This window comes from Oncorhynchus keta, chromosome 7, assembly GCF_023373465.1.
Source record: "Oncorhynchus keta strain PuntledgeMale-10-30-2019 chromosome 7, Oket_V2, whole genome shotgun sequence".
Classification (NCBI taxonomy): Eukaryota; Metazoa; Chordata; class Actinopteri; order Salmoniformes; family Salmonidae; genus Oncorhynchus; species Oncorhynchus keta.
The window spans coordinates 26,674,816-26,936,238 of record NC_068427.1 but is presented as its reverse complement, the minus strand read 5'-3'; the positions used below and the strand labels follow the sequence as shown (position 1 = coordinate 26,936,238).

At 43.1% G+C, this 261,423-nt stretch overlaps 6 protein-coding genes across 14 annotated transcripts in view; 1 reads left to right on the top strand and 5 right to left on the bottom strand.

Moving 5' to 3' along the window:
• Window positions 1-17,840: 17,840 nt before the first annotated feature.
• Window positions 17,841-30,972, bottom strand: wdr3 (WD repeat domain 3). 2 transcript variants are annotated; one of them, XM_035773796.2, is made up of 24 exons: window positions 30,831-30,972; window positions 29,644-29,845; window positions 29,166-29,375; window positions 28,911-29,029; window positions 27,715-27,793; window positions 27,468-27,563; window positions 27,236-27,328; window positions 26,490-26,591; window positions 26,249-26,346; window positions 25,913-26,014; window positions 25,598-25,828; window positions 25,310-25,403; window positions 25,106-25,207; window positions 24,839-24,921; window positions 24,423-24,618; window positions 24,154-24,254; window positions 20,230-20,341; window positions 19,857-19,991; window positions 19,690-19,740; window positions 19,534-19,602; window positions 19,272-19,415; window positions 18,980-19,152; window positions 18,260-18,353; window positions 17,841-18,171 (listed from the first exon to the last, which is right to left on the bottom strand). In XM_035773796.2, exons 2-24 carry the CDS (start codon window positions 29,815-29,817, stop codon window positions 18,016-18,018), a joined length of 2,814 nt encoding a protein of 937 aa, XP_035629689.1. In that variant the 5' UTR covers window positions 29,818-29,845; window positions 30,831-30,972; the 3' UTR covers window positions 17,841-18,015. The 2 variants fall into 2 exon arrangements, with proteins under 2 accessions (XP_035629689.1, XP_035629688.1); XM_035773795.2 differs by lacking the exon at window positions 30,831-30,972 and adding an exon at window positions 30,644-30,806.
• Window positions 30,973-31,215: 243 nt separating this feature from the next.
• On the top strand, window positions 31,216-104,739 carry LOC118386238 (ganglioside-induced differentiation-associated protein 2). 6 transcript variants are annotated; one of them, XM_035773800.2, is made up of 14 exons: window positions 31,216-32,233; window positions 33,566-33,769; window positions 36,219-36,358; window positions 36,788-36,941; window positions 37,700-37,788; window positions 38,226-38,302; window positions 38,812-38,971; window positions 41,233-41,383; window positions 41,513-41,589; window positions 41,960-42,036; window positions 42,157-42,296; window positions 45,938-45,992; window positions 46,813-46,956; window positions 47,167-47,489. In XM_035773800.2, the coding sequence occupies exons 2-14, from the start codon at window positions 33,603-33,605 to the stop codon at window positions 47,221-47,223; spliced, it is 1,488 nt and encodes a 495-aa protein (XP_035629693.1). In that variant the 5' UTR covers window positions 31,216-32,233; window positions 33,566-33,602; the 3' UTR covers window positions 47,224-47,489. The 6 variants fall into 6 exon arrangements, with proteins under 6 accessions (XP_035629693.1, XP_035629696.1, XP_052378321.1 ...); XM_035773803.2 differs by lacking the exon at window positions 47,167-47,489 and adding an exon at window positions 104,397-104,739 and having other exon boundaries at window positions 31,217-32,233; XM_052522361.1 differs by lacking the exon at window positions 47,167-47,489 and adding an exon at window positions 71,476-76,138 and having other exon boundaries at window positions 31,217-32,233.
• Window positions 82,825-89,625, bottom strand: LOC118386239 (terminal nucleotidyltransferase 5C). Its single transcript, XM_035773805.2, has 2 exons — window positions 89,459-89,625; window positions 82,825-88,648 (listed from the first exon to the last, which is right to left on the bottom strand). Exon 2 carries the CDS (start codon window positions 88,624-88,626, stop codon window positions 87,445-87,447), a length of 1,182 nt encoding a protein of 393 aa, XP_035629698.1. The 5' UTR covers window positions 88,627-88,648; window positions 89,459-89,625; the 3' UTR covers window positions 82,825-87,444.
• A 660-nt stretch (window positions 104,740-105,399) lies between the features above and the next one.
• LOC118386237 (mannosyl-oligosaccharide 1,2-alpha-mannosidase IB) lies at window positions 105,400-242,374 on the bottom strand. 2 transcript variants are annotated; one of them, XM_035773799.2, is made up of 15 exons: window positions 241,803-242,374; window positions 241,431-241,487; window positions 240,348-240,817; window positions 208,217-208,478; window positions 181,445-181,541; window positions 158,188-158,306; window positions 144,157-144,237; window positions 133,678-133,772; window positions 133,407-133,530; window positions 133,228-133,321; window positions 130,780-130,895; window positions 130,050-130,269; window positions 129,449-129,621; window positions 108,353-108,468; window positions 105,400-107,978 (listed from the first exon to the last, which is right to left on the bottom strand). In XM_035773799.2, the coding sequence occupies exons 3-15, from the start codon at window positions 240,659-240,661 to the stop codon at window positions 107,846-107,848; spliced, it is 1,944 nt and encodes a 647-aa protein (XP_035629692.1). In that variant the 5' UTR covers window positions 240,662-240,817; window positions 241,431-241,487; window positions 241,803-242,374; the 3' UTR covers window positions 105,400-107,845. The 2 variants fall into 2 exon arrangements, with proteins under 2 accessions (XP_035629692.1, XP_035629690.1); XM_035773797.2 differs by having other exon boundaries at window positions 241,431-242,374.
• A 12,594-nt stretch (window positions 242,375-254,968) lies between these two features.
• On the bottom strand, window positions 254,969-256,516 carry LOC118385833 (tripartite motif-containing protein 45). Its single transcript, XM_052521792.1, is given in 4 exon segments — window positions 254,969-255,396; window positions 255,398-255,839; window positions 256,098-256,329; window positions 256,387-256,516. Coding segments are annotated over 4 exon segments (1,221 nt in total). The 3' UTR covers window positions 254,969-254,979.
• Window positions 256,144-261,423, bottom strand: part of vtcn1 (V-set domain containing T cell activation inhibitor 1) — a 6,380-nt gene continuing 1,100 nt past the window's right edge. The window contains exons 3-5 of one of the 2 annotated variants that reach the window (XM_035773794.2): window positions 257,997-258,374; window positions 257,645-257,899; window positions 256,144-257,224 (exon numbers count right to left, since the gene is read on the bottom strand). In XM_035773794.2, the coding sequence (XP_035629687.1) occupies window positions 257,097-257,224; window positions 257,645-257,899; window positions 257,997-258,374 (761 nt within the window). In that variant the 3' untranslated portion in view covers window positions 256,144-257,096. Of the gene's footprint in view, window positions 257,225-257,394; window positions 257,900-257,996; window positions 258,375-261,423 lie in introns of both variants that reach the window. The other variant, XR_004826169.2, reaches the window with a different exon arrangement.

The following is a 261,423-nucleotide window of genomic DNA, read 5'->3' as shown; positions in this document are numbered from 1 at the left end:
CTACAGTACACTACAGCAGCCTGTTACACACAGCCAGTCTCTCACTGTGTAGGTACCCACTAGGCCTGAATCTCAAGGCCAGAGTCTGGAGCACCAGGCCAGACTACACTACAGCCTGCTATACTGAACTTGGTGGGCCTTAACCTCCAGGCCAGTCCAGACTACACTACTAGAGGTTACCTGAGGAGAGCCCCACCATGCCCAGGAAAAGGAAGAGGAACAAGAAGAGGAGAGGGACTCCAGATTTCAACAGGGAGCCAGAGGTGTTGATGACACAGGTGTTCTCCACACACATATTGCAGAACACCGATCCCCTTACCAACCACGTCATCTCACATTATCTGTCACATCTGCTCCTGCCATGCCCTCTAGTGCTCATCCTGTGTCTCCTTGACCTCCCGCTACTCCCCCAGTGCTATCTCCCTCTCTCTGTGTGTGTGTTTTTTAAATGTATTTATTTCACCTTTATTAAACCAGGTAGGCTAGTTGAGAACAAGTTCTCATTTGCAACTGCGACCTGGCCAAGATAAAGCATAGCAATTCAACACATTGTCACGCCTGGGTCTTAGTATTTTGTGTTTTCTTTATTATTTGTTCGGGCCAGGGTGTGACATGGGGTTATTTTGTTCTATTTCGTATTGGGGTTTTGTAGTTATTGGGATTGCGGCTGAGTAGGGGTGTTGTATAGGCTTGGCTGCCTGAGGCGGTTCTCAATCAGAGTCAGGTGATTCTAGTTGTCTCTGATTGGGAACCGTATTTAGGTAGCCGGGGTTTCACTGTGTATTTCGTGGGTGATTGTTCCTGTCTCTGTGTCGTTTCACCAGATAGGCTGTAATTAGGTTTCACGTTCCGTTTGTTGTTTTTGTATTTTGTTTAGTTATTTCATGTGTCACTTTTTCCATTAAAGTCATGAGTAACCACCACGCTGCATTTCGGTCCGACTCTCTTTCTACAAACGAAGAACGACGTTACACACATACAACAACACAGAGTTACACATGGAATAAACAAAACATAGTCAATAATACAGTAGAACAAAAGAAAACAAAAAGTATATATACAGTGAGTGCAAATGAGGTAAGATAAGAGAGGTAAGGCAATACATAGGCTATGGTGGCAAAGTAATCACAATATAGCAATTAAACACTGGAATGGTAGATGTGCAGAAGATGAATTTGCAAGTAGAGATACTGGGGTGCAAAGGAGCAAGATAAATAAATAAATACAGTATGGGGATGAGGTCCCTGGAAGGGGTGCGTCACCTGAGTGGGTTGATTCACTGATGTGGTCATCCTGTCTGGGTTGGCGCCCCCCCTTGGGTTGTGCCATGGCGGAGATCTTTGTGGGCTATACTCAGCCTTGTCTCAGGATGGTAAGTTGGTGGTTGAAGATGTCCCTCTAGTGGTGTGGGGGTTGTGCTTTGGCAAAGTGGGTGGGGTTATATCCTTCCTGTTTGGCCCTGTCCGGGGGTGTCCTCGGATGGGGCCACAGTGTCTCCTGACCCCTCCTGTCTCAGCCTCCAGTATTTATGCTGCAGTAGTTTATGTGTAGGGGGGCTAGGGTCAGTTTGTTATATCTGGAGTACTTCTCCTGTCCTATTCGGTGTCCTGTGTGAATCTAAGTGTGCGTTCTCTAATTCTCTCCTTCTTTCTCTCTCTCGGAGGACCTGAGCCCTAGGACCATGCCCCAGGACTACCTGACATGATGACTCCTTGCTGTCCCCAGTCCACCTGGCCATGCTGCTGCTCCAGTTTCAACTGACCTGAGCCCTAGGACCATGCCCTAGGACTACCTGACATGATGACTCCTTGCTGTCCCCAGTCCACCTGGCCGTGCTGCTGCTCCAGTTTCAACTGTTCTGCCTTATCATTATTCAACCATGCTGGTCATTTATGAACATTTTAACATCTTGGCCATGTTCTGTTATAATCTCCAGCCAGAAGAGGACTGGCCACCCCACATATGCTCTCTCTAATTCTCTCTTTCTTTCTCTCTCTCAGAGGACCTGAGCCCTAGGACCATGCCCCAGAACTACCTGACATGATGACTCCTTGCTGTCACCAGTCCAACTGACCGTGCTGCTACTCCAGTTTCAACTGTTCTGCCTTATTATTATACGACCATGCTGGTCATTTATGAACATTTGAACATCTTGGCCATGTTCTGTTATAATCTCCACCCGGCACAGCCAGAAGAGGACTGGCCACCCCACATAGCCTGGTTCCTCTCTAGGTTTCTTCCTAGGTTTTGGCCTTTCTAGGGAGTTTTTCCTAGCCACCGTGCTTCTACACCTGCTTACTGTTTGGGGTTTTAGGCTGGGTTTCTGTACAGCACTTTGAGATATCAGCTGATGTACGAAGGGCTATATAAATACATTTTGTTTTATTTGGATTTGAGGTAGGTAGATAGATGGGCGGTTTACAGATGTACAGGTGCAGTGATCTGTGAGCTGCTCTGACAGCTGGTGCTTAAAGCTAGTGAGGAGATATGACTCTCCAGTTTCAGAGATTTTTGCAGTTCGTTCTAGTCATTGGCAGCAGAGAACTGGAAGGGAGGACGACCAGTGAGATATACCTGCTGGAACGCATGCTACGTGTGGGTGCTGCTATGGTGACCAGTGAGCTGAGATAAGGCGTGGCTTTACCTAGCATATACTTGTAGGTAACCTGTAGCCAGTGGGTTTGGCGACGAGTATGAAGCGAGGGCCAACCAACGAGAGTGTACAGGTCGCAATGGTGGGTAGTGTATGGGGCAATGGTGGGTAGTGTGTGTGTGATTGTGTGGGCAGAGACAGGTGTGCTGGAGTCAGAGCAGATCCCCACCAGCTGCAACCTGTTCCATAATCAAGACCTCTACATATACTCAGTCCTGTCTCTTCCACACTGCCAGGTCATAATCTCTGCTCAGTCAGTCCATGTTTCTAGCCATTTGTTCCTGTTGTCCTGTTGTGCCTGTTTTCCCTTGCCTGACACTGTTTTCCTCTCCGTTACAGTTCTACCTGCTCTGACTCTGGTCCCTGTCTCCAGTCCGACTTCTCGTCAGTCCTGCTACTCTGTCCTGGATTCCCCACTCTATCCTCCCTTGGATGCCCTCCGGACCTGCTTACCCTGTCTCAACCCCTGTCGCTCCAGCCTCAGCCTCCGCACCTGGTTTCCTGCAACCCGCCCAAGCTTCCCCTGACCTCCACTCCATCTTCCCCCCGTGTTTCAATAAATACCTTGGTTACCTCATCCCAGTCTCCTCGTCTGAGTCTGCTCTTGGGTTCACCTGTTCTGCTCCGCGTGACAGTATCCCTGTTTATACCTGATGCTAGCATGTGTCCTTTGTCCTGATCTTGTCCACATTCTGATTGTGCCCACATATTTAGACAGCTGTAGACAAATAAAACATGCATTGTAATCTGACTGTGATCAGATATTATAAGTGTAATCAGACAAGAACAGGACAATATCAGGATGAAGGATGCATGTTAGAACAAGGTATAAACAGGGCTATAGACACATTAGTAATGAGGACATCAGGTCACAGCACATTGTTTCACTAGATGAATCGGTATACGTGCGTCATGTCGGAGGGGTTAACTTTGATCTGCTGGAGGCATGTCCAATTAAAATGGCGAGAGCTCTGACTGTCAACAGCCAGGTGTCGTGAGTTAAGTGGAATTTAGCACATGACCGTGATGAAATTATACGCTCGTCTTACAAGGTATGAGACACCAGTCATTCAGCTAGATTCTGGACAAACTGTTTTGTCAGAGGAATACCCTCCCATGAGTCTGTGCATCCAGTATAAGAATTAAAAAAGTTAATGGACCAGACAGCCTTACCATATTCAACAATAACAATCCCTATTTTCTTGCCTTTATTTACCGGGGCCTGGGGGTCTCTATTTACTTTGAATGTGTATTTATAAGGGTGTGTGTATGTGTGTGAGGGACCTGTTCTGCACAGGGGTTAAACTGTCCCAGCTGGTCCTACATGTCTGTCATCAGAGCTATTACAATCCCCCTGCAGGGGGGAGGGGGAGAGACATGGGCCAGTGACCTTGAAACCAGTGCTGAACATTACCCCCCCCCTAACCCTAACCTAACCCCCACACACACATATATATATACCAATATACCTCTCTCAGACTTAGTTTCTATGTGTCTATATAAATGTGTTCATTTGCTACATGCAGGCTGATTGGCTATGAAGTTTGGCTGATTGTCAGACAGCCAGGAACATATTTTTCACACAGCCTGGCCATTTCAGCCAAAGTAGCATTAGCACCCTGCCCTACAGAACATTAAGAAACTCAGTGTGTTGCCGTGGAAATCTTTAACGGAGGACAAAGTGCTAATGCTACAATGGGACTCTAATGAGCGAGCGTCAGTGTTAATTTCTCTGTTCGACAAAGGGCCTCTGTGATCCGTCAGTGTGTCAGCGGTTAGCAGCTAAGGCCTGTGTGCTGTAGCAGGTGTGTCCTCCACACTTCCTCCGTGCTGAGACACACGGCATGTGTCAGCTCAAAGACAGCATGGGGGTCCGTGGCTGTGGAGGGGGACGGGGTGTCAGCGGGCGGGAGGGGTCCTGCTGGGGGTTATTTGGATCATGCACAGAGTGGTCAGCCTGAACGACAGCTCATTTACATCTCCCTGCGTAACTCTGTAGCCGTGACATCAGAAGCTCCTTATTTTCCCACCAGGCCCCTCTCTGGGCTGAGGCCTGATGATGATTGTTACCTGTCAAGGGTTTGGCTGAGAAACCCAGTGGAAAGAAGAAGAGAGAAGAGAGAGGGATAGTGAGACAATAAAAGAGAAGATGCAACAGTGCGAAGGCTCAGAGAAGAGTGAGGAGAACAGGATAAGAAAAGAGTGAAGAAGGCTGGCTGACTGGGTGACTGGGTGACTGGGAGGCTGGGTGAAAGTGAGTGTTTGAGGGGCTTTGTGTGCTCAAGAGAGTGTTGGGGAGTGTTGAGTTTCTCAGAGTGTTGCTGTGAGGCTAATGACTCAGCAGCCATCGTCTCATCAGAATTGATAAAGATAGAAGAGATTTAAATGTGTTACATGTCAATACTAATTTGTTACATGTTACTAGTCATTTGTTACACGTCATTCACAATCTGTTACATGTTATTTCAATTATGAATTCCAAGTAAGCCCTGCCCATGCCCTGCCCAACCTTTCCAACGCGGAGAACAGTAAGAACTGATCCAGCAGGGTACTCAAGATCTCTGGAGGAAACTTTGCCAGGGTCAAGTTCTGCTTCCTCTCTTTCTCAAATTAGAGCCTCCAGTTGGTTTGGAACACCCCTAAAATATCTCTCTCAATCCACTTCCTCAATCCACTTCCTGTAAAGGGCAGGAACCATTTGTTACTTAGGATGTATTTATTCTCACCAACAGCGCTGTTAGAGATCCACTGTCATAGGTACTATAAGGCTATTTTGGGGAATCAGGGTGTCACATTGTGATGTCATCATTCCTTCTTGCCAAAGGAAGGGTGATTTCACATTGTGATGTCATCATTCCTTCTTGCCAAAGGAAGGGTGATTTCACATTGTGATGTCATCATTCCTTCTTGCCAAAGGAAAAGGTGATTTCACATTGTGATGTCATCATTCCTTCTTGCCAAAGGAAGGGTGATTTCACATTGTGATCTGGGCCTAGATGAGTTGGCATGCTGGTTTTGGGGCTCTGGATGGTTTAGCTTAGCGGTGGCTGCTAGGTTTTAAAAGTGGCTCAGTTGGGGATCCGGAGAGGAACACACCTCACCCAGTCTGGTGGCTTCTGGGTAGTAAAAAACTGCACAGGAATGATCCCATTTGTGACTTTTCATTGAGCCCGGTGCAGGGATCCAGCACGGCCCCAGTTAGCCAGCCTCTGATCAGGGTCCTGCCATGAGCCCAGCGATGACTACCACATCATTAAAGTGACCACCAACTGAAACAGAAACACAGCCGCAGTGACCCCTCTGACGCCTACGCATGCCACTTCACCCTTCTTTAAAGACCAACGGTCAAATCAAATGAAAGTTTACAGAAATACATATATTCCAGCATTGTGGTTCTGGGTGTGAAAACATTGTGCTGTTGTAACACACAAGTTGCGGTAAGAAAATTGATTAAAATGTATGTTAAATGATTTGGCTCATTTTCACACTGCTATCGGATAGCCGAGTGTGATCTGTACCATATTACGGCTGGCATGGATTGGAGATTAGTCCGCAGCTGTCCCAGTGAACCTTATCGTGCCGAGATCTCCCGGTTTCCCGGAGAACAGGATAACCTTTTCGTCCCTTGAGGGCGAGCGGCTGGGACCACCTGACACCGGATCGCCTTCCTGGAATTTGGGGAACGGCGGTGTCCGTTCATAGAGCCCACCCCACGAGGGACGTGGCATCCCTGAATTGTGTTTATTTGTTGGCACCCTGTCGTGAAAACCTTCCCATCAACTGCATATTAATCTTGTCAGCGAATTTCCAAGGCTTTTTTTCTCCCCTCTCTTCAAAACCACTCCGCCACACCACGACCTCTTGATTAATTTATGACCCTCTCCTCACTTCTCCAGTCCTCCCTGTCCTCCTCCCTCTCTCACTTTCCCCTCTTCTCTCCTCCATGTTCCTCTCTCCTGCCCTACTTATTTCTCAGTGTTCCTTTGCCCTCGTTACACACGAACACACACACACCTTACATACACACACATAAACACGTAGTAGCCCTGTCCTTTGCTGACACATCGGCCTGGCAGGCTGGTCAGGGCACACCAACATCAATTTATGGGCTCAGCACTGGGCACCTAGAGGACTGCCCTTTCCCCCTCGGAGGAATGAAGGGATGAAGAGAAGCAGAGAGAGGCGGAAGAGTCATGGCAGAAGGTAGTCTCCTTGAACCTTTTTATCTCAGTGTACCTCTCTTGGCTTGCCGACACAGCAGTAGCGACAGGCTCTTGTAAAGTGGTGTGTATAAACAAGACAAGGCCTTCGATGCGCATTCCTATGCTTTTCCCTCACTTTTCTCTGAATTATCAGGTGCTTAATATGTGTGTTTTATAGGCTTGGGCCAAACATGTGTGCTGGGATTCGGGTTGCTGGGGTCTGGGAGTTTAGAGGCCCTGAGGGACCTATCCACACCATGAGACCACAGCACAGGCAGCACTGTGGGTCCCCCAGCACCACACACACACAAGCACGCACACACATTTGGCACACATAGCAACTGCAAAATACTACACACACTACACTGGGAGATTGGACTCACGTTGAGGATCTGAGCAACCAAGAATAATACTGCAGACAGTAGTCAACAACACATCATGACATCACTGAGCTTATTTACTTGGGTGGGGAGATCAGCATTTCTGTCTGGAATTTGGAAGGCTGTTGAGTTCCAAGCCACGTTGACAGGTTGACAACTAATGGAAAATGTCTCTGAAACAAAATGTCTGACACTGAGGCTTGTGACTGTGGGTGACAAAAACAAGTCCAAAAAGACACACGGGCAAGTAATTAGTCAAAGCTGAATTTACTGACTATTCAGCTCCTCACGTCAACTGAAATGCAGAAACTCACACCTGGTGACAAGATCAGGAGTCAGAGGGTTGTCTGCCACTCAAAACCCAAAGGTCACCCGTGGTCACCCCGTCACCACTCTCCCCCTGTCCTCCCACCCTCACCTCGTCACCACTCTCCCCCTGTCCTCCCACCCTCACCTCGTCACCACTCTCCCCCTGTCCTCCCACCCTCACCTCGTCACCACTCTCCCCCTGTCCTCCCACCCTCACCTCGTCACCACTCTCCCCCTGTCCTCCCACCCTCACCTCGTCACCACTCTCCCCCTGTCCTCCCACCCTCACCTCGTCACCACTCTCCCCCTGTCCTCCCACCCTCACCTCGTCACCACTCTCCCCCTGTCCTCCCACCCTCACCTCGTCACCACTCTTCCCTCCTCCCACCCTCACCTGTCCTCCCTCCCCTCACCTCGTCACCACTCTCCCCCTGTCCTCCCACCCTCACCTCGTCACCACTCTCCCCCTGTCCTCCCACCCTCACCTCGTCACCACTCTTCCCCTGTCCTCCCACCCTCACCTCGTCACCACTCTCCCCCTGTCCTCCCACCCTCACCTCGTCTGCACTCTCCCCCGTCCTACCACCCTCACCTCGTTTCCCCCTCCATATATCCTACCACCCTTACCCCATCTCCATTCTCCCCCTGTCCTCCCACTCTGGCAACTATGGCTCCAGCCTGCCAGCCTTCCAGATTTACCGCCATGCTGAAACATGGCGAAAGGGATCTGGCACTTTCAGAGTACACCATGCGAGAGACGGCTGCAAAGGCAGACGAGTGTCAGGGCGGAGAGTTCAGAGGGCAAAAATAACAGAGACAATGATCGCGGTTATAAATTCTGGCGCAGACGCATCAAGCTGTCCACGCGCTCCTTAGGTAGGGTGTCAGGCCATTGGAAGTGAAAACATTAACCCCATCCTGACTAAAAAGGTCATAACTCACAGCCCAGCTCTGACATGAGTTACTGTCGCTCATTACGGCTGGACAACCTGTCTTCTACTCCCTCTCTCTTTCTATCTCTCTCTATGTCTCTCTCCCTACTATCATTGATGTGATGGTGGGTGGATGTATCCATTGCTAGAGTCTCTGGAGTGTTAAAAGATACTCTTACCCCCTAAAAAATGTGAATGCCCCAAGTGTGCAGCGAGAGGAACCGAAAGCAATGGTGGTGTCACCCACACTTCATTTTTACAATTCGAACACAACGCTCTCATATGATATGGGCTGTTATTCGCCTCGGGTGTAATTTATATTCTACTCAGGCAGTGTGTGAGGCAGCTTCAGAATGAGGCCCCCCCACTGCTTAGTGGCACTCTGCCCAGGCCAGAACTCTCTGCCCTCACTTCACCAACACTCTGAAAACCTCATCAGAGAGAGGGAGAGAGAGAGAGCAGTCCTTAACACCCCACCCCAGACCAACTCTATTCAAGACCTCATTTCCAACCTTTGATTTAACCTTTGCTAAATAGAAGGGAAACTCATTTATTTGTAAAGAAATATATACAAAAAGGATAGAAGGGACAAACATAGGATTCAAAGGGGTGGTTATGTGTTAATAATTCTTCTTAACTACTTGGCTAAACCCAGATGAAATACGAAGAGCTTAAATCAACATAGACTTTGAATGGACTATAACAGTAGTAGTGCATGATAAATGAAGGATTTATATCATTTTACAGATTTTTTTGTCACAGTAATTTGGGTATGAAATAAAAAGTGCTGCCAAAGTGGTGTAATCGAAGCGTGGGAGTCACTGTGTGCTTTAGATAGATTTATGGCCCTGCCGCAAGTTAGCCAGATAAAATGTTACTTGAGAGCAGCTGAAAATGTAAGTAAAATGAACAGAGGAATAGAGAGGAGAAGAAGGGAAAAGCCTAAAGAAAGCTTAGAGACCAGGATAACACATATCTAATGATCTCACACATGGCACTTATCTTCCGAACAGCTGAAAACACCATTTTTTGCTCCACCATCGATAAAACATCCAAAGGGAGAGTACTTTCAAAGAGATTTAATCTGTTTTCCTTCCTTCCCTCCCCTCCATCCATCCCTCCATCCCTCTACAGCTAGCACCAACCTCTGGAGATCAGGCCTGACTCTGTTTAGCCGGCTGGTGATAAAAAGGTTATCTGCAATGTATGAAGGTGCTAAGCAGAGATCTGTCAGTGTGAGCACGCCTGGGGGCTAGTCAGGGATGGAGTGCGAGGTTAGAGAGGAGGGGAGGGAGAGAGGGAGGGAGGGAGTGAACCGCTTAATGGTTTTATTGAATTAATCACGAGTGAGAGATCAGCCATGGCCAGAGGCAACCACAAGGCCCTAGCTGTATAGCTGGAGCTACACGGCGGGGCGGACGGCAGGGCGGTGATCCCAGCCCATTGGAATGCCTGCTCAGAGCCATGAAAGAATAGACGACTTCAATTGGGTTATTGGTCTGTGGAGAGACTAGTGCGGCAGAGAAAGGAGAGGTCCTTTAACTTAATTAAACACTAATATGAAGCAGTCAGTGACTCTCCCTCTTTGTTCTGGGGGGGACTTTGGAAAGAGGGGGGCTGAAATCTCGACCTTTGTGAATCGTGGTGTCCAGCATGAGGTGAGGTGGGGGGGATTAGACGAGGATTAGACTGCGTGTTTTGGTGGTGTGTGTGTGCTTGTGTGTGTGCGTGTGCGTGTGTCCAAGCTGGTGTTGGCTGCCCGGTCCGGTCAGAGGTCTGATCACTGACACCAGGATTACCCTGAGCTCAGAGCCCAAACCTTCCTGCTGACAGATGACTGGGTCCAACACACACACAGGGGACACACACTTTGCACCCTCATCTGACCTCTGGATACGAGTGTGTCTGTGTGCTTGTGTGCATTATGTGTGTGTTTGTTTGGATCAGTGATCGTAGTGAGCGGGCAATAATCCAACAGGCTGGCAGCCAGTCTAACCTTACAGGAGGATAAATATTAGCTACTCAACTCTGAAATATGGAAAGAGTGAATATACTAGCTTTATTGTCCCTGCAATCTTCCTACATTTACCTTTGCTGACAGTAGAGCTGCTAGAGAGTCAGAATCTACCCAATGTATAACATAGCAAAGATAAAACAAGGTAAAACAACTAGATTCCAATGGTCTGGAATAGCTCATGAAAATATCTGTTAACTTTGCCCCATATTAAACTAATGCATCGGCATTCCCAGATAATTACTATATTGTATTTATCAGTTTCACGGTGGTAATAAAAGACTAAAGAGCATGTTTGTTTCTGGTTGACTGACAGTTCGACCCTGTTTCTGGGTGGTCTGGGGGGTGGGGGATCTTTGACAGGCCATCCTTACCCTCCTTTCAGACATTTATTTTATTTTCCTCTCTCTTTAAAAAAAAAAGCTTTAAAGGGAATAGCCGTGCCCACGTCAGGCTTCAATTTCTCATCCCTAAAGGCTATCCTGACATGTTAGACACAGATTCCACATGTTCCCCTTTAAATGAGCCACTCTTTCCCTTTAAAGATTCAACCCCTTCTCCCTCTTGGGCTATTTTGACACACTTTGACACGGTTCACTCTGCACTCATTACTCACATGCATTTTTGGAATAGCTTCTGATTCCGTCTGATTATTCCATGTTTCCTCGACTTTGTAGCTGGTTTTGACACCTTGATTCAATGGTAGGTCAAACCGAGACATGCCCACTGGAATAGAGCATCCATGCCATCTCTCTCGCTACACTACAGGATGTTTGGGTAGTTAGCCTCCCTCAATGTGTGTTAATTATTTGTGTGTCGAGGGGTAGATCACCAATTATCTCTCCAGTCCTCCTATGCTGCTGAAGTGAACTGATATCTTCTCCTAGTCCATACAATATGTTCAACACACCTGCAGTTAGGCCTTACAGTATATATATATTTTCTTATTTAACATTTATTTAACTAGGCAAGTCAGTTAAGAACAAATTCTTATTTACAATGACGGCCTACCCCGGCCAAACCCTAACCCGGATGACGCTGGGCCAAATGTGCGCTGCCCTATGGGACTCCCAATCACGGCCGGTTGTGATACAGCCTGGAATCAAACCAGGGTCTGTAGTGACGCCTCTAGCACTGAGATGTAGTGCCTTAGACCGCTGCGCCACTCGGGACCAATTGGTCAAATTAAGGTAAGGGAAGAACTACGTTCATGTACTATAGAGAAACATTCCAGTATTCAGGCCGACTCAATCATGCAACTCAAAATGAAACTTTTGACCTAAGTAAGGACAGCAGGGTGCACAAAGCCCTACAGTGTGTTTGTGAGTGTGAGTCTGTGCAATATTTATGATGTGGGTACAGGTTTTTGGGATTCTTTGATGTAAACTCTATATAAACCTGTATGTCATCGTTGCTATGTGTTTGTGGTTTGGTCCTATACGTACTGGTTCCTGTGTTCCCGGATCGCTGCGTTTATAGATCTATGCAGCCAGGCTTTTCTGACACAGGAAATTGGCTGTCTGTCTGGGGGATTGTGGGCCCTCTGTCCAGCCTCCTATGAGATTCACTCCCAATGTGACGGTAGGAACTTCATCACAATGACAGACGCACTGCACTCTACACTCCCCAGGAAAACATCACACAAATTAGTTTCAGCCTTTTTAGAGCTTAGATTGATTATTTGTTTGGACATTGTAATTTTTAGCAGTTGTTTGCATTACTTTGTACATAGTTCTATGTAGGAAATACATAGTTTGTTGAGACCATTTACATTAAAATTAGTATAATTTCTGTGAAATACAGTGCTTTGAGAATGTATTCAGACCCCTAGACTTTTTCCACATTTTGTTACGTTACAGTCATATTCTAAAATGGATAACATTTTTGAAAATACTCAGCAATCTACACACTATACCAGATAATGACAAAGTGAACGCAGGTTTTTAGACATTTTTGCAATAGAAATAGCTGATTTACATAAGTATTCAGAACCTTTGCTATGTGACTCTAAATTGACCTCAGATGCATCCGATTTCCATTGATCATCCTTGAGATGTTTCTACAACTTGATTGTAGTCCACCTGTTGACTGGCAAATGACAGTCTTTGCCAAAAGGCACTTAAAGACTCTCAGACCATGAGAAACAAGATTTGCTGGTCACATCTGGAGGAAACTTGGCACCATCCCTACGGTGAAGCATGGTGGTGGCAGCATCATGCGGTGAGGATGTTTTTCAGCGGCAGGGACTGGAAGACTAGTCCGGATCGAGGCAAAGACGAACAGAGAAAAGTACAGAGATCCTTGATGAATACCTGCTCCAGAGCCCTCAGGACCTCAGATTGGGACGAAAGTTCACCTTCCAACAGGACAACAACCCTAAGCACACAGCCAAGACAACGCAGGAGTGACTTCGGGAGAAGTCTCAATGTCCTTGAGTGGCCTGGCCAGAGCCCAGACCTGATTGAACATCTCTGGAAAGACCTGAAAATAGATGTGCAGCAACGCTCCCAATCCAACCTGACAGAGCCTGAGAGGATCTTAAGAGAAGAATAAAAGAAACTCCCCAAATACAGGTGTGCCAGGCTTGTCGTCATAACCAATAAGATTTGAGGCTGCCAAAGGTTCTTCAACAAAGTACTGAGTAAAGGGTCTGAATACTTATCACATTTACATATTTCAGTATTTTTATTTAATAAATTAGCAAACATTTCTAAAATTCTTTTAGAATTTTTTTCTTTGTCGTTATGGGGTATTGTGTGTAGATTGAAAAATTGAAAAAAACATTTAATCAATTTTAGAATAAGGCTGTAATCTACCAAAATGTGGAAAAAGTCAAGGTGTTTGAATACCTTCCGAAGGCATTGTATGCCCCCTCCTAATGCTTTAATGATGCTCATTGCAATAAATGCTTTGTGTATTTAGGCTACTTCATGGTTTGTAGCATAATACGGTCTACTATATCCATTTATCCATTTGACAAGGATATTGTGCTCAGTAGCTACTTTGTGAAAGTGTATGTATTCCATTAGTTTCCACAGTGTTTTTCCTTTCACAAACTAAGTCCCCACTGCTTGTGTGTAATCCAGATTTATGTCAAAGTATATTTAGATAATAACTGATTAAACCTTTGACAAACATCTCATTCCATGTCATTTCATCCATCAGCCCTGCTGCTTTAAAACCTACTCCATAAAACCTCAGGCAGAGTGCCGTTGTTCAAGTGTTTTTGGAACAAATCGGAGCAGAGCTAGTCTAATGGGTTTGTATTTATTTTCTGTGTTTAATTGGACAAATTAATTGCATTCCAGCAGTGGAGTATAGTGGCATTATTGTTCTAGAGAATAAACACGGAGAGGTCCAGCATGGACTATAAAACTGTAGGATAAACAGGGCTCTCAAAGGAAAGTATTGAATGTCTGTTTATGGGTAGTAATATGAAGTGCAGGGCTCTAAAATGACTAATTACATCAGCTTTGTGGATTTCTGGGGAGAGCTCTTGAAATGTGAAAGTGTGTGTGCGTTTGTATGTCTGTTTTCAGATAATGGGATGGATGTGTGTGTTTCTGTATTTATTTGTGTGTGCGTGTCCATGTCCGTGTCCGTGTGGGGGGCTTCATAAGGGCCCAGGGAGGGTTGACCTCGGTGCGGGGCAGGGGGAGAAATGGTTTCCTCTCCCCTGATCTCTCCAGACTATTAAACCGTGTTCCTCTCTTCCGCCCAGATGAGTGGAGGCGTGCTGCTGACCCACTCGACATGTGTGACTGCCTGACGCTGTGGAGGGAGCGCCACCACTTTCACCTCCTCGGGCTGCAGTATAACAGCCATGACTCTCTATGGAACACTGCTGGAATGGATCATGAGGAAATGGGAATCCTATTATACAATATTTCCATCTACTTTTTCAAATGTTGAAAGTGGAGATATAATATATAATTATATAATAATATATATAATAATTAGATGGAAATCATGGTTCATCCACATGACCGCTGTAGCTTTATGAATGTGGTGAGAGATAGAACAGAAAGAATGCAAGACACACTAACCATATGGGGTTATTCAGAAAAATAACGCCACAGAAAATTCAATTAGAAACTAAAAAAAAGAAGAGGTAAATAGAGAGAGTAAAAGGGCAGAGGCAGATAAAGGGAGCGTTCATATGGTAACTACCCCAGAGAGAGGTGGTCAGAGCTGGGCATGACTGAGCGTTCTGCCACCTCATCACTTAGACCCTGACTGGATGACCACCAAACCCTCGCCTTCTCCTGCCGCGCTCCCATAGCAACCAGGTTATGACTCAGGGTCTCCTCGGACCGATCCGCCACCCCATATCTTAGTCAGGTAGCTGCAGGCTTATTCAGCTAGAGTGCTGGATGCAGATTTAACCTAACACATGGCTCACTATTGGAATGACTTGTGAAATGATTCACTCACTAAATGACTAATTGTTAACTCACTGTTTCAATCTGTTCGAAAAGCTGAACACGTCCTCCAGTTCAGCAGGTGTTGCTCATAGCTCATCTGAACAACTTCTCAGACTTGTTTGCGGTTGCTAAGCAAAAGCATCCAAACAGAGGCCAAAGAAATGCCACACTGACACTGTAATACTAGAAGACATATAAATCTGTGAAAGATAGGGGTCATGTTCTGTTTGAACTTGAACACTATAGATAATGGATTATTTGGGGTCTGTCACCTCCATGCTGTAGTATGCAACTAATATGATGACGATGCTGTATTGATGTGGAGTTTAGATCAGTGGTCAGTCAGTGTTGGACCCTGTCCTAACCTTAACCATTATGAGCTGAACAGCAGAACAGGTGCTAGGGCTGTAATCTACACTTGGATAGGGGCCTTTAGATTCACATGGACGCCATATGTGGCTACCGCCAAGTGTTTTGGGAAAGGTAAGCCTTCCACCCAGTGGTCAAGTTCAGTAGTGTAGCCTACTGTCTCAGCTAGGTCACCTGTGATACAAGTCAGTATTAGACTTTGGGAGATGTCGTAGAAACTAGCCACTAGGACCAACAGTGAGTGTCTGCCTCACCATACGGTGTGCAAAAGGTTTCATGTTCGAATCCAATGAAAGAATGTTGTTTTTGAGATTTTTGTATTAAGCCTATCCCAAACCTCAACTCTTCGGCGTTAATGCCTATATTTTACCATAACCTTAAACATGTGGATTTAATGCCTCTGGTGCATTAGAGGCCTGTTAGAAACCAGTGATAGAAAGTTGTTTTTGAGATTTTTGTTTTAAGCCTATCCCAAACCTTAACCCTTCGGAGTTAATGCCTAACCTTAAGATTTTAGCATTAATGCCTAAACTTAACCTTAAACTATTTGAAATTTGACATTTGGAACACCTTTGAAATTTGAGAAACATAAATGAATGTTTAATTCTGACGTCAGACTGCGGGAGCTTGTGACTGTCTAAGCCAATAGACCACTGAAGAAAAAGACGACGTTTTCTCTCTCACTCCAATCCAACAGTGTGCCACGGCTGACTATTTTGGAAAACATTGTACTTGGCACACCTGATACAGCATGTCATCATATTATCTGTACAGCCTCTTAACACTTTTGTACATATAGGAGGGGTCCTCTGCATGAACGCAGCAATTACGATACATATCTGCTTTCGACCTGACCTGTGCTTATAGCTTACTTTTTGAGTTATTCCATTCTCTTATAAACACTGATCTTGAAACTGGATTTGTCAATCCATAGTAATTTATCCAGGAACACCTTTTAAATAAGACTACTAGAGGTAAGCACTTATTCTAAATTTCTCTCTGACAGTTTACTCATCTGAAGAGCCAAGTCTGTCATTTTCAAGAACAGTCACAGCTATGGAACCCACTGCCATTTCTCCCAGGTACACTGGCCTGTTGTCTGTGAAAAGCTATGAAGCTGAAATGAATAATAAACTCAGGGTCCGTGAGTATCTGTAGCCACAGTGCAGATGACTGAGATGGAGGGAGGAAACATCAGAAACATTTCACTCACTGTGTGCTATAGCTGTTATGGGTGTTCGGTTAACAGCCAGAATATGACATGTTGACGAAAACACCAGGGAAATATTGCTATGAAATCCCTCACTTTTAGATATTGTTTGAGGCAGATAAAGAGATTACACACAATAAACTGGAAAGGTGCACTGGAGGCTGTACTGAATAAGGCACGGTTAAATTGAATTCAGAGGTTTTACTGAAAAGTAACTTGGGGTAATATTGGGGTCAAACTTTGTTTGCTAAATAAAAAATGTTTATCTCAAAGTTTTCATTCTGTTTTGATCATAAATGATGCATTCGAATGCCATTTAGATTCGTTTTTGTAATCTATTGCTGTTGGGTTGTAACAGTGTGTGTGTGTGTGTGTGTGTGTCTCTGAGTCAGTTTTTTTCTGAAGAATTTTTAATTTTGGTAGGTGTGACATTTATGGCTTAAAGAGCCAAATCCAGCCTTGTAAAGAGCTGCCGTCCCTTTTTACAGCCTTATAAATACAGAGCAAATTTGTTTTTTTGTCTGACGCGAGATTAAAAAGTGAACAGAGAGAGGTGTTTTAAGGTGTCCATTTCATTCATTCCCGGCACCCTGCGGTCAGGATATAAACAGGATAAAAACGTGTTTGAGGTAGGTGTGAAACACTGCTGTTACAGGATTAACATTCAGGGTTGGGTGGGAAAACGTAAGCAGTCCATCTTTCAGCTAAATTTGCTACTGAAAACTGAGATGGCAGATGTGGGTACTATACTCTAGTCTTGCTAGTCTTCTTGAAATATGTAGTCTACGTACACGAGGTATAGACCCCCTAAATTCAGCCTGGGTTACAAGAGCAGTGAAGTAAAGCTGAATCTGCCTTTCTCCCACTGATGGCAGTATAAAATAACTGGAGAGAAGAGGGAGGAGGGGTTCCCAGTAGCTGACTGAATCTAGTTCTGTCCTGTGTGCTCTTTGGGAGCAGTAGTCTTGGTGGTCTGAGACTCTGGTGGCCTGTGACTGATCTGACACCCACCCCCCTGAAGCCCACTTGGGTCCGGTTTGGCCCTGATCCAGCCATGAATCACTCCCCTAGGCTGTGTTACAGGAAGACCCAGAGAAACAGGCCTAAATCATACCTGTCCAAAACCCATGTGACAGGAAGCTAAGACCAACCAGAGAGGGAAAAGTCCAACTCGAAATGTAACTATTAAAGAAGGAGTTTTATATGAATGTTTTATACGAGCCTGTGGTTGCAGAGGGATCTGCTGTGTATACATACAGTACGTCCTTTGGACTTGAGTTAGGGAGCAGTGGATTTATTCATTCACAGGCCTTCTGTAAAACCTGAGGGAGTGAGGCTCAACATGAGTAACTCAGACACAGTTTATTTGGGAAATGAAGCATGTCATTGAATAACACAGTGTTATGTCCTATCAGGATCCTATAACAGTTCAGATATAAAACTAACAGTGTAAATCTCTCTGCTTAAGGCCACCCCTGCAGTAGCCTACTGGTCATATATATATATAAAATCCTGTGGTGATTCAGGCAATAGTGAGAATAGCTCTCTCTCTCTTCTTCCTCTTCCTCCTCTTCTCTTTAAGGAGACCGGTGGCGTCCGCGAAAAACATGATCTCCTCTTTGCTCTCGACCTCCCTCTGGAGGAACTGGAGACCAGCACTGTTGAAACCCAGAACATCCTGGAGCAGAAGAAGAGGTATCGTTTTATATGACTTGAGGATCATTAGCCTTTAGAGTACATTTTCTATATTTTCTGATTAGACTCACCCTGATCTCTCTGACTTTAGAAATGGTGTTGATTCTCAGCTCGTCTATGACGGTCAGCAGCATCTGGTTACTGGAGATCTGGCCAAAGTGGATTCTGGAGAGACAAGGACAAGCACAGTGAAGACTGACCCCGACAGTACTTTAGGCTCATCTACTCACACTTCAGGTACCTTAGAGACACCAGACACACACTTGTGTGAGGTTGTTTGCATATGTGAGAAACACACAAACTGAGTAACAAACACTATTGATTGGCGCAAGGTTGTTTGTTAGCATAACCGTAGTCTCAAGGAGTCATCCTTCCAAATCTCGTTGTGTTGACTCAAATTTTGTACGTCTGGAGAACTAAGAATTGGATTTTGTGATTGAAAGGAAGCGCTGGCTGTTAACGCTCACATTTTGTTGGCTCGGAGTAGAAATTATGTTTCCCCTCAGGAGAGGCATTTCCTTGTTTTCCGTATTTTCCTACCGAGTGTCAGACAAAGATTTATTAGCCTATGCAGTGTCATTTGTTTTATCTTATGGTAGCTAGCTTGTTGCAAGCCAGACAATTATTCAGAAACAGCACATCTTTTTGGAGCTCCACCCATTCAAAATAGTTGATTGGCTTGATAAGTGGCAATGCGTCACTTGCTTAAATCTAAACTCCACCTCTTCCTGAGGAGAACTTCTCCAGGTTTTCACACTACTTGAGAAGCATGGCGTCAGAGGCTAGCATACCTGAGCAGGAAGAAGAGACAACGGCACACGAGCTCCACCTCCAGGCCGTCCTGGACATAGCAGTTGAAGAGAGACAGCAGGTCTGGAATGTAGGGGAACGGCAGGACCAGCAAAGACACCTCCAGCTCACTGGACCGTACCTTCTTTATTACGTCCAAGACGTAGCGAGACGGCTGCAAGAGAGGGAGGAGGATGTGGTTACGAAGTTAACATGATAGTTCTGTTCCTCACTAATCTAGTACCCTTGGCTATGTATGTATTATGATTATTTCAGAAGGAATTAAAAACTTACAGAAACGTTTCCAAAGGCCACAAGGATAGGATTGGCCTTAGGTGGAGGCAACTGTTTTCCGGCTGACTGGCAGGCTATCTGATGCTCCTCCATTTTCCTGCTCTCTGATCTGTACAGCTCCAGAGCCTCCATGACACGCTCAGCCTGAAGAGACACACACACCAGCCATTACAAACTACACACACACACATACCTATCCGAACGTGCACACACACACAACCTCTCCATCTCTGCAGTCTAGTTACTTGACATGGAGACTCACAGCTTTGACTGTCTCTATGGTTTTCTTCGCCGCTGGTGCTGCCTCTGCACCTTTGATCTCTCCTGGAACCTGTGAGACACACAAGACAGAGACTGAACGACACTGAGAAAACAAACATTTTCATTTCCACTGGTTTGAAATAAAGTCAGCACTTACCACAGGCTCATCCCCTTTGGCCATGCCCTCCTCAAACTCAGCCTCTCTCTCCTAAAGAAAAACATTTGAGAGGGTGAAAAAGTTCAAGATAAAACCTGATAGGTGTCCACTATCTCCCATCCCTTTTACCCACAGAGAGAGCATATTTCTGGAGCACCACTACCCACCATCTCCCTCTCTTCCTCCAGGATGATGGGTTCTCTGGTCCTCTCCCAGAGCCTCAGGGACTTGTCGTGAGACGAGGACACAATGTGGTCCCCGTTAGGACTGATGGCCAGACACCAAACCTCCCGATGGTGACCCTGAGGATAGCACGTCACACACATGGGTCAGCGGTTAAAGGTCAACACTAGGGGTGGGGTCAAATCCATTTTCAATTTAGTCAATTAAGGAAGGGAAATGTAATTCCTCCAATGGGAAAGAAAGAGCATTTAGGTAATTGGTTATGTCACTTATCAATTTTCCCCAAAATGTTATCATGAACTCTAGGCCTCATCTCCATATGGGAAATGTAGCCAAAAGCATGGGAGTGAATGTCACCTCTAAGGTCTGGATGTGCTCAAACTTGTCTGCGTCCCACTGTTTGATCTTCTTGTCCTTCCCCGCTGTGAAGAACAGATGGGTTTTGGGGACAAACTGAAGGAACATGACGCTGAGAAAAGAGAGAAAATAGCAGAGAAATGAGAAAAAAAAACAGCAACATGAAAGAGCAGATGGGGTGATGTCATCGGTCAGAGGCAGCTAACAAGGACAGTGTTTCTGAAACTGGAGTTGAAATTAAATATTTTACTGGAAATGGGGAGAATGAAGCCAACATCTATTAAATTATATCATTCAAGACCGTTGGTCAAGCTTCCACACTGAGCCATTTACACTGACCATATGGCTGACAGCTTAGGACGAGGTGTTCTTGCAGTATATTCTATATTCATATTAATATATAAACCCAACAAAAAAAGAAAACGTCCCCTTTTCAGAACCCTTTCTTTCAAAGATAATTTGTAAAAATCCAAATAACTTCACAGATCTTCATTGTAAAGGGTTTAAACACTATTTCCTGTTCAATGAACCATAAACAATTAATGAACATACACCCGTGGAACGGTCGTTAGACACTAACAGCTTACAGACGGTAGGCAATTAAGGTCACAGTTATGAAAACTTAGGACACGAAAGAGGCCTTTCTACAGACTCTGAAAAACACCAAAAGAAATATGCCCAGGGTCCCTGCTCATCTGCGTGAATGTGCCTTAGGCATGCTGCAAGGAGGCATGAGGACTGCAGATGTGGCCAGGGAAATAAATTGCAACGTCCGTACTGTGAGACGCCTAAGACAGAGCTACAGGGAGACTGGACGGACAGCCGATCGTCCTCACAGTGGCAGACCACGTGTAACACCGGCACAGGATCAGTACTGTGAGCATACTCTGAGCATCACACCTGCGGGACAGGTACAGAATGGCAACAACTGCCCGAGTTACACCAGGAACGCACAATCCCTCCATCAGTGCTCAGACTGTCCCCAATAGGCTGAGAGAGGATGGACTGAGGGTTTGTAGGCATGTTGTAGGGCAGGTCCTCACTAGACATCACCGGCAACAACGTCGCCGAAGGGCACAAACCCACCGTCGCTGGACCAGACAGGACTGGCAAAAAGTGCTCTTCACTTGACGCAAGACAGGAATGTCAGTGTTCTGCCATGGCTAGCGAAGAGCCCGGATCTCAATCCCATTGAGCACGTCTGGGACCTTTTGGATCAGAGGGCGAGGGCTAGGGCCATTCCCCCACTGAAATATCCGGGAAATTGAAGGTGCCTTGGTGATAGAGTGGGGTAACATCTCACAGCAAGAACTGGCAAATCTAATGACCATCGTTATGTTTGTAGGAAAAAGGGGGAGGCTTGCAAGCAGAAGAAAACCATTCCAACTGTGAAGCATGGGGGTGGCCGCATCATGTTGTGGGGTGCTTTGCGGTTTCGACATAACCTGGAAACTTCAGCCAAGTAAGAAGCCACTGCTCAAAAACCGCCATAAAAAAAAGCCAGACTATGGTTTGCAACTGCACACAAAGATCATACTTTTGCACTGAAACAAAAACAGAACTGTTCAAATTTCTTGAAAACCATTCAACTGTGAAGCATATCATGTTGTGGGGGTGCTTTGCTGAGGGACTGAGACACTTCACAAAATAGATGGCATCATGAGGATGGAAAATTACGTGGATATATTGAAGCAACATCTCAAGACATCAGTCAGGAAGTTAAAGCTTGGTCGCAAATGGGTCTTCCAAATGGACAATGACCCCAAGCATACTTTCAAAGTTGTGACAAAATGGCTTAAGGACAACAAAGTCAAGGTATTGGAGTGGCCATCACAAAGCCCTGACCTCAATCCTATAGAACATTTCTGGGGAGAACTGAAAAAGCGTGCGTGAGCAAGGAGGCCTACAAACCTGATTCAGTTACACCAGCTCTGTCAGGAGGAATGGGCCAAAAATCACCCAACTTATTGTGGGAACCTTGTGGAAGGCTACCCGAAACGTTTGACCCAAATTCAACAATTTAAAGGCAATGCTACCAAATAACCAAACTAATTGAGTGTATGTAAACTACTGACCCACTGGGGATGTGATAAATGAAATAAAAGCCGAAATAAATAATTCCCTACTATTATTCTGACATTTCACATTCTTAAAATAAAGTGGTGATCCTAACTGACCTAAGACAGTGAATTTTTACTACGATTAAATGTCAGGAATTGTGAAAAACTGAGTTTAAAAGTATTCGGTTAAGGTGTATGTAAACTTCCGACTTCAACTGTGTGTGTGTGTGTGTGTGTATATATACACATACACACACACACACACACACACACACACAAGAAAAAGTATGTGAACCCTTTGGAATTACCTGGATTTCTGCATAAATTGGTCATAAAATTTCACCTGATCTTCATCTAAATCACAACAATAGACAAACACAGTCTGCTTAAACTAATAACACACAAACAATACGTTTTCATGTTTTTATTGAACACACCGTGTAAACATTCTTAGTGCAGGGTGGGAAAAATATGTGAACCCTTGGATTTGATAACTGGTGTGCCCTCCTTTGGCAGCAATAACCTCAACTAAACATTTTCTGTAGTTGCGTATCAGATCTGCACAATGGTCAGGAGGACCATTCTTCTTTACAAAACTGTTTCAGTTCAGCAATATTCTTGGGATGTCTGGTGTGAACCGCTCGAGGTCATGCCACAGCATTCAATCGGGTTGAGGTCAGAACTTTGACTGGGCAACTCCAGAAGGTGTATTTTCTTCTGTTGAAGCCATTCTGTTGTTGATTTACTTCTGTGTTTTGGGTCATTGTCCTGTTGCATCATCCAACTTCTGATGAGCTTCAATTGGAGGACAGATCGCCTAACATTCTCCTGCAAAATGTCTTGATAAACTTGGGAATTCACTTTTCCGTCAATGATACCAAGCTGTTCAGGCCCTGAGGCAGCAAAGCAGCCCCAAAACATGATGCTCCCTCCACCATATTTTACAGTTAGGATGAGGTTTTGATGTTGGTGTGCCGAGCCTTTTTTTCTCCACACAGTGTTGTGTGTTCCTTCCAAACAACTCAACTGTAGATTCATCCGTCCACAGAATATTTTGCCAGTAGCGCTGTGGAACATCCAGGTGCTCTTTTGCGAACTTCAGACGTGCAGCAATGTTTTTTTGGACAGCAGTGGCTTCTTCCATGGTGTCCTCCCATGAACACCCTTCATGTTTAGTGTTTTACGTATCGTAGACTGGTCAACAGAGATGTTAGCATGTTCCAGAGATTTCTGTAAGTCTTTAGCTGACACTCCAGGATTCTTCTTAACCTCATTGAGCATTCTGCGCTGTGCTCTTGCAGTAATCTTTGCAGGACGGCCACTCCTAGGGAGAGTAGCAACTGTGCTGAACTTTCTCAATGCATCTTACCGTGGACTGATGAACATCAAGGGTTTTAGAGATACTTTTGTAACCATTTCCAGCTTTATGCAAGTCAACTATTCTTAATCTTAGGTCTTCTGAGATCTCTTTTGTTCAAGACATGGTTCACATCAGGCAATGCTTCACGTGAATAGCAAACTCAGATTTTATATTGCAGGGAAGCTCTAACCAACATCTCAAATCTCATCTCATTGATTTGACTCCAGGTTAGTTGACTCCTGACTCTAATTAGCTTTTGAAGTCATTAGCCTTGGGGTTCACATACTTTTCCCAACCTACACTGTGAATGTTTAAATGATGTATTCAATATAGACCAGAAAAATACAATAAATGGTGTGGTGTTTGTCTATTGTTGTTACTTAAGAGGAAGAGCAGATCAAATGTTTAACAAATTTATGTAGAAATCCAGGTAATTCCAAAGGGTTCACATACTTTTTCTTGCAACTGTGTGTATATATAATATTTGTTGTATTTTTTCTGTACCTGTCATCGTGGGCAAACATAGATCTGTGACAGTCCCCAAAGTCCAGACCCCAGATCTTGACGTTTCTGTCTGCAGAGCCAGTTGCTATCAAGGCACTGTCCTGAGAGATGGACAAGTAACATTCAGAGTCAAGACAGATTGAAAACATACACGCAGCAACTTTAACCAACACACACTCAAGTATGCACATTCCATTTTCATCTACTGTCACTCATTACATTCGTTTTTCGTTTAGTTTGGGGTTGCTAGGATGAGTACCGGTACTCACATGAGAGATGTCCAGGCAGAGCACAGGCAGCTTGTGTCCATACAGAGATAAGAAGAACTTCAGTGTGTCTGTGTAGAAGACCTTGACGGTGCAATCCAGCAGGGAGACAGCCAACAGTCTCTGATCAGGAGAATATTTCACACACAACACATCCTCATCCAGCTGCAGTGTACGCACGTGTTTCACCGTCAGCCTCCTGCAACACACACACACACACACACACACACACACACACAATTACAGCCGAGTAAACAGAAACTCCAGTCAAGTGCTCACTTGATAAAAGCGCACTTGAATAACAGCGTGCAGCCTGACTGGGCATACAACTAGTTGCCTCTAGTATGAAACTGCATTCTAAGTGTTATTGACACTATGTGAAACACTATGTGAAACAGAAGGAATAAAGCTTGGCTTACTTCTGTGCAGCGTCTTCGTCCTTAATCAGCTCAAACTCCCAGAACTTCACTGTCTTGTCAGCCCCACCAGTCACTATCCCCCTCTGAGGAAATCACATAATTACAGTTAAATAAACATTCAGAGCAAATGGGAATGTTGTTTATTTTATTTTTTTAAATACTATTTCATGGGCTTTTGTCTACAGATAAGGGGCCTATGGAGTTGTACACTACATGTATTGTGGATGATGTCGAACATGGACAGAAAGAGGCGGATACAGACAGTACCTGATCCGGAGACAGACAGAGGGACCACAGAGCTCCGTTATGGGCGTCGACAGTCTCCAGGAGGGTACCTGATGCCAGGTCAAAGATCTGAATCTTACCACTCTGATAGAGAGAAGGTTAGCCTGGGTTACACACAATAGATTAATACTGGATAATACACTTATACAGTAGTTTGGTGTACGTTAGTGTGTGCATGCGTGTTACCTTGGTCCCTAGGATGATCTGCCTGTCTCCAGGGACAAACAGGGAGCAGAGGGCGTAGTCACACGCCATGGTGCGAATCACCTGTAGGGTAGACCTGTGACGGGGTAGAGACTTCCCGTTAGACACCCAATCAGAATGTAGAAAACTGCTCATAATACAGTATGTGTCTAGGAGTCATAACATGTGTCACCTTTAAAAGATTCTGGAAAGCCAGCTTAGTGAACTAGATTTAACTTGTACAGTGAAACCACACGGTCACATCAGTCCTGTGTGACCTGACTTTCCCACCTGTTCCAGACTTTGACGGTGTCCCCAGAGGCGGAGAGGACAGCGATGTTGTCTGAGCTGAAGGCCAGCGTGCGGGCATCGGTGCGGTGGCCTCCCAGGGTGAGCCGGGAGGTCTTAGTGCCTGTGGGATTCTTGTCAGACGTCTTGAGGCTGTAGGTCTCCACGGTGTTGTTCTGGAGCAGCATGGCTACCTTCAACTCCCCACCTGCACACATCAGGCAGTCCACCCATCTGGGATATACATGAGACTAAATGTTGGTTGGTTGATTGATTGAGTGTGTGAGAGAGTGCACGTGTGTGTGTGTTGCTGTGTACCTGATATTGGCGGAGGCCTTGATGTTGGTTAGTCTCACAATCTCATTTGCCAGTTTCCTCTCCACCACAGGCTCTGGGGCATCCTCTGCATGCTGCGCATCCCTACACCAGAGGGCAGCAGCACCTCATCTTTACATTTCACCAATTTCATCAACATAACTGTATTTATAAACATTGGAAGTATTTAGTTTGATTGGAATTAGATTCCACACATTTTATTATTTCAAATAATCTCTGAAGGCTTTGCAGTATCTGCCTGGCCCAACTTGGGCTATCTGCAGGCTGGTCCCTGCCGTGGCTGAGGTGACAGTGTGATCTCTACTGTGTGCAACATACCTGGCCTTCTTCTTGGCTCTCTTCAGCTTCTTGGCCATCACCCGCTCCACCTCGTCCTCCGGCAGCACACTGAACACCTCCAGCACTGTGTCTGAGCCCTGAGAGAGAAGGATGTGGAAAAGGAGGAAAGATCAGAGGGAAGAATACACATTACATTAGTGATCTGAGAAATGTATGACAACAAATCAATATTACTGGAGGGTAAGTAAGACTGTACCAACATTAAAAGGTCAAAACTTACATGGCACGCCAGGACCTTGGCCTTGGCATCGGTAGTCATGGAGACTACCCTGTCCCTGGCCTCTCTCAGCAAAGAGCCAGCTTTCTTACAACTCAGGATCCTCTGTGTGAGAGAGAGAGAGAGAGAGAGAAAGAGGGCAAGAGGGAAAAGTATGAAACACATACAGATTTCAGATAAGCATGTATTAGACAGCAACGATAACTAACAAACTTCCGTACTTGACTGACAGTGTTCCGTACACGTGACCAAATAATTTATATACTTACAATGACTGCATTCAGTTGACTACAATTGACTAGGTATCCATTCCCCTTTGCTTGTCCCTTACACTTTCTTGTTTAGTTTTTTTTATCTGCGAGAGAAGTGCACGTGTTGCATAATGCGTCGTACAATACGTTGTGATACGTCACAATGTATCGTACAGCGTCAGAGGGGGCAGATTTTTTCAACTTTTCTCAAAAACTATTGGTCTATTAACATGTCAGTCAATGCTTGAATAGAAACTTAGTTTACACCCCGGATTTTGATGCCAATAATCACTCAGTCCCATTAGTTTTCATCGCAGCCTCGTTTGAATACAGCGGTACACAAAATCTGTACGGAACAGTGTTAGCTACCGTTACATATGCCATTCAGTACTAGCTACTATACTTCTTCAGAGTTATTTTCTAGATGAACTGATTCACTTGTGCTGCAGGTAACCAATCATGGTGTTTTGCCCTGTAGTGGATCATGGTCTGTCCTACCTCCTCAGGGGTCTCGTCCATAACTTCCTCCTCCTCATCATCATCAAGTAGGCTTTTTCCTTTCTTCTCCTTTGGTTCACCAGCCTCTCTGCCCTGAACGACGGACAAACCGAGAGAGAGTGAAGGACTCAACTAGCCTTTTATTCAGATAATATATTTTAGACCTTTTCATTATTGTCCAAAATATGTAGTTATGTGTGTAGAAGGCTCATTGTAGCTCCTCTGTGCTTACCTCCTGTAGGTAGTTGACGTCCCAGGCCCGGAGCTCACTGTCGGCTGAGCCTGTTATCAATCTACTCTCTTGGTTCAGCAATGCCATGCCCCAGACCTGACAAACACACAACCAAGGGGATCCAATCAGATAAGTGTCTCTCAGTAATGACTAACTAATCAGACAAGTGATCCAATTACCTCTTAGTACACCATACAATGTCAACAACACTTGACAATCAAATGTTAAGATAGGCAGGAGCACTCACCTCACTGCGATGTCCCAGCATGGTCTTAAAGCAGTGCTGAGTGTCCAGGTCCCACCACTTTACAAAGCTGTCCTTGGAGCTGGAGAAAACAACAGAAAGATAATTCAGACATCAGGGGGGATGTAACTTTCCCTAGCTGGTATCCAACCTGCGCTCCTCGTCTTTCAACACCAGAACACTAAAGGCGTCCGAATGTTCCCAAAACAGTTCAAGCATATATTCTGACATTTTGTGAAGTTGTTAGTTTTGGTCTTCGGCAAGGGTTTTTTCAGCTGTTCGTGCAAACAACATTTTTTCTCGATGCAAGACAAAGTTGGTAGCCGAAGGCTACGCCCTTTCGTTGGTAATTGGTCAACAGTAGGGATTCTTAAATAAAGTGTTCTCTTGCACATGTTTTTACTTGAGAAATACTGCACCAAACATCTTAGTTAGATGTAAAATTAAGTGACTAAGATCTCCTCTGCAAAAACATAAATTAATGACAGATATTTTTTGTTGAGGAAGTGTATACTGGCTACGGTATCAAAAAAATAAATAAATTGAGCGGCGGTCTTTTAAAGGTCATGAACAGTCAAAATCTTTTTTTTTCATTAAATTTGAAGATATTTGAAGGAGAGCTAACCAAAGTATGAAACATGACTTGCTTCTACATTGATAAAGTTTGATCATAAAGTTACTGGTCCCCTCCCCCATGTCAAAAACTTGGAATCATTATTAAGGGGACAAGGTCACATCACCTTAACTCTCATTTTAATACACCAATGGTAACATGATATTCAATCAGCATGGAACAAAAGGGGTGGTAACTGAAGAAGTTGTCATGTCAACACATCCATCAGCGCTGCTATGAACCGCATTACACGAGACATGCCAAATGGGAGATATCATTGATACAATTTCAATGTTGTTTGAGTTGCTTTATGTATCACCAAATTAACTTGAGATGATTTTACTGCAACACTGCATCCAAGTTCATCGATATAGGCGTTTCAAAGAGCTGTCAGTCAAGGCGAGCTCATGAATATAAGCTCCCTGCCCAATCAGCCTGTCTTTTCAAACTTCTTGGTAGTTAGCCATGGGAGAAAAAGTACTTTTCAGAATGACTGTTAAACACCTTTAAGGGAGTATGCCGACACCTTAACAGTACCAAGGGCCAATACAGAAAGTCAGAGCCCTACATATGAGTGATGTACTACCTGGTGACCAGAAGGTTCTTGTCTTTGAGGAAAAGGGCCTGTGTGACAGCGTCTTTGTGTCCTTTCAGTCGGTACAGACCACACTCGTTGATCACATCCCACACAATCACATCCGTGTCCTGAAAGGAAGAGATAATAATAGGCATATTACTAACCATATTTTAAATGCAAACGCCTTAGCTTGACCATGACGTCAGGACAGTGGACATCCCTGGGGACCTTGCCATCTCTATGGCAGCATAGTTCTGTTCTTACCCTGGATCCGGTCACCAGCCGAGAACCGAGAGTGTCGTAGCGGATCACAGTGACTGCGGACTTGTGCCCGTTGAAGGACACGTTGCTCTCGCCGTTCAATAGGCTGAAGATGCGCACAGCTCCGTCCTCGTAACCCACGGCAACATAGATGCCATCGGGGGAGGGGCAGAGGTAAGTCACCTCGTGCTTGTTCCCCTTGAGAATAAGAACCTGGGACAGAGGAGAGGACAGTTTCAAAGGAAGACATCTGACTTAATATGTCATCTCTCACTATGAGGAAATACTGGTGATATATACAGTTACAACTTGGTATCACTGGCCAAGTCATCTTATTTGAGTTATCGACAGCCATGGGTTACGACATTTCAGACCCAATTATAAGAGCACTGTCAGCAATGATGACCCTGATATCAGCTATGACAGCAGCAGTAGCCTACTGAGTCAACCCTACATGAATAGATCATCCCAAGTCTCTCACCTTCTCTGCTTTACGCACGTCCCATATGAAGACATGCTCGCAGGCAGCCACAGCCACAAAGCGTCCTCTCTCCCCTCCTCGCATGGTGACAAAGGCGATGTTGGCCTTCTGGCTCCCAATTACTCCGAACACGGCGCTGGCAGCATAGCGCAGGTACTGCTTGGTCAACCCCATGGTCGCAAGATCAGGGCAATATCACAGGCTAGAGAGGATGAGACAGTGATGATGAATATCATATGATGATGGATTGGAGAACAGACAAGGAAAGACAACTGGAGCATCAGCTAGCCCTTCTGACTTCAATGCATTACAGAAGGGCAAGTGCATCAGCATTATGTAGGCTAAACGGTGAAAAAAGTGTACAATGTGCATTATAGCAAGCCTGGGTGCCAATCTGTTTCTGCCCCTTGCTAAAAACTCCTTATGGAATTGTCCTGCTTGGCTTGACAAGGAGTAACGTTAGGCAAGAGCACATACAGATCTGGGACCAGGCTACATTATAGCTACAAAACAATGTATACAACAGTTACTAGTAGTACTGTAATAGCTAGCTAGCGAAGTCAATTCTGACAACTACATTTGTTAGAAGACTTGGTGAGATCCAGTGACCATGTGAGACCATAGCCAAGGACAGCAAAGGTGTAACGTTACCGTTAGGCAAGAGCACACACAGATCTGGGACCAGGCTACTTATAGCTACATCATACAAAACAATGTATATAACAGTTACTTGTACTGCTGTAATAACTAGCTAAGTCAATTCTGAGAACTGCATTTGTTCGAAGACTTAGTGAGATCCAGTGAACATAGCCAAGTTTCGCTGCAGTAGCTGGCTAGCTATGTCGCTAACTTTAACGTTAGGCCCACGTGGTGTTCCACAGCATAGCTAATAAACCAACTAAATTACACAGTAAAACAAGCAAAACATGTTTTGAGACTGATTGATAACCGTTTCGTTTACACATTTATGATGTATACTTTTCCCAATTGTTTATCTTACTTGAATAATGTTACTAATTCCCAGATTGAGGCATCCAGTCAGTGATGTTTTCTGACTTATTGGCACACGAGGAAGACCATACTAATCAAACACAGTTGGTCGAACACAAACACGTAAGCACACATTGATGTCTCTCAAATTTCAGAAAGGCAGATACGACAATGCGTATATTAAAAAGATGTGTTACCTGAGTATTGCACTTATGGTTGTTTTGCAATATATGAAACTAACGATCAATCACATGGACTTTTATATGTATCCATTACTTTAGTCTGTATAATGGGTATTGTGTTGTTGTTTTACAGAAAATATTTCCTCAGCCATATATTTGACCATATCTAAATGCCTAAATTTACCGACAATATATAAAACTCTCGAGGATTTACATACAATTCCAACCGCTCCTCTGAGTGGCGTTGTCCTATGCGTATTACACAAATGTTGTGATTTATCGTGAGACCCTAGCCATTATTCCGTAATATTTTGTGTGTGTGTGTCTTCTACGGAGGGATAGGTGTGTTATTTGTCATGAACAAAGATTTTATTTCATATTGACAAGATAGTCCATAGAGTGACCACTCTAACAATGGAAATACATGTCCTCAAAGATGGAAGACAGGCGGGAGGAGGCGAGATCAGGTGGGACCATTCTAAGCAAGACAGTACAGTATGAAGCAATATTTGGTTTGGGGTCCTCTCACCTCGAGGTAAAACATTTCAGTGCCCCCCTCGTGACAGTGGTGAGAAAAGTTTTAAAGTAAATTTCCTACATTTCTACACATTCTGCCATGGGGCGGAGAAAAGAAAATTGCAGTTACAGATCATTTCCTACAACATCTGTAGCCATGAAATGCTTTGAAAGGTTGGTCATGGCTCACATCAACACCATCATCCCAGACACTCTGGGCCCACTCCAACTCGCGTCCTGCCCCAACAGACCCACAGATGACACAATCTCTATTGCACTCCACACTGCCCTTTCCCACCTGGACAAGAGGAACACCTATGTGAGAATGCTGTTCATTGACTACAGCTCAGTGTTCAACACCATGGTGTGAAACATGATCAAACGCTTTTAAAAAAACAACAACGTTATTTAACTAGGCAAGTCAGTTAAGAACAAATTATTAGTTACAATGACGGCCCTATGGGATCACAGCTGGTTGTGATAAACCTGGAAATCAACCTGTCTGGGTCTGTAGTGACACCTCTTAGACTGCTGCGCCACTCAGGAGCCCACACTGCATTGGTGTTGGGATAAACGCTCTGACTGTAGTTAATATATACATTTTTCACACGATTCATCCGACGTGCATCAATCACTACTTCGCAGTATTGTTTGAGTAGACAGATGTTGGGCAGAGTGAACCCTCTTGCTTCGCGTCTTCCTCTCTGTCGCGAATCAGCTGATCAGGAACTCACCAAACTGTAGTAAACGTGACAGTACGATGGGAATTGGCTATATCTAATCGAGTTTTGCCATGTTTGGGATGTTAAGAACATCACGAACACCCCCTGTATTCTTCGCTTTTTGTAATTCAGTCATGCTCTGTGTCGACAACTAATAGATTCGTGGACAAAAGAAAACGGGTAGGTGTAACATTTTCTCCTGTAGCTTCCTGATATATAGATACATCTTTAAATTCCTTTCCATTTTCGGCATGCTACTATTTTCTGCCGTGCTAGCAGATACATTTGCGAATCAAAGTAAAAAAGAAGGCAAAATGCTACACTGTGAATGTGATGGTCAGCTGAGCTCGAGCTCCATGGTTGGTGATTATGACATATTTCGTTTTTTCATAATTAGATGTTTTCCCATATTTATCCATTAAAATGGAAATACCTTTATGAGTAGTCGCACAAGCGAAAACACTGGGAAATGTGAGAGGAATACTATTGTTCGTCAAGTGTATTTGACCCATGCTGCAGTCAACAAAAATATAGACCAACTAGCTATATGTTTATCTTCATTCTGCATTTCAATACGTCCTTATGGTGCTTTTGAATTCCCTGTCTGTTTAGGTTCACTTCAAGGTAATGCCCTCCCCTCTCGTGCCATAAGCTCCAAAACAGAACTGTTCCTAGAACGCGGCCAGTCTAATGTTAGACAGAGGCCCTCAGTCATAGGTGTTGACATGGTATGTAGTTAGCTGATTGTCTCGAAAACACAATCTTAAATAGCTGCAGGTTCTGGAAAAAAACGGAGCCAGACCTTGCTTGCCTGTTTCACCCAATTTTCTTTAACTGCCACCTAACCTCACACAAGTGGATTCATTATGTGAGGCTTCATTTTCAGGCTGAATACCAGAGGTTAGAAGTACTGAAAACGGGATGGTTTGTTACTGTCTTGACTCTAGACACTGGAAGCTATTTTAAAACTGTCAGTCAAAGCCTTTCTTTGATTGTGCAAAAATGCTTTTGCTTTACAAAATGTTTTTTTTATATTGCCAAGCCTACTTAATTATGAACACTGAAACACCCATGTAATCACCAATTGTGACTGTCTGTTTTTCCTTGTCATAGATGCTTATTTTGAGGGTTTTTTAAACTTTTAAATTGAACCTTTTTATTTAAATAGGCAAGTCAGTTAAGAACAAACTCTTATTTACAACGACGGCCTACACTGGCCAAACCCAGGCCAATTGTGTGCCGCCCTATATGACTCGAAGTCACGGCCGGTTGTGATACAGCCTGGATTCGAACCAAGGTGTCTATAGTGACGCATCTAGCACTGTGATGCAGTGCCTTAGACTGCTGTGCCACTCAGGAGAGTGGTTGGGTTAAATGCGGAAGACACATTTCCGTTGAATGCATTCACTTGTACAACTGACTAGGTATCCCCCTTTCCCTTCCTTCCTATTTGGTTCCTGGATGTGGACACTGAAAATACACTTTAAAGTCTTTCTCTGGCTTTGTTTGCAGTGTTGAGCATTGAGGTGCCGGCCAGCGCAGTGCAGGAATGGATCCTCTGGGAGCACGCTCTCAGTTTGTGGAGGTCCAGACCCTGTCCACCTGGGAGTGGCAGCTGGACCCTGAGGGAGAGGAGAAGGAGTACAACTTCAGCCAGCAGGCCTTCCTATCCCCCTTCCCCTACAGAGAGGACATCAACAGGAAAATAGTGCTCTAGTGAGTCGCACACATACACACTGGACCTCTGTCTCTAGTACCACTTTTATCTATTGGTTTCTCTCTTTTGCTCTCTTGCTTTCTCTTTTTTTATTTTTTTATCTCGGGGTTTCTCTCCTTTTCTCTCACAATCGTTGTTGTCAAACTCGTATCAAATGCGTTTGTTGATGGCTATAAGGTCTCAAGGTGTAGCCCTGGCTCTTTGCACCACTGTGGATCACCCCCCTCAATAAACACACTCTCTTTCTCTCTCCCACCCCCATCATTCTAGCCTCTACCTTATAAATCCTCTTTGTTGTGGAGGCTGAGCACATGATGTGTTCAGAGGTTCCACTGGTAGGAGTCTCTCAGTAAGACATTTGTACCCAGGCTGCCCCAATCCCTCCTCACATTCCTGCTGCAGTTAAAGGAACAGATCTCTGGGCTGAACTTGGGCCTATTTACACAGATCTTAGGAAAAGCACTTTTCTGCTCCTGTTTTGACTTAATTTCCAGGAGTTGACACAGTGTCTTGATTGACTTGCACTCCCTTTGAGCAAGGATCACCACAAGTGTCACTTGCTTAAAACGTTAAAGGTCAACTGCCCTTGAAAACCAATTTATTTTGAAAATGGCCTATGTGGCATCGATATAAGTCAGAAACATGTATTATAGTATCTCAATTGACTACAAAGTGTAAATAGAATAATTTTGGTCATAAAGTCACTTGTCCAAAAGAGTTTGGTAAGTGACTGCATCATTACTTACTTGAGGGATTGGATTACAATTATGTAAAAAAATGAATGCCCCCTTTTTCCTATTAACACTTGGTGGCACTGTTTTCTAGTATGAAGAATACAATTGAACATAGCTAAATAGTAAGGATATTTTCCCTAAATGATTTGAAGGAGTGCTTAACAAAGAAACAGGTACTCCTATATGCTTAATTTAGAGCTATGTATGTAACTTTAGGACTATATGTTTAATTTTGAATACATTCTAGGTCTGCATGATGTGACTCTAATGATGATTTGAAAAAAGTTGCATGAAAGGTATAAGCTCTGCTTTGTTTTCTTTGTGCAGGCTGTACACACTTGCACAATATTTAACAAGCACTTGATAATGCCTCAATATTCCTGGCATCCCCTTTGTGTGGTAGTAATGCCGCCTAAAAAAAACATGCCTTTTGTGGCCGTTGTGCCCTTAGGCTGAATATAATCATTAAAATTCCCTTCTCCCAGCTGCATGCTCCGATGCACCTCACTCACATGGCTCTCCGTCACATGATCGGATCTTTCTCACAGGCTACAAGTGAAGACCAACATATCGGGGACGCAACTGCGCACGTCCTTAACCAATTCCGAGGCGCATATTAAAGATATTGGAAGAACTGTCCAATTTCACTTTGTCAGCCAACAAGATGAGTAGGCCTAACGAACAGCAAAAGCACTAGAATATGTCGGTCTACTATCCCCCATAGTTCAAAAGTTGTCCTATTCTATCTAGAAAGAAATATTCGAAACATGTTGTGGGATGAGATGAAGCCCAAATTAATACAACCACTAGCATCAAAAAATAAATAATGCAATGAGGCTGACACAACCAATCAGAACGTTTAGCTTAAAATTTTGATACACTATTAGGCTATTTCTTCACATAAGCGCAGCAATGCTCACACGGCAGTAGGTTATTAGCGTGAATGTTCCGTTAGCGGGAAAACACCATTCTCAAAAGTAAATGTGATTATGCATGTAATACTTTTATTATAAAGGTGAATTTTTATGGTGAAAAATGATCTTCCCCAAACTTAAAACTCAAGCGCTGCTAATGTATGGCATTTAGGCTCTGCACCCGTTGTAAAACATATTAATGTGCTTAATTTTAAGAACTTATTTGGCCACTTTAACAAACCTTAACAAAACATATATGCCTATGGTCTAGGCTACATGAGGTGTGCGACTATGATTTGAATTCTACAATGTAGAAAATAGTAAAATAATGAAAAACCCTTGAATGAGTGTGTGTGTGTCCAAACTTTTGACGGGTACTGTATGTTTTTCCAGCAGTTTCGATAATGTCAAAAGCTGCACTTAAGTCTAACAAAACGGCTCCCACAATCTTCTTCTTAATTTCTATGCATTTTGCAATGGCTAATGCTGTGTTCTTTTGCCCAAACATATTATTATTTTGGGGATTATTATTGTTGTAGGCATGACGTGCCAACAACAATCTTGCCAATGAAAAAGTAATACAAGTAGTCGGCAATATCAGAGGGAATATGGATCAAAGTTAGCTTTTTTGCCCAAAATTGTATTGAAGGTAATCCAAAGCTTTCATTGTTTATATTACTTTGTTTCATAGTACAGTTTCTTCTTATTTTTGATGTCAAAGGGAGATATGAGATGGAGCTTGACTATGGCCAATACAGTTAAGACATCTGACCCTCCTTCATTCTGCTGTCATCTCTCAGTAATGGCAATGTTGCCCTGCTGAACTGCACAGCGATCGTAAACACGAGTAATGAGACTCTGACGGACAAGAACCCTATCTCTGAGAGTATCCACACCTACGCTGGGCCTGAACTTCGAGACGAGATGCTCAAACTGAAAGGTAGGGGGCACCACTAACTCATCAGGTTAATGACAACATGACTGGTTTGCGCTCAGTGGGCACGAAACATGAGAAGTACCGCATTCGTTTCAAAACACTATCTCAACTTGATCAATCAGAATGCTTATTTTTGTTGTCCAATTAACTTCTGTTGGTTTGTCTCTACTGATCATGACCTTGTGTTAAGCTGGGAAAGTGAATGTCATGTGTTAACATAATGTGAGCACTGTGGAGACAACACATTACAGACAGGTTTTTATACAAATGCATATTTTAGAAAAGGAAAAAGTGTTGGTTTGTGTCCATTGGGTATTGTTGCTATGTAAATCCCCTTCTAGGCTGTGTTGAAGGTGAAGAATGTTCTCTTGGTGTGTTCTTTGTGTGATCTTGATATACTTGTATTACCGGTATGTATGTGTTTATCCACAGGATGTCGGACAGGCGAGGCAAAGATGACCAAAGGCTTTAACCTGGCGGCGCGCTTTATCATCCATACGGTGGGCCCAAAGTACAAAACCAAGTACAGGACGGCTGCTGAGAACTCTCTGTACAACTGCTATAGGAACGTCATGCAGCTCGCCAAGTAAGACATTAAAGATGCACTGTGCAGAAATCGTTCTGCCATCTCCTGCTTGCAGAAATTCAAATAGTTTGCCTAATTTCAGTTTGTTACAAAACAAGCAAGTATAATGTAGATAATCATTGTACCATCTAAACCACTGTGCAAGTTGATTAGGCAAGTTGATTAGGCATGTTGATTAGGCATGTTGATTAGGCATGTTGATTAGGCATGTTGATTAGGCATGTTGATTAGGCATGTTGATTAGGCATGTTGATTAGATCACAGCTGGTTTACATATAAGAGAAGTGTTCTCTCCCCACAATACCACACAGGTGTGTGTGTAACGGGAGGTGCTCCCTTACAGCCTCATGCCTCTATACACAGTGCCTGAGTAGTCACTGAATGGTTTGATGAGCATGAAAACGATGTAAACCATATGCCATGGCCATCTCGGTCACCATATTTCTCAAATCACTTTTTTGTCACATGCACTGAATACAGCAGGTAAAATGCTTACTTAACCAACAATGCATAAAAAAATAAAAAAAATAAAAAAAATGATATTACGTTATTTATTATTTTAAATGCAGAAGTTACACACAATAACATAACACATCTATCTATATACAGGGGGTACCAGTACTGAGTCATTATGCAGGGGTACAGGTGAGGTAATATGTACATAAACCACTTTACTCTGTGGTGTGTACTGCACTGTCAATTGAATGGGGTTTGTGTTGTGGCTACTGTTAGTATGTTTGAGCTGTTTGTGTCTGCAGAGAGCAGGCTATGGCATCTGTGGCCGTCTGTGTGGTCAGCACAACTAAGAGAGGATACCCACTGGAGGACGCCACACACATTGCCCTCAGTAAGACACGCACAGCACACACTCACACGCACAGCACACACACACAGAACACACTCACACGCACGGCATACATTCACTAAGTTAATGATCTCTTATACATTAGCGGATAGTACACTGTCACAATTTCATGTAGTTAACTTGTGGCTGTCAACTATTAACACTGGCATGATGTTCAGTAACTCATCCCTGACCTATATGAAACGTATGAAGATGTGTGCAATAATAATTTATTGCATTTATATAGCACCTTTACAAATGCAGTAGGTGCTCAAAGCGCTTTACATTGTAAGGGGGAAACTCACCTATCCCACCACCAATGTTTAGCACCCACTTGGGTGATACAAAGCAACCATTTCTGCCAGAATGCTAGAATGCTCACTACACATCAGCTAGCATATCTGTTGTCTGTTACGGTGTGTATAACTGTGTGTTTGCAGGAACGGTCCGCAGGTTTCTGGAGAACTATGGAGAGAGCATAGAGACGGTGGTGTTCGCTGTGACAGACACAGAAGAGGTGTGTTCTTTTTTTCTTGCTTTACATACTTAGGTTTTACATGCTTAGGTTTTACATGCTTAGGTTTTACATGCTTAGGTTTTACATGCTTAGGTTTTACATGCTTAGGTTTTACATGCTTAGGTTTTACATGATTAGGTTTTACATGCATATAATTGCACTGGCTTGTTCATTTTTTTTCTGGTGTGAAATTCAACTTAAGGGGAATGTTTGGAGCATGAAATATTTAAGCTGTGTTTCGAAGGCAAAGGTTTCTTGTGATTACTCACTAATTTGTTTTTCATAGAGAACATTAAATATATCAAATATAACATGAATGTTTCAGTTTGATGTAATTATTTATGTCGAAGATGGTAAACACACAAAAAGACGGTGTATTTCACAGATAAGAGGGAAAGTGCACATAGTGATTAGAAACTGAGGATGTGTGTGAAGGTTTTTGTGTTAGAAAGCATGTGTGAGTGTGTGGCATCTTAATATCTGTGTGGTTAACATTTTGTGTGTCACAGCCCACATACAGGAAACTGCTGCCTCTCTACTACCCTCGTTCTGAGGAAGAGGAGCGTGCCAGCCTGCCCCTAATCCCGACTGACGTTGGGAACTCTGAAGGTGAGCCTGTAGTCCCAGAGAGACAGATCCGCATCGCCGAGAAACCAGGCTGTCTGGAAGGTAAGACTACATTTCCCACAACCCCCTAGATGTGACTCATCTCTGAGCTGTTGTGCATAGTGGTTTCAATAGGGTTACCATAGCAACAACATCAGGGCCTGAAACAAACTTTTTGATCCACCAGCCACTGGCAGGTAGATTAAAAAAAAAGAAAATCTACCAGCCAAAATATTTTTTCCGACATAATTATACCATAAACCAAAAAACGGATGAGCATGCTTTGTAATGTTTCTAAAGCAATATATGTATTACTAGCAAGAAGTGATCCGGTATATTGCAACATTTTTACCCCAAAGATGTGACCCAAATCTTTTAGCCAAAATAGATGAGCCAAATGTTCAGCTGCTGTTTTAAGGGCAGGAGGTGACGGCACTTGGAGCGGCTGGAGTTGTCAGTGACAGTGTGACTGACATATGAGAATCTGACTGCTTCAGCGAAGACATGCTACTGTACTCAAACATTAAAAAACAATCTAGCTTGTGAACAAAACATTGTAAATGGCTAAGAAACACAAAGAAAAAACACTCACTTTAGTAGACTTGACAAATTAATCTTCACTTCAATCACAGTGCGCACAGCTCCCCAGCCAGGCAGTGTTTATGCACAATGCGCGAGGTAGGATATATATATATATATATATATAATAGGATTCATAGGTCTTTGTGTGATTAGGTACCAGCTATGAAACAGAAAGACAAACACTTCAAAAACAGCTACTGTAGAATTTATTTCTATAAAAAAAATGTAAGGCTCTAAATGTGCTCATGCTTGACTTCTAACTCTATTTTTATTTTCAAATACAAGTGAAATGCTCTCACTGTGGAGCCCTGACCACCTGCCAACGTGTCTGGTGAAATAAACATCTACCCGCCAATTGCAAAATCTAGCCGCATTTGGCGGGTGTTCAGTTTAGGCCCTGAACAACATCCAGTCCATGTAGGTGATGCATTGTGTAAATACATGGTGATAATAGACCTGCCGCCACCGGCAGTTCTTCATCTCTAAGCAGCAGCTGTATTTCCTGGAGTCTGAACAACACAGTCCTGGCCAGTACTACCTGGTTTAAAACCAGGTCATTTGTATCCATGGAAACGCACTCAGTGGAAATGGGAGAAGAATGCAGGATGATCTTTCATAGTCGAGTTAGTGGAACATCTCAGTCATACCCTCGGCCAGTGGTGGAACACACACTACACACAGACAGAGTGATGGCTCTTACATCGGTGTGGAAGGCATTAGGAGCCTAATTGTTAAATTAAACATGTCTCTCTGTTGGTTCATCTTTTCCACTGAGCGCTGCCCTGACAGGTGCTCTGATGGCAGAGAGGAGGATGTACAGGTAACTGGAAAAATAATGAAAACACTTGAGTAAATGAGGGATACAAAGTATATTGAAAGCAGGTGCTTCCACACAGGTGTGGTTCTGGAGCAATTAACATCCCATCATATTTAGGGTATGAAAATGCTAGGCAAGACATTATTTTGGCTACCATGGCTATGCCCCCATACACAGGGCATGAGTAGTCACTGAATGGTTTGATGAGCATGAAAACGATGTAAACCATATGCCATGGCCATCTCAGGCACCAGATGTCAACCAAATTGAACACTTATGGGAGATTCTGGAGTGGTGCCTGAGACAGCGTTTTCCACCACCAACAAAACACCAAATGATGGAATATCTCATGGAAAAATGGTGTCCCATCCCTCTAATATAGTTCCAGATGCTTGTAGAATCTATGCCAGGGTGCGTTGAAGCCGTTCTGGCTCGTGGTAGCCCAATGCCCTGTTAAGACACTTTATGTTGGTGTTTCCTTCATTTTGGCAGTTACCGGTATGTCTTCAATAAAGGAATGCAGAATCCCTCTTGTGTTCAGATATTTTCTTGAATGTTGAAAAGGTTTCTCATCCCGTAAGGTTGTTTTAGTTGTCTAGATGTGTTGATGTATATGAATATACTGGACTGGTATATTATCTTTAGTTACTCACATTAGCCATGTGTATGCTTTTATGCCTTAATATTGCCTCTCCTTGGATGACTGTTGTCCATATGGGGCTCAGCCCTAGATGAAGAACTCCAGACCTAGAGGTGTGAGTCAGGCCCAATGACAACAAACACTGGAATAAACACACACACACACAGACTTTTCAGTGCAATGGTTTCAAAATATGATATTTGTTGATATAACAGTTAGGGAGAGTGTATTTTCTTTTAGAGTTGAGCCATTTTCATAGATTGTATCTGTGTGTGCGCTGTGTAGTTGACTCTGAGGCGGAGACTCTAGACTCAGACCTGGGCCAGGTGGGGACTCATGCGTTTTCCCGGATGGAGGGAGACGTGGACAAACAGCGCAAACTAATCCTGCAGGGCCAGCTGTCTGATGCAACCATGCAGAAACAGCACCAGAGAAAGTGTGTTACACAACTTGTACACTACATCCCTACCATGCATCCTATACCCTAGTTTTACCAACATTTACAGTACACCCTAAGCCAGTACAGTGTTTCTGTAATGTGTTAAAACCTCTCCTATCTTTGCAGTTATAACCGCTGGTTATGTCGAGCCAGAGCAGAGGACTTGTCTGACATAGCAGCATTGAAAGCCTTATATCAAACTGGTGAGTTCAGTGTGTGTCTGTATGTGAAATCCTTTTCCCAGCTCATTGAACATAGCATCCGGGGGTGAAATAATCAGTTTTATCATTTTTCTTTCTCAGGATAAAAAATGACCAGTAATGAAACAGCCTCTGTTGTCATGGCAGGACATCTTTCTTTCACTCCTTCTCTTGCTTTCTCTTTCCTCAAACTCGTTAATTTAGTTAGTTGGATTGCTTTTTATACTTTTTCAGCCATAGATATAATATAGTGAGGCTCATGACACCCTCCTTTTTCACTGAATGTAATTGTTCCATGTCTCCTCTAGGAGGCAGTGTAGTAATACTGGCAGGCTGCTGGGCTTATCTTTTAGTGGTGTGTGTGTTTCCACAGGTGTTGACATGTGTGGCAGGACAGTGATGGTTCTTGTGGGCAGAAATATTCCTGTCACCCTCATCGACATGGAAAAGGTACCAGGCTTCATTTGGAGGCAACATCATGAACATCACCGTTTTAGTTGCACAATAGAAAATAAATCAATATTGTTGCTCTGTGAACAAACCTTGACTGTGAGTATTACTTCACTACAGGCCCTGCTGTACTTCATCCATGTCATGGACCACATCACAGTGAAGGAGTATGTGATGGTTTACTTTCACACTCTGACCGGAGAACACAACCATCTGGACTCTGAATTCCTTAAGAAGCTTCATGAGATTGTAGACACGAAGTAAGAGGCACACCACATATTTTACTGATTTTAGTGAAGAGCGAGAGAGAACTGAAGTCTAGAGACGATTACAGACTGTTGGTAACCAGATACGACAAGTGAATCAAATCTGAATGCATAAGATGAAACCGTTCTCCCTGTGAATGGGGATTTACCGTGAAATTGTTCTGGGGTCTTTAAACCCCCCTTTGTTTTTTACACTGCTGCTACTCGCTGTTTATTATCTATACATAGTCACTTTACCCCTACCTACATTTACAAATGACCACTTTCTGAGAACTGAAACGGGATAGCTTTTGGGTACACATACGTTTTGGAAACCTGGAGTCTGTTATGGAACGGCTTCCCAACGCTCTGAGAAGGTTCCCAGAAAATTATATATTGGCGGTGACACAGCCCAAATCAAAGACACTAACATTACGAAAATATTTGCTTTTCTGGCCAACTCTACAAACTTCACTGATCAAACAGCTCGTTGCTGACAACAATCGGCCATGAATGAATTTCATGTGCAATTGAAGAAAATGGCATCAGGTTCTACGTGACTGCTAATCTCCCCTCTTCTGTTTCAAAATGTTCACAGCACCATACATTTTAACTTTGCAGTGCCAATGTCAACACTATACACCATAACCATGCATACCCTCTGCTTTAGTACATCTAAGACGAGGTCGACTACTAAATACTTTTTTCCCTGTCTATTTAATGAAGCTGCCAGTTGAGGACTTGAGAAACAGACGCCTCACAAGTCCTCAACTGGCAGCTTTATTAAATAGTACCCGCAAAACACCAGATTCCCTGCTGTTGATTGTGGCCTGTGGAATGTTGTCCCACTCTTCTTCAATGGCTGTACGTAGTTGCTGGATATTGGCGGGAACTGGAACACGCTGTTCTACTTGTCGATCCAGAGCATCTCAAACAGGCTCAATGGTTGATATGTTTGGTGAGCCTGCAGGCCATGGAAGAACTGGGACATTTTTAGCTTCCAGGTCCTTGCGGCATGGGGCTGTGCATTATAATGCTGAAACATGAGGTGATGGCGGCGGATGAGTTGCATGACAATGGGCCTCAGGATCTTGTCTCGGTATCTCTGTGCATTGAAATTGCCATCAATAAAATGCAATTATGTTCGTTGTCCGTAGCTTATGACCCAAAGCCACCATAGGGCACTCTATTCACAACGTTGACATCAGCAAACCACTCGCCCACATGACGTCTTATACGTGTTGTGAGGCCGGTTGGATGTACTAATAAATTCTCTAAAACGACGTTGGAGGCAGCTTATGGTAGAGATCAGAGCTGTTGCCAGAGAATTGGTGGACATTCCTGCAGTCAGCATGCCAATTGCACACTCTCTAAACTTGACATCTGTGGCATTGTGCAAATTGTAGTGGCCTTTTATTGTCCCCAACCCAAGGTGCACCTGTGTAATGGTGCTTATATTTTTGTTCACTGAGTTTCCACCAGTAAACAGTATGCTGATGGGGTAGTAGGTCCATCATCCAAATAAACCAGCTTACAACCAGAAGAACATGTTTGATAACTCTTGGCACTGCTGACTTATTTTCCCAGTAGTTGTGATGAGCAAGTTATGTCCCACATAAGAGAAACTGTGTAGTCCTCCATGTCTGCACTGCACTGCTGCTTTAGACCAGGGATGGGAAACTTTGAGGGTGGAGGGCTGTGCGTACCCACATCCATACCCACACATACAGTCAGAGCCAGCCCTAGCCTTTTTTGGGGCCCTACGTGAAATTTTGTTGAAGGGGGCCCACCTTGAGAGCAAAACATTTTAGCTGCCTCACTCTTGACAGTGGGGAGAAATGTTTGCCATTTTTAATATATCTGAGTGAGAAGTAAATCAATGGGGTTCCCCCAGGCGGTAATTCGACTGATTACTACAAGTTTAAATTGTTGGCTAGACTAATTTACCAATCTAAAAAATGTTAGCTGACATGGGATAATTGAGTGACTGTCAGTGACTGACATAAGAGGAAAAACTGCTTATGCACAACCAAATTTCAGAATTACTATTCTAACTCTCAACAGTAAGTTGAGACCCCGACTGAGTTCCTCTTGGAAATTGATCGAGCCAGCTGCCGATCTCTGTTCTAGACCAATAAATGGACCTGCTACATTAGGAATCATCTTACCTATAGCTCTTTAGCGTTGGCTCTTGGAGCAGAGGTCCATTTTGGCAATCCTATTCTTCCCCTAGGCCAAGAAGAGAGGAACTCATGATCGTGTCTGGCTGGGGAGAGTGGCTGGTCCACCAAAGAGACAGATGTTGTTCCTTGAGGACTGGCCCAAACAATGCTCTACTCCACCTCCCTGTGGTGTCTTTTAGGTCTCTCAGAACACCGATGAAACAATGGTTAAATGGTCATTTGTTTGGGGTGTTATTTTTCCAAGTGTCCTGTAAAAGTGTCGGCATGCTTCAGTTCGGCTGAACCGAACGAGTGTGCTCGCATACTCCCTTAAAAGACCTTAACTTGAAAAACGAGAAACTGCTACGTTTTAGCCGAGGAGGTCTTAATCACGCAATTTTACATCTAAGATTTTTGGTGCAGTATTCCTCTAACTCGTTTGCATGCAAATAAAAATCATCTTTCATTGAATGACAAGATTTTATTTAAGAATCTGTACTGTTGACCTGGCACTGACAACGTGGCACTGACAACGTGGCACTGACAACGTGGCACTGACAACGTGGCACTGACAACGTGGCACTGACAACGTGGCACTGACTTCGGCTTGCCTCAAGAAAAAATGACGTGTGCCCAAACAGCCTTACTGAAGTCCAAAATGTCACAAAATGTTGTCATAATATATGCACAAACTCTTCCAAATTGTTTCGGCTGGGAAGCAGGCAGACTCCTGTACTGGCCATGGGTGGTTACTGTCTACACAATGTGCCTCCGAGTGATGGGTTGGTTCCACATTTGGGGACTAGAACCATGTAATTGCATGTTAGTTACATAGGCAGGTGTAGACTATTGATGTTGCATGTCCATGTCAGAGAGGCATGGGAAAGGGTAGAGGTGTGTGTGTGTGCGCGCGCATGCTGTTGGATGGCCTTGGGTGATTTACATTTTTTCTAGTTTGTGTTCTTTTAACAGTACCTTGGCCTGAGGACACCTCAACAATTGGAGCACTTTTATGGACATTTTGGTCATTTTGTAAAAAATCTCTCTTTGGTTTGTTCAAAGGACCCAATTGTCTGCAAAAAGAAGAATAACCAGCAAACTGTTCTGGAAATACTTGCGTAAACCTAAGCCGCTTGAAGAACTTGATGGCAGTTAAAATGGGTGATCCATCACTGGAAATGAAACTGGAATTGCTATTTAGTTGAATGTTAAAGCTACAATGTAACTTTTTTGGCGACCCAACTATACGTCACATTTCTATGTGAATTTGGATCTGTCATTCTCATTGCTAGCAAGTCTAAGAAGCAGTAGATCTGTTCTATGTGCGCTATTTCTATGCTTCTTGTGCTTAAGTCTTCTTTCCATGCATATTTTTGATATTGCGTTTTTTTTTCTCAAGGGCAATAATAAATCATTATAATAATTATAACTATTTAACATGCTAGCCAATAGTGACATGTCAATAAATGGCTTTTGCTTTGTTTTGTATTCCAGGTTTAAGAATAACTTGAGGGCTTTCTACTTTGTACACCCCTCTTTTCGCTCTAAGGTAAATTCAACAGTACCCCTGTTTTACTGCTTCTCAAACACTTTTTAGGTGTATTTCTACTACTAGGCATTATTAGGATATGTACAGGATATACCAGGGTTGGGGTCAATTCCAGTGAGTTCAGGTACACTGAAATAAAAATTATTTTCAATGAGGAAAATTTGGACTTGGAATTTGGTTTACTTTCTGAATTGACTGTTTTATGCCCTCTGTTAAGTTTACAGTCTTTTCTGACCAAGATCAGCAGGGCTCTTTTCACACGCACACACAGCACCCCACTACTGTTCTGTAGTTTCACCAAGACTTCTTTTGGCTGTGAGCCTCCCTGACACATTACCCTGTTCAAGCTTCAACCTCTGGTCTCATTTGCTTTGTTACTGAGTTGAATCAGCCCTTTAGATGGGAGAAAGCTTACAGTTTAGAAATCTACTAATTGGTCCATTTAAAGGATCCAGGAACTCTGAGGTAACTTGACTCTGAGGTGTGTATGAGAGACGCGCCAGGCATTGTGCTGGGGTCATTAGAATGCATGCTGAAAATGGTTTGGAATGGGAAGCAAAGCACACACTTGCGTAGTAAAGAGGAGAGGGAAGTCTATTGGCCTTATTCAATCAAACCTAATAAGTGGATTTTAGGGAGAAGTACATTCGTCTCAATAGATTACCACTTAAATACAGTGGAAGGCTTCAGCCAAAACACATCTGTGTTATAAACAACTATTACAATTTAACCTTCAGGGCAAGTCCAATTGTAAATACCCCCCCATTTTCACCAGTTTCTTTCAATGTTTCTTATCTAATGTTAATTTCTCTTGTGTCAGGTGTCCACCTGGTTCTTCACTACATTCAGTGTGTCAGGGATGAAGCAGAAGGTCCATCATGTAGAGACCCTCCAGCAGCTGTTCACCTGTATCCTGCCTGAACAGATAGACATCCCTCCCTTTGTCCTGGAGTACGATGCACGGGTGAGGCCCTACACACAACATTCTCTCTGTCTAGCTTACCAACCTTGCTGACCTACATCTACAGGGCTACACACACACACACTCATGTATTGAGTTGTGGGTATATTCCCACATTGTATCAGATTCTAAGTGTTGCACTTTGTGTGTGTTACGATTTTAAAATGTAACATGTACCTTATCTTCAGGCTATTTTTGTTGGTTTGTTCAAAGGACCGAATTGTCTGCAAAAAGAAAAATAACCAGCAAACTGTTCAGCAAATACTTTAGAGTAAACACAAGACATTTGCTAAAATGGATGATCCATCACTGGAAATTAAACCGGAATTGTTATGTAATAGAATGTTAAAGCTGTAATATGTCACTTTTTGCGTAACCCAACCAATTTCACATAGAAATGTGACTTGTAGATCCATCGTTCTCATTGAAAGCAAGTCTAAGATGCAGTAGATCTGTTCTATGTGTGCTATTTCTATGCTTCCCGTGTTTAAGTTGAATTTTTTTTTCTTCTACTTTCGGTTTTGTACACCAGGTGAAAATACAATATTATCGGTTTTGGAAAATACAGTACCAGTCAAAAGTTTGGACACCTACTCATTCAATGACTTAATTATTTTTACTCTTTTCTACATTGTAGAATAATAGTGAAGACAGCAAAACTATGAAATAACACATGGAATCATGTAGTAACCATAAGTGTTAAAGAAATCAAAATATATTTGAGATTCTTCAAATAGCCATCTGTTGACAGCTTTGCACACTCTTGGCATTCTGTCAACCAGCTTCACCTGGAATGCTTTTTCAATAGTCTTGAAGGAGTCTTGCTGAGCACTTGCAACAGTCTTGCTGAGCACTTGTTGGCTGCTTTTCCCTCACTCTGCAGTCCAAACCATCTCAACTGGGTTGAGGTCTGGTGATTGTGGAGGCCAGGGCATCTGATGCAGCACTCCATCACTCTCCTTCTCGGTCAAATAGCCCTAACACTGGAGGTGTGTTGGAGGTGTGTTGGGTCATTGTTCTGTTGATAAACAAATGATGGTCCCACTAAGTGCAAACCAGATGGGATGGCGTATCACTGCAGAATGCTGTGGTAGCCATGCTGGTTAAGTGTGCCTTATTCTCAGTAAATCACAGACAGTGTCACCAGCAAAGCACCCCCACACCATCACACATCCACGCTTCACGGTGGGAATCACACATGTGGAGATCATCCTTTCACCTACTCTGCGTCTCACAAAGACACGGCGGTTGGATCCAAAAATCTCACATTTGAACTCATCAGACCAAAAAACTGATTCTCCTTTCTGGTTCTCCTTTCCTGTGGCGGTCCTCATGAGAGCCAGTTTCATCATAGCGCTTGAAGGTTTTTGCGACTGCACTTGAAGAAACTTTCAAAGTTCTTAATTTTCTGGATTGACTGACCTTCATATCTTAAAGTAATGATGGACTCTCATTTGTCTTTGCTTATTTGAGCTGTTCTTGCCATAATATGGACATAGTCTTTTACCAAAGAGTGTGCAAAGCTGACCACAAAGCGAAGGGTGGCTACTTTGAAGAATCTCAAATATATTTTTGATTCGTTTAACACTTAGTTGATTACTACTTGATTCCATATGTTCTTTCATAATTTTGATGTCTTCACTATTATTCTACAATGTAGAAAATAGTAAAAATAATGAAACTGTTGAATGAGTAGGTGTGTCCAAACTTTTGACTGGTACTGTATATTTCACGGCGGTTTGGATGATTCTCTAAACTATACTTGCTTCTTTGTCACAAACTGAAATGAGGCAATCTATTAATTTTAGCAACCAGGAAATGGTGAAGCGATTTTCTGCATAGTGCATATTTATTTTAGTTATTTGTTCTGGGTTATTTCAAAGTTACTGGTCAGTCGCTAAAATACCTCCACTGATGTAAACACTTGATATGCCTGTTTAGTATACTTACACAGGTCTGTGTGTTCTACTTAAAACTCAATTTGTCAGCCGGAGTTATCACCCTAAATCAGATGGAAAGGAAAAGCAGAACTGAAAAGGAATGAGCGTTACACAATAGCTCTTTCAATATATCTTTTTTTTGATCTTGTATTGAGATGAAGCAGAGAGAGGGGAAACGATGCAATGATACCTTACTGGCTCTGGGTGACTTGTTAGTTTGTGGAGTTGGTTCTTTTGTAAGCTTATGCGCTGATAGTGGTGCCTGGAGAAGTGGGTATACTCTAATTATGCTAAAACATTTCCAAAACGCCCGCCCCGTGAAGGAAAGGTGCCCTATGGGAAGAATTCTATGAGAAACGGTGACTTTTACACTCTGAATGACCTAAAATCATAAATTCCATATTGGTCTTTCACAGTCAGGCCAACCCAAGCTGTACTGGGCAAGTAGGCTAATATTAGTCCTCCTATTGAAACCGATAAATGAGACTGTCAACTGAGTCTGAAATTTACAGGTTTCAGATTTTGCTCTGTCACTTTTTTTGTTTGTTGCATAAATACAACACAATTGTATGTTCTAATGCCATAACAATGCTTAAACCACGTCAGGAGACCACATTTGAGGTCTGGGAAAAATCTAATGTTGATTTGAGTGTAGTTGCCTTTTAACTCGATGTGTGCAGGCACGTAGCACTGTTTGGTTAGCAGTATTTCTGTTGTACATGAGATGGAGTTTGCAAAAGAAATGACCACTGGATTGATGCTAATTATATTCTGGCAGATAACTAGCTCCAAAGTAGACTATGCCTAACATTTTAATAGAGGTTTTGGGAAAGCCTTTCCATCTACCAGAAGACATTTAGGCCTATTATTAGCATCCCTGTACTTTTCCTGTTGCTTCATTGTTTGACACCTGGACATTTTACTTCATATTATGAGGCATTACCTTGCTTCAAAGTAGCATTTTTTTTTTTTTTAGACTTAACCAATGGAACACATGAGTTTCTTTAAACTTTCATTGTCTCGCAGCCGACGGCATTATCCTAGTCATATTAGCGGCCCATGAAAGTTGTTGCATCTTTAAATCTCCCTTCTTTCAAAGTTTCTAACCGATATTTCCATCTCTGGCCATGAAACCGCTCGCATGTGCGGTGCTTATTTTAGAATGGTGTTTTCCTGCAATTTAATTTTGGAACATTCATGCGTAAGCCTACTGCTATGTGTACATTGCTGTGCTTAAAATGTGAAGAAATGGTAGTTTAGCAACATTTTAAGCTAAACATTATAATCTGTTCCATCAGCCTTATTAATTGATATGGCATATACATTCGGAAAGTATTCAAACCCCTTGACTCGCATTTTGTTACATAACAGCCTTATTTTAAAATGGATTAAAATGTTGTTTTCCCTCACTAATCTACACACAACACCCAATAATGACGAAGCAAAAATTGGTTTCTATAAATTGTAGAAAATGTGTGTATTATTTTACTAAAATATTACATTTACATAAGTATTCAGACCCTTTACTCAGTACTTTGGCAGCGAGTTCAGCCTTGAGTTTCTTGTGTATGACGCTACAAGCTTGGGACACCTGTATTTGGAGTTTCATTTATTCTCTACCAGGTTGGATGGGGAGCATCTCCGCACATATATTTTCAGGTCTGTCCAGAGATGTTCAAGTCTAGGCTCTGGCTGGGCCACTCAAGGACATTCAGAAACTTGTCCCAAAGCCACTCGTGCCTTGTTTTGACTGTGTGCTTAGGAAGGAGAACCTTCGACCCAGTCTGATGTCCTGAGCTCTCTGGAGCAGGACATCAGTGTACTTTTCTCCTGTCATCTTTCCCTCGATCCTGACTAGTCTCCCAGTCCCGCAGCTGAAAAATATCCCCACAGCATGATGCTGCCACCCATGCTTCACCGTAGGGAGGGTGCAAGGTTTCCTCCAGACGTGACGCTTGGCATTCAGGCCAAAGCGTTCAATATTTGTTTCTAGAGACTAGAGAATCATTTTCTCATGGTCTGAGTCCTTTAGGTGACTTTTGGCAAACTTGAAGTGGGAGGTCATGTGCTTTTTACTGAGGAGGTGCTTCCATCTGGTTGGTAGAGTGCTGCAGAGATGGTTGTCCTTCTGGATGATTCCCCCATCTCCACAGAGGAACTCTGGAGCTCTCAGAGTGACCATCTGGTTCTTGGTCACCTTCCTGACCAAGGCCCTTCTTCCCCGATTGCTCAGTTTTGCCGGGCAGCCAGCTCTAGGAAGAGTCTTGGTGGTTCCAAACTTCCTCCATTTTAAGAATGATGGAGGCAGGACTCACGTGGGACCGCCAAAAAAGAAGGCAGCACATTAGAGCGCTCCTAATACCCAAATGTAAATACTGAAATTTAACGGCACACACTTTCATTTTTGTCTTAATATATTGACTTGTAGTACAGTTTAATATAAAGATAATTCACATTTTGAAACGTCTCGCTAAGGTGGCGTTATTGGAATGCCAATACACACTAAACTTCAAGCCTATTCACAGAAGGCCACATTGGCTAGCAAACAAACAGCAAGTCCTCCTGAATCCCCCTCACCAAGACATGGATAAAAACTTCAGAGCTAAAGGAAAAAGTTGATGCGATACAAAAGAGGATGGATGAGGCAGAGGGATGGATTTTGACAGTGGAGGATGCCATCTCCCGTCTGGAGAATGGTAGTGAGAATCACAAGAAAAAGCTGGATATATTGTGGAATTGTGTCGAAGAACTTGAACAGAAGTAGGAGAAATATGGTGATGTTGGTTAATCTGAAAGAGGTTGGCGGTGGACTAATCTTGTGTGTGTGTGCAGAAAATCACAGAAGGATTTGGATTTGATGACTTGAACGAACCCATCGCAATTTAACCATGCCTGACGAGAATAGGCCCCCGAGAACGGTTCTCATCCACTTCTTACGATTTACAACCTGGGACAAGGTACTTAAAGCAGCAAAAGAAAAGGGTGGTTCAGTGTGTAGGCCGCCAGCTGTCTTATTTACCCGGACTTGTCCAAGGAACTGGCAATAAAGAGGAAGACGTTTGCAATGGTAAAGAAACATCCCTGAGAAGAACATCAGGCACACACTGGCATTTCCAGCGACCCTGCTCTTTTCTTGGAAGGGAAAGATAATTATTTTCAAGGACAACATGGAGGCAGATTTTTGCTAGAGTAAGGTGTTTAGCCTAGATAAAGAAGATGAGACGAAGTAAACTAAAAGTTGAATTGTATGCTGTTTACTATACAAATGAAGGTAGCTTATGTGTTTGCGGAACACAGGGGAGTGTTGCTAATTTAGCCTAGGCTTTCAAGTGCCTCACAGACCATAAGGAATTTTGAGTTGAGACTGCAGGTTATCTGTCATCAAGAAGCAACGTTACGTTCCTAGTTGCTATGTTTTATTTTGGGATTGGTTTTCTACGTTTATTTAACTGTTTTATTGTACAGCTGGAGCATATATCGTGAAATGTTATATACGTGTGTTAAATGGGACACTTCACACTCAGGCTGTAACTAATCAACACAAATATGGCTAATGGTTATGTAAACATAATCTATTGGAATATAAATGGTTGTGGTAACCAAGGAAAAATATTGACATTTTTAAAATCAAAACAGGCAAATATTGTGTTTACCCAGGAATCACATTTAACAGACAGAGGCACTGAAATTTAGTGGAGGCTGGGTTGCAGAAGTTTATCATAGCACATTTAATTCCAAACAAAATGGGGGATTATTCTGATAAACAAAATACTTAATTTTGAAGGAACACTGACGAGTTTGGCAGGCTTATCTGCACTGAGGCTCTTATAAATGGGATTAATGTAGTGTTATGCAGCATATATGCTCCCTACAATGAGGACACTGATATATATCTATATCATGAGGTAAACGTTATACTGGGAAATATGGAGGGGCAGATCGTCCTTGCTGGAGACTTCAACCTAGTGATGATTGATAGAAGTACATTTACAAGTAACTCCACGCCAAAGGATAGACTTGCAATACATATCCTAGCAGAGTATATGGGCCTTACAGACATATGGAGATTCGTCCATCCTAATGATAGAGAATACACCTATTTTCTCCCACTTTCAGAAAACACACACTAGATTTCTTCTTGATATCTAATTTCATGGTTAATAACGTGATTCATTTAAAGATTGGGCCCATTGCCGTCACAGATCATGCTATAGTAGAGTTACATATTGATATAGACCATGCTATTACAAGATGAGATATTTAGCCAATCGCTAACAGATGATCTTACATCCTTTTTTGAGATCAACATAGGCTCAACCGGAAAAGAGTTTCCCGGTATGGGAAACCTATAAAGCATATATTCCATGGAAAATAATGGCACATGTGTCCAAAAAGAAGAGTGAAAGGGTTGAAGCAGTAAAAATATTAGACACCCAGTTTGTGGTTTGGAAGGGATTTGACAAGACATTTTACAGATGGCACATTTCAAACTGCCTGCAATTTGACATTTCAGTTACATGAAATGGATAACAAAAAGGCAGAATATGTACTGTTTTTATACATTTTTTAAAACAGTTTTATGAGGGAGGTGAGACGATAGGCAGGCTATTAGCAAGACAACTAAAAATGCTGAACACTTCTAACATAATTCCAGCAATTAAGAAGGGCAATAAGATAGTGACTTCAATCAAAGAGAAAGTGTGTTTCAATGTTTTTATGAAGATTTATATTAGAGATGCATGATTATATAGGTGAACATATTGGAATCGGACAATATTAACTAAAAATGCCAACATCGGTATCGGCCGATGTCTATTTTAACGGCGATGTCAAAGCTGACGTGCATACCTAATATAACGTAGGTACATGATGTAATGATGTGCAATACAGCGTTCCTAACCTAGCCCACAATGTCTGCTGTGTGGGTCGAGCAGTCAACAAGTCCAGCAGTCATTTGAAAGAGTAAGAAAATTCAAAGGCCGAAATTCATTAAAGCGAAGATAATGTAATTCATTGCCCTTGATAATCAACCGTTCTGTTGTGGGTGATGTTGGCTTTCGCCAACTGGTCAAGCGCGAGTACACACTACCAAGTCCACTATTTTTCAGATGTTGCCCTACCGGATGGTGCCACTGCTATTAGCGTCACGCCATTTAGGTCTTTGCGTGTCAAAAGATACAGTACCACTGTCAAAGCTGTATAAACGTCTGCAAACACCGGCCATGAACAATGTGTTTTCAATACCGCTTTGGTAATAAAGCATAATTTGTTCGACTGCAACTTCGGGGGAAGCTACAGTTGAAGTCAGAACTTTACATACACATACATACACCATTGCCTACAAACTCAGTTTTTCCCAATTCCTAACATTCAATCCTAGTAAAAATTCCCTGTCTTAGGTCATTTAGGATCACCACTTTATTTTAAGAATGTGAAATGTCAGAATAATAGTGATTTATTTCCGCTTTTATTTCTTTCATCACATTCCCAGTGGGTCAGAAATGTACATGCACTCAATTAGTATTTGGTAGCATTGCCTATAAAATGTTTAGCTTGGGCCAAATGTTTTGGGTAGCCTTCCTCAAGCTTCCCACAATAAGTTGGGTGAATTTTGGCCCATTCCTCCTGACAGCTGACAGAGGTTTGTAGGCCTCCTTGCTCACACACTCTTTTTCAGTTCTGCCCAGAAATGTTCTATAGGATTGCTTTGTGATGGCCACTCCAATACTGTGACTTTGATGTCCTTAAGCCATTTTTGTTGTGTTTTTTAAAAAATGTATTTAATTTGACCCCTTTTTCTCCCCAATTTCGTGGTATCCAATTGTTTTAGTAGCTACTATCTTGTCTCATCGCTACAACTCCCGTACGTTCTCCGGAGAGACGAAGGTTGAAAGTCATGCGTCCTCCAATACACAACCCAACCAAGCCGCACTGCTTCTTAACACAGCGCACATCCAACCTGGAAGCCAGCCGTACCAATGTGTCGGAGGGAACACAGTGCACCTGGCAACCTTGGTTAGCGCACTGCGCCCGGCCTGCCACGGGAGTTGCTGGTGCGCGATGAGACAAGGACATCCCTACCTCCCTAACCCGGACGACACTAGGCCAATTGTGAGTCGCCCCACGGACCTCCCGGTCGCGGCTGGTTACGGCAAAGCCTGGCCGCGAACCCAGAGTCTCTGATGGCACAGCTGGCGCTGCAGTACAGCGCCCTTAACCACTGCGCCACCCGGGAGGCCCTCTTAAGCCATTTTGCCACAACTTTGGAAGTCTGCTTGGGGTCATTGTCCATTTGGAAGACCCATTTGCGACCAAGCTTTAACTTCCTGACTGATGTCTTGAAACGTTGCTTCAATATATCCACATCATTTTCCATCCTCATGATGCCATCTATTTTGTGAAGTGCACCAGTCCCTCCTGCAGCAAAGCACCCCCACAACATGATGCTGCTACCCCCTTGCTTCACGGTTGGGATGGTGTTCTTCTGCTTGCAAGTCTCCCCCTTTTTCCTCCAAACATTACAATGGTTATTATGGCCAAACAGTTCTGTTTTTGTATCATCAGACCAGAGGACATTTCCCCAAAAAGTACAATCTGTGTCCCCATGTGCAGTTCCAAACCGTAGTCTGGCTTTTTATGGTGGTTTTTGAGCAGTTGCCTCTTCCTTGCTGAGTGGCCTTTCATGTTATGTTGATATAGGACTCGTTTTACTGTGGATATAGATACTTTTGTACCCGTTACCTCCAGCATCTTCGCAAGGTCTTTGTGTTGCTGTTGTTCTGGGATTGATTTGCACTTTTTGCATCCAAAGGACATTTATCTCTAAGAGACAGAATGCGTCTCCTTCCTGAGCGGTATGACAGCTGCGTGGTCCCATGGTGTTTATACTTTTGTACTATTGTTTGTACAGATGAACATTGTACCTTCAGGCATTTGGAAATTGCTCCCAAGAATGAACCAGACTTGTGGTGGTCTACAATTTTCTTTCTGAGGTCTTGGCTGATTTCTGATTTTCTATGATGTTAAGCAAAGAGGCACTGATTTTGAGGGTAGGCCTTGAAATACATCCACAGGTACACCCCCAATTGACTCAATTGATGTCAATTAGCCTATCAGAAGCTTCTAAAGCTATGACATTATTTTCTGGAATTATCCAAGCTGTTTAAAGGCAAAGTCAATTTTGTGTTTGTAAACTTCTGAAATAATGTCTGTAAACAATTGTTAGAAAAATTACTTGTCATGCACACAGTAGATGTCCTAACCCACTTGCCAAAACTATAGTTTGTTAACAAGACATTTGCGGAGTGGTTAAAAAAGAGTTTTTAATGACTCCAACCTAAGTGTATGTGAACTTCTGCCAGTTGAGGACTTGTGAGGCCACTGTTTCTCAAACTAGACACACTAATGTACTTGTCCTCTTGCTCAGTTGTGCACCGGGGTCTCCCAGTCTTTTCTATTCTGGTTAGAGACAATTTGCGCTGTTCTGTGAAGAGAGTAGTACACAGCGTTGTATGAGATCTTCAGTTTCTTGTTAATTTCTCGCATGGAATAGCCTTCATTTCTCAGAACAAGAATAGATTGACAAGTTTCAGAAGAAATTTAGTTTGTTTCTGGCCATTTTGAGCCTGTAATCAAACCCACAAATGCTGATGCTCCCGATACTCAACTAGTCTAAAGAAGGCCAGTTTTATTGCCTTTTTAAATCAGAACAACAGTTTTCAGCTGTGCTAACATAATTGCAAAAGGGTTTTCTAATGATTATTTAGCCTTTTTTGTAAATGATAAATGTGGATTAGCTAACACAATGTGCCATTGGAACACAGGAGTGATGGTTGGTGATAATGGGCTTCTGTACGCCTATGTAGATATTACACACAAAAAAAAATCAGCCGTTTTCAGCTACAATAGTAATTTACAACATTAACAATGTCTACACTGTATTTTAATAGACAAAAAAGTTGCCTTTTTAAAAAAGGTAATTTCTAAGTGACCCCAAACCTTTGAACGGTATTGTATGTAAATGCCAACAAAATAACTTTTTTTTTGTGTGCAACCTTTTATTTAACATGGCAAGTCATGTAAGAACAAATTCTTATTTACAATGTAAGATTACCCCAGACGACGCTGGGCCAATCATCGCCCTCCCAATCATGGCCGGATGTGATACAGCCTGGATTCGAATCAGGGACTGTAGTGACTCTTGCACTGAGATGCAGTGCCTTAGACCGCTGCATCCATGTGTGGGTTTCAACTATTTAACTGTAATGAATGCTTAAGTCTTCTAAAATGTTAAATATCTATCGTTTTTTTTTGACAAGGAAATAATTGGATATCTGTATCTGCCAAAAAAGTAATATTGTTGCATCACTAATTTATACACATCCTCCTTTTCAGCGAGCCCTATAGATATGAGTACAGAATACCTGGCTATCTGATAATCTAGGTAAGAGGACATGGACTGTACTATAACAGAAGATGTTAGAGCTGCCATTTTTATCTATGAAAGCAGGGAAATCCCTGGGTCTGGACAGCCTTCCTGTAGAATATTATAAAAATGATATTGACATTCTTAAACCTGTATTGACAGTGGTTTTCCCAGGAGGCATTTAAAAATGGCTCCTTTCCGGACACCTTTGATATGGCTGATTCCTAAAAAGGATAGAGATACTACAGAACCTGGGAATTTTAGAGCGATCAGCCTCAATGTGGATAGTAAGATTTTTACGAAGACCCTAGCAATACACTTAAAATACACTTACACTACCTATTATACATAGTGACCAAGTAGGATTTATTAAGAACCAGACTTCAACTGATATGAGGCTCTTACAGCTCATTTAGTTAAACCAATCAAATATAGTTCTTATCACTGCTTTCTCCTTAGATTCTGAGAAGGGATTTGATAGGGTAGAGTGGGCTTTTCTCTTAAGAACCCTAGAAAATGTGGTTCTGGACCTGACTTGTAAATGGATAGTGTCCTCTATTCTAATCCTAAAGCATCAGTACAAATGGAATTGTCTTTTTTTTTGTCTTTCTAGAGGCACAAGGCAGTGTTGCTCGCTCTCCCCTCTCCTGTTCACCATAGTTTTAGAGCCCTTGCGACAATGATAAGAACAGATCCAGAAATAAGGGGTGTACATTGAGGAGGAAAATAATTCAAGCTGCTTATGTATGCAGATGATATTCTACTGCTAGACTCTGATCCTCTTCAGTCTGTACCATGATTACTTGTATTGAATCATATTCTAGTATGGCAGGCTACAAAATCAATTGGAATAAATCAAATACAGTTTTATCGACCACATACACATAGTTAGCAGAGGTTAATGCGAGTGTAGCGAAATGCTTGTGCTTCTAGTTCCAACAGTGCAGTAATATCTAACAATTTCCCAACTACCTAATAAAAGACACAATTCTAAAGGGGTGAATGCGAATATGTACATAGAAATATATGGATGAGCGATGGCCGAGCGGCATACGCAAGTGCAATAGATGGTATAAAATACAGTGTATATACATAGGCTATGAGTAAGATAAGATATGTAAACATCATTATTAAAGTGGCATTGTTTAAAGTGATTAGTAATCCATTTATTAAATTGGCCACTGATTGGGTCTTAATGTAGGGAGCAGCCTCTCTGATTTAGTGCTTGCTGTTTAACAGTCTGATGGTCATGATAGAAGCTGTTTTTCAGTCCCTCGTTCCCAGCTTTGATGCACCTGTACTGAACTCTCCTTCTGGATGGTAGCGGTGTGAACAGGCATTGGCTTGGGTGGTTGTCCTTGATGATCTTTTTGGCCTTCCTGTGACATCGGGTGCTGTAGGTGTCATTTGAGGACAGGTAGTTTGCCCCCGGTGATGCGTTGTGCAGACCGCAACACCCTCTGGAGAGCCTTGTGGTTGAGGGCGATGTAGTTGCAGTACCAGGCTGTGATACAGCCCAACAGGATGTTCTCGATTGTGCATCTGTAAAAGTTTGAGGGTTTTGGGTGACAAGTCACATTTCTTCAGCCTCCTGAGGTTGAAGAGGTGCTGTTGCTCAGTTTGTCTGTATGTAGTAATAAGACTTAATATTTCCTGGGGTAACAATGTAAGAAATAATACATTAAAAAAACAAAATGCTGTATAGTTTCCTAAGGACTCGAAGCGAGGCGACCATTTCTGTCAGCGCCATCTTGCAATTAGTCAGAAGCAATGCCAATTAATGCCACATGTTTCTATGGAACAGTTACCCTATTTAATTTCAAATGGGTTCCTACTGGGATTAAATATTTGGGCATTAAGTTGAGCTCAAATTTGGACCAAGTGAAGAGACAAATTTTAAGCCACTACGATTAAAGATTAAGACCAATTTAGAAAAATGGTAAAAGGTAACTTTATGGGGAAAGATCAATGTGATTAAAGTGGTTGTGGTCCCACAATTGTATTATATCTATGCAATGTTACCTATGAATATTTCTGACTGAACAACATGACAAATGAACTAAATACTTTGTGGGATAGGGAAAAATGAATTAATATGAAGAAAATGTGCTCACCAAGGGATGTTGGAGGCTTGGCTTTACCAGATGTTAAATTGTACAATTTATCATTTGAAATGGCTAAATTGGCAAAGCTTTGGGGCAAAGGGATGCTGGCTTGGATTGTATAACAATAGATAACAATAAAGTTGTCCTTTCACTTCTGTAGATACTCTCACATAGTCTTACATGGGAGTTTAAATGGACCTCTCCCAACTCAATTTTGTTACACTCAGAAGTGTAGGAATAGTACACAAGATGTGGAATTTCACATCTAAAACAAGGATACTCATCATTGTGGCACAATGTGAGCAGGCCTTTCTAATCGACCTGGCCCGGGTATCCTGGAAGGACATTGACCTCATCCCGTCAGTTGAGGATGCCTGGTCATTCTTTAAGAGTAACTTCCTCACCATTTTAGAAAAGCATGCTCCGTTCAAAAAATGCAGAACTAAGAACAGACACAGCCCTTGGTGTTCACTCCAGACCTGACTGCCCTCGACCAGCACAAAAACATCCTGTGGCGGATTGCAATAGCATCGAACAGTCCCCGCGATATGCAACTGTTCAGGGAAGTCAGGAACCAATACACGCAGTCAGTCAGGAAAGCTAAGGCCAGCTTCTTCAGGCAGAAGTTTGCATCCTGTAGCTCCAACTCCAAAAAGTTCTGGGACACTGAAGTCCATGGAGAACAAGAGTACCTCCTCCCAGCTGCCCACTGCACTGAGGCTAGGGAACACTGTCACCACCGACAAATCCATGATTATCGAAAACTTCAACAAGCATTTCTCAACGGCTGGCCATGCCTTCCGCCTGGCTACTCCAACCTCGGCCAACAGCTCCACCCCCCCCCCCACAGCTCCTTGCCCAAGCCTCTCCAGGTTCTCCTTTACCCAAATCCAGATAACAGATGTTCTGAAAGAGCTGCAAAACCTGGACCCGTATAAATCAGCTGGGCTTGACAATCTGGACCCTCTATTTCTGAAACTATCCGCCGCCATTGTCGCAACCCCTATTACCAGCCTGTTCAACCTCTCTTTCATATCGTCTGAGATCCCCAAGGATTGGAAAGCTGCCACAGTCATCCCCCTCTTCAAAGGGGGAGACACCCTGGACCCAAACTGTTACAGACCTATATCCATCCTGCCCTGCCTATCTAAGGTCTTCGAAAGCCAAGTCAACAAACAGGTCACTGACCATCTCGAATCCCACCGTACCTTCTCCGCTATGCGATCTGGTTTCCGAGCCGGTCACGGGTGCACCTCAGCCACACTCAAGGTACTAAACGACATCATAACCGCCATTGATAAAAGACAGCACTGTGCAGCCGTCTTCATCGACCTTGCCAAGGCTTTCGACTCTGTCAATCACCAGATTCTTATCGGCAGACTCAGTAGCCTCGGTTTTTTGGATGACTGCCTTGCCTGGTTCACCAATTACTTTGCAGACAGAGTTCAGTGTGTCAAATCGGAGAGCATGCTGTCCGGTCCTCTGGCAGTCTCTATGGGGGTGCCACAGGGTTCAATTCTCGGGCCGACTCTTTTCTCTGTATATATCAATGATGTTGGTCTTGCTGCGGGCGATTCCCTGATCCACCTCTACGCAGACGACACCATTCTATATACTTTCGGCCCGTCATTGGACACTGTGCTATCTAACCTCCAAACGAGCTTCAATGCCATACAACACTCCTTCCGTGGCCTCCAACTGCTCTTAAACGCTAGTAAAACCAAATGCATGCTTTTCAACCGATCGCTGCCTGCACCCGTATGCCCGACTAGCATCACCACAATGGATGTTTCCGACCTTGAATATGTGGACACCTATAAGTACCTAGGTGTCTGGCTAGACTGCAAACTCTCCTTCCAGACCCATATCAAACATCTCTAATCGAAAATCAAATCAAGAGTCTGCTTTCTATTCCGCAACAAAGCCTCCTTCACTCACGCTGCCAAGCTTACCCTAGTAAAACTGACTATCCTACCGATCCTCGACTTCGGCGATGTCATCTACAAAATCGCTTCCAACACTCTACTCAGCAAACTGGATGCAGTTTATCACAGTGCCATCCGTTTTGTCACTAAAGCACCTTACACTACCCACCACTGCGACTTGTATGCTCTAGTCGGCTGGCCCTCGCTACATATTCGTCGCCAGACCCACTGGCTCCAGGTCATCTACAAGTCCATGCTAGGTAAAGCTCCGCCTTATCTCAGTTCACTGGTCACGATGGCAACACCCATCCGTAGCACGCGCTCTAGCAGGTGTATCTCACTGATCATCCCTAAAGCCAACACCTCATTCGGCCGCCTTTCGTTCCAGTACTCTGTGCCTGTGACTGGAACGAATTGCAAAAATCGCTGAAGTTGGAGACTTTTATCTCCCTCACCAACTTCAAACATCAGCTATCTGAGCAGCTAACCGATCGCTGCAGCTGTACATAATCTATTGGTAAATAGCCCACCCATTTTCACCTACCTCATCCCCACAGTTTTTATTTATTTACTTTTCTGCTCTTTTGCACACCAATATCTCTACCTGTACATGATCATCTGATCATTTATCACTCCAGTGTTAATCTGCAATATTGTAATTATTTGCCTACCTCCTCATGCCTTTTGCACACATTGTATATAGACTCCCTTTTTTTTCTACTGTGTTATTGACTTGTTAATTGTTTACTCCATGTGTAACTCTGTTGTCTGTTCACACTGCTATGCTTTATCTTGGCCAGGTCGCAGTTGCAAATGAGAACTTGTTCTCAACTAACCTACCTGGTTAAATAAAGGTGAAATAAATAAAATAAAAAATAAAAAATCCTAGGCTACGGATTGGGAAGAAGGCTGTGTACTGGAAACAGTGGCTAATGAAAGGAGTTCATACTATAGGTGATCTGTACAATGAAGATGTTTTAATGTCCTACTCCGATTTGGTACGAAAATAGGATGTTGGAGACGAGGGACATTTCTGGAAATATTTACAATTGAGAGAATGTTTGTTAACCGGCTATCAATGAAATCCAGGAAAGAACCCAATAGCTGAGTATTTGGAATTACCCAAACATAAAGCAGCCATTTTCTACTCAATATTTTGTCATCTGCAGAGTAAAGACTGTAAACACCTCAGAACAATATATCAAATTGACCTAAAGTGTGAAATAGAGGATGATACCTGTTTGAAGATCTTGTCCAGCTCAGGGAGGAACATAAGGGAAGCCAGGGGGAAATTGACTTAATATAGGATACTACATAGGTTTTACTAGACCCCAACAGGGCTTCATAAGATGGGGCTGGCCAACAATTCTCTGTGTTGGAAATGTCAAAAAGACACTGGGATATGCAACACGCAATATGGGAATGAACATTAGTTATACCTTTCTGGAAAGATGTTTTGAAATATCTGGAGGACTGTCTCTTGGGCAATAGAACAGAGTTACATTAGGTAATAAATGAGGAATTTGCACTGATCACTGTTGGTATCGTTACAGCAGCGAGAGTAATCCTTAGAATTTGGAAGGGTCATGCCTCCAATCAATGTTGGAGGTTGCATCTAATGAACAAATGGTTGCTAGTATCACCGATAGAAATGACAATTCTAGAAGCTGGATGCATTTTATTTGTAATGTTTCTAAGACTGGGAGGTGATTACTTGTGAACCCATTCAGTTCTGTATTGTAACTTGTGAGATACTATTTGACTGTGCTATGTTGGAGAATTTGTATTGATGTCATGCTCAGTTTTATGCTGTACAATGTTTTATTTTTTTATTTGTTTGTGTAAAAAATTAATCTAACAAAAATAAAAAGAATGATTGAGGCCACTGGGGACCTTCAGTGCTGCAGAAATGTTGTTGTACCCTTCCCCAGATCTGTCTCAACACAAACCTGTCTTGGAGCTCTACGCACAATTCCTTTGACCTCATGGCTTTGTTTTTGCTCTGATATGCATTGTCAACTGTGGGACCTTTAAATAGACCTGTGTGTGTGTGTGTGTGTGTGTGTGCCTTTCCAAATCATGTCCAATCAATTTAATTGACCACAGGTAGACTCCAATCAGCTGTAGAAACATCTCAAGGATGATCGATGGAAACAGGATGCACCATAGCAAAGTGTCTGAATACTTATGTAAATAAGGTATTTCTGTTAATTCATTTTAAATAATTGTATCAATTTTAGAGTAAGGCTGTAACGTGGAAAAAGTCAACAGTTCTGAATACACTGCACTTCCGCTAGACTACTTGGATGTGTATCAGTGTGGATGAAGAAGGGAGTATGCACAATGCCCACTGAAAGTGTGTATGTGGTCTATATCTGCGGTAATACATCACTGTGCTGATATCTCTCTTCTTGTCCTTGTTTTGCCTTGCCTATGTTGGGTTAGATTATGTTTTTGCCTGGGCCTGTGTAGGGTTAGATTGGGTAGGGAAGGGAATTTCTTTGAAGTGGAGGCTCCATTATGGATCTATCTGTATGTAGATTAGTTGATGTTGCAAAGTGTTGCACTTTTAGCTCTTCATGCTAACTATGGTAACTACCTCAGGCCAGGATAGTGAGGGGAGAGACTATGAGTGCATCAACAGCTGGACTGCAGAGAGGCAGGTGTTAGCCCTAACCCTTCAGCTTTCCCTGCAGAGCGGCTGGTGTTAGCCCTAGCCCGTTAGCTTTCCCTGCAGAGCGGTTGGTGTTAACCCTAACCCTTCAGCTTTCCCTGCAGAGCGGCCGGTGTTAGCCCTAGCCCGTTAGCTTTCCCTGCAGAGCGGCCGGTGTTAGCCCTAGCCCGTTAGCTTTCCTTGCAGAGCGGCTGGTGTTAGCCCTAACCCTTCAGCTTTCCCTGCAGAGCGGCCGGTGTTAGCCCTAGCCCGTTAGCTTTCCCTGCAGAGCGGCCGGTGTTAGCCCTAGCCCGTTAGCTTTCCCTGCAGAGCGGCCGGTGTTAGCCCTAGCCCGTTAGCTTTCCCTGCAGAGCGGTAGCTTTCCCTGCAGAACATTAGTTTAAATGATCTTTCAATTTTCAGACCAAGCGTTGGTACCATGAGGGTTTAGCCACAAGGCTGTGAACAGAGAGAAATTACCTCATGAGGAAATAGTCGACACAGGGAATTGAACTGCCCAGAGGAAGTAATGAGTATTACTGTACACAGGCCTGCTTACCACTTTCTATGTGGAAAATTCTAGAATAGTGAGATGTCCACTGTTGTGGATGCAACTCAGTACATTACAATAATGTACCAGCAAACACTGCCATTTTAATGACTTCAGGGTTGTCTACTCAGTAGGCATTCCTATCCAGAGACATTTAGTTGAAATATGCCAGTTTGTGTACAGTTGAAGTCGGAAGTTTACCTACACTTAGGTTGGAGTCATTAAAACTCATTTTTCAACCACTCCAAAAATGTATTGTTAACACACTAGTTTTGGCAAGTCGGTTAGGACATCTACTTTGTGCATGACACAAGTCATTTTTCCAATAATTGTTTCACTTACAAATTACTGTATTACAATTCCAGTGGGTCAGAAGTTTACATACACTAAGTTGATTGTGCCTTTTTAAACAGCTTGGAAAATTCCAGAAAATGATGTCATGGCTTTAGAAGCTTCTGATAGGCTAAGTGACATAATTTGAGTCAATTAGAGGTGTACCTGTGTATGTATTTCAAGGTCTACCTTCAAACTCAGTGCCTCTGTGTGACATCATTGGGAAATCAGCCAAGACCAGCCAAGAACCAAGTCTGGTTCCTCCTTGGGAGCAATTTCCAAATGCCTGAAGGTACCATGTTCATCTGTACAAACAATGGTACGCATGTATAAACACCATGGAACCACGCAGCTGTCATACCACTCAGGAAGTAGATGCGTTCTGTCTTCTAGAGATGAATGTACTTTGGTGCGAAAAGTGCAAATCAATCCCAGAACAACAGCAAAGGACCTTGTGAAGATGCTGGAGGAAACGGGTACAAAGTATCTATATCCACAGTAAAACGAGTCCTACATCGACATAACCTGAAGGCCTCTCAGCAAGGAAGAAGCCACTGCTCCAAAACCGCCATATAAAAGCAAGACTACAGTTTGCAACTGCACATGGGGACAAAGATCATACTTTTTGGAGAAATTTCCTCTGGTCTGATGAAACAAAGATAATAGAACTGTTGACCATCATTATATTTGGAGAAAAAACGGGGAGGCTTGCAAACCAAAGAACACCATCCCAACCGTGAAGCACGGGGGGTGGCAGCATCATGTTGTGGGGGTGCTTTGCTGCAGGAGGGACTGGTGCCCTTAACAAAATAGATGGCATCATGATGTAGGAAAATTATGTGAATATATTGAAGCAACATCTCAAGACATCAGACAGGAAGTTAAAGCTTGGTTGCAAATGGGTCTTCCAACTGGACAATGACCTCAAGCATACTTCTACAGTTGTGGCAAAATGGCTTATAAGGACAACAAAGTCAAGGTATTGGAGTGGCCATCACAAAGCCCTGACCTCAATCCTAAAGAACATTTCAGGGCAGAACTGAAAAAGCATGTTTGAGCAAGGAAGCCTACAAACCTGACTCAGTTACACCAATTCTGTCAGGAGGAATGGGCCAAAATTCACCCAACTTATAGTGGGAAGGTACCCAAAACACTTGACCCAAGTTCATTAATTTATAGGCAATGCTACCAAATACTAATTGAGTGTATGTAAACTTCTGACCTACTGGGAATGTGATGAAATAAAAGCTGTAGTAAAATATGATGAAGTAAAAGCTGAAATAAATTGTTCTCACTACTATTATTCTGACATTTCACATTCTTAAAATAAAGTGGTGATCCTAACTGACCTAAGACAGGGAATTTTTACATTTACATTTACATTTAAGTCATTTAGCAGACGCTCTTATCCAGAGCGACTTACAAATTGATGCAAACACCTATGACAACCAGTGGAACAGCCACTTGCATCTAACTCTTGTTGGGGGGGGGGGAGTGAGAAGGATTACTTACCCTTACTTACCCTATCCTAGGTATTCCTTGAAGAGGTGGGGTTTCAGGTGTCTCCGGAAGGTGGTGATTGACTCCGCTGTCCTGGCGTCGTGAGGGAGTTTGTTCCACCATTGGGGGGCCAGAGCAGCGAACAGTTTTGACTGGGCTGAGCGGGAACTGTACTTCCTCAGTGGTAGGGAGGCGAGCAGGCCAGAGGTGGATGAACGCAGTGCCCTTGTTTGGGTGTAGGGCCTGATCAGGGCCTGGAGGTACTGAGGTGCCGTTCCCCTCACAGCTCCGTAGGCGAGCACCATGGTCTTGTAGCGGATGCGAGCTTCAACTGGAAGCCAGTGGAGAGAGCGGAGGAGCGGGGTGACGTGAGAGAACTTGGGAAGGTTGAACACCAGACGGGCTGCGGCGTTCTGGATGAGTTGTAGGGGTTTAATGGCACAGGCAGGGAGCCCAGCCAACAGCGAGTTGCAGTAGTCAAGACGGGAGATGACAAGTGCCTGGATTAGGACCTGCGCCGCTTCCTATGTGAGGCAGGGTCGTACTCTGCGGATGTTGTAGAGCATGAACCTACAGGAACGGGACACCGCCTTGATGTTAGTTGAGAACGTCAGGGTGTTGTCCAGGATCACGCCAAGGTTCTTAGCGCTCTGGGAGGAGGACACAATGGAGTTGTCAACCGTGATGGCGAGATCATGGAACGGGCAGTCCTTCCCCGGGAGGAAGAGGAGCTCCGTCTTGCTGAGGTTCAGCTTGAGGTGGTGATCCGTCATCCACACTGATATGTCTGCCAGACATGCAGAGATGCGATTCGCCACCTGGTCATCAGAAGGGGGAAAGGAGAAGATTAATTGTGTGTCGTCTGCATAGCAATGATAGGAGAGACCATGTGAGGTTATGACAGAGCCAAGTGACTTGGTGTATAGCGAGAATAAGAGAGGGCCTAGAACAGAGCCCTGGGGGACACCAGTGGTGAGAGCGCGTGGTGAGGAGACAGATTCTCGCCACGCCACCTGGTAGGAGCGACCTGTCAGGTAGGACGCAATCCAAGCGTGGGCCGCGCCGGAGATGCCCAACTCGGAGAGGGTGGAGAGGAGGATCTGATGGTTCACAGTATCGAAGGCAGCCGATAGGTCTAGAAGGATGAGAGCAGAGGAGAGAGAGTTAGCTTTAGCAGTGCGGAGCGCCTCCGTGATACAGAGAAGAGCAGTCTCAGTTGAATGACTAGTCTTGAAACCTGACTGATTTGGATCAAGAAGGTCATTCTGAGAGAGATAGCGGTAGAGCTGGCCAAGGACGGCACGCTCAAGAGTTTTGGAGAGAAAAGAGAGAAGGGATACTGGTCTGTAGTTGTTGACATCGGAGGGATCGAGTGTAGGTTTTTTCAGAAGGGGTGCAACTCTCGCTCTCTTGAAGACGGGAGGGACGTAGCCAGCGGTCAGGGATGAGTTGATGAGCGAGGTGAGGTAAGGGAGAAGGTCTCCGGAAATGGTCTGGAGAAGAGAGGAGGGGATAGGGTCAAGCGGGCAGGTTGTTGGGCGGCCGGCCGTCACAAGACGCGAGATTTCATCTGGAGAGAGAGGGGAGAAAGAGGTCAGAGCATAGGGTAGGGCAGTGTGAGCAGAACCAGCGGTGTCGTTTGACTTAGCAAACGAGGATCGGATGTCATCGACCTTCTTTTCAAAATGGTTGACGAAGTCATCTGCAGAGAGGGAGGAGGGGGGGGGGGGGAGGATTCAGGAGGGAGGAGAAGGTGGCAAAGAGCTTCCTAGGGTTAGAGGCAGATGCTTGGAATTTAGAATGGTAGAAAGTGGCTTTAGCAGCAGAGACAGAGGAGGAAAATGTAGAGAGGAGGGAGTGAAAGGATGCCAGGTCCGCAGGGAGGCGAGTTTTCCTCCATTTCCGCTCGGCTGCCCGGAGCCCTGTTCTGTGAGCTCGCAATGAGTCGTCGAGCCACGGAGCGGGAGGGGAGGACCGAGCCGGCCTGGAGGATAGGGGACATAGAGAGTCAAAGGATGCAGTAAGGGAGGAGAGGAGGGTTGAGGAGGCAGAATCAGGAGATAGGTTGGAGAAAGTTTGAGCAGAGGGAAGAGATGATAGGATGGAAGAGGAGAGAGTAGCGGGGGAGAGAGAGCGAAGGTTGGGACGGCGCGATACCATCCGAGTAGGGGCAGTGTGGGAAGTGTTGGATGAGAGCGAGAGGGAAAAGGATACAAGGTAGTGGTCGGAGACTTGGAGGGGAGTTGCAATGAGGTTAGTGGAAGAACAGCATCTAGTAAAGATGAGGTCAAGCGTATTGCCTGCCTTGTGAGTAGGGGGAAGGTGAGAGGGTGAGGTCAAAAGAGGAGAGGAGTGGAAAGAAGGAGGCAGAGAGGAATGAGTCAAAGGTAGACGTGGGGAGGTTAAAGTCGCCCAGAACTGTGAGAGGTGAGCCGTCCTCAGGAAAGGAGCTTATCAAGGCATCAAGCTCATTGATGAACTCTCCGAGGGAACCTGGAGGGCGATAAATGATAAGGATGTTAAGCTTGAAAGGGCTGGTAACTGTGACAGCATGGAATTCAAAGGAGGCAATAGACAGATGGGTAAGGGGAGAAAGAGAGAAAGACCACTTGGGAGAGATGAGGATCCCGGTGCCACCACCCCGCTGACCAGAAGCTCTTTTTACTAGGATTAAATGACAGGAATTGTGACAAACTGAGTTTAAATGTATTTGGCTAAGGGGTCTGTGAACTTCTGACTTCAACTGTATATACACTCAGCTTTGTGTGCTCTACTCAACTCAAACTCAACTCAGAGGCAAACCAGGCCTACAAATGAATGAGAGAATTATACAATCACTCTTTAATATCTTTCATTTGATCTTTCACTTCTGCTTTCATTGCCTTTTTTGGTAACATATTTTTCGCAGTAAAAATGCTCTCTGCCGACTACTACTATATATACACACAGTGCAGAGTGTAACCTGATAGTAAAATGTCAAGCAATGTTTATAGCCTCATTGTAATGACACGACCTGTATGTATTTGTCCGTGTGTGTTTTAGGTGTGAACCAATCAGAACTCCAGCAGAGAGAGAGAGAAAAGCCAAGGACTCTGAGGGTGTTTCTCAAAATGCATACTTCCATATTCCACGCAAATAGGCGCACGGGAGGGTTGAAGTATGAGTCCAAATCAAAGTATGCGAAACAGCACCGAAGGCACTTCTTGAATGCACACTCCGTTTTGTACATATTTTGAAGTATGCATTGATGCTTGCTTCAATGGAAAGTATTAAGGAAATATGATGCAACAACGTTAGAAATGATGGAGAATTTCCTGAAATCATTGGTGGCCATTATTTTAGCTGAAGCAGAGTAAATACACTCCGACATGTTGCCTATTCACATCTCAAATGTTTCCTGACTACAGTACTTTATCATTATATGTTAATAAATACATGCTGTGTTAATTTTGGCATGTTTAACTGCCTACGGACCGTAGATAACAAGCACATAAGTCAATAGGGCTAACTGGCTAGCTACCAATGTTAGCCAGCCAGATAGCTACAAAATAATTGACATATTGCAAAATATTAGCTTTAGGTCATTTTTGCCTGTTAATGAAGTATCTGGTTAGCTACATTTACGATTATCATATCTAGCTGATAATTATAAAGTAAAATGTTGCTTTGTGAATATCTTGTTTTGTCTTGTTGCCATTGCGGCTGGAAGAAGGTTCAGTGACGGGGGAGGTAATACAGTAGGGGGAGTGCGAGTGCTTCTCAGATGTGATGTGTTATGCATTCTCCACACTCTCGTCCTCATAAGAACGTACTCAATGAGAGTGAGAGTGTGGAACACGGTAGTATGCATATTGAGAAACACCCTGCATTCATATCCAAGTGAGAAGGAGGTTTCTACCACATATGACTGGGAAAAATCCACTTGAATGCCCCTCCAACTGGTAATTACTAGTGGGAACCTTGTCTATCACCCCTGCGCTCCAACCATGTAATTTTCAGCAGATAAATGCAACAACAAAGCAATATATATTAATATGGTTTGTGAACACTCATTTGTTTACAAGCATAATAGCTGTACTTTTAATTTATGGTTGAGGCAGCTGGTTCGCTATAAAAAATAGAGTTGCACACTATGAACTCCCAGTAATTTATTGGGTAAACCAATGTTTTGGCATCCCTGTGCCGCCTTGACCTGGTTCAAGCATTCATGACATTACCCTTTATGTGGACAAACGGTGCAACCAATGACAACAGTGAGGGGTGTGTCAGGGTTATTAGGTTGATTAGAATGAATTGAGTGACACTGTTAAGACTATAGTTTACAGCATGAATATATTAGGCTATTATCATATGGCAACATAATTAGATATTCTACATAATATTAGCATCAACATACATTGTTTAAATTAATTTCACAGTAACAGTCAGAAGTTTGGACACACTCGTTCTAGGTTAGTTAAAAAAATAAAATAAAACTTTCCTACATTGTAGAATAATATAGACATCAAAACTATGAAATAACACATGGAATCATGTAGTAACCAAGAAAAGTGTTAAATCAAAATATATTTGAGATTCTTAAAAGTAGCAACCTTTTGCCTTGATGACAGCTTTGCAAACTCTTGGCATTCTCTCAAACAGGTTCATGAAGTAGTCCCCTGGAATGCATTTCAATGAACAGGTGTGCCTTGTTAAAAGTGAATGCATTTGAGCCAATTAGTTGTGTTATGACAAGGTACAGTAGAGTTGGTATACAGAAGATAGCCCTATTTGGAGAAAAAAAAGTCCATATGGCAAGAACAGCTCAAATAAGCAAAGAGAAACGACAGTCCATCATTACTTTAAGACATGAAGGTCAGTCAATATGGAAAATTTCAAGAACTTTGAAAGTTTCTTCAAGTGCAGTCGCAATGTGTATTTTCCACCGTGAAGCATGGAGGAGGAGGTGTGATAGTGCTTTGCTGGTGACACTGTCTGTGATTTATTCAGAATTCAAGGCACACTTAACCAGCATAGCTAACACAGCATTCTGCAGTGATGATGCCATTTTATCTGGTTTGCATTGTGGGACTATCATTTGTTTTTCAACAGGACAATGACTCAACACACCTCCAGGCTGTGTAAGGAGAGTGATGGTGTGCTGCATCAGATGACCTGGCCTCCACAATCACCTGACCTCAACCCAATTGAGATGGTTTGGGATGAGTTGGATTGCAGAGTGAAGGAAATGCAGCCAACAAGTGCTCAGCATATATGGGAACTCCTTCAAGACTGTTGTAAAAGCATTCCAGGTGAAGCTGGTTGAAAGAATGCCAAAAGTGTGCAAAGCTGTCATCAAGGCAATGGGTGGCTACTTTGAGGAATCTAAAATAGCATATATTTAGCATATATAACACTCTTTGGTTACTACATGATTCCATGTGTTATTTCATAGTTTGTCTTCACTATTATTCAACAATGTAGAAAATAGTACAAATGTAGAAAAACCCTTGAATGAGTAGGTGTGTCCAAATTCTTGACTGGTACTGTATACATTTAATTGTTTCCAATTTAATGTTTGTTACATGGAATCTTTTGGTTCAACCATAATGCATAATAAGCATCTTGGGTGTACATATTGGGTGTACACTGATAAGCTGTAGAAAGAATATATTCATTAATAAGACTTTAAGAGTTCAAAGCATGTGAGTGCATCCAACTGGTAATTAACACTTTCATACTTGGTTATGAACGCAGCATAACTACATCTACAGTCACATGACTGGCTCCACTTCCATGTTCTGACCGGCAGGACCCCTGTGGTTTAGCTCTCTGACCAGACTATAAGCCACCCAGGGCCTCAGTGGGCTTTGTCTGGGACCTCACAAGGACAGTATACCGGACGCTGACACTCTGAAAAGCCTGGATACTGATGAACCTAAGATGATGTTTTTATTAGCAGTGTGATGCAATCAGATGACAGACGGATAGAAGGATGTATCTCTCTGTGACGGAGCCTGTGTGAACTCACCAACCTATCCCAGGACACTCCGCTGGCCTATCTTAAAAACCTGCCCTCCTGTGTGAGAGTGACATCGCTCATGTTATGTTTCAAATTGTTTATTTTTGCAAAACTTCCCCGAATGGTAGAGGGGGGTATATGTGTGTGTGTGTGTGTGTGTGTGTGTGTGTGTGTGTGTGTGCGTGCGTGCGTGCGTGCGTGCGTGCGTGCGTCACTTGAAACAATGAAACCAACACACTTCTACTGCTTCTGTCAGAGAACATTCATTAAATGCCATAGAAGTTAATTGTTGAACGGATTAAGAGCGTTTGATAAAATAATAAATACTAGCATTATTTTTTTTCTCTTGAAAACACAGGCAGATAGTTTGTTTCTGGAGTGTACTTAGTGCGGTACTATGTGTAAGAATGTTTTTTTTAATGAAGAACCAAACGGTTCCTATTTTTCTTTACATTGAATTTATACCATGGGATGCTGCATCTTCCAATGCCCATTATCACAGTTAAAGTTACACGCTAGATGTTAGGAATGCAATAATAGTGCAGCATCCTAACTTTAAACATCTTGTATCCAGAATTTATTTTGCACACATCTCCTAGTGACGTCAATGCGTAATTTTGGATTTCTGAATACCAAATGAACTAATCAAATCAAATCAAAATCAAATTATTTATATAGCCCTTCGTACATCAGCTGATATCTCAAAGTGCTGTACAGAAACCCAGCCTAAAACCCCAAACAGCAAGCAATGCAGGTGTAGAAGCACGGTGGCTAGGAAAAACTCCCTAGAAAGGCCAAAACCTAGGAAGAAACCTAGAGAGGAACCAGGCTATGTGGGGTGGCCAGTCCTCTTCTGGCTGTGCCGGGTGGAGATTATAACAGAACATGGCCAAGATGTTCAAATGACCAGCATGGTCGAATAATAACAAGGCAGAACAGTTGAAACTGGAGCAGCAGCACAGTGAGGTGGACCGGGGACAGCAAGGAGTCATCATGTCAGGTAGTCCTGGGGCACGGTCCTAGGGCTCAGGTCCTCCGAAAGAGAGAATTAGAGAGAGCATATGTGGGGTGGCCAGTCCTCTTCTGACTGTGCCGGGTGGAGATTATAACAGAACATGGCCAAGATGTTCAAATGTTCATAAATGACCAGCATGGTCAAATAATAAGGCAGAACAGTTGAAACTGGAGCAGCAGCATGGCCAGGTGGACTGGGGACAGCAAGGAGTCATCATGTCAGGTAGTCCTGGGGCATGGTCCTAGGGCTCAGGTCCTCCGAGAGAGAGAAAGAAAGAAGGAGAGAATTAGAGAACGCACACTTAGATTCACACAGGACACCGAATAGGACAGGAGAAGTACTCCAGATATAACAAACTGACCCTAGCCCCCCGACACAAACTACTGCAGCATAAATACTGGAGGCTGAGACAGGAGGGGACAGGAGACACTGTGGCCCCATCCGAGGACACCCCCGGACAGGGCCAAACAGGAAGGATATAACCCCACCCACTTTTCCAAAGCACAGCCCCCACACCACTAGAGGGATATCTTCAACCACCAACTTACCATCCTGAGACAAGGCTGAGTATAGCCCACAGAGATCTCCGCCACGGCACAACCCAAGGGTCATCCAGACAGGATGACCACAACAGTGAATCAACCCACTCAGGTGACGCACCCCCTGCAGGGACGGCATGAGAGAGCCCCAGTAAGCCAGTGACTCAGCCCCTGTAATAGGGTTAGAGGCAGATAATCCCAGTGGAAAGAGGGGAACCGGCCAGGCAGAGACAGCAAGGGAGGTTTGTTGCTCCAGAGCCTTTCCGTTCACCTTCCCACTCCTGGGCCAGACTACACTCAATCATATGACCCACTGAAGAGATGAGTCTTCAGTAAAGACTTAAAGGTTGAGACCGAGTTTGCGTCTCTGACATGGGTAGGCTCCATAAAAATGTTCCATAAAAATGGAGCTCTATAGGAGAAAGCCCTGCCTCCAGCTGTTTGCTTAGAAATTCTAGGGACAATTAGGAGGCCTGCGTCTTGTGACCGTAGCGTACGTGTAGGTATGTACGGCAGGACCAAATCAGAGAGATAGGTAGGAGCAAGCCCATGTAATGCTTTGTAGGTTAGCAGTAAAACCTTGAAATCAGCCCTTGCTTTGACAGGAAGCCAGTGTAGAGAGGCTAGCACTGGAGTAATATGATCACATTTTTTGGTTCTAGTCAGGATTCTAGCAGCCGTATTTAGCACTAACTGAAGTTTATTTAGTGCTTTATCCGGGTAGCCGGAAAGTAGAGCATTGCAGTAGTCTAACCTAGAAGTGACAAAAGCATGGATTAATTTTTCTGCATCATTTTTGGACAGAAAGTTTCTGATTTTTGCAATATTACGTAGATGGAAAAAAGCTGTCCTCGAAATGGTCTTGATATGTTCTTCAAAAGAGAGATCAGGGTCCAGAGTAACGCCGAGGTCCTTCACAGTTTTATTTGAGATGACTGTACAACCATTAAGATTAATTGTCAGATTCAACAGAAGATCTCTTTGTTTCTTGGGACCTAAAACAAGCATCTCTGTTTTGTCTGAGTTTAATAGTACAAAGTTTGCAGCCATCCACTTCCTTATGTCTGAAACACATGCTTCTAGCGAGGGCAATTTTGGGGCTTCACCATGTTTCATTGAAATGTACAGCTGTGTGTCATCCGCATAGCAGTGAAAGTTAACATTATGTTTTCGAATAACATCCCCAAGAGGTAAAATGTATAGTGAAAACAATAGTGGTCCTAAAACGGAACCTTGAGGAACACCAAAATGTACAGTTGATTTGTCAGAGGACAAACCATTCACAGAGACAAACTGATATCTTTCCGACAGATAAGATCTAAACCAGGCCAGAACATGTCCGTGTAGACCAATTTGGGTTTCCAATCTCTCCAAAAGAATGTGGTGATCGATGGTATCAAAAGCAGCACTAAGGTCTAGGAGCACGAGGACAGATGCAGAGCAAACTAATGATTGTGTTCCGCATGCGGTCAGTTTTATTTTATTTACCTTTATTTTACTAGGCAAGTCAGTTAAGAACAAATTCTTATTTTCAATGACGGCCTAGGAACAGTGGGTTAACTGCCTGTTCAGGGGTAGAACGACAGATTTGTACCTTGTCAGCTCGGGGATTTGAACTTACAACCTTTCGGTTATTAGTCCAACGCTCTAACCACTAGGCTACCCTGCCGCCCAGTTACTTCATAAGTATGTTTAACTTTACCATGGAGTCAGTTTCTTCATAAGTATGTTTAACTTTACCATGGAGTCAGTTTCTTCATAAGTATGTTTAACTTTACCATGGAGTCAGTTTCTTCATAAGTATGTTTAACTTTACCATGGAGTCAGTTTCTTCATAAGTATGTTTAACTTTACCATGCAGTCAGTTTCTTCATAAGTATGTTTAACTTTACCATGGAGTCAGTTTCTTCATAAGTATGTTGAACTTGATTTCTCCTTTGTTACCTCCTCGATTACATTGTGATTTTTTTCCACTGTATGCCAGCCTTGCTCTTCTGTCAATTAACGCACAAGCTTTCCTGAGACATGTAAGTGAATGTAAGTATCAGCTGTAGTTAGTGTTGTTTTATTGGTCTATTAGAGAGAATATGTAATCAGAGATTTGAGCTGCATCCCAATACATTCCGTGTCATGTTAATGATGTAGAGAGTTTTTCATTTTGAGTTAAAGACATGAAAATAAACAGTTGTACCATTCTGATTTAGTCTGACCTTGTGCTGTTTGAAATTGTATCTGCTGCTTACCGATATTGTGAGGATGTGTGCGCTTTCGAGAAATACACTTATACATTGTGTTTGTGAACTTTTATTACCAGTTCCTTCTTATCTCACCCTAACTTGTAAGCTCACTAACAAATCACATTAATCACAACAAGGAACATTCAAAAGACGTTGCCATGATTGTTTTTTCAGTGTAGGATTTTTGTTTAGTCTGATCCAGTTTGACAATATGTACATGTATAAACATACTGTACTCTAATATATGAATTGTAATGATTGAAGTCCACGTTGAACATTTGATTTTAAAATGGCTTCTATCAAACCGTTATGGAAGCATCTGTGCCATGGCCCAACATTACTGTAAGGACGGGAGAAAACAACAGATAAGCAGTGGAGGGATAAACAGCAGGTGTTTGACACGGAATCGTTTTTTTCCATTACACTTGCTTTCCACAGAAAAGAGCAATCTCTTCCAGGAAGCTGTGAAGTGGTCTCATTGACTAAAACCTGTCCGCGCTACTCTATTTCCCTCTTTTCTCCCTTTCCTTTGCTTCCGTGCCCCTTTCCCTCCACCTGCCCTGTCCCTAACCATCCATCACCTTTATCTTGTCTTTTTTTTGTTATCCATTTATTAATCAAAGCCGGATTAAAACTCTGGACAGAGACAAAGCTGGAAGGAGCGAGGGATGGGATGAAAAGCGGGGTAAATCCATCATTCACAGACTTCCTGTTGTGAAGGAGGGATTACTTGGGTACAATGGTGTGGTGGACAAAGCAACACACACACACCTGGCCACCTTTCGCTCTGCTCTCCACAGAGGAATGGGTGAGAGAGAGGTCAGGCAGAAGGGTCAACACTGCTACACTAACAGCCATTAAGAGAGACATGCTCTTTTAGTTTCTGATCACAGAAAGTGTGTTCTGTTTCTGGCTTTCAGTTTCACTAATTTTGATACACTGGAGGATGAAGAAGGCGTCCTTTGGAGTGCTGCCCATTTAATTTTCTATGTAGCTGTTGATTAGTGAAGGACTTCAGTCCCAATGGGCACTCTCTTATGTGGATTATTTCAAGGTTGTCAACGATCACCATGTGCTTGAGTCCAATACACCTTACATCTCTTCCTTTGATGTGGAATAAATGCGGACTCCACAGAAACCTGACTTCCAGATGATTATATATATATATATCACACACATACATACATGCATACATATCAGTAATTACTTACAGTTACACATGCTTAGGAGAATAGTCTGAACAGATCACCATCAAACCACATTTCTTTAGTACACAGAACACATAAGACCTACGAGTGACCCTGCATGTGATTGTAAAACATGTAGCCTAAGGCTCGCCACTGCACATTTCTGTCTATTAGAGCAGCCAAGAATTACTCCTCTGAAATATCTGCACTGTTTCATGTTGGAGACAAACGCTGACGAATGTTCACCTTTACTCTAACTATCCATGTTAACTAACAGTGAAATGCTTACTTACGGGCCCTTCCCAACAATGCAGAGAAGAAAAAGGGAAATAATAACGAGGAATAAATACACAATGAGTAACGATAACTTGGTACCGGTACCGAGGTGATGTGCAGAGGTACAAAGTAATTGAGGTAGATATGTACATACACTATAGGTAGGGATAAACTGACTAGGCAACAGCAGATGATAACAGTATGTTATGAGTCAAAAGGGTCAATCCTGGAGTCTCCTAGAATTGGCCTCTGGGAGCTGCACAGCTAATGCCTACATTATTAATACAGTCTCCCCAAATTATTATGGTTTTAGGGCTCTATTCAACCTGTATCGCTGAAGTGTTACAGATTGGGCAATAGACATTAAGTAATTTCAGATTGAGCTGACATATGCTGAGTTTGAGTGTTGGGTATGTTACTTTCTAAATGTAATCCATTACAGTTACTAGTAGCCTGTCCAAAATTGTAATTAGTCATGTAGCTTTTGGATTACCCAAACTCAGTAACGTAATATGATTACTTTGTTATTTTGGATTACTTTCCCCTTAAGTGGCATTCGAAGACAAATAGGATCCATCAAAAGCTTTTGGTGTGTCATAATAGTGGTCTCTGTCTTGTGGTCAGACTCACTCAGGTGGAACAAACTTAAACTTGCACCTTTTTTCCAATGATGAATTGAATTCCATTGAGAAAACACAAAAAGGTGACAATGTATTTTTTGCATCTTTTCTGGAATTCAAAGTAATCCAATAAGTACTATCTAGTTTTTCAAAAGTATCTAAACTGATTTCAATATTTCGTAACTGGAAGTTCACACACATAACTGGAAGTTAGGGGAGGGGGTCAAATGGTGATATAGAGGTGCTTCTGAGAAATGTCTCCGCCGGAAACATGCAGTAGTGCATGCAGGCCAGTCTATTCTCTCACTCTCTGTCTTGCTCTCTCCGTTTCAACCACATTGGTATCTGCCTCAATGGCACTCCTTGCTTTAGGGCTGTTGCTGGGGGGAAATGGGGGATGTTTGTGCAGCTTATCCATTTCCTGAACGGGAGGGACAGTTTGCTCAAACTGCTATATTTCTCAGAAGTTAGTTCCACAGGCCACGACTCAGGCCTACAGAGTCAGGAGGATGCCTCAGAGTGTTGTACAGTCATGCTGACCAGGACTCATTGCGATAAGAGGTGTCATGCTTTATTTCTTCCCCCTTTTACACACACTAACACACTGAGTGGATCTCTGTTTTACACTGCTCTATAGAGAACACAACTCATTTCAGTTGAATGCATTCAGTTGTACAATTGACTAGGTATTACATTGCCCCCAGCACTGCTTGTGGAGCTGAGGCTGTGTTACCCAGAAACTCTTTCCCCTTCTCTGAACTTCTCCTGACTTTGAGCCTACTACGTGGACAAGCCCAGGAGTGGGGGGTTCACTAACATGTGGTCCCAGTCTGTATCAAGCACAACAAACACACAATCAGTCATGTCATCACACCCTTTAAAACAGATGTGATCGGTGCTATAGATCACCTTGATCAACACATTTTTGGGTTGTACATGTGAGTTACATCAACCTTAAATCAACCACAGAGCTAATTAGTGGCATTTGGCCTCAGATACAAACCAAGTAGAGCAGAGGAGATATTGTAGAGATCATCAACTTGATTCAGCCGCAGGCCGATTTTCTTGAGCGGATGGTCTGGGGGACGGAACATAATTTTAAAAAGTAAAATTGACCACAGAAGCCCAAACTGATATTTGACTAAAACATTAATTTCTAAATTTGCTTACATTTGTATACAATCACATCTTTATGGGAATACCCGGGGACAGATTTCTAAAATTATTATAATAAATAATTTGAAACTGATTTCCTGGTGTTTTTACAGTCTTTTTTGTCCAACAATAAAATTGTAATATTAAAAAAAAAAAAGTGTATATTTTGGTCTGAAAATTTTTGGGGGGCCAAATATAACCACCCACTGGCCACCAGTTGTGGAACCCTTCTGTATCTTTTAGGATATATTTCCACAACTGTGTGTGTGTGTGCAAGAGAGGACAGTCGGGTTCATTGTGGCCTTGTCCCGATGGGGTTTCTCCCTCGCCCCTTTCCTCCCCCTCTAAGCATTCTGCTGCATGTTGCATTTTCATTGTCTCTCTGCATATTTCTATTTGCAGTATTCCAGAAATCAAGCATTGTTTGGCCTGGCCATACACTGGGCTGTTTTTGTGTGTGGGTTTCGGATGGTGATTGTCTATTGGGCTGGACAGGGACCTGGGAGGGATGCATTGTGCCCACCCTCCTGTCACCTACCTCTATGTGGCCACTGATGCCCACAGGAAACGAGAGATTTACCATCCTGTAGCCGCGGAAGCCTTTAGAGCATGACAGGCATGCAGTTATACTGAGGACACTGACAGAGTGAAGTGTCATGTCTTTGGCTTCATTAAAGGTGAAGACTTATTTTACCAAATAAATTCTTTGTAATTATTATTACGTGATTAAACTAATCATATACATGTAATTAACTAGGAAGTCGGGGCACCACGGAAAATCTTCAGATTACAAAGTTAGACCTTTTCTGAATATAACTCTTCAGATATTTTAATATCTGATCAATTAGTCTTCTATTAATGAATTATTCTTTACCGTAAATTTGTAAATTGTTGGTTATCTGCACAAACCCAGCCTGTCCTATAAATCATCCGTACACCAATTGGCTCAATCAGTTATTTACTAAACAATCACAGAAATGCATAAACAAACAAACAGTAGATATTGGTTACCAACAATGACAGGGAAGATCCCCTAGTGGTCTTAACCGATATGACGGCTTTGGTGGACAAAGGGAAGGGGGTGTGGACTGAGAGAGAAGCGGGAAAGACAAAATGGCTTTACTACACAGTGGATAATTATATTCAAGGAAATGCTAATCCTTTGCACATGAACGCTCACTCAATCGGGAATAATTGCAATAAATATATTTACGCACATATATTGTCTTTTCTCTCTGCTTGAGAGTCAGTTCGAGTCTCTTTCTGTTTCCCTGAAGATCAAAGTCTTTCGTGGTTAGAATTAATACTTCAGAGTACCATTCAGAAATGTTCTCATAGAATAGATGTTTCGGCAGGTGTCTGTATTCTAGTCCTCGGTTTACGTCATTTCTAGCTGCAGACTAGTACTTCATATCTAAGATTTGCTCATATTCTGTAGGGATTGATAGTCTCAGAGTTTAACCATTTCCAGCCGTGTAGCCAATACTCCACGTGGTATAGTTTTGGTACTCAACTATTCGCAATCACAGCATCCGCTGTAGGTTTACTTAGTCTTGGTACTGAAATCTGTGCCACCTCAGCTTACACTAAGGTATGCGTGGTCTGAAGAGGATTACCTCAGAAGGCGTTTTTATTCGTAACAATAGAAAAGGCGCTTCTATGACACCAGATCATGTCTGTACTCATGGCGGCGTGGTCGCTGACTATTTAAACTTTACAGGGAATATAATTCTCTCAAAATTAAAGGTTAACATCACATTACATCATTTAACAAATATTTCTTTACTCATTAATTTTATACAAGAATTAGATGCAAACCCCATAATTGAGAATTGTACAGATTGAGATATAGTTGTGTGTTTCCTGTCCTTCGTGAGGTCCCAAAATGAAACACACTCAACAGAACTGTCCCTTAAGTGTCCATGGACCTTTTCTATACTCTCAAAAGGTGGACATAGTTTAAAACTCCCATTCTGGGGATTTAGGAGCCAAGTGAAATCCCTTGTTCACTGTGGTCTCCCTCTCTGCAGGAACAGGGGGAGAGCCTCCACCAGGAATTTACGACCCGAGATAACAGAACCTGGGTGTAGGAGAGAGTGAGAAGCCACGATCTACACCCAGAAAGGGCCACGTCTGACAGAAGTGTGCTTTGGAATTTAGTGACAGTAGAGGCTATTTAAAGATTTGACAAATTTTAAAATCAGTCCCCCACTTGGCTTTAATGGCTAAGTAAGTCTATTCGGTATTGCTCAGATCACACGGCAGGGATGTCACAGTGCCATCAGCATATGGCGTCTGAATTACATTTTGCATAGAGCTTTCAATAAAAGTAACAAAGCGCATCACATTGTAAAATAAAGAAGCAAAGACAGGTGGGAGAAAATTAGTAATTAAGATCATACTTTTAATGTATCTTTATAAAAAAAAAATTACAAAGTGTCCAGCAGGGAATTAAAAAGAGGCACTGAATCTGCAAAAGTCTAGGAGCCCGAATGCCAGATTCCCGATCTCCTTTCGTTTTCAACCTAGACTTGAATGACTTACAGGAGACTGTTATGCAATCAATTCAATAAAGTCAGAGGAAGAGTTTAAATTATACAGAAAGACAGTGCGAGTGCCTTGGGTTAACGGCAATGACTGCGCATTGACGGAGGTGGAAAAAGTGGTTAAGAGATTGTGCGGGGGACACAGCTGCATCACTTAAGTTACACCATGAGTAATTCCCAGCAGATAAGTCACCTTTTTATTAATGGCAGCAGGGTGTGATTCAGTGTCTACGCTTGAGGTTTCCAGCATTACGTATGGATGGATAGTTTGAACACTTTTTACCCAGTTCTTTAACCACAAAAAAAAAGTAGTGTGTGATTGAGCAGGTTCACACATCAAGGTATGAAAGCACTAGAATACCAAAATCTCACCAGAATCAAGATTGTTGGCTGACCTGCTCGGAGAGAATAGTGAAGTGAATACTGATGGATAGTTAGCCATTGGACCCTAGGTAGGCCCTGATGCTTCCAAGTGGTCCAATGCAGCATGTTGGGAAAACAATGTCCCGCCCATTAGAAAACCATTACATGGAACAGACCGCATCAAAATGAGTTAGGTCTTATTCCTACGCCTGTAATTGCTGAACTAAGTGTTCGTAACCATTTCCTTATTGTGATCGAAATGAGAAAAAAAGAGGCTATAGACCAAGTTGCTTTAGTGTAATAATAATTTAAAAAGTTGAAAGACAGATTTACTACACATTAAGTTGAGGAACAAATGAGCTTAACTAAGGCAACAACAAAACATGCACAATGTACCCACTGACACCTCAAAGTGCAACCAAACATTTTAAAACCTAAACACAAAACACATTTAAAAATGGTAAGAATTTACAGAATAGCAACACCATTACTCTGACAACATTTGGGATTCAATACTTTATTTAAATGTTGTTTTTCCCTCTTCAAACACATTTTCCTGATGTACATTTCTATCCAAAAGGAAAACTAAAAGGTAAAAGTGCTGAAATGAAATAGTATAATGATATCATCAACATCACAATCAGAAAGCTGACAGCTCTTTGCCATTAAACCATTTCAAAAAATAAAATGTGCAAGAATTTCATATCTTTAACTTAACTCACATCCACACAGTCATCCTCATACACACACAAAAAACATCTGCTGTAAAATTCCACAACTCTTAATGCAAAAATAGCAAAGAGCTTCAAAAAGGGATCATCACTTTCCAAAAAGATAAGACTTGCTCTTTGAAAAATCCCCCCTGAAATCCAGACAATCGACAATGGAGGGGAACATAACGCAAAATCACATGGAATTACAGCAGACAAGAGGGGCAAAAATAGGACAAACATCACTTGCACCATCCATGAAACATACGACCCCAAATATGGGCAGCGATATATCATATAGCCAAGCCTGGTCACACCCATTCTTATCTAGGGGAGCATACATAACACTCCTCTCTGTTTACAAATAGGCACACATTCCCAGTTAGGATAAAGACAGAGACCACAATAACCATAACACATTCAGGCAGGGTAAGGGACACAGACACAGAATTTACACGAATTCAATATCAGTGAGTCTACAACCCTGGTTCTGGAGAGCTACTGAGCTGCTGGTTCTGGCTCAAAGCTCAATTGAGTCATCACTTTGCATGGTGGTAAACATTTGTGGAAATGACTGACAGCTCCTCTCCACCTGAATTATGAAGTAATGCTGTGGGAAAAAAGTGACCCATCAGAACCAAGGTTAAGACCATCGGCTCCAAACACAACAAGCTTTCACAAATTAAAAATGGTCTCAGGGCAGAGACAGATGAGAAGTCTTCTCTAATATACACCAGAGAGAGAGACAAATACCAAGTATAGGAATCTGGTGGCCAAGATGGGAGCACAATTCAAAAACAAAAACGTTCCAAGGTTCAAAAAGTTCACCCCAGCCTTCAAAAGTCAAACAGCCCTTCAACACATTTAACCTCCCTGAGAACCAGCTCACCGCCAACATACAGTCTCCTCCATAGCTTATGTACATGCACACTCTCCGCTAGCTGGGTATGGAGTAAGACAAGGCTCTAAAGTGCTTCCATTGAGTGGGGTGTACAAGTCATTTGATGCCAGACAGTTATGTATGGCTTGTCATTGCACTAGCTGCAGGTGTTGCTTTGGTTTTGATAAATTGAAGGGGAGGGAGGTGGGGGCAAAAAAAAGAAATGCAGACAGAGCATGACAAATAATTACTGGAATGACTAGACAGCTAAGTTTCAAAGTATGGTTTGGGGTTGGGCTTAAGAAGAAAAACACTTCACATGACAAAAAAAAAAAAAAAAGTCTACCTACATAATTCAATGGGAGTGTCTCAACCTATAAACGAAAAATAGAATTCAACCAAACGCAAATTTCATGGTAACTAGTAGCAACTATTCTTAACTAATTCCCTCTTCTCCCACCCACAAAAAAAACAATGTATCCCACCAAATGTAAAGGCACTTAAGTGCTTAGTTGCTGGTTCAGACTTTGGTCCACACCGAATGTGCCCACATGGTGGCTAAGCTAAAGCTAACCCAGGTTAAAATTGTCCCATTGCCACCCACAAAATAAATTGCTGTTCCGTAACCCAACACACAAGATGGTGAAAAAAAAAAAAAATTAATATATATATATTACGTAGATAATGTTATATGAACACAGGTTCAAAAATTGCATTCATTTGTTATTTAAAAAATATATAAAGAAAAATAATTAAAAAATCAAATCAAAAAAAGGACGTTGGTTACTTTTGTTGCACACAGAACTATTCATGAGTTTAGTGTTCGTCCTTGCATAGGCTCAAGCAACACTGATCCAGATGAACCCCGAAACTATTAAATGTGTTTTAACCATGTACAATCGTTCTCAGTTAATGTAAGACGTACAGCCTACAAGGGCCATCATTGCTGCTTGCCAAACTAAAGACAGCACATTTGCTAGCCAACACAGCTCTCAAAACATTCAAGGTTCCAACAGCTACATAAAGCAATTTAAACACCTTGGAACAGTTTCTTATCTCGTATTATTTTGTGATTCCTCAGGTCTGTACATTGGTTTCTGCAAGCATGGACAACAAAAAGTGTTACCACTAACATGGCAACCTCTGTTGCTAGGGGAAATGAACCATAATGACCTGATTGAAATTGTACCATTGATTTATAATATTTAATGAATGTGTTCATATAATTGTCTACATAATGATGTTGAAACTTAGCAGTTTTGTTTCCTGGGTCACAATGCCTTTTCTGAAGCCTTTATTAGTGGGTGGCCCTTGGACTAAAAGCAGTGTCCACGTTTAGTTTGGGCTGCTGAGCCAGCTCAACGTGCCCCGACCCATGAGAGTGACCCGCTCCAGAGACCATGCCGACCCCCCCCCCAGGCCTGTGAACGGGGCAGATAACCACATCCTAGCTCTTATCTGGATGTGCATGTTAGTTTGCACAAGTTGATAGAGCAGCAGCTGGCACCTAGGGAGTGTAAGCAGAGTAGAGGGACAGGGAGCAGGCTGCTGGCACTTACACAAGGAGTTCAAGAGCAATTTAGCATTTCTGTGTTGGAGAGCCAACCCGGGGGGGGCAGGAGGGCAAACGGTTGAGTCACTGCTGCTCATCCATCAGTGAAAGCCGTGTTGCCTTCAAGGTCCAAAAATAAGTCCCTGGGTTTGGACAGAAATACTTAAGGCGAACAGTTGGCTCACTAGACTGGAAATTAAAATTGTCAGGTCAGTAGAAAAGGAGACGATGGGGGTGCAATTTCTAAATGGGTTTTAAAGTTTAATTAGGGTGAGAGGGGGTACTCGGATGCCTGTCGTACAGCAGAGTACAACTTCTGCCATGTAAATCAAGACGCGTGAGGTCCAAAATGGGAACGGAATTCCAGACACTTACATTTCGTTGAATGTGCCAGGCAGGCAGCAGTGCTCCCCTATCCTCCCATGACCAGAAAAGGGTTCACACCTGCCCCCTGCAAACCCTTAGGGGGTGGTGGAGAGGGAAGTGAGTCAGCCCCCACGCATAAGGTTGCCGTCACACACTGGCACAACCTCGCCATTCTCTACCTTACACTCCCTCCCCACTTTAATTGTTGGCTGCCGTTACAGCTATTGGCTGACCTGCACCAGACTGGGATCCCATTTCAGGCCACTGCCTGCAAAGGAAGGCCTGCAAGGGGTTCCAGGGCCCCGCCAAGTGGGGCTCCTTTTAAGGGAAAGGACAGTCTCTCCATGACTTTCAGACTAGACTCCAGAAAGAGGGAGCTGAAGGCCCTGTCCTGTTCTCCGAATGAGCTTACAGTAGACCCCACCACATGGACCGTAAACTCTGACATCTTGAGTGGTCACTGCTGCACCAATGTTTTGGAAGAGGTTTAAAAGAAAAGAATAGCAACTCCCCACAACATACATTAGCCACAGTCGGTTGAGCAAAAAGGCCCAAAGAATTACACTGTATGGTGTGCTTCTCAATACTCATTCATGGCTTCCTTTGCTAGGCTCCTTTCAAGCATTACCACAAACAGGTGAAAGGTTTGGATAGGCAGTCTACATTTCTACTTGACCCGTTGCATGGAGGAGAGGATACTAGGGAGAGGAAGCCACTTAACACTATTGAGATGCACCCTATATAGTATGAACTATTGTCTATACATAGTATTGGCTGAACAGATTTAGGAAGGAGGCCAGTCACAGCAGAAAATAAAATACAAATCTCTACAAAGTCTACACAGCACAGGCACTCTGGGCAGCACTGTGCTAGTGATATTGGGTCAGATTACCTTTCCTTTTTTACACCTTTGCTTTAAAAACAAAATGAGCCACTCCTCTGCCTCCCATTTAGATTGGATGCCTTCTAAGTGAGATGGGGACAGTCATCTCACGAGTAGAAAATTCCTCAAAACACTGATGAGCAAACCCATACTGCTCATCATTGAACTAAACATTGATGTCATCTCAGGATTACCTTTTACACTTTGTGCTTCACATCTCTTTAGTTAACCTTTTTTTTAATTTTTTTTTTTTAATATATATGACAATTTTCAGCTTTTTTTTGTTTTTTCTTCAATACACACAGGAGCAAAACCCAAATAAACCTCTAAATATTTGTTTCCCTTTCTTTGAAGATGGACCAAATGCACTTAACATGTGGGCACCAAGTAGAACTCATTCTTGAATCAGGACGTTAATTTGAAGCCAATTTTCTCATTAGGGGAAACAAACCAAAACATTACAATCGGAGAAAAGGCAAAAAAAATATAATCAAAATAACACTTAAAAAATATCACTTTTGATCCAATGATCTTGACACCTCTGTAGATAAGGAATGAGAAAGGAGAAGGGAGACCAAAATAAAAACTAAACACTTGGCCATTTAAATATATCCTTTATGACTACAGAGCGAAATTTCAATTTTTTTGGGCATTTCTATTTTTTTTGGGCACATCTGACTTCTCTTTTTTTCCCCTTTCTCAAAGCAGCAGTCTTTGTGTTATATGGGTCTCAGTTACATGGCAGCCATGTTGGAATATTCTGGTTACACGAGGCAACGTAGTAGTTGCTGAAGTTGTGGTCTCGGACGTAGGGTGCCGGCTGGTAGTAGCAGGTGACACTGGATGCATCTGGGATGGCGTTCTGCTCAGCCAGCACCCTGAAGGCTGTCAACGAGATTAGGTTAAGGGTCTGCCGCCTCTCGTGGCCCATGAGGCACACCGTGCTCTCGTTGACCACACGCCGCAGGATCATGAGGTAGTCATACTTGCTCTTCTCCTCACCCACAAAGTGGCTCTGTAAGTAGGCTTCCAGCTTCCGTTGCTGCTCACCAATATCGGGGAAGTCGATGAAGAAGCGGGAGCACATATAACGCTCCAGGCCCTTGAACTCCTCCTCCGAGGTGGGCCGGAAGTCTCTCACCAGTAGGTTGCAGTACTTGAGAAGGCCACCACCACGGATCTCCTCTGGCCGCTTGGTGGCGATCAGTTTGTTCATGAGGTGGTCCAGAGACGCACCAAAGTCCCCGTACACGCTCTCACCCACCACAGTGGGGTGGAAGTGGCGAGACATAGGGTTCTCCGGCGAGAAGTCGTAAAAGGAGAGCAGAGAGTCCAACACGATCTGAAATGAATCCACGCTGAACTCAAACTGCCGTCGGATAGAGTCCACAAACTTCAGCTCCACGTTGCGCCCGTTGTTGTTGGAGAGGGAGATGAGGCTCCAGCGGTCCTGCTCTGTATACACCTTGACCAGCTTCTGAACATAGACCTCCTTTAGGGTCATGGGGGTGATCTTCTCCTTGTTCACCCCCTCAGGGAGGAAGTCCAGCAGAGTGCCCAGCACCACATCTTTGACCAGCTGGAACCCTGACTCCAGGGGCAGGTCCACCCTGAAGATGATGTCCAGGTCCTTGTAGCTCCAGCCAATGTCCTGCACCAGCACATGGCTGGCTGTAGAGCCGTTCAGACGGACATCTTTCACTTTAATTCCCCTGAGCTCCAGACGGGTGCGCACCATCTGAACAATGTCTTTCAGCCGCACCTCCAGGGTTGGGAAGTTCCCTCGGCCGTGGACCGGCACCACTGCTGTCAAGACCTCATTGAGACGGCCCACCTGGTCCCAGCTCAGCACACTGTGGGACACACTCTCACTAGTGGAAGTGCTCATTGTGGACTCTGCCTTGTTAGCCATCTTCTAATTGTCTTTAAATTATCTAGGACAGAACAAAAAAAATATTAGTTTATGAATACCAAAAATAAGTAGTTTCTGTCCACAGAACATGCATGGCATGTCGGTGAGGAGATGCCAAAAGAGAATGCACTGGAATTCCAGCCTTTGATCACTAGCTACTATGAGGCCTCCTGAACTTCTAGAACAGAGTGAGAATGTTTTAAACTCGAGAACTGAGCAGCAGAGTAAAACAGAAAGGTGCTGGAGAGCAATCATTTGGAGGTCACAAACATCGTGCTCTAAATTATTTTATATTTTCCTAATCAAACAATATTTTTTAGATGTTAAGATTTTAACTAGATACCTAACTTCTTAACATTTCATTTCAAGGGGAAGATTATTTTTAGGAATACATGTGCGAAATATTTACATTTGGGGAAATAACACAGGCATGAATAAATCGGCCCCGCTAACTTTACAATAATTTGACTGACTGGCTAATTCCACATTTTACAGCACGCGCCCGTGAAACGGGTTGAACGTGGAAGTGGAAAGAACAAGTTCGTGCAAATACAATAACTATTTCTAAAATGCACTTCACCAATTCGTTAGATGGCCACAGGAAACGACGCGAAAGGGTTACAAGATATAAAACTACAGCGTGTAAAATTGATACCTAAACCAATTGTTTTTTTTAAACAGGTAAGAAGTGAACTGCTGGCGAGCCTAGCTAAAGTTTACATCTCACAAACAGGCAAATCAAAACGTTTGGTAAATCGCATCAACTACCTAGATGAAAAGGGTTATAGTCAGAAGTACACACAGAATGAGCTGACATGAAAATTATACATACGGTTATGAAGGTATCCTCTCAAGGCATTCAAATTACACAATTAGAAAATGTTAGCTGAGGAAACGTGCAGACACTTCCATAAATCCAGTCGTCAGTCTTACACTAAAATGTCAGTGCCTGTAAGTGCGCATCTACTAAAAGAAACGCCTTCTTATATGCCGAAGAGCAACTGGCTGAACAGCCCTCCACGTCGCACTACAACATCCCCAGCCCAGCACTTTAAAACACGTTCCCTATTCACAAAAACCTAACGAGATTCAGATGAGTCAATTAAAATCTGAATACAAAATATGTACCTTTAATCGAACTTCTTAATAATTCTGTAGCATTGACAGACTTGGCATTTTCTAACAACTAGATAGCAAGTCTTTCTATTTCATTATATTAATGCGCTGAGCGAAGCCCTTGATTGGCTAGAGAGGTTTTTGTGTTGCCAGGTTACCAGAAGCGTCTGCTGCCTTCATTCGAATGCTGTCGTTGGATGATTTGGTTTCCCGGTTGACAAAACAATTTGACACATTTAACACATTTAACAGAGATGTCATACTTTTGCTGCAATCTAATCTCCTAAACACAACTAAGTTCTTCCTTTTTGAACTGTTATGTTTTACGGAAATGATTAGCAGGGCATGGATTTGCAATTAGTGAAAACTCTCAAACCTTGTTTCGTTTGTAATCTATTTGAAAAATGATAGCCTTATACTAAAATGGATTAAATAAATAGTTTTTCCATCAATCTACACACAATACCCCATAATGACAAAGCGAAAACAGGTTTTTAGAAATACCTTATTTACATAAGTATTCAGAACCTTTGCTATGAGACTCGAAATTGAGCTCAGGTGCATTGCTTGCTGTTTGGGGTTTTAGGCTGGGTTTCTGTACAGACATTTACATTACATTTAAGTCATTTAGCAGACGCTCTTATCCAGAGCGACTTACAAATTGGTGCATTCACCTTATGACATCCAGTGGAACAGCCACTTTACAATAGTGCATCTAAATCTTTTAAGGGGGGTGTGAGAAGGATTACTTTATCCTATCCTAGGTATTCCTTAAAGAGGTGGAGTTTCAGGTGTCTCCGGAAGGTGGTGATTGACTCCGCTGTCCTGGCGTCGTGAGGGAGTTTGTACCACCATTGGGGGGCCAGAGCAGCGAACAGTTTTGACTGGGCTGAGCGGGAACTGTACTTCCTCAGTGGTAGGGAGGCGAGCAGGCCAGAGGTGGATGAACGCAGTGCCCTTGTTTGGGTGTAGGGCCTGATCAGAGCCTGGAGGTACTGAGGTGCCGTTCCCCTCACAGCTCCGTAGGCAAGCACCATGGTCTTGTAGCGGATGCGAGCTTCAACTGGAAGCCAGTGGAGAGAGAGGAGGAGCGGGGTGACGTGAGAGAACTTGGGAAGGTTGAACACCAGACGGGCTGCAGCGTTCTGGATGAGTTGTAGGGGTTTAATGGCACAGGCAGGGAGCCCAGCCAACAGCGAGTTGCAGTAATCCAGACGGGAGATGACAAGTGCCTGGATTACAGCACTTTGAGATATCAGCGGATGTACGAAGGGCTACATAAATACATTTGATTTGATTTGATCCTGTTTTCATTGATCATTCTTGAGATGTTTCTACAACTTGATTGGAGTCCACCTAGGGTAAATTCAATTGATTGGACATGATTTGGAAAGGCACAAACCTCTCTATATAAGATCCCATAATTGACTGTATGTCAGAGCAATAATCAAGCCATGAGGTCAAAGGAATTGTCCGTAGAGTTCTGAGACAGGATTGTGTCGTGCCACAGATCTGGGGAAGGGTACCAAAACATGTATGCAGCATTAAAGGTCCCCAAGAACACAGTGGCCTCCATCATTCTTAAATGGAAGACTTTGGAACCACCAAGACTCTTCCTAGAGCTGGCCGCCCGGCCAAGCTGAGGAATTGGGGAGAAGGTCCTTGGTCAGGGAGGTGACCAAGAACCCAATGGTCACTCTGACAGAGCTCCAGAGTTCCTCTGTGGAGAACTTTCCCAAAGGACAACCATCTCTGCAGCACTCCACCAATCAGGCCTTTATGGTAGAGTGACCAGACAGAAGCCACTCCTCAGTAAAATGCACATGACAGCCCTCTTGGAGTTTGCCAAAAGGCACCTAAAGGACTCTCGGACCATAAGAAACAAGAGTCTCTGGCCTGATGAAACCAAGATTTAACTCTTTAGCCTGAATGCCAAGCGTCACGTCTGGAGGAAACCTAGCATCATCCCTACGGTGAACCATGGTGGTGGCAGCATCATGCTGTGGTGAGAATGTATGCACACATGACTGTAAGTCGCTTTGGATAAAAGCGTCTGCTAAATGGCATATATTATTATTATTATTATTATGTTTTTCAGCGGCAGGGACTGGGAGACTAGTCAGGATTGAGGGAAAGATGAACGGAGCAAAGTACAGAGAAATCCTTGATGAAAACCTGCTCCAGAGCGTTTAGGACCTCAGACTGGGGTGAAGGTTCACCTTCCAAAGGGACAACGACCTTAAGCACAAAGCCAAGACAACACAGGAGTGTCTTCGAGACAAGTTTCTGAATGTCCTTGAGGGGCCCAGCCAGAGCCCGGACTTGAACCCGAGCGAACATCTCTGGAGACACCTGAAAATAGATGTGCAGAGATGCTCCCCATCCAACCTGACAAAGCTTGAGAGGATCTGCAGAGAAGAATGAAAGAAACTCCCCAAATACAGGTGTGCCAAATTTGTTGCGTCATACCAAAGTAGACTGGAGGCTGTAATCGCTGCCAAAGGAGCTTCAACAAAGTATTGAGTAAAGGGTCTGAATTCTTAAGTCAATGTTATACTTCAGTTTTAATTTTTTATTTTATACATTTGCAAACATTTCTACAAAAACAGTTTTTGCTCTGCCATTATGGGGTATAGTGTGTAGATCAGAAAAATAAGGAGAAAAAACAACAACTATCCACATTAGAATAAGGCTGTAACACAAAACAATGTGGAAAGAGTCAAGGGGTCTAAATACTTTCCGAAAGCACTGTACTGACTTTTTCATAACTGGGAAAAATAAAATAAAAAAATGTATTTTGAACACAGCATATATTTAAAAAAATCAACAGCTGCATCCTTTAATTTTTCACGGAAGAGTTGGAATCCTGTGAAAAGGGCAGATTCAACCTTAAGCCACAAAGAACAGCCTGTTGTATTTTGCAGGAAACGTGACCTCAAGCTGCAGCTGGATAGCTATTGGCACTTCTAGGTCAATAGAAAGACCTCTGAGAAAAGCTGTATGTAGGAGCCTGCTTCAGGGTAGGTTCCAACTTAACATACTCCTCTCATGATGCACTTTCCATAGAACTTTTGGTTTTGATAATGTATGACAGGGGAGGGGGAATTCAAAGAAAGGAAACAAATAATTAACTTGGTTTTCAGTGTGTGTGTGTGTGTGTGTGTGTGTGTGTGTGTGTGTGTGTGTGTGTGTGTGTGTGTGTGTGTGTGTGTGTGTGTGTGTGTGTGTGTGTGTGTGTGTGTGTGTGTGTGTGTGTGTGTGTGTGTGTGTGTGTGGGTGAGATTGGGCTGCTGCAGGGGTTAACCTTCGGGGTGGGAAACGCAGTAGAACATTAGTCAATGGAGAAGAACAGTCCCCCTCATCTGGTGAATCAGCAGACTCACAGCCAACAGTCAGAAGGAGAACTGATGGGCCATGAGATGTGAAACCAGGGGAATTCCCGTCTCTCTCTCTCTCTCTCTCTCCCTCTCTCTCTCTCTCTCTCTCTCTCTCTCTCTCTCTCTCTTCTCTCTCTCTCTCTCTCTCTCTCTCTCTCTCTCTCTCTCTCTATTCCTCTCTCTTACAAGGAGTTTCAGGGGGGACAGAGGGAATGAGAAAAAAAATATATATATAGAGAGAGAGAGAGAGAGAAGAGAGAGAGGGAGAGAGAGAGAGAGAGAGAGAGAGAGAGAGAGGGAGAGAGAGAGAGAGAGAGAGAGAGAGAGAGAGAGAGAGAGAGAGAGAGAGAGAGAGAGAGAGAGAGAGAGAGAGAGAGAGAGAGAGAGAGAGAGAAATAGAGATAGAGGAAGAGAGAGAGAAGAGACAAATATTGAGTACATTTTGCCAAAGCATTAATGTTACAACTGAGAGAAACTTCCAAAGAAAGCGAATGAGGCGATTATGTGCTGAAGACGGCAGCCAAGGGCTCACAGCCACGCTGCATATTATACTCAAATCTGTTTGACAGTAGGAGTGACTCACGACAGAATAGAACAGAGCTATTACACACAGTCAAACGTGGCACATGAGCTGTACAAAAACATTTAAGGGAAAGACTCAACTGAGAAAATACAAAAATAGATGTACACTATCATTACATGTCTATGGTATGACTACAGTACATTTCAATAATGCTTGGGTTGCACACCCACTGACGCATTTATCTCTTTGTTACTGGAAAAAGGGGTAACACAAAGTGACTAATAAGATATCCTACTGTCTATCCCTCTGTTTTTCTTTCTTATCTTCTTACCATTTGATTTGAATTGTTGCCCAATGGGAAATTGAATTCTACTATACAGTAGGCCTACATCTACACACTTTCTCTGCATTTGTCTGTGCAGGTGCTGGCAGTGCTAAGTGGTTTCTTAAAGTGTAGTTTCTCTGAAGCAGAATCTTCACATTGTGCAACAGCTTGAGTGTGAGGTGCTGTAAGTAAGAGTGTAGTTCCCCGCAGCTTAAGAAGATTTGTGTTTCTTTTCTCTCTGGAGTTTCACATCAATTTTGCACCTGGTTCTTTTTCGCTTGGGACCGCACACACGCACACAAACACACACTCACACCTTTATTTAACTAGGAAAGTCAGTTAAGAAAAATTCTTATTTACAATGACAAATTAACCCAGCCAGACCTGGACGACGCTGGGACAATTGTGCGCCGCCCTATGGGACTCCCAATCACGGCTGGTTGTGATTCAGCCTGGAATCGAACCAGGGTCTGTAGTGACGCCTCTAGCACTGAGATGCAGTGCCTTAGACCGCTGCCCCAATTGGGAGCCCTACACATACACACACATACAGAGCAGGAGTGTGTGTAGCAGGATGAATGTGTGTTTATGGCATGAGGAGTGTATGTAGCAGGAGTGTGTGACGAGAGGATTGTGTGTATAGCAAGAGGTTTGTGTGGGGCAAGAGAAGTGAGTATGTGGCAGGAGGAGTAAGTGTGTATGTGTGTGTTTTGCCATGTTGACAGGTAGACACAGTGTTGAAATGTAGAAACAGTGTTGAAAAGTAGAAACAGTGTTGAGGTAGAAACAGTGTTGAAAAGTAGAAACAGTGCTGAGAGGATAAAAACAGTGTTGAGAGATAGAAACAGTGCTGAGAGGTAGAAACAGTGCTGAGAGGTAGAAACAGTGCTGAGAGATAGAAACAGTGCTGAGAGGTAGAAACAGTGTTGAGAGATAGAAACAGTGTTGAGAGGTAGAAACAGTGTTGAGAGGTAGAAACAGTGCTGAGAGGTAGAAACAGTGCTGAGAGGTAGAAACAGTGTTGAGAGGTAGAAACAGTGCTGAGAGGTAGAAACAGTGTTGAGAGGTAGAAACAGTGCTGAGAGGTAGAAGCAGTGCCACCTGATGCTGTTGGGCCCTGTGCCAAGGGGATGTGACTCACTGTCCATGCCACGGATGGGTAGGCAGGGGCCATTAACACATTAAACACACGCACATACACACATGAACAGACACGCACAGCAGCAATTAAACCCACACAAACACTCTTCTGCACAGTACACACACTCTTTATTATGGTGGGAATCAAACCAGTAAGTATAAACACACACACACACACACACACACACACACACACACACACACACACACACACACACACACACACACACACACACACACACACACACACACACACACACACACACACACACACACACACACACAGCTGCCATTAACTCATGAAACACTCCAGTACGTTTGCCGATGTCCATGCAAATGTTGTCTCTCTCTGCAGCGTGACTCATGCAGTATCACATTGATAACTCAGCACTTCCTCTGACATCATCAGCAACCCCCAGGTCCTATTGATTCTCAGTGGCAGTAAAAAAAAAACATCTTCAGGTAGCCCTCTGGAGAGGATCCTCCTACAAAGACACAGGCGTGAAGCAGGGAGCCTCTTCCTGAGGACTCCAATCTACATAACGGAAAAAGCCCTGGGCTGCGTTTCAGATCTAAAGCCAGCGGGTTATGGGCTACGGATTCAGAACGGGTCTTGTTGAAGAGGGCAGGAATTTTCACTTTCATCTTCTCTAGGTACAGTGAATTGAGAAAAAGTGCTTTCAAATAAAGCTCGACCTGAGAGGATGTGCTGTTTTTTTAATTAGTTGATCTGGATTCTGGAACTAACTAATTCTATGTGTTAATAATACTACTCTCGTGGTTTTATAATGGAACATACAGTATAGGACATTCTGTAGTGGGATCCCTCAGTAACATTTAACACTGACTAGGTCAGAGACAACATGTTCATCAGGTTCCACTGAAGTGCCTTCTGACTGCTATAGACCCTCTCCTTGCTCAGCAATTACTGTTTAATAGAGCATAGCTGAAAATAAATGTGTCTGTCACTCTCCATGAAGACCTAGCCAAGTTAAGAAAGTGCAGAGGCTGAGGTTACAGAGCCATGAGGTAATCCAGGGGTCAACATACTTACAGTGCTGTGCAATTGCAGGGCTGACCTGAGTGTAGGCTGTAAGGCTTCCCCCTGAACTGAACTTAATGGGGTGTTGAATGAAAGTGAGGGGTCTGAGTTGAAAGAGGTGCATCCGTTTGTGGGTGAATGTTGTCTTTTACTGAAAGGATCCTCTTGTTATCACTGGTGTGAAAAGTCACCTAACGCGAGCCTCAATGTTGATTTGTCTGCGATGGCAGTGGTTTCTAATCCCCGTTGCATTGGGAGGGACCCATGTAAATATTTTGAAGTAATTTTTCTGACCCATGAGGTAAAGAAAATCAGACTTTCTAGCAAAACCCGTTTTAACTTAACTTAAGCCACAACCCAAAAGGGATCAGTCCCCAGTCCCAACTCTTCATTTGAGAGAGCAGAGGTTGACACTTTCTAAATGATCATCACAAAGCAAGCATGGTCCCATAAACTTTCGCCTTATGGGGACTTCATTTGAGTGTTACCAACTTTATTGGGACACGTCTGTGTGTTACTAGACCTATTGCATTGTTTCATATTCACCTTCACGTTTTCCAGTGACCTCACCAAGCTGTTTAAAAGAGAGAGGGTCAGTTTTTCCACATGAGAGAAAGATTCTCCATCCTTGATCTTTATCCCTTCCCTTTCTTTCTCCCTGCCCATATACCCTTTGCCTCCATCTCCCATCCATCTTATCCCTGTTCTTTTCTACCCCATTTCCTCACTATATCGCCCTCTCCCTCCTGCTCTCCTTAATTTTGGATCCCCTCTTTCCTAACATACACATAGATTTTTGTAGGAGACTGAGGCCAGATAAACACTAGGATGACTAATAACATAAACACAGCAGGAACTACATGCCCAATCCCTCAGTGTTTCCCAAATATCTCTGACACTAATACACTTAACATGTTTTACACATTACTAGGCATGAATAATATTAATTGTAAACATGTCTATACAGTAACAGCGCAGCAGGAGAGCAAATCGTTACTGAACGTTTGATACAAATCAGCTTGGTAGTTGTCCATCATATTGCACAGGGATGGGCAACTCCAGCCCTCGGGGGCGGACTGGTTACACCGTCCCTAGCAAGCTCAGCTGATTCAACTAATTGCTTTCTAAAATGAAGATCATGATTAGTTGATTATTGGAATCAGGTGTGTTAGCTGTGTCTGAGGCAAAAGTGTGACACCAATCAGGCCCCCAAGGACTGGAGTTGCCCATATTTGACGTAGCGCAATAGTGTTTACCATTCAGTGGTATTGCAACAGAGAGAGTAGCACTATAATCCATCCTCTGACCATGTGATCTTAAAAATATATATGAACAATACTCTCTCATTACATGGAACCTCCACAGTCCTACATGACATGTCGGCTAAGCTGTTTTATCTGGTTCTTCAACGATAGATGGAACAGACAAGGTTAACTTTTCTATACAAGTAAAGACCAAACAAAATACAACCAATTACATGGAATGTGCACAGGCTCCATGATGTCAAAAGAAAACATATTGTTCTTGAACATTTAAAGAGATTGTCAGCAGATGTGGTTTCCTTCAAAAAAGGAGAAATTGAATATTTAAAGAAGAACTGGGTTGGAGAGGCCTATGCTGCTACCTACTTGTAGGAACAGCAGATGGGTAGGTATCCTGATAAATAAGAATACACCTTTCCCTTATAGCCCAGCACGCCAGACCAAAATGCAGTTTTCTAATGTTAAATTGTAATTTACATAATGAAAAATACACATTGATTTCATTGTATATCGCCCCAGGGGCAATTTAGGTGTTTATAGATATAATTCAAGCTATATTAGATCAAATCCAGACAGGAACTATTATTTTAGCAGGCAACAAAAATCACACATTTGACAAGTTAGACAGACACAGTATTAAAAAAAAGGCAAATTCAAGGAGTCTCCAAAGAAGCTGAAAAAGGTCATATCTACAAATAATTTATAAGAAACCCGGAGATTACTATTCCCAACTACAAAAGACTACTCATTATTTTCTCAAAGTAAGAAAAGCTATTCAATAATTGTTTACATTTTTATTTCCAAGAATGCACTCAATAATTTACTGGGTTAAAAAAATCTATGACATCTCGATATCGGGTCATTCTCCTGTATCATGCTTTATTACACCAACAGAAAATGCACTTAGTGACAGAATACCCTAAATGTATTATATACAGTGCATTAGGAAAGTATTCAGACCCCTTCCCTTTTTCCACATTTTGTTACAGTACAGCCTTATTCTTAAATGGATAAAAAATAATCTAAACAATCTGTACGCAGTACTCCATAAAGACAAAGTGAAAACAGTTTGTTTGACTTTTGTGTAAATGTATTAAAATAAAATAAAACAGAAATACCTTATTTATTTAAGTATTCAGAACCTTTGCTATGAGACTCAAAATTAAGCTCAGGTGAATCCTGTTTCCATTGATCTACAACTTGATTGGGGTCCACCTGTGGTAAATTCAATTGATTGGACATGATTTGGAAAGGCACACACCTGTCTCTATAAGGTCCCACATGCACTGTCCCATAGTTGACAGTGCATGTCAGAGCAAAAACCAAGCCATGAGGTCAAAGAAATTGTCTGTAGCGCTCCGAGACAGGATTGTGTCGAGGCACAGATCTGGGGAAGAGTACTGTACCAAAACTTTTCTGGAACATTGATGTCCCTAAGAACACAGTGGCCTCCATCATTCTAAAATGGAAGAAGTTTAGAACCACTAAAACTCTTCGTAGAACTGTCCGCCTGTCCAAACTGAGCAATCGGGGGAGAAGAGCCTTGATTAGGGAGGTGAACAAGAACCTGATGGTCACTCTGATAGAGCTCCAGAGTTCATCTGTGGAGATGGGAGAACCTTCCAGAAGGACAACCATCTCTGAAACACTCCACCAATCAGGCCTTTATGGTAGAGTGGCCAGACGGAAGCCACTCCTCATTAAAAGGCACGTGACAGCCAGCTTGAAGTTTGCCAAAAGGCACCCAAAGACTCTCAGACCATGAGAAACAAGATTCTCCGGTCTGATGAAACCAAGATTGAACTATTTGGCCTGAATGCCAAGTGTCACATCTGGAGGAAACCTGGCACCATCGCTATGGTGAAGCATGGTGGTGGCAGCATCATGCTGTGGGGATGTTTTTCAGCGACAGGGACTACACTGCCTTGCGAAAGTATTCGGCCCCCTTGAACTTTGCGACCTTTTGCCACATTTCAGGCTTCAAACATAAAGATATAAAACTGTATTTTTTTGTGAAGAATCAACAACAAGTGGGACACAATCATGAAGTGGAACAACAAACATATAAAGATAACTTCATCCCATTACTCAACAATATGAAAGCAGATCGATTTAAATGGAACTGTCTGTTTAAATGGAACCCATACATCTTACAGGTAGAATAAACCTCTTGAGAATGGCATGGCTCCCAAAGTTTTTGTATTTATTCTCGGTAGTACCAATTACCCCACTGAAGACATTCTTTAAAAAAGTACACTCTGCCATAACAGACTTTATATGGGCAAATAAAATTCACAAAATAAAAAGGGAAGTTTTATATCTCCTTACGTATGAGGGTGAGTTTAACCTCCCAGACTTTAAATTGTATCAACTCGCCACCCAAGGCTTTTACTTGAGACATTGTGTTATGTGCACTAAAGAGGATCTATGGGTAAATATTGAAGATGCACATGCTCACCGCTATAATCTTTTCATGCGTCTTTTTTCAAAGGATACTGTAAAGCTAAGAACATTAAGAACTTGATAGTTCAGAAAACTATATCAATATGGAGGAAAATGAAACGGATTCTACAAGAACCAATATCACTCCCAGAAAACACAACACTGTTGAACAATCCTTGGATAGCGTTTCAGAATACACTGATGAATTGGTCCACATGGAAAACTAAAGGCATACAGTGCCTTCAGAAATTATTAAAACCCCTTGACTTGTTCTACATTTTGTTGTGTCACAGCCCAAATTCAAAATGGATTAAATCAATGTTTTTCTTTCACCCATATACACACAATATCCCAAATATGTTTTTAGAATTTTTGCAAATTCAATCAAAATAAAATACAGAAACATATAATTTACATACAGGACTTGGTCTTTATCTTCAGTATACCAACCCTAGCTTGTCACAACACAACTGATTGGCTCAAACACAATAAGAAGGAAAGAAAATCCACACCTGTTAATTGAAATGCATTCCATGTGACTACCTCATGAAGCTGGTTGAGAGAATGCCAAGAGTGTGCAAAGCTGTCAAGGCAAAAGGTGGCTACTTTGAAGAATCTAAAATATAAAAGTTTAACACTTTTAAGTACTTTTTTGGTTACTAGATGATTCCATATTATTATTTCATAGTTTTGATGTCTTCATTATTATTCTATAATGTAGAACATAGTAAAAATAAAGAAAAACTCTGCAATGAGTAGTTGTGTACAAACTTCTGACTGGTACTGTAAGTAGTCAATACTTTGTAGAAGCACCTTTAGGAGCAATTACAGCTGTTAGTATTTCTGGATTTCTGGGTCTCTAAGAGCTTTCCACACCTGGATTGTGCATATTTTCCCATTATTATTTTCAAAATTCTTCAAGCTCTGTCAAATTGATTGTTGTTCATTGCTAGACAACCTTTTTCAGGTTTTGCCATAGATTTGCATGTAAATTTAAGTGAAAACAGTAACTTGGCTACATTCACTATCTTCTTGGTAAGCAACTCCACTGTAGATTTGGCCTTGTGTTTTAGGTTATTGTCCTGCTGAAAGGTGAATTCATCTCCCAGTGTCTGGTGGAAAGCAGACTGAACCAGGTTTTCTTTTAGGATTTTGCCTGTGCTTAGCTCCATTCCGTTTCTTTTGGATCCTGAAAAACTCCTGAGTCCTTAATGATTACAGGCATATCCATAAAATTATGCAGCCACCACTATGCTTGAAAATATGGAGAGTGATACTAAGTGATGTGTTGTATTGGATTTGCCCCAAACATAACACTTTATATTCAGGACAAAAAATGAATTGCATAGCATATTTTTGAATATTTTTATTTTGTACAAGCTTCCTTCTTTTCACTCTGTCAATGAGGTTAGTATTGTGGAGTATACAATGTTTTTGATCCATCCTCAATTTTCTCCTATGACAGCCAATAAACTCTGCAACAGTTTTAAAGTCACCATTGGCCTCATGGTGAAATCCCTGTGCGGTTTCCTTACTCTCCGGCAACTGAGTTAGGAAGGACACCTGTATCTTTGTAGTGACTGGGTGTATTGAAACATAATCTAAAGTGTATGCGGGGCATTTAAGCCCTGAATTATGCCTGACAGCACTGTCTCCCAGGCTGCGTGCTGCCCCCAAGACTACAGCCAATCGCATGCAAGGAACAATGCAGCTAACTTGGCTAGTTTTTGAGCTAGCTAGTTAGCTAGGTAGTCTTGTTAGTTGCTTGCATGTGATTGGCTGTGGTCTTGGGGGTGGCACACAGACTGGGAGACACTGCTGCCCTGATAGGCAGCGTTCAGGGTTTAAATGCCCCACGAGGGCTTAGATGCCCCAAACGCACAATATTAGAATGAAAGGGGTCAGTGGGTTGCGGCTGCGAAATGTTCAGCAGGCTCTTAGCACGTCATATCTGGCTTAAAGACTACTGCCACTCTGTTGGCATAACTTTTATTGACAATCTAGATACTTTTTGGAAACAAAAGATGCTCTACAGAGATGATGGACTCCACCCAAACCATCTAGGAGCCTGGACGCTCTTTTCATATTTCAAGGCTGTGTTAAGATATCGACTCAGACACAGACCATGTCCCACTCAGGTAATACCTCCCATCCACTCTACGTGTTATGTCGTACTGTTGTCTATACTGCCAGGGGTGTTGTCAGTTGTAACCTTGTAACCATTCGTTTCAACTGCACCCGTAGATATCCTATTGTTAGCTCAAAAGAGAAGCCCATTGTGGTCTGTTCACCCAGTGCTTTTCGTTGAATTATGAATTCCTTAAACTTGAATACCCCCCTCGGTTTTCAAAGCATGTAGAGGGCCCATGTAAGTCAGTTTATATCATTCCATCATTGGTTACTCTGAGTGTTCCTAATTTTGACATTGGCTGCGGCCTCAGTCCCTATGGTGTTAACCTTGGAAAAGTAATTCCAATTTCTACTCCTTCCTCTATTGCTAATAGGGATAGACCAAATGGTGCAGTTCTATGCAATCTTATAGCCATACCAACTATTTCAATATCAACCATCAGACAGGGCCTGCAACCACCTACTGAACGTAGCTTGTTTGAGTTGGAGTTTCCATGTGACATTAAAAATCGAACATCTGAACATTAGGACCTTACTTCCTAAACTGGATAACATCAATATCTGGGCAATGCAGACAAATCTGGTTATTCTGGTATTGACTGAAGCTTGAATGATTCTGGACTCTGATATTAATATTAAGGGTTATCATGTGTTCAGAACTGACAGACAGGGTAGAGATGGTGGAATGGCCATTTTTATTAAAAATAATTTCTCTGTCTCTTTACTGAAATCCATTTCCCTTGCCAAAGAATTTGAGCTACTATCTTTAAGACTTGGTCTGGGGAAAAATGTATCTGTAACTGTTATAGGGGTCGACTGTCTTCCCTCAGCTAATCTTGGTGCACTCGAGCAGTTAACTAGTTTGTTGTCTTCTTTTACTAAATCAGAAGTTATCCTGGGTGACCTAAATTATGATTGGGAAATGCAGGCTTCAGACAATCTAAAAAAACATGTGTAATGATCTAAACCTAACCCAGCTGGTGACTAAGCCTACACGGCCCAACCCTAGAGATCCTTCAAAGTCAAATCTGATTGATCTTATTTTAACGAATATACCAGTTTCTGCTGGTATTTGCCCATGACATGAGTGACCATTGCCCAGATGTTTGTGTTAGAGATGTGAGAATACAAAAATCTAAGCCTCATGTCATCACAAAGAGGAACTTCAGTGAACAGGCTTTTTGACATTATCTTTATTTTTGTGACCTTGGATTGTATTTTAGCTATCCCTGATCCCTGAAGGGTTGTACATCCTCCTCTCTGCCACGACAAATTAATTCAGACACTGACCTCATTACAGGAAAAAATGACATCATTGATGCATTTTATCACCATTTTATTTCAGCGGGCTCTCTCTTTGAAATAACTTCAAATCAAATTTGATTTGTCACATGCGCCGAATACAACAGGTGTAGTAGACCTTACAGTGATATGCTTCTAAGTCTATTCACAATGATATTGGGCTGGATAATGATAGGGGAAACGTGCTGAATGATCAGAGAAATTATAGTCAAAAGCTTTTCTTTTAGGATATTTACATAAAAATACGTCCTGGATGCTGTGCTAGCAATAGACAAGAAATCCACAGGGGCCGACCAATTGGATCCTAGTCTGCTTACGTGTGCAGCGCTCATTATTGTTGGCTCAATAACCCACATTTTTTATTTAACATTGTTACCAACAAATATTCCAAACGTACGGAAATCAGCTCTTGTGCTGCCACTCCATAAGGGCGGGGATAGTAGGGATCTTCATCATTATTTCAAGGCTTCCTTGTCTAGCTAAGATTCTTGAATCGATGGTACTGTGCATGTAAAAAGTGAAAGAGTTATTTGCTTGGGACATCAAGTCTGTATTTACCCATTCAGATCACTGTAACCTTGGCAGCGTTCCATCTTCGACACACCTGTCCTGTTCCTCTACACACAAATATACACTCAACTCTGTTCCACTCCAGGGTGTGTGCAGATGAATGAGCCTACAGGAGCAGGACATTTTGCCAGTTCATAGACAACAAACTTTTTAAGTCAACCAATAATGACATTTAGAGGAGCAACCAGTGCACACATAACCAGCGATAGAAATCTATGCCCAAATATTTTCCTAAGCTTCTTTATTACCCACATCCAACTAGTCCCTTCTTCAAGAGCACAGGCAAATATATCCTTATAATGTAATTGAAAGGCTTTCTAGAAACAGACAAGGCTTAATTTACTCATGTGTTTTGCTATGCTTCATTATTGCCAGTTCTCTTTCTGGCCATCTGGACCAGTACATCAGTGCATCTCAAGTCTTAAGTGGCTTTATTTACTCTATTGGTCTCTTTTCCTTGAACTGCAGTGATCTGAAAGACCTGGAAGAAAATCAACAGTATGCAAACACCATAGTGCTTTCACCTATCCTGTGCTTTCAGATCCGTGCAGATGAAGAGGAAGCCATTTTAGACTGTTAAGATGCGGCCTGTACGTCTGAAGATCGTTATCTGGAAACCATATAACACAAGGGTTCTCCTCAGGTCAGATGGATATCCAAGGGTCAGACCCTGCTCTCTGCCTATCCATCCTGACCTGTCAGCCCATTGTCACGGCAACTGATGACAAACTGAGAAATGAGGGGTGGATGTGAGCAGGAGAGGCCTCCATCCCAATTTGGACAGATGGAAGAAACATTACTGAACTGATCTGCTCAAATCACTTAGATGAACAGAAACAAAAAACAAAACTGTGAAAAAATAATATCTCTGCACTGACATGCTGTTTTGTCTTCTATTAACAGCAGTTGTTATGACAGGGAGAGAGAGAGCGTAGTGTGCCATGCTGTGGTGTTGTAGGCAGAGGCTGCATGCCAGGACTATGACCTGCTGCTCCCTGTAACTGTTAACGGCTTCATACTCAGATAACATCATGGAGAGCAGGGCACAGCAGGCTGACTGGGGCAGAAAGGTCCTAGATTGAAACGGAAACGGACAATCAACGACACATGCAAAGATAAAGTGCGCAGGAGTTCTCTTTGCAATTCCGGTAATTCCCATCCCAGGCAGTACCACATATGAGGGACAGCACAGTAAACTTTAATCTTTAGATACTGGGATTATATCACAAATCATCCCTGCCAAGTGTCCGATCACAGTTTGGGTGTTCAAAGTCTCAAATAGAATCTTAAAATCTTTGAAATCAATGAAACGTTATTGTTAAGTCTTACTAGCTGTTGAATTGATGTTTGTATTTTGGATATTAAGCAAGACTGCCCCCCTCAGGACAGGAGCTGAAAGAGAAGACTTGACTTCACCTTCTATAAACATTCTATAAAAAAGTATAGTAAAAAGGTGCTGAGCACCGCAAGCTAAATCCTGCAGGTAAATGCGTTAGATAAGGGAACAGAGTGAACAACAGGAAACAAACATTACTAAGACTCCATTTTAGTTATTCTGTTCACTTTCCATAACATCTTTATTGTCTCATTTTAAACATATTTACAGGTCTTTTTTTTGTTCAGTAAAAATACAAATACGGAACACTTTTTTCAAAATCAACATCCTCCCGGCGACTGACGGTGCCAAAGAACGCCTGGGCTTTCTCCCCAGACGGGAAGCAGTGATGATGTCAGAGTGAGGTGGAGGTTATAAACATACTTCATACCATTCTACCCCAGTAGGCTGCTGCTACTGCCACCACCACGAGGAGGGAGACACTGAGCTGCTGACAGATATAACTGAGGGAGCAATAGCAGGGGAGAAAGAGAGGAATAGAAGCTGGAGGGATAGGAATGAGTAGAAAGGGTGTGACAGAGGAAAGAGGAATAGAGTGAGACAAGTGTTGTACAGGTGCAGCCAGGTGGTACTCATTCAAGACATGAGAAATTAGTGACAGAAACCAACCAATTAGCTAAGCAGCAACACAAATATAGTATGGCTTTATCGATTGGCACGGTGGGTTGTTCTGTAATCAGCCCAACCCCAACATTATCCTCATCACTATTCCTTCATCATCATGGGTCTGCTAGAGCGACAGCTGGGTTTCTAGCAGACTGGTGTATGAGCTTGTGGGGTATGAGCTTGTGGGGTATGAGCTTGTGGGATATGAGCTTGTGGGGTATGAGCTTGTGGGGTATGAGCTTGTGGGGTATGAGCTTGTGGGGTATGAGCTTGTGGGGTATGAGCTTGTGTATGAATAACATTTTGTAAAATAAAAATACATTAAAAAAAGTATTGGCCAAAGGCATCACACATAGCAACACTTGATAAGGCTTTAAATTAATTGATACTTACAACAAAAATGGTTTACTGGATGTCATAAGGTGAATGCACCAATTTGTAAGTCGCTCTGGATAAGAGCGTCTGCTAAATTACTTAAATGTAATGTAAATGTATTTCTTCCAGGGTACATTTCTATTTCGCAGTGTTACCTTCAGTCCCCTAAACCTAAAGTGTATCCCCATCCACCCCAATGCACCAATCACAGATTCCTCACTAAACACAGCAGAGTTCCTTCCGTTCCATCTACTGTTGCAGAAACAACATTCATATGAAACACAAAAGGTCCATTAAGAACACAGCCCATAGAGAATGAATGGCATATCATTCAACATACTCATCGCACAGGTGACGGAACCCAAGTCCTAATATGCGAGTAGTGATTGGAATGAGAACAAGAAACAGTTTAGGTAGAACCCTATCAGTAGGGTGGGGAGTTGTTCCTGAACAGGAAAAACTCCAGGCTATACCCATCAGTGGTAGTTTTAGAGCAACAATATGGCTCTGTGTCAGTCATTTTAAAAGGAGTCAAAGACACAGAGATAATAAATGAAGGGCTTTGTGTCTTCAGCTCCTACAGTGCTGTAACTTCACTCCCTTTTCCCTCTCAGTAATCCAAGCAACAAAGTGCATAACAATTTATCCACAGGGGCCATTTTATCAGCAGACAAGAATCACGGCCAAATCAAGACCTGTCCAATTTGCCTGTGGAGTGTTAGTGATTTATGGAAAGACAGGAACAGAAATTGACCAGGCAAGAGGAGTGACTGGAGAAGTGAAGAAATATGACAAGAAAGAGAAGTATGGAGGTGGAATGGAGTGATAAGACAAGGTTGAGAGGAGAGAGAGAAGCAGCATTGGTTGAATAGCAGCAACAAAATAATTTGAAGCCAGGCTAAGCTACACTATTTCACCTGCTAATGATGAGAGATGGAAAGAGAGAATGATAGAGAAAGGACAGAAATGGCAGAATGAAGCATAGAGAACGCAAGGGATATCAATTCCATTTCCCAGGCCCACTTTAGAAAGATGCCAGAGGGGGACGCATTAAGCCGTTGCTCCTATCCACAAAGCAACACTGATACAGTTCCAGGTCAAGAGAGTAAACAGAAAATGGCAGACGGACCAGGAGGGTCACATTGTTGTGTCCCCGCCAATCAGTGTCCAAAAGATAGAATGAAAAAAACAAAAATCAACAAACCCCACTGATCGCATAGTGTTCAGTTTTACTGTCAGTCTGACTCTGTCTGGAATATACATATCCCTTCAGAGAAGTCTGTCTGTTTGTTCGGTCAGACTCCATACACCCTCTCGCCCCTGTATGCGTCCGTTATGAGACAGTTTGGTGAAAACAAATCAAGCCTCCTGACAAAAAAGTCACATTACGAGGGCAATCACAAAAGCTGAACGCACCCACCGTTCTTCTGATCAGCAGAGAGCTATAGAAAGTGAGAGTGAGAGAATTAAAGAATAAGAAAGGGAGCTATTGTTCCAGTCCCCTCCACTCTACAATGGTCTGAGCTCTCTCCTTCTGCAGTCTGTAGTAGTGAGAGGGAGAGATGGAGGCAGGGAGGCAAGGACACATTGGTCCCCTGGAGGACCCCTGGTCTCTACCGCTGGGCTTGGCTCCCTGGGAGGGTGAGGTTGGCCAGGTGCAGTACCGGCAGGGGGTGGGCCTCCGTGTTGAACACCCAGCTCTCCAAAGGCATCAGGTCATCACTGGAGAACAACAGGTACAGATACCTGGACAAGATAGAGGGAGGGCGAGGTAGAAAGACAAGGAGGAGGGAAAGAGTAGACAATATTCAGCTGCAATATTCTGTTCATCAGTGCTATTTGTATGGTACAGGTGAGACAATGTGAACAGCAATAAACAGTCACCAGCATAGGGTAGTAAAGCACACAGTTCCAGTGCATTCCAGGGGCTGCCAGGCCAGGACATCCCCATCTCAAACTAATTGGAAGTGAATGAACAGGACACAGGGGAGCTGCCCCATCCACTCCAACCTCACCTCAGCCTAAAACAACAACCAGTGTAATATCACCCTAGAACAGGGGCTGGCCAACCCGAGAGCTATTGGGTGTGCAGTCTTGATTCAAAATGGCTGAGGACTTACTTGAGCGTCTCGGCCAGGAAGAAGCTCTGCTGAACGTCGTCGTAGGTTGGGTTGGACGAGTAGACATCCTTGACCCCGGAGAACCCCCCGCTGACCCTGCAGTACTTATCTATAGCCTGGAGGGGGAGACGGAGAGCAGCACTGTTAATCACCATACATTAGCCCTTTACACTCTAACCTATTGATGGGTTACAGTAACATGCTATAAATTACATCAGGCTCTGTGTTTCACCGCGCTGTATGGGTTTTGACTGACAAATGTTCTGAACTTGAGCACCGCACATGACAAGAAGTTGCCCCCTTCCCTGCAGCTAATTGGGCAACATTTGCACATATTTTGTTGTCTGAGTGCGGGAAATGCTGTAAATTAAGATGACTATGTATTTAGATTTTTATAATAAATACCGCTTTGATGTCATACAAGCAAGCACTGTTGACTCCTTTCTATGGGCACCAAAATGACAATTTCTCTGAATTGCCTTGTGAAAACACAAAGATTGTACTCTTCTTTGAGTTATACAAGTGCAATGAAATTACTTAGGAACTGTGCCCACTTTGGAGAGGTGTGTGGCCACTTGGAGACACCAGTTAGCCCACTGACTCAAACTCTGTCTTACGTTCCAAGATGGCGTAGCAGTCGGTCTGTTTTGTCTTGTCCCATCCCGTGTATATATCGTTTTCTTCCTACATATTTTTAATCTCAATTTCCTTCTACGGACTGAACAAACTCTCCTGCAACCCGCCTCACCCAATGTGGTACGGATCTGCTATTTTCTACACTTTAGAACCGGAACCCCCATCAGAAGCTAGCCAGCTAACTAGCTAGCGTTCTACACCATTAACTCGGACATCAGCCAGCCTCAGCCCGGTCAATTCCTGCCAGTCTGCACAGCGCGATATAAACCCAGAGCATATCGGACTGCTTTTTCTCTACCATATCTCCGGATTCCCACCGCAAGCTCAGAACCTTTACATATGCCTCTCCCTAATGCCAATATGCCATGTCTATTGCTGTTTTGGTTAGTGATTGTCTTATTTCACTGTAGAGCCTCCAGCCTCAATATGTCTTAGCTATTGAGGCTGGAGCTTCTACTTTAAAAAATCAACCTTTCCAGAAACAAGTCTCTCACCATTGCCGCTTGTTATAGACCCCCTTCAGTCCCCAGCTGTGCCCTGGACACCATATGTGAATTGATTGCCCCCATCTATCTTCAGAGTTCATACTGTTAAGTGACCTAAACTGGGACATGTTTAACACCCCAGCCGTCCTACAATCTAAGCTAGATGCCCTCAATCTCACACAAATTATCAAGGAACCTACCAGGTACAACGCTAAATTCGTAACCATGGGCACCCTCTTAGACATCATCCTGACCAACTTGCCCACTAAATATGCCTCTGCTGTCTTCAACCAGGATCTCAGCGATCACTGCCTCTTTGCATGGGTCCGCGATCAAACGACCACCCCTCATCACTGTCAAATGCTCCCTAAAACACTTCAGCGAGCAGAGCCTCAACCAAGCTCAAGGTCCTAAACGATATCATAACCACCATCGATAAAAGAGTACTGTGCAGCCGTCTTCATCAACCTGGCCAAGGCGGTCAATCACCGCATTCTTATCGGCAGACTCAATAGCCGTGGCTTCTCAAATGACTGCCTCGCCTGGTTCACCAACTACTTCTCAGATAGAGTTCAGTGTGTCAAATCATAGGGCATGTTGTCCGTACCTCTGGCAGTCTATGGGGGTGCCACAGGGTTCAATTCTCCGGCCAAATCTTTTCTCTGTATATATCAATGATGTCGCTCTTCCTGCTGGTGATTCTCTGATCCACCTCTACGCAGATGACACCATTCTGTATACATTTGGCTCTTCTTTGGACACTGTGCTAACAAACCTCCAAATGAGCTTCAATGCCCTACAACACTCCTTCCGTGGCCTCCAACTGCTTTTAAATGCTAGTAAAATTAAGTGCATGCTCTTCAACTGATTGCAGCCCGCACCCTCCTGCCCGACTAGCATCACGACTCTGGACGGTTCTGATTTAGAATATGTGGACAACTACAAATACCTAGGTGTCTAGACTGTGAACTCTCCTTCCAGACTCACATTAAGCATCTCCAATCCAAAATTAAATTTAGAATCGGCTTCCGAATTTCGCAACAAAGCCTCCTTCACTCATGCTGCCAAACATACCCTCGCAAAACTGACTATCCTACCGATCCTTGAATTCGGCGATGTAATTTACAATATAGCCTCCAACACTCTACTCAGCAAACTGGATGTAGTCTATCACAGTGCCATCCGTTTTGCCACCAAAGCCCCATATACAGTGGGGCAAAAAAGTATTTAGTCAGCCACCAATTGTGCAAGTTCTCCCACTTAAAAAGATGAGAGAGGCCTGTCATTTTCATCATAGGTACACTTCAACTATGACAGACAAAATGAGTGAAAAAAAATCCAGAAAATCACATTTTTAATCAATTTATTTGCAAATTATGGAGTCTTATATTTCCCTCTCTAATTTTAAGCATCAGCTTTCAGAGCACCTTACCGATCACTGACCTGTACACAGCCAATCTGTAAATAGCACACCCAACTACCTCATCCCCATATTGTTACTTATCCTCTTGTTCTTTTGCACCCCAGCATTTCTACTTGCACATCATCATCTGCACATCTATTACTCCAGTGTTAATGCTAAATTGTAATTATTTCACCTCTATGGCCTATTTATTGCCTTACCTCCCTAATCTTACTACACTTGCACACACTGTACATAGATTTTTCTATTGTGTTATTGACTGTACGTTTGTTAATGTGTAACCCCTGTGTTGTTGTTTTTGTCGCACTGCTTTGCTTTATCTTGGCCAGGTCGCAGTTGTAAATGACAACTTGTTCTCAACTGACCTACCGTGTTAAATTGAATAAAGCTGAAATAAAAATGTAAATAAAAAATGTTTCACCTGCCCCTATCATTTTACGAATGTATCCAGAGTATTTACAGATTTCATTATCAACAAATGGGGCGAAAAGTACCGTAAATGTAAAATGCACATCCAATCAACAGTGTAATGTTAGGATTGTGTCAGGTGAACGGTTGTGTCCACCTTTATTCTAACCTTTTTTTCCCATAATAATTGCTACCATGATTATGCATATCGTTTTGTGTGTGTGTGTGTTTATACAGCTTCTCTCTGCTGGGCTCATTTCTGAGGGCTATGCACTACAACAGCTGGGCACAACTAACTTCAAAACACATGACTCACACACACTCAGATGAAGTTGGATGAAGGAGCCCCTAGACACTGATCTAAGATTTTATTTCACTAATGGTCAAGTTTAGGAATTAGAAAGGTAAGGTGCCCAGGAGCTACTACCCAGTGTCTAAGGTAAAACAGTATGTGTGTATGAGCGTGCGTCAGTGTTTTCCATGAGCGCTGTCTGTCGGCTAAACAGCCGATAACAGACTAATTGTCATCCGGCTACTTTTTTCATTTCATAAATGGCCTAGGCTTCTTTTCATTTACGTTTCACGGTTTAATTCGTGAGTCAGAAAAGTCCACATTGGTGTCTCCCGCTAGAACGAACAATATGCATCTTCTAGTGATCATTTTTTATTTATTTTTAGTTCTCATTTGCAACTGCAACCTGGCCAAGATAAAGCATAGCAGTGTGAACAGACAAAAACACAGAGTTACACATGGAGTAAACAATAAACAAGTCAATAACATAGTAGAAAAAAAAAATCTATATACATTGTGTGCAAAAGGCATGAGGAGGTAGGCAATAAATAGGCCATAGGAGTGAATAATTACAATTTAGCAGATTAACACTGGAGTGATAAATGATCAGATGAACATGTGCAGGTAGAGATACTGGTGTTCAAAAGAGCAGAAAAGTAAATGAAATAAAAACAGTATGGGGATGAGGTAGGTAAATTGGGTGGGCTATATACCGATGGACTATGTACAGCTGCAGCGATCGGCGATTGCTATGGACCCTGAGACTAAACACCTCCCTCTGCAACTGGATCCTGGACTTCCTGATGGGCCACCCCCAGGTGGTAAGGGTAGGTAACAACACATCCGCCACACTGATCCTCAACACGGGGGCCCCTCAGGGGTGCGTGCTCAGTCCCCTCCTGTACTCCCTGTTCACTCATGACTGCATGGCTAGGTACGACTCCAACACCATCATCAAGTTTGCCGATAACACAACAGTGGTAGGCCTGATCATCAACAACAAGACAGCCTATTGGGAGGAGGTCAGAGACCTGGCCGTGTGGTGCCAGGATAACAACCTCTCCCTCAATAAGTGATCAAAACAAAGGAGATGATTGTAAACTACAGGAAAAGGAGGACAGAGCATGCCCCCATTCTCATTGACAGGGCTGTAGTGGAGCAGGTTGAGAGCTTCAAGTTTCTTGGTGTCCACATCACCAACAAACTCATAGTCCAAACTAGAGGTCGACCGATTATGATTTTTCAACGCCGATACAGATTATTGGAGGACCAAAAAACCCGATACCAATTAATCGGCCATTTAATTTTTAAAAATGTGTAATAATGACAATTACAACAATACTGAATGAACACTTATTTTAACTTAATATAATACATCAATAAAATCAATGTAGCCTCAAATAAATAATGAAACATGTTAAATTTGGTTTAAATAATGCAAAAACAAAGTGTTGGAGAAGAAAGTAAAAGTGCAATATGTGCCATGTAAGAAAGCTAATGTTTAAGTTCCTTGCTCAGAACATGTGAACATATGAAAGCTGGTGGTTCCTTTTAACATGAGTCTTCAATATTCCTATGTAAGAAGTTTTAGGTTGTAGTTATTATAAGAATTATAGGACTATTTCTTTCTATACCATTTGTATTTCATTAACCTTTGACTATTGGATGTTCTTATAGGCACTTTAGTATTGCCAGTGTAACAGTATAGCTTCTGTCCCTCTCCTCGCCCCTAACTGGGCTCAAACCAGGAACACAACGACACCAGCCACCCTCGAAGCAGTGTTACCCATGCAGAGCAAGGGGAACAACCACTCCAAGTCTCAGAGCGAGTGACATTTGAAACGCTATTAGAGCGCACCCCGCTAACTAGCTAGCCATTTCACATCGGTTACACCAGCCTAATCTCGGGAGTCGATAGGCTTGAAGTCATAAACAGCTGCTGGCAAACGCACGAACGTGCTGTTTGAATGATAGCTTACAAGCCTGCTGCTGCCTACCATCACTCAGTCAGACTGCTCTATCAAATCATAGACTTAGTTATAACATAATAACACACAGAAATACGAGCTTTAGGTCATTAATATGGCCGAACCGGGAAACTATCATCTCGAAAACAAGATGTATATTCTTTCAGTGAATATACGGAACCGTTCAGTATTTTATCTAACGGGTGGCATCCATAAGTCTAAAAATTCTGGCAAATTAGGCGGCCCAAACTGTTGCATATACACTGACTCTGCGTGCAATGAACGCAAGAGAAGTGACACAATTTCACCTGGTTAATATTGCCTGCAAACCTCTTTTAGCTAAATATGGAGGTTTAAAAATATATACTTCTGTGTATTGATTTTAAGACAGGTACTGATGTTTATGGTTAGGTACACATTGGAGCAACGATACGCACCGCATCGATTATATGCAACGCAGGACACGCTAGATAAACTAGTAATATCATCAACCATGTATAGTTAACTAGTGATTATGATTGATTGATTGTTTTTTATAAGATAAGTTTAATGCTAGCTAGAACTTACCTTGGCTTACTGCATTCGCGTAACAGGCAGTCTCCTTGTGGAGTGCAATGCAATCAGGAGCTTAGAGCGTTGGACTAGTTAACTGTAAGGTTGCAAGATTGAATCCCCCGAGCTGACAAGGTAAAAATCTGTCGTTCTGCCCCTGAACGAGGCAGTTAACCCACCGTTCCTAGGCCGTCATTGAAAATAAGAATGTGTTCTTAACTGACTTGCCTAGTTAAATAAAGATTAAATAATGGTGTAAAAATAAAAAATAAGAATTAAAATAAAATAAAAAACTTAAAATCGGCCCTAATTAATCGGCCATTCCGATTAATCGGTCAACCTCTTGTCCAAAAACACCAAAACAGTTGTGAAGATGGCACGATAAAGCCTATTCCCCCTCAGGAGTCTGAAAAGATTTGGCATGGGTCCTCAAATCCTCAAAAAGTTCTACAGCTGCACCATCGAGAGCAGCACTGCCTGGTATAGCAACTGCTCTGCCTCTGACCGCAAGGCACTACAGAGGGTAGTGCGTACGGCCCAGTACTACACTGGTGCCAAGCTTCTTGCCATCCAGGACTTCTATAACAGGCGTCGTCAGAGGAAGGCCCTAAAAATTGTCAAAGACTCTAGCCATTCTCAACTACCGCACGGCAAGCGGTACCGGAGCTTCAAGTTTAGGTCCAAAAGGCTTCTTAACAGCTTCTACCCCCAAGCCATAGGACTCCTGAAGAGCTAATCAAATGGCTACCCAGACTATTTGCATTGTCCCCCTCTTTTACACTGCTGCTACTCTCAATTTATTATCTAAGCATAGTCACTATCTAAGCATAGTCATAGTCACTAACTTTAACTACATGTACCTATCTCAACTAACCGGTGCCCCCGCACATTGACTCTGTACCCCCAGAATATTACCCCGCTACTGTTATTTTACTGCTTCTCTTTAATAATTTGTTACTTAAAAAGAAAAAAAATTGACTTATCTATTTTTTACTTAACGCTTATGTTTCTTAAAGCTGCATTGTTGGTTAAGGGCTTGTAAGTAAGCATTTCACTGTAAGGTCTACACTTGTTGTATTCGGTGCATGTGACAAATATACTTCTAATTTGATACGACAGCCTGTCAGTCACAAAGTGAGAGATGACAAGGAAACACTGCTGGTTTGTCAGTCTGCTGTCTGTCCTCCCGCCCGGTACCTCTTATTTTTGTGCTCTGTGGTTGGCTGCAGTCAAATTTATTTTCACAGAAGAAGGTGAGCATGATGCTTCTTCATCGTCTCCTTGTGAGTGAATTTACACATTCCATGTAAGTGGTATAGATGAGATGAAATCAACATAATTATCGTTTTGTGGCACATTCATTTATTTTCTTTGGTATATGTTCTATAGGCTTATGCTATAGCCAGCTGCGGAGCCGGGGCGCATCGGCTATTTACTGTGGTTTGAATGATGACCGAACAGCAAGTGCTGACCAGTTTACAAAAGGTGTCAAACTGACTGAATAAAGTCAATCTCCTATATCCCTTTGCTATTCTTAAATCTAGTTATGTCCAAACATCTTGTTTTTATTTTCCTAAGATTCAAAGCCCATGTTGAAACTTGCCATTGACCGCTAAAGTGACTTCTCAGCAGGGTTGCCAGGTCTAGCTGAAATTTCTAGTCCGATGACCATTCAAAACCTGCCCACAAAGCTTGAAAACTAGCCCAATGTTTTGGGGTGCGCAGCAAGCAAGCAGTTGCCACATTTATCCAATAAACCATTTTTCCTAAACATTAGAGGGAATATCAACGTAGTTTGTAATGACTTAGAAGCAAATTTCATATTTCCATCAAAATATGAATTATTGCAAGCTTAACGTGAGGTTAAAGGCAGTGGTGAAAAAAGTACCCAATTGTCACTCTTGAGTAAAAGTAAAGATACCTTAGTAGAAAATGACTTAAGTAAAAGTGAGTCACAGAGTAAAAGTCTTTGTTTTAAATATACTTAAGTATCAAATGTAAATGTAATTGCTAAAATATACTTAAGTATCAAAAGTAAAAGTACAAATCATATCAAATTCCTTATATTAAGCAAACCAGATGGCACCATTTTCTTGTTTTTATTTTATTTACGGAAAGCCAGAGGCACACTCCAGCACTCTGCCCGATCAGAGGCATTAAGGATGACCAGGGATGTTCTCTTGATACGTGTAAATTGGACCATTTTCAAGTCCTGCTAAGCATTCAAAATGTAACGAGTACTTTTAGGTGCCAGGGAAAATGCATGGAGTAAAATGTACATTATTTTCTTTAGGAATATAGTGAAGTAAAAGTAAAAATTTTAAAAAATATACATAGTTAGGTACAGATACCCCCAAAAACTACATAAGTAGTACCAAAAAGTATTTTTTCTAAAGTACTGGTTAAAAGGAATTTGAATATGTAGCAAGAGAAAATATATATTTGCCCTTATTAAACTCTCCAATGATTGTAAATAAAATGTTTGTGCATTTGCATAACTATAAATAAATCCGATAGGATATTTGTGATTAGATGAGTGATTAAAGTTGGACAGAGAATCTCGAAATCTCTGTTCAAGAAACACTGACAAATGTTAGCCTACTTTCTGGCAATTGTGCTGTTATTATGTGCCAGATATTAAAAGCTTCATAGGGCTGAGATCGATCGACGGGATCGATATGACAACAGCCAGTGAAAGTGCAGGGCGCCAAATTCAAACAACAGAAATCTGTTGGGGATTAATCAGAATAGTTGGGTAACATAGATAAGATGTTTTATGTTCATTATATGCTTGTGAGTTACTTCTCATATAGAATGTATCTTGTTGTACTATAGTGGTGGCCATTTGCAGTTATCCTTTCTCTGTCATGGCGTCAGTTACTTGGGCCGTAGAGAGGGGAGAGGACAAGCTTGTCTTCATATGTAAACATATCTTTTAAACCATGTGAAGGGATGATTGAGGGGGAACCAATTATCTCTGGGCTCCACAATGTCTGTGTGCCAGTCACTGTGTCTCCGTGAGCTTGTCCAGAATGGGAGTGTCTAAAATGACGATTTATATATATCCTAATGTCTTGGTACTATGTTGTACCAAGAACGAGAAGTAGATCCTCGTTTTAGGAGAGCAAACTGAATGATAATTTATAGCTAATGCTGTCTGGCTATGGAATACTCCTCTCTCAAGTAAAGTCTTCCTTTGTAATGTTCCTAAGATCTGTTATTCGTCATGTGAGTTGAGATGGGTGTGTCTTGGCTATACATGATCATAAGAACTGTTTTGTAAGCACTCAGAGAATTCATTTATAGACACTGAATTGATCTGAGAGTCACAGGGTTGTGATGGAGCTCATATAATTAAAGATGGACTTTATGATAACTCTGACTTGTGTGTGGTTTGCTCTCATGATTTGGTAAATACAGAATATTTCCACTACAAATCTCAGAATTAAAATTCCTCAAACATACAAGTATTTTATACCATTTTAAAGGTAATCTTGTTGTTAATCCCACCACAGTGTCCGATTTCAAACAGGCCTTACAGCGAAAGCACCAAATGGTGTAGTGTTAGCTAGCTACATAGCTGTCTTTGCTGTCTTCGTATCCAAGATAATTGTGTAGTCTTAGAGTGATTATCTTAATTTACCGAGGTTAGCTAGCCAGCTATTTGTCGTCCTTAACGTAGGAGACACTGCTAGCTAGCCAACAGCTAGCCAACGTCTTCCGAATAGAACTCAACAACCCGGTCGCATTCCGCTTCGCTCCACAGGTAGTATCACATTTTCATTTAATTTCATTACAGTACAACGGTTTGATTTGTTTGATCGTAGCTAGCTACATAGCTAGCTACATAGCCGTCTTTGTATCAAAGATAATTGTGTAGTCTAGAGCGATTTTCTAGGTTAGCTAGCCAGCTATTGTCGTTCTTTTAACGCAACGTAACGTAATCAACACTGCTAGCTAGCCAGCTAGCCCCGAATAGCAGCACTGTAGAAACTATTACACTCAATGGAACGACTTGATTAGTGTAGTGTCAACAACGCAGCCACTGCCAGCTAGCCTACAAAGTCAACAACGCAGCCACTGCCAGCTAGCCTACTTCAGCAGTACTGTATCATTTTAATCATTTTAGTCAATAAGATTCCTGCTACGTAAGCTTAACTTTCTGAACATTCGAGACGTGTAGTCCACTTGTCATTCAATCTCCTTTGCATTAGCGTAGCCTCTTCTGTAGCCTGTCAACTATGTGTCTGTCTATCCCTGTTCTCTCCTCTCTGCACAGACCATACAAACGCTCCACACCGCGTGGCCGCGGCCACCCTAATCTGGTGGTCCCAGCGCGCACGACCCACGTGGAGTTCCAGGTCTCCGGTAGCCTCTGGAACTGCCGATCTGCGGCCAACAAGGCAGAGTTCATCTCAGCCTATGCTTCCCTCCAGTCCCTCGACTTCTTGGCACTGACGGAAACATGGATCACCACAGATAACACTGCCACTCCTACTGCTCTCTCTTCGTCCGCCCACGTGTTCTCGCACACCCCGAAAGCTTCTGGTCAGCGGGGTGGTGGCACTGGGATCCTCATCTCTCCCAAGTGGTCATTCTCTCTTTCTCCCCTTACCCATCTGTCTATCGCCTCCTTTGAATTCCATGCTGTCACAGTTACCAGCCCTTTCAAGCTTAACATCCTTATCATTTATCGCCCTCCAGGTTCCCTCGGAGAGTTCATCAATGAGCTTGATGCCTTGATAAGCTCCTTTCCTGAGGACGGCTCACCTCTCACAGTTCTGGGCGACTTTAACCTCCCCACGTCTACCTTTGACCCATTCCTCTCTGCCTCCTTCTTTCCACTCCTCTCCTCTTTTGACCTCACCCTCTCACCTTCCCCCCCCCTACTCACAAGGCAGCCAATACTTGGCTCTGTCATAACCTCACATGGTCTCTCCTATCATTGCTATGCAGACGACACACAATTAATCTTCTCCTTTCCCCCTTCTGATGACCAGGTGGCGAATCGCATCTCTGCATGTCTGGCAGACATATCAGTGTGGATGACGGATCACCACCTCAAGCTGAACCTCGGCAAGACGGAGCTGCTCTTCCTCCCGGGGAAGGACTGCCCGTTCCATGATCTCGCCATCACGGTTGACAACTCCATTGTGTCCTCCTCCCAGAGCGCTAAGAACCTTGGCGTGATCCTGGACAACACCCTGTCGTTCTCAACTAACATCAAGGCGGTGGCCCGTTCCTGTAGGTTCATGCTCTACAACATCCGCAGAGTACGACCCTGCCTCACACAGGAAGCGGCGCAGGTCCTAATCCAGGCACTTGTCATCTCCCGTCTGGACTACTGCAACTCGCTGTTGGCTGGGCTCCCTGCCTGTGCCATTAAACCCCTACAACTCATCCAGAACGCCGCAGCCCGTCTGGTGTTCAACCTTCCCAAGTTCTCTCACGTCACCCCGCTCCTCCGCTCTCTCCACTGGCTTCCAGTTGAAGCTCGCATCCGCTACAAGACCATGGTGCTTGCCTACGGAGCTGTCAGGGGAATGGCACCTCAGTACCTCCAGGCTCTGATCAGGCCCTACACCCAAACAAGGGCACTGCGTTCATCCACCTCTGGCCTGCTCGCCTCCCTACCACTGAGGAAGTACAGTTCCCGCTCAGCCCAGTCAAAACTGTTCGCTGCTCTGGCCCCCCAATGGTGGAACAAACTCCCTCACGACGCCAGGACAGCGGAGTCAATCACCACCATCCGGAGACACCTGAAACCCCACCTCTTTAAGGAATACCTAGGATAGGATAAGTAATCCTTCTCACCCCCCTTTAAGATTTAGATGCACTATTGTAAATTGACTGTTCCACTGGATGTCATAAGGTGAATGCACCAATTTGTAAGTCGCTCTGGATAAGAGCGGATAAGAGCGTCTGCTAAATGACTTAAATGTAAATGATTATGTTAGGTCAGAGCCAAGTCACAGAAAAACAAAGCCATTTTTCCAGCCAAAGAGTGGAGTTATAAAAATCAGAATTAATCACTAACCTTTGATGATCTTCATCAGATAACAATCATAGGACTTCATGTTACACAATACACTTATGTTTTGTTCGATAAAGTTCATATTTATATCAAATAATCTCTGTATACATTGGCGCGTTATGTTCAGTAGTTCCAAAAACATCCGGTGATTTTGCAGAGAACCACATCAATTCACAGAAATACTCATTATAAATGTTGATGAAAATACAAGTGTTATACATGGAACTTTAGATAAACTTTTCCTTAATGCAACCACTGTGTCAGATTTCGAAAAAGCTTTACGGAAAAAGCAAACCATGCAATAATCTGAGTACGGTGCTCAGAGACCCAACAAGCCAAAAAGATATCCGCCATATTGTGCAGTCAACAGAAGTCAGAAATAGCATTATAAATATTCACTTACCTTTGATGATCTTCATCAGAATGCACTCCCAGGAATCCCAGTTCCACAATAAATGTTTGTTTTGTTCGATAATGTTCATAATTTATGTCCAAATAGCTACTTTTGTTATTGCGTTTTGTAAACAAATCCAATCTCAAAGTGTGTTCACTAGGAGCAGACGAAATGTCAAAAAGTTCCGTTACAGTCCTTTAGAAACATATCAAACGATGTATAGAATCAATCTTTAGGATGTTTTTAACATAAATCTTCAATAATGTTCCAACCGGAGAATTCCTTTGTCTGCTACCTCTCACGTGAACGAGTGTCACGAGTTTGGGGCACTCTACCAGACCACTGACTCAAAGAGCCCATATGAGCCCCTCCTTTACAGTAGAAGCCTCAAACAAGTTTCTAAAGACGGTTGACATCTAGTGGAAGCCTTAGGAAGTGCAACATGACCAATATCCCACTGTATCTTCGATAGGGAATGAGTTGAAAATCAACCAACCTCAGATTTCCCACTTCCTGGTTGGATTTTTTCTCAGTTTGTTTGCCTGCCATATGAGTTATGTTAAACTCACAGACATTATTCAAACAGTTGTAGAAACTTCAGAGTGTTTTCTATCCAAATATACTAATAATATGCATATATTAGCAACTGGGACTGAGTAGCAGGTAGTTTACTCTGGGCACCTTATTCATCCAAGCTACTCAATACTGCCCCCAGCCATAAGAAGTTTTAAGACTACAAACCATTATAAATAGCCTATTTGCAAGATTGACTTGTCATTTCAAAAGGCATAGGCTACTGACTAAAATCTGGGTTTATGATTGTAATACAACTTTTTCTGAGCTACATGCAGGTAGCTTAAATGGCCCCTGATAGGCCGACATCTCATTTCAGGGAAAAGTCCACAACGAAACTGACATTAAATGTGGAGAATGATACATTTGTGATAGAGCTGTATGACCATGATCACAATTAATAACTTCCAATTGAATTAACTAAAAATGGCCATTAATAATAGCATAATAAGACAAGGCTTCAACAACAATAAACAGAAGTTATTTATTAAAATGGTTTGCCAGCTCCAGGTAGCCTACATAAGTGGCACAAACTGATTTGCAACAACTCCAGCGATATTGTCATTTCAACATATTTATTGTGTCAAATGGTAGGCTACAGAAGCCTACAATGGCATAGAAATGAATAGGATATTTGATAGCCAACAGATGCAAATGTATCATTCTCCACATTTAATGTCAGTTTCATTGTGGACTTTCCTCCCATAACAGAAGCAGACGAGGGATATCCATAACTTTCCATTTCAAATTTCCCCTCACGCAGAGCTCAAGACCCAAGAACTGAGCATGAGTAAAACCCTTTGATTGATATGGTTTTCCATAATCAAAGTCGACATTAGAATACCATTTACTTTAAACCACCCCCAAGCAAATATATCTAAAGTGCTCTAGTGTGCCTAAAGTGGGTTTCCAGTGCTTTGTCTCCATCATTTCTTGATGCACATCAGTTCTAATGCGTTAATATGTTTTATAGAAAAATGGTTGGAAATAGATGTCTCTATATTGATAATCTAAATAGCATACCTACAACTGGTAAAAAGTTGTCACGATGTGTGCTTGTGCTGCTCTCTCCTCTCACTCACGAGACTCAGCAGCCCCCTGCAGAGCTCTCTCAACCAGTGCACTCAACACAAACCCAACCACTCCGGCTCTCCCCACTACTCACTCTCCGGCCCTCACCCTCCCCACCCACTCAGAAACAGCCTGCTCAGTGCCTGATATTTCACTGTGAACTGCTGCTGACTAATACATACATACATATATACACATATATACACATATATACACATATACATACATACACAGTGCCTTGCGAAAGTATTCGGCCCCCTTGAACTTTGCGACCTTTTGCCACATTTCAGGCTTCAAACATAAAGATATAAAACTGTATTTTTTTTGTGAAGAATCAACAACAAGTGGGACACAATCATGAAGTGGAACGACATTTATTGGATATTTCAAACTATTTTAACAAATCAAAAACAGAAAAATTGGGCGTGCCTGGTGTGTACTTTCGCAAGGCACTATATATATAATATACACACACATACATACACACATACATATACACATACATACATATATATACACATACATACACACACAGAAAGTCTTCAGACCACAATCACCCGACCTCCACTATCACCCGACCTCCACTATCACCCGACCTCCACTATCACCCGACCTCCACTGTCACCCGACCTCCACTGTCACCCGACCTCCACAGTCACCCGACCTCCACAATCACCCGACCTCCACAATCACCCGACCTCCACAATCACCCGACCTCCACAATCACCCGACCTCCACAATCACCCGACCTCCACAATCACCCGACCTCCATAATCACCCGACCTCAACCCAATTGAGATGGACCGCAGAGTGAAGGAAAAGCAGACAAGTGCTTAGAATATGTGGGAACTCCTTCATGACTGTTGGAAAAGCATTCCAGGTGAAGCTGGTTGAGAGAATACCAAGAGTGTGCAAAGCTGTCATTAAGGCAAAGGGTGGCTATTTCGAAGAATCAAAATATATAAATATACTTTTTTGGTTACTACATGACTACATGTTATTTCATAGTTTTGATGTCTTCACTATTATTCTACAATGTAAAAAATAGTAAAAATAAAGAAAAACCCTTGAATGAGTAAGTGTGTCCAAACTTTTGATTGGTACTGTATATATAAACACAAGCCTACCTATTGCTTTTGTAATTTCCTTGCCCTGGTTAGAATCAGTTGCCTAAGGCTGCTTGAATGCAGAGGCGAGGCGATGTTGTGGTGCTGTTTCTTTGCGTTTCCGTCTTACTCCAGTATACTGGGGTGATGTTAGTGTAAATGTGTCAAAATATTTGAGGTGTTGGCAGCTGCATAGGCTATTCTCGTTGAGTGTGATGACATAATGTTACCGTTTTATCCACAACTCTGTCCATCGCCGTTGTAATCTAGTGGGAAGACCAAATGTTCCCAAACTGGAGATTTAAACAATGATGGAGGATCCTCTAATTCTGGTTTATCCACGACTCGCCATCGTACAGAACTAGTTTCCGGTTGCGCCTCACAAAAGGACAGTTTGAAATGCACCGAATAAGATTCAAATTTTGATTACAACATGCGCATAGGCTCAAATTGTTTTCACAGAATAGGCAGAATTATATACATTTTTTAAATCTCAGATTTACTCCAGAGGCATAGGCCTATAAGGCAGTGTAGACATAGCATATAGGTGTAGTGTTTTTTTCACAGTGCGGACCGAACCGAGGTCCCCATACCAAACAGTTTGGTACAAATACCTGCAACGTTACACCGCTAGTAGATAAAACTAATTTTTATGACTAGATTACTAATCTACTGCCTTCCTTCAAATTCCCACCCACAGTGTTTGACTGACAGGTCTGAAACCCTAACAACTCTGTGACTCACAAACATCCTGCCCCCTCCCCTGACAACCCTACCCACAGCAATTGATTGACAGGCCAAACTGTTAAAGGGATAGTTCACCCAAATTACAAAATGACACATTGGTTTCTTTAACCCAAGAGTCCACCGAGTATAATTTGAATAACAAACATCAATGTGGCAATTTATATCTTGCAGCAAAACTGTAACATATTACTTTAATCTCAAGGGAAGAGAGGTTTAATGTTAAAAAAGTTTCTTACTTAGAAAATAGTCCAAATGCAAGTCATATCTTTCTACGCAATATTACCAATCTGGGAGGTAAAGTATTCAATCATTTAACTGTGTATTTTGGATGGAATCAAGGCATTAGAAGGTACTAGAGGGGCCACCAAAATAGAGTTCATTCGGCAAAAAAAAATCCCAGGGGGCATGCCTGGGTTTTCTACTCCATGTACTTACGGAAAATGTGTGTGTGTGATCAAACATGAGCTGATCGTGCAGGAGCACAGTGTAGCACAAGAGAGAGGTAGGGATCTGTGTAGAACCTGTCTGGTGCTTTTTATGAGACGTAGAGTAGGAGAGAAAAGGGCATGACAGAGGGTGAAAGCAAAATGAAAGAGTAAGAGAGAGGAGGAGAGGGAAGGAAGAGGGGTGTGTGGTGCAGAGGAGCAGTAGTGGAAGAATTAAGAAGGGTACTCCCTCCATCTTCACTCAATCACTCAGGCTGAGGGAGGCTGCATTCAGACCCACAACAGCTCTCAGCTCTCAAGAGCACCAACATTACCAAAAGCCAGAGGGCAGCGCATACACTCCACACACAGGAATAGATAGAGAACGGAGGAGAAGGAGATAAGGAGAAGGGAAGAAAGAGGGATAGAAGAAAAGAGGGAGAGAGAGATGAGATGGGTGAGTGGTGGCAAGGAGGAGGAGAGGGGGAGTGGAGGGAAGCCTGAGAAAGAGACAGAACGAGAGAGCAGAGTGAAAGTGGTTGAGAGGAGGATTGAGAGAAAGGAGGCAGAAGTGTTTCAATCTGACCTTTGAAAATAAAAGCCTCAGTGGGGAACAGACATGACAAAAAGAGGATGATAACGGGAGAGAGAAAAATATGAGAACAGTAAATACTCCTTTCTCAAGTAGGATTAGTCTGTTGTGTGTTCACACACTGATACGCTCTCCTTTTACAGTTGCAATGGGTCGATACACTTATCCAATTCTTTCAGATCTACACTGGTGCAGAGAAGTTGCCTGGCTATCCAAACTCTTGCTCCGGCCAAACTCTTGCACCGGCCCACGGACGTTAGTTTCTTCTCAGCAATTAGTCTGGATCTGAGTATCTCCCCGACAAGTTCTAGAACACAAACACATTCTAACCATTATGATTGGTCCCAGAAACCAATGGGTTGGGCCAGAGCCAGAGCACACATGGGTAAAGCAGCATTTTCAAAATGTGTCATTGGCTTTGATACTCTGATTGGTTAGAGATGATCCAATTGCTGATAACCTTTGTTTGTACAACACACCTAATTTTGACATCCCCACAAACGACTTCAACGATGGCAGTCTCAGACTGAAGTATGTAGCGAACATAGAGCAGCGGAATCAAATCAAATATATTTATAAAGCCCTTCTTACATTAGCTGATATCTCAAAGTGCTGTACAGAAACCCAGCCTAAAATCCCAAACAGCAAGCAATGCAGGTGTAGAAGCATGGTGGCTAGGAAAAACTCCCTAGAAAGGCCAGAACCTAGGAAGAAACCTAGAGAGGAACCAGGCTATGAGGGATGGCCAGTCCTCTTCTGGCTGTGCCGGGTGGAGATTATAACAGAACATGGCCAAGATGTTCATAGATGACCAGCAGGGTAAAATAATAATGATCACAGTGGTTGTAGAGGGTGCAACAGGTCAGCACCTCAGGAGTAAATGTCAGTTGGCTTTTCATATCCGATCATTCTGAAGAATTCAGTTTGAGTCGTCCGACAAGCTGAGAAGGTACTGCTAGATGCTACGGATTCATAAGGGAATGGGCATGGATGGATAGGTAAACTCATAATGGCAACATGTGACTCGTTTCAGGAAACTAGGCGTATGTCACATGTGACTACCTCATGGAGAGGCATTTGAACGTAAGCTTCTTTAAAAAAAAACGTTTTTATCAAAGGGTGTTTTTTTGGGGCAGAACGGCCTTCTGGAACATGTGAACTTTCATGTGCCTTAATAACAAACGTGTATGCCATCTGTAAATGCAAATAAAATTGTTACTTTTCAAGTTGGTTTAGCCACAGAAAAAGACGATGAGTTTGGATTGGTCTGCCATGTAGCAAGCGTCTGTCTATAACATGAGCTGGTCAGTATGTGTAGGTAATCCTTTCTAACGTGGCTTTTTTTGAAGGATATCACGTAGGAGAACCAAAAGTGTTGCTCTCCACTTTCTGGAGGACTGAGTTTCCAAATCAGTGGAATACCCGGTGGCATTAGAGTACAATAGCGAAAGAGTTGGAGGAAATTCTGGCGTTTGATTGCAAATATGCAGAGGGAGTCGAAAAGAGAAAACCTGTCTCAGGATTACATCTTCAAACTAAGGGCAACCATCCGTGACAGAGAGGGAGAAGTGTCCATCCATCTATATGGGTAAGATAGAATATCTGAAAATGTAGCTAGCTTGACTAAGTTTCTGCTTAGCCTGCTGGCTCGCTAGCTAACTTTAGCTGGCTGGCTCGCTAGCTAACGTCACGTGTATAATCTGTGTAGTAATATTATTTGAATCTCAGAGCCATTTGCATTGCTATTTATAGCCTAATGTTAGCTAGCTAACATTGAACCTGGTGGGTTAGCTACCTGCAGATTCATGCAGGGTAGTAACGTTATGAGTTGGGATTATGGTTTAGCTAGATAGCTAGCTAGCTACATCTCTAAACAAAAGACTCCACTGTGCAAGTAACCATTTCACTACACCTTCTGTATCCTGAGCATGTGACAAGTTAACTTTGATTTTATTTTATATAGTATGTGTTTACCAGAGATGGTAATGTGAAGGATCATGACCTGCACCAAAGTCAAGTTAGGATATAACGCTAGGCCAATGAGAGCGTGTCCAAGTTCTAAAATTCCACATATGAACGCCCTGCTTTTATTCCGTCACACTCACAACCGTAAGCTATTTTCTATAATTGGGTCGCCATTAACTTGTAAATAATGATCTTGTTGTGAGTTTATTTTCCTGTAATAATGAAGACAAATGAGCTAAAGTGAAGACGTTGTCAGCTATATGATATGGTCATTATTTGAACTGGCTAGCTAGAAACGAACCAAAACATTGTTTAGAAAGTTGCTTTTAGTTGCCTGGTTTGCTAGACTGAAATACAGTACAAGTCAAAAGTTCATACACACCTACTCATTCAAGGGTTTTTCTTACTTTAAAAAAAAACTATTTTCTACATTGTAGAATAATAGTGAAGACATCAAAACTATGAAATAATGTAATAACCTAAAAAAGTGTAAACAATTCAAAATAGATTTGAGATTCTTCAAAGTAGCCACCCTTTGCCTTGATGACAGCTTTGCACACTCAACCAGCTTCATGAGGTAGTCACCTGGAATGCATTTCAATTAACAGGTGTGCCTTGTTAAAAGTTAATTTGGGGAATTTCTTTCCTTCTTAATGAGTTTAAGCCATTCAGTTGTGTTGTGACAAGATAGGGTTGGTATACAGAAGATAGCCCTATTTGGTAAAAGACCAAGTCCATATTATGTCAAGAACAGCTCAAATAAGCAAAGAGAAACGACAGTCCATCATTACTTTAAGACATGAACGTCAGTCAATCTGGAAAATTTAAAGAACTTTGAAAGTTCCTTCAAGTGCAGTAGCAAAAACTATCAAGCTCTATGATGGAACTGGCTCTCATGAGGACCGCCACAGGAATGGAAGACCCAGTGTTACCTCTGCTGCAGAGGATAAGTTCATTAGAGTTACCAGCCTCAGAAATTGCAGCCCAAATAAATGCTTCACAGAGTTCAAGCAACAGACACATCTCAACATCAACTGTTCAGAGGAGACTGCGTGAATCACGCCTTCATGGTCGAAGTGCTGCAAAGAAACAACTACTAAAGGACACCAATAAGAAGAAGAGACTTGCTTGGGCCAAGAAACACGAGCAATGGACATTAGACCGGTGGAAATCTGTCCTTTGGTCTTGAGTTCAAAATTGAGATTTTTGGTTCCAACCACTGTGTCTTTGTGAGATGCAGAGTAGGTGAACAGATGATCTCCGCATGTGTGGTTCTCACCGTGAAGCATGGAGGAGGCGTGATGTTGTGGGGGTGCTTTGCTGGTGACACTGTCTACATTCCAAACACTTAAAAGACACACCCTATCCTCTCAGCCCTTAAATTAAGTGGACACTTCTGATGACGTATCATGACGTCTGACGAGTACACACTTGCCGGGCAAGTGCCGTAAATTCGTCACTCATTCGTCCCGCGACGATTGTGTTTTCAGCCACTGGTAGCTTGTGGGTGCTTTATATGCTCTACAGTCAATTATGATTGCATGTCTAAAGTACTTATATTAACTATGTCATTATTAATATACGCCTACTGTATGATAGCTAGCTAATTAAATTAGCTAACTAACGTTAGCCTGCCTAGCTGGAACTTCTGAAGGAAAATATTTTATTTCTACAATTTCCAAAAGCTAACTAAACAAAAACATAATTACTTTTACGAGACGTGTTTGTGCAGTAGTAGCACAATTTCTAACTTATTTACATTTGTTTTTACTTACACTTGTATGTTGAGGTTTTATGTTTTGCCTGACTTTAAGGTGTGTACAAACTTTTGTCTGGTACAGTATACTAAATTCATTTTTAAACAGGTGGGTTTATTGGTGTTAAAATACACTAGTTATGCTCTTTTGGACCACCAGGCTGCTGATGTCATGCAGCATGTAGTTTTTGTGGTCATACTTTTTCATAACGACAAGTTTGATGTCGGACGACAATAGAATGTTCATGATGTCACTGCGACAACTGTTGATAGATGTTAGTATAAAACCAGCCTTTAGTCTTGAAATCTTTGGTTGTTTAGTACATGGCCTCACGTGAGAATCCTTAAAGAGGTGGGTGGGGATAAGGCTTAAGAGGATGTGAATGATTCTGAATGGGTGAAGACAACGAAGAGCACTCCAGTAGGTGTACCAAAATATTCAAGGCTATTTACTCAAAATTGAGGTTACAAGTTTATCAACTTCCAAAGCAGAATTACTTTCCCAGTGTTCCTCAACTGTAGTGTATGATATTTCATTTTCTAGCTCTGAGTCTCTACTTTTATTCAATGTAAAAAACACAATTTCAAATTTTGCTACATAAGACTGGATCAAGCCAGTAGGTCACATGTGGTAGTAGTAATACTAGTGAGTGATTTTCCAGTGTCTCACCTGTGCTGCCTCCCAGCCCCACTGCCTGTACTTGGGGTCATGGGTGAACCTCCACATGTACCAGTAGGTCTCGATGACCTCTGGCCTCAGGATGTAGTATTTCTCATTCTGACGCACCGCCACTGCTTCCAGACCACTGTCAAACTTAAAGGCCTCTGGACCCAGCTTCAACACTATGGAGAGAGGGAGGGAGGGAGATGGGTACACAACACATTTCCTGCCAATTAAATGTTTGGAGTTAGAATGTAATAGGAACCGATTACAGTGATCAAGAAGCAGACAGATTTGTTCTGCATGCCTTGTCACTGTGTGTGGGAACAGAACACAAGTTCATAAAAAGAGACGGCCGGATAAGACTAGGAAATATCATCACTGTAAAACTTCACTTTCAGGAAGATCAGCCCGTTCCCATGGTAACCTCACTTTAAAAAAACATCATTATTTTAAGCTCACACAAAATCTGATTCACCATCACGCTTATATTCACTTGGCGACAACTAAAATCCATGGCAACCAAACCACCCTATAATAAGTTACCATTTATCCCTAAACTTCATTTGTTTTCCCTATAAGTTTAGGTGTGTGTGTTTCTCCATCTCACCAGTGCGGTCGTAGGACTCATGGCAGGTGTGTGCGATCTCAGCCCCCAGCTGTAGGTAGTGTCCAGCCTTGTCGTCAGGTGAGCCGTCGGCCCCCAGAGCGAACATCCCCCCGGCGAAGCAGGTCAGGTGACCCATCTTCCTCTCCAGGTGGCCATTCTTCCACTCCCCGATAAATGTCAGGCCGCCGTTGGACTTACGGATCAGGTGGCGCTCGATTGCCTGGAAGGAGATGCGGAAAGGATATGGGTGGTGGTGATGGTAGGAGTAGGTGTGTGTGGGTTTAGGGAGCAGGGTGTGTGGGTGGTGGTGATGGTAGAAGGAGTAGGTGTGTGTGGGTTTAGGGAGGAGAGAGAGATAAAGGACAGGTAGTTAGTTCCTGGCACAGTAGAGGGAACAGGAACAGAGCTGTTTAAGTGTCCTCAGCTTCAGTCCTTGAAAGCAGCAGCAGAATCTTCTATCCATCCTCTTCCCTGGCAAATAATGTACTTGATCAATCAACGTCAATAACTGGCAACAGAGTTCAGGCATCTACTTCCTGTTAAATCGCTCACTGATTAAAATGCAAAGATTGAGCCCAGTACACTGCAGTTAAAGTACTTTGAGGAGTTGAGGAGCAATCCTAACGATCTGGTCATAAGGATATAGAGAGTATGTCAATCAAAGACATCTCCATGGAGACCAGTTAAAGGTGGCTTGTCTCCATGAAGACGAGGTAAGGGTGGTGCGTACCTCAATGGCGTCGTCGTAGGTCTTGCGGGCCTCTGTGTCGGTCTTGTCTGACATGAGCCAGGCCTTCAGCAGGTACTCATAGAAACTGTCCCCCAGACCTCCAACTGATGTATGGTCTACAAGCGGGGGGGAAAGAGAGGAGACGGGAGAAGGATGAGAGGGTGGGACAAAGTGAGGGAGAGAAAAATAATGAAGATAGAGTGACAAAAAGGGGAAGATGATAATTTATTCATTGGATATTTTCATCCAAACCCCAACCAGAGCCAGCACTATTCTTCAGAGGGGTTTTAAATTTACAGAAAAAAAACGACATGGAGACGCTTTGTCCCCCTTTCAGTGTGATGGCAGAGAAGATTGTGGTTGTTTACTCTCTCTCTGATGTACTCCTTCTTAATGTCCCCAATGTCCCAGTAGAAGTTGATTCAGCCTTTATAGCTGGCCTAGTTACAGTGACATCACATTACAGTGATCCGGAGGCTGTGCCAACTCTCACTCAGTGAGAGGACACAGATGGGTAGGCACGCGTGCACGAAACGCACGCACACACAATCTCTCACAGACTACCCTGAGTCATTAATCCACAGTATAAAAAATGGTGATATAGTTTAAGTCGAGTAAAGACACTCAGAAGGACGATTGTGTTTTCCCCATGAGGCCTGGCACTGTTTAGCTTTATTTGTTAGCCAGCAAGGACTTACTATTGTGTTGTTGCCTCCCTCTGGCTAAAGCCATGCTCTGATGCTAACAGAGCTAGCCAGCTTATGACTCAGCAGTGTTAACCAACAGTGAAGCTACCAATGCTAACCAATGCTGAGAGAGTCATTGAGAGCAGTGGGGCGAGAGCCATTAGCGGTCCGAGTCCACAGCTAGTGCTGGGGCTAACGCCTAAATGCTTATGGCTAATGGTAAATGAATGCTGTGTGAAATGTGCTGGCTGGGCTTGTAGCATGTCCAGCACTGTGGAGAGGTGTGTAGTGGTGAGATGGGCATCTCTTCAGCAGATGTTTCAGTGGTGTGTTATGTTAGTCAGGGGAGAGCTAATGCTAACAAATGTGCTGCTGGAACAGACAGTTTTATAGTAGTTGACAGCTGGGACTTTACGACGATAACACTACTCGTATGTCTGTCTTTATGTCTGTCACTCTCTCTATGGGTCGGTTTTAAATACCTACAGACATCTCTTTGATATTACACTGGCACTTTCTATATGGCTACAACGCACACATTCACATCTCTCACACACAGTGTTATAGACTTATGGCACAAGATTACTTTGTGATTTTCCATAGTCACACACTGCTCATTACTTTGAGTGGCAATCCTCCTTCCGTCTCCTGCAAAGACACACACTCAGAGCAAAGTGTGCAGAGAGAGAGAGAGATGAGCTGAAGAGACTCACAGACACAAAGTCAAATGTTTTCTATGCAAAATTGGCATTCCCCTGGCAAAAGAGAGAGAGAGAAGTTGCTATGAATAATTCATTCTCATATGGAGGGATGGAGAGATTGAGAAAAAAAGAGAAATAACAAAAAACTACGCAAACAACATTGGAGAGGGGTAGACACTGTAGGGCTCTGTGTGTGTGTGTGTGTGTGTGTGGGGGGGGGGGGGTCAGGTTGAGCAGTGAGAGGCAGAGACAGTAATTAAACCTCTCTCTCATTCAGGATAATAAACAGAGTTAGTTAAGATGCCGCCTGCCAACAGCTTCTAATTATACATATTTATTAAAGAAAAAAACTAAACACTACTCACACACATTCATTTACATAGCCTAGCGCCCATTGCACCTGCATTTGAATAAAAGGAAATAGAATTGAATTCAGTAAAATTAAATGAAATTCAAAAGCTTCTTCTATTTTATATTAGGTGTAGTCTATACAAATATACATCTTGTACATAAAACATGTTGTTATATACATGCATATAAAATATTGTTTAAACAATTTATTTTCATGACCATCTCTTAAAATGAAAACCTATATGCAAATATTGTACGTTATTACATATTGTTCAATATGGGGAAAATACGACATTCCTCAGAATGCAATAGTTTAAACCTCAAGTTCACCCTAAGGCCAAATGAAATGATTGGTGGAAATATAATTGGCTATTCTAAGCACAAAGTAAAAAAAGTATATGAACATGGTTTCTAGAGAAAATATATTGTGTTATATATTGTTTGGTAGCTGGAAGTGTGACCGGTCAGATTCAATGTAACTCTCATGTTCTATGGCTGAGTGGAATGTCTTTGAATTGCACTGAATTAAGTTCAACTTCCTGTCACTCAAATTCTACATCCTGTGGCGGTGTGGCCAATTCAATTCAAACTCATGAGCTGAATGGGAGTCAATTCCAAAATTCTGAATTGAGCTCAACCCACACCCACCCACCCACACACACACACACCAGTGTTATTCTCTGAAGTTGAGAGAGACAAGAGGTACTTACGTTGGCCCCAGCGACCGGTGCGAGGGTTCAGATAGTTGGGGTAGAGCCCGTTGGGTCGGTCCATTTTGGCCAGCAGCTTCCGTATGTGCATTACCTGACAGGGTTAGAGGAGACATGGATATATCTCTCACCCAGGGGAACACGCAGACTTAGACACCAGTACTAAGGAGGTGTCTCACCTTTTGGTAGTAGGCAGGGTTCCCGGTGAGGTAAGTGAGGTGGACAAACTCCATGTGTAGTGTTCCAAACTCTGCCAGGATACTACTGCCTGCTGACGCCCAGCCCCAGTTACGCCCCACACCACTACACACAGAGAGGGAGAAAGGATTCACTTTCAATCATTGAGTAGAGAATCTTACTGACATGCCATTGTTGCAGTTATGGATGTAGATCTAGGGTTAGGTTGTGGTCAGATGTAAATCTCAGGTTGTGTTGTGGTCTGAGACTGACCTCTTGAGGTTGACCATGGCCCAGGGGATGCCTGTGGGAGTGTTGAAGGCTGGGAGCAGCTTCTCAGCCAACTGGACCGCCTTCACCTTAAACACCTATCAACAGAGGGAAAAAGAGAGAGGGTGAATGAAAGCTTTATAGGAAAAGCTGAGAAAAAGCTTCAGTGATGGAGAACATATTTTTACAAGAGACTTAACAAGACAGCCGAAAAAACGTTAAGCATTTACACTGGACAGAGAAACAGTGGACAAATGAACATGACAAAGCATCTGAACTGGTTTACAGGAGAGGCTGAGCATATTGTGGAGGTGGAGGGCAAAACTCCCCCTCAGAGACCACTAGAATAACAGTTGAACCACATTAGAATAACAGAGTACACACACTCAAGTACGCAGTCACACTTTCCCAGCTGTGTGTCAATGTGTATATACAGTGAGTGTACAAAATATTAAAAGGACACCTGCTGTTTTTATGACATCGACTGACCAGGTGAAAACTATGATCCCTTATTGATATCACTTGTTAAATCCACCTCAATCAGTATAGATTAAGGGCAGGAGACAGGTTAAAGAAGGGTTTTTAAGCCTTGAGACAATTGAGACATGGATTGTATGTGTGTGCTATTCAGGGGGTGAATGGGCAAGAAAAGAATTTGAAGTGCCACCGGTTTGTGTCAAGAACTGCAACAGTGATGGGTTTTTCATACTCAACAGTTCCCCGTGTGTATCAAGAATGGTCCACCACCCAAAGGACATCCAGCCAAGTTGACAACTGTGGGAAGCATTAGTCAACATGGGCCAGCATCCCTGTGGAACACTTTCGACACCTTGTAGAGTCCATGAGGGGGTGCAACTCAATATTAGGAAGGTGTTCTTAATATTTTGTACACTCAATGTATACCCCATCCATTGATTCCAAGCCTGTCTGACAGCTGCAACAAAGCTCTTAAGACTACACTGTTTTATCACACTGTCATCAAGAGGTGTGGGACATTAGCCCACACATCCCAACAGTCTAAACTGGGTTTCTCTCTTTATTTCAGAAGGTAGGTTACTGAAACAAAATGTTCAATACTCCTTTTATGCAAGTCAAGTACCCATTGGGAAAATAAAAATGTTCCAAATGTAGACCAAACAAAATGCTCTAGAAAAGGTGGGATCTTTTTGTATCTGTAAAATTAATTATGCGAGAAATGTCAGTGTAAATGCTTTCATGCGCAAATATTGATATAATAATCATATCGTAAACTTGGAGTCATGCGATGACGCATGTGGTCCTCCTACTACGACTCGGGAAAGTATGAGGTTTATTAGGCTACAGATTGAATAAACTATCATGAACTTCAGGGTGATGAAAGTGCATCTTGATGATCCTTTCCAAGTCGTATTCTGGTGACATGGGGATTGATGCTTGGCTGCCGTTTGACAATTAAAAGTTATAATCTCGCTCTTTTGTCCATAATAATCTGATAATGTAGGCTATACCTGCACTGTATCTGCCAGCTGTTTGCTAGAGCACATGTGCCAAGACCGGATTTGGCACATTCACCACATAATGCACATTGTTTTGTCACAAACCATCAGTAGAGTTGAAAATCACGCACAGCCTTTTACCCGCAACAAGTCAATTTGATGGACACATCTCTGGTGGGAAAGTTTGCATATTGTTTTTTTTATGCCGATTTCAGAATATTCACATGAAAATCTGTCGCCGATTGGATGGAAACCTACAGTAAGTTGCTAGTGTCCCTTACTGCCCCTTACCCACAGAGTAACACCCAAATCAAACTAAAAGCTTTTTTTTGTTACTCATGTGAACCAACGTGTACACGCTGGAATTAGAATGCACAGTAATGAATAGACAGAAAACAGACGGGCTGCGAGTGTCAACGCCATACACTTCAAATGAAAAAGAAATACATTTTGTAGGCCCTAATCTATGGATTTCACATGACTGGGCACATGCATAGCCTTGTGAAGCCAAGCCCCCAATCAGAATACCCCCCCCCCACAAAAGGGCTTTATTACAGACAGAAATACTCCTCAGTTTCATCAGCTGTCTGGGTGGCTGGTCTCAGACGATCCCGCAAGGGGAAAAGACGGATATGGAGGTACTGGGCTGGCATGGTTACAAGTGGTCTGCGGTTGTGAGGCCGGTTGGACGTACTGCCAAATTCTCTAAAATGACGTTGGAGGGGGGCTATGGTAGAGAAATTAACATTCCGTTCTCTGGCAACAGCTCTGGTGGACATTCCTGCAGTCAGCATAGACTTACATTCCATCCCTGCAGTACAGTTGATAAGCATTGCTATAAATGCTAAAAATCCAATCTTACTGAAGTATGTATCACTTGTTGGCCTATCCCTCTGTACTGGTGTAGATCTACTCACATCACTCCTCTCAGGATCCCTCCCCCTTGACCCATCTTCCTCTACTTTCTTCACTGCCTCAGCATACGACAACTTCTGCACTACTCTAACCCTGGAAACCTCGACCTTCCTCTCCCAATCATGTAGTAACCAAAAAAAGTGTTAAACAAATCAAAATATATTTTATATTTGAGATTCTTCAAAGTAGCCACTCTTTGCTTTGATGATGAGTTTGAAAAATCTCAAATAGATTTTGATTTGTTTAACACTTTTTTGGTTACTACATGATTCCATGATGTGTTATTTCATAGTTTTGATGTCTTCACTATTATTCTACAATGTAGAAAATAGTAAAAAATAAAGAAAAACCCTGAAATTAGTAGATGTGTCCAAACGTTTGACTGGCACTGTACATCTTGTTCTTGCCCTCTCAAGGGACGATATTTTCCTCTCCCAGCAGCCCATTTCACTCCCACCAAAATCCCCCACAGGAAGTTGGTGCATTTAACAGCAATTTCCTGAAACATAGTCTTTAAATTATATCAAACAATGTAGCCAACACAAAAGTCTTATGTTTGATCCTAAATTAAATTGAGGTCGTCTCAATGACACTATGTTCAATTTAGGGGTAATGATTACTCTAATTAATGTGTCTTTATGTGGATAGTCTAGTGAAATGTTGTAGCAGTCTAGCTTACTGTAGGCTATTTGGAATATGAAAGAACAAAACTAGGCCTGTATGAGCTTGTTACACATCTCCATCAAGTTAGGTCACCCTGTCACCCTCCCTAGGAGAGGGGGTGACCTTGATAATTTATTGTTAAAACGAGAGGCTGCCTGGATCTTTAATTTAAAGACCCTTGCGCCCTTCGGTCTCAACGTAGACGTTGATCTGAAGGCATTCTTGTGATTATTGTGACTTTGCCATTGTAATTGTGTGTAAACTTGTATAGTCAAATTAATCTATGATCGTATGCTATCCATTTGTTTGTATGCTGTTCTTTGTATGACATTTTAAAATGTGATTATTAACCAATGATATTCGGCCACTCCTGGCCATGATTACAGACACCTGTGTCTTTTGACACTATATAAACGAGTCATCCCGCAGTGTTTGTGATTATACCCTGATGAAGACAGCTTGGCTGTCGAAACGTTGGTATTACATTTTTGCATCTGAGCTCCTAGAGTGTGCGGCTCTCTTTTATTTTCAAGGTCTTACTTAGCCACCATTCATTCAACATGCCTAGTTGTCATTGGTGAACTGACTATTATCACATCATCAGCAGCCTACTGTTGACATAGGCCTACAGCTATACCAAGAGGGCAGATCAACAACTGATTAATTAACATAGGCCTACAGCTATACCAAGAGGGCAGATCAACAACTGATCAATTAACATAGGACTACTCATCTTTAACAGTTGAACATATTTCTGTAGAGGATGGTATTAGCGGAACAGCTCTCTGCTATTTTCGTTTCCATCCACGCAGAGACGGCGGAAGAACTTGTCCTCGCTTAGTTGACTAAACGCTGTTGCTACCTTCGTCGTAATGACGCTTTAGCTAAGGCGCCAATTATGAAATAAGTGGTTATGTGCTTGACTAACACACAATTTTAGAACAGGTTTTTGGCTAACAGTTTGTTCTCTATTTTCTCAGTGGTATCAATGGACGAAGTGGTGAGCTGCCATCCAGCTCGAGGGAGGAAAATAGTACTGTGAATACAGGGGCAGGCCAGAGCGGAGAACTAGAGACTTTTTGTGTAGCTCCTCGCCCAAATCCTCCGATTGACGTGTAGCTACACGCCAATCAATGACTGAGAGATATAGGCTATTCCATCTCACAAACTTATTGATTCACTCACAACACGCACCAAATTCACACAAACATTCCCCTCTCTTCACTCATAACATCTGAAAGAGATGTTTTGAAAATGGAGGCCCTACCTGAGTGTGTCTTTTTTTTAAATGTGCCTGAGAGCAAAGCTTGGGTTGAACAATGTTCTCTCTCAATGCCGCTTTTAGTCCTGACCTGTAGCCGACCAAATAAAGGGGCGAGAGCAGAGTTTGAGTTGAATGAGAGAGCACCCACTATCTCGCTCTCAATCCCCCTTCACTTGAACACCCTTGCTCTCTTTCTCTCTCCATCCCTCAGTCCCATAGACCAGGCGAACGAGGAACAAGGGCAATTTGGGGCTGAACAAGCTCTCTCCCTCTCGCCATCAGGATTAGCTGTGAGGCCAGGTCGGCAGTATCCCCAGACTGCAGATTTGTAGCGCTGGCTGGTCGTAGTTCTGCCTGGAATCAGCTGTTCCAACCGATCCTCTAACTCAGGAGCGGAACCTGTTATTACACATAGGAGGATATGAGCCTTGCTCTCTCTGAGATAGAACCCCATGACCACTCGGCCTGCCAGAGAGAACACACGCAAACAGAGGTGCGCACACACACACACGTGCACAAACAAACACACATGCACTCTCATATCTCTCTCTCCGGGGAGGATGTCACTGTGCAAATGTAAAGGAGTCCCATAAAAGGATAGGTATACTGTGAAATCTGGTGAATGAGCCTGTTTTGGAAAAAAAGGCCCTCAAGGACCCCAGGAAGAGACAGGATTAAGTCAACAAACGCTGTCCGTCCTTCATGGGGCTTACTACATTTGTTCTTCATCATGCTAGTTATTCATCGTTTAACTTGTTGTTCCTTTATTATTTGTCATCTTTTATATTCTATTGTATCAGTCCATAGTGCTTTATTGAAACAAGCTTGGAAATCCATGGGACTGTGTTCTTGGGGATTTAACTACAACTGCCTGACTGAATGTCAATCAAGCAGCGGTTTTACCTGGGCTCTCCAGCTCAGCCAGTCATTGCATGATTATCTTCTATATGGCCTGTAAGACATAGCTGAATCTCTCACATCCATATTCATGGATACTGTTCATCTGCAGTGTAGCAATCACATCTCTTGCTCTCCCCTTTTCTCTCAACCCCCTCCTTCGCACCCTTCCACGTTGCACGCTCTTCCGTCACTCACCTCCCACAATTCCCCCCTGCCTGCAGGTGCAGTTGCAGCCAGTCAGATGTGACAGAGGAAGCAGTGTTCTGCCTTTGATGGGCTCCATGTTTGACAATATGAGAAGGAGTCAGGCGCTCCCCAGCAAATCAGATAGATCCATAGCCTCAGCTCACAGCGACTCACTGAAAGACAGATAGCGAAGTAGGAAGATGGAGGGAGGGAGGAAAAACATGTATCGCAGAGACAGGTTAGAGAGAAGCAAAAATAATTGTACAGCGGTCTAGGTCTTTTGTTGTGTATCACAACATCCCTTACTCCCTCCATCTGCCTCCCTCCCTCTTTTTACAGGGTGACTCCAGCAGGCCATGTCTAGCTGCAGTGTGTCAGTGTCTGCAGTTTTCCTTGACTCTCAGCTCATTATCTTACATTACAAGCCCTGCTCCCTTCTCCGGTTTTCTCTTTGCAATCAGCTGGCTGCGTTTCTGTCTTTCTCTCTCGCCCTCCCCCAGTCTCTCCCTCCCTAGTTCTCTCTCCCCCTGCGGAGAGGTTATTACTCTGTTGACAGAAGAGCGCAAGCTGCTTTCACCTCAACTACATATCCCAGAGAAATGAGCACATTTCCCCTAAACTACATATCCCAGAGAAATGAGCACATTTCCCCTAAACTACATATCCCAGAGAAATGAGCACATTTCCCCTAAACTACATATCCCAGAGAAATGAGCACATTTCACCTCAACTACATATCCCAGAGAAATGAGCACCTTTCACCTAAACTCTACATTTCATTCAGAAAGTACTCACACCCCTTGACTTTTGACATATTTTGTTACAGCCTGAATTGATTCAATTGAGATTGTGTCACCGGCCTACACACAATACTTCATAATGTCAAAGTGGATATTTTTTGAAATTATTATTTTGAAATGAATAAAACATGAAAAGTATTCAACCCCTTTGTTATGGCAAGGCTAAATAAGTTCAGGAGTAAACATTTGATTAAAAAGTCACATAATAAGTTGCATGGACTCACTCTGTAATAATAGTGTTTAACATTATTTTTGAATGACTACCTCGTCTCTGTACAATTATCTATAGGGTCCCGCAGTCAAGCAGTGAATTTCAAACACATATTCAACCACAAAGACCAGGCAGAGAGAGCCAGGGTGGTCTGTCGCTCCAGTGCCTTGCCGTTCACCTTTGCACCCCTGGGACAGACTACACTCAACCATAGGACCTACTGAAGAGATGAGTCTTCAATAAAAGCTCGAGACCGAGTCTGAATCTACCACATGGATAGGCAGACCATTCCATAAAAATGGAGCTCTATAGGAGAAAGCCCTGCCTCCAGCTGTTTGCTTTGAAATTCTAGGGACAATTAGGAGGCCTGCGTCTTGTGACCGTAGCGAACCCGTAGGTACGTACAGAAGGACCAAATCGGAGAGATATGTTGGAGCAAGTCCATGTAATGCTTTGTAGGTTAGCAGTAAAACATTGGAATCAGCCCTAGCCTTAACAGAAAGCCAGTGTAGAGAGCCAACCACTGGAGTAATATGTGTTTAGTACTAACTTAATTTTTGGACAAAAAGTTTGGTTTTTGCAATGTTACAAAGATGGAAAAAAGCTATCCTTGAAATATTCTTGATATGTTCGTCAAAAGAGAGATCAGGGTCCAGAGTAAAGGCTGTAATAGGAGAAAACTGAGGATGAATCAACAAGTGTAGTTACTCCAAAATACTAAGAATGAATGAAAATAATTTGGCAAAAAAAAAAAAATATGTTCTGAATACAAAGTGTTATTTGGGGCATATCCATCAACACATCACAGAGTACATTTTCAAGCATGGTGGTGGCTGCATCATGTTATGCATATGCTTGTCTTTGGCAAAGACCAGGGAATAGTTTTGCATGAAAATAAACGGAATAGAGCTAAGCACAGGCAAAATCCTTGAGGAAGATCTAGCTCTGTCTGCTTTCCAACAGACACTGGGAAACAAATTCACCTTTCAGCAAGACAATAACCTAAAAGGCCAAATATACACTGGAGTTGCTTACCAAGATGACATTTAATGTTCCTGGATGGCCTAGTTACAGTTTTGACTTAAATTGGCTTGAAAATGGCTATTTAGCAATGATCAACAAGGAACTTGAAGAGTTTTAAACAGAATAAGGTGCAAATATGATACAATCTAGGTGGTGTGCAAAGACCTTAGAGACTCACCGCTGAAACTCATTCTAACGTGTATTGACTCAGGGGTGTGAATACTTATGGAAATGAGATATTTATGCATTTAATTTTCAATAACTTTGTAAACATTTCATAAAACATGTTTTCACTTTGTCATTTATGGGGTATTTTGTGTAGATTGGTGTGAAAAAAAACACATGTAATCCATTTTGAATTCATGCTGTAACACAACAAAATGTGGAATAAGTCAAGGGGTATGAATACTTTCTGAAGGCAATGTATACCAGAGGCACTAGCAACCTTCACCTCAATTACATATTTCAAAGTCACTAGCACCTTTCACGTAAACCCCTGGAGCAAATTAGGGTTAAGTGTCTTGCTTATGTCTCAGTGGCACGAGCACCTATCAGGAGAGAAAATAAAAGAGAAGGGTTGTGTAGAGAAGGTTGTGACAAGAGAGGGAACATAAAGTAGTTATAGAGAAGAGGAGAGAAAGAACAGAGGAGAGGGCCAGTGTGGAAGAGGAGAAGAGCGAAGAAGGGAAAGAAGATGAGAGAGGGGTGGAGGGGAGGGCTGAGGGGACAGAGAAGTGAACATCATCCATTACTGTGTGTTGGGGCTAGTTCTGCCACACACATGCCCTGGGAACTAGAGGTCGACCGATTATGATCTTTCAACGCCGATACCATTTATTGGAGGACCCAAAAAAAAGCTGATACCGATTAATCGGACGATATTTATATATATTTGTTATAATGACAATTACAACAATACTGAATGAACAATGAACACTAATTTTTAACTTAATATAATACATAAATACAATCTATTTAGTCTCAAATAATGAAACATGCTCAATTTGGTTTAAATAATGTAAAAACACAGTGTTGGAGAAGAAAGTAAAAGTGCAATATGTGCCATATAAAAAAAACTAACGTTTAAGTTCCTTGCTCAGAACATATGAAAACTGGTGGTTCAATATTCTCAGTTCTTCAATATTCCCAATTAAGAAGTTTTAGGTTGTAGTTATTATAGGAATTATGACGCGTCGACTATTTCTCTCTATACCATTTGTATTTCATATACCTTTGACTATTAGATGTTCTAATAGGCACTTTAGTATTGTCAGCCAAATCTCGGGAGTTGATAGGCTTGAAGTCATAAGCAGCTCTGAGCAATACTTGAAGCACAGAGCAGTTTATGAGCATTGCTCAGAGCTGCTGGCAAACGCAGTAAAGTTTGAATGAATGCTTACGAGCCTGCTGCTGCCTACCACCGCTCAGTCAGACTGCTCTATGAAATATCAAATCATAGACTTATTTATAATATAATAAACACAGAAATACGAGCATTTGGTCATTAATAAGGTCTAATTCGGAAACTAACATTTAGAAAACAAAACATTTATTCTCTTAGTGAAATACGGAACCGTTCCATATTTATTAGAATGGGTGGCATCGCTAAGTTGAAATATTGCTGTTACATTGCACAACTTTCAATATTATGTCATAATTATGTACAATTCTGGCAAATTAATTCGCAACGAGCCAAGCGGCCCAAACTGTTGCATATACCCCGACTCTGCGTGCAATGAACGCAAGAGAAATTACACAATTCCCCTAGTTAATATCGCCTGCTAACATGAATTTCTTTTAACTAAATATGCAGGTTAAAAATATATACTTCTGCATATTGATTTTAAGAAAGGCATTGATGTTTATGGTTAGGTACATTTGTGCAAAGACAGTGCTTTTTTCAGCAATGCGCTTTTGTTAGATCACCACCCGCGAAGTTGAAGAATCGGTCGACCTCGACTGGGAACACAGAATAAAGCACTCTCACGAACGTTATCACCCCTCCCATTCCCCACTCAACATCTTTCTGATTCCCTATCCCACCACTCCTCCAGCCTCTGCAGAATTATCACCATTTATTCGGAGTGGGAGAGAGGGAGAGGCGATGAGAGTGAGAAGAAGGAGGGATGATCATTAAGAGGGAGCGTGGCCAGGGATCTGCTCCCATCAGCTGAGTAGTCTGGGACCGGCAGAGCCGCATGGCTGGAGCTCAATTCCACCACTCACACTCCTTTAATAGGAGCAGGAAGAGTAGGATGAATGATACTGCATGGCAGGGGAGCTCGACAGAGAAAGAGACTTGTGGTAGTTTTCATTAGGTGAGGGGAGTTCCTTACTAATTAGTGACCTTAATTCATCAAACAAGTACAACGGTGGAGCGAAAACCTGCAGACACTCGGCTCTCTGTGGAATGAGTTTGACACGTGTTTTAAGCGCACTGTTTAATTAAATCATTGAGAGACAAATGACTCAAGAGGGAGCGGGATGGCCACGCTGTGAAAAAAAAAAAAAAGCTGCCTCAGCTGCATCGTTCTTAACACCAACATGCTGGTTAACTTTTATTATGCACATAGCAACATATAGGGAAAGGAGTCAATTCAACAGCACTGTAGATTATGTTTCATGACCGCAGACAGCGACCGCTATCAAACGCAGGAGAAAGCGCATTTGTAATAAAATTATATTATATTTATTAGTGTCGCACCATTATTCTAACATAATATAACCATATACAATTACAGTTGCATGTCTTAGAGTGATGGACTGTGCCATTCCGGTGGCCTCCACAATGGATTAGTCCACTGAGAGAGGCGCGAATCAGAACGGTGTCTTGTGCACCATGAAAAAAAAAAATCTATTTGTGACTGCTCGACTAAAGAAATCTCAGTCGACCAAACAATCCACCAATTAACTAAATGAGGTCAGCTTCAAGACAGACGAGACAGGACAGACAGGACAGGACAGACAAGACAAGACAGGACAGACAAGACAGACAAGACAGACAGGCAGACAAGACAGACACACTAATCCCAGATGAGCAGATACCTCCTGTCCAGAGAGGTAGTAGGCGGCCAGCAGTCCTCCGATGAAGCGGATGTTGACCTCGAAGACAGATACCTCAGCATTCTGAAGAAACAGAGGGGAGAATCAGCCAGAGAAAGAGAGAAAGTGAGAGAGCGAAAGAAAGAAAGACACCGCACAGAACTGCCAGAGCAGCCTTGTGCCAAAACCACAGATGTCTTGCACAGTAATACCAAACACTAAGTGTGTGTAATGGCACACATTCCTGAATTCAAATAGCCTACCATTCAGACCAAGGCTGGAACACCAAATTTATGTCTGACTAATACAGAGAACACCTTTACAAGTTCTACCACAAGCACAGCCTGGTTCCCTATGTAATAACCTCAACGGGCTGTTAATCCAACTGTCACCCTGGGAGAGTGGAGAAGGGGGAAGACAGGGGAGGGGAGATTTGTTAAAGTGGGTGTTGAGGCACCCCGGCCGTGTCGTGCTCCCCCTCTGAAGGACGGTGGTGAGAACTCTTAAAGCTCAAGGCCTCGTCAGCATCCATCTCCCCTTCAGCACCGCTACCTGTTTACAATGACACTTACGTGCCAGACAGAGCGCGGTCATAAAACCACCCTGTGTTGGCACAACTGCGCAGCACAACAAAATGATCGCCGTCATACTGGTGACCCACACAAACTGCACAGGACAACAAAAATAAAAAAGTGTCATTCAGGTGACTGAAAATGTCAGTCCTTCAGGTTCTGCACACAATCAGACATGACAATCATTCGCAGTCATTCAGGTGTCTCACACTAATTAGTGTCATTCAAGGTGTCTCACACTCTAATTCGTGTCATTCAGGTGTCTCACACTAATTAGTGTCATTCAAGGTGTCTCACACTAATTAGTGTCATTCAAGGTGTCTCACACTAATTCGTGTCATTCAGGTGTCTCACACTAATTAGTGTCATTCAGGTGTCTCACACTAATTAGTGTCATTCAAGGTGTCTCACACTAATTCGTGTCATTCAGGTGTCTCACACTAATTAGTGTCATTCAGGTGTCTCACACTAATTAGTGTCATTCAGGTGTCTCACACTAATTCGTGTCATTCAGGTGTCTCACACTAATTCGTGTCATTCAGGTGTCTCACACTAATGATTGTCATTCAGGTGTCTCACACTTATTCGTGTCATTCAGGTGTCTCACACTAATGATTGTCATTCAGGTGTCTCACACTAATTCGTGTCATTCAGGTGTCTCACACTAATTAGTGTCATTCAAGGTGTCTCACACTAATTAGTGTCATTCAGGTGTCTCACACTAATTAGTGTCATTCAAGGTGTCTCACACTAATTAGTGTCATTCAAGGTGTCTCACACTAATTTGTGTCATTCAAGGTGTCTCACACTAATTCGTGTCATTCAGGTGTCTCACACTAATTAGTGTCATTCAAGGTGTCTCACACTAATTAGTGTCATTCAAGGTGTCTCACACTAATTCGTGTCATTCAAGGTGTCTCACACTAATTCGTGTCATTCAGGTGTCTCACACTAATTCGTGTCATTCAGGTGTCTCACACTAATGATTGTCATTCAGGTGTCTCACACTTATTCGTGTCATTCAGGTGTCTCACACTTATTCGCATCATTCAGGTGTCTCACACTTAATCGCGTCATTCAGGTGTCTCACACTAATTTGTGTCATTCAGGTGTCTCACACTACAATTAATGCCATTCAGGTGTTTCACACTCTAATTAATGCCATTCAGGTGTTTCACACACTAATTAATGCCATTCAGGTGTTTCACACTAATTCGTGTCATTCAGGTGTCTCACACTATAATTAATGCCATTCAGGTGTTTCACACACTAATTAATGCCATTCAGGTGTTTCACACACTAATTAATGCCATTCAGGTGTTTCACACACTAATTAATGCCATTCGGGTGTTTCACACTAATTCGTGTCATTCAGGTGTCTCACACTATAATTAATGCCATTCAGGTGTTTCACACTCTAATTAATGCCATTCAGGTGTTTCATACACTAATTAATGCCATTCAGGTGTTTCACACACTAATTAATGCCATTCAGGTGTTTCACACTCTAATTAATGCCATTCAGGTGTTTCACACTAATTCGTGTCATTCAGGTGTCTCACACTATAATTAATGCCATTCAGGTGTTTCACACACTAATTAATGCCATTCAGGTGTTTCACACACTAATTAATGCCATTCAGGTGTTTCACACACTAATTAATGCCATTCAGGTGTTTCACACACTAATTAATGCCATTCAGGTGTTTCACACTAATTCGTGTCATTCAGGTGTCTCACACTATAATTAATGCCATTCAGGTGTTTCACACTCTAATTAATGCCATTCAGTTGTTTCATACACTAATGAATGCCATTCAAATGTCTCACACTCTAATTAGTGTCATTCATGTGACTCCTATAAAGACATGAATTTATGTTTAAGGTGACAGCTGACAGATATACTTTAACTGCAGTGCTTCAACTCCTTCGTTATATATACGATGTAACATTTAAAAAGTGTAACATGTAACATTTAAAACATGTCAGAAATTTCCTTGGAAACCATCTGAATGTTACTCCATATTAAATTAGGTTTATCTAATCCGAGTGGGACATCATGTACTAATTAATCTCCCACGTGCTATCGATTCACATCAAATCTTACTTTAAACTCTGGTAAATTCATTCCTAACCCAGTGTTGGCTAAACAGACTCCATTAATTCAGTAATTTTTAAAGCGTGACGATTAATTTCCGACTGCATTGAGAGTCATCCATCATCGCAGGGTGCTGTAGCACAGGCCTTCCACGAGTCATCCATCATCGCAGGGTGCTGTAGCACAGGCCTTCCACGAGCCATCCATCATCGCAGGGTGCTGTAGCACAGGCCTTCCACGAGCCATCCATCATCGCAGGGTGCTGTAGCACAGGCCTTCCACGAGCCATCCATCATCGCAGGGTGCTGAAGCACAGGCCTTCCACGAGCCATCCATCATCGCAGGGTGCTGTAGCACAGGCCTTCCACGAGCCATCCAGCAAACAATGACTCACCACAAAGGACAGCCCAACATGGCAGCTAATTAATCATTCATTAGTAGAGGCTTTAACACATGGACGAGCTCACACACACACACACACTCGTCGCACACACACACATTGCACACACACACATCGCACACACACACAACCGTCGCACACACACACGTCGCACACACACCCTCACTCCCTCTATGAAGCCGTAAGCCCATGATTAAGTTTGACAAAGACTGATGTCTTTAATATAGTCAGTAACTGGAAATCTTTGCTCTCATTTTAGCCTGGAAGTAAGAAGCAACAAAGGAGAGGAGCATGGGTTTGATGCAAACATACAGCTCAAACAAACCTTTCATTTACACTGAAGTCTAAGTACAGAAGATTCAAATTATATTTTGGAACCACCGCAAGCTACAAAACACTTCTTCAAAACACAACTATTTTGAAGAACTTGAAATCATTCCCGTTTCTCATTTGGGAATTGCTATTTTCATCAGAGGCTGAGAAGGGAGGGAGATCAGGGAATAACATCCATGGCAGTTTATGAGTTTAACTGTTAATGCCTAAATACAGTGAGTGTGGAGGCATTACAGATAGAACTGATCTAGATCAACACTCCCACTTCAGATTACTAACATCCACTCCTCTAATTTTGCTCTCATCTCTTTCTCCATCTTTCCCCCTCCCTTCCTCCGTCCCTTCCTTCCTTCTGTCCGTCCGTCCCTTCCTTCTGTTCATCCATCCGTCCATCTACTTTGATCTGTCTCTCCCTCCCGCCCTCTCCTTCTGTCCGTCAGTCTCTCCCTCCCGCCCTCTCCTTCTGTCCGTCAGTCTCTCCCTCCCGCCCTCTCCTTCTGTCCGTCAGTCTCTCCCTCCCGCCCTCTCCTTCTGTCCGTCAGTCTCTCTCCCGCCCTCTCCTTTTGTCCGTCAGTCTCTCCCTCCCGCCCTCTCCTTCTGTCCGTCAGTCTCTCCCTCCGCAGTCCTCCCTCCCGCCCTTCTGTCCGTCAGTCTCTCCCTCCCGCCCTCTCCTTCTGTCCGTCAGTCTCTCCCTCCCGCCCTCTCCTTCTGTCCGTCAGTCTCTCCCTCCCGCCCTCTCCTTCTGTCCGTCAGTCTCTCCCTCCCGCCCTCTCCTTCTGTCCGTCAGTCTCTCCCTCCCGCCCTCTCCTTCTGTCCGTCAGTCTCTCCCTCCCGCCCTCTCCTTCTGTCCGTCAGTCTCTCCCTCCCGCCCTCTCCTTCTGTCCGTCAGTCTCTCCCTCCCGCCCTCTCCTTCTGTCCGTCAGTCTCTCCCTCCGCCCTCTCCTTCTGTCCGTCAGTCTCTCCCTCCCGCCCTCTCCTTCTGTCCGTCAGTCTCTCCCTCCCGCCCTCTCCTTCTGTCCGTCAGTCTCTCCCTCCCGCCCTCTCCTTTTGTCCGTCAGTCTCTCCCTCCCGCCCTCTCCTTTTGTCCGTCAGTCTCTCCCTCCCGCCCTCTCCTTCTGTCCGTCAGTCTCTCCCTCCCGCCCTCTCCTTTTGTCCGTCAGTCTCTCCCTCCCGCCCTCTCCTTCTGTCCGTCAGTCTCTCCCTCCCGCCCTCTCCTTTTGTCCGTCAGTCTCTCCCTCCCGCCCTCTCCTTTTGTCCGTCAGTCTCTCCCTCCGCCCTCTCCTTCTGTCCGTCAGTCTCTCCCTCCCGCCCTCTCCTTTTGTCCGTCAGTCTCTCTCCCTCCCGCCCTCTCCTTCTGTCCGTCAGTCTCTCCCTCCCGCCCTCTCCTTTTGTCCGTCAGTCTCTCCCTCCCGCCCTCTCCTTTTGTCCGTCAGTCTCTCCCTCCCGCCCTCTCCTTCTGTCCGTCAGTCTCTCCCTCCCGCCCTCTCCTTCTGTCCGTCAGTCTCTCCCTCCCGCCCTCTCCTTCTGTCCGTCAGTCTCTCCCTCCCGCCCTCTCCTTCTGTCCGTCAGTCTCTCCCTCCCGCCCTCTCCTTCTGTCCGTCCCTCCAGTCTCTCCCTCCCGCCCTCTCCTTCTGTCCGTCAGTCTCTCCCTCCGCCCTCTCCTTCTGTCCGTCAGTCTCTCCCTCCCGCCCTCTCCTTCTGTCCGTCAGTCTCTCCCTCCCGCCCTCTCCTTTTGTCCGTCAGTCTCTCCCTCCCGCCCTCTCCTTTTGTCCGTCAGTCTCTCCCTCCCGCCCTCTCCTTCTGTCCGTCAGTCTCTCCCTCCCGCCCTCTCCTTCTGTCCGTCAGTCTCTCCCTCCCGCCCTCTCCTTCTGTCCGTCAGTCTCCCTCCCGCCCCTCCCTGCAGTCCTCCCTCCTTCCTTCTGTCCGTCAGTCTCTCCCTCCGCCCTCTCCTTCTGTCCGTCAGTCTCTCCCTCCCGCCCTCTCCTTCTGTCCGTCAGTCTCTCCCTCCCGCCCTCTCCTTCTGTCCGTCAGTCTCTCCCTCCCGCCCTCTCCTTCTGTCCGTCAGTCTCTCCCTCCCGCCCTCTCCTTCTGTCCGTCAGTCTCTCCCTCCGCCCTCTCCTTCTGTCCGTCAGTCTCTCCCTGCCCCGCCCTCTCCTTCTGTCCGTCAGTCTCTCCCTCCATACCCTCTCCTTCTGTCCCAGTCTCTCCCTCCGCGCCTTTCTCTCCTTCTGTCCGTCAGTCTCTCCCTCCCGCCCTCTCCTTCTGTCCGTCAGTCTCTCCCTCCCCGCCCTCTCCTTCTGTCCGTCAGTCTCTCCCTCCCGCCCTCTCCTTTTGTCCGTCAGTCTCTCCCTCCCGCCCCTCTCCTTTTGTCCGTCAGTCTCTCCCTGCCCTCTCCTTCTGTCCGTCAGTCTCTCCCTCCGCCCTCTCCTTTTGTCCGTCAGTCTCTCTCCCTCCCGCCCTCTCCTTCTGTCCGTCAGTCTCTCCCTCCCGCCCTCTCCTTTTGTCCGTCAGTCTCTCCCTCCCGCCTCTCTCCTTTTGTCCGTCAGTCTCTCCCTCCCCGCCCTCTCCTTCTGTCCGTCAGTCTCTCCCTCCCGCCCTCTCCTTTTGTCCGTCTCTCTCCCTCCCGCCCTCTCCTTTTGTCCGTCAGTCTCTCCCTCCCCGCCCTCTCCTTTTGTCCGTCAGTCTCTCCCTCCCGCCCTCTCCTTTTGTCCGTCAGTCTCTCCCTCCCGCCCTCTCCTTCTGTCCGTCAGTCTCTCCCTCCCGCCCTCTCCTTCTGTCCGTCAGTCTCTCCCTCCCGCCCTCTCCTTCTGTCCGTCAGTCTCTCCCTCCCGCCCTCTCCTTCTGTCCGTCAGTCTCTCCCTCCCCCCGCCCTCTCCTTCTGTCCGTCAGTCTCTCCTTCTCCGTCTCTCTCCTCCCCCCCCTCTCCTTCTGTCCTCAGTCTCTCCCTCCCGCCCTCTCCTTCTGTCCGTCAGTCTCTCCCTCCCGCCCTCTCCTTCTGTCCGTCAGTCTCTCCCTCCCGCCCTCTCCTTCTGTCCGTCAGTCTCTCCCTCCCCGCCCTCTCCTTTTGTCCGTCAGTCTCTCCCTCCCCGCCCTCTCCTTCTGTCCGTCAGTCTCTCCCTCCCGCCCTCTCCTTTTGTCCGTCAGTCTCTCCCTCCCGCCCTCTCCTTTTGTCCGTCAGTCTCTCCCTCCCGCCCTCTCCTTCTGTCCGTCAGTCTCTCCCTCCCGCCCTCTCCTTCTGTCCCAGTCTCTCCCTCCCCCCCCTCTCCTTCTGTCCGTCAGTCTCTCCCTCCCGCCTCTCTCCTTCTGTCCGTCAGTCTCTCCCTCCCGCCCTCTCCTTCTGTCCGTCAGTCTCTCCCTCCCGCCCTCTCCTTCTGTCCGTCAGTCTCTCCCTCCAGCCCTCTCCTTTTGTCCGTCAGTCTCTCCCTCCCGCCCCTCTCCTTCTGTCCGTCAGTCTCTCTCCCTCCCAGCCCTCTCCTTCTGTCCGTCAGTCTCTCCCTCCCCCGCCCTCTCCTTCTGTCCGTCAGTCTCTCCCTCCCGCCCTCTCCTTTTTGTCCGTCAGTCTCTCCCTCCCCCGCCTGTCTCTTCCAGAGAGAGGGAGAGAGTCTCTCTCTGAGAGAGAGTCTCTCTCTCCCCCCTTCAGAAGTCTCTCTCTCGAGACAGTCTCTCTCTCTCTCTCCTCTTCAGTCTCTCTCTCTCTCCTCTTCAGAGAAGAGAGAGAGAGGAGTCTCTCTCTATCTCTCTCCCCTTCAGTCTCTCCTCTCCCCGAACAGTCTCTCTCTCTCTCCCCCTTCAGTCTCTCTCGAACAGAGAGAGAGAGGGACGAACGGAGAGAGAGAGGGTCTCTCTCTCTCTCTCTCTCTCTCCCCCGATCTGGAGAGAGAGAGGGACGTCTCTCTCTCTCTCCTCGTCTCTCTCTCTCCTCTTCAGAGAGAGAGAGAGGACGAACCAGAGAGAGAGAGAGAGTCTCTCTCTCTCCCCCTTCAGGACTCGAGAGAGAGAGAGAGGGACGAAGGAGAGAGAGAGGGACAGTCTCTCTCTCTCTCCTCTTCACGGAGAGAGAGAAGACGAGACGAACTTCAGTCTCTTTTTTTCAGTCCGTCCGTCCCTTTCTCTCTGTCCTTCTCTCTCTCTCTGTCCCGCTCTCTCTCTTTGTCCCTCTCTCTCTCTCTCTCTCTCTTTGTCCCTCTCTCTCTCCGTCTCTCAATTCAATTCAATTCAAGGGGCATTATTGGTATGGGAAACATGTGTTAACATTGCCAAAGCAAGTGAGGTAGATAATATACAAAAGTGAAATAAACAAAAATGAACAGTAAACATTACACATACAGAAGTTTCAAAACAATAAAGACATTACAAATGTCATATTACGTATATATACAGTGTTGCAACGATGTACAAATAGTTAAGGGTACACAAGGGAAAATAAATAAGCATAAATATGGGTTGTATTTACAATGGTGTTTGTTCTTCACTGGTTGCCCTTTTCTTGTGGCAACATTTCACAAATCTTGCTGCTGTGATGGCACACTGTGGAATTTCACCCAGTAGATATGGGAGTTTATCAAAATTGGGTTTGTTTTCGAGTTCTTAGTGGATCTGTGTAATCAGAGGGAAATATGTGTCTCTATCTAATATGGTCATACATTGGACAGGAGGTTAGGAAGTGCAGCTCAGTTTCCACCTCATTTTGTGGGCAGTGTGCACATAGCCTGTCTTCTCTTGAGAGCCATGTCTGCCTACGGCGGCCTTTCTCAATAGCAAGGCTATGCTCACTGAGTCTGTACATAGTCAAAGCTTTCCTTAAGTTTGGGTCAGTCACAGTTGTCAGGTATTCTATTTTGCTCTGTTTTTTTTGTTAATTCTTTCCAATGTGTCAAGTAATAATCTTTTTGTTTTCTCATGATTTGATTGGGTCTAATTGTGCTGCTGTCCTGGGGCGCTGTTTGTGTACAGAGCCCCAGGACCAGCTTGCTTAGGGGACTCTTCTCCAGGTTCCTCTCTCTGTAGGTGATGCCTTTGTTGTGAAGTTTTGGGAATCGCTTCTCTCTCTCTCTCTCTCTCTCCTTCAGCCCGTTTCTCTCTCTCCTTCATTCCGTCTCTCTCTCTCCTTCAGCCAGTCTCTCTCTCTCTCCTTCAGCCCGTTTCTCTCTCTCGCTCTCTCCTTCAGTCTCTCTCTCTCGCTCTCTCCTTCAGTCTCTCTCTCTCTCGCTCTCTCCTTCATTCCGTCTCTCTCTCTCGCTCTCTCCTTCATTCCGTCTCTCTCTCTCTCTCGCTCTCTCCTTCATTCCGTCTCTCTCTCTCGTTCTCCTTCAGTCAGTCTCTCTCTCGTTCTCCTTCAGTCTCTCTCTCTCTCGTTCTCCCCCCTTCAGTCTCTCTCTCTCTCAGTTCTCCTTCAGTCTCTCTCTCTCCCCCCTTCAGTCTCTCTCTCTCTCTCAGTCTCTCTCTCTCTCTCTCTCTCTCTCTCTCTCAGTCTCTCTCTCTCTCTCCTCAAGTCTCTCTCTCTCTCAGTCTCTCTCTCTCCTTCAGTCTCTCTCTCTCCTTCAGTCTCTCTCTCTCCTTCAGTCTCTCTCTCTCTCTCCTTCAGTCTCTCTCTCATTCACCTTCAGTCAGTCTCTCTCTCATTCACCTTCAGTCAGTCTCTCTCTCTTTCCTCCAGTCTCTCTCTCTCTCCCCCTTCAGTCTCTCTCTCTCTCCTCTCTCTCTCTCTCTCTCTCTCTCTCTCTCTCTCTCTCTCTCTCTCTCTCTCTCTCTCTCTCTCTCTCTCTCTCTCTCCTTCAGTCTCTCTCTCTCCCCTTCAGTCTCTCTCTCTCCCCTTCAGTCTCTCTCTCTCTCTCCTTCAGTCTCTCTCTCTCTCTCCTTCTCTCTCTCTCCCCTTCAGTCTCTCTCTCTCTCCTTCTCTCTCTCTCTCTCTCCCCCTTCAGTCTCTCTCTCTCTCCCCTTCAGTCTCTCCTCTTCAGTCTCTCTCTCTCTCTCTCCTTCAGTCTCTCTCTCTCTCCCCTTCAGTCTCTCTCTCTCTCCTCTTCAGTCTCTCTCTCTCTCCCCTTCAGTCTCTCTCTCTCCTCTTCAGTCTCTCTCTCTCTCCCCCTTCAGTCTCTCTCTCTCCCCCTTCAGTCTCTCTCTCTCTCTCTCTCTCCCCTTCAGTCTCTCTCCTCTCTCCCCTTCAGTCTCTCTCTCTCTCCTCTTCAGTCTCTCTCTCTCTCCCCTCTCTCTCTCTCTCTCTCTCTCTCTCTTCTCTCTCTCTCTCTCTCTCCCCCTTCAGTCTCTCTCTCTCCCCCTTCAGTCTCTCTCTCTCCATCCCCCTTCAGTCTCTCTCTCTCCCCCCCTTCAGTCTCTCTCTCTCTCCCCTTCAGTCTCTCTCTCTCTCCTCCCCTTCAGTCTCTCTCTCTCTCCCCCTTCTCTCTCTCTCTCTCCTCTCTCTCTCTCCCTTTCAGTCTCTCTCTCTCTCCCCCTTCAGTCTCTCTCTCTCTCCCCCTTCAGTCTCTCTCTCTCTCCCCCCTCAGTCTCTCTCTCTCTCTCTCTCTCCTCTTCTGTCTCTCTCTCTCTCTCTCTCCCCTTCCGTCTCTCTCTCTCTCTCCCCTTCAGTCTCTCTCTCTCTCTCCTCTTCAGTCTCTCTCTCTCTCCTCTTCAGTCTCTCTCTCTCCCCTTCAGTCTCTCTCTCTCCCCTTCAGTCTCTCTCTCTCTCTCCCCTTCAGTCTCTCTCTCTCTCCCCCTTTAGTCCCCCTCAGTCTCTCTCTCTCCCCCTTCAGTCTCTCTCTCCCCCTTCAGTCTCTCTCTCTCTCTCTCCCCTTCAGTCTCTCTTCTCTCCCCCTTCAGTCTCTCTCTCTCTCCCCCTTCAGTCTCTCTCTCTCCCCCCTTCAGTCTCTCTCTCTCTCCTTCAGTCTCCTTCAGTCTCTCTCCCTTCAGTCTCTCTCCTTCAGTCTCTCTCTCTCTCTCTCCCCTTCAGTCTCTCTCTCTCCCCTTCAGTCTCTCTCTCTCTCTCCCCTTCAGTCTCTCCCCCTTCAGTCTCTCTCTCTCTCCCCCTTCACTGTCTCTCTCTCTCTCCCCCCTTCTGTCTCTCTCTCTCCCCCTTCAGTCTCTCTCTCTCTCTCCCCTTCTCTCTCTCTCTCTCCCCTCTTCTCTCTCTCTCTCTCTCCCCCTTCAGTCTCTCTCTCTCTCCCCCTTCAGTCTCTCTCTCTCCCCTTCAGTCTCTCTCTCTCCCCTTCAGTCTCTCTCTCTCCCCTTCAGTCTCTCTCTCCCCCAGTCCCTTCAGTCTCTCTCTCTCTCCCCCTTCAGTCTCTCTCTCTCTCCCCCTTCAGTCTCTCTCTCTCTCCCCTTCAGTCTCTCTCTCTCTCTCTCCCTTCAGTCTCTCTCTCTCTCTCTCCCCTTCAGTCTCTCTCTCTCTCCTCTCAGTCTCTCTCCCCCCTTCAGTCTCTCTCTCTCTCCCCCCCCTTCAGTCTCTCTCTCTCTCTCTCCTTCAGTCTCTCTCTCCCCTTCAGTCTCTCTCTATCTCTCTCCCCTTCAGTCTCTCTCTCTCTCCCCTTCAGTCTCTCTCTCTCCCCTCTCACTCTCTCTCTCTCCCCTTCAGTCTCTCTCTCTCCCCTCCCCTTCAGTCTCTCTCTCTCCCCTTCAGTCTCTCTCTCTCTCTCTCTCTCCCCCTTTAGTCTCTCTCTCTCTCCCCCTTCAGTCTCTCTCTCTCTCTCTCCCCTTCAGTCTCTCTCTCTCTCTCTCCCCTTCAGTCTCTCTCTCTCTCCCCTTCAGTCTCTCTCTCTCTCCCCTTCAGTCTCTCTCTCTCCCCCCCTTCAGTCTCTCTCTCTCTCCCCCTCAGTCTCTCCCCCCTTCCGTCTCTCTCTCTCTCCCCTTCAGTCCCTCTCTCTCTCTCCCTCAGTCTCTCTCTCTCTCTCCCCTTCAGTCTCTCTCTCTCTCTCTCCCCTTCAGTCTCTCTCTCTCTCTCCCCCTTCAGTCTCTCTCTCTCTCTCCCCTTCAGTCTCTCTCTCCCCTTCAGTCTCTCTCTATCTCTCTCCCCTTCAGTCTCTCTCTAGTCTCTCTCTCCCCTTCAGTCTCTCTCTCTCTCTCCCCTTCAGTCTCTCTCTATCTCTCTCCCCTTCAGTCTCTCTCTATCTCTCTCCCCTTCAGTCTCTCTCTCTCCCCTTCAGTCTCTCTCTCTCCCCTTCAGTCTCTCTCTCTCCCCTTCAGTCTCTCTCTCTCCCCTTCAGTCTCTCTCTCTCCTTCTCTCTCTCTCTCTCTCCTCCCCTTCAGTCTCTCTCTCTCCCCCCCTTCTGTCTCTCTCTCTCCCCTTTAGTCTCTCTCTGTCTCCCCCCCTTCAGTCTCTCTCTCTCCCCCTTCAGTCTCTCTCTCTCTCCCCCCTTCAGTCTCTCTCTCTCCCCCCTCTCTCTCTCCCCTCTCTCTCTCTCTCTCCCCTTCAGTCTCTCTCTCTCTCTCCCCTTCTGTCCCTCTCTCTCTCTCTCCCCTTCAGTCTCTCTCTATCTCTCTCCCCTTCAGTCTCTCTCCCCCTCAGTCTCTCTCTCTCTCTCTCTCCTCTCCCCTTCAGTCTCTCTCTATCTCTCTCCCCTTCAGTCTCTCTCTATCTCTCTCCCCTTCAGTCTCTCTCTATCTCTCTCCCCTTCAGTCTCTCTCTATCTCTCTCCCCTTCAGTCTCTCTCTCTCTCTCCCCTTCAGTCTCTCTCTCTCTCCCCTTCAGTCTCTCTCTCTCTCTCCCCCTTCAGTCTCTCTCTCTCTCTCCCCTTCAGTCTCTCTCTCTCTCTCTCCCCTTCAGTCTCTCTCTCTCTCTCTCCCCTTCAGTCTCTCTCTCTCTCTCTCCCCTTCAGTCTCTCTCTCTCTCTCCCCTTCAGTCTCTCTCTCTCTCCCTCTTCAGTCTCTCTCTCTCTCTCCTCTTCAGTCTCTCTCTCTCTCCTCTTCAGTCTCTCTCTCTCTCCTCTTCAGTCTCTCTCTCTCTCCCCTCTTCAGTCTCTCTCTCTCTCCCCTCTTCAGTCTCTCTCTCTCTCCCCCTTCAGTCTCTCTCTCTCTCTCCCCTTCAGTCTCTCTCTATCTCTCTCCCCTTCAGTCTCTCTCTCTCCCCTTCAGTCTCTCTCTATCTCTCTCCCCTTCAGTCTCTCTCTCTCTCTCCCCTTCAGTCTCTCTCTCTCTCTCCCCTTCAGTCTCTCTCTCTCTCTCCCTTCAGTCTCTCTCTCTCCCCCTTCAGTCTCTCTCTCTCTCTCTCCCTTCAGTCTCTTCAGTCCCCTTCAGTCTCTCTCTCTCTCTCCCTTCAGTCTCTCTCTCTCTCCCCTTCAGTCTCTCTCTCTCTCTCTCTCCCCTTCAGTCTCTCTCTCTCTCTCCCCTTCAGTCTCTCTCTCTCTCCTCTTCAGTCTCTCTCTCTCTCTCCCTTCAGTCTCTCTCTCTCTCTCTCCTCAGTCTCTCTCTCTCTCTCTCTCCTCTTCAGTCCCTTCTCTCTCTCTCTTCAGTCTCTCTCTCTCAGTCTTCAGTCTCTCTCTCTCCCCTTCAGTCTCTCTCTCTCCCCCCTTCAGTCTCTCTCTCTCAGTCCTCTTCAGTCTCTCTCCCCCTTCAGTCTCTCTCTCCCTTCAGTCTCTCTCTCTCCCCTTCAGTCTCTCTCTCTCTCTCTCCCCTCAGTCCCTTCAGTCTCTCTCCCCTTCTCTCTCTCTCTCTCTCCCCCCTTCAGTCTCTCTCTCTCCCCTTCAGTCTCTCTCTCTCCCTCCTTCAGTCTCTCTCTCCCTCCCCTTCAGTCTCTCTCTCTCCCTCCCCTTCAGTCTCTCTCTCTCTCCCTCCCCTTCAGTCTCTCTCTCTCTCCCTCCCCTTCAGTCTCTCTCTCTCTCCCTCCCCTTCAGTCTCTCTCTCTCTCCCTCCCCTTCAGTCTCTCTCTCTCTCCCTCCCCTTCAGTCTCTCTCTATCTCTCTCTCTCTCTCCCCCAGAGCTGACCGGATGGGTCCAGAAGTTAATTACCTCTCACAGCATCAGCCAGTCAGAAACACAAACACACACACTCTGCCTGCGATGTCATTAGTTCAGCAGGGCTTTAATAACTCCATCATGGGAGAGAAAGAGAGAGACAAATGTGTAGAGCAGCGAACCAAGACTGAGGTGAAGATGCTCAGAGAGAAGCTGACTGGTATTGAGGGTATACACTGATTGTACACAATTGACCCTGATATGTGGTCTGGTTTGTGGGCTCTACACTCCCCAGGTCGGTGTTCTGCATCAGCACAGTCTGCAACGCTCTGCCTGCCCACATCGTTTCCATGACTCCTACTCCGGTCTCCTGGTTACCAGCGGGTGTCCAGTTCTCCCTCCCTCCCATCACAGCAACGCTAGACGCTCCTCTTCTCATGTATCAACAGGCTTCACTACCGGTCAGAGATAAAACAAGAGTGCATTCTGTCTGTAGCCTGGGATGTCTGCAAAGCGCAACTCATATCTGTTGTCTGTGAGTCTGTCACTCTAGCACCCCCTGGCTGTATGGCTGTTAGTAGATCTAATTTCCAGGTACAAGTGGCATCAAGCATGTTGTTTGCTGGTTTTTGGTTCTCTGAGGGTTCTCTGAACAGTATGGCACTGAAGACTACAGGCCAGAAGGAGGCAAAGTGCAACTGTTTTACTCCTGGAGTGAGTACAGGAACTAAAAGGTTTTGTTCTCTACTCACCACACTGAAGTCCAGGTTCTGCTCGATCCACTCCTGTCCATCCTTGAACTCGTCGTGGAGGCCCATCATGTACAGGCTGTCTAAGGCGTCCACTATGGTCGCCCCCATCTGGGAATTACCTGGACAGAGGACAAACACACACATGGATAGGGTCTTAAAGTGACATATTACCATATGCACAGCATATGTGGCCCATGTCAAAAAAATGAAACCCACAACTACTGGGCCAAGAGTTTTCCTAGTCAGGTCACATTCCTATCAGTAGGATGTCTTATCCCCATAACAGTAGGAGGTGCTGTCCCCATAACAGTAGGAGGGGCTGTCCCCATAACAGTAGCAGGTGCTGTCCCCATAACAGTAGGAGGTGCTGTCCCCATAACAGTAGGAGGTGCTGTCCCCATAACAGTAGGAGGAGCTGTCCCCATAACAGTAGGAGGAGCTGTCCCCATAACAGTAGGAGGTGCTGTCCCCATAACAGTAGGAGGTGCTGTCCCCATAACAGTAGGAGGTGCTGTCCCCATAACAGTCAGAGGTGCTGTGTCATTACAGAGGGCATGACTTTGGGCCCGTGCACCACATAGATAGATGGATATAACCCATTTTAGCTTGGTCATTGCCATTGTATTGCCATTCCGGGGTTTCACCATTTTAAAGTCAGAGGGATGGGAAGAGCGGTCCTCCCCTTTCCAGAGTCTAACGCAATTACTAGCTCACCTTCAATGGAGACACCACTACGGCAAGCAGTGATCTTCATTAAAACATGACTGACAGCCAAATCACTCACACTCCACTCCTCTTTCTCTCCAATCCCTCCCTCAATGTCACCACAGGCGAAGGGAGTGATGCAGTCTGCCTACTCCTAACCCGGTCAAAAGCACTGCACCCCCCACAGCAACTCGCTCAAGCCTTCCCCATTTCTCCTTCTCCCAAATCCGCTCAGCTGATTTTCGGAAAGAGCTGCAAAATCTGGACCCTTACAAATCAGCCGGGCTAGACAATCTGGACCCTTTCTTTCTACATACTGGGGTGGCAGGGTAGCCTAGTAGGTAGAGAGTTGGACTAGTAACCGAAAGGTTGCAAGTTCAAATCCCCGAGCTGACAAGGTACAAGTCTGTCGTTCTGCCCCTGAACAGGCAGTTACCCACTGTTCCTAGGCTGTCATTGAAAATAATAATTTGTTCTTAACTGATTTGCCTAGTTAAAAAAATGTATATATCTGCCGAAATTGTTGCCACCCCAGTTCTCCCTCCCTCCCATCACAGCAACGCTGTTCAACCTCTCTTTTGTGTCGTCTGAGATTCCCAAAGATTGGAAAGCAGCTGCGGTCATGCCCCTCTTCAAAGGGGGGGGACACTCTTGACCCAAACTGCTACAGACCTATATCTATCCTACCATGCCTTTCTAAGGTCTTCGAAAGCCAAGTCAACAAACAGGTTACCGACCATTTCGAATCTCACCATACCTTCTCTGCTATGCAATCTGGTTTCAGAGCTGGTCATGGGTGCACCTCAGCCACGCTCAAGGTCCTAAACGATATCTTAACCGCCATTGATAAGAAACATTACTGTGCAGCCGTATTCATTGATCTGGCCAAGGCTTTCGACTCTGTCATCCTCATTGGCAGACTCGACAGCCTTGGTTTCTCAAATGATTGCCTCGCCTGGTTCACCAACTACTTCTCTGATAGAGTTCAGTGTGTCAAATCGGAGGGTCTGCTGATGAGGATGTGGTGATTGACAGAGTCGAAAGCCTTGGCCAGATCAATGAATACGGCTGCACAGTAATGTTTCTTATGCTGTCCGGACAGTCTGGCAGTCTCTATGGGGGTGCCACAGGGTTCAATTCTTGGACCGACTCTCTTCTCTGTATACATCAATGAGGTCGCTCTTGCTGCTGGTGAGTCTCTGATCCACCTCTACGCAGACGACACCATTCTGTATACGAACCCTTCTTGAGCCCTTCTTTGGACACTGTGTTAACAACCCTCCAGGCAAGCTTCAATGCCATACAACTCTCCTTCCGTGGCCTCCAATTGCTCTTAAATACAAGTAAAACTAAATGCATGCTCTTCAACCGATCGCTACCTGCACCTGCCCGCCTATCCAACATCACTACTCTGGACGGCTCTGACTTAGAATACGTGGATAACTACAAATACTTAGGTGTCTGGTTAGACTGTAAACTCTCCTTCCAGACCCATATCAAACATCTCCAATCCAAAGTTAAAACTAGAATTGGCTTCCTATTTCGCAACAAAGCTTCCTTCACTCATGCTGCCAAACATACCCTTGTAAAACTGACCATCCTACCAATCCGACTTTGGCGATGTCATTTACAAAATAGCCTCCAATACCCTACTCAACATATTGGATGCAGTCTATCACAGTGCAATCCGTTTCGTCACCAAAGCCCCATATACTACCCACCATTGCGACCTGTACACTCTCGTTGGCTGGCCCTCGCTTCATACTCGTCGCCAAACCCACTGGCTCCATGTCATCTACAAGACCCTGCTAGGTAAAGTCCCCCCTTATCTCAGCTCGCTGGTCACCATAGCATCTCCCACCTGTAGCACATGCTCCAGCAGGTATATCTCTCTAGTCACCCCCAAAACCAATTCTTTCTTTGGCCGCCTCTCCTTCCAGTTCTCTGCTGCCAATGACTGGAACGAACTACAAAAATCTCTGAAACTGGAAACACTTAACTCCCTCACTAGCTTTAAGCACCAACTGTCAGAGCAGCTCACAGATTACTGCACCTGTACATAGCCCACCTATAATTTAGCCCAAACAACTACCTCTTTCCCTACTGTATTTAATTAATTTATTTATTTGGCTCCTTTGCACCCCATTATTTTTATTTCTACTTTGCATTCTTCCATTGCAAATCTAATAATAATAATATAATAATATATGCCATTTAGCAGACGCTTTTATCCAAAGCGACTTACAGTCATGTGTGCATACATTCTACGTATGGGTGGTCCCGGGGATCGAACCCACTACCCTGGCGTTACAAGCGCCATGCTCTACCAACTGAGCTACCATTCCAGTGTTTTACTTGCTATATTGTATTTACTTTGTCACCATGGCCTTTTTTTGCCTTTACCTCCCTTATCTCACCTCATTTGCTCACATTGTATATAGACTTGTTTATACTGTATTATTGACTGTATGTTTGTTTTACTCCATGTGTAACTCTGTCGTTGTGTGTCGAACTGCTTTGCTTTATCTTGGCCAGATCGCAATTGTAAATGAGAACTTGTTCTCAACTTGCCTACATGGTTAAATAAAGGTGAAATAAAAATAAAATAAAAAAAGGGTGGTGAGCGTAGGTCATTATAATTCACTTCAATTAAGACCAAAGCTTGATCACTAGCCCTACCATGCTCTCTAATAAGGCCCTCTTTTTAAGACTTCTGCTCTAATAACGTAGCTCAGATTAATACTAGAGCTATACTACTGCAGCTCAGATTAATACTAGTTTTAATACTGCAGCTCAGATTAATACTAGTTAATACGACTGCAGCTCAGATTAATACTAGTTATACGAGTGCAGCTCAGATTAATACTAGTTATACGACTGCAGCTCAGATTAATACTAGAGCTCTACTACTACAGTTCAGATTAATACTAGAACTCTAATACTGAAGTTCAGTGTAATAGTCTTAATCGTGTTGCTCTTTTTGATAGGCCTACATCTCTTGTTAATACCACAGCCTGACTAGGCTTATATTTGATCTTATTAGAGTACTGGTGCTCTAATTCTGTGTCTGGTTGGACTACTGGTGGGTGCTGCTGTGGCTGGATTGAACCCTGCAGCCCGGGTCTTATCAGTAACTCTATTAAAGGACATGCCAGGCTGTAGTTCTGCAGGAGTTGCAGTGTTATTATCATTATTGACAGCAGCCTTAAATAACTCAAAAAATACATTCACCGGGCTGGCTAGCTGAGGATGAGACTGAGGCTAAGACTCTGGGCTGCTCTGCTAAGACTCTGGGCTGCTCTGCTAAGACTCTGGGCTGCTCTGCTAAGACTCTGGGCTGCTCTGCTAAGACTCTGGGCTGCTCTGCTAAGACTCTGGGCTGCTCTGCTAAGACTCTGGGCTGCTCTGCTAAGACTCTGGGCTGCCTGAGATCTAGACAGATTGGCCCTCCTGGTAGGAGTCAGGACCGCCACGTGTCACGCCCACTGCCAGCAGGGAACCATGTCTGTCCCTTTACCCTCCTCTACGACCATTTAATCTATGCCCGCTCACTCCATCTGTCCTTCATTGAGCTACACACTGGAATCCAACCCTCCACCCATCAGAATTAATTTACATTAAATGAAGGAAGTTAATTGAAATGTAATTAATTAATGAAATTATGTCCTTCCTCTCCCTCTCTCCCTAGTCCCTGTCTGTACATCATTTTCATCTCAACATATTTATCTAATCCCTCCATCTGTCTGTCCTCCATTTTTCTGTACTTGTCACTTCCATCAGTCTTACCATAAATAAAAATGTTTTCCCTCGGTCCCTCCCTCCCTTACGACCTTTCAAATTGGGCCAATCATATCACATTAACCTGGATTGGCATTTTCACCTGGTAGTATTTAAAGATGCCAGACATTATTTATCTGAAACAAATTTCCCAGGATGGGGTTTATTTGGGGAACAATCATCACAGCTACACATTCCCTCCCTCCCTCTGACCCTCTGCCAGTTTCATTAGGTGACAGATTTCCTAGCACTCCAGTATGACTCCACACATGGCACGAACCGTGATGGTTTCATTATTCATTATTATTAGCCCAATTTTTCCGTTTTTGATTTGTTAAAATAGTTTGAAATATCCAATAAATGTCGTTCCACTTCATGATTGTGTCCCACTTGTTGTTGATTCTTCACAAAAAAATACAGTTTTATATATTTATGTTTGAAGCCTGAAATGTGGCAAAAGGTCGCAAAGTTCAAGGGGGCCGAATACTTTCGCAAGGCACTGTAATTTGTGAGATTGAGGGCATCTAACTTTGATTGTAGGATGGCTGGGGTGTTAAGCATGTGCCAGTTTAGGTCACCTAACAGTACGAGCTCTGAAGATAGATGGGGAGCATTCAATTCACATATGGTGTCCAGGGCACAGCTGGGGACTGAAGGTGGTCTATAACAAGCCGCAACAGTGAGAGACTTTCTGGAAAGGTGGATTTTTATAAGTAGAAGCTCGAATTGTTTGGGCACAGACCTGGACAGAACTATGCCGGTTATCTCTGCAGTAGATTGCAACTCCGCCCCCTTTAGCAGTTCTATCTTGTCGGAAAATGTTGTAGTTAGGGATTTTTGGTGGCCTTCCTAGGCCAGGATTCAGACACGGCTAGGACATCCGGGTTGGCAGTGTGCTAAAGCAGTGAATAAAACAAACTTAGGGAGGAGGCTTCTAATGTTAACATGCATGAAACCAAGGCTTTTACGGTTACAGAAGTTTTAAAAAATGAGAGCGCCTGGGGAATTGGAGTGGAGCTACGCGCTGCAGAGCCTGGATTAACCTCTACATCACCAGAGGAACATAGGAGGAGTAGGATAGCTAAAGGCTATAAGAACTGGTCGTCTAGTGCATTCGGAACAGAGAGTAAAAGGAGCAGGTTTCTGGGCGCGGAAGAATAGATTCAAGGCATAATGTACAGACAAGGGTATGGTAGGATGTGAGTACAGTGGTTTTAAACCTAGTGACGATTTTAATTTTAATTTTACCTTTATTTAACCAGGCAAGTCAGTTAAGAACATATTCTTATTTTCAATGACGGCCTGGGAACAGTGGGTTAACTGCCTGTTCAGGGGCAGAACGACAGATTTGTACCTTGTCAGCTCGGGGGTTTGAACTCGCAACCTTCCGGTTACTAGCCCAACGCTCTAACCACTAGGCTACGCTGCAGCCCGATGAGATCGGTTTTGTCTCCGCATGTGTGGGAGGTGGGACAAAAGGGCTAGCTAAGGCATATTGAGCAGGGCTGGAGGCTCTACAGTGAAATAAGACAATCACTAACCAAAACAGCAATGGACAAGGCATATTGACATTAGGGAGAGGCATGTGTAGCCAAGTGATCATAGGGTCCAGAGAGTAACTAGGCGAGCTGGGGACACAGCGATTCAGACAGCTTGCGGGCCGGGGCTAGCAGGCGGGCCTTAGGGGGACGTCGCAACGGAAGAGTCTGTTGAAGCCCCCTCGGACGGTTACATCGGCAGACCAGTCGTGATGGATCAGCAGGGCTCCGTGTAGGCAGTAAAAGGGTCCAGGGCCAATTGGCAAAATAGGTATTGTAGCCCTAGAAATCGGCTGATGGACTTTTTCAGCTAGCCGGGAGGTGGGCCTAGCTCGGGGCTAGCTCCAGGCTAACTGGTGCTTGCTACGGGACAGAGACGTTAGCCATGAGTAGCCATTCAGAGTAAAGGTTCAGTAAAGGTTCAGAGCTTGCTGTAGGAATCCAGAGATGTGGTAGAGAAAAGGCAGTCCGATATGCTCTAGACAGCTAGTGGGCCGCGTTTAGCAGGCTAGCAGATGGACCTTCAGGGGACGTCGCGACAGAGGAGCCTGTTGAAACCCCTTCAGGGGGATTACGTCAGTGGACCAGTCGTGATGGATCGGCGGGGCTCCGTGTCAGCAGTAAAAGGGGTCCAGGCCAATTGGCAGAATAGGTATTGTTGCCCAAGAAGTGTCTGATGGGCCTCTTCAGGTAGCCAGGAGATGGCCCTAGCACGAGGCTCGCTCCAGGCTAACTGGTGCTTGCGTCGGGACAGAGACGTTAGCCAGGAGTAGCCTCTCGGATAGCAGCTACACAGCTGCGATGATCCAAGTGAAAAAGTTCAGACCTTGCTGTAGGAATCCGGAGATGTGGTAGAGAAAAAGCAGTCCGATATGCTCTGGGTTGAATCGCGCTGTGCAGACTGGCAGGAGTTGACCGGGCTGAGGTCAGCTGATGACCGCTAGCAGTGGCTAACTGACTACTAGCTAGTTAGCTGGCTAGCTTCTGTTGGGGGTTCCGGTTCTAAAGTATAGAAAATAGCAGATCCATACCACATTGGGTGAGGCAGGTTGCAGGAGAGTATGTTAAAATTGAGGTTCAAATCTAAAATATATATACGAATTATATATATGAAGAAAAATATATATATATGCACGGGGCACGACGTCTGACTGCTATGCCATATTGGATAATATTATTTTTTCTCTAGTCAGCTGTACCTGCGCCAAAACGCGATTATTTTTTCCTTCTGTAGCTTGTTCTAAATCTTCTTTTTAAATGGTGAGCTAACATGTTTTCAGCACTTTGATTTCCATGACTGATTCAAACTCAATTTCTCATGGCTCTCTTGTCCCTATGCAGCAGACATTCAGTGCCTTCAAAAAGTATTCACACCCCTTCACTTTAAATGCTGATTTCTTTTGTTGTCACTGGCCTACACACAATACCACATAATGTCAAAGTGTAATGTTGTTTTTTAAAATTTTTACAAATTCATAAAAATGAAAAGCTTAAATGTATTGAGTCAATAAGTATTCAACCCGTTTGTTATAGAAAGCCTAAATAAGTTCAGAAGTAATCATTTGCTTAATGTCACACAAGTTGTGTAAGTGTTTAACATGATTTTTGAATGACTACCTCATCTCTGTACCCCACACATACAAATTATCTCTAAGGTCCCTCAGTTGAGCAGTGAATTTCAAACACACATTCAACCAAAAAGACCAGGGAGGTTTCCCAATGCCTCAAAAAGAAGGGCAGCTATTGGTAGATTGGTTAAAAAAAAAAAAAAGTATAAAAAAAAAATATTATTAAATGCACTTTAGATGGTATATCAATACAATCAGTCACTACAAAGGTACAGGCGTCCTTCCTAACTCAGTTGCCGGAGAAGAAGAAAACTACTAGGGGTTTCACCATGAGGCCAATGGTGACTTTAAAACAGTTAGAGTTTAATGGCTGTGACATATATAATATATGACAAAACTGAGGATGGATCAACAACATTGAAGTTACTTCACAATACTAATCTAATTGACAGAGTGAAAAGAAGGAAGCCTGTACAGAATAAAACGTATTCCAAAACATTTATCCTGTTTGCAAAAGGGTAAAAAAAATATGGCAAAGCAATTCACTTTTTGTAATATAATAATAATAATATAATAATATAATATATGCCATTTAGCTGACGCTTTTATCCAAAGCGACTTACAGTCATGTGTGCATACATTCTACGTATGGGTGGTCCCGGGAATCGAACCCACTACCCTGGCGTTACAAGCGCCATGCTCTACCAACTGAGCCACAGAAGGACCTGTCCTGAATACGTTATTTGGATTTGCCCCAAACATTACAACACCACTCTCCATATTCTCCATTGAGGCTGCATCAATGGTATGCTTGTAATCGTTAAGGACTGGGGAGTTTTTCGGGATCCAAAAGAAATGGAATGGACCTAAGCACGGGCAAAATACTAGAGGGAAACTTGGTTCAGTCTACTTTCCACCAGACACTGGGAGATGAATGTACCTTTCAGCAGGACAATAAGCTAAATCACAAGGCCAAATCTACAATGGAGTTGCTTACCAAGATGGCATTGAATGTTCCTGAGTGGCTGAGTTACAGTTTTGACTTAAATCTACTTGAAAATCTATGGCAAGACCTGAAAATGGTTGTCTAGCAATGATCAACAACCAATATGACAGAAGAATTTTGAAGAATTTAGAAAATAAAATTGGCAAAGGTTACACAATCCAGGTGTGGAAGGCTCTTAGAAAGTGGCGCAGCAGTCTAAGGCACTGCATCTCAGTGCTAGAGGCGTCACTACAGACCCTGGTTCGATTCTGGGCTGTATCACAACCGGCCGTGATCGGGAGTCCCATAGGGCGGCGCACAATTGGCTCAGCGTTGTCCGGGTTAGGGGAGGGTTTGGCTGAGGTAGGCTGTCATTGTAAATAAGAATTTCTTCTTAACTGACATGCCTAGATAAATAAAGGTTAAAAAAATATATAAATATTTATACATATTTTAATTAGCCAGAAAGACTCACAGCTGTAATTGCTGCCAAAGGTGCTTTTACAAAGTATTGACTCAGTGGTGTGAATGCTTATGTAAATTAGATATTTCTGTATATAATTTGAAACACATTTGCAAAACATGTTTTCACTTTGTCATTATGGGGCATTGTGTGTAAATGGGTAGAGCTGGGAATCCCAATTAGGATTTACAGACATTCGTTTTTTCTGCTCTTCTAATATTGTTGTACCCGGAAAGTGAAAATATCAATAATGACCAGAGTTTGCTGGATGCCTTAGGTCTGAGAACATTACATTGGAGATTACATCGGATAAGTCATCTGATAACTCTTTTGGGTGGTGGAGGGACTTTCTTGCTGAAAGCTCTTCTTCACTCGCTCATTTAAAATGTTTAAGAGGGAGAACTATGAAAAACTCCTAATTATTGATGTTCACGACTAAAGCAGAGATCATGTGGGCTTCAAACATCTAATCATGGGGAAGACTTGCCTTCTGGCTTTCCATTGGCGCTCCATTGCTCTACAGAAGCCTTTGTAATGTCCAATTTGTGTTCCTTTAAGTGTACCAGGCCCTTCTCAGATTACCATATCTTGTGTAAAATGTCAACAAATTACTTCTATTGCTGAAGGCCAAGAGTGGGAAAGTTTCTGGATAGTTGAGCAAAGTTAGCAAGCTACTTGGGGAATACACAAGCTCAGCCAAAGAGAACTGTGTGTGGAGACTTCAGTGCATTCAGTACAGTGGCATAGCTGAAGAAAAGAAAGGTCACTAGATCCTTTAAACACCAGCGGTATGGAGGTACTGAAAACAGTATAATCTCACAGTGATTATGTTAATCTATCAAGGCCCAACTTCGAGATCAAGGACTTTGAAAGGGGAAACCAGGGTATCTCTAGTTGGAAAGCACCTTACCAGGGACTGTACTTATGTAAATAATATTTGATACGGCTCTTTTAGGTCTATGGCTGTTTTATTAGAAACAGGGTACAATTAACCTTTCACCTATTTTGCTAGTCATGTATTGACATACAGTAGGCTAAACCATTGACTAAAGTACTGGATAAATCAGGATCGTGTAGGCTGAGATTCTGGATTTTAAAAACTCAGTGTGTGCACGTAATGTGCATGTGCGTGGGAGAGAATGGAAGTGTGCGTGTGTGTGTGTGTTAAGAGTTCGCATTTGCTGACAAGTAGACTTTTCACACCCGGAGAAAATCCATTCTCACATCCAGTCTCTCAGTGTAGACTTTGAGTCTTGGTGATAACGACACCTCCGGAAGATGCAATCACTCTCAGTATGGAGAACATTCATCTCCGACCTAGGACACACCGATGTTCTTTCCATTAAAAAGGTGAGGTGCCTCCCCTTCCTAGCTCTGTTGGCCCCTGCCTAAAACAGTTTTGCTTTTTGGAGCTTCTCTCTCTTCTCCATGTCTCTCGCTCTCTCCCTCTATCTCTCAATTTCTTTCTCTCTCAAGCCCTCTTCCCCCACCGTGGCCCATCTCCAGAGGGAGTGTGTGATGTGGGTTCTGTGCTGTGAGACCAGCCAGTCCCCATAAGTGGCCTGATGAATATTTACTAAGCTACACGCTCAGTAAATATGAATGTGAGCGAGTAAATGTGAGTGAGGCCTTGTTTTAGGGACACCTACACTGTGGTGAGCAGCAGCAGTACATGTTCTTCCTTCCTCTTCCATAACGTCTTTCCCTGCATGATCTTCTGAACATGACGTCCTGTACCATCTTCAAGTGGCCCCCTCCAGTCGTTAGTACTAATATTTATAGAAAATGTTATCAACTCCAGAGCTGCACAGAGTTGTGGGGAATTGGCTCCTGAGTGGCCCATCCAATTGTTCGTAGAGTTACTCAGAAGAACACAGCTTCTCTTGACACATTTGATGTGTTGTCAAACATTAGGCGGAGAGAAAAAGCTAATTTCGTGCTCCTTTAGGCTGTCATTAAAGTTCCAACTTTCTCTTTCTCCCTTTTTCCTCCGCTGTGTTTGAGAGGCTTATACACATTCCTAGTGGACTCAGCAGCCGGCAAATCAGTCTGCTTTCCTGCCTGCCGTCCAATTTAGCATCAGCCTGCCTGTTAAAAGTTTAACTGGAGTGAAATACTGGGAATAGGGGAGAAGTGGAGAGCTGGAGGAGCGGAGAAGAAAATGTGACAACATCCTGTTGGGAGGGAGCAGAGCTAGCTTCAGTCTCTACCCTTGCCCCCTATTCCCTATATACAGTAGTACACTCTTTTGACCAGAGCCCTTTTGGATGCAGACTCTTTTCTCATGGTGTCTCTCTCTAATTCAGCCAGCAGGTCCAGGCCGACCCCCAAACTCCCTAGCAGCACTGGGAAAAATGAAGAAATACTGTAGAGCCACTGGATGTTAATCAAGGCCACATGCAACAATTCCTTCCCAAACATCCACTCCTCTCTAAGGGACTGGAGGATTTAGATGACCCCAATTCACTTGACAAGGACAGAGCCCATGTAAGACGCACGCCTAGAAACCCACTGTATGCTACAGAACTAATGCACCAAACAGACGGGTGTTTACAACTGGCACAGTACTCACTATTGTGTAGTCCTGCACGAATGTACTACTTCATTACGGATTGACATGAAATATCTCACAGACACACACACAAACGCTCAAACAAACCAACACATGAATAAATGGAGAAGTGCACCACACACACCCCCAACTCCCTGGAGAGAGAGAGAGAGTTAGGGCGTGCTGGCTTATTGGAGGTGTCTGCTCATTTCTGAGTGCCGGGCAGGTATTGACTGGGGAGTTCCTCAGCCCTTAGTGAGAATGTGATACAGGCTGGCAGCTGCTCTAACTAGCCTCACCACTAGGTTCAGCCTCATCTCCCTCCTCCATACTCTCCAGCGGAGATAAGTGTCTCTGGATCCTCCAGCTGTCATTATAAAGTCATCACCACCACACTCCACACTCCATAAGCGCCAACTATCAGCTAAAGCCGATAACAGACTCATTGTCTGGCCTCTTGGTACCTGTGTTATTTTTAATTTGCATACTGGTAGACTAGTTCTGTTTTTTGGTGATTATCTGCTGATAAATCATGAAAACATTTGATGAAAATGTTGAATCCTCACTGCAGGAACAATAGGTAGTGGAGAGTGAGCCCCAATCTGGTCCAAAATATGAAAAAAGATTGAAAGTTATAAAAGCATGATACTTACATGGTATTACTAAAGACTACTATACTACTACTACTATACTATAGGCCGACTGAATTGATTAAAGTGACGGCAATGGAGTAGTCAACTGCTTCTTTCTGTGTAGGCCATGTTTAACACCTGCTTAATTTTTCATTTCAATCATACCTGTAGGTCTATTCATGAGTTCCTGCCTTCTAAAAAAACTGGGGGTGCAAAATCTGGCGGAGGGTCTGGGGGACATCCCCCTAAAAATGTTTGCATTTTTTAAAACCATTTCCTGCTATTCAATATTGTTTCTCAAATGGAATTCCATGTTTACTTGAACACAACACTTTTTCTTAGGTTTTTGCCACAATAAACTACATTTCTGACTAGATTACTAATCGACTGCCTTCCCTCAAAATCCCACCCACAGTGATTGATTGACAGGTCAAACTGTTAAAGAGATAGTTCACCCAAATTAAAAAACGACACATTGGTTTCCTTACCCTAAGGGCCCACAGCAGCAGACAATAAAATACATAATTTGAAGAACAAACATGATTGTGGCAAATCATATCTTGCAGTAAAACTAAATAGGCTTTTAATGTTTAAAAAAGGTTCTTACTTAGAAGATAGGCCTAGACAATATCCAAAACAACTAACACACTGAATTAACACATTTTAATTGTCATTTTAAGTCACTGTAATTGTAAATTCTTTCTGCACAATACCACAACTAATTTAACCAATCTGGGAGGTAAAGTCGTTAAAGTATTCAATAATTTAGCTGTGTATTTTGGATGGAATCAATGCATTAGAATGTGCCAGAGGACACCAAAACAGAGCTTGTTCTGCATGCCCCCACGGACCCCAAAAGCCAGGAACTACCTGGCTGGATACTTTTTCTATTTTGCTGGCTAATCCATTTAATTACAGAAAACACTGCTTCATCCACTGCCACAGTTCTTAAAGCATCCATCCCACTGACCCGAAAACACAGAAAAGCAGAGCCCAGCCCAACAGGTCTCGGAAGCTGTAAGACTATGAGAGCTAACATCACCACTGCTGTATCATTTCCCGCAAGAGCAAAGACACGCTCCCTCTCTCACGCTCTTCAACACGGTCGACCAACAAGGAAATTACTTTGTTCATTAGGAGGATATTAGCCACCCGGGGAACACAGTTTGACAATCAGCAGAAGAGTATATGTGTAATTGGAGATGTTATCAGTGCTCCGACAGGGGGGCTGATAGGAAAAGGAATAGTGTAGTGAGCTTATGAATATTGAGGAGGAGAGGTGAGAATATAACACTTGGGGGAGGGCCTTAGTCTTGTCAATCCCAAGTCCCCCGAGGCGTGATTGGAGGAATCCATCGCTGTCATAATAGCTGCTCATGTTTAGAGCCACTGTAGGAATCGTTTAGAATGCTGAAGTCTTACCGATTACATCCTATGTTGTTCTGTGAAACCTGGCTCAACCATCCTTGTTTGTGGCGTAACTGTAGTGGATTATTTTCTCTGGTTGATTCATATTGTATGATGAACATTCCTCCCTGTATTTTCCAGAGGTCTTCCATACATTACCATCGGTGAATTCTATCCAGATCTTATCCCATCTGAACACAGACACCTCAGTTTTTATTTTTTTATTTTATTTCACCTTTATTTAACCAGGTAGGCTAGTTGAGAACAAGTTCTCATTTGCAACTGCGACCTGGCCAAGATAAAGCATAGCAGTGTGAGCAGACAACACAGAGTTACACATGGAGTAAACAGTTAACAAGTCAATAACACAATAGGAAGACAAAAAAAGTGGAGTCTATATACATTGTGTGCAAAAGGCATGAGGTAGGCGAATAATTACAATTTTGCAGATTAACACTGGAGTGATAAATGATCAGATGGTCATGTACAGGTAGAGAGAGATATTGGTGTGCAAAAGAGCAGAAAAGTAAATAAATAAAAACAGTATGGGGATGAGGTAGGTAAAAAAATGGGTGGGCTATTTGTCGATAGACTATGTACAGATGCAGCGATCGGTTAGCTGCTCAGATAGCAGATGTTTGAAGTTGGTGAGGGAGATAAAAGTCCCCAACTTCAGCGATTTTTGCAATTCGTTCCAGTCACAGGCAGCAGAGAACTGTAACGAAAGGCGGCCAAATGAGGTGATGGCTTTAGGGATGATCAGTGAGATACACCTGCTGGAGCGCGTGCTACGGATGGGTGTTGCCATCATGACCAGTGAACTGAGTTAAGGCGGAGCTTTACCTAGCATGGACTTGTAGATGACCTGGAGCCAGTGGGTCTGGCGACGAATATGTAGCGAGGGCCAGCCGACTAGAGCGTACAAGTCGCAGTGGTGGGTGGTATAAGGTGCTTTAGTGACAAAATGGATGGCACAGTGATAAACTGCATCCAGTTTGCTGAGTAGAGTGTTGGAAGCAATTTTGTAGATGACATCGCCGAAGTCGAGGATCGGTAGGATAGTCAGTTTTACTAGGGTAAGTTTGGCGGCGTGAGTGAAGGAGGCTTTGTTGCGGAATAGAAAGCCGACTCTTGATTTGATTTTTCGATTGGAGATGTTTGATATGAGTCTGGAAGGAGAGTTTATAGTCTAGCCAGACACCTAGGTACTTATAGATGTCCACATATTCAAGGTTGGAACCATCCAGGGTGGTGATGCTGGTCAGGCGTGCGGGTGCAGGCAGCGAACGGTTGAAAAGCATGCATTTGGTTTTACTAGCGTTTAAGAGCAGTTGGAGGCCACGGAAGGAGTGTTGTATGGCATTGAAGCTCGTTTGGAGGTTAGATAGCACAGTGTCCAAGGACGGGCCGGAAGTATATAGAATGGTGTCGTCTGCGTAGAGGTGGATCAGGGAATCGCCCGCAGCAAGAGCAACATCATTGATATATACAGAAAAAAAGAGTCGGCCCGAGGATTGAACCCTGTGGCACCCCCATAGAGACTTCCAGAGGACCGGACAGCATGCCCTCCGATTTGACACACTGAACTCCCTCTTCCTCATTTTGCTTCATATTTCTCTACTTCTCTGTCCCTCCACATATCATCACCATCATGTTTTTCTCTCCATCAAATGCATTTGCTCAGCACCTCCCTCCTTTCTCCCTCTCTTTTTCCCTGTTTTCTCCCTCCTCCCTCTGGACAGTGGATGGTATGTGTATTCTCTCCTCGGACATGCTCAGCCCTCTGGGTTCTGAATTATCCTTTTTAGTTCTTAATCCCATTATCAGACATCCACTTCTAGGTTTTCGTCTCTCTCCTCATTTCTCCTCTGCTGGTCATGCTGTGTGTGTGATTTAGACCTGTCACTGTTGCATGTTGCAATAGCGCCGTTTCACAGCCCTCACAGCCCAGTGTGCTATTCCGCCCTTGGAACTAGGGATGCAAGTTTCGGTCAATTTTGCTGCCGACTAACCGACCCTCATTAACCGGTCAACAAACGGTTAAAACATTTTCAACCAGTAAAATGAGGTGACCAACAAAATACTAGAAATACAAGGAACATACATTTTACATTAAGAGCCTTGACCTTTGTGTTGTCTTAAGGGTAAAAAATGACCCGCCACTATGTTTAACAGCAGAGAAACCCCCCTAAATTATATTTTTTCCAACTTGAAATTTGATGACTTTTCCTAGAGTGACCCTTTGTTGCCAAAAATGTTTGTTTCCCTTCAATAAAATGCATTCCAAACTACTTTCTGCACATTTCTGCTACTTTCTTAGGCTATACAAGTGATATATCTTGCAAACAAAAAAGTTGTTTACAGCTATGCAGTACCTTTAGCACTAATAATAATAATCCTCTACTTTAGTAAAGAAAACAATTATGACAGGTGTGTCGTAATAAAAACGAATGGTGTCCACTGATTAAATGCAGTCTTTCTGCATTGTGAAGAGGGAAAACCCAGATATTCACAAAGTTGGTGATGAATGACAGGTTGTTTCTTCATGAAAAATAGATTTGGGTTTTAAAATTCAATTAAGCTGCTTTATTTTAGGGGTTTCGTGAAGGTGGGTCATTGTTTACCCTTAGGACAAGGGGAGTACACAGAATGTTAAGACTACACAAGGGTTAATGGAAACATGCAGCAATAGCAAGCCTATTGTCTTACTGTCAAAAGGCTTTAGCCTGTTATTGAACCTGCAATGAAGCAGCTGATAAAATGTACATTTCAAACATTTGCCAAAATGCAATTCGTGGGAAAACACTGTGCTAAACAGCACATCTAATAAGTCGCTCTGGATAAGAGCGTCTGCTAAATGACTTAAATGTAAATGTAAATGTAATGTAAAAATCTAATGAGAGCAGTTCCATATGTGACAGAGATCAACATCTCTGCAACTGGACAATGAAAGAAAGTTGTTGTGAAAACCAATAGAAGAGGAGAGCAGTAATGTCCTTCACATTTCTATGGTTGGATTTGGCTATGCTACTTTGAAGCAAGGTAAGACATGCCTCATGTAGGTTTCAAACAACTATACTGCCTTAAGCACACATTGAAAAGTGGTGGTGATAGCCTGCCTACATTACCGCTGACTATAGCCAGAGATAATGTATACAACGACGAGATGGTCTTGACTCCGCCCTAATAATAGCAGTCTTTGTCCCAAAGGCAGGAAGGCAGGCAGTCTTTTTTTATTTAACTAGGCAAGTCAGTTAAGAACAAATTCTTATTTATTTGACGGCCGACCAGAACCAAACCCGGACGATGCTGGACCAATTGTGTGCCGCCCTATGGGACTCCCAATCACGGCCGGATGTGATACAGCCTGGGTCTGATTATAGCACCAGAATGGCGAATGGAAGGCGTTCTTTAATTACGAGTTGAGATTGAGAATTTAAAATAGTAGCTATTTTTAAATGTGGCCATCAAAACAGTTAACACGCAATTACATTTCTAATTGTTATTTGTTGCGCAATGACTGGGCTTCTAAAATAACGTTTCGCTCCAGTAACAGCTAGAGCGAAACTAGGCTCTGTATGCTGTGCGCATGTGTTAAATAAGATTCATGGCGACTAACGAAAATATAGGCGGCAATTTAATTCCATTCAATTATGTAAATTAACTTATAGATCGCTAAGTATGACCGTTCAAATGCATTTTTTGGAGGCTAACAGATTAACGTTAACATCCCTACTGGGAATCGATCATTTAAAGACATGACCTACATGCTGAAAAACAACTAACTAATGGGCTGCAAACTGAGGAGGAAGCAAAGGGAGCTGTTGACCATGGGATGGCATCCACATTTATGATCGAATGATCTATTCAATTTATAGTAACAAATAATCTTATTACCTTAACAATTAATGTATCCTCCCCTGCAGGACTGTTGTGATAGGAAAACAAAGTGCCAACAGCTAGGCTAGCAGATCTGTAGTGTATTACAGAGAAACAAAGCACTGAAGGCTAGCAGGTCTGTAGCGTAGCAATTGATTAGCAGGATTGGGGATCAAAGCCTGTTTAAATTTGCAGCTTGGGGTCTGAGGGACAACCAGGTGCCCAAACAAACCTGAACTCAGCTGCCCCTTCAATTGCTATGGCAACTGCTCTCTGAGCTGACCATAGCAGAGTAGGGTGGGGGGAGACATGCTCCCTGGAAGACTTCCTGGATTCTACTGTTTGAGGGTAATACAATGTGAGCCCTGCTGTGCTGTCTAGGGTTGTAGGAAGTGCAGGCAGGTGTCCATATGATGTCTCCGTTACTCTCATCCAATCCCACAATGCAACAAGGGTACCGTACTTTTCAATGTCACCATGCATCAACCTATCCGATCTGTGAAGAAGAGTGAACGAGGAGTGAAGAGAGGGAGCACGTTTTTTGGAATAAGATGCAGCCCTGGTTGCATAATATCCTCAGTTGTGGGCTCTACTGGGCTTGGTTAAAGTACACTCAACATCCAGGCAATGCAAGTAGTCATGCACTTACACAAAGACAACCACTGCATAAGGAGTCATTGCATGAATGAGTTAGCAGATCCTAAGTGCACTGGAAGTACTGTCGACATGGACTCCAGTTGGATTGGTAGTGTTGGCAATCAAATTTCTCAGCAAAAAAAAAATCACTTGATTAATAAAATAACATCTCCTTATATGGCCACATTAATGCTGTACATGTTTATAAAACATGAGAAGGTTGTTGACATTGTTGTGTGTATTATGTCTGCCTGGCCCTGCAGATGGACTGCCTGTCAGTCCAGTTAACAGCTGATATCAACGTAACCTGACCCTGTGCTCCCTGGAGAGCAGTTTCCTGTAAACACCAGAGTAGGTCAGTGTGTTTAAAGATCAGAGGCTTGTCCGTCTGTTCTCCATCCATCCACAGTAAACAGGACGGCCCTCGCTGCTCCTCTCTCTGTGACCGATTGCTGACCTGGAATATCCAACTTTCAGTTGTGTCTTTCAGAAACCCTCCTAAAACTCCACCTGTTTCATTTTGGTTGTCAGTAACTCTTACTTTCCCCTTCTGTTTGAGCAATATTCTATAGGAGGTATTTGGACATAAATTATGGACTTTATCGAACAAAACAAACATTTATTGTGGAACTGGGATTCCTGGGAGTGCATTCTGATGAAGATCAAAGGTAAGTGAATATTTACAATGCCATTTCTGACTTTTGTGACACCTCTCCTTCTTTGGAAAATGGCAGTATGTTTTGATGTAGCTTGGCGCTGACCAAACATAATCGCAAGGTGTGCTTTCGCCGTAAAGTCTTTTTGAGATCTGACACAGCGGTTGCATTAAGGAGAAGTTTATCTATAATTCCATGCATAACACTTGTATCTTTTATCAAGGTTTATTATGAGTATTTCTGTAATTTGATGTGGCTCTCTGCACTTTCACCGGATGTTTGTTTGAGACAATGCATTTCTGAACACAACACACCGATTTCAAATTAGGTTTTTGGACATAAAGATTAACTTTATCGAACAAAACACACATTAATTGTGTAACATGAAGTCCTGTGAGTGCCATCTGATGATCTGTGATTAATTTAATCGCTATTTCTGACTTTTGTGAGGGCTCTCTTTAGCTGGAAATGGCTTTATGGTTTTCTGTGACTACGTGCTGACCTAAAATAATAGTTTGGTGTGCTTTCGCCGTAAAGGCTATTTGAAATCGGACACTGGCTGGATTTACAAGAAGTCTACATTTAAAAGGGTGTAAAATAATTATGTTTGAGGAATTTCTGTTGTTTTGAATTTGGAGCCCTGCAATTTCACTGTCTGTTGGCGAGGTGGCGACGCCCCGCGTCCCACATATCCCAGAGAGGTTAACCCAGCATGACATCTACTCTGTTACCTCTTAGCCCAGCATGACTTTCACTTGGTTACCCCTTGAAACCCATTACAGTCTGAACCCTGTCTATGGGGGGGTTCTTGATTTTAAGACCCCTTGAAGTATCAAGGGGTGGCAGGGTAGCCTAGTGGTTAGAGCGTTGGACTAGTAACCAGAAGGTTGCAAGTTCAAATCCCCGAGCTGACAAGGTACAAATCTGTCGTTCTGCCCCTGAACAGGCAGTTAACCCACTGTTCCTAGGCCATCATTGAAAATAAGAATTTGTTCTTAACCGACTTGCCTAGTTAAATAAAGGTAAAATACATTTTAAAAAGACACTTGATGAAAAATGGTATTAGACCAAACTGCTATTAGCCCATACAAACACAATGAATAACAAATTCACTTCATGGAACAGATAGTCCCCCCCAAAAAAATGTTTTAAAATAAGTTTGTTCTGAAGTTTCTGTCCTATATCTGAGAGAGATTTTTTTTTTTAAGAAAAAAAAAGTTATATTTTCTTAACATGTGCATTCGGAAAGTATTCAGACCCCTTGACTTTTCCAGATTGTGTTATGTTACAGCCTTATTCTAAAATATATATATATTTTTTAATTAAACTATATTTACACACAATACCCCATAATGACAAGGGGAAAACAGATTTGAAAAAAAAAATCTGAAATACCTTATTTACATAAGTATTCAGACACTTTTCATCCTGGTGCATCCTGTTTCCATTGATCATCCTTGAGATCTTTCTACAACTTGATTGGAGTCCCCTTGGGGTAAATTAAATTGATTGGACATGATTTGGAAAGGCACACCTGTCTATATAAGTTCCCACAGTTGACAGTGCATGTCAGAGCAAAAACCAAGCCATGAGGTTGAAGAAATTGCACGTAGAGCTCAGACAGGATTGTGTTGAGGCACAGGACAACCTTCCAGAAGGACCACCATCTCTGCAGCACTCCACCAATCATGCCTTTACGGTAGCGTGGCCAAATGGAAGCCACTCCTCATTAAAATGCACATGGCAGCACGCTTGGAGTTTGCTAAAAGGCACCTAAAGATTCTCAGACCTTGAGAAACAAGATTCTCTGGTCTGATGAAAGCAAGATTGAACACTTTGGCCTGAATGCCAAGCGTCACATCTGGAGGAAATCTGGCACCATCACTACGGTGAAGCATAGTGGCGGCAGCATCATGCAGTGGGGATGTTTTTCAGCGGCAGGGATTGGGAGACAAGTCAGGATCGAGGAAAAGATAAACAGAGCAAAGCACAGAGATCCTTGATGAAAACCTGCTCCAGAGTGCTCAGGACCTCATATTGGGGTGAAGGTTCACCTTCCAACATGACACCAACCCTAAGCACACAGCCAAGACAATGCAGGAGTGGCTTTGACACAAGTCTCTGAATGTCCTTGATTGTCCCAGCCAGAGCCCGGACTTGAATCCGATCGAACATCTCTGGAGAGACCTGAAAATAGCTGTGCAACGACGCTCCCCATCCAACCTGACAGAGCTTGAGAGGATCTGCAGAGAAGAATGGGAGAAACTCCCCAAATACAGGTATGCCAAGCTTGTAGCGTCATACCCAAGAAGACTCGAGGCTGTAATTGTTGCCAATGGGGTATTGTGTGTCGATTGGATTTTTTAAAAAAAGTTTTAGAATACGGCTGTAACGTAACAAAATGTGGAAAAAGTCAAGGGGCCAGAACTTTCCTGAAGGCACTGTACTTCAATTCATTTTTTCAACTGGTACCGGGGGACCTTCAGACGAATCTTGTGCGATGTGTGTGCGTCCTAGAGCAAAACAACAAACGTGTTCGTGAAAGTCTCACATTATTAGTGTGTAGCCAAAACTGATCGGACACTACAGACAGAAGTTGGCAGATCGTCTGTACCAACTTCAGATGAGCCCCAAGACACTTGTGGGTGTCGAAGAGCAAAACAGTGAATTTGTGATCTTTATGTAGGAGGGTCATTATAGTTGTGTAGGCCAAACTGTTCGGACGCTACAGACTTTGTGAGAAAACCGATTTTTTTTTTTTTTTTTTTTTTTTTTTTGGTCTGACAAACACCACTCTAGCTCTGTCACCTTCCTCCACATCGCCAATGCGGTGCATTAAGATGCATCCAATGCAAAAATCTCTAGCTTAAACTGACTGATTTCTCTAGCTTAAACTGACTGATTTCTCTAGCTTAAACTGACTGATTTCTCTAGCTTAAACTGACTGATTTCTCTAGCTTAAACTGACTGATTTCTCTAGCTTAAACTGACTGATTTCTCTAGCTTAAACTGACTGATTTCTCTAGCTTAAACTGACTGATTTCTCTAGCTTAAACTGACTGATTTCTCTAGCTTAAACTGACTGATTTCTCTAGCTTAAACTGACTGATTTCTCTAGCTTAAACTGACTGATTTCTCTAGCTTAAACTGACTGATTTTGATGGGGATTGTTTTATTATGCCAATTAGATTTCCGCAGGGGCGTGGACATTGTCTCTAGGGGGCTAACCCAACATGACTTTAACTCAGTTACCCCTTAACTCAGCATGATGTCAACTCTGTTACCACTTCACTCCGTCACCTCCATCTGAACACACTGCTGTATTGTTAACTCAGTCTCAGCTCCACACTCTCTCACCCCAGCCTCAACTGAATTGTGCTCCATTACAAGGACAGGCGTTTGTTATTATCCCTGCGTGAACCATTCCGTGTTCAAAACTTTTACTATCTACTGTGAACATCAGCTCTTTGGTTTCTACACAACACTAACAGGGTTATCTGACAGAGACTGGTGCCACGAGGACAATGGACACCCAATCCTCTTGTTAGAAATCCAGGCCTGTACCACTATCATAGCGGGCGAACCTTAGATAGGCTTGGGTTAGCACAAACACACAGAGATCATTCCCCTTTCTTTGACATGTGAAGGCACTGTAGAGACAGACCGTAGAGATGACGCATTGTGAGAATATATGAGACGCTGTGAGGAGGGGGGATCTAGCGAGGAAAGCACAGATATCAGAGTCTGAAAGCTTCTTCCAACATGTTCTCTCTGATAGACACACCAAACAAACTGACACACACATACACACTGATAGAAGGATCAATATAGCCTAGTAGTCCTGTCTGTAGAGCCTCTCAAAATCAGACAGAGCGAGAGGGGAGCAAGATACAAAAGCAGAGAGAGAGAGAAAGACTCATCAATAATGTGGTTTAGTGAGAAGTGTGAGCTGATGGTACTCATCAGTGTAGGGTTCTGCCTCCTCTCCTCCACTTTGTTGTCTGGCCAACGAACATGAGATCACTACCCAGTGTGGATATATATCCAGCAGCCATCCCAGAGAACCAGGAGAGACAGACTGACCACACCACAGTACTGCAGCTCATTCACCATTTAACAGCAGCTCATCAAACACCACAAGAGCTTATGGACAATTTGCTTCACTGGACATTCTCATTTTCCATACAGAAAACGCATACATGCACAGTACACACGCCACAAATGAGCCGCAGTCCAAGTTGTCTGATCTGCTTTATCTCAGAAAGCAGCTGCAGAACCAAACAGTAACAACAGCAATAACCTAGAAACAGAGACAGACTGGTTTGGTTGGATGGGGTCCACTGTTAATGGATGATGGCCAAGCATGAACATGTACAGTATTTCTGAGGGAGGGTGTGCACATATGGAGAGGAAAGGTGAATTTACGTGTGTGTGGTTCAGAAAAACGCCATGGCACTTACCAAAGATATTGGTGGAATGTCCTTTCTTGGCGAGAGGTTTCAACTCGTTGTGTCCCCATCCGTACTGTCTGTAGCTGTCCCACGCATGCTTCATCATCTACAACACACACACACACACACACGCTTTAGACACATCTGCAATACAGCAACGTAACGAGAGTCTTGACTCTTGTTCCACCTGGAATAGAAACGCAGAGCATTTAGAGAAAGACAATCAAGGCATTTTGTTTTGTCTGCTACAACACCATGAACCTATCTTGAACTATAGACTCTAAAGGGAGAACCTTACAAGAGGCTTGTCACATACCTTTTCTTTTATAAATGACTCATACATACAGTCTTGCACATAACATCTTGACAGCACAAACAATCAGCATTAACACACAATTCTTTTTTCACCATAATTTCAGCCTCGACACTGGAAAGAGAATGGCACTTAGGCCTTTGTTCTGGAAAATGATGCAACTGAGATTGACATCCCCGTGCCCCCTCAGCCACTGGCCCCACCTCCACTCCAGCCCCTTAAACACCCCCAAGCTCTTTACACACCCAAAGCCCCAGCCCCTGGTGTGACCACAACTCTGTCAGTTCCTCTGTCACTCAGTTTCTAGGTCAATGGCCAGCAGGTCCCTCACCACACATCTCACACCATGGCTGGGTGGACAGGACACAGTCTTTGTGTGTGTTTGCCGTGTAACTACTTCTCTTCAGACAACATTGATAAATTGGCGCCGTAGGGCTCCTCTCTCTAATCTTTTTCATTGTGTTTTCCTTGACTGTCTGGAGGCACTGACCAGACATGTGTCTTAAGGATAAAAACACTGCTGTATTAACATGACCTTTACAGAGGAGCCGTAAGAGATGAACTGAGAATAAAGAGGGAGAAACAGACAGGATAATGAGGCAAGCCTTGACACGAAGACAGTGATGCTGACCAAAGGAGAGAAGAGGAGACGCAAGGGAAATTCAAGAGAAACTGTGAGGACGACGCTGCTGACTGACAGAGAGTCACGCTTTCCCAAATCTCTACTGCACGCTCAACATTTCCCTTTTTCCTCCTAAATCATGGCCTTAGTCTGGTGGGATTAGCTATCCCAGGAGGACATTTTCTCACCCTGTCGGTCTGTCTCTGTCTGCCATGGCAGCCATCCAAAAATGTGAGACCAGGTTTTCCTCCTGTTTGAGCCAGAGTCCCCTCTTTTCCTTTTGCTCTCCTGTGCCAGCCTCTCCTCTCGCCTCTCTTCTCCCAGCAGCACCAAGGCAAGGGAGGAAGGGAGCAAAGCCAATAGAACACATGGCCAGGAGTTTCATTGTGTTCTTGGCTTGCTGGCATTCAATGACGCACTCGGTCTCCACACAGCAGGAGATTATAAATCACATTAACTTACTGGGAAAACACCACTTAACCCATTGGCTCCTGATGGCGAGGTAGACCTCTAATTGGCTGGTTTATAAAATGCTGATTGGCCCATCTGTTAAAGAATATAGGATTTACAGAAACGGAATATTCAAATGTACAGTACGAGTCAAAATTGTGGACACATACCCACAAGGATTTTTCGTATTTTTTTTAAATACATTGTAGAATAATAGTGAAGACATCAAATACAATACACCATCCCATCTGGTTTTGCTCTTAGTGGGACTATCATTTGTTTTCAACAGGACATTGACCCAACACGCCTCCAGGCTGTGTAAGAGCTATTTGACCAAGAAGAAGATTGATGGAATGCTGCATCAGATGACCTGGCCTCCACAATCACCTGACCTCAACCAAATTGAGATGGTTTGGGATGAGTCGGACCGCAGTGATGGAAAAGCAGCCAACAAGTGCTCAGCATGTGGGAACTCCTTCAAGACTGTTGGAAAAGTATTCCAAGTGAAGCTGGTTGAAATAATGCCAAGAGTGTACACAGCTGTCATCAAGGCAAAGGGTGGCTACTTTGAAAAATCTAAAATATATTTTGATTTGTCTAACACATTTTTTGTGTTATTGCATAGTTGTTGTCTTCACTATTACTCCACAATGTAGAAAATAGTAAAAATAAAGAAAAACCCTGGAATGATCAGGTGTGTCCAAACCTTTGACCTGAACTGTATATTAACATTATACACACTGACTGGACATTTCACTTAACGTACCATTAACATGACACAAAAATGACAGTTTGCTGTTATAACATTATGACCAGCACTCAATATCCTTTCTAGAGTCTAAAACCCAACAACCATTAATGAATTGACTGACTGGGGTAACATATTGACCAGCATTCAAGATCACTTCTGTAGTAGGGAGTCTGATTCTAAAATGCCATAGCCAATTAAACTGTCCCTTCATGCATGACTTTATGGTGTGTTTCAACAGATGCTGCTCCTTCAGGTTAGGTTACCCTCTCCAGCACATATTGAATGTCAAGATCATTGCTGCTGCCTGTAGCGTGAGACCAGGCCAGGGATGTGTCCCAAACAGCACCCGTTTCCCTATGTAGTGCACCCTATGGGCCCTAGTCAAAAGTCGTGCACTATAAAGGGAAAAGGGTGCCATTTGGGACGCAGCCAGAAGCGTAATGTGTTAAGTGGCATTGCAAGTATTTATATCTGCTTTGAAAAGAGAGGGTTTTGGTTGGCTCTGGTTCGGTCTGATTCCTGCTCTCAGACTCTTAGCTGATCCTCAGCTTCTTCACTGAGACCATGGGAGCACTGATGAGGGATACACAAATCACACTAAGACAGAGGAATAATGTGCCTCAGCAAAAAGAGGGCGAATCTACACACTGCAATAAGACAGTGCTAGCTATGTTCCCAACTGTGGTCTTCTCTACTCTTGGCTTTTATTCCCAGTGACTGTTGATGGCCTTCTGCTCGTCGGTTAGCAGCCATCCTGCCTGTCTAACTATGGGCTTGGGGAGGGAAGCATGAAGAAACGACAGCTTGTGGTGGGGTTCTCAGTGTCTGTTAAATAAAACCCACACTCCACAGAGATGGAGAAACACACAGACCAACCTCTGGTGATTTATCTCTGAGCCAGAAAAATGTGTAAGAAACTCACAGCCAACCTCATGGTTCTGGATGTGTTGGTTTGAGCATGGTAACAAAGAACACTAAGTTTGTGGGTTTAATTCACACAAGGGCCTCATATACTGGATATACAGTGCATTAGGAAAGTATTCAGATTTTGGCCCATTCCTCCATGCAGATCTCACTAGCTTTAAGCACCAACTGTCAGAGCATCTTACAGATTACTGCACCTGTACATAGCCCACCTATAATTTAGCCCAAACAACTACCTCTTTCCCAACTGTATTTCATTTATTTATTTATTTTGCTCCCTTGCACCCCATTATTTTTATTTCTACTTTGCACATTCTTCCATTGCAAAACTACCATTCCAGTGTTTTACTTGCTATATTGTATTTACTTTGCCACCATGGCCTTTTTTGCCTTTACCTCCCTTCTCACCTAATTTGCTCACATTGTATATAGACTTGTTTATACTGTATTATTGACTGTATGTTTGTTTTACTCCATGTGTAACTCTGTGTCGTTGTATCTGTCGAACTGCTTTGCTTTATCTTGGCCAGGTCGCAATTGTAAATGAGAACTTGTTCTCAACTTGCCTACCTGGTTAAATAAAGGTGAAATAAAATAAAATAAAAATAAAAGAGCAGTGATGTTTTGGGGCTGTTGCTGGGCAACACGGACTTTCAACTCCCTCCAAAGATTTTCTATGGGGTTGAGATCTGGAGATTGGCTAGGCCACGCCAGGACCTTGAAATGCATCTTACGAAGCCACTCCTTCGTTGCCCGGGCGGTGTGTTTGGGATCATTGTCATGCTGAAAGACCCAGCCACGTTTCATCTTCAATGCCCTTGCTGATTGAAGGAGGTTTTCACTCAAAATCTCACGATACATGGCCCCATTCATTCTTTCCTTTACACGGATCAGTCGTCCTGGTCCCTTTGCAGAAAAACAGCCCCAAAGCATGATGTTTCCACCCCCATGCTTCACAGTAAGTATGGTGTTCTTTGGATGCAACTCCGCATTCTTTGTCCTCCAAACACAACGAGTTGAGTTTTTCCACGGGATGAGATCTTGTGTGGAGCCCCAGATCGAGGGAGATTATCAGTGGTCTTGTATGTCTTCCATTTCCTAATAATTGCTCCCACAGTTGATTTCTTCAAACCAAGCTGCTTCCTATTGCAGATTCAGTCTTCCCAGCCTGGTGCAGGTCTACAATTTTGTTTCTGGTGTCCTTTGACAGCTCTTTGGTCTTGGCCATAGTGAAGTTTGGGGTGTGACTGTTTGAGGTTGTGGACAGGTGTCTTTTATAATGATAACAAGTTCAAACAGGTGCCATGAATACAGGTAACGAGTGGAGGACAGAGGAGCCTCTTAAAGAAGAAGTTACAGGTCTGTCAGAGCCAGAAATCTTGCTTGTTTGTAGGCGACCAAATAGTTATTTTCCACCATAATTTGCAAATAAATTCATTAAAAAATCCTACAATGTAATTTTCTGGATTTTTTTTCAAATTTTGTCTGTCATAGTTGAAGTGTACCTATGATGAAAATTACAGGCCTCATCTTTTTAAGTGGGAGAACTTGCAAAATTGGTGGCTGACTAAATACTTTTTTGCCCCACTGTAAGTGTCCCTCAGAAGTGGTGAAGTCCAATTATTTTAAATGTGCTAGCCAGGTATGCCCTGGGTTACTCTTTGAGTGTTTTATTGAAACATTCTGTGGCATAGACTAGGAATCACTGGCCACTTTAAGGAATGGAACACTTTAATAATCTTTACATATCTGGCATCACTCATCTCATATGAATATATTCTACCATGCCCAGAAATCTGCTCCTTTCATTCTCTGTCCCCAACGCTCTAGGCGACCAGTTTTGATAGCCTTTAGCCGCACCCTCATACTACTCCTCCTCTGTTCCGCGGGTGATGTGGAGGTAAACCCAGGCCCTGCATGTCCCCAGGCACCCTCATTTGTTGACTTCTGTGATCAAAAAAGCCTTGGTTTCATGCATGTCAACATCAGAAGCCTCCTCCCTAAGGTTGTTTTACTCACTGCTTTAGCACACTCTGCTAACACTGATGTCCTTGCCGTGTCTGAATCCTGGCTCAGGAAGGCCACCAAAAATTCTGAGATTTCCATACCCAACTATAACATCTTCCGTCAAGATAGAACTGCCAAAGGGGGAGGAGTTGCAGTCTACTGCAGAGATAGCCTGCAAAGTAATGTCATACTTTCCAGGTCCATACAAAAACAGTTCGAACTACTAATCTTGAAAATTACTCTCTCCAGAAATAAGTCTCTCACTGTTGCCGCCTGCTACCGACCCCCCTCAGCACCCAGCTGTGCCCTGGACACCATTTGTGAATTGATTGCCCCCCATCTAGCTTCATAGTTTGTTCTGTTAGGTGACCTAAACTGGGATATGCTTAACTCCCCGGCAGTCCTACAATCTAAGCCAGATGCCCTCAATCTCACACAAATCATCAAGGAACCCACCAGGTACAACCCTAAATCTGTAAACAAGGGCACCCTCATAGACGTCATCCTGACCAACTGGCCCTCCAAATACACCTCCGCTGTCTTCAACCAGGATCTCAGCGATCACTGCCTCATTGCCTGTATCCACTACGGAGCCGCAGTCAAACGACCACCACTCATCACTGTCAAATGCTCCCTAAAACACTTCTGTGAGCAGGCCTTTCTAATCGACCTGGCCCGGGTATCCTGGAAGGACATTGACCTCATCCCGTCAGTTGAGGATGCCTGGTCATTCTTTAAAAGTAACTTCCTCACCATTTTAGATAAGCATGCTCCGTTCAAAAAATGCAGAACTAAGAACAGATATAGCCCTTGGTTCACTCCAGACCTGACTGCCCTCGACCAGCACAAAAACATCCTGTGGCGGACTGCAATAGCGTCGAACAGTCCCCGCGATATGAAACTGTTCAGGGAAGTCAGGAACCAATACACGCAGTCAGTCAGGAAAGCTAAGGCCAGCTTCTCCAGGCAGAAGTTTGCATCCTGTAGCTCCAACTCCAAAAAGTTCTGGGACACTGAAGTCCATGGAGAACAAGAGCACCTCCTCCCAGCTGCCCACTGCACTGAGGCTAGGCAACACGGTCACCACCGATAAATCCATGATTATCAAAAACTTCAACAAGCATTTCTCAACGGCTGGCCATGCCTTCCGCCTGGCTACTCCAACCTCGGCCAACAGCCCCCCCGCAGCTACTCGCCCAAGCCTCTCCAGGTTCTCCTTTACCCAAATCCAGATGGCAGATGTTCTGAAAGAGCTGCAAAACCCGGACCCGTACAACTCGGATGGGCTTGACAATCTGGACCCTCTATTTCTGAAACTATCCGCCGCCGTTGTCGCAACCCCTATTACCAGCCTGTTCAACCTCTCTTTCATATCGTCTGAGATCCCCAAGGACTGGAAAGCTGCCGCAGTCATCCCCCTCTTCAAAGGGGGAGACACCCTGGACCCAAACTGTTACAGACCTATATCCATCCTGCCCTGCCTATCTAAGGTCTTCGAAAGCCGAGTCAACAAACAGGTCACAAACCATCTCGAATCCCACCGTACCTTCTCTGCTGTGCAATCTGTTTTCCGAGCCGGTCACGGGTGCACCTCAGCCACGCTCAAGGTACTAAACGATATCGTAACCGCCATCGATAAAAGACAGTACTGTGCAGCAGTCTTCATCGACCTTGCCAAGGCTTTCGACTCGGTCAATCACCATATTCTTATCGGCAGACTCAGTAGCCTCGGTTTTTCGGATGACTGCCTTGCCTGGTTCACCAATTACTTTGCAGACAGAGTTCAGTGTGTCAAATCGGAGGGCATGCTGTCCGGTCCTCTGGAAGTCTCTATGAGGGTGCCACAGGGTTCAATCCTCGGGCCGACTCTTTTTTCTGTATATATCAATGATGTTGCTCTTGCTGCGGGCGATTCCCTGATCCACCTCTACGCAGACGACACCATTCTATATACTTCTGGCCCGTCCTTGGACACTGTGCTATCTAACCTCCAAACGAGCTTCAATGCCATACAATACTCCTTCCGTGGCCTCCAACTGCTCTTAAACGCTAGTAAAACCAAATGCATGCTTTTCAACCGTTCGCTGCCTGCACCCGCACACCTGACCAGCATCACCACCCTGGATGGTTCCAACCTTGAATATGTGGACATCTATAAGTACCTAGGTGTCTGGCTAGACTGTAAACTCTCCTTCCAGACTCATATCAAACATCTCCAATCGAAAATCAAATCAAGAGTCTGCTTTCTATTCCGCAACAAAGCCTCCTTCACTCACGCCGCCAAACTTACCCTAGTAAAACTGACTATCCTACCGATCCTCGACTTCGGCGATGTCATCTACAAAATTGCTTCCAACACTCTACTCAGCAAACTGGATGGAGTTTATCACTGTGCCATCCGTTTTGTCACTAAAGCACCTTATACCACCCACCACTGCGACTTGTACGCTCAAGTCGGCTGGCCCTCGCTACATATTCGTCGCCAGACCCACTGGCTCCAGGTCATCTACAAGTCCATGCTAGGTAAAGCTCCGCCTTATCTCAGTTCACTGGTCACGATGGCAACACCCATCCGTAGCACGCGCTCCAGCAGGTGTATCTCACTGATCATCCCTAAAGCCAACACCTCATTTGGCCGCCTTTCGTTCCAGTTCTCTGCTGCCTGTGACTGGAACGAATTGCAAAAATCGCTGAAGTTGGAGACTTTTATCTCCCTCACCAACTTCAAACATCTGCTATCTGAGCAGCTAACCGATCGCTGCAGCTGTACATAGTCTATCGGCAAATAGCCCACCCATTTTTACCTACCTAATCCCCATACTGTTTTTATTTATTTACTTTTCTGCTCTTTTGCACACCAATATCTCTACCTGTACATTACCATCTGATCATTTATCACTCCAGTGTTAATCTGCAAAATTGTAATTATTCGCCTACCTCATGCCTTTTGCACACAATGTATATAGACTCCACTTTTTTTTCCTATTGTGTTATTGACTTGTTAATTGTTTACTCCATGTGTAACTCTGTGTTGTCTGCTCACACTGCTATGCTTTATCTTGGCCAGGTCGCAGTTGCAAATGAGAACTTGTTCTCAACTAGCCTACCTGGTTAAATAAAGGTGAAATAAAATACAAATTAAAAATATACTGTATTCTATGGTATCTCGTTCACTTAATGTTTACATACGGTTGAAGTCGGAATTTACATACACCTTAGCCAAATACATTTAAACTCAGGTTTTCACAATTCCTGACATTTAATCATAGTAAAAATTCCCTGGTTTAGGTCAGTTAGGATCACCACTTTATTTTAAGAATGTGAAATGTCAGAATAATAGCAGAGCGAATTATTTATTTCAGCTTTTATTTCTTTCATCACATTCCCAGAGGGTCAGAAGTTTACATACACTCAATTAGTATTTGGTAGCATTGCCTTTAAATTGTTTAACTAGGGTCAAACGAGTCAGGTAGCCTTCCACAAGCTTCCCATAATAAGTGAGGTGAATTTTGGCCCATTCCTCCTGACAGAGCTGGTGTAACAAACTATAGTTTTGGCAAGTCAGTGAGGGACATCTACTGTGTGCATGACATGTCATTTTTCCCCAAAAAATTTACAGATTATTTCACTTAATCACAATTCCAGTGGGTCAGAAGTTTACATACACTAAGTACGAAATGTTTGACGACTATTTTTCATAAATGTTTCTAATATAGTAAAACACTTATTTGAAGGGTTTGTATGACCTCTGCCCTGACTTTCCAGTGTGGTTTGATCACCCTCATTGGACAGCCATTTGGATAATGAATTAAAGGTCATTTGTAATTCTGATTGAAAAGGTCATTTGTAAGTGATAATTAAGATGAAGTTTATAGTTCTTAGCCATATTCTTGACTATTTTGTTATTTGAAATTATTTTGTTTTAATTTTAACCATTAGTAGTGGGGATTGAATTTTTTTTTTAAACATTACTCACATTGGGAGTCATGTGTCAAAATCGGGGAGTCCTCTGAGGTTTTGGATTGAAGTTTACACACCTTAAGTGATATGTAGGAGTGTATTGAGTGTAATGTGAAGGAGTGTATTGAGTGATATGTAGGAGTGTATTGAGTGTAATGTGAAGGAGTGTATTGAGTGATATGTGAAGGAGTGTATTGTTGTGTTTGTTCTGATACAAATCTCACCAGATTAGGTCTGCTGGATTGTTGGGATTTCTCCCGATGGGTTATAGGTCTGACTTCCTGAACCTATGGCTCTGCAGTGAAGTTGACAGTGTGATGGGGAGTATAAACCAATTTGAAAAACATTCAATAGAATGTGTTATTCTCTTTGACACGTTTAGACATTGGTACTAAGAATAATTGGTAAACGTAATAATTTATGCTTGTCTGGATTTCCTGAATCAAAAATGAACTGAACTAAACTGTTCTGATCTGTCCTCTCTTGAGGTTATCATGAAAAGGTGTCTTAAGGCATGGAAAAGATCATTGGAGCGAACAGCGTGTACCTCAAACCCCCTCTAACTGGCTGAAGAAAAGCGACACCGGCGTTCAATACGACCCACTTCTACCAAGAGACCCGAGTCTGAGCCAGCAACCGGTGTACAGCATCCGGTCTAAGCTGTCAACTGCTTTTCTCTCAGGAGTGTGACAGGAGTCCACGTGGAGTGAGCATGGGGACAGATCTGTTCCAAACTTCTCTTATGTTGCTAGTATACTGGTTGAAAAATGGACAAGAAATAATGGGTGGTAAAGATGGTGGCAGCCCAGGTAAGACATTGAATTTGGGACATTATCATGGGCCATCCACTTTGAACTGTAAAGCTTTCTGAAGCTGACAATGAAGAAGACGACAGAAGATTCAGTGCCTGAAGGGGGGGATTGGTGAACTGTGCCCAAAATGGATTAAGACTTGTCTAAAATAGTTTATTTTGGGGTATCAGGTTGATTGTAGAGGTCTACACACTACACAAATGTATGGTAATTTATATTAAGAATGCATTAAGATACTGATCTGTAATTATAATCATGATAAAAGTTAATAGTAGAATTATAGGATAACTATACTGTGTGTTAATATCAATGCGCATCCTGCCAATGTCGATGTGTGTTAAATTGAGGGGTTTTGCCTTTGCGTGATAGGACCAATGTGAATCACTGAGCAATGTCATGCTAAATTTGGGTTGGATAATTAATTGGGTTTTGGAAACTGATGGATTGATTGGTGAATGGGAAGAGTGAAACTGATCCTAATCTATTTTTACTAAATTCTGTTACCAAATTATGTTTTTGACGATATTGATAATACTCAGGAAGTATAGCATGTATAGGAGTTGACTTATAAGTAGTGGAATCATGATGCTTGTCTTGGGTCATGTTCAATAGGCACCAACGGAATACATTTTACTTAAACCAGGAGTCACTACCTGGATTTGTCCAACAAGGTATGCTCATTTTAGTTTCTAGGGTGGAAATAGTTATTTCCACCATACTGATCAATTGGAGTGTGCTAGATGACTAAATATTATTTAATAAACTCTATTGTTGCATGCACTGCATTAAGCATTTGGTAGGCCTGATCACGACAACGATGAGACTGCCTATAGGGAGGAGGTCAGAGACCTGACCGTGTGGTGCCAGGACAACAACCTCTCCATCAACGTGACAAAGGAGATGATTGTGGACTACAGGAAAAGGAGGACTGAGCACGCCCCCATTCTCATCGACGGGGCTGTAGTGGAGCAGGTTGAAAGCTTCAAGTTCCTTGGTGTCCACATCAACAACAAACTAACATGGTCCAAGCACACCAAGACAGTCGTGAAGAGGGCACGACAAAACCTATTCCCCCGCATGAGACTGGAAAGATTTGGCATGGGTCCTCAGATCCTCAAAAGGTTTTACTACTGCACCATCGAGAACACCCTGACGGGTTGCATCACTGCCTGGTATGGCAACTGCTCAGCCTTCGACCGCAAGGCACTACAGGTGGTAAAGCGTACGGCCTGGCCTCTATACCAGGCGGTGTCAGAAGGCCCTAAAAATTGTCCAAGACTCCAGCCACCCTAGTCATAGACTGTTCTCTCTGCTACCGCACAGCAAGCGCTAGGTTCAAGAGGCTTCTAAACAGACAACATTGAATGTTCCTGAGTGTACTAGTTACAGTTGACTTAAAACCTGCTTAAAAATCTAATGACAAGACTTGAAAATGATTGTCTGGCAATGATCAAAAAGCAACTTGAGCTTGAAGAATTAAAAAAAAATGTAAAAAGGGGGAAATATTGTATAATCTAGCTGTGCAAAACTCTTAGACTTACCCAGAAAGACTCACAGATGTAATCACTGCCAAATGTGATTCTAACATGTATTGATTCAGGGGTTTGAATAATTATCTAAATTATACATTTTCATATTTATTTTCCATTAATGAAAAACGAAATAAAAACATCTATTGATTACTGATTAGCATGCTGGTACATTGAAAATGTATTTTACAATCTGCAACGTCTGAATTTCCCACTTGAATTACTGAACAAGTAAATACATCATCGCCACCAGCCAGGAATCTAAATAGCAGCATTGTGACACTGTAAGCCTATAGCTTCGTGAAACATAAACGTTAGGCTTAACACGAGAAAAAACCTGCATCAATTAAAGCAAATCTGCACTGGCGCCACATAGTCTGATAGCTTATCGATAGACAGCCACGTAGACGTCGCAATTTCAGGACCATGGACAGTGATCTGTAGTATATACTTTGAGTGGCTGACACATTAGATAAACAGTTTTAGGGAAGTAGGTGGCCCAAACTCCAACTTTGCGTTCGTCCAGAGTAGGCTTGGGCGATATAACGTAAACTGGGGTATTTGGAAATAGCCACGGGATGGTTTTAAATACCATCAATGCCGTTGAAACCACTTATTTTACGTTTTTCAATACATTTTAATATTTGTAGTAAATACCTGCAGTCAACTTGTGCAATACGTTAGGACAGTGGTCACCAACCTTTTCTGAGTCAAGATCTCGGCGTCAAAATGCAAGCCAAGATCTACCGCTCGGATTCTTAAAAAAAAAATGTTTTTATAAACATGACTTAACATTTTGTAATATTAACCAATTAAAAACTGTTTGGTAGCAATGAGGTTTGTGCAGTAGGCCATAGGCCCAATACATTATCACTGCATATTGGCTATGCTTGAATTGTCCTGCCAATGTTGTTCTTCTCAGACAATTTTGAAATGTTTTTTAATTGGTATTTGATCATACTGGCAATAGATCATTTGTTGAATTACTCGTGAGACCTGCTGAGTGAACATAATATTATATAGATTTTTTTTTTACAGGACTGCATCTGATAGTCAGTCTGATGTTGCAGCGATGAGGCTGTGAAAAGGGGACACAGTCCAGCTGATGGCAAAACTGAAGTCGCACTGCATTATTTCTGCCTCATGCACCAATTCATGTTGTTACTCCTATGACCAGAGAAAGTGAAATATTCCTCAATTTTAAAAAAGACAAGCCACTAACAAAAACAACGCAAGCTTATCGGAACATTTTGTTAAACTCATTCATTGCAGCTGGAGTTTTAAGGCTTATAAAAGTGTTGACAGTGCTGGATAACTTAAACATTAACTTACTCAAAAACAGCAGCTCTTTCCAGTATTCGTTGAGACTCTCTAGTCACATTTTTTATTTTTTATTCTCACAGTATGAACTTTGCTGTGAGTTCGAGTTCTTTTTACAGTCTATGGCACTTTGCCTTCCTGGCGCTAGGGCTGCTGAATCAAGCGCACCTACTAACAACTGCACAAATTAATTAAAAAATAATAGGAATGCAAGGCTTGATCAGTGTTTTTTATTTTTATTATTTTACATAAATGTTTGTTGATAGACAAGGAATGCCTTGGAGAGGGACCAGTCAATCGTGATCGCCCGGATGGTGACCACTGCATTGGGAGATAAAGCAGATTATGTTCCTCATTTCATCTGTCACATTTTTTTGCATTATGTTTACCGTAGTTCCCCTGAACAGCTGAGCCAGTCATTTGTTTGTAAATAGCACATTGGGAGAAATTGGGAGCAGGTGCCTAGCAGTTTTTGGTAACTGTACCAAAACCAAACCGTGACCCCAAAACCACAATACGTCCCGAACCGTGTGTTTAGGTCATGTCATACAGCAGAGGTCATGCAGTCTGTCTTATGCTGACATTGCTTATGTTGATATCCACACCAGTATAATTATGTAGTCATTTCTACCCACTATCCATCATGGTGTGGATTAATGTCTGCCTTTAGAACCAAGAAGAAGGCTAATATAAACCCATCTCCCTCTGCCTAGAGAAAATAGGGTCTGGTGTTGTATCACTACAGATTGTCGATTAGACTCTCTCCTCATTTGAATATTGAGTGGTGTAGATACCTCTGTAGATTTATTAATCATGCCACATTATACACTCGACCTTGCCTTGGAACGGTCTCCAGCCCAGAGAGTTGCCCAGTGTTACTAAGGTCAGTCTGGACGAGATTAAAATCTCTGCCCTGCTCTCTCTCTCCGCTCGTCCACAATCACTGAGATGTGTATATCTCTTCAGCTCTTAGGGTTGACGAGAAAGGCAGATTTTATTATTAATAATTCTGGGGAATTCATAACCAGTTCTGGTACGTACAACACTGAAGTGGAAAGAAAAGTGGATTTCAACACCTGTGCCTCCGAGGACACATCACCTTGTAATTTCATAATCTGAGCAACTCTGCTGCTGGAATGTGGTTTTTGTTCTAAATATCATCCGATTTTTGAAAAGGAGGAGCGTGACATTGCCTGTTGTGGGCTGAGCTCTTGGGCACGTTATATGAAGACATTATTTCCTCGGTTGATCGCTTTTTCAAATCGTGCCTTGCAGTGAACCGTGAGGGTGACATCCTATAGAGTTAATCACATCTCTTGGACAACTTCCTGGAGAAGCAAGGCCAGGACTGGAGCAGAGGCACAGAAAGCGAGAGAGAGAGACAGAAAGCGAGAGACAGAAAGCGAGAGACAGAAAGCGAGAGACAGAAAGCGAGAGACAGAAAGCGAGAGACAGAAAGCGAGAGAGAGAAAGCGAGAGAGAGAGAGAGAGAGAAAGCGAGAGAGAGAGAGAGAGAGAGAAAGCGAGAGAGAGAGAGAGAGAAAGCGAGAGAGAGAGAGAGAGAAAGCGAGAGAGAGAGAGAGAGAAAGCGAGAGAGAGAGAGAGAGAGAGAGAGAGAGAAGAGAGAGAAAGAGAGAGAGAGCGAGAGCGAGAGAGAGAGAAAGCGAGAGAGAGAGAGAAAGCGAGAGAGAGAGAGAGAGAGAGAGAGAGAGCGAGAGAGAGAGAGAGAGAGAGAGAGAGAGAGAGAGAGAGAGAGAGAGAGAGAGAGAGAGAGAGAGAGAGAGAGAGAGAGAGAGAGAGAGAGAGAGAGAGAGAGAGAAGAGAGAGAGAGAGAGAGAGAGAGAGAGAGCGAGAGAGAGAGAGAGAGAGAGAGAGAGAGAGAGAGCGAGAGAGAGAGAGAGAGAGCGAAAGAGAGAGAGAGAGAGAGAGAGAGAGAGAGAGAGAGAGAGAGAGAGAGAGAGAGAGAGAGAGAGAGAGAGAGAGAGAGAAAGAGAGAGAGAGAGAGAGAGAGAGAAAGCGAGAGAGAGAAAAGAGAGAGAGAGAGAGAGAGAGAGAGAGAGAGAGAGAGAGAGAAGCACGCAAAAAGACAGCACTACATAAAGAGTATCTAAGCAGATAAAGCAGAGAGAAAGAAAAGAAGGGATAGAAAGAGCGAGACAAAGATAGAGACAGAAAAAGACAAGAGCAGGTAGAGATGGTGAGGAAGGGGGACCTTCCTTTATCCAGCTGAATGACGCCTAACAATCTGAGTAGCACCTCCACCCACAGGTTAGGCTATAGGTTGTTGTTTACTGGATTATTCCTGTTCCTGCAAAACTCAGGCAGGGGAGGATGACGGGACAGAAGGTGGACAGCCTATAAACTCAGAGGTCCGCATTGCGGCCGGCCAGTGCTCCCTTTGCCTTCCTGTCTCCTGTCCTGAGAAACAGCCAGCTAGGAGCTCTGCTCTGACCTTCACAATGGTAGCCAAACCCTTGGCCACCAGGCACCCACCCCCAGCATCCTCAATCACCACCTACTGGTGATTCATAAAGCAGAAGCTACCCCGCCACAGAGCAATCCTAGAGTCCTGCATTTGGGTTGGACACCCAAGGTTTCCTGCGGTTGACCGGATAAAAGCTGGTGGGTGTAATGAAAACATTCTATCAACCTGCGGGTCGGCTCACGGGTTCAGAACAATTATATTCCGGGTCGGAATTGTTTTAAATCAAGATAATATTTTTTTTTACAAACCCAGGAGCTTGTTATTTGGCATTGCGTTGTGAATTCCACTCTGAACAGAGAGGAAAGCATATAGGCTACCAGCCACACACCCAGTGGATCAGAGAACTGTCAATTATTTGTGTGGTGCTGAAACATGTTTCACCCCTCCATAATTATAATAATTTATACATTGCAAATTGACCAGAACTAAGCCAAAAAGAGATTGTATTTGAAATGAACAATTCCATACCTTGATTACATTGAGACACGATCCCATCTCTTTCTTTTATTTGTGGGAATATTTGGGAACAGATTTCCTCAAATTAAACACATTTTTTAATGAATCCCTGGTGATTTGAGTATTTTGACAAAAACACCCCCCACCCCCAAATTATATTGGTATATTTACTTTTTTAATTAAAATATTTGGGGGTAAAACATTTTTATAAATCACCCACAGGCCACCTGTTGCTGACCCCTGCCCTAGGCTATAGCCTACTAAATAAAATTATTTTTGCATCCTACATTTTAATCTGGAAATTATTTATTTAAGTTTAAATTATTTGATTATTTAAACAATATTGAAGGTTATTTAGAACAAAACGCTCAGTTACAGTCTTCTCACATCTCTGCAACTCCCATATGGACTCAGGAGAGGCGAAGGTGAAGAGCCATGCGTCCTCCGAAACACGACCAAACCAAGCCGCACTGCTTCCTGACACAATGCCCGCGCTTAACCCGGAAGCCAGCCACACCAACGTGTCGGAGGAAACACTGTTCACCTGGTGACGTGTCAGCGTGCATGCGCCTGGCCCACCACAGGAGTTGCTAGAGCACGATGGGACAAGGACATCCCTGCTGGCCAAACCCTCCACCCAGACGATCCTCCTCTTTTTAATAGAGGACATCCCTCTGTTTTCTCACACAATTGCATAGCCTATAGCAATGTTGCGGAACATGAGCTTTCATTAAGTGTGATTCGATTTTCGATAACATTTGCATTGATGTCCGAGGGATTAGAGGGACAATAGAGTACCAGGCAGTTTGGTAGGCTACTAATGACTTATCACCAGCATCAGAGCTTAGATATGGCTAATGACCGTGACTAAAAGGTCACGTGGAATTTGACTGCCGTCATGACTCATGACCGTCGATGTGGCGGTAACACGGTCACCGTAACAGTCCTAGGTAGACCATTCCATTGTTGTGGGTCAGCTAAGGAGTATTGGTGTCTCTGAGGGGCTTTGGCCTAGTTTGCTAACTACCTCTCTAAGAGTGCAGTCTATAAAATCAGAACATCTGCAGTCTCAGACACTGCCTGTCACCAGGGGAGTAGCCCAAGGCTTGATCCTAGGCCATACGCTCTTCTCAATTTACATCAACAACATAGCTCAGGCAGTAGGAAGTTCTCTCATCCACTTATATGCAGATGATAGTCTTACACTCAGCTGGGCCCTGCCCAGATTTTGTGTTATATGCTCTATAACAAAGCTTTCTTAGTGTCCAACAATCTTTCCCTGTCCTGAACACCTCCAAAACAAAGGTCATGTGGTTCGGTAAGAAGACTGCTGCCTTGTCCATCTCGTTAGTCAGAAGGTGTTTCAACTGTGCTGGCCGAGGTGATATTTAAGAGTGACTGGCCTAGTGCTCCAGTTATCTTGAGAGATGTGGAGATGTTGAGTCTCCCTATTTGATTTCTAGAAAATCTGGAAAATTCCTTAGTCTGATTTTCCCTGTTTTTGTTTCGATAAAATGTTTGGTTTTCTTCCATTAAGTTTGGTGTGGGTTTTAATTTTGTTAACTTCTTCTTGGGCAAATTGTGGTTGCTCATGGTGGGTGTCTTTTAGCTAATCAACTTTCAGTGGAGACCCCCACGAGTGTCTTTCAGAACCCCTCCTAAAACCACACCTGTTTAGTTTTGGTTGTTGTCAGTGACTCTTTGTTAGTTCCCCTTTCTGTTTGAGTGACAATTTTGGTTTTCTTGCTGAGAAACATAACAGATACCTACTGCAACCCTCATCCTTCACGTACAACACCCGTTCTTCCAGTCACATTCTGTTAAAGGTTTTCAAAGCACACAGATCTCTGGGTTGCTCCTCTTTTCAGTTCCCTGCAGGTAGCTACTGCAGCGAGCTGCAAAAAACACTCAAACTGGACAGTTGTATCTCCATCTTTACATTCATAGACTCAACCATGGACACTCTTACTGACATGTGGCTGCTTCACGTGGTGTATTGTTGTCTCTACCTTTTTGCCCTTCGTGCTGCTGTATGTGCTTAATACTATGTTTACGCTGCTACCATTCTGTGCTGCTACTGTGTTGTTGTCATGTGTTGCTACCATGTTGTGTTGTCATGTGTTGCTGCCATGTGTTGTTGTCTTAGGTCTCTCTTTATGTAGTGTTGTAATGTCTCTTGTCGTGATGTGTGTTTTGTCCAACATTTGTATTTTTAATCACAGCCATCATCCCCGCAGGAGGCCTTCTGCTTCTTGGTAGACCATCACTGTAAATAAGAATTTGTTCTTAAATGGACTTGCCTGGTCAAATAAAGGTTAAATAAATAAATACAGAAAGAAAGAATGTAATGGTTTTGTTACATCGGCTTTAGGCTTTCATTAGGTAAGAAGACTAATAAGGCGGCCCTTTTTTTAAAAGCGATTTGAGTTGTCAATGTGCTCTCACTGTAAAAAGTTTTTAAAATACCATTCTTAATTCATGGCATGGATTCCTTTCATACAAAAGTTGAATAGGGAAGTAATAACCTACTACTCTGAAGTCATAAAAACAATTAAATATATTGATGTTATTTGGCGGGCCACGGTTCGGCTCTCAAAACAATTCAATGTGGGTTGTGGAGAAAAATCTGTCCCGATGTCATATCGGGTGGGGCTCGGAATTATCTTGAGAAGCGATCGGAACTACTGCAGTGCTCTGGAGTTTTGGGGAGCTGTGTCTGGAGTTATGAATGTGCTGCCCTGGGTAACCTCTGGAGTCAGCCTGATTGATTTAAAATCTCCCTCCAGCCTTCCCCCACCAGCGGATCCTATCTGCTCTAACGGACGGCCCTTCAGAAGATGCATGAGGGCAGTGAAAATGTGACTGCTGTAAATACATTCATGGCACCCAGGCAGGGTGATAAATTCCCTTTAAAAGAAGACAGTAAAGTAGCTCAGATGGCCCCTTTAACAGCTCTTAGCATCGGGTCCTAACAGATAACAGAGGATGATACGGCTGCTGTTCCATTGTAACATATGGTCCTCTCACACTGATCTCACCACTGAGAACGCTCATCATGGTTTCAGACCCAGTCACAATGTGTGAACATGGAAGCACAACTAGTGGTCGGTTCAGGAACTACACCCTACATCATACAAATCACAGCCAGTAAACAGGGCAGTCAGGTGAACAAGTTTGGGTAGTAGTAAAATATTAAAGTAGATAATGTTTAAAAAGTCACCTTTTTTGGTTGAGAAGCTTTTGCCTTCAAATGAATGACCATGCTCTAAACCTCCCTGGGCCCATTCCCTCTGGCACTTTCTCTCTACACTGCTGTGACTTTTCTTTGGGATAAATTAACTGATATTCTACCTCCCTCTCCCTGTCTCTCCGACCTTGGGTACTGTCTGCACCACTATGCCCCTTCCCTCGCCCCCTCGTTCTCTCTCACATGCTGGGTATATGGTCAGCCATGAACCTGGCACTGAAGTGGTGGTCCCTGTGCTCCCCAGTCCTCTCCCCCCAGGGCTCCTTGTATCGCAGGCCAACACACCACACCCCTCTTCTGACCTCTATAGGTCCCAGAGAGCCTGGCAAACACGCTAAACAAAGAAACACTCTTTTCCTCTCACTCTCCCTGCCAAGACTGAACGGTCCCTAACGAGTGGTGAGAGGACCATGGATCAAAGGCTGTCCATTTGCAGATGCTCCCTAAGAGAATATAGTTTATAAATTAGAGCCAGAGAGTTCACCTGTCATTGAGTGTTTCAAAAGGCAGCCACATACAGAGAAGGCATGGACACCACAATCCCGTTCCCATTTCCCAGTACTACGTATTGTTCGAGCTGAAAGGATACTAAATGGATTATTGCATTGTCATGACGAGATTGTCTGGGTCAGGCAAGTAGAAATACTATACAATAGGGAGAACATTACGTTTTATGGGGCAACAGAAATGTAACGACTAAAAATAAACCATAAAAATTGTGAAACAAAGAAGTTATCTTGCGTGCAGTCTCCTACCTCTTCTCAAACACACACCACTCAGCGTCACACAGAGTCGGCCTCATAAAAACAATTGTGAAGCCGTCAAACCCCTAGACACATGAAGGCAGGTACGCAACCCAGTAAGATGACAACACGGAACAAAAAAACTTCTCCGTTTCTAGGCGTCAACACTGTTAAACAGTTGAATATTTTTAGGTACTTTTTAAGTAAATACCTGCAGTCAACTCATACAATACGTTATGAGATAAAGAAGATTGCATTCTTCATTTAACCTGTCACATCATTTTTCATTATGAAGGTTACCGGTAGTCCCCAGTCACGTGATGTTGGTTTACAAGCACACAATGATGAGAGACCGAGACTCACTGTTGTGCAGTATACGTCATGTGATCTAGTTACAGTACGGAATTTAAGACTAAATACTTGCCTTCTAGATATCTTAAAACTATTAAGTTAACAGTAAAAAAAAAAAAAATGCTTAATGCTCTGCAGTTGTGCATTTGGTTTGCTAATTTAGTTGCTAGTTGGTCGCTAGTTAGTCGCTTGGTAACAGCAGAAAATCTCCTCCCTGATTGTTTTGTGTGTGCAGCAGAGTAGCATTTTTTGGTTACTAGTATACTTGTAAAGTTTAGGTCAGACTGTATAAAAATGTTTGCAATGTGCTTGTTAGCATTTAGTTTGCATTCTCTATGAGATTTTACATATACTTGTTAGCATTGGTAAACTTTGGATTAGTGGGGTTTGAAAACAGATCCCCTTGTGTTCAGTGCCAGTATTACTGGATATCCCGGTATGGCACACGGTCGGTATGAATGTATGACAATTTCGATAGTGCCCAAGTCTATCCATTTCTACCTCTCTCATCTCTCACGCTAATCCAGGCAGGATAAAGTATTTTCCCTGCTTCCGTTTAATCTGTTCAAACACCACATACTGAGATAACAACACTGAGGTGCGCTACCGTGGCAACAGTCCCGAGGTGAGCAGAATTGGGGGTTGTTTTGTCCTGTGCCAATTCCTGTCACATTCTCTCCATCAGCCCAGCACTAATCAAACGTAGCACCACCCTGCTTCTTAGGCTTATACTTAGCATTTAGCTGCTATGGTTGGCCTGGAATACAAACGGGTCTTTTCCACCCATCTCCCTTTCTTTTCACCACCTCCATTTCAGAGATGTGCTAAATGACACCAAAATGGTAATGAAATAGCGGGGCCAAACAAGTCCACACTTACCGAGGTGGGTTCCAGCAGAGAGGACAGTGTTGAAATATAGATCCATGACATCCATACATAATGTATAGAGGCATACATTCTCATGAATTATGGATGCTGGTCACCAGATAGTGCTTCTCTTCTGGGGATATAGGGCGGTATCAGATGGGCATAGCGTACTACAGTGTGTATCACACAGAGCAGAAACCTAGATTGGCTCTCTTGAGATTAATCTGTTGCAGAGTGAAGAGTCGTGTTAGATGGGGAATTAGGCTGTGATGTGGGGAATGGATCTTGTTTTCTCATATTTACTTATTCTATAGATGCATTGGCGGTGATTACTTTTCTGTTTCACAAATAACACAGAATGGTGCTTCAGAGTGAGAAGTAATTCATCCTAAAAAACATCCTGACTGGTTGGCATTGTTACCTGGTATGGCATATGCACGTCATCCTACCGCAAAGGGTAGTGCGTACGGCCCAGTACATTACTGGGGCCAAGCTTCCTGCAATCTGGTACCTCTATACCAGGCAGTGTAATAGGATCACTGGGGCCAAGCTTCCTGCCATCCAGGACCTCTATACCAGGCAGTGTCAGGGGAAGGCCCTAAAAATTGTCAATGACTCCAGCCACCCTAGTCAGACTGTTCTCTCTGCTACCACACGGCAAGTGGTACCGGAGCGCTAAGTCTAGGTCCAAAAAGACTCCTTAACAGCTTCTACCCCCAAGCCATAAGACTGTTGAACAGTTAATCAAATGGCTACTCTGACTATTTGCATTGATCCCCCTTTTTTTACACTGCTGCTACTCGCTGTTTATTATCTATGCATAGTCACTTTACCCCTACCTACATATACAGATTATCTCAATTACGCCGACTAACCTGTACCCCCACACATTGACTCGGTACCGGTAACCCCTGTATATAGCCTCGTCATTGTGTAACTTTTTTACTTTAGTTAATTTAGTAAATATTTTCTTAACTGCATTGTTGGTTAATAAGGGCTTGTAAGTAACCATTTTATTTGTACATCGACTCGGTACCCCTTGTATATGGCCAAGTTATCATTACGAATTGTGTATTTGTTATTAGATTTATTTATGCATTTTACTTTTCTATGATCTTTCTCTCTACATTGTTGGGAAGGCCTGTAAGTTAGCATTATGTCTCTCTTTCCTTTACGAAGCATGTGACGAATACAATTTTATTACATTTATGAGAAATCAGTGTCATTACACTGTGGTTGGGTATGACAGATGGCCATGCCGGGAGCGTGAAAGCACACGCGGCTCTTAACCTGTTGAGTGTAGGGGGCAGTATTTTGATGTTTGGATGAAAAACCTACCCAAAAGAAACTGCCTATTTCTCAGGCCCAGAATCTAGAATATGCATATAATTGTCAGATTAGGATAGAAAACACTCTAAAAGTTTCCAAAACTGTCAAAATATTGTCTGTGAGTATAACAGAACTGATATTGCAGGCGAAAACCTGAGAAATCCAACCCTGACGTGCTGTTTTTCCTGAAAGCTCTCTGTTCCATTGCCTGCCGTTGCTCCATTTAAAGGGATATCAACCAGATTCCTTTTCCTATGGCTTCCCCATGGTGTGAACAGTCTTTAGACATAGTTTCAGGCTTTTATTTTTAAGAATAAGCGAGAAAGATTACATCGCGTCATTGGATGGCTGGGTGCCAGCAGTGTTTTGAATGCGCAACAGCTTGGAGCAGACATTTTCTCTCTCTGTCCTATTGAAGAAGCTACAGTCCCCGTTTAAATATTATTGATTATATATTGTAAAAACAAACGGAGGATTGATTATAAAAAAATGTTTGACATGTTTCTACGAACTTTACGGATACTATTTGGAATTTGTCTGCCCCGTCGTGACCGCTCGAGCCTGTGGATTTCTGAACATAACGCACCAACCAAATGGAGGTATTTTGGATCAAAATAATCTTTATGGAACAAAAGGAACATTTGTGTAACTGGGAGTCTCGTGAGTGCAATCATCCGAAGATCATCAAAGGTAAGTGATTCATTTTATTGCTTTTCTGACTTTCGTGACCAATCTACTTGGCTGCTAGCTGTTTAATGTTTTGTCTGCTGAAAGAGATGTCCTTACATAAACATTTGGTATGCTTTCGCCAAAAAGCTTTTTTGAAATCTGACACGCCATGTGGATTAACAACAAGCTAAGCTGTGTTTTGCTACATTGCACTATTTTTAGTAATTCAGCGGATGTTGACGAAAATGTTCCCGGTAACGGGATGGGTGCATCTAGAAATTAAGAGAAGACAAGCTATGTGCACAGTGCACACAAAATGAGGTGGAAACTGAGCTGCAAAAAGTATGACCACAGAGACAAATATTTCCCTTAGATTACACAGACCCACAAAGAATTCGAAAACAAAAACAAATATTGATAAACTCTCATATCTATTGGGTGAAATACCATTGTGCCATCACAGTAGCAAGATTTGTGACCTGTTTTCAGAAGAAAACGGCAACAAGTGAAGAACAAACACCATTGTAAGTACAACCCATAATTATATTTATTTTCCATTTTGTACTTGAACTATTTGCACATTGTTATAACACTGTACATAGCCATAATATGACATCTGAAATGTCTCTATTCCTTTGACTGTTGTGAGTGTAATGTTCACTGATAATTTTTTATTTGTTTATTTCACTTTTGTTTATTATCCATTTCACTTTCTTTGGCAATGTAAACATATGTTTCCCATGCCAATAAAGCCCTTTGAATTGAATTGGGGAGAGCGCTTTATCATACCCTAAAGGAGACGTGTGATATTTAAACACACCATCTTGGATAGAGTGGTGTCATATGGATCATATTAAGGATCACACAGGGCCATTTGCTATGTACTGTGGGGATTGCTCATGGAGAGAGAGATGGGGGCAGGGAGAGAGGAGGAGGGTGGCCTCATCCTCTTCTCTACGGTCTTTATGGGCCACCTAATTACGCTATCGATTTATCAGGGCTTTACAGTTACAGTACCCAGCTCCATGGGGAATACCACACATACACATATCTCTTTATAAATGCAGTACAACACAGGCCTTTCTGTTATTGTAGAGGACCCCTATCTTGGCGGTGAAGAGAAATGTTATATTTAAGCAAATTTACTGCAATTCATCACATTTCTCCAATGTGTGAACTCATTCAAGACTGTTGGAAAAGTATTCCAGGTGAAGCTGGTTGAGAGAATGCCAAGAGTGTGCAAAGCTGTCACCAAGGCAAAGGGTGGCTACTTTGAAGAATCTCAAATATAAAATATATTTTGATTTGTTCATCACTTTTTTGGTTACTACATTATTCCATGTGTTATTTCATAGTTTTGATATCTTCATTATTATTCTACAATGTAGAAAATAGTAAAAATAAAGAAAAACCCTGGAATGAGTAGGTGTCCAAAATGTTGACTGGTACTGTACTTTAAATCTGGTTTTAATCATTCAAGTTTACACTGAAAGCATTTTTTTTTTTTTACATATATATGGAACGATTTCAATGGCATAAAAATCCCTGCAAGCATTTCTGCTCTGGTCCCAATAGGAAAAATGAATATGGTGGAGGAGATATGGTACACTACATATACAACAGTATGTGGACACCCCTTCAAATTAGTGGATTCGGCTATTCTAGCCACAACCGTTGCTGACAGGTGTATAAAATCGAGCACACAGCCAGGCAATCTCCATAGACCAACTACCATGGGGCGGCAGGGTAGCCTAGTGGTTGGAGACTTGGACTAGTAACAGAAAGGTTGCAAGATCGAATCCCTGAGCTGACAAGGTAAAAATCTGTCATTCTGCCCCTGAACAAGGCAGATAACCCACTGTTCGTAGGTCATCATTGAAAATAAGAATTTGTTCTTAATTAATTGACTTGCCTAGTCAAATAAAAAAATGTAAATAAAAAAAACATTGGCAATAGAATGGCCTCAGTGAATTTCAACGTGGCACCGTCATAGGATGCCACCTTTCCAACTACTCAGTTTGTCAAATGTCTGTCCTGCTAGAGCTGCCCCAGTCAACTGTAATATCTAGGAGCTACAACAGCTCAGCCATGAAGTCATAGGCCACACAAGCTCACAGAACAGGACCGCCAAGCGCTGAAGTGGCTAGCTTGTAAAAATAGTCTGTCCTCGGTTGCTACACTCACTATCGGGTTCCAAACTGCCTCTGGAAGCAACGTCAGCACAAGAACTGTTCGTCGGGAGCTTAATGAAATGGGTTTCCATGGCTGAGCAGCCACACACAAGCCTAAGATAACAGTGCGCCATGCCAAGTGTCGGCTGGAGTGGTTTAAAGCTTGCCGCCATTGGACTCTGGAGCAGTGGAAACGCATTCTTGGGAGTGATGAATCGTGCTTCACCATCTGGCAGTCCGACGGACAAATCTGGGTTTGGCAGATACCAGGAGAACGCTACCTGCCAGAATGCATAGTGCAAACTGTAAAGGAGGAGAAATGGTCTGGGGCTGTTTTTCATGGTTTGTGCTAGGCTCATTGAAGGGAAATCTTAGTGCTACAGCATACAATTACATTTTAAACAATTCTATGCTACCAACTTTGTGGCAACAGTTTGGGGAAGGCCCTTTCCTGTTTTACTATGACAATGCACCCGTGCACAAAGCGAGGTCTATACAGAAATGGTTTGTCGAGATTGTGTGGAAGAACTTGACTGGCCTGCACAGAGCTCTGACCTCAACCCCATCGAACACCTTTGGAATGAATTGGAACGCCAATTGCGAGCCAGGCCTAATCGCACAACATCACTGCCCGACCACACTAATGCTCATGGCTGAATGGAAGCAAGTGCCCGCAGCAATGTGCCAACATCTAGTGGAAAGCCTTCCCAGAAGAGTGGAGGCTGTTAAAGCAGCAAAGGGGGGGACCAACTCCAGCAAAGGGGGGACCAACTCCTATTAATGGCCATGATTTTGGAATGAGATGTTCAACAAGTGTCCACATACTTTTGGTCATGTAGTGTATATGGTGGGAATCTGAACATTGAAGATGGTTCTATTTCTAGGGACAACGGCTGAGTGGCATGACAATTACACACAATATCCCCTCTGCATTTAGTTTGTGTTCACATTTAAGTCAGATATTTTTCAAGACCCAGTGACATGATTGGCAGTTAGCCTAGCGGTTAGTGTTGGGCCATCACCGGAGCCGACAAGGTGAAAAATCTGTCGACGTGCCCTTGAGCAAGGCTACATGTCCAAGTAGAAACATTATAAGGCAGAGATGATTCCAGGGACGATATTGGTTGGACAGATGGTGTGTCACATTCCCATTCCATGACAAGATTGGTTAGACAATTTGTGACAGACAAGGAGTAACTAAAAGTGGTTCATGAAGAGTCTCGCAAGATTTTACAACATTTTGCAATAGCACGACACATAGCCATCCTCCCTCCTTGAAAAAATTGCTGTTGATGACAGTTGGCCTTTGTTCTGTAGAGATATGATTGGTGCTCACAATCACAAAGTAATCAGGCAGCCGCCGTATAGCTATGAGTGTAAGGCAGGCAGCATACTCTCTGAATGATAATTATGAGGGAACAAAAGGCTCATTGGGAGACAAAAGCAAGGTTTAGAGCAAATGGGCTTGCCTCGTGCCGCAGTAAGTGTTCTGACTAAGCATTCAGAAAGGCATGATAGAGGTAATTATCTGGATGAATGGACGGATGGGGGAAAACGGTCTCAGGTTGGCTGTTTGTGTGTCGGTCCCTACTCAGCATCGCAGAAAGAGCATCTGAACTATCAGACACATCTCTGTCTCCTAGATCTCCCTTTCACACAGAGAAGACCGTGACATAGGGACAGACAAAAGACAAAGATAAGGACATGCACACCGGCACACACACACACTCATCCACACCCCCCAACCCCACCCCTTCTCCCTCCTTCTGCCTCACCTCTCTGATCTTGTCTCGTTTTTCCTTGACGTCAGGCTCCACGGGGTCTCCATCGTTGACCCCCACCACCTTGGGCATGGGGACAGGGGGCAGGGGCTTGGGCACCTCCTTCTTCTTCTTTAGGTCCTCCACCACCTTGCTCTTTTCCGTCTGGATCTCAGCCCGCAGCTCGTCCCGGGACTTCCTCAGCTTCTCCTTGGCTTCCTGCAGCGCACGCTCGTGGTCCACACGAATCTTATCGCGCAGGCTCTCCTCCTCCTCCCTAAAGGGGCACAACAGGAAGTCAGCACACAGGTTACAACATAACCAGGAAGTGAATAACCTCAGACAGGAAGTGGGCACCTAAAAGGTACAGCAGGAAGTGGGCACCAAACAGTAAGATTCAAACATTGTCATACAATGGTAAAGTTAACCTTTCTTAGGTAGGGGGCAGTATTTTCACGTCTGGATGAAAGGTGTGCCCAAAGTAAACTGCCTGTTACTAGGATATGCATATAATTGGTAGATTTGGATAGAAAACACCCTAAAGTTTCTGAAATTGTTTAAATAATGTCTGAGTTTAACAGAACTGATATGGCAGCCGAAACCCCGAGGACAAACCTTCCAACAACAACAAATAATTTCAGCCTACCACTGTTTCTAATGGCTTTCATGTTTATTATGAGTACATTAAGTCCTCCCAGATTGCAGTTCCTAGGGCTTCCCACTAGATGTCAACAGTCTTTAGAAAGAGTTTCAGGCTGTTTTTTGGAAAAATGAGCTATAATTTGTAGTTTTTCTAAGTGTCTTCCATTTTGGCTGTAGTGTTTCCATGCTCGTTCTTTGTTATTTATCTCCGGTAATGAACATACTATTCTCCGTCTTAAATTGTATTGTTTATTTACGTATTAGGGTACCGGAGATTTGATTATAAATGTTGTTTGACTTGTTTGGATAAGTGTATTGGTAACGTTCGGGATTCATTTTGTATGCATTTTGAAGGAGGGACACCGGTGGATTATTGAATGAAGCGCGCCAGCTAAACTGATGTTTTTATGGATATAAAGAAGGACTTTATCAAACAAAAGGACCATTTGTGATGTAACTGGGACCTTTTGGAGAGCCAACAGACAAGATCTTCAGAGGTAAGGCATTTATTATATCGCTATTTCTGACTTGTGTCAAACCTGCCTGGTTGAAAAATGTTTTTCATGTTTTTGTATGCGGGGCACTGTCCTCAGATAATCGCATGGTGTGCTTTCGCTGTAAAGCCTTTTTGAAATCAGACACAGCGGCTGGATTAACAAGAAGTTAAGCTTTATTGACGCTACCGTCCCACCTACCTGCCCCATAAGAAGTTAAGTAAAGATTTAGGCTACATGGTCAAGCCTTAGGATATTCCCTGGAGCCATGTACTGTGGAAAAGTAAATACACAAAAGGATCAAAAGGAGACATTTTACCATTAACACTTTGCCTGCAAGGCCTACTTCAGGACAAAGAAGCAGCTGCAACGTCGACAATATATGTTCCTCTTTCAATCCTGTCCTCTTGCTGTTCTATAATATACCATTGTTGGAGACTATAAAACAGGGATGTTCTACAATGCATTTTCTTATGTTACAGCCATTATTCTAAAATGGAATTTAAAAACAAATCCCTAATCAATCCACACACAATACCCCATAATGACATAGCGAATACAGTTTGACATTTTTGCAAACGTATACATTTTTTTTTTTTATACTTAAAAAAAAATGTTTCTTATTTACATAAGTGTTCAGACCCTTTGCTGTGAAACTCAAAATTGAGCTCAGGTGCACCTTGTTTCCATTGATCATCCTTGAGATGTTTCTACAACTTGATTGGACATGATTTGGAAAGCCACACCTGTCTATATAAAGGTCCCACTGTTGACAGTGCATGTCAGAGCAAAAATCAAGCTATGAGGTTGAAGGAATTGTCCGTAGAGTTCCGAGACAGGATTGTGTCGAGGAAGGGTACCAAAAAATGTTTGCAGCAATAAAGGTCCCCAAGAACACAATGGCCTCCATCATTCTTACTTGGAAGAAGTTTGGAACCACCAAGAGTCTTCCTAGAGCTGGCCACCCAGCCAAACTGAGGAATCGGGGGAGAAGGGCCTTTGTCAGGGAGGTGACCAAGAACCCGATGGTCACTGACAGAGCTCCAGAGTTCCTCTGTACAGATGGGAGAAGGACAACCATCTCTGCGGCACTACACCAATCAGGGCTTTATGGTGGAGTTGCCAGACGGAAGCCACTCCTCAGTAAAATACACATGACAGCCCAATTGGAGTTTGCCAAAAGGCACCTAAAGGACTCTCAAACCATGAAAAAACAGATTATCTGGTCTGATGAAACCAAGATTGAACTCTTTGGCTGAATGCCAAGAGTCACGCCTGGAGGAAACCTGGCACCATCCCTACGGTGAAGCATGGTGGTGGCAGCATCATGCTGTGGGGATGTTTTTCAGAGGCAGGGACTGGGAGACTAATCAGGATTGAGGGAGAGATAAACGGAGCAAAGTACAGAGAGATCCTTGATAAAAAACCTGCTCCAGAGCACTCAGGACCTCAGACTGGGGCGTAGGTTCACTTTCCAACAGGGCAACGACCTTAAGCACACAGCCAAGACAGCGTAGGAATGGCTTCGGGACAAGTCTCTGAATCTCCTTAAACGGCCCAGCCAGAGCCCAGACTTGAATCCCATCTAACATCTCTGGAGAGACCTGAAAAAAGTTGTGCAGCGATGCTCCCCATCCAACCTGGCAGAGCTTGAGAGGAACTGCAGAGAAGAATGAGAGAAACTCCCCAAATACAGGTGTGCCTTGTAGCATCATACACAAGAAGACTATAGGCTGTAATCGCTGCGAAAGCACTTCAACAAAGTACTGAGTAAAGGGTCTGAATTCTTATGTAAATGTGATATTTCAGTTTTTTACTTTTAACACATTGGAAAACATTTATAAAAACCTGTTTTTGCTTGGTCATTACCGGGTATTGTGTGTAGATTGACGAGGGGAAAACAACAATTTAATCAATTTTAGAATAAGGCTGTAACGCAACAAAATATGGAAAAAGTCAAGGGGTCTGAAATACTTTCCGAATACACTATTTGAATTCTAAAATCAAAAGTGGTGCAGTCAGAAAGTGATTGAAATCATATAGAATGACCCAACAACAACATTTACATTTTACATTTAAGTCATTTAGCAGACGCTCTTATCCAGAGCGACTTACAAATTGGTGCATACACCTTATGACAACCAGTGGAACAGCCACTTGCATCTAAATCTTGTTGGGGGGGGGAGAAGGATTACCTACCCTTACTTACCCTATCCTAGGTAACAAGAGGCAGGAGACAGCTTTCTAATACAAAAGAGAAAAGAGAAGTGAAATATTGTCATTCCACATGACCTGCGCGAGGGGACAAGATGTCTAATGTGTGTGTGGACTCAGCTGTGGGGCCCTGGAGATGCTGGCTGAGAAACTGAGGGCCGAACCCTGACTGAGAGCAGGGGACGTGTGTGAGAGAAAGGGAGAGAACAGAACACTAAAAGCCATCCATTTTAGCAGCTGCAATACAAAGTACAACCTGACCCCACGCCAGGCAGGCAGGAGGGAGCAAGAGACTCAGGGATACAGTGAAAAAAGTATAAAAATGCAGGGCAAAGAGAAAAGAGGAAAAATAAGAAGGGAGCGACATAGAGATTACAGAGAGCTAAAAAAAAAGGGTCAGGTGGATACTGTGGGAATGGAGACGTGTGTTGATGACATCTGCCATTACAGCTCACTTCACTCAAGATGAGCCCTCAGGCTGGCAGAGGAGAGACAGCTGCACAATGAAGAGCTAGAAGAAAAGATGGGAGAGGAGAATGGAAGAGACCATTGGGGGAAGGGGGGTTAGGGATCACCTACTGTAGCACAGATATGAGCCATTTCACCGCAGCCACTAATTCACCAAGACAGACAGGCATTTTATACTAATTACCCTTCTTTAAGAGTAAACTGGCTGCCAGAATAGACACAGTGAAGGTCTGTTGTGTTTCATTACCATACAGTTCCCTAATGTGTGCCGATCCACTCTTCAGGACCAAAATAACAGCTCCACACTACTTACATAACGCTCAACTCAAAACATGAATACATTTTCATGTCGGTATGTGTGTCTATCTGCAGACTTTAATTGATAGGAAATGTGTTTACACTGTGTGTGGTTAGAACTGACTCAGTCCAGATAAAGACACCGTCCTGGCAGTTCTATCCCACTGGAGGGCTGGAGTCCTATGTATTTATGAGTACGTCCTCACAAACATATACTCCTATATGATATGTATGTGCTATTTAGTGTGATATGTTCACTGACTGACTATTGCGGTCATGAGGGTTTACAGGGTTTTACGTTAGGACAATGTGGCCACTGACAACGTGACCGGGAAGATTTTAATATACCGGCCATTTGAGAAACTTACCAGACCCATATGAATTGGTGTAAACCCATTAGGGCGTTCACCCACAGTGCTCAGAATTGCAGAAATCACTTTTAGATTATGGTAATTCATCTTAACAGAACATGCAACTCCTGTAATGAAGTAGCCAATAAAATGTGATTTCCAAACATTTGCCAAAATGCAATTCGTGGGAAAACACTGTGCTAAACAGCACATCTAATGAGAGCAGTTCCATATGTGACAGAGATCAACATCTCTGTTAGAAACTTAGAGGGGGAATCTAAAGATGCAACAACTAGGATGGGACGCCAATATGACTAGGATTGTGCGTTTGGCTTCTGGACAATGAAATAAAGTTGATAAGAAAACCAATAGAACAAGAGAGCAATGCTGGTATCAGCAGCATATGAGGAAGTCTTTATAAAATAATTGCCACCATGTTTCTATGGTTGGATTTTGCCTAGGCTACTTTGAAGCAAGTTAAGACATGCCTCACAATATGTTAAAATGTTAAGTACGTGTACAATTAAGTATGTTTTCAAAATGCATACTGCCTTCAGGTCACATTGCAAAGTGGTGGGTGATGCACTGATAGCCTGCCTACCGTTGCCTATGCACTTTAATGGCGAATGGGAGGCGGGATTCAATTACCAGAGAAATAAAAACAGTAGCGCTTTTTAAATCGTGGCCATCAAAATTGTTTTTAACACACGATTTGTTAGAATTGTTGCACAATGACTGAGCTTATAAAAGCACGTTTCACTCCAGTAGCAACAAGTTGAGGAGCTGCAGCAGCATCTCTAGCGCGGTCTGACAAGTGATAGTCCGCTCAAAATATGCTGTGCACATGTGATAAATAAGACACATGATGACTAACTAAAAAATACACACGCACCAATTTAATTCCACTAAATTTAGCAAATTAATTTATAGACCGAAAAGCATGACGGTCAAATGTATTTCCATCGAATAAATAAAAAGCATTATTTTGCATTGGGATTGTTTTTTCTCCCGGTCAATTTGGCCGGCAACAATTTTATTAATCAGCTTTTTTTTTTTGTTATTAGCCAAAAGCTGGCAATTACCGGCAAAGGGAAACACTGTGTGTGAGTGTGACATGGCAAGCAGTGTGAAATGAGAGTGTGTTTTCAGCCCCCCACTGTGCTCTAATGGCGCCAGAGGAGGACCTGTGAGAGGGAAAGGCCAGGATGACGACAGGAAACATTACTACACAGCACCGGGCCTAATGGACGCACAAATACTCTTGTGGTAATGGATTCACCCATTAATCTGCCTGAACCTAGCCCTTTCTTGTGCTCACTCCCTCATCCCTCGCTCTCTCCTCCTCGGAGCCATTCTGAGTCACTCTAGCGTCACAGTGATTTCATGCGAGGCTCATAATGTCAAACACTCAATTAAGAGCATGTCAACATCTGCCTGACTCATTTATCTTGACAAAGACGTGAGCCCAGGCCCGAGCAATCAAGCGCCCTGCCTAACCTGCATGTTTCCTTCATCAGACCAGAGCAATCACATCCACCTTACTGATTAGTGCCTCCAGTCATAATCACTTCCTGCTTTCATTAACCTCTTCCAATGGCATTTCATCATCTTTTTTATTTATTAAATGTTTTACAATGACATATAATACAATTGAACAGTAATTCATCCTACAGGATGTATTGTTTTTTTCTTGCCCATCAAGCCACTTTTAACCTCACGCCAATTTCCCCATCTACCCTCTCCCCCTCAACCCCACCCTCCCTCACATCTCTATCCTATGGATGGGAAAGCAGCAGACAAATCATACCAAGCAAGTCATGAACATAAATAACAACACAAGAAACCAAGCAAAAACAAACAAAACAAATAATTATAATAAAATAGAAGTACAATTACTCAAACATTGGTATTTGCTCTAGGTATTTGCACTTATTGGCCTACATTAGGTTGTTGAAGTATACTTATTGGCCTAGATTTAGTGGTACATTTCAATTAATTTATCTATCATGAGCTTTTCCTAAGTAGCTCCATCTGTCTTATTTCCTCACCTGCAGAGTTATTTAATAGTCTGCGACGGTGCCTCTCACACCGGCCCTGGCGCCCCTAGGCCACTCCACATACCGATCCATCCTGACAGCAGCACAACAGACCCCTCAGATCCAAGGTTTACTAGTTAAATGGCTAGTTGGATCTGGTGTGCTAGAGCCGGGAGGGACCAAGCACCCGGGGCCACGAGGGCCAGACCCGGAGGCACCCTTCCACAAAGATTGTTAGTCAGTAAGCATTTAGTTATTTTAGGGACTGTACAAATTCATACATTAAACCCTTTACATTGAACATATTCCAGGTATTCTGCCCACATGCATAAAAATATCCTGGGTTTGCAGATTATATTATAACGCACACTATCTAGCGCAATAATTACACAAACCTATGGGCAACTGTTAGAGAATCGGGTGACTCCCAATGCAGAGCAATACATTTCTTTGCCGATATAAGGGCTAAATTACACAACTTCTGTTGATAGAAGTCAACTAAACTTGTATTGCCCTGGTAAAGTTGATTGATATACACTGAGATCTAAACAATATTATGCGGTCCCAATAATTAGATTACTCTGGACAGGCCCACAACATATGGAAAATAGTCCCCTTTTGTTTCTTACATCTCCAGCATAGGTAGGACATTTCTGTATACATTTTATTGCACGTACAGGGGTATAATATACTCTATGTAGAATCTTAAATTGCAACATGTTTCAGATTGTACGAGCACCAATGACAAGTATCACAGATATTTTCCCCTTCCTCATTTGTAGTACTCCCCCAAGTTTGCTCCATATTTGACAGAGATTATTAGTGTTATCTGGGAAGAAATCAAGGCAGACATAAAATTCATTTCTAAATTGTATCTTCCTATTCATATTCCTCAGAAGGAAATCAATATGAGTCTTTTAGCATATTCAAATCATGTTTTTTGGTAAATACAAGATGTCTTATCTGTAAAAAAAAAATTAAGAAATCCGAGGATGAGATGTACAGTGTCTTCAGAATTTATTCAAATACCTAGAATTTTTTTGTTATGTTACAGCCTTATTATAAAATTGTTTATTGTCCCCCATCAAATCTACACAAAATACCCCATAATGAAAGCAAAAACAGGTTTAGACATTTTTGCAAAATTGTATAAAAATTTAAAATAAAAAAATATCAAATTTACATAGACTACCATTCAAAAGTTTGGGGTCACTTAGAAATGTCCTTGTTTTTGAAAGAAAGGCACATTGTTGGTCCATTAAAATATCAAATTGATCAGAAATACAATGTAGACATTGTTAATGTTGAAATTACTATTGTAGTGCTAAATGGCAGATTTTTTTATGGAATATCTACAGGCCCATTATCAGCAACCATCACTCCTGTGTTCCAATGGCACGTTGTGCTAGCTAATCCACGTTTATCATTTTAAAAAGGCTAATTGATCATTAGAAAACCCTTTTGCAATTATGTTAGCACAGCTGAAAACTGTTGTCCTGATTAAAAAAGCAATACAACTGGTCTTCTTTCGACTAGTTGAGTATCTGGAGCATCAGCATTTGTGGGTTCAATTACAGGCTCAAAATGGCCAGGAAACAATTAACTTTCTTCTGAAACTCGTCAGTCTACTCTTGTTCTGAGAAATTAAAGCTATTCCATGTGAGAAATTGAGAAGAAACTGAAGATCTTGTACAACACTGTGTACTCCTCCCTTCCCAGAAGGCTCTAACCAGAATAGAAAGAGTGAGAGGCCCTGGTGCACAACTGAGCCAAAGGACAAGTACATTAGAGTGTTTCGTTTGAGAAACAGACGCCTCACAAGTCCTCAACTGGCAGCTTCATTAAATAGTACCCGCAAAACACCAGTCTCACCGTCAACAGTGAAGAGGCGACTCCGGGATGCTGGCCTTCTAGGCAGAGTTCCTCTGTCCGGTGTCCGTGTGCCTTATCTCATATTAATCTTTTATTTTTATTGGCCAGTCTGAGATATGGCTTTTTCTTTCCAGCTCTGCCGAGAAGGTAGGCATCCCGGAGTCACCTTTTCGCTAGCTCTATTCCAAACTTCTTCCATTTAAGAATGATGGAGGCCAATGTGTTCTTGGGGAACTTTAATGCTGCAGACATTTTTTGGTACCCTACCCAGGATCTGTGTCTCGACACAATCCTGTCTCTGGGCTCTACGGACAATTCCTTCGACCTCATGTCTTGGTTTTTGCTCTGACATGCACTGTCAACTGTGGGACCTTATATAGACAGGTGTGTGAGCATGATCAATGGAAACAGGATGCACTGTAGCTCAATTTCGGGTCTCAAACCAAAGGTTCTGAATACTTATGAAAATAAGATATTTCTGTTTATTTTTAAATACATTTTCAAACCTTTCTGAAAACATGTTTTCACTTTGTCAGTATGAGGTATAGTGTTTAGAAAGATGAAAGTTGATTTTTTATTAATTTCTCAATTTTAACATAAGGCTGTAATGTAATGGGTCTGAATACCTTCCGAAGGCACTGTACATGGACTGTAGTTCATTCAAATAAAGAAATGAACCTTTGGAAAAGAGATGGACTTCTATGATGCCTCTATCATACCAAGGCTTAAAGTTGAACTGACAGTGTTTTAACTACTTTGCAGATATGAAACAGAGACATTCATAAGTAAAAAAATATATATACAATTCCCAGTTTATGCTTAAAAAACAACTTAGAGGTTTTAAAAATAGGTTCTGTATGACTCAATTCCATGACATACAGTAATGTATTTTTGGCAAAATAGATGCAGTTCAATGCATGATAAATATAATTCACCAATACATTTCTTGATAGTCACAAAATATTGCTTTCGGGTTGTAAATCACAGCTGGCCTTGCATATTCATGTTTGCTGCCTCCACCCATTCGGGATGCAATGTTTCAGTTTCAATGACTCAATATTTTGAACAAAATGGACGACTGGGAATGTCAATACAATCAAACTAACAGGAGCATTGCTCACAAGTCAGTCAGTCATAACGTGGCTAATTAGCTAGGGCACGTGTCAAACAAGGCCAGCGGGCCAAATATGACACACAAGAGAGTATAAAATGAGACAACAGATACTTTATCAAATTGCAGCCTGATGCGCTCGCATTGGTGAATTCAACTTCAATTGCGCTGCTTTCGTCTGTCATGTTTACAGCGGACAAAAAAAACAAACATTTTAAGTTCAAAATGTATCAAGAAACCAATACAGTTGAAGTCAGAAGTTTACATACACTTAGGTTGGAGTCATTAAAACTTGTTTTTCAACCACTCCGCAAATGTATTTTTAACAAACTATAGTTCTGGCACGTCGGTTAGGACATTTACTTTGTGCATGACACAAGTTAGTTTTCCAACAATTGTTTACAGACAGATTATTTCACTTATAATGAACTGTATCACAATTCCAGTGGGTCAGAAGTTTACATACACTAAGTTGACTGTGCCTTTAAACAGCTTGGAAAATTTCAGAAAATTGTGTCATGGCTTTAGAAGCTTCTGATAGAAAAAATTGTAGACCTCCACAAGTCTGGTTCATCCTTGGGAGCAATTCCCAAACACCTGAAGGTACCAAGTTCATCTGTACAAACAATAATATACGCAAGTATAAACACCATGGGATCACGCAGCCGTCATACCGCTCAGGAAGAAGACGCGTTCTGTCTCCTAGAGATGAACGTACTTTGGTCGAAAAGTGCAAATCAATCCCAGAACAACAGCAAAGGACCTTGTGAAGATGCTGGAGGAAACAGGTACAAAGTATCTATATCCACAGTAAAACGAGTCCTATATCGACATAACCTAAAAGGCTGCTCAGCAAGGAAGAAACCACTGCTCCAAAACCACCATAAAAAAAACTACGGTTTGCAACTGCACATGGGGACAAAGATTGTACTTTTTGGAGAAATGTCCTCCGGTCTGATGAAACAAAAATAGAACAGATTGGCCATAATGACCATTGTTTATGTTTGGAGGAATACTTCCAAAGTTGTGGCAAAATGGCTTAAGGACAACAAAGTCAAGGTATTGGAGTGGCCATCACAAAGCCCTGACCTCAATCCTATAGAACATTTGTGGGCAGAACTGAAAAAGGGTGTGCGAGCAAGGAGGCCTACAAACCTGACTCAGTTACACCAGCTATCAGGAGGAATGGGCCAAAATTCACCCAACTTATTGTGGGAAGATTGTGGAAGGCTCCCCGAAACGTCTGACCCAAGTTAAACCGTTTAAGGCAATGCTATCAAATACTAATTGAGTGTATGTAAACATCTGACCCACTGGGAATGTGATGAAATAAATAAAAGCAGAAATAAATCACTACTATTATTCTGACATTTTACATTCTTCATATAAAGTGGTGATCCTCAGAAGAAGAAATCATACCCATGCAGACCTCTAACAGGGAGCTTGTGGCTTTTTCACACAGCTTCAGAGAATCCATTAATGATAGCCTATGTGAACATCCAATGTATATTTAAGACTTGTTCATATATCCTCTATTTCCCTCTCTCACACACACAGGGACAATCTCATCTAAATGTCGGCGTAGTGGTCACTGGCTTCGGGTTGTGTCTGAGGTACAGGGATCAAACCTTTTTCAGGAGCAGGGAGCCTTCATTCCCCGGGGCTGGCTAGCATTAGGTCTCTGCCTCTCTGAGACTTGTGGTCTGGGGGCAGAATGACTCATTGCCTTAGCTACCCACAGAGAGCCTTCACCACTGTACTGTTCAGTATGGCCATTAGGCTTTGATCAGAGCTCATTCTGTGTGAGAAGAAAGCCAGCCAGGGAAAGAGTTTTTTTATTTTATATAAGGGAGCCTGAGTTTTCACTGCAGCGTTTAGCAGATGAGCCAGAGATGAGATAACATGGATCTTTTCAGAAAGAGAACAGGCCCTGATGGAAGTCTAGCATTCGCTAGCTGCCAATCCCTACTATTGTCAACAATGTTATGTGTCCCAAAAAGCTATTTAAGGGATAATCCACTCCAGAAATGTAACTCATGAAATGCCTGTCAATTTGGTGATAGTCTATGAGTCAGTAAAATAACTATTATTTAACTTCTAAGGCGTCCATTTGTGAAATCAGGAAATCGTGTTGTAACGCATCATACAGTTCCCATCACTGGAGATATGGAATAACACATCACATTTCATAACGCTTTTAAAACAATTACCTGCACTCCAGATTTGACAATCAGCCAATAGATGGTATGGGCATACTTGTCTGGAACACATCCATCTGTCTATACCGTCATGACAAAGTATAGTGGACCAAATTATTCAACTCATTCTTTCACCGACTTAAGCGGTTGCTTAGGGCCCTAGGGGGCCACGATAAAATAGCATGTTGTTGGAACTCAGTCGGGATATCAACTTACTATTGAGAGTAAGAATTGTAGAATACACCAGGTGTGATTACAACATTTGGTTGTGCACAAGCAGTTTCTCTCTTATGTCAGTCACTGACAGTCACTCAATTAGCCATGTCATCTAACATGTTTTAGACTGGTAAGTTAGTCTAGCCACTTATCTAAACTTGTAGTAACTTTTGTCAAATACTGACCAGGCACGTGCTAAGGGGCCCTGACTTCCAGGGGTGCCCCATTGATTTTGTTAGTCATTCTCACTCACATCATATTAACATAATAAGTCACCACAAAATCTGTAGAATTGCTGGAAATTAGTTTTAAAACTGAAAAGAACATCTCTCCACCCCATGGCAAAATGTGTAGAATTGTAGAAAACTTGCTTTAAAAAAAAGATCCAATGCAGCAGTTCTCAATATCAAATAATTAAGTACCTTACTGTCAATGTTTTCAATTAAAATGGTAAAAAAAAAAAAAAAATAGCTTCTTAGCAGAGAGCAATTTCTCAAGCAAAAATTTCACTTGGACTGTCTTAGAGTGGTCTAAGTGGTGAGGGGAAAACTTGACGTTATTGGCAGAGAGGTTTGGAACCCTCTTTCTTATTGGTCTATTAACTAATTTTCCACAAGGTGATGTCACCATGGAAGGCCAAAACTCCATCCCTCTAAAAACAGGCTGAAGTTTCAGGTGGTCTTTTCAAATAGCTCTTACACTAAAAGAGCATTATCATCAAGTTTACAATATAGTCCAACCTCAGTGTGGAAAGATGTATAAAAGACAAAAACAAATCACGTTTTGACTGCACTAGGCCTTTAAAACAAAACAATAATTATATGGGAAAGGGAGATACCTAGTCAGTTGTACAACAATGCCTTCAACTGAAATGTGTCCTCCGCATTTAACCCAACCCCTCTGAATCAGAGAGGTGCGGGGGGCTGCCTTAATCAACATCCACGTCATCGGCGCCCGGGGAGCAGTGGGTTAACTGCCTTGATCTGGGGCAGAACGACAAATGTTTACCTTGTCAGCTCAGGGATTCGATCCAGCAATCTTTTGGTTATTGGCCCAACGCTCTAACCACTAGGCTATCTGCTGCCCCATGGCAAAATGTGTATAATTGCAGGAAATTAACTTTAAAACAAACTTTTCTCTCCACCTTCAAGAGGGGGGCTAATGAAATGTTTTGCCACAAGGTGGTGGCCCCCCAACCAAAACTTGCTTAGGGCCCCCCAAAAGGCTAGAGGTGGCCGTGTTCGCATGCTGATATTGATTATGGTATTATTGTGTGTAGCTACGATTACTAGATAGAACCTTGCTAGCCAGTCAGCCAGCCCAGAGAGAGAGCATTGCATTGTGGGTTTTGTAATCAACTTGAGCTGCAACAGATTTCCACATGTTCGTACCAACCTTATTAAAACAGTATTTAACATTTCTTCACAAAAAATTGTTTCCAGAGTTAACGCTGTGAATCATAGGAATTAGTGGTTTTGGGAGAATGATTTAATTTAGAATGCTGTGGAAAAATTGCGCTACTAGACAAAACAGTATCCAACATAAGTGTGTCCCTGACTCCATACCTTTGTGCCAAGTAGTTTGTGTCCCCAATCCCCATATCCTTAAACCTGGCACACACACACACACACAAACACCCCAGTATCCCTAATAACTACCCTCTCCTACTTTCTGCCCTCTCCACAGCTCTCTGTTTGGTCGTGTTCCATCTTTCCATCTGTGTGGGTCCTGATAACATCAGTCCAGATGGACAGAGGGTTTAGAGTTACTCATCTCCAGTTCTGGACCAGGCATATGCTCTTTAGATGAGGATTAGGGGGGGAATGGGTAAGCCTTCGCTTTTTTCACCTCAATTTTCCTCCTGACTATTTACAAGGTAGCGGAAAGGGAATTAACAACAGGGATTTAAGGCGCAGCATGCTGGGTTAGCTAGCTAGCAAGCAACACAGAGAGAGGGGGGGAGGAACAGAGTGTGTGAGCGAAAGAGGATTTTCAAATGTAGAGATGCTGTTTTGGGGGTTGACATGAATAATGTAATGCCATGAAACACTTCCGCTGCACCCAGGTGTCTCACACCCATGGAAATGACTTCATCCATTGGTCTCCCGTTCCATAGAATTAATTACATCTGGCGGCTCGGAGGATTTGATAGCTGATTCACAGCGTCTTTCCCTCTCTCTCATTTTGCCGGGGTCTTCAAACTGCAGCCATCGTCGCTGGTTTCAGATCCTATTTATTTTGAGAATCAGTCATTTGCTCTGGAAATCACGCCCATGCTCCGATCATTTGAAATTGGTTCCCCTCTTTGCGAGGAATACATGAATGTCAAGCAGGTGGAAGAGGGGCGTTCTAAATACCAAGAGGTGCAGAATGCATAATGTCCACTGTTCAAAGTCCACTTCAGTGTCTCAAACCAGATCAAGCTTCTTTGTTAAAGAGATGTAAAAAAGTGAAATTTCAGTTTTTGTTGTATACATTTGCAAACAATTCTAAAAACCTGTTTTTTTTCATTGTGTGATAGTGTGTGTAGATTGATGAGTGGGAAAAAAACACATTTAATCCATTTTAGAAAAAGGCTGTAACGTTAGAAAATATGGAAAAAGTTAAGGGGTCTGACTACTTTGAGAATACACTGTATACCAGCCTCCACCCTTCTGGGAAGGCTTTCCACTAGATGTAGGAACATTGCTACGGGGACTTGCTTTCATTCAGCCATAAGAGCATTAGGGAGGTCAGGGACTGATGTTGGGAGATCAGGCCTGGCTCGCAGTCAACGTTCCAATTCATCACAAAGGTGTTTGATGGGGTTGAGGTCAGGGCTCTGTGCAGGCCAGTCAAGCTCTTCCACACCAATCTCGACAAACCATATCTGTATGGACCTCGCTTTGTGCACAGGGGCATTGTCATGCTGAAAAAGGAAAGGGCTTTCCCCAAACTGTTGCCACAAAGTTGGAAGCACAGAATCGTCTATAATGTCATTGTAGGCTGTAGGGTTAAGATTTCCCTTCACTGGAACTAAGGGTGCCTAGCCCGAACCATGAAAACCAGCCCCAGACCATAATTCCTCCTCCACCAAACTTCACTGTTGGCACTATACATTGGGGCAGGTAGCGTTCTCCTGGCATCCACCAAACCCAGATTAGTTTGTCAGTCTGCCAGATGAAATGTGATTCATTACTCCAAAGAACATGTTTTTACCGTTTCAGAGTCCAGTGGCGAGAGTCACACTACCTGCTTTACGTCACTCCAGCCGACGCTTGGCATTGCACATGGTGATATTAGGCTTGTGTGCTGCTGCTCAGCCAAGGAAAACCATTTCATGAAGCTCCCGACGAACAGTTCTTGTGCTGACACTGTTTCCAGAGGCAGTTTGGAACTCAGTAGTGAGTGTTGCAACCGAGGACAGATGATTTGTACACACTACGTGCTTCAGCACTTGGCAGTTCCGTTCTGTGAGCTTGTGTGGCCTACCACTTCTCAGCTGAGCCATTGTTGCTCCTAGACGTTTCCAATTACAATAACACTTACAGTTGACCGGGGATGGTCTAAGAGGGCAGAAATCTGACGAACTGACTTGTTGGAAAGGTGGCATCCTATGACTGTGAAATGTTCAAAGTCACTGAGCTCTTCAGTAAGGCCATTCTACTGCCAATGTTTGTCTATGAGATTGCATTGCTGTGTGCTCAAATTGTATACACCGGTCAGCAACGGATGTGGCTGAAATAGCCGAATCCACTACTTTGAAGGGGTGTCCACATACAGTATATATACACACACAAAATAATCTGAGTTTGAATTAATTTACTAAATTGACAGGAGTCATAGTGGAGTGTAGACTACAGCTCCTTTCGGTTGGATGGCAGTTATGCCACAAGCGCTGAAGCTAAAGTGCTGCACAGTCAGCCATGGCATCACCCCACCCCCCCGTCCGTCCATTGTTTTTGAGAAAGCATTGTGTTCCAGACAGACATGCAAACACAAACAAGTGTTTCTCTCAAGGACGCACATTGCCACCATTAGCGAGCTGGAGCTGCTATAGGCTGACAAACAGAGACAAAGTGAGAGATACTCCAACAGGCGCTGATGACTAGTTTACACACACACACTCAGCGCTACTAAGGGAGAGGCTGGCACCATGGCAGGATGACACTGTCGTCCCGTAAGTAATGAGCAGGATACTGGAGTCTCCTCCATTTGTCTCTCCCCACCCCTAGGGAGGTCTGGGCTAATCAGCGCTGTGTGACGGTGCACTGAGTCCAAAACGATCCAAGCTTCATTTACTGTTTCAGCCACAGGCCCTGTGGTTCACTCACAGTGGAGTCGGACTGCTGCAGTATGGCGTGTGTGTGTGTTGAACTAAATTGATCGGCTTTTCAGCCATGTGCTCTGTATTCATGGCTTCTTGCATGGCTTCTTGCGGTTCAGACATGTTTTCCTCTAGGGCAAACATGTTGTTTTCAGGCATGGTCTTCATAGCCATGTATTATAGTCTAGTCATAGACATATTTCAGTTGTTTATTTCTATGGTTGTCTTTCTTCTATAGCCAAGAACACCTCTCAGCCATGTACGGTGATGTTCTCTAGGGCTTTGTTTGCATTGCTCCCTCTCAGCAGTGTCTGTCTCTATCCTCCTCCTCGCCAGGCAGATGTGCAGTGTGGCCCCAGTGGTGGAGCTCCGACTTCATTAGCCAGAGCCGCAGGTGAGCTCTGTGATGACATTGACAAACTGTTGCTGGCAACAGCACAGTCACAAGCTACAACACAGTAACATTTAGGATCAGGATGTATTACACACACTGTTTACAGCTTGAATACAATCTTGTAATGGTCAGAGACACACACAAAACCCTCTACAGGAAGTCCATAAGAATCCCACATCAAGGGCCATTAAGTTGCCTAAACATTTCATGGTGGCAGAAACTAGTAGAGAGAGACCTGAGTGCCTAAGAACAGAGGCCCTGCCAGAGACTCTGGGTCATAAGTGAAACACACAGAATATATTATTCATGGACAGCCAGCAACACTGACCCCGGTACAGTGTATTCACAAAGCGAAATCCCTGTGACGTGACAGTCTTTCACCATGGATGCAACCAACTGAACGTGAGCCCCCCTCATGCAGCAACACGTAGCGCTGCCAGCTTTCCAACAGTCTAAGAGGGTGCAGCTGTGCACTACATGATGGGGGAAAACAGGAGCAGATAAGAGACTAAACAAGAGGGGAAATGAGACATAGGGAGCTGATCTGATAAAAACACAACAGCATGTTAGAAATTATGAAGAAACAAAAGCCTTCCCAACGCTCTGCATGGTGTTAGTGGTTACACCGATTTCACATGATGAAAAACCCTTGAGAGAAGAAGCAGCAGCACAGGCCTATTAGTAGTAGGCCTCACCATGTATGACGAGACAGCAGTGCCCATGGTTTAGCTACATACTGAGAGCCAGCGGATGAGATGCCCAGTTCAGAAGTTCAGATACACACTAGCCTCCTACTCAGTGTGATTGGCTGACTATCAACTGATGTTTCACCAGATCTGCAATCCAATATGTTTTGCTTTATGAGAGTTGTGTGTGTATGTGCGCACATGTGTATTAGTGTGTCTACAGTGCCTTCAGAAAGTATTCAGACCCCTCAACTTTTTCCACATTTTGTTATGTTAGCCTTATCCAAAATATATTTTTTTCCCTCATCAGTCTACACACAATACCCCATAATGGCAATGCAAAAATAGGTTTTTAGAAATGTTTGCTGATATATATAAAATAAACTCCAAGCGGACTCATGTGCCTTGTACTGAGAAGTGGCTTCCGTCTGGCCACTCTACCATAAAGGCCTGATTGGTGGAGTGCTGCAGAGATGGTTGTCCTTCAGGAAGGTTCTCCCATCTTCACAGAGGAACTCTGGAGCTCTGTCAGAGTGACCATCATGTTCTTGGTCAACTCCATGACTAAGGCCCTTCTCTCCCGATTGCTTAGTTTGGCTGGGTGGCCAGCTCTAGGAAGAGTCTTGGTGGTTCCAAACGTCTATTTAAGAATGGAGCCCACTGTGTTCTTGGGGACCTTCAATGTTGCAGAATTTTTTTGGTACCCTTTTCCAGATCTGTGCCTCAACACAATCCTGTCTTGGAGCTCTACAGACAATTCCGTCGACCTCATGGCTGGGTTTTTGCTCTGACAACTGTAGGACCTTACATAGACAGGTGTGTTCTTTTTCAAATCATGTCCAATCAATTGAATTGACCACAGGTGGACTCCCATCAACTTGTAGAAAAATGTCAAGGACGATCAATGGAAACAGGATGCACCTGAGCTCAATTGTCATAGCAAAAGGGCTGAATACTTGTTTTTTTTTATTTAATACATTTGCAATAATTTCTAAAAACTTATTTCCGCTTTGTCATTATGAGGTATTGTGTGTAGATTGGTGAGGAGTTTTTTTAAATAATCCATTTTAGAATAAAGCTGTAACGTAACAAAATGTGGAAAAAGTCAAGGGGTCTGAATACTTTCAGAAAGCACTGTATGTGGGTATTATTTTTATTAATGGTTCAGTGCAACGGCCCACTCAAAATACAAACACAAAAATCTACAGATGTATCAAGTCATATACTGTGTGTCTGACATAGAGAATGAAGCGCGGAACAGAGGTATGATTCCTGAGATCACACTAATTATGATAAATTAGCAGACAGGAGTGTCAGCCCTAACTATGATCCAGAGGTGCTATGCTACATTTAGATGAATTGGAGGGCAAGGCCACAGCTGCTGTATATGTGCCAACTAGTGTTGGGGAAAAAGACGATACGGTTACATATCGGGATATAATTTTTTTTATTGTTTTGACAATATCGCAATATTATTTATGTGCTAGTTGGCTTTACCTGCACAAAAACTCCAGTATTTTTCCTTCATAGCTTCCATCTTCTTTTGAAATCAAAATGTGTTTTCATGGCTCACTTGTCCTTCTGCAGCAGACATATGGTGAACAATATGTTTGGAACATCGATTCGCAACAAAATCACAGTATCGAATCGCAATACATATAGAATCATGAGAATCACAATTTATTTGTATTTTTTTTTCACCTTTATTTAACCAGGTAGGTTAGTTGAGAACAAGTTCTCATTTGCAACTGTGACCTGGCCAAGATAAAGCATAGCAGTGTGAACCGACAACACAGAGTTACACATGGAGTAAACAATTAACAAGTCAATAACACAGTAGGCAAAAAAAAGTGGAGTCTATATACATTGTGTGCAAAAGGCATGAGGAGGTAGGTGAATGATTACAATTTTGCAGATTAACACTGGAGTGATAAATGATCAGATGGTCATGTACAGGTAGAGATATTGGTGTGCAAAAGAGCAGAAAATTAAATAAATATAAACAGTATGGGGAAGAGGTAGGTAAAATTGGGTGGGCTATTTACCGATAGACTATGTACAGCTGCAGCGATCAGTTAGCTGCTCAGATAGTTGATGTTTAAAGTTGGTGAGGGAGATCAGTCTCCAACTTCAACGATTTTTGCAATTCGTTCCAGTCACAGGCAGCAGAGAAGTGGAACGAAAGGCGGCCAAATGAGGTGTTGGCTTTAGGGATGAACAGTGAGATACACCTGCTGGAGGACGTGCTACGGGTGGGTGGTGCCATCGTGACCAGTGAACTGAGATAAGGCGGAGCTTTACCTAGCATGGACTTGTAGATGACCTGGAGCCAGTGGGTCTGGCGACGAATATGTAGCGAGGGCCAGCCGACTAGAGCGTACAGGTCGCAGTGGTGGGTGGTATAGGATGCTTTAGTAACAAAACGGATGGCACTGTGATAAACTGCATCCAGTTTGCTGAGTAGAGTATTGGAAGCTATTTTGTAGATGACATCGCCGAAGTCGAGGATCGGTAGGATAGTCAGTTTTACTAGGGTAAGTTTGGCGGCGTGAGTGAAGGAGGCTTTGTTGCGGAATAGAAAGCAGACTCTAGATTTGATTTTAGATTGGAGATGTTTGATGAGTCTGAGTCTGGAAGGAGAGTTTACAGTCTAGCCAGACACCTAGGTACTTATAGATGTCCACATATTCAAGGTTGGAACCATCCAGGGTGGTGATGCTAGTCAGGCGTGCGGGTGCAGGCAGCGAACGGTTGAAGAGCATGCATTTGGTTTTACTAGCGTTTAAGAGCAGTTGGAGGCCACAGAAGGAGTGTTGTATGGCATTGAAGGTCGTTTGGAGGTTAGACAGCACAGTGTCCAAGGACGGGCCGGAAATATACAGAATGGTGTCGTCTGCGTAGAGGTGGATCAGGGAGTCGCCCGCAGCAAGAGCAACATCATTGATATATACAGAGAAAAGAGTCGGCCCGAGAATTGAACCCTGTAGGACCCCCATAGAGACTGCCAGAGGACCGGGCAGCATGCCCTCCGATTTGACACACTGACTGACCTCTGTCTGCAAAGTAGTTGGTGAACCAGGCAAGGCAGTCATCAGAAAAACCGAGGCTACCGAGTTTGCCGATAAGAATATGGTGATTGACAAAGTCGAAAGCCTTGGCAAGGTTGATGAAGACGACTGCACAGTACTGTCTTTTATCGATGGCAGTTATGATATCGTTTAGTACCTTGAGCGTGGCTGAGGTGCACCCGTGACCGGCTCGGAAACCAGATTGCACAGCGGAGAAGGTATGGTGGGATTTGAGATGGTCAGTGACCTGTTTGTTGACTTGGCTTTCGAAGACCTTAGATAGGCAGGGCAGGATGGATATACCTATCGTATCGGCACCTAAGTATCGTGATAATATCGTATTATGAGGTTCCTGGCAATTCCCAGCCCTAGTGCCAACACACTAACAGTGAATGGCAAGGCAATAAGAGATGAAGGGGTTACCATGGCAATAAACCTGATTATTGGCGATGCATTGCTGGGGCGGTTTATGTAATTACGTTTACCTGTGGCTTAGTGCAACCACAGCTCTGGCATTGAGTTCTCTCTGGCAGAGACTGATGCTGCTGCACCTACTATGGAAGCGGAGCACACCGACTCTGTGAGTAGGCTATTTTTCAATTTATGAATTGATCCCAACCCTGGTAATTGTGGCTCAAGTATGATGACACTGGTTGGGCAAAATGTTTCTTCGAGAGACCAAGCACAATCTCTTACTGACTTGGAAGACAAAGATGTTCCTTGTTCAAAAAAACGATGAAGTCTCCTCTTGTGCAATGGTTTGACCTACATTTTATGGACAATAACATTAAATGATACCTACGAATATATGGGACCCAATTCAGGAAACTAGGTGTATGTTGCAAGTCACGACTTCACCGGAGAGCCGTTAGGTCTTTAATTTATTTTATTTTATCAAAATGCTTTGTTTGGCAGAAATGCCATCTCTAACATGTGAACTTTCATGTGCCTTAAAAACAAACTTGTATGAGATCTGTAAATACGAATACAATTGTTAAATGACGAGCCTTGTGGGTTAAGCCACAGAAAGAGAGAGCAACCTTCCCACTAGCCATGTTTGGATTGGTCTGCCATAGAAGCTCATCAGTATGTGTTGGCAATCCTGTCGAACGCGGCTTTTTTTAAATGTACTGTGTAGTGGAGCTGCATAAGTGTTGCTCTCCACATTCTGGAGGATCAAGTTTTGAAATCAGTGTAATTAGAGTATGATAGCTAAAGAGACGGAGAAAACACCGGTCTCCGGATTACATCTTCAAACTAAGGGCAATATCGTGGCATGGCATTCCTGACAGGGAGACGCTTCCATGCATGATGATGTATACAGGTAAGATAGCTAGCTATATTTTCAGATATTACACATTACCGAATTTTGACAGTGGTTCCATTTCTAGCTAAAGGGTACTGTTAGCTAGCTAGCTAATGTTATCTGGCTGGCTCCCTAGCTGATGTTATTATTAATTTCCAAGAGCTGTTTGCTGTTCTAGTTAGCTAGCTAACATTGAACATGGTTGGTTAGCTCCCAGCACTGTGGCATTGTTGGCACTGTTCATTGTTGGTTAACTAGATAATGTTAGCTAACGTGACATGTGTGAACTTACAATTTGTTCACCTAGATAGGTACAGTGTTTACCTAGCTAGCTAGTTGTCTTAAGCTGAAGTGTACTGTTAGCTAGCTCGCTAACGTTAGCTGGCTGGCTCCCTAGCTGACGTTATTTGTTTCTCAGAGCCGTTTGCTGTTCTAGTTAGAGCCTAATGTTAGCTAGCTAACATTGAACATGCCCAGCACTGTGGCATTGTTGACACTGTTCATTGTTGTTTAACTAGCTTATGTTGGCTGGCTCGCTCGCTAACGTTACGTGACGTGTGTACAACACCCGTTGAATATGGCCGGTGTCAGTAAATGTCTGGAAAAAAGTGTAATGACATTGTTGCCAGCAGAGCTGGTTAGGCTGTTTTCATGTTATCCATAGGTAAACAAATCATGGGCCAGAGGGTCAAGTGTGCGCTCTGAATGCTCCGAGAGCAAAACGAGATGGGAGGGCTAAAGCTTAAGAGGGTGTGAACGATGCTGAATGGGTGTACAGTCGTGGCCAAAAGTTGAGAATGATACAAATATTCATTTTCACAAAGTCTTCTGCCTCCGTTTGTATGATGGCAATTTGCATATACTCCAGAATGTTATGAAGAGTGATCAGATGAATTGCAATTAATTGCAAAGTCCCTCTTTGCCATGCAAATTAACTAAATCCCCCCAAAATAATTCCACTGCATTCCTGCCACAAAAGGACCAGCTGATATCATGTCAGTGATTCTCTCGTTAACACAGGTGTGAGTGTTGATGAGGACATGGCTGGAGATAATTCTGTCATGCTGATTGAGTTCGAATTACAGACTGGAAGCTTCAAAAGGAGGGGAGTACTTGGAATCATTGTTCTTCCTCTGTCAACCATGGTTACCTGCAAGGAAACATGTGCCGTCATCATTGCTTTGCACAACAAGGGCTTCACAGGCAAGGATATTGATGCCAGTAAGATTGCACCTAAATCAACCATTTATCGGATCATCAAGAACTTCAAGGAGAGCGGTTCAATTGTTGTGAAGAAGGCTTCAGGGCACCCAAGAAAGTCCAGCAAGCGCCAGGACCGTCTCCTAAAGTTGATTCAGCTGCGGGATCAGAGCACCACCAGTACAGAGCTTGCTCAGGAATGGCAGCAGGCAGGTGTGAGTGCATCTGCACACACAGTGAGGCAAAGACTTTTAGAGGATGGCCTGGTATCAAGAAGGGCAGCAAAGAAGCCACTTCTCTACAGGAAAAACATCAGGGACAGACTGATATTCTGCAAAAGACACAGGGATTGGACTGCTGAGGACTGGGGTAAAGTCATTTTCTCTGATGAATACCCTTTCCGATTATTTGGGGCATCCAGAAAAACCTTGTCCGGAGAAGACAAGGTGAGCGCTACCATCAGTCCTGTGTCATGCCAACAGTAAAGCATCCTGAGACCATTCATATGTGGGGTTGCTTCTCAGCCAAGGGAGTGGGCTCACTCACAATTTTGCCTAAGAACACAGCCATGAATAAAGAATGGAACCAACACATCCTCCGAGAACAACTTCTCCCAACCATCCAGGAACAGTTTGGTGACGAACAATGCCTTTTCCATCATTATGGAGCACCTGGCCATAAGGCAAACATGATAACTAAGTGGCTCAGAGAACAAAACATTGATATTTTGGGTCCATAGCCAGGAAACTCCCCAGACTTTAATCCCATTGAGAACTTTTGGTCAATCCTCAAGAGGCGGGTGGGCAAACAAAAACCCGCAAATTCTGACAAACTCCAAGCATTGATCATGCAAGAATGGGCTGCCATCAGACAGGATGTGGCCCAGAACTTAATTGACAGTATGCCAGGGCGGACTGCAGAGGTCTTGAAAAAGAAGGGTCAACACTGCAAATATTGACTGTTTACATCAACTTCATGTAATTGTCAATAAAAGCCTTTGACACTTTACTTATGAAATGCTTGTAATTATACTTATACTTCCATAGTAGCATCTGACAAAAATATCTATAGCAGCAAACTTTGTAGAAATTAATATTTGTGTCGTTCTCAAAACTTTTGGCAATGAGTGTAGACAAAGAAGAGCTCTTCACTAGATAGAAAAACATTCAAAGACAAAAGTGAGTTTACAAGCTGATCAACATTCAAAGCAGAATTACTTTCCAATTGTTCCTCAAATACAGTGCATGATATACCCTTTTGTAGCTCCGAGTCTCTACTTTTATCTAAATGTAAACAGCACCATTTCAAAAGACCAAATCCAGGTGGTGAGTCACTCCCAAAATCCATTTGCTGAATGCTGGCTGAACCCTCCAGATAACTAGATGTGTTGATAGGATTCAAAACAAACGGACTGAAAACAGGTGGTACCGAGAAAATTACATCTAAACAACACAAGATCTGGCAGCAAGGCTTACTTTGATTTCTCAACTCATCCTCAACCATTATAACATTACGATTATAACATTTCAACTCAACCATGAGAATAAATACATAAAACACAGCACACTGTATATATAGAAAAGCTAATTATACTGTTTAGGAGTATACAATAATAGGAGTAAAAAGCATGTAACTGATTCAAGTACTGACTCCTTTACAATACGGTCAATGCATTCTATCACCTCCCACATTCCATTCCTCTTCATATGAGGGTGTTATTAAATACTTCAGAGTTCAAGTAACAGACACATCAAGAAATTACACAAATTAACGTTTAACAAGGCACAGCTGTTAACTTCTTATGGCTGGGGGCAGTATTGAGTAGCTTGGATGAATAAGGTGCCCAGAGTAAACTGCCTGCTTCTCAGGCCCAGCTAAGATATGCATATTATATATTTGGATAGAAAACACTGACGTTTCTAAAACTGTTTGAATGATGTCTGTGAGTATAACAGAACTCATAAGGCAGGCAAAAACCTGAGAAGAAAATCCAACCAGGAAGTGGGAAATCTGAGGTTTGTAGTTTTTGAACTCTTTGCCTATCCAAGATAGTGGAAATTTGGTCCGATTGCACTTCCTAAGGCTTCCACTAGATATCAATAGTCTTTAGAACCTTGTTTCAGGCTTTTACTGTAAAGGAGAAGAGAATAAGAGCTGATTGAGGTAAGGGGTCTGCCAGAAAGCCATGAGCTCATTCAGGCCCCGTGAGAGGTAGCTGCGTTCCATTGCATTTCTAAAGACAAAGGAATTCTCCGGTTGAAACATTGAAGATTTATGTTAAAAACATCCTAAAGATTGATTCTATGCATTGTTTGACATGTTTCTACGAACTGTAATGGATTTTTTTGACTTTTCGTCTGGCCTGGGCGTCATTTATTTGGATATGTGAACTGAAGGTGCAAACAATAAGGAGGCATTTGGACATAAATGTTGGACTTTATCGAAGAAAACAAACATTTATTGTGGAACTGGGATTCCTGGGAGTGCATTCTGATGAAGATCATCAAAGGTAAGTGAATATTTATCATGCTATTTCTGACTTCTGTTGACTCCACAACATGGCGGGTGGCTTGTTTTTGTGTCTGAGCGCCGTACTCAGATTATTGTATGGTGTGCTTTTTCCATAAAAGTTTTTTTGAAATCTGACAGAGCAGTTGCATTAATGAGAAGTTTATCTACATTTCCATGTGTAACACTTGTATCTTTTATCAATGTTTATTATGAGTATTTCTGTAAATTGATGTGGCTCTCTGCAAAATCACCGGATGTTTTGGAGGCAGAACATTACTGAACATAACGCGCCAATGTAAACTAAGATTTTTGGATATAAATATGAACTTTACCGAACAAAACATACATGTATTGTGTAACATAAAGTCCTATGAGTGTCATCTGATGAAGATCATCAAAGGTTAGTGATTAATTTTCTCTCTATTTCTGCTTTTTGTGACTCCTGTCTTTGGCTGGAAAAATGGCTGTGTTTTTCTGTGACTAGGTACTAACCTAACATAATCAGACGGTGTGCTTTCGTCGTAAAGCCTTTTTGAAATCGGACACTGTGGTGGGATTAACAAGAAGTTTATCTTTAAAAGGGCGTAAAATACTTGTATGTTTGAGGAATTGTAATTATGAGATTTCTGTTGTTTGAATTTGTCGCCCTGCACTTTCACTGGCTGCTGTCATATCGATCCCGTTAACGGGATCTCAGCCGTAAGAAGTTAATTGAAATGCATTCCAGGTGACTACCTCATGAAGCTGGTTGAGAGAATGCCAAAAGTGTGCAATGCTGTCATCAAGGCAAAGGGTGGCTACTTTGAAGAATCAAAAACTAAGATATATTTCAAGAACTTTGAAAGTTTCTTCAAGCGCAGTCGTAAAAACCATCAAGCGCTATGATTAAACTGGCTCTGAGGACCGCCGCAGGAAAGGAAGACCCAGAGTTACCTCTGCTGCAGAGGATAAGTTCATTAGAGTTACCAGCCTCAGAAATTGCAGCCCAAATAAATGCTTCACAGAGTTCAAGTAACAGACACATCTCAACATCAACTGTTCAGAGGAAACCGCGGGAATCAGGCTTTCATGGTCGAATTGCTGCAAAGAAACCACTACTAAGGAACACCAATAAGAAGAAGAGGCTTACTTGGGCCAAGAAACACGAGCAATGGACATTAGACCGGTAGAAATCAGTCATTTGGTCTGATGAGTATAAATTAACTTTGTGAGACGCAGAGTATGTGAACGGATAATCTCTGCATGTGTCGTTCCCGTGAAGCATGGAGATGGTGCTGATGACACTGTGATTTATTTTGAATTCAAGGCAACCTTAATTTAACCAGCATGGCTACCACAGCATTCTGCAAAGATACGCCATCCCATCTGGTTTGCGCTTAATAGGACTATCATTTATTTTTCTAAAAGGACAATAACCCAACACACCTCCAGGCTGTGTAAGGGCTATTTGACCAAGAAGAAGAACAATGGAGTGCTGCATCAGATGACCTGAACTTCACAATCACTCGACCACAACCCAATTGAGATGGTTTGGGATGAGTTAGACCGCAGAGTGAAGGAAAAGCAGCCAACAAGTGCTCAGCATGTATGGAAACTCCTTCAAGACTGTTGTAAAAGCATTCCAGATGAAGCTGGTTGAGAGAATGCCAAGAGTGTGCAAAGCTGTCATCAAGGCAAAGGGTGGCTACTTTGAAGAATCTAAAATGTAAAATATATTTTGATTTGTTTAACACTTTCTTGGTTACTACATGACTCCATGTGTTACGTCATGACTGCCCTGAGGGGATCCAGATGGGTCGGAACACCTTTGCAGTGGATAACTTCAGCCAGACCCCCGTAGAGTGAGTGGAGGAGGGAGCTGGCGGGGGGCATGACACCTCACGCCCTGTTGTAAATTAAAGAAGAGGATATCCAGGGTCTACCTCTTCAAATCCACACAGGAATGTTCCTTTGCTCCCAGAGACTTTCCCCACTGAAACTTTAACACGTTCAAAAGTGAATACTGGGAAAATATTCCTTACATAGAATGTGGTGAACGGTCAGAGGCTAGCTATAGAAAACTAATGTCATACTGGTTGTTATTTTGTGATGTCATTAAAATGTTTAAAGGAAATGCAGTAAGTTGAAAAGTACACACACTATATATGTACGAAGGCTCCATACTCCACGTTGTCTTTGAAAAATGTAAGTATTTTTGTTAAGAGGGGGGATGTGATTTTAGGAGCCATCAGAGATCATTTGTTTTCTAGAAACTTTGCACAGTAAGTAGCCACGCGCGAGTGAGGTCAGAGAGTGTGTCAGCCTGGAGGAACCATCACTTTCGACTAGTGTATAAAAGGATTGGTATAGAAATTAACATTTGGCCAGAGGTGTGTAGCTGCAGCTCACATCCAAAGTGGTTCGAACTCTGAATATCAACACAAGGTAGAGGCTAGAAGCTCACCTTCAGGACAATCACTGGTACAGCTGATTAGCTGTCTTAAGTAAAGTATTTAGAAAAGCAAATTTATGTGGGACCATTCTACGACTCTTCAAACCAACATATTCTACTTCTCTCATCACCACTGAGAACCATCTACACATACTTATTTTCCACCATAATTTGCAAATAAATTCATTAAAAATCCTACAGTCATTTTCTGGATTTTTTTTCTCATTTTGTCTGTCATAGTTGAAGTGTACCTATGATGAAATTTACAGGCCTCTCATCTTTTTAAGTGGGAGAACTTGCACAATTGGTGGCTGACTAAATACTTTTTTGCCCCACTGTATGTGTACAGAGGCCCATTGTCAGCAACCATCACTCCTGTGTTCCAATGACACGTTGTGTTAGCTAATCCAAGTTTATCATTTTAAAAGGCTAATTGATCATTAGATAACCCTTTTGCAATTATGTTAGCACAGCTGAAAACTGTTGTTCTGATTAAAGAAGCAATAAAACTGGCCTTCTTTAAACTAGTTCAGTATCTGGAGCATCAGCATTTGTGGGTTCGATTACAGGCTCAAAATGGCCAAAGATTTTTCTTCTGAAACTCGTCAGTCTATTCTTGTTCTGAAAAATGAAGGCTATTCCTTCAGAAATTGCCAAGAAACTGAAGATCTCGTACAATGCTGTGTACTACTCCCTTCACAGAATAGCGCAAACTGGCTCTAACCAGAATAGAAAGAGGAGTGGTAGGCCCTGGTGCACAACTGAGCAAGAGGACAAGTACATCAGAGTGTCTAGTTTGAGAAACAGACGCCTCACAATTCCTCAACTGGCAGCTTCATTAAATAGTACGTGCAAAACACCAGTCTCAACGTCAACAGTGAAGAGGTGACTCCGGGAAATAAAAATAGCAGATATTTTTTTAAATTGTGGTTAAAACAGTTTTTATCACACAATTGCATTCATAATTGTTATTTGTTGTGCAATGACTGAGCTTATAAAAGCACATTTCACTCCAGTAACAGCAGCTGTGATTTTTAGGCGCTGCTCTTGTGCTGTCTGACGTGATAGGTAATTCCGCTCCTCAAACAAGACTCTGTATGCTGTGTGCGTGGGATAAATAAAATACATGAATACTAACAAAAATACACAAGCACCAATTTAATTCCACTAAAGGCAAATTAACCTATAGCCTGGTAAGAATGGCTGGTCAAATGTATTGTTGTGTTTCAACCTGCATTTAAAATGGATTAAATTGAGATTTTGTGTCACTGGCCTGCACAGTTGAATGGCTGTGATAGAAGAAAACTGAGGATGGATCAATAACATTGTAGTTACTCCAAAATACTAAACTAAATGACAGAATGAAAAGAAGGAAGCCTGTAGAGAATACAAATATTCCAAAACATGCATTATGTTTGGGGCAAATCCACACAACACTGAGTACCACTCTTCATATTTTCAAGCATCATGTGAAGGGTATGCTTGTAATCGTTATGGACTGGGGAGTTTTTCAGGATACATATAAAACAGAATAGAGCTAAGCACAGGCAAAATACTACAGGAAAACCTGGTTCAGTCTGCTTTCAAACAGACACTGGGAGACAAATTCACCTTTCATCAGGGCAATAAGCTAAAACACAAGGCCAACTATACACTGGAGTTGCTTACCAAGACATTGAATGTTCCTGAGTGTCCTAGTTACAGTTTTGCTGGAAAATCTATGTCAAGACTTGAAAATGGCTGTCTAACAATGAGCAAAGGACAGCAACCAACTTGACAGAGCTTGAATCATTTTTAAAAGAATAATGTACAATCCAGGTGTGCAAAGAGCTTGACTTTCCCAGAGAGACTCACAACTGTAATCGCTGCCAAAGATGATTCTAACATGTATTGACTGGGTGTCAAAAATATATTTCTATAAAATATTTCTGTATTTCATTTTCAATAACTTTTTCTAAAAACATGTTTTCACTGTGTCATTATGGGGTATTGTGTATAGATAGGTCAACAAATAAATAATCTGCTTTCATTTGACATGCGTCTATGAACTTCACATTGGTGCTCATGGGTCCTTTTAAATGGAAATGACCCTCACTAACATGCAATGATGATGTTTTGTTCAATCGCGGAGTCAGCTGCTTAAAATGCAAAGTCAAAAACATTTCCATGAGCTGTGAGTGACAAACACTCTAAACAAACAAATGAATTGTTATAGGAGGTTAAACGCAGTGGCCTTTCAAAACTCTTCATGTAGATAAACTATATCCCATCTCCTCAAACCGACACCTTCTTGCAATGCAAACTCACCCATCTACAGTCAGACTGAATTTTGTTCATTTCATAAATACAAAATAATAAATACTGCAGTGTTGTTCACATTGACATGTCGTGTACCACTTGTGATCTTGGCCTCGTCTCTTCCCAGACATCAAACCACAAATATGCTATGGCAAATTTTCTGCCAAATTAAAATGTGCCAAAGGGGAGGGTGGTGGCAACACCGAGGTCCCTGCTGAGTGAGAGGCAGAGAAAAAGCTTTAACATTTGCTACTCTACAACTAACGACTGTTTCCACAAATGTCCGCACCTGTTCGGACTAATCCGCTTTACCCACCTCTCTCACAGACAGGAAGTAAACAGGGACTCTGCTTTTTGTGATAACAATTTACAGGTAAATCAAAGCATTAAAGTAGGTTAAAATGAACTTTAGTATTGCCAGTGTAACAGTATAGCTTCCGTCCCTCTCCTCACTCACAACGACACCAGCCACCTTCGAAGCAGCGTTACCCATACAGAGCAAGGGGAACAACCACTCCAAGTCTCAGAGCGAGTGACGTTTGAAACGCTATTAGCACGCACCCCGCTAATTAGCTAGCCATTTCACATCAGTTACAGCAGCCTCATCTCGGGAGTTGATAGGCTTGAAGTCATAAACAGCGCAATGCTTGACGCACAACGAAGAGCTGCTGGCAAAATTCACAGAAGTGCTGTTTGAATGCATGCTTACGAGCCTGCTGCTGCCTACCACCGCTCAGTCAGATACTTTTATGCTCAGTCAGATTATATGCAACGCAGGAAACGCTAGATAAACTAGTAATGTCATCAACCATGTGTAGTTAACTAGTGATTATTATTGATTGATTTATTGTTTTTTTATAAGATAAGTTTAATGCTAGCTAGCAACTTACCTTGGCTTACTGCATTCGTGTAACCGGCAGTCTCCTTGTGGAGTGCAACGAGAGGCAGGTGGTTATAGCGTTGGACTAGTTAAATGTAAGGTTGCAAGATTGGCTCCCCCGAGCTGACAAGGTGAAAATCTGTCGTTCTGCCCCTGAACGAGGCAGTCATTGAAAATAAGAATGTGTTCTTAACTGACTTGCCTAGTTAAATAAAGATTAAATAAAGGTGTACAAAAAATAAAAATAACATTTTTAAAAATCGGCCAAATCAGTGTCCAAACGGAAAACTTGTAATCGGCCCTAATTAATTGGCCATTCCGATTAATTGGTCGACCTCTACTGTGGACACACATTTTGCTGGATATAAAGAGAGAGAGAGAGAGAGAGAGAGAGAGAGAGAGAGAGAGAGAGAGAGAGAGAGAGAGAGAGAGAGAGAGAGAGAGAGAGAGAGAGAGAGAGAGAGAGAGAGAGAGAGAGAGAGAGAGAGAGAGAGAGAGAGAGAGAGAGAGAGAGAGAGAGAGAGAGAGAGAGAGAGAGAGAGAGAGAGAGAGAGAGAGAGAGAGAGAGAGAGAGAGAGAGAGAGAGAGAGAGAGAGAGAGAGAGAGAGAGAGAGAGAGAGAGAGAGAGAGAGAGAGAGAGAGAGAAAGAGAGAGAGAGAGATGGAAAGAGAGAGAGAGATGGAAAGAGAGAGAGAGATGGAAAGAGAGAGACAGAGGAGAGCGAAACAGATCTATTATATACAGTGCCTTGCAAAAGTATTCAGACCCCTTGGCACATTTTATTGTTACAAAGTGAAATTAAAATTGATTTGGCATTGTCAAAAATCTGCACAAAATATTATGTAATGTCAAAGTTTTAAAGATTAATAAAAATGTAATAACTTATATATATATAGTCATTACATAAATCCATTTTACTCTCACTTTGTAAGACAATGTGAAGAAATCAAAATACTTTTGCAAGGTACTGTAAATCCTACTGAGGGCCCAATAAGCTGTTGAGTTCTTCATATAGAGAAGCAAAGAAAAAAGGTTGCAAGTCTTCCATTTTTCTTCATAACTTTGGAGATTACACTTTTGCACTTTGTCGTACATTTCAATTCATACTGACATGTGTAAAGCAGAGGCAACAACACTAGATAGTTGCGCATTCCTCAGCATCTCTTACCTGTGTCTGTGTTCATCATGGCCCCCCTGTCCATGTATGACCACCTGTCCACCAGGATGCTTAGCCCCCTTGGGTGCCTCGATATGCGGAATCAGCACATCTTCCAAGCCCAGGTCAAAGCGCTTATGTTTTGAGTTGTCCGGGAGGAAGAAGAAAGCCCCAAAGCATAAAGTGATGAAGGCACTGAGGATGAGGAGGAGGATAAACTTCTCTGAGAGCCTCAGAGTGGCCCTGTGGTGTGGGAAAGAGGCAGCGCCAGGTGACAGGGTGGGTATCCTGCGGCCCGACAGTGGCAGTAGAGCTGGTGTGGTCATGTTGGACTGTGGAAATGAACTCAGGGTGGACAAATGTCACGGCTGTATTATCTTATGCTGTATTATCTCATTCCGGGGGCGAGTACGTGTCCAGAAATCAAGTGTTGAGATCCCTCAGTGAAGTGACTGGTCACGATTGAATTTATGTTTTTTATTCTGAAATTGAAGGAGAGAGTTATGAGGACAGAGCAGGTATATAATTGGTACATACCATACACGCTTTGGTTCATTAGCCTGAACAATACCTGTCTTTACAGTCAGAATAATCATCACAAAATATAACAATGAGGCTTTTAAATCAGTAACACCAAATCATGAACCTTACAAAAGACCTAGGAACCTGCACATCTGACTTTGGGAGTAACTGTATTTTGAATAAACACAATCTGTTAGTCCATAAGGATTAACTGCCCATACAGAATGTACTGTATTCATTGAACGCAATTATAAAGCACAAGGAAACGTTTCCAAGGAGAGTCGGCAGACCTTTATGTCAACCCGGTTTGAAAAGAGAAAGATACTTTCAGGTAGGCAGGCTAAAGGTTACATCGAATAGTGATACGTAGCTAGATTATGGCAAAATCACCTGCGTGAACGCGTGATACCATCACAACATCAATGCACATCACCTCCACTTATCAGTGATATCCCTGAAATCTAATGCGATACATATTTCCATTGCAGTACCTAATATAATAGTGTAATTGTAAGCAAAGTCACACTTAAAAATATCTAATAACCATATAATTGTAGAGGAAACAAATCTTACCGTGCAAATTCTGTCATTCTGATCCATGTTCTTTGGTTGTGATCCGAACACTATGAGCTGGATAAGCAACGACAGAATCAAAACCAACTCGAAATGTTTTGTTAATGCCTAACTAACACATATTGTAAGTTAATTTAACAGGACAGTAATTATGCTTTCAAATAGTGAAACATTTTAATCAGATATTGTCGCATCCTCGACAAGGTTCTAATAGAGATACATTCTCCCTTGACCATTTCAATAGTAGCAAAATAAGTGTTAAAATGACAACTAGCTAGCTACTTATGTTCCTGTTAAATTATGTGGTTAAAAATCGGTCTTGCTAATTTGTATGAATATTCCCAATATCCTGTATTTTATCAGCTTCCTCACCCGGGCCTGCGTCTATCGCGCAGCGTCTCCACAGAATACCAAATTCATCCACTGAATTGACAGGCTTGGCTAGCCATCTAGCTAGTTAAATTACTAATGGAGAAAAGCAATAACATTAACTTAGCTAGCCGATTAAACACATATATGTGCACCCGCAATATTGTATTGTAATATTGGCCAGCTACGTTTCTCGGATATGTTGAGGTTAGGAAAAGAGTTGGCCTGCTAAAGACTGCGCCTTTTTCTGTAAAGGCATCTGGCTAGCTAGCTACTGTTAGCAAGCTGGCTAGCTATCCTCCGGAGGCAGTCCGTTACGATATTTCGCCGCTGCTGCATCACCTCAATAATGCCTTTGAGTAAATCGGTGACGGACATGCATCCTAGTCCACCGTTTCCAAATAACCGTGTTCAGAAATGTATTCGGGTAACTCGCTATCTATGATTTCATTTTGTAGTTTTGCTTTCCCTTTGCTCATTTCATTCTTGATAGATCTACAGCTCTCTAAATAGCTAGCCTCTGTCAAGGGATGTTGATACTGCTGCAACTCTACAACGAACCACGGCTCCTCCCACAATCTCGAACATCGACTACCCAGCCTGGTACATTTAGGGAGCGTCTATCAATTACAAAAGTATTTTTGCAACGTGTTTTATTTGTATTTATTGAAACTTTATTTAAATAGGCAAGCCAGTTTTGCAACGTGTATGTCTGTGTGATTTAGCACTGACTGTACTTTGTAGCTAGTCCTTGTATTAAAAATATTTTTATTTTGCATGTGAAAGACTACAATGCACAATGGCTGAATATGGATCTAGCAATTAGTGCTTTGCAAGGAAGCCCAGTTCAGCGTTCCCAACCAGAGTGCTACTTGGCCTATCCACGGGGAGTATGAGGCTCATGAGACCATTGGTTTACTGGTAAAATGAACATGAAGGTTCGGGATGGAAGTTCATTCACTCCATGAAAAATAAATACAATTTTTGATACAATATCAACATTTCAAGATAGTAGAACATACTTCTTTCTATGAAATGTTTCTTAATTTGTAATATTGCGTGGTGCTTTCAGAGGTGGCACCACATATAAATAAATCAGCTGTAAAACAGTTTTATATGGGCTATGATGGGACCAGATTTTTTTCTAATCTGGTCATGGTTTTATAAAAAACTAGTCAACAACTGCGATTGGACAATATAACTAACAGGGCTGAGCTTGCTTTATGCAGGGTTGCATCATGTAGGCCTTTGCATCTGTAATTTAAAAGTTACTCACACAGTATGTCATCACTTTTCTGTTGATTGATTAATTCCAGTAAATAATTTTGGATTGATAAATCTAGGTAGTTTAGCCAACCAAAGTTTGAATTTAAACCAAATTTGATCACATTCACATTTTCTCTTCACACAAATAAATTGACATATTTTAGGGTATGAATATATAGCTTAGGCTATGAATACATGATTTTACCACTTTGTTTCCAATGGCCAGAGGGGATCAGAGCTCATAGGCTTCTCTGCAGCTGATCAAACTGAAGATCGGATTAATTGTGCATGAGTTTTCAACCCTTTTGTGTCAATATTTTTTAGCAAACTGAATCAAAAGTGTTGGGTCAAATGCCGGCGGCACTGCTTTCCTGATCTCTGCAACGTGGATAGATGGAAATTGCCACACAATGCTACAGATTATGAAACATATCCTATATGTATGTTCTACCATCTCGAAAGGTTGACTTAATATCAAACATTTTTTACTCCGTATTAAAATTAAAATGATGGCAAGAATGAGCTTCAATAGTTCAGGGGTACTCAGGGCAGAGAAATTGAGTTGGTGGTACAGTAACTTAAAAAGGTTGGGAACCATAGGGCAACATTGTTAACATTGTGGGAGACAACCCATCTGCCTAGGGAGACTATTTGCAAGGCCTTCAGTTAAGGGAAAGGGAATTATGGGAAAGTGGATATTTTTTTAAGTGTTTTAAGTGAAAACGACATTGTAATTGTGTAGAAAGACATTTAGTGGCACATGATCCTAGATCCTATAAAATACACTTAGCAAATGCACTCTCTTGTTGCCTACCATTGGGCAACAGCGCACAGTCAATTATCTTCAGTCTGTCAGCTTATAATCAGAGTGCTGCTTTTGACCCCGACAAAATGTGTTTTCTGCCCACTTTTACACCAAGTCTGAAAATATTGCTTCAGTCTTTGACTTTAAACATGTATAAACATGTGTATAAGTTGTGATAATGGTTGTGTTGTCTTGTCTGCCCGTTTTATAGTATGTCAGAGGGGGGCTGGAGTGAAGATTTTTTGACACATTATAAAGTAAATCCATCTTGAAACGTAGTCACGTCCTGCTGAGTGGGGGGACAGAGCCCAAGTCAGTCAGTGGGTCCTTGAGTTGCCATTAGCTCAGGCCCCACTCCGCACCACAGGGCAGATTTATGTGACACCCCTTACTGAGTGAATTAGTAGTGTGGTGCTGTGGCATAAAGTGTGCCGTAATCACTGTAGAGTCTTCTTTGGAGATGCATCATGTGTCACGCACACTCGCAAACTGTACATTTGAGTGGCTGGCTCTGTGCCTAAAAAGACACCAAAACAAAAATGCTGAGCTGACACAAAAGGCTGACACTTTTAAAGCCATATCAGGTTCTGGAGGGAGGGAGGCCGTTTGCTTCGCTGCACCTCTTGTTATCAATGTCAGAGGGGTACGGATCATTGGCCTGGAGAGGACTCATGGTGAACTTCAAGCCCAGCAAAACAATGCAGCAAAGACAAAGTGCTCAAACACTTCTAGAAAGAAAAAAAGAGTGGTGAAGGAAAAGAAACAAAGAAAGGACAAGTGGAAGAAAGAGACGGTGAGGGAGATTAAGGTTTAGAACAACGAGGCCCTGGTGCAGCAAATGAAAAGGCATAATCCAGCAGGTAAACATAACATGATGAAACAGCATCTGGCTTTGGAGCGCCGTGTGAACAGGGTGGCAAATTACGATGGTTTAAATCCAGTGAATAAAGTAGAGTACCATCATACCACCCTGGGGATCTATGCCGGGGCAAGAGGATAGGCTCCCATGCTATGTCATAGAGGGTATCTGTCAAATGTATGTTCCAGTGATGATAACATGGGGAGGAGGTTGGTGAGGGTTACTCCATATCTGATGTTCCAGGCAATGGGGCGTCTCTGTGCCATCCTACGGTGCCAAGAACACAGATGACGATTCCCAGGTGATGTGACATGGCGAGCAGGTGTACTAGATAAAGAGAGCTTTACAAACAGGACTGGAGTGGTGGTATTTGGAATCAGATGATCTGATGGAGACTCAGTCAGTCAGAGCAGTGTTTGTGGGGATAATTGAACTGTCTAGTATTCAGATACTCTGGCTACCAGTTTATTTCTGTCTCTTTTCGGCCCAGGTGTCTGTAGATTCAGTCCTGTATGGCCAGGTTCACATTATTGCCTGGAGATTGCCATGGGGCACTCCACTCTCCTGTGTGATGTGGGGTCAATTTAGAGCTATGTAAGTACATTAGTGTGATGATATGGCTCTGGCCCTTTTCTGAAATCAGGTTACACTGTGTTCAGAGTGACCCATTGTCAGTCTTTATTTATGTCACACACACACACACACACACACAAAGAAAATGATCTCTGACTCCACTCATCGCATCATGGAACATTAGCTACAATGCAGTTGATTCTTCCTGCTCAGCGCACTCTATCTGGCCTGTGTGCTGTATCCATCTCGTCCAAAGGGGATTTACTAATATGTTCTGCAATGTACATGCATAATAGAGGTTGAACTAATATAAACAATTTTAAATAAATTATTAAAAATTCATCATGGATAGACTCTACTCTAATTCCATCACCGTACATTTATAATTATAAACCGCTCTGGGTTCATGTAATTTTAAATTACCCCTGTTTCAACATTTGCAATGATGAAGAACTTGTGGTTCATCTCTTGGAGCCCTGAGAAGAGCCTATCAGAGTATGATGTCATTCACAGGGTTGTCGTGGCGATACGTCGTGGCAAGCTCTTTACAGAAAGGATAAAGATGGAGTTATCACCTCACACACACAAATATGCAAAGGATCGATGAGTGATGGTCACAGCTCAGCACACCAACAGAAAGGGGGAGAGTCCGTGAATGAACCAGGTAGATTCTTTGTGAGAGAAGGAATAAAAATACAAGGAGGAAGACAAAGGAGCAGAATGAGGGAGTGTGAGACAAATTATTGTCCATCACATTTTTCTGTTATGTTGTATTAGAAGAGGTTTTTAAGCTTACAAGACACGTTGTCTCAGTTTCCAATCATAGGTTTAAAGCGTTTATGTAGGACATAAACCTCTTCTCTCCCAGGTCCACTCCGCAGACAATGCTTTAATGTGTTGTAATGTGTAATTGTAATGTGATTTCAACTCTTGTGTTCTCAAGATCAGGTAACAGAGGTTAGTATTTGAGTCATCCACCCCCTCAACATCATCATTTCTAAAGATCTTTACACCTCCCTGCTCCCACCAAACAACTCTACAGAGGAGGGTCAGCTACCAAGGGGAAGGTGAGAGTGTGTTTGTTTGTTAAGTCTAACACAATGATACCAGTAGTACAACAGCTTTTCAACCAACATGTAGTGGTACAGCTTCCACGTAAGCAACATCAACAACTGTACAACAAACTAAAACATATTTAAACATGATAATGGTGATTACATTATTACTCAATTACAATACAGTGTAATTAGATAGGTATCACGCTTGATTTGGCACTGTCCCCACTAATAAGTATTCTCTAAGGCGCTCATGTGTAATGGAATATTTCCATTAAAATAGTATGATGGGCTGAAGTTAACGTGAATAGCACACTACTGTCATCAAGTGGTGGAGAATGGAACTGCAGTGACAACAACCTTTCAGCCTATTATTCTAAACCATGACTACATTTATTATGAATGTTATGCTTTGTATTCAGGACGGAAATGATATAACTGTTGCTAATATTGTACCAACACATCATCAAGGGATTTTTTTAAGATGAAAGAGAATGGTCTTTCAATTACATTAATTCTTCTCACTTTTATCCCCAACTGTACCACTTCTTTCCCACTATTTCGTTAATCATCTGAAATGGTTGATTTGTAGACCCATGTCTGGTGGTGTTAGGGGTGTCCTGGTCCTGATCCTCAGAGTTGCACTGTCCTCAGATGGCACAGAGGCGAGCCTGACCCTGTCCCCCCACCGCTGTTACTGTCGTCGTCGTCGTCCCCCCCCCCCTCCCCACTGCCGTTATCACGCTCTGGGGCAGGCAATCGGATGCCTCTACCACACTGCCACAGCACGACCAGTGGGGCTTACCGGGGAGACCCTTATGGCCGTGATCACAGCCCCGGAACCCTCCTCTGCGCACACATAAGGCAAGAGTGTTAATATTCATAGTTTTGTATCTGATATTTTCAGAAAGGAGTAAGAGATTAAAAGCAAAGCTATCGTGGCCGTTGTGCAAATACTTAGTAAATCTGTCTGGTGCTTAATGTCATGGTGGACAGCGAATTCACACTTCTCGACTGACAGATACAGACTCATGTCTTCACAGAGCCAAAAAGAGTTCCTGTTACCTGATGTGCCTTGTCCACTGAGCGCACCAGACAAAGCACATGTCCAATTCTGCACATAGAGTGGAAGTCAGAAGTTTACATACACTTAGGTTGGAGCCATTAAAACTTGTTTTTCAACCACTCCACAAATGCCTTGTTAACAAACTATAGTTTTGGCAAGTCAGTTAGGACATCTACTTTGTGCATGACACAAGTCATTTTTACAAAAGTTGTTTACAGAGAGATTATTTAACTTATTTAACACTGTGTCACAATTCAAGTGGGTCAGAAGTGTACATACACTAAGTTGACTATGCCTTTAAACAGCTTGGAAAATTCCAGAAAATTATGTTATAGCTTTAGAAGCTTCTAATTGACATCATTTGAGTCAATTGGAGGTGTACCTGTGGATGTATTTCAAGGCCTATCTTCAAACTCAGTGCCTCTTTGCTTGACATCATGGGAAAATCAAAAGAAATCAGCCAGGACCTCGTAAAAAAAAATGGTAGACCTCCACAAGTCTGGTTCATCCTTGGGAGCAATTTCCAAACACCTGAAGGTACCACTTTCATCTGTACAAACAATAGTACGCAAGTATAAACACCATGGAACCATGCAACCGTCATACCGCTCAGGAAGGAGACACGTTCTGTCTCCTAAAGATGAACGTACTTTGGTGCGAAAAGTGCAGAACAACAGCAAAGGACCTTGTGAAGATACTGGAGGAAGCAGGTGCAAAAGAAATGTCATCTGGTCTGATGAAACAAAAATAGAACTGTTTGGTCATAATGACCATCGTTATGTTTGGTGGAAAAAGGGGAAGGCTTGCAAGCCGAAGAACACCATCCCAAACGTGAAGCACGGGGTTGGCAGCACCATGTTGTGGGGGTGCTTTGCTGCAGAAGTGACTGGTGCATTTCACAAAATAGATGGCATCATGAGGGTGGAAAATTATGTGGATATATTGAAGCAACATAATAATAATAATAATAATAATATGCCATTTAGCAGACGCTTTTATCCAAAGCGACTTACAGTCATGTGTGCATACATTCTACGTACCAGGAAGTTAAAGCTTGGTTGCAAATGTTTCTTCTAAATGGACAATGACCCCAAGCATACTTCCAAAGTTGTGGCAAAATGGCTTAAGGACAACAAAGTCAAGGTATTGGAGTCGCCACCACAAAGCCCTGACCTCAATCCTATAGAAAATGTGTGGGCAGAACTGAAAAAGCGTGTGCGAGCAAGGAGGCCTACAAACCTGATTCAGTTACACCAGATCTGTCAGGAGGAATGGGCCAAAATTCACCCAACTTATTGTGGGAAGCTTGTGGAAGGCTACCCGAAACGTTTGACCCAAGTTAAACAAATTATAGGCAATGCTACCAAATACTAATTGAGTGCATGTAAACTTCTGACCCACTGGGAATGTGATGAAAGAAATAAAAGCTAAATAAATAAATATCTCTCCTATTATTCTGACATTTCACATTCTTAAAATAAAGTGGTGATTCTAACTGACCTAAGACAGGGAATTTTTACTCGGATTAAATGTCAGGAATTGTGTAAAACTGAGTTCAAATGTATTTGGCTAAGGTGTATGTAAACTTCCAACTTCAGCTGTACCTAGCATTCTGCTCCTGTAGTAGCCTTTACTCTGCTGCACCTACTTGGCACACTTCCCATAGAGGACATACCTAGCATTGTCCCTACACCAGTACTAGAGTTCCATAGATAAGTATATACAATATTTCCCATTTCAAACATACCTAGCCAAATACTCTGTAGTCTGCTGTACCTACCTGGCATGGTGCCGGTACAACCACAGCGCGCCTCCTTAGAACCCCCACTGGAACAGAAAGAACATCAGTGGAACGTTCCACAGTGCCGCTGGACCTTTCTCTTCACATTTAGGACAAAAGGGGAAACCTGGCTTAGAAAGGAAGTGAAAAGAAATTAATGACAGAAATGAGAGTAAGAATAATTGAATACAAAATGGAAATACAGGGCCATGCTGACCCCTGACCCGGGGTTGGTCCCACACAGAGTAGGACCCTGGCTCTACAGGGGTGTAGGAGATGGAATAGGAGCCATCACTGTTATCCAACACCGCCACCTCCAATCTGCTGCAGAGAACACAAGTAACCCTTTTCTTAACACCAACAGATATAATGTATTATAATGTAGTTATAAGGAACAGTAAAACGTTCAAACCTTGTATGACCCCTTTATTAAACCATAAGCAGACTCATTTACTCACATGTACATTCACACACATGTATACACCCATACTCACAAACACACACACACACTCACAGCCAACGCTGCTGTCTCATGTACACAGAGACTACAAAGCACAACCCCTTTTTGCCCTCAGAACAGCCTCAATTCATCGGGGCACGGACACTACATCGGTGTCGAAAGCTTCCACAGGGATGCTGGCCCATGTTGACTCCAATGCTTCCCACGGTTGTGTCAAGTTGGCTAAATGTCCATTGGGTGATGGACCATTCTTGATACACATGGGAAACTGGTTAAGCGTGAAAAGCCCAGCAGCGTTGCAGTTCTTTACACAAACCGGTGCGTGGCACCTACTATCATACATACCCTGTTCAAAGACACTTCAATCTTTTTTCTTGCCCATTCACCCCCTGAATAGCACACACATACAATCCATGTCTAAATTGTCTCAAGGCTTAAAAATCCTTCTTTAACCTGTCTCATCCCCTTCATCCATACTGATTGAGGTGGGTTTAAAAAGTGACATCAATAAGTGATCATAACTTTCAACTGGATTGTAAATTAAATACAGAACATTCACTGTCTTCATAAGTATTCCCACCTTTGAGTCAATACTTTGTAGAAGCAGCGTTGGCAGCGATTAAAGGTGTGTCTTTCTGGGTAACTCTCTAAGAGCTTTCCACACCTGGATTATGCAACAGTTGTCCATTATTATTTAAAACATTCTTCAAGCTCTGTCAAATTGGTTGTTGATCATTGCTTGACAACCATTTTCAGGTCTTGCCATAGATTTTCATGTAGATTTAAGTCAAAACTGTTACTTGGCCACTCAGGAACATTAACTGTCTTCTTGGTAAGCAACTCCAGTGTAGATTAGGCCTTGTATTTAGGTTATTGTCCTGCTGAAAGGTGAATTAATCTCCCAATTTGGCCTGTGCTTAGCACCATTACGTTTCTTTTTTGTCCTGAAAAACCTCCTAGTCCTTAATTTGATGCAGCCACCACTGTGCTTGAAAATATGGAGAACGGTACTCAGTAATGTGTTGTTTTGGATTTGCCCCAAACATAACACTTTGTATTCAGGACATAAAGTTCATTGCTTTGCCAAATTGTTTGCAGTATTACTTAAGATTCTTACTGCTAACAGGATGAAAGTTTTGGAATATTTTTATTCTATAGAAGCTTCCTTCTTTTCATTCTGTCATTTCGGATAGTATTGTTGTGTAACTAAAATGCTATTGATCCATCCTCAGTTTTCTCCTATCATAGCCATTAAACTCTGTAACTGTTTTAAAGCCACCTCATGGTGAAATCCCAGAGCGGTTTCCTTCCTCTCCGGCAACTGAGTTAGGAAGGACATCTGTATCTTGTAGTGTTGTGTTGTCTCTCTTGTCGTGATGTGTGTTTTGTCCTATATTTATATTTGATTTAATTTACATTTTTAATCCCAGCCCCCATCCCTGCAGGAGGCCTTTTGCCTTTTGGTAGGCCGTCATTGTAAATAAGAATTTGTTTTTAACTGACTTGCCTAGTTAAATAAAGGTTAAATTGTCACGCCCTGGTCGAAGTATTTTGTGTTTATCTTCATGTATTGGGTCAGGCCAGGGTGTGGCATGGGGTGTGTTTTGTCTTGGGGTTTTGGTGTGTATGTATTGGGATTGTAGCTAGTGGGGTGATCTAGCAAAGTCTATGGCTGTCTGGAGTGGTTCTCAATCAGATGCAGGTGTTTATCGTTGTCTCTGATTGGGAACCATATTTAGGCAGCCATATTCTTTGAGTTTGTCGTGGGTGATTCTGTAACGGTTTTCTAGGTGTGGTGAAGGAGAGTCGGACAAAACTGCAGCGTGTAGATTGCGATCCATGTTTAATGAACAAAAAACGTAACACGAATCTAAAACACAAACACTACAAAACGTAACGAAAACCGAAACAGCCTATACTAGTGAAAACTAACATAGACAAGAACAAGGACACTAAGGACAATCACCCATGACAAACTCAAAGAATATGGCTGCCTAAATATGGTTCCCAATCAGAGACAACGATAAACACCTGCCTCTGATTGAGAACCACTCCAGACAGCCATAGACTTTGCTAGATCACCCCACTAGCTACAATCCCAATACATACACACCAAAACCCCAAGACAAAACACACCACAATACAAAAACCCCATGCCACACCCTGGCCTGACCCAATACATGGAGATAAACACAAAATACTTCGAACCAGTGCGTGACATAAATAAATCAAACAAAAATCTTTGTAGTGACTGGATGTATTGATACACCATCCAACGTGTAATTAATAACTTCACCTTGCTCAAAGGGATATTCAATGTCTTCTTTTTTGTTTTGTTTCCCATCTACCAATAGAAAACTTCCCTGGTCTTTGTGGTAGAATCTGTGTTTTAATGTTTTAAAGTCACTGCTCGACTGAGGGACCTTACAGACAATTGTATGTGTGGGGTACAGAGATGAGGTAGATATTCAGAAATCATATTATAAACTGGTTGGTTTGAACTCTGAATGCTGATTGGCTGAAAGCCGTGGTATATCAGAGTGAGCCCATGCAACTTATGTGACTTGTTAATCACATTTTTACTCCTGGACTTATTTAGGCTTGAATACTTATTGATTGAAGACATTTCAGCTTTTAAGTTGAATGAATTTCTGAAAATGTCTAAAAAAAATTCCACTTTGACATTATGGAGTACTGTGTGTTGGCCAGTGACGAAAAAATCTAAATTGAAAACATTTTAAGTAAATTGAATACATTTTAAGTAAGACAACAAAATGTGGAAAAAGTTAAGGAGTCTGAATACTTTCTGAAGGCACTGTACTGTTTTCTTACACAGCTCATTCTAATTTATCTGTACATTACATTTTAGTTACACCGCATATTTATATATACTGTATTATTGACATGGCTCACTGTAATATAACTACTGCTGTACATATTTTTTTATTTAACCAGGCAAGTCAGTTATGAACAAATTCATATTTACAATGACGACCTTGGAACAGTGGGTTAACTGCCTTGTTCAGGGGCAGAACGACCGATTTTTACCTTGTCAACTCTGCGATTCGATCTAGCAACATGATTTTGATTCTATTGTCTATCACATCATGATCGTGACTAAATAGCACCTACTGGAATAATCAAGACCTTGATTAACTCAATCAGATGTGTTAGCTGGGATGGAACAAAACCCTGCACACCCAGTACTACAGACAAAGAGGTAGATGTGCATGCTGCAGATCAGATGGTTCCTCACCTGACTTTCTTCTCCTTGTGGACCATGCTGACCAGGACCTGCCGATGAAAAACATACCCACGCCATGATGCTGCCAACACCATGCTTCACTCTGGGGGTGGTGTTCTCAGGGTGATGAGAGGTGTTGGGTTTGCGCCAGACATAGCGTTTTTCTTGATGGCCAAAAAGCTCAATTTTAGTCTCATCTAACCAGAGTACCTTCTCTCATATTTTTGGGGAGTCTCCCACATGCCTTTCGGTGAACACCAAATGGGTTTGCTTATTTTTTTCTTTAATCAATGGCTTTTTTCTGGTCACTCTTCTGTAAAGCCCAGCTCTGTGGGGTTTGCAACTTAAAGTGGTCCTATGGACAGATACTCCAATCTCTGCTGTGGAGCATGGTAGGGTTATCTTTGGTCTCTTTGTTGCCCCTCTGATTAATGCCCTCCTTACCTGGTCTGTGAATTTTGGTGCGTGGCCCTCTCTTGGCAGGTTTTTTGTGGTGCCACATTATTTCAATTTTTTTAATAATGGATTTAATGGTGCTCCGTGGGATGTTCAAAGTGTATCATATTTTTTTATAACCCAACCTTGATCTGTACTTCTCCACAACTTTGTTCCTGACCTGTTTGGAGAGCTCCTTGGTCATCATGGTGCCGCTTGCTTAATGGTGTCGTAGACTCTGGGGCCTTTCAGAACAGGTGTAAATATACTGAGATCATGTGACACTTAGATTGCACACAGGTGGACTTTATTTAACTATTTATATGACTTCTGAAGGTAATTGGTTGCACCAGATCTTATTTAGGAGCTTCATAGCAAAGGGGGTGAATACAAATGCACGCACCACTTTTCCATTTTTTTTTTTTTAAACAAGTTATTTTTTTAATTTCACTTCAACAATTTGGAATATTTGGTGTATGTCCATTACATAAAATCCAAATAAAAATCTATTTAAATTACAGTTTGTAATGCAAAAAAATAGGAAAAATGCCAAGGGGGTGAATACTTCTGCAAGGCACTGTATACCCACAGTCTAGTCTATGGTCTCTAGAGACAATGGCCGTGTGTGCTCCAGTAAAAGCTGTGCACCGTGGCTGTCACACTGCACCAGCACCTGTTGCTCTTAACACAGTTTACTGTTTCCCCTGTCCTATAGGCCTACTAGAGTGGGTCAAACCGCTGACTTAAATCTCTTATCTCAGAGCCTGTGTAGTATTCACAGACATGAACAAAGGCACACATTTACAAATATGTTTGATAGGAATGGCTTAAGCCTGGATTTTCTGATGTGTCGATACTAAAGCCTTGTGTAATTTTCAGCTTTCCATATAAACGTTAAACATGGGCACTAATCCTAAAACAGCCTTACTCTCAGGCACAAGAACTTGGAAAGTAAAGAAACAGTGACCTGGGCTGCAGGTTCTTTCTCCAACCTTATAACAAACAGTCTTCAAGCTCTGTGACAGGCAGAAAGACAAAACACACACACCTGCATTATGTATTAACATTACATGAATACGACGAAGGTCAGTTTACTTTGACACAGAGAGATGGTTTTTCAGAAGCCTCTATTTGCTATAGCCCTGCATCCCCAGCTCAGCTCAACAGGCAACCGTTAGTCACAGCAGAGAATAGCTGTTTGCACTATCACAGTGGGCATGCTGCTACAGAGTGGTGTGTGAGTCTCAAATGCCTGTCATCTGACAAAGGAAATGCCTGCCACTTTAAATGTTTCCATAGAGACAAGGAATGTCACCAGGTAGTTATTCCCTACATACCATTGCCTCAGGGCGCTGTTTGAGTGTGTGTGTGTGTGTGTGTGTGTGTGTGTGTGTGTGTGTGTGTGTGTGTGTGTGTGTGTGTGTGTGTGTGTGTGTGTGTGTGTGTGTGTGTGTCAACTAAACATTTTACCCCCAAGAAATGTCTGAACTCAAGCCCCAAGCCTCTGTAACCAGTCTGGGGTCAAGACTTAGCAATCATTCCCTCACCCCAATAGTTTCTACTAGAAGTCCATAGAAAACAGAGAGGATAGTATGAAGAGAAAATGGACTATAGTTAAAGAGATAACTTCATGGCTGTTAAAAGTGGGACAGTGGAACTGTCTCGGAAGTAGGGGCTAAGGGAAATAGGGTGTAGGAGGCGGGGCTAAGGGTTGTTTCAGGACAAAGCCTTGGTCTGGGTCTCACCTTCCCCCTCGATGGTACACCTGCTGAGCTCCAGTGTCTTTGCGTGATCACCTCCACCACCGAGTACCCCCCCACCTTCCCTGCACTCTCACGTGGCAGGAAGCAGATACTGCTACCGTTATCGGGGGCGATGGTTGCTGGGTGGGGGTCGTAGTCAGTCTCCACCAGGTTGCCCAGCCTGCGGAGGGTCACGCCCTTGGCGCTCAGGTTCTCTGAGTCCGACCCGCACATCAGCAACCGCTCTGTGAATGCCATCCCCCCACAGGCGTCTGACAGGGCCTGCTGTAGCTGAGCCCTTTGTAGGTGGGTTCTGGTTCCTGCACTGCAGACGCAGCTCCACTAAACACCGTAGCAGCGACAGGCAGTGTGACTCCACAGCACTAGCGTAGCCCCTCGCAAAGGAACGCACCTCATCCGTCGTCGCATCCATCCTGGCCTGCAAGACCTCCTGGGATAGGTCCACCTTCCGCAGCGACTCCTCCAGCCGGTCCAGCCGTGACAGCAGGAGCCCGGTAACCAGCTACCGGATACTGTCCCCATGGCGGTCGATGACGTCAAGTGTCGGGAGGCAGTAGTGGTCACGGTGGAAGGTGGCGGCACACTCCAGGCAGATGGGCAGGTCGCAGATCTCACAGAAGAGACGCAGCTCCTGACCGGGGTGGAGGGAACACAGGACGGGCCGAGAGAGACAATCCTGGGTCTTCAGGTCCTCCAGACATTCGACTGTGTGAGTCGACGTCCTCTTCTGTCTCCTGGGGAAGATAGGAAGATGGATATGGTGAACTCATATGGTAGGTCACAATAAACCACACAAATTATAATAATTTCAAAGCTAAAACGAACCCCATTAAAGCCCTTTTTATTAGTTAACTTGCAACAAATTGGACATTGGTCATGACTCATGAGTTTGGCCTACAAATTCTTGCACTCACCTTTGTGATTAACAACAGAACTCACAAAGGTTGACACAGCAAACCTCACAATGTTTCTCTGTGTCCCAGTCGCTGCACAGGTCGCATACCACAGAGTTTTCGCTCATCAGCGTCTCCAGAAACACTTTGTCCAGGGCCAAGTGGTCAGTGGTCAGCCATTCTACCCCGGACAACGGGATGTCCACCTCAGAGTCACACTTGGGACAGAGACCTTTGACGGCAGAGGAGGGCGACTCGCCTTCCAGATGTACCGCTTTGCCATTGTGTACACCAGACGACACCGAAAACGGTTCCAGTTGACGAACGCAGCCTGCGCAAAAAGTGTGTAAACACAGCAGAATTTTAGGCTCACGATATCAACGTCTACAAACGCTGCACGCTGCCCTCGCATTGACCACGACGCCCCCCTTATCTCCGTTGTTAGAGCTCGAGTTTGTGGTCGGGGTTGGCGGGGAATCCACATGGTCCTTCTCCAACTTTTTGTCTGTAGGTGACATGATCTTTTTATAGTCTTGTCTTGTTGTTTTCAAAACACTTTGTACAGGTTTTTGTTGAAGAATTTACCGGTGTCCGAAATCGACCAAGCCTATTTGAAAAAAAGCTGGCTTGCCCCACCACCACAGAAAGCACTGAGCTAGGCTGAAGCACCTGCATTTGGGAGCTGCCTTAATCAAGAAAGAGACCATGTTTGTATGCAGCTTTAATAACTCAATTATATATATATTTTTTTACATTGTTTGCAAACTGATATGTGACACATAATGCCAAAATAACATGCAAAACAGGCAAGCCCCCCCAAAAAACTAATATTATTGTTATACATTTTTTTGCTAAAAATGTAGGGCTCAAAACAGGTGGGGTACTGCCCCACCTGCCCTGAATGACGGGTCGCCACTGAGCCACACACACACACACATACACAGTTTGTCGCCACTTCTTAATCCAACACAAAATCCATCAGACTCCAGGCAGACCAAGGCAAGTGGAAAGTCACCAGACCAGTTCACTTCACCACAGACAGTAATTTTAGTCATCTTGCCTGTAGGCTATGAAGAGTAGTTTGTGTGCATGTGTTAATCAGGTTAGTTGGTAGATCCAGAAAAATAAACTGGTTGTAGCTGCTAGGATGTGCCATTGGGGTAGTAGTATGGGCGGTGCAGCTGCAGTAGAGAAGGAGAAGAAAGTCGTCGTTGATATCTCTATATCTGTAATAAAAAGGAAATATGCTGACTATACAGTAGGCACACTACCAAATGCAGGGTTGGGCAGGACATGTAAACTATTTTTTTTTAAACTGTAACTAATCAGTTACATAACCAGCAAAACTATTGTAATCAGATTACAGATCCTTTTGCAAAACTAGATGATTACTTACCCAACCCTGTCACCTACCCAACCCTGGCCACCAGTCATTATTTGTCACTTTATTTTTTGTTTAGCTGTCACGGTTGGCCAGGTTGTCATGTTTAGACTGAAGAGGATGTAGGTGTCATCACTTGAGGGAGTGACTTCACTTGTGTAAATGTTTTTAAACTGGGAGAGAGTCGTCTAACATGCCCTTCTCATCCAGATATTTTTTCAGTATAAAATACTATTTTCTTTGCCCCGAAAGGTGCTTACTGGACCTTTGATGGTTGCCCGGGAGACAGCCTTCACCAGATGGTTTTGGATGATGCAGGTGTAGCTGTCATTCAATGTAATTTGCAGAAGGGAGCTGATGAATCGGGTTATCCCGACGGAGTTGTTGAAAAAGCTAGTTTCACTCTCGTTTAGGACGTTGTCATTGACGTCCAACCAGAGGACATCTGGTTTTGGGAACCATCTCTCTCCCTCTGCCGTCAGGGTAGTGTTGACCCACTTAAATTTGGGGGCCGAGAAAGCTGAAATTAAGCATATTTTAAGTGAAAGCTACTTTGTGTGTAGTTCTACAAATGTGAATTGTGAAATATTGAGAATGCCTAAGACTTGTCTTCTTACCTGCATCTCTGAGGTTAACAATGTCAGTCCCTGAGCCACTAGGGGCATTCACACTGCAGTAGTACACCCCCTCATCTTTCATTTTCACGTTCCTCAGCAACATAGAGGCATTGCCTCCACCTATGGCGTCTGAGAACAGCTGGGTTCTATCTTTAAACTGGGGGTTCTGCTCCGTCAGCTGGACTGCTCCTTTATTGTAACTGTACACCACTTCGCTGAGTCCCTTCTTCTTCCATGTGATTGACACTTGACTGGTCGATTCCCCGCTGTTAGTTGAAGTCTTGAACTTGCAGCTCAGGATGACATCCTCCCCCAGGTTCCCGATGGGCCACTTGTTATTGCTATCCACAGTGCCCTGGGAACCCCCTAAACCCTGAACTAAAGGACAGCACACAGCAAAAGAGAACACAACATACAGGAGGTTTGATTAACACAGATATACTGTGTGCAGTTCATAGAGCCTTTTGTTACCCACATACACTGGCACACACACACAGACAGGTACGCATGCACTCACGTATGCTCAAATGCATGTTACATGTTAACAGAGACATGACATGGATATTGACAATGAGGATGACACAAGTATGTACACAGTATTTTAAAAATAAAGGTAAAAAAATAAAATAATAATAATATATGGGTTTTTCTATAAACTATTGTACCAGTGAGCATATCTTGTAGTAGACAACTGTTTGGAGCTGTTACAAAGTCATTAACAATCATTTGTATTTTTTTTCATGTGAATAAATTAAGATATGAAGGGGGAACATACATTCAATAGAATTGATAACTTGAATCAAAACCTATAATTAAACCCATTCTCGTGCTTGGAGTCTTCACAAAACTAGTGTGACAAAACAACCTTTTTTTCCTTACATTTATGATACTGTTGTTTGATGTTATATCATATAGTAAGCAGCATTTAACTATTTAATTACACATTGACCTTGATCCTGTGAAATTCATGGATATTGCTGTCAGACACTTTTTTTATGTCTATCTCAAAGTGTACTGTAACCTAACATTTCGTATCTCCGGTGTGAATACAGTTTTCATATCCAAAATAATGTATGTGATTGCAAAATCCAATGTTTCAAACAGAGAGAAACTTTAACATGATTAATAAAACAAAAATGTATACTGTGTTTAACAGGGTTCTTCAATAATAATGGATAGTTGTTTGATGCGCGTCTGATGTCTATCTGTTTAATTATGTGGAGACATTATTAAACAACATCTTCTGATTCAGGAAATAATTTACTGAATGACAGCCAATTGACAAGAGCATGTGTGATTCTACAAGCGATTTAACAACAGCCAAAGAGCGGGAATTAATGCTGATCTCAAGCCTTGGCCGAACATTTTGGGGTGTATGTTGTTATGGTGGCCAAGAAAAATAGCCTACTTCCCGGACAACATTAAATCAAGATTCCTGAGGTATAGTGCTGAGCGATTAACCGAAATTTCGATTATTTTTTGTTTTTTAAACAACTAATTGACATTGCTTCAATTATTTGAATTATATTTTGTTACGTGTTTTTATGTGATTTCAATCGCACATTGCACAGTTTCTATACGTATGTCAGATCCAGCCAGAACACTGTGAAGCAGGGTGTTGTAGTTTCCAACAGACCAATATTGTACATAGCTTTAGCGCATAAAACGTGATAATTAACTACAATGACCATAATCCCTCGGCATCTACTTGTCTGGTCTCTTTTTACTTTGCCTGCAATGAAAGAGGCAGAGTAATGCGCGATCGTGAGGGGATATAGAGAGCAGCTGTTGCTTCGAGAGGTAAAGCTACCTGAAAATGCATGATCTAATTGATTGATAGTTGGTATTCAGCAGTCATAAAAATATGCCTTATTTACTTTGAATAACTCCAAAATAATGATCTTGTCAGACAGCATAAGCAGCAACTCTATATAGATGAAATGATGACTTGGAGTGAAATAATAAAGTCATCAAATAAATATAATATACATAACTGAAATATATATTTTTTAAGTAATGTGAATAAATAATGGTTAATAAGTGATCAGCAGTAATGGGCATTCACTACCATCATGGGACTTGTATTAATTGTTTTATTCTGCGTTGTTACAGCATTCAACCCACATGATATATAGTGCATTTAATGTTTTTTTTAAATTATTGAAATCGAAAACCGTCATTATTTTTTTTGGAATCTTACCGAAACTGAACCGACCTCAAAAAGCACGAATTGCTCAGAAGTATTGAGGTATGATTACGGCCCGTTTGTTTTCTGAATTAAAACGGAGCAATCTGGAATTTGAAACTTCCATATTTATTTGTTTTTTAATAGAAATTGAAAAATAAAACATTTTTTTGGTTTATGCATATAACACCCCAAAACAACTTGATATTTCAATGTTCAAATGTGGGTGGGGTAAAGTGTGGAATGCCTGTTCAAGTGCACAGCCAACACTTCCTGTCCTTTCAAAGTAGGAAGTCACCCTTCTAACTCCATTATATGAATCTATGAAAATATGATCTATTAATTAATTGATTAATAGCTTCCCATACGTACCACAGTGCCAAGATAAGGTAAGATTAAAACATTTCTGCACTAGATTTAGTGTACATTGACTTATTAATGAACTGCTTTTCCTGTAAATAGTTAGCTGACTGATATATCCTGGCTACCTAGCTAACCATTGGTAATCTTATTAAATGATGCTATACAACCAAAACAACAGTATATATTACTCGACTAGAGATATGCCCTAGCTATAGTTAGTCAGTGGTTGCACATCTAACTAACTGGAATGAAACAAATAGTAGACATGTAAATAGACCTGTCTGATCAGACCTGTCTGATCAGCCTGACAGGGTGCCGTGGGTGTGTCCAGTTTACACCTGTGCACATCTGTGTGTGTGTATAGCAATGGAATTAAACATCCAACCAATGCCTCAAGTGTCATGTTGCAGGTCCACCACTGACCCCAACGGTTGTAGGGTCCTGTCCATAAACAACCCTGAGCCCCTACCCCTACTCTTAAACATTTGTGGAGATCTGAGAAAATTGGACATTTGTAAGCAATACTACCAAAATTCCACCAAGCCTATCAGAGGGTAAGGTGGAGCTTTCACCATGTCACCACTCATCAATCCCTCTCAGATCTCCACAAGTGTCTAGACTGGGCAGTACGGACTAGGAGTGGTTTCTGGACAGGCCATGGGGATTATGGTTGTTCAGTCAGTCAGTCAGTCTGGCACTGTCAAAAACATTTCATATCTGTCAAATACTTGCTTCCTCTGTCCTTGGGAGAATCTCATTTGCATTTCGCTGATTCATTGCATCCTCTCACCTCGTCTTCTCCCCTCATCCAATGGCTATTGAGAAGGAGGCAAGGAGAGAGGATGTTAGGAATGAAGGAAATGCAATTGAGGTTCTCCT

What these genes read in the sequence shown, in the direction of transcription:
- LOC118386237 (XM_035773797.2), bottom strand. Translation starts at nt 240,661, where the DNA reads ATGACCACACCAGCTCTACTGCCACTGTCGGGCCGCAGGATACCCACC. An exon ending in CCTACGACGACGCCATTGAG is followed by an intron (nt 130,270 to 130,779) that starts GTACGCACCACC and finishes ATCTCCTTCCAG; the next exon opens with GCAATCGAGCGCCACCTGAT. An exon ending in TGAGTCCTACGACCGCACTG is followed by an intron (nt 129,622 to 130,049) that starts GTGAGATGGAGA and finishes CTCTCTCCATAG; the next exon opens with TGTTGAAGCTGGGTCCAGAG.
- wdr3 (XM_035773796.2), bottom strand. Translation starts at nt 29,817, where the DNA reads ATGGGGTTGACCAAGCAGTACCTGCGCTATGCTGCCAGCGCCGTGTTC. An exon ending in CCAAGGTCCTGGCGTGCCAT is followed by an intron (nt 26,347 to 26,489) that starts GTAAGTTTTGAC and finishes CTTCTCTCTCAG; the next exon opens with GGCTCAGACACAGTGCTGGA. An exon ending in CCAAAGGGGATGAGCCTGTG is followed by an intron (nt 19,603 to 19,689) that starts GTAAGTGCTGAC and finishes TGTGTCTCACAG; the next exon opens with GTTCCAGGAGAGATCAAAGG.
- LOC118386239 (XM_035773805.2), bottom strand. Translation starts at nt 88,626, where the DNA reads ATGGCTAACAAGGCAGAGTCCACAATGAGCACTTCCACTAGTGAGAGT.
- LOC118386238 (XM_035773801.2), top strand. Translation starts at nt 33,603, where the DNA reads ATGGATCCTCTGGGAGCACGCTCTCAGTTTGTGGAGGTCCAGACCCTG. An exon ending in CGAGATGCTCAAACTGAAAG is followed by an intron (nt 36,359 to 36,787) that starts GTAGGGGGCACC and finishes GTTTATCCACAG; the next exon opens with GATGTCGGACAGGCGAGGCA. An exon ending in CTGTGACAGACACAGAAGAG is followed by an intron (nt 38,303 to 38,811) that starts GTGTGTTCTTTT and finishes TGTGTGTCACAG; the next exon opens with CCCACATACAGGAAACTGCT.